General features: G+C 41.6%; 3 protein-coding genes across 18 annotated transcripts in view; 2 read left to right on the top strand and 1 right to left on the bottom strand.

The window, feature by feature from the left end:
- Positions 1–12,298, top strand: part of ADGRF1 (adhesion G protein-coupled receptor F1) — a 47,076-nt gene extending 34,778 nt beyond the window's left edge. For 3 of the 4 annotated variants that reach the window (XM_016185896.2, XM_060188726.1, XM_060188728.1), the window contains 5 exons: positions 1,142–1,330; positions 3,544–4,917; positions 7,075–7,116; positions 7,988–8,047; positions 11,746–12,298. In XM_016185896.2, coding sequence (XP_016041382.1) covers positions 1,142–1,330; positions 3,544–4,917; positions 7,075–7,116; positions 7,988–8,047; positions 11,746–11,760 — 1,680 coding nt within the window. In that variant the 3' untranslated portion in view covers positions 11,761–12,298. The remainder of the gene's footprint in view (positions 1–1,141; positions 1,331–3,543; positions 4,918–7,074; positions 7,117–7,987; positions 8,048–11,745) is intronic. The other variant, XM_016185897.2, reaches the window with a different exon arrangement.
- Positions 12,299–55,171: 42,873 nt separating this feature from the next.
- On the top strand, positions 55,172–192,368 carry ADGRF5 (adhesion G protein-coupled receptor F5). Of its 8 annotated transcripts, none has more exons than XM_060188717.1 (25): positions 55,172–55,190; positions 55,297–55,489; positions 56,636–56,725; positions 115,877–116,002; positions 122,429–122,483; positions 140,862–141,032; positions 145,005–145,178; positions 145,311–145,417; positions 147,702–147,760; positions 149,199–149,341; positions 153,972–154,193; positions 154,923–155,126; positions 162,282–162,452; positions 165,346–165,465; positions 165,617–165,829; positions 166,608–166,820; positions 167,467–167,622; positions 171,772–171,980; positions 175,732–175,911; positions 179,917–181,308; positions 182,536–182,577; positions 184,191–184,250; positions 185,542–185,626; positions 186,790–186,856; positions 187,579–192,368. In XM_060188717.1, exons 4-24 carry the CDS (start codon positions 115,901–115,903, stop codon positions 186,852–186,854), a joined length of 4,143 nt encoding a protein of 1,380 aa, XP_060044700.1. In that variant the 5' UTR covers positions 55,172–55,190; positions 55,297–55,489; positions 56,636–56,725; positions 115,877–115,900; the 3' UTR covers positions 186,855–186,856; positions 187,579–192,368. The 8 variants fall into 8 exon arrangements, with proteins under 8 accessions (XP_060044700.1, XP_060044699.1, XP_060044696.1 ...); XM_060188716.1 differs by lacking the exon at positions 186,790–186,856 and adding an exon at positions 59,469–59,678; XM_060188713.1 differs by lacking the exon at positions 186,790–186,856.
- A 4,486-nt stretch (positions 192,369–196,854) lies between these two features.
- The window catches only part of ADGB (androglobin), a 152,147-nt gene continuing 60,643 nt past the window's right edge, over positions 196,855–288,358 (bottom strand). For 3 of the 6 annotated variants that reach the window (XM_060188709.1, XM_060188706.1, XM_060188710.1), the window contains 26 exons: positions 287,355–287,529; positions 284,466–284,556; positions 281,429–281,558; positions 275,781–275,814; positions 274,558–274,750; positions 272,113–272,176; positions 270,336–270,438; positions 266,705–266,846; positions 264,270–264,402; positions 261,477–261,644; positions 259,065–259,200; positions 257,433–257,570; positions 254,839–254,932; positions 249,318–249,452; positions 247,248–247,401; positions 241,024–241,211; positions 238,425–238,609; positions 235,907–236,106; positions 234,702–234,813; positions 222,566–222,735; positions 216,881–217,057; positions 215,859–215,952; positions 213,258–213,455; positions 208,263–208,353; positions 206,492–206,675; positions 196,855–197,476 (listed from right to left, as the gene is read on the bottom strand). In XM_060188709.1, the coding sequence (XP_060044692.1) occupies positions 197,291–197,476; positions 206,492–206,675; positions 208,263–208,353; positions 213,258–213,455; positions 215,859–215,952; positions 216,881–217,057; positions 222,566–222,735; positions 234,702–234,813; positions 235,907–236,106; positions 238,425–238,609; positions 241,024–241,211; positions 247,248–247,401; positions 249,318–249,452; positions 254,839–254,932; positions 257,433–257,570; positions 259,065–259,200; positions 261,477–261,644; positions 264,270–264,402; positions 266,705–266,846; positions 270,336–270,438; positions 272,113–272,176; positions 274,558–274,750; positions 275,781–275,814; positions 281,429–281,558; positions 284,466–284,556; positions 287,355–287,529 (3,675 nt within the window). In that variant the 3' untranslated portion in view covers positions 196,855–197,290. Of the gene's footprint in view, positions 197,477–206,491; positions 206,676–208,262; positions 208,354–213,257; positions 213,456–215,858; positions 215,953–216,880; positions 217,058–222,565; positions 222,736–234,701; positions 234,814–235,906; positions 236,107–238,424; positions 238,610–241,023; positions 241,212–247,247; positions 247,402–249,317; positions 249,453–254,838; positions 254,933–257,432; positions 257,571–259,064; positions 259,201–261,476; positions 261,645–264,269; positions 264,403–266,704; positions 266,847–270,335; positions 270,439–272,112; positions 272,177–274,557; positions 274,751–275,780; positions 275,815–281,428; positions 281,559–284,465; positions 284,557–287,354; positions 287,530–288,358 lie in introns of those variants that run through there. The other 3 variants (XM_060188707.1, XM_060188708.1, XM_060188711.1) reach the window with 3 other exon arrangements.

Here is a 288,358-nt window from a genome sequence, read left to right as displayed (position 1 = left end):
ACCAACCTCCTTTGTTTAAGAGCAGGAAATGAAATGCTGAGGGTCCCTCTGGAAGCAGTGGTTGAACTAGAAACAGAATCATTTCCAGTTCAGTGACGTGACATCCACACAATGGTCTCTTAGGGAGTTTCAACGCTCAGGACAAAGTAGATACGAACACAGAAGAAAAAGCAAGCTGAACTCATCAAGTCATAGGACAGAGGGACTCTAAGACCAGTTCATAGACACTGTTTATGAAAACCTCTCGAATTTGAATAGAACTTCTGTCTTCAATGGAAAATCTATTACAGTGGAAAAACCCCAGGATGGTATCTATTAAGGGACTATGCAATACTTACTTCTAAATTTCTGAACCTCACTTTGCTCATCTGTAAATTGGGAACAGGTAGTGTTCCAGATGGTCTCTGAGGCTTTTCCTTGATGTTACTTTCTTTGCTTCAGTTCTGGACATGGACCACAGCTGGGCTAGTTTACCCCACAATGTGATCAGAACATAATGCCAACATATAGTCAGACTCCACACATGTTCTTCTGTATTCTTATCCTTTCATTTATTTGTCAACATAATGAGTAGAAATAGGATTTAGTGCTAATAGGATCTACACTTCCTAGGTGGGTGTGATTTGAAAAATCACTGGACAGCAGGTCAGACAGCTTATGTGGGAGGGCACCTTCTTCGCCATTAGTGTGATCTGGTTTTGAGTCCATAACACACAGTAAGGAAGCTTTGGGACTGTGGTGGCTCTCCTATCTCTCTGCCTCTCTATTTCTCCCTGAAAATGTTGACACAGAGCAGTGAAGCCTGGTATGCTCCCCAATAAAACAAAATTAAAAAGTCACTGGTTATCCTTTTAATGAATCTCTTCAAATTTCGGCTTCCTTAATTATAAATAGAAGTAACCATGACATCTCTCTCAGAGTGTCACAGAAGGATTAACTCGATCAATCATTAGGAAACCATTTTAGCATAGTGTCTGAAAAATAGAAAGGATTAAATAATAGCCACAGTTATTTCTATTATGTTACACTAATCTTTCATTATAACAAATGATGCTAATACCAATGGTCATAATCCCATTTTTAGTTTCATGTAAGAGAAGTATTCTGTTCTTTCCTAGAAAATGATTCATTTCATTTCTAGAGTTTCAGTGTAATTGCAAGCAATGTTACCGAGACAGCCATGTCGTCTTTGGTGAGAAATCTTTCAACCATCATTAAGCAAAACCCATCAACCACAGCTGGGAATCTGGCTTCTGTGGTGTCTATTCTGAGCAATGTTTCAGCCCTGTCTCTGGCAAGTCTTTTGAGGGTGTCCAACTCAACAATGGAGGTATGTTCTTTCAGTTCTTAGAGACTCAGTTGAAACACACTCTCTCAAAAGAGGAATTAACAAAAGCCCATTTTTTTTAAAAAGCCCATTTTCTAAGAAATACTATGTATCAGTTTGTGTGAGCTTTCGTGGTGTCTCTGCAGTGTTCAAAAAACTCATGGAGGGGACGGGTGGTGGCGCACCTGGTTGAGCACACTATTACAATGAGCAAGGACCTGGGTTCGAGCACTGGTCCCCACCTGCAAGGGGAAAGTTTTGCAAGTGGTGAAGTAGTCCTGCAGGTGTCTCTCTGTTTCTTTCCCTCTCTATCACCCCCTTCCCTCTTGATTTCTGGCTGTCTCTATCCAATAAATATAATACAAAAATTTAAGAAACTCATGGAATCAACTATGTGAGTTCAAAGTAAGAGGGAACTGAATCACACCTTTCTTAGAGGAAGTCTTAGAGCTTTTGTACATAAGTTTCAATTATTTAATGTTTCTTGGCAGCCTATAATTGTTATTTTTTGTAGCCAAATGTTTTTAAATTATTAGTAAATATTTCAAGAGCTGCCTTTCTTCATGCCATGACTTCATGATTTAAACTGAATAGTCAAAAAAATAGAATTTAGAAGTGCACAAATAAGAACCCATTCCTATAAGAGTAGCAGATGAACAAAAAGGAAAATAAAGGACCTACAGTTTAGCCACCCTAGCCAGCTTATATTGCAGGTAAATATATAGTTTCTTCTATGAAAATCATATTTACATACAATTTGAAGTATCCATGACATGAATTTTGATTTTTAAACCCTATATATTATTTATTACTTATTGACTAGAGACAGAGAGAAACCTAAAAGGAAAGAGGGAGATAGGGAGAGACACCTGCACTCCTGGAGAAGAGGGAGATAGGGAGAGACACCTGCACTCCTACTGTAGGTGAAGACCAGAACCACAGGCCGTTGTGCATTGCAACATGAGTGCTCAACCAAGATGCAACATGTGTGCTCAACCAAGATTCAACATGAGTGCTCAACCAAGATGCAACATGAGTGCTCAACCAAGATTCAACATGAGTGCTCAACCAAGATGCAACATGAGTGCTCAACCAAGATGCAGCATGTGTGCTCAACCAAGATTCAACATGAATGCTCAACCAAGATGCAACATGAGTGCTCAACCAAGATGCAGCATGTGTGCTCAACCAAGATGCAGCATGTGTGCTCAACCAAGATTCAACATGAATGCTCAACCAAGATGCAACATGAGTGCTCAACCAAGATGCAACATGAGTGCTCAACCAAGATGCAACATGTGTGCTCAACCAAGATGCAGCATGAGTGCTCAACCAAGATGCAACATGTGTGCTCAACCAAGACCACTACCACCTGGGACCTGAATTTTGAACTTCAGATGTTAGCCAAACAAGAATAACATGGAAAGCAGTTCAGTGTAATGTCTGCCTCCTCAAGTCTCAGCCTGAGCAGTCATCATGTTTACCATCTCAGAAGGAAAATATATTGATGCAATCCAAAGAGTAGGGTCTTTTCTTCTCGGTGCTAAAACCATGTTGTGTATATCTGGGCACTGGGGTGATCACCTGGGAACTTGCATGGTTCTACTGGCCCAAGTTCCTTCCCTTCCTTCCTTCCTTCCTTCCTTCCTTCCTTCCTTCCTTCCTCCCTTCCTTCCTTCCTTCCTCCCTTCTTCCATCCCTTTCTTTCTTTCTTTCTTTCTTTCTTTCTTTCTTTCTTTCTTTCTTTCTTTCTTTCTTGCCTCCAGGGTTATTGGTAAGGCTCAATGCTCACATTAAAAATCCACTGTTTCTGGAGCCCATTTTATCCATTAAAAAATAATAAGACAGAGAGAAATTGATAGCAGAGGATCAGAAGATAGAAAGGAGGAGAGAAAGATAGACACCTGCAGACCTGATAGACATCACTTGTGAGGCGGCCTCCCTGTAAGTGGGGACCAGGGGCTTGAACCCATGTACCCAGGTCCTTGCACACTGTAGAGTGTGAGCTTAACCAGGTGTGCCACCACCTGGTCCTCCTGGCCCAAGTTTCTTAAATCAAAGCATCAGCGGTGTGGAATAACTGACTTGAGCTTTATTGATAAGTTTTCCATAGTACACATTCAAGCCAATTCTCATGTAGTTAATTTGAATAACTACTGTTGGTTCTCACACTTGTTTACTGAAAATAAAAATCAACTTTCATCTGTATTTTTCAGGACATAATTAACATAGCTGACCATATCCTTAATGCAGCATCAGTAACCAATTGGACAGTATTACTAAAGGAAGAAAAACATGCCAGCTCGCAGTTACTAGAGACTTTGGAAAACATCAGCACTCTGGTACATCCAGCAGCTCTGCCATTGAATTTTTCTCGAGAATTTATTAACTGGAAAGGGATTCCAGTCTCTGAAAGCCAATTTAAGAAGGGATATAGTTACCAGACTGAACTGTTACCCAAAAATACCTCCACTCCCATCAGAGGGCGTGTGTTAATTGCATCAGATCAATTCCAAACGTCCCTTCCAAAAACTATTGTCAGCATGGCATCATTGACACTTGGAAATATTCTTCCTATCACTAAAAATGGAAATACTCACATCAATGGACCTGTGATATCAACAGTCATTCAAAACTACTCCATCAATGAGATTTTCCTGAGTTTTTCCAAGATGGAGTCCAATCTGAACCAACCCCGTTGTGTGTTCTGGGATTTTAGCCACTTGCAGTGGAACGATGAAGGTTGTCACCTGGTGAACGAAACTCAAGATGCCGTGACATGCCGATGTACTCACCTGACTTCCTTTTCTATATTGATGTCGCCCTCTGTCCCTCCTGCCATCATTCCTGTTGTAACATGGATCACGCTTGTGGGACTGGGCATCTCCATCACAAGTCTTGTCTTATGCTTAGTTATTGAGGCTCTCTTCTGGAAGCATGTCAGGAGTAATCAAACATCTTATACACGCCATGTTTGCATGGTGAACATAGCCTTGTGCCTTCTGATTGCTGACATCTGGTTTATTGTGGCTGCGACTGTGGACACCACTGTAAGCCCTGCTAGTGTCTGCATCGCTGCAGTCTTCTTTACACACTTTTTCTATCTCTCTTTGTTCTTTTGGATGCTCACCCTTGGCTTCCTTCTGTCTTATCGGATTGTTCTTGTGTTTCATCGTGTGACCACTTCCTTGATGATGGCCGTGGGGTTCTGCTTGGGATATGGGTGCCCTCTTATCATATGTGTTGTCACAATTGCAGTTACACAACCTACCAATGGCTACAAGAGAACAGATGTGTGTTGGCTTAACTGGTCAGAAGAAAGCAAACCTCTTCTAGCCTTCTCTGTTCCTGCACTCACTATTGTGGCGGTGAATTTAACTGTGATTCTACTAGTTCTCATGAAGCTCTGGAGGCCTGCTATTGGAGAAAGACTCGCCAAAGATGACAGGGTCACTGTCACTCGAATGGGCAAGAGCCTCCTCATTCTCACCCCTCTGCTGGGACTCACTTGGGGCTTTGGCATAGGAACAATGGTGGACAGCCAGAATCAGGCTTGGCATATTATTTTTGCATTTCTCAATGCATTCCAGGTGAGAACAATAAGTAGAGACTGGAAGACTATGGCCAACATTGTCATTATAAATAGTTATTTTTCTTAGAGAGAGAGTGACAAGGGCCAGATGGTACCATACCTGGTTGAGCGCACATGTTACAATGCACCATGGACCTGGTTTCGAGCTCCAGGTCCTCACCTCCGGGGGGAAAGCTTTGCTAGTGGTGAAGCAGGGTTGCAGGTATCTCTGTCTCTTTCCTTCACTATCACCCCCTTCCTTCTTGATTTCTGACTGTTCATACCCAACAAAGATAATTTAAAAATAAATAAATAGGTCAATGTTTCCTTTTTATAAATAAATAAATAAAAGAAGGAAAATAAATAAATAAATAGGACAGACAGTGAGGCAGAGACTGTAAAAGAGACCACAGCATGAAAATTTCCTTCAGTGTGGTGGGAACTGGGCTTGAATCTAGATCTCACACATGGTAAAACAGTAACACTATCCAAGTGAGTTATTTTGCTAGCCCTGTAAATACAGATAAAGCTATTGGAACACAAAGACACTTATTCATTTATATATACATGGTCCAGGACTGCTTTTGCTACCATGTCAGAATTAACTAGTTGAAACAGAGTCTGCATGACCTGAAAGGCCTAAAGTGTATACTATATGGTTCATTACAGACGAAGGCTGCTATCTCTTGCAGGAAGGGTTTGACATGCCCCCCGTCAAGACTGTTGAGAGAACAAAGGAACAAAGTAATCCTTAGTTCTTTGATACATTTTGAGGAGAGCCTTCAAGTGCTGGCTCAGTGCTGGAACACCTGCATAATGACCCCAAGAAGTGATGTTTAATATTGGAGCTTTGGAGTTAATATGTTCAAGATCAAATATGTGGATTCATCTTTTGTGTAACTTTTTAACAAATTACTTCCTTTTTTCTTTCAAGTTCTTCTTCTTCTCCTCCTCCTACTCCTTTTAAAATCTCTTAGGCAGGGAGAATGGTATTTATATCATAGTGTACACACGAGAAATAAATGAGATTATTTGGTGTTGATCGTGGTGCCTGGCACAAAAATAGATGCTGAAGAGATATCTCCTAAGGGTAGATGATTCTTCACATGCTTCAGCAAACCAGTGAATGTGTGGGTCTAGACGGTTATGATGGTGAGTACCTGGTGGTAGACAGGTTCAGGGGACTTCTGCTGAAGAATAGAGAGGCTGCTCTACGTGTACCTGCTGTATGCATGAGCAACAAGTAGGATGAGGATTTCAAGACCCATGAAGGCCTGTGTCCAGGGTTTTCCAAGGGCTGAACCTGATGAAAAGAAGACTGAAAAGGTCTTCTCCTGAGCGTTGAGGTTCCACCTGTGTGCATGATGTTCTGTAGCTGGTCACTAGGAGAGAGTCACTGCCTAGTTTGAAGGCATGCTAAGATACAGAACCAAATGGAAGTTACTCGTTCTAGGCTCAAGATGACACAAAAGCGGAAATAAACTCTGCGTTCATGTAAAACTTTCTCCATTCAGTACTTGACACATTGAACAAAATTTTTATTATTATTTTTTTATTTAAGAAAGGAAACATTAACAAAACCGTACGATAAAAGGGGTACAACTCCACACAATTCCCACCACCCAATCTCCATATCCCATCCCCTCCCCTGACAGCTTTCCTATTCTTTATCCCTCTGGGAGTATGGACCCAGGGTCCTTGTGGGATGCAGAAGGTGGAAGGTCTGGCTTCTGTAATTGCTTCCCTGCTGAACATGGGCATTGACAGGTGGATCCATACTCCCAGACTGTCTCTCTGTCCCTAGTGGGGTGGGGCTCTGGGGAAGTGGGGCTCCAGGACACATTGGTGGGGTCATCTGTCCAGGGAAGTCTGGTTGGCATCATGCTAGCATCTGGAACCTGGTAACTGAAAAGAGCCAAACAAATTGTTGACCAATCATGGACCTAAAGGCTGGAATCGTGCAGATGAAGAGTTGGGAACAAAAATTTTGAGTGTGTGGTAGCAGAAGTTGTGAAGGTCGCACAGCTTCCTTCCCTTCAAGCCAACCATGGCCTAGTAGAGGCACAGCTAAGAACGCAACTTCAATGCTGGACAGTAGAATAGAATAGAAATGCATAGAGATGCTTTATTTTCTGGAAAAAGAGAAGGTAATGCATGTGATCTGTTCCTTTTTAAGGGGCTTTTCATCTTGTGTTTTGGAATGCTCATGGATAGTAAGGTATGCATACTATTTTCTCCTTCACTCCTAACTCAGGCATCGAAGCTGTTGGGTGTCACAATGCTAAGGCCCTTATCTGTATAAGCAACAGTTAGATTACAGCTACTTTTGGAAAACAATCCTACAGTTTTAAAAAAGGAAGACTCACAGGACAAAACATAAGAGCGAAAGGAGACTTTCTCACTTAATTTTTTTTTTACCTTCAATTGTGGTTTCATAATAATTCAAAAGCAAATATGTATTCTTTAGAGGTTAAATTCTCCTTTGTTTTTTCTCTATTTTCTTATGCTGAAAGATATATGCACTTGTATATATTTAGGTTTTTAATAATAAACGTTGAATTGATTCCAACAATACATAAAACAAGGAGTATCCAGTAAAAACATAAGAGAACAGAAAAAAACAAACTATTATTTTTCCTAAACGTTAAATAACTGTTAGGAGCACAGACAATATGACACTCCGTGCAGTTTTGCTTTTAAAGAATATCATGGAGAGTTTATAATTAACAGAATCATTGCACATGCACAAAGCATTAACTGACAAAGAAACAATCTGTTGTTTGTGATTGAATTAAATCAGTCACAGTCTACGTGATGAGAAAAAAAATCTCTGCTTCAAAGATAAATCTCAATTTAACAATTACTGTCAATTACTAATGTCTAGCATCTGAGTTATTATGGCCATTGGTATTGCTGTTCTTTGTTTAATTCTAGGTACATAGGCTAAAAAAAACAAATTCTATCAAACACCACATTTACAGTCTAATAAATGCCTCTTGGAAACACCGTTGTTAACAATTTGAACCTGCAGTGTGGGTTTGTCTGTAATGATTGTATATACGCATCTCTCTCTCTCCCTCTTCTTATAGATGCGACAATTGCTACTTCACAGATTGTCTCCTTTAAGCTCTCTGAAGCAACTATCAAAGGTAATTACCTTTCACTAAGGGCCTGGTGTCTAGAGTTCTAGTCTTGCATTTCTTTTTTTTAAATTATTTTATTTAATTTATTTATTCCCTTTTGTTGCCCTTGTTGTTTTATTGTTGTAGTTATTATTGTTGTTGTCGTTGTTGGATAGGACAGAGAGAAATGGAGAGAGGAGGGGAAGACAGAGAGGAGGAGAGAAAGCTAGACACCTGCAGACCTGCTTCACCGCTTGTGAAGCGACGCCCCTGCAGGTGGGGAGCCGGGGTTCGAACCGGGATCCTTATGCCGGTCCTTGTGCTTTGCACCACCTGTGCTTAACCTGCTGCGCTACAGCCCGACTCCCTAGTCTTGCATTTCTATCCTTAACAAATTTCACAGAGGGGGCCAGGTTGTGGTGTATTCAGTGAAGTGCTCATAGTATGAAGCACAAGGACCCATCGAGGAACCTGATTCTAGCCTCCAGGTCCCTTCTTCACAAGCAGTGATGCAGGTCTTTTTTTTTTTTTTTTTCTCTCTCTCTCTCTCTCTCTCCCTGTCTCCCCCTCCCCTCAATTCCTCTCTCTTATCCAATAAAATGGAAAAAACTAACTTCCAGGAGCAGTGAATTCTAGCGAAAGACACCAAACCGAACCTAGCGATAACCCTGGAAGTGGGAAAAAAAAAAAGAAATTTTACAGAAAATCCACTTTTGCTTAAAACCCTTAAGTTTCTGTCACCTCTATATCCTCTACGTTGCTGGTATCTGACATATTGTACACAACTGATATGTATCAAAATTGTAGAGTGAGTAGAGAAGTCTGGTTGTAAGCTTCACAGAAAAGGAGGGTTGGGGTTCTTGTTAAACTGACGCAGTTATTTATATACACTTAGTTTTCCAGGGAAAATCATACTTGTTTTTAAAGGGGAAGGACAGACATGTGTATTTAAGGATCACACAACAGTCATACATTGCATATAAAAAAACGGTAGAGCAGGAACTGGGTGGTGGCACACCTGTTTGAGCACACACGTTACAGTGTGCAAGGACCCAGGTTCAAACCCCCAGTCCCCACCTGCAAGGGGAAGCTTCATGAGTGGTAAAACAGAGCTGCAGGTCTCTCTCTCTCTCTCTCTCTCTCTCTCTCTCTCTCTCTCCTCTATCTCTGCCTTTCCTCTCAACCTCTGGCTGTCTCTAGCCAATAAATAAAGATAATTTAAAAAGTTAAAAAAATGGTAGAGCAAATTTCATTGGGGTATGATTTTTACTATGGTAAGGAGAAAGAAAGTAGTCAAAGGCTGGGAGTGGACTCTGCTTCACAAACTCCACTGCCCAGTCCTGCCTCACCAGGGATCTGGGGGTTCTCCCAGTATAAGTGATATTTGTATCTTCCTGTCTTGGTCCAATCAAAGCCAAAAAGAATGTAGCTGGGATTCACCAGGAACTATCACAGTCTCAGGACAGTTTGATTCTATTTTTCCGAGGCCCAGAGTTCACCTTAGTTTTATTGGAGAAAAGGGATCCAAAATCATTAAAAATTTTTTATTATTTTACTATGACAGAATTTTATTTTAAAAGATTTACTTATTTATTTAGTTAGTTACATAGGAGACAGAGAACCAGAACACAATTCTGGCACATTTGATGCCAGAGATTGAATTCAGTACTTCATCCCTGCAAGTTCAGTGGTCTCCTGTTTCTGCCATGTCCTGAGCCAATAGCACATACCCTAATTTTTTTTTGTTTTTTACTTGTTCTAGTCTGACTTGCCTGCCAATGTCTAGAATCACAGGGCACTCTTTCTGTTTGGCTTCCCTCAGCTCCTGTGAAGCATTTTTCCTTTTCCACAAAAGTAGAAAAGAAATCCCCTTAGTTTTTAATAGATAAATTGCTCTCTCTGAGTCTTCTCCCTTAAGTGAGTAGAGTGACACTGTGTTATTTTTTACATTTTTTTTGCTTGGAAATTGGCAAACTGAGAAGTTTGTGTGTGAACAGGATTCTTGTTCTGTTCTTTGCCACCTAAATGACATTCACATTCATGCAAGGGGAACCTTAGTGATAAATGTACTTGTGAGTGACTGTTGTACTGTTATGCTAATTGGACGTTTGTCTTTTCAGCAGGACTCCAGGGCCTTTTAGAAAATGTCCCCATAACAGAGATTGGGTAAAATAAAAAAAAAAAAACTTTTCAGCAATGGAGATTTTTACAGGGGCAGTATAACCTTTAATAGTAATGATGATGAAGGAAAAACAGTGAGGAAAGTATCTACTGACATTAAAACAATTTTTGTAGCAGAAGGCACAGCTCTGAATTAGTGGGCAGTGGCCAGTGCACCTTAGATCTGCCTTGGAGTTCTAACTCAGTGACTAATAAGCTGTGTGGGGTACAGGGAAGTCACTTAGGACCCTTTAGTTTTAATTTTCTCTCAGAGCAGAAGGTTTTGCAGTTTGCAATTCTTTTTAATATAGTATCGGGACTTCATATATGTGCAATACTTCTAGCAGTTACTTCAGGTCCAATTGAAAATAAGAAATATTTTAAAAAATATTAAAAAATGAGAGAGAGAGAGAGAGAGAGAAAGAGAGAGAGAGAGAATAAACAGAGGAGAAATATCAACACTAATCCATGATGTGCCCATGTAGTGCTGGGGTTCAATTTTATAATCTCACCCATGGTAAGGTACATACTCTACTGAGTGGACTATCTTCCAGTCTACTAACTTTTTGTGATTCTGATTTTATATCTTGAAGAGCCAAATATCTCTTGAACAAAAATATTTGAATCAGGAGCTAGGTAGTGGCACACCTGGTTAAGTGCACGCACTACAGTGCCCAAGGATCCTAATTCAAGTCCCTGTTCCCCACCTGCAGGGGGAAAGCTTCCAGAGTGGTGAAGCAGGGCTGCAGGTGTCTCTCTGTCTCTCTCCTTCTCTACCTTTCTCATCCTCTAGATTCTGGTTGTCTATATCCAATAAATAAATAAAGATAAAAAGAATATTTGGATCTAATAAATAATTCTCTATTATTAAGCAGGAATTACAGTAGAAGTTATTACATTAAAAAATAAAGAAAAAAAAAGCTTTTTTTTTTTTTTTGACAATGCAGTTAGAGTCCCCATTATTGAAAGCAGGAAATCAGAATTCTTTTCACAGGAAAGCCAAAGAGAGAAAACTCAAAGATAAAGTAAAGTGAAAACAGAAACTTGATTCCTGGCTGTGTTTTTGCTCCTTGTTGCTAATGTCAAGGGGGCAGGGCTGGGATCCTTCCACTTCTGTGCCACTTCTGTTGTCTCCATTTTCATTTTCATAGCTAATGATCGAAGTGAGATGTTATTTTTCTGGGTAGAGGGCTCACTTACTTGTAAATAAAAATGCTGTTGAGAGAAGAAAAATGAGTATTTGAAAATTTCTGAAGGGATGAAAGAGCAAGAATCTAGATGACAGAGGCTGAGGAATGATAACATGACGAAGTAGGAAGGATAGATAACACCAGTCATGGGGCTCTTGTCAAGATACTTGAATGGGGAGATAGCACATTGCAGTGACTGGGTTGACCCATCACTAGGAAGCGAGAGACACTCTGGGTAGGGAAGGATGAGCTGCGAAGAGAATGTCTGAAAACAGATGTGAGAGGAGTGATAACAGATGGCAGAGGAGTTCCAGGAAAACAGATTGAGTGGCTGAACTGAAAGTGGAGAGCTCATCTCTTTTCTCAAAAAAACAGGAAGGATCGCAATGATGCACAAAGAGCAATGGACCAGATAAAGGCTCGTCAGAATGCTGGAGAACCCAGACCGGGATAGATACATAGATGTATCTCCTGCCATGTAGGAGACACAGCCATCCACTGAAAGACAAGAAGAAAGGTGTTGACACAAACAGCTTGAAATGAACAATGAAAATTGAAAAGTTGCCTGACGGGGATGGAAGAAGTCTATGATATTTTCTCCAAAGACCGTACTTCAAGTCCTCATAATACTGTGATGTGATCTTTCAAAATCCTCATAATACTGTGATGTGATCTTTCAAAATGTTTTTCCTGCTGAGAGCTTGGTGGCTTCTTGGTTCTCCCTTTGTCCCCAACCACAGTCTCTGTCACTCTTAACCAAGAAACCAACTCTGATGCCCACTACAGACTCTCCCTTCAGAGAGAAAGGATTTAGTTTTAGTTTTTGTGACTTAAGTCCTGTTATTTGACCAACAACTTAAACCAATATAACTTTACATATGTGAAGAAGCTACCTTTGAAATAAATGTACATTTGAGATCAGACCATATACCATGTAGAGTTTCAGAGTGTGCTGCTATTTAATACTTTTTTTTTTTTTTGCCTCCAGGCTTATTGCTGGGGCTCGGTGCCTGCACTACAAATCCACAGTTACCGGAGGCTATTTCCCCTCTTTTGTTGCCCTTGTTTTATTGTTGTGGGTATTATTATGGTCATTAATGTCATTGTTGTTGGATAGGACAGAGAGAGGAGGGGAAACAGAGAGGGGGAGAGAGAGAAAGACACCTGCAGACCTGCTTCACCGCTTGTGAGGTGACCCCTCAGCAGGTGGGGAGCTTGGGGCTCCAACCGGGATCCTTAACGCTGGTCCTTGTGCTTTGCACCATGTGCGCTTAACCTGCTGCACTAACACCCGACCCCTGCTATTTAATATTCTCCTCTCCAAAAGGAAATAGATTCAGTTTTAAAGTAATGGTCATGACCATAATAATTTTCTTTAGAGTTATATATGTTTACTTACATAGAACTCCTGGAAAATCATTTATTTTGCTTTGAAACTTTCACATTTTTTTAAAATTCCTGTCTCTGTGTTACTCCCCTGCACACCATCGTACACACACACACACACACACACTCCAAAGCTCATTGTGTCATAGCCGCTTAAAAACTTAGTGAAAGCTGAGAAGCTCTCTGACATATCTATTGTAAGTATAAAGAACATGTCTCTCTTATCATGAGTTAGAAACAATCATGACATGAACTGTAGTGGGAAATTGAGCTTTTTTTTTTCCCTTCTTCAGTATCCTGGTGTCTAAACAGTGCTCATATTACAGCATAAACATCCAAACACTAGGGATGTTTAATTAATGAATAAATCAATGAATGAGAAATAATACAAGATATCTTAGTACTTTATATTTTACAACAAGTGTATGCTCCTTATTTGAATTTTTATTTCATTTTGATAATTCAGGTGCATTGTTTATTTATTTACTTTTACCAGAGCTCTGCTTAACTCTGGTTTGTGGTGGTGTGAGGGCCTGAACCTGGAACTTTGGAGCCTCAGGCGTGAGAGTCTCTTTGCATAGCCATCGTGTTTTCTCCCCAGCCCAAATACTTTCATTTTTAAAATGTATGAATTCTGTTTAGTTTCTGAATCATTGGCCAAAGACTTATACACAAAGAGATCTGCATACTAAATAAACAAAGGTAAAGCTACTTTATTGGAAAGCAGTTTTTCACAGGAAGAATTATTTGTCCTTTTATGGGTTCATTTCTTAGTAACAAATATATAATCCAGAGAACGTAAGTATGAACATGAAAAAGGATATCTAATCTAGAAATGTTTTCTGATTGGTTGTTGGAAGTTCTAAGAATGTTCAGGAATACAAGAATTCCTTAGACATAACTGCTAAGCAATGCAACCAGTACCACCCTGACCTGTTTCTCTTCAAATTGTGTCCCATGATGTCAGATGTGGAATGTCAACCCTCCAGCTTCATTACTCTGGTGAGACCTTTCCTGGCTCATAGGACGCTTTAGTTCCATTTTGGGTAGTGCACTTTGTAACAAAGCCTCAGAACCCACATATAGACCAGGCGCATGAGAGAGGACAGATGTGCACACGTCCCCACAAGGTGGGGGTAAATATATACCTTAAAGCGATAGGGCACAATAGTTTGCAGTGAGTCAGTAACTGTAGCAAGTAGAAAGATCTAAGAAAATATACCATAAAGTACCTAATCAAATAGTTTCTACTTAGAATGAGACACCTTCCTCACCTACTTCCTATTTTCACTTTCCTCAATCAAGCTAACCTTGTCAGACAAAGTAAGGATTACACAAGCTGAAAAAGGGAAAGAGACTGGCATACTTTAATGATGACTCTTTAGTCATGACCAGGCTACCCCATCACCTGGGGCCCTAGTCACGTTGTCCTGGAATTCCCACATAGACGTGAGGGACCTAGACATCTAATAGATCCCTCTTTCCACTGTCTCTGGTCATCTCCATCAGGAACAGTATAATGGACCTCTTTGTGGGCCCCTACAGAAGCTTGCCCTCACTATGGATCAACAAGAGTAAGGAATATTCCATTCTCTGAAGCGAGGGTGGGCAACATACTCTATCACTCCAAGAAGGTGGGTCTTGAAATTAGTGCAGCCTGGAATGTTCCTAGCCATGACCACAGAATGTGAGCTCAGACCTATAGGGATGCAGAGGTCACACAGGTTCCTGTGCTGAATATGGGCCCCAGATCAAATCTGTGGGGTTTGCAGTTAACAGTATTTATATACTTTTCTCATACTTGAGAGCTACTCTCTCCCATGATCCAGATTTTCAGTCCTTTTTTCCAACTATGACACCATCTCCCCAGATAATAACTTGGGTCCACCTGCCTATTAGATTTTAGGCTTAGGAAAAACAAATAGTAAAGTTATGGGCCCTTTGGAATATACCTAAAATAGACCTACTTACTTTTTCCAAAATGGAGACCCCAAATCTTCATCTGCAATATACTTGCCTTGAGGTTCAGGATTAGTCAACAATTTCTTCTGCTTTATATCTTAACTCTTTTTCAGCCACCAGGTTCCAGATGCTGTCATGATACCAATGTGTCCTGAAACCCCATTTCCCCAGAGCCCTGTCTCACTAGGGAAAGAGAAAGACAGGCTGGGAGTATGGATCGACCTTTCAATGCCCATGTTCAGCGGGGAAGCAATTACAGAAGCCAGACTTTCCACCTTCTGCATCCTATAATGACCTTGGGTCCATGCTCCCAGAGAGACAGAGAATAGGGAAGCCATCAAGGGAAGGGATGGGATATAGAGTTGTGGTGGTGGGAACTGTACCCCTCTTATCCTATGGTCTTGTCAATATTTGCATTTTATAAATAAATAAATAAAAATGTTAATAAATAAATAAGTGCTTAGTCATTTTAAATCAGAAGAAATATTAAGAAAGAATCATGGAAGAGAGTAACTCCCAAATGTGAAAAAAGTACGTAAATAGCATCAACTGAAAACCCCATTGATCTGATCAGGGCCCATATTCAGCAGAGAAGCCTGTGTAACCTTGCATCCCTGTAGGTCTGAGCTCGCATCCCATGGTCACAGCTAGGAACATTCTAGGTTGCACTTATTTCAGGACTAGTCCTTCTTTGAGTGGCAGAGTACGTTGGCCTCCTTCGAAGAGTGGGGCATTCCCCAACCGTTGTTCCATATTGAGGTGAAGGTCCTGTAGAGGCCCACAGGAGGGTCCACAATGCTGTTGCTGACGGAGATGACCAGCAATGGTGGAGAGAGGGACCTGTCAGAGGTCTAGGCCCATCATGTCTATGTGAGAATCCTAGGATTCCCTTTCTAGGGCCCTGATAGTAACCAAAAGAGCCATGATTAAAGTATGCCTGTCTCTTGCCCTTATCCAGCTTTTGTAGACCTTAGGTTATCTGACAAGGTCCTATTTCCAATGTTGAGACCATGTCAGCAGACAACACCTTTAGCCCACCTGAATATTAGCTGTCAGGCTCAGGTAAAAATCAATAAAGTCATGGGCCCCTTGGAATATACCTGAAATAGACTTCCTGGCTTTTTCTAAAATGGAGACCCTGAACGTCATCTGCAATATTCTCACCTTTAGGTTCATGATCAGCCAACAATTTTTGCTGCTTTATAGCTTAATGCTTTTCAGCCATCAATTTGTAGATGTTACTATGACACCAATCTGACTTCCCTGGGCACAGGACCTTACCAATGTGTCCTGGAACCCTACCTCCCCAGAGCCCTGACCTACTAGGCAAAGATAGAAACAGACTGGGAGTATGAATCACCTGCCAATGCTTAAGTCCAGCAGGGAATCAATTACAGAAGTCAGACTTTCCACTTTCTGCACCCCATAATGATCCTGGGTCCATATTTCCAGAGAGACAAAGAATAGGAAAGCTTCCAATGGAAGGGATGGGATAGGGAACTCTGATGGTAGGAATTGTGTGGAATTCTACTACTCTTATTCTATAGTCTTGTTGATCATTATTAAATCAATTAAAGGAATAGGGAGAAAGAGAAAAAAGAAAAAAGAAAAAAAAAGAACCATGCACTACAAAATCAGAGTAAAGTTTATTGAAAATACTAAGAAGTCAGAAGATGCAGACTATCACTAAAAGAGAAATATTAATGTCAAGATAGACTCTCATAGAAAGAGTAATATTAATGTCAAGATGACTTGGTTTTCTTTCTGTCCAGCAAAATTCATCAGATTTGCCTGCCAAACCCAATGTCACAAAACTTTTCAACACAATGCACAAATGTGCTTATATACCACAAAGGTGAGTTGCAAGTGTAAGTTACAGAGAGGTGAGGTATAAAAAGCCAAGTTATAAAAGATAGTGAGTATGAATACTACAGAGATCCATATGCAAAAAAAAATCACTGGTAACTTTTGAAAACTATATTCAAAAAGTATGAGAGCTTTGCTCATGCAGTTTTGTAACACGTGCATTCAACTGCAGTCTCGCTTACAGAGCTCTGGCAGGTAGCCAGGTCTGACAGAGGATGGCTGGGATTTGATGTTCTGGGAGACCAGTGAGTACTTCTTTTAGTAGTATCTGAAATTATTGCCATTTCCTCAGTGGCCTTGAGGCTTTTGGGTGAAAGAGAAATAGTAGACTCACACCAACTCTATCCCTATTGAATGGTCTTGTTAGTTGCTGGGTTGTGCCATATTCTTAAGGATGGGATCCTGCTGAGAACCTGCTACATGGTTCTATGTTATTCTTAGAGTCTCCCTGTAAGTTACCGTGAAAGTCAATAATGAGGGACTATTGGAATGATAATAATTAAACATCTCAAATATTCTCTGTATGTCTGGTGGAAAGCATGGGGCTTGGGGGCCGGGTGGTGGCGCACCTGGTTGAGCACACATTTTACAGTGCCAGGGACCTGGGTTCAAGCCCCTAGTCCCCACATGCAGGGAGAAAGCTTCAAGAGTGGTGAAGCAGGGCTGCAGGTGTCTCTCTGTGTCTCTCCCTATCTATCTCCCCCTTCTCAATTTCTGGCTGCCTCTATCAAATAAATAAAGAGAAGAAAAAAGAGAATGAATAATAATAATAATAATAAAAGCATGGACCTTGAAAAGATACAGCCTTATAAGCTAAGCTGGAACCAAACTTAAGTGCCAAGTCCTATTCCTTGTAAAATCAAAGTCATATTCTTACTAATGAAGGGAAATAAAAAGCTTATTTTAGATAGATACACACATTACTTAAATTCCATATCAAGTGCAGTGTCTGAACTTCAAAAGGTATTTCCTTCCCAAATCATCCACCCAAAACTTTCGATCTTATTCTCATTACAACCACCAACTGGACTTTTTTTCTTTCTTTCTTTCTTTTTTTTTTTTAATTTTTTTTTATTTTCCCTTTTTGTTGCCCTTGTTGTTGTAGCTATTATTGCTGTTATTGGATAGGGCAGAGAGAAATGGAGAGAGGAGGGGAAGACAGAGAAGGGGAGAGAAAGACAGACACCTGCAGACCTGCTTCATTGCCTGTGAATAGACTCTCCTGCAGGTGGGGAGCTGGGGGCTCCAACGGGATCCTTACAGGGGTCCATTAACACTGTGCCACATGCACTTAACCCCCGCTGTGCTACCACTTGACTCCCTGGATTTATTTTCTTTTAAATAAATCTAGTTACCATCACCACCACCATCCCCCCTTTTTTCTTTACATTTTTGTTCCTTATCAGTAAAATGAAAAAAATAAAATTATGATAGCACTCATAAAATTATGATAGCACCTCTCAGTAGTAACATTTTGTGATCACAAACATATTTAATCTCCTGTCACAGAAAATCTGAGTTATATAGGATTTCTGTCCTCAAAGGAGAAATGCCTGACAGAGGCAAACTTCCGTGATATCAATGAGATGTTGTATGTCTCTGTCAGCTGCACTCTACACCTTATCCAATCTTGTAAAGGCTTAAGTAAGCACGGGTATGGGGTATGTGTATTTATGTTGATTTCCTGCTAGATTCTAACTTGCTAATTAACAATTCTCCCCTTTCTTTCCCTCCTTAGCTACTTAGGCACTTAAATACCTTCCCATATTGGAGATTCTTCAGACAACATCATGCTGAGTCTTTTTTTTTTTTTTTTTTAAGCAACTGAATAAGCCCAAGAACCATAAAATTAAGGGAAATTCTTCTGGAACAATTTGATATTTAGAACTAAATGTCAGGAAAGAAATTGTGCTCAGTAGTTGATGGGCTTTTCTGATTTGGGAGGCTGGGAATAAAATACAGAGCCTTTAGTGGCTTCATCACTGTCCTCTTTATATTTAATTAAGTGGAAAAAAATTATTTTCATGTGGGTGTGAGTCAAAAAAACTACCCCATAAATGTAGACAAGTAGATTTCATGGACTATAAGGCTTCTTATTCATGCCTCTTACAAACTAGGATGTGGCATTTCATAAAATAAGTTTAGTCATGTGGCAGTTCCAATCATCCAAACTGGAGGAATTCACTGTAGATAAATCGCCAGACCATGCTCAATTTCTTATCAAACAGTCATTCATGCACACTTCCTCATAAAAAGATGCTTCCTCCCCAATTTTTCCAGATGGATTTTGTTTGTTTTTATTCTTAGATTCAGCCACCTAACATTGAAAGTTAATCAGATAGACAATGGAAAATGAAAACTTATTATTATTATTTAAAAAAAAAAAAAACAGAGCACTGCTCAGCTCTGGCTTATGGTAGTGCAGGGGATTGAACCTGGGACCTGGGAGCCTCAGGTATGAGAGTCTGTTTCCATAACTAAAATACTATCTCCCTTGACCCTAAAATGAAAACTTTAATTTCAGATAGTTTTGACAAAATTATCTGTATAATAGTGTGAAATTATAAATAATGCAGTAATGCTCAGTTTACCAGTCACTTTATTTATTTCTAAAATATTTTAATTTGTTTGAGGTCAGATAAGAGGTTTATTATTCCTAGAATTTCCTCTACTGTAAGAGGCAAATTAAAAAGAATCTGACTTAAGGGAGTTATTTTAAAATGCCTTAATTTTCTTTCATAATAAACTGTGGTTGTTTTAGAAAGTTATTTACAAGCTTGGTCAGTGTCCGGTTTGTGTGAGACCTATGGCATCTGGAAAACAGATGCTATGGGAAGTGGTATTTCCATCTTCCATCTTCCTATCACCCTTAGTTCACCTGAGTTTCAGCTCTGAAGGTAGAAGAACCAAGTCTCTGTGAATGTGCCCTCCCATCCAGTCTGCTGGAGAGTCACAATAGTAGTTTTAAAAGCAAGTGCTAGGGAGTTGGGCGGCGGTAGTGCAGTGGATTAAGTGCAGGTGGCAGGTGGCTCAAAGCTGAAGGACCTGCGGAAGGATCCCGGTTCGAGCCCCCCGGAGTCGCTTCACAAGCGGTGAAGCAGGTCTGCAGGTGTCTATCTTTCTCTCTCCCTTTCTGTCTGTCTTCCCCTCCTCGCCCCATTTCTCTCTGCCCTATCCGTCCAACAACGACGACATCAGCAACAACAGTAACTACAACAACAATAAAAAACAACAAAGGCAACACAAGGGAAAATAAATAAATAAATATAAAAAAACAAGTGCTGATTATGTGCCATGAAAATTGTGGTGATGACTGTGATGGTAAGAAGTCCAAGAATAGTAAGCAACACTTAGGGAATTCTCATTATGTGTGGAGCTCTATTCTAACCTGGTAATATGTATTACTAACTCACGTAATATTCAAACTGAGTTCTCGGTGTCACATTTACAGCTACAAAAATTAAGGTTCAAAGAAATCGAATGATGGCTCCCAAGTGGTGGCACTCCCGGTTAAGCACTCAGAGTACTAAGCACAAGGGCCACACAAAGACGAGGGTTCCAGCCCCAGACCCCCACCTGCAGCAGGGTCGGTCATGTGAACAAATTAGGCCTCCAGGTGAATCTTTCTCCCTCTCTCTCTCTGCCACCCCTCTCAATTTCTCTCTGTCCTACCCAATAAAATGGAAAAAGTGGCTGCCGGGAGCAGTGGATTTGTAGTGCAGGCACCCAGCCCTAGTGATAACCCTGGAGGCAGTAAATAGAAATAAGTAAATAGATGAATAAACTGACTAATATAGCAGGGATTCATAGATGACAAATAGCCACGCCAACAGCAGTTACGTATGTTAACTTATATCAGCCAAAATAGAAACAGATGTCTTTGTTTATTGTTATCTATTTATTTATTTTTATTATTTATTCCCTTTTGTTGCCCTTTTTTTATTGTTGTAGTTATGACTGATGGCGTTGTTGTTGGATAGTATAGAGAGAAATGGAGAAAGGAGGAGAAGACAGAGAGGGGGAGAGAAAGAGAGACACCTGCAGACCTGCTTCACCCGGGACTCTCCTGCAGGTGGGGAGCCAGGGGCTCGAACCAGGATCCATAGGCCGGTCCTTGCACTGTGTGCCACCTGCGCTTAACCCACTGTGCTACCGCCCAAGCCAGACTACTGTTTATTTCTTACCAGAGCACTGCTCAACTTTGGTTTATGGTGTTGCAGGGGATTGAACCTGGGACTTTGGAGCCTCAGGCATGAATGTCTCTTTGCATAACAACTGTGCTATCAACCCCTGCCAGTCATTGTTTATTTAAATGTATTCAAAATCGAAACTCATTAATCTTCAAAGAATTTCTTACAGGTTAGGCCTTTGGAACCTTGGGCATGGAAACCTTCTGGCATAACCAGTTTGCTATCCTCCCCTACTCCTCAGGTTACTCCTTTACACTCCTCTTTAAACAATCCTCTTCCTTTTTCTGCTTCTTAACCTTGTGCCCTGAGGGTCTGTGACTCAATCTCCTTACTTTTCTTTTTGAATCTGAGAGAAGATCTCATCTGATCGATTTGTTGTTTGAAAGAGAAAGACCAGAGCACCACTGCCGTTTTATGTGTTGCCAGGGCTTGAACCCATGGCCTCACAAATACAAGGAATGTGTTCTAGCACTGAGCCAGCTGTCAAGAATTCCTTTTTGTATTTCTGTGATCTCATATTTCACAATAACATCTTAATCCATTTCAAGCATTTTAAGGATAGCAGCTGAGTTAGCTATTGCTGAGAATCAAGCCTCTCCCAGGTTAAAAAGTGAAGACCACGGATATCTAAAATAACTTTGTTACTAAATCTTACATTATACTTTTATTTTATTTATTTTATTTTATTTTATTTTATTTTATTTTTTGCCTCTAGCATTATCACTGGGGTGAATCCACTGCTCCTAAGGGCCCCTTTTCAATTTTTTGGATAGGACAGAGAGAAACTGAGATGGGAGGGGAAGAGAGGGAGAGAGAGAGAGAGAGGAAGGGAGAAAGAGAGAAAGAGAGAGAGAAAGATAAACAGCTGCAGACCTGCTTCATCACTTGTGAACAGACCAACCTGTTGGTGGGGAGCCAGGGGCTCAAACCATGGGATTTTCAAAGTAAATCGAATGATTCTTAGATTGAAAGACCATCTGTCATCAGTGCTAGGCTGCACTTACTTCCATCAAACTCTAGGGGGAAGACTCTGACCGAAAATTAAACCCTGGACGAGTGTTTTGGGACCTAAATATACTCTGGAGCTTGGAAGTGTGAGAGACATTTTAACAACTACTCGAAGGAAGAAAAAATTACAGTGTTGCTGCTGCGACTTGTAAGTAAAAGCAATCAGTGAGCTAAGAATAGACTAACCAGATCTTGGATTCCATGTTTCAAGCACAAGGGAGCTGGGGAGTAATAAGGACTGCTAAGTAAAGACACCTTGGCTTCGTGATTATCACCTCTTAGAAAACCAGTGTTGTATTTACTTCTGGCCAGTATCAATAGGTTGTGTCTTGGGCAAATAAAGTTTTTATACAAATATGTAGAAAATATGCAAAATAGATTGGGAATATCTCTGTTTTTCCCTCCTTCCCTCTATCATAAAAAGGGAAAAGCCCTGGGAAAGGCAGTGTCATGTAGTTGAGAAACCCCACTGAAGTCCCAGAGTGCCACACACCCTGCAAAGTATAAAGTGATAAGAAAGATAAAGAAAGCAAGAAAGGAAGGAAGGAAGGGAGAAAGAAAGGAAGGAAGGAAGGAAGGAAGGAAAGAAGGAAGAGAGGAAGGAAGGAAGCAAACAAACAAGGAAGGAAGGAAGGAAGGAAATAAGGGAGGGGGAAGAAAGAAGGAAGAAAGAGGAAGAAAGAAAGAGAGAGAGAGGGAAGGAAAAGAAGAGAGAGAGGAAAAAAGAAAGAGCGAGAGAGGGAAGGAGAAAAGAAAAGGAAATGAGAGAGAGCATATATATGCCCATAGTCTTCCACTCTGCTCACTTCCTTTGCTCAAAGGCCTCCTCACCCCACTTTATTTCCTGAAAGCAGCTCTTCGCATTACACGGGTCAAGACTGAACCCACTGAGATAAAGATCGGATCCCGAGCCTGTCTTTGACAGAATGGTGTTCATACAATCACATTCAGATACGGATGTCTTTTGTTGTACTATCTTCACTTGTCAGGCTTCCCAGCAGACATTACACTGCTCTTTCTGGAGATGATGGTCTCACATGCGCATTATTTCACTGCTTTGTGATGATTTCCTCATTCATTCAGCCCATCAGTCATGCAGAGAGGCCACTGTCCGAGAGCTTCTGGTGACATGTGCTTTGTCTCATGCCTAAGCTGCAGACATGATGAGACACACACCTTGCCCAGCGAACCTTTTATTCAGTTCCACATCCGGAACTTTTTATGAACTGAGGGTTCGCATCAGCCTTCTCATCGACAGGTCCATCTGTTTCATTTTTTCCACGAGTCTGTCTCCTTTTCTTTTCTTTCTTTTTTTTTTAAGCTATAAAATATCATAAAAGAAGGTGAGCACAGTATTTCTTATATGTAATCCAATCACATACATTAGACTACAGGAGACTCTGAGCATGGCTGTTTATATGTACTAGGAAAGCAGAACAAAATTACGTGACGCTCTTTATTTAGCAAAACTCCTCTAGTTGTGCTCATTTGGAATTGAGCCAATATCTTCCTTGTAAGCCTGTACTTTAGACTCCCCTAGCAATCCTGGTTAGGTGTTGTTGTTGGTAAGGGCAAGAATTAGAGAAAAATACTAAAATAATTAGTGATGGGGGAAGAGTTTCATAGTTAAATGCTTAGCACAAATTTTCCCAGAATGCTCTACATTTTACCCTACTTAAGCCTACCTACACGGGTCCATCTAGACTTTCTTTTCTTTTCTTTTTAATATTTATTTATTTATTCCTTTTTTGTTGTTTTTATTGTTTTATTGTTGTAGTTGTTATTGATGTCATTGTTGTTGGATAGGACAGAGAGAAATGGAGAGAGGAGGGGAAGACAGAGAGGGGGGAGAGAAAGACAGGACACCTGCAGCCCTGTGTCACCCCCTGCAGGTGGGGAGCTGGGTGCTCTAACTGGGATCCTTCTGATGGTCCTTGTGTGCTTAATCCACTGCATTACTGCCCAACTCCCATCACCTAGATTTTCTTAAAGGACACTTTTGGGTCTAATTTGGAGGGTTCTGTCTGGGACAGGTTCCTTAGAAGAAGTGGGTTTTATCTTCTTTCTCAGTATTTTCTTTGTTTAAATTTTCCACATGTGTAAAAACTACAGATTATCTAGTATTCATTAGGGAAGCTCAAAGATGCAGCACTGAATTTCCCTGACACTGTGTCTTTTTCACACATAACACCCTAGGAGAATAATTTATCATGAAAAAGTACCAGCCCTGGTAACTTCAACAAGACCTTATCCCTTTGGATAGAAACCACTGATGAAACATTGCCAACAGCAACATGAATGCCAAGCAGATGGGAAACAACACCCTTTAGGTTTTTGCCCTGATGCCTGAAACCAGAGCAATGGAACAGCCCAGTGTGATGTATTGCCAAGAGATAATTGCTTGTGTGGATAACGTTTCCTGGTTCTTAGATCTCGGCTCTGTCCCCCAACAGGGAACAGTCAAGGCAGCTGTGAATTCCATGACAACATGCAGCTGGGCACTGCTGCCAAGGACAATTCTTTGTGGCATGAAAGCTCTGTCCGGCATTGATGCTAATGCCATTTTATTTTCCTGAAGAAAGTTGGGTGGGGAAGCTCATCTCTCTTGTCCTCTATTTCGCCTGGTTGTGGGAAATATATAATTTATCTCTACCATCTTTAAAAGGCATAAAGAATCTGCAGTCATAGAATAACTCCCTAAATGTATGTTGACAATTGCTTATATATTAAAATCTGTCTCAATGTGAATGCATTTCTTTTTTTATATATATTTATTTATTTCCTTTTGTTGCCCTTGTTTTTTTTTTTTTTTAATATTTAATTTATTTATTCCCTTTTGTTGCCCTTGTTGTTTTATTGTTGTAGTTATTATTGTTGTTGTCGTTGTTGGATAGGACAGAGAGAAATGGAGAGAGGAGGGGAAGACAGAAAGGAGGAGAGAAAGATAGACACCTGCAGACCTGCTTCACCGCCTGGGAAGCGACTCCCCTGCAGGTGGGGAGCCGGGGTTCGAACCGGGATCCTATGCCGGTCCTTGTGATTTGCGCCACCTGCGCTTAACCCGCTGTGCTACAGCCCGACTCCCGTTGTTTTTTTTTTTTTTTTTTTAAATATTTTATTTTATTTATTTATTCCCTTTTGTTGCCCTTGTTGTTTTATTGTTGTAGTTATTATTGTTGTTGTCGTCGTTGTTGGATAGGACAGAGAGAAATGGAGAGAGGAGGGGAAGACAGAGAGGGGGAGAGAAAGATAGACACCTGCAGACCTGCTTCACCGCCTGTGAAGCGACTCCCCTGCAGGTGGGGAACCGGGGTTCAAACCGGGATCCTTATGCCGGTCCTTGTGCTTTGCGCCACCTGCGCTTAACCCGCTGCGCTACAGCCCGACTCCCAGCCCTTGTTTTATTGTTCTTGTTATTATTGATGTCATTGTTGTTGGACAGGACAGAGAGAAATGGAGAAAGGAGGGCTAGACAGAGAGGGGGAGAGAAAGACAGACACCTGCAGACCTGCTTCACCCCCTGTGAAGTGACTCCCCTGCAGGTGGGGAGAGGGGGAGGGGCTCCGACTGGGTTTTTTACACTGGTCCTTGTGCTTTGTGCCATCTGCACTTAACCCGCTGCGTTGCCGCTCGACTCTCAAATGTCTTTCTTTTAAAGAATTAATTTATTATTGGAAAGAGACAGAGAGAAATTGAGAAGGGAGGGGGAGATAGGAAGAGAGATAGACGCTACTTGTGAAGCTTTTCTCCTACAGATGGAGACCAGGGGCTTGAGCCTGTGTCCTTGGGCACTGTAATGTGGGCACTTAACCAAGTGTGCTACCACCTGGCTCCTCCATGTGAATTTCTCATGACCTGCTTTCTCTTAGACCAGAGCAAGTAATTATCAAAATACATATTGTATAACCTGCAACATGACTACGGCCAGAAGCTTCTTAGAAATGTCCAGACAACCCTACCAATGTGTCCTGGAGCTCCACTTCCCCAGAGCCCCACCCCACTAGGGAAAGAGAGAGGCAGGCTGGGAGTATGGATCCACCTATCAACGCCCATGTTCAGTGGAGAAGCAATTACAGAAGCCAGACCTTCCACCTTCTGCATCCCACAATGACCCTGGGTCCATACTCCCAGAGGGATAAAGAACCTGAAAGCTATCAGGGGAGGAGATGGGATCCGGAGTTCTGGTGGTGGTAATTGTGTGGAGTTGTACCCCTCTTATCCTATGGTTTTGCTAATCTCTCCTTTTTAAAATAAATTAAAAAACATTTTAAAAAAAGAAAGTCCATTTGTGGACCTTACCCTCAATCTTCTAAATTAGAAAACTCTAGTGCACATTCAAATTTGAGAAGTACTCACAGAACCCAGATGGGAAATGTCTGAGGCTTGGAGCTGGAGATCAGAATCAGTAGGTACTGAGAGCTCCCTTTACATAGAAGAGTAGGAGATGGGAGAGAGGACATTTGTTCCATTCCATTTTCTATTACTGACACTTCCAGAAAGTTGAGGAATCAAGAAAATCATAATAATGGTGTGAGCAGAGATTTGTTTGAAGATTAATGTTTAACAGTCTTGGCAAGTGGAAAGAAATAATATCTTAGAAAGGTTTGTTTGTTTGCTCGTTTTATTAACACCAGTCTTACAGCTGGAACTTAATATCTACACAATGAATCCACTTCTCCTGACAGCCATGTTCTCTATTTATTTATTCAAAATATATTCTTTATTTATTTTGAATCGAGACAGAGAAATTAAGAGAGGAGAGGAGATAGAAATGGAGAGGAGAGACACTGTAGACCTGCTTCAGCACCTGTGAAGCTTTCCCAATGCAGGTGGGGACTGAGAGCTTGAACCTGGGTCCATGTGCACTGTCCTGCAGGAGCTCAACCAGGTGTGTTACCACCTGGTCCCTTTGTCATTTGTTACTTCATAGAAAAGAGAGAAATTGAGAGGGGAGGAAGAGAGGCACCTGCAGAACGACTTCACTGCGTGTTCCACATCCCCTTTGCAGGGATCAAGCCCAGGCCCTTGTATGTGGCAATGTGTGTACTCAATTGAGTGTACCTCTGGCCTGCCCTCAGAAGAATGTTTTTCTGAGGGAGAAAACAGAAGAGTTGTCAACCAAAGGATCTAACTTTTTTCTTTGTTGTTATGGTAAAGTGTACCTTAAAATAATATTTTAAAAAAATCATTGTTATCATTTCCATGTAGGACATTTCTAAATAAAAAGTACTCACAGGTTCCTAGATTATGCACTCTTGTCTTTTGATTTACATGTTTTTTTTAAAAAATGTATTTATTTATTCCCTTTTGTTGTGCCTATTGTTTTTTTTATTGTTGTGGTTATTGATGTCGTCATTGTTGGATAGGACAGAGGGAAATGGAGAGAGGAGGGGAAGACAGAGACGGGGAGAGAAAGACAGACACCTGCAGACCTGCTTCACCGTCTGCGAAGCGACTCCCCTGCAGATGGGGAGCTGGGGGCTCAAACCAGGATCCTTACGCTGGTCCTTGTGCTTTATGCCATGTGCACTTAACCCGCCGGCGACCGCTCAACTCCTGCTGATTTCCACTTTTTAAATATAAGTTAGCATTCATCTCTTCTCTTTTTCACATCTCTCTTTCTCTCCCCCTCGCTCAATCCCTTGTGTGTACATTTTTTTTTTTCATCCTGTTATTGTGGTTGCTGGGAGGGGGTATGCATCACAGGAATATACATCAGATTGAGTGCCTGCAAGAGCCTAGATTCGCATTCCAAGTATAAGCTGTAAGCCAAAGCCCTTTATGAGCTGTGACTATGAGATACTGAGATTGATTTATTGTTTTCCTGACTGGATTGTTATTTTCATTTATTTATTCCTTTAGGGTGTCATAGAACTATGGTGATGAATGTAAGGTAGAAATAAACTCTTATAATCTTGTCATTTTTAAAATCATTATTAAAACACTAATGGAAGGAGGTAAAAATTAAAATGGAGATATCTTATGGCCCTACCAAAAAATATGAAAACAAAATACTTACTGGGGAGAATTTCTTTAATTTTTTTAATAGATGAAAATGGAGGAGATAGAAAGCAACAGAGGAAAATGAACATTTTAGAAAGAAAATAAATGAAGAAATTTCATAGCTAACCCTAGTTATAGAAAAAAATTCAAGTATGGTCTCCCTCTTATATTTATTTATTTATCTTTAAATATTTTTATTAGGGGATTAATGTTTTATAGTCAATAGTAAGTACAATAGTCTGTACATGCATAACACTTCCCAGTTTTCCACATAACAATACAACCCCCACTAGGTCCTCTGCCATCCTGTTCATGGACCTCAATCATCCCCCTGCAATCACCCCAGAGTCTTACTTTGGTGCAATCCACCAATTTCATTCCAAGTTCTGCTTAGTGTTTTCTCGTCTGACCCTGTTTTCCAACTTCTGCCTTAGAGTGAGATCATCCCATATTCATCCTTCTGTTTCTGACTTATTTCACTTAACATGATTTCTTCAAGCCCCATCCAAGATGGGCTGGAAATGGTGAAATCACCATTTTTAATAGCTGAGTAGTATTTCATTGTGTCTATATGCCACAGCTTTCTCAGCCACTCATCTGCTGTTGGACACCTGGGTTGCTTCCAGGTTTTGGCTATTACAAAGTGTACTGCTACGAACATGAGTGTATACAAATCCTTTTGGATAGGTGTGTTGGTTTCCTTAGGATACATCCCCAGGAGAGGAGTTGCAGGGTCATAGGGTAGGTCCATTTCTGTGTAAGTACTGCACACTAATGGATTTTGCCACTAGAGCTCCATGGGTAGGTCCATTTCTAGCTTTCTGAGAGTTCTCAGGACTGCTCTACACAGGGGTTGGACCAAATTTCATTCCCACCAGCAGTGCAGGAGGGTTCCTTTGTCTCCACAACCTCTCCAGCATTTGTTGCTACTGTTTACTCTGATGTATGACATTCACACAGTGCCGGGATAGCCTGGGGGTGCTTCTTCCCGAGCAAGTGCTCTCTGGGTTGGAAAGAACTCAACTGGAGCCAACCTAGGCTGCTGTGTGGGAGAGGGATCAGGAACTAGTACTGGGCTAGTGTAGCAGGAGAGAGACTCTGGGACTCTCAGAGCCAGAAGGCAATCCCAAGTGTGTTCAAAGAGAAGAACAGCTGTATACATACTCGCCAAGTAGGGAGGAAACAGGATGTGACAGAGAGGGTGGAGTGAAAAGAGAGTGGTGGAAATCAGGGTGTGTCTAGGAGAGGGGGTGGAGCAAAAAGAGAGTATAAACCAGTGGGTATTAAACCAATGCCCTGCAGGCAGGGTGGTTCTAGTGGTTATGTAAATAGACTGCAGAGTTAAGCAGGGGGAAGCTGGCTTACTGCCCAACAGCACAGGAGTGAAATGGTATTTCATTGTTATCTTTATTTGTATTTCTCTGACAATTAGTGACCTGAAACATTTTTTCATATATTTATTGACCTTTCAGATCTCTTCTGTGGTGAATATTCTGTCCATGCCCACTCCCCATTTTTGGTTGGGGTCATTTGTTTCTTGTTGTTAAGTCTGACAAAGTGTTTATATATTTGTTTATATATTTTGGTTATTAGCTTCTTGTCTGATGTATGACATGTAAAGGTCTCCCATTCTGTGAGGGGTTTCTTTGTTTGAGTATTGGTTTCTTTTGCTGTGCAGAAACTTTTTAATTTGATGTAGTCCCATAGATTTATACATGCCTTAGTCTTCTTTGTAATTGGATACGTTTCATTGAAGATGTCTTTAAAATTTACGTGGAAAAGAGTTCTGCCAATATTTTCCTCTAAGTACCTGATAGTTTCTGGTCTAACATCCAAGTCCTTGATTCACTTGGAATTTACTTTTGTATCTGGTGAAATATAGTGGTTCAGTTTCATTCTTCTGCAGTTGTTTTAATGTTATCTCAATCCCTTAGATGAAGCACAGTGGCTGTCAAAGCCTCTTATTCTTTGTTTTCCCTGTAGGCTATGGGAGCCTGAGGGCTTTTTAACTATTAGCAGGCTTTTTAGCTTAATCACTAACTCTTGACCAATAGATAAATCAGGGTTGGGGAGAGATAGCATAGTAGTTATTCAAAGAGACTCTCACGCCCCAAGGATTGAAAGCCCCCAAATCAGTTCAGCCAGAACCAAGATGGCAACACCACTTGGCCCTGTGAGTTTCCAAACAAATTTCATTTATACTCTGTGTGTTCTGCAGCAGTTATTCACCATGTCTCTCAATTCATCAGAACAACAATGTAGACAGCTTCTCACTATACAACCCCACCTCTAGTCTACTGGGGTGTAGATCTGAGTTTCCTGGCCAGTTTTCTGTACCCCGATGTCAGCACAGAGCCTCCCGGCTGCTGTTCCAGCCTCCGAGGGGCAGTAGCAGTGGAGACTCACAGTTGCATTTGGTGAATCTTAGGGGAGTCCTCTCCTCCTCTGAGCAGTCCTTTTGTTGGTAAAACAGACTGGAGGTGTTGCCTCAACTGGGAAACTGTTACCAGCCACTTGGGAGTGGATATGGGCTTTAGCCCCAGGAATCTCTCCTTAGGCTCCTCTCTGTCCATGAGTCACACATTTTTGCATTTACCAGTGATTTGTTGGATTTCCAAAGCAGTTCTTGTCCTGTCTTGTTGTAGTCCCAGGTGATGTCCTTTGATAGTCATAGCTGACCAGGGAGAGGAGTGGAGAGAAATGCCACAGCTGCTACCCTGTATCCCCGCCTCCCCCCTCTTATTTTTATCTTATGAAAGAAATAACCTGTAAACTCACTCTATGATTTCTTAATTACAGCATTTTCTCTTCCTAGAAATATTCCTCAAATCTTGAGACTTATTCTGTTTTTTTTTTAAATTTTTATTTATAAAAAGGTAACACTGACAAGAACCACAGTACAAGAAAGGTACAACTCCACACAATTCCCACGACCAGAGTTCCATAGCCCATCCCCTCCCCTGACAGATTTCCTATTCTTTATCCCTCTGAAAGTAGACTTATTCTTATATTGCATGTAGTTGGGATTAAATTAGGGCATTCAGTGAGGCTTTGCTGAGGGGGAAAGAGGCCATGGTGTCAGGTTTACTATACTATATCTGACAAAGAGTTGAGAAGAAAAAAAAAAACAAACATGATTTTTCAGCATTTTAAAACTTTTCTTCAGGAAAGAATCAAAGCACTCACACAGAGAAAGACATGTAGGACAGTGAAGCTGGTCTATTTTATGCACTTCCAAGGCCCCACCTTCATTTCCTTTCTAAGCTACTCTTCTTTTTTTATTAGTGATTTTATAATGATCAACCAGATTGTGGGATAAGAGGGGTACAATTCCACACATTTCTCACTACCAGAGTTCCATACCCCATCCCCTCTATTGGAAGCTTCCCTATTCTTTATCCTTCTGGGAGTATGGACCAAAGATCTTTATGGGGTGCAGAAGGTGGAAGGTCTGGCTTCTGTAATTGCTTCTCCACTGGACATGGGCATTGGCAGGTGGATCCATACTCCCAGCCTGTTTCTGTCTTTCCCTAGTGGGGCAGGGCTCTGGGGAGGTGGGGTTTCAGGACACACTGGTGGGTTGTCTGCCTATGGAAGTCAAGTCGGTGACATGGTAGCATCTACAACTTGGTGGCTGAAAAGCAATAAGACAAAGTAGTACAAATTGTTTAATAATCAGTAATCTAAAGGTAAGGATGTAGCAGATGAGGTTGGGGTCTTCAAGTTGGAAGAAGCTAGGAAGTGTATTTTAGGTCTATTCCAAGGAGGCCATGACTTTCCTGATTTTTGCTGGAGCCAGATAGCTTACAGGTTGGGTAAGCCACACTTCTACCTATTACAGGTTTTAGGTGTTCTTCCTCCTCCCTTGTTTCCTCCAGGTAATATAATCAGGACCTGATTTCCTTAGGTGTTCTACAGATTCTCCCTCTTCTCAGTGATGAGGACAAAGACAACATTTCCTGGTCACATGTTGTGAGTTTCATTGGAAGCGGAGTCCAGAGCCCTGTGGGCATCTCCTCCTAGCAGTTTGATGCAACTATACAGAACAAACTACCATAGCACTCAGTTCTGAGTGTGTAGAGGAGACAGACAAAAAAAAAAAAAAAAAGCAAAAACAAACAAGCTTGTTTATTTGTAAAGGATTACACATGTTCATACTTTTATTAACTTGCTAGTTAGGCAAAATCTGGAGTGAACAAGCAAACCTCATGTTTTTGTTCTTGTTGTTATTTTGTTTGTTTTATTTTGCCTCCAAGGTTGTTGCTGGGGCTTGATGCCTGCACTACAAATCCACTGCTGCTGGAGGCCATTTTTTGTTTCTCTTTTATATTGGATATGACAGAGAGAAGTTGAGAGAGGAGGGGAAGACTGAGAGGGGGAGAGAAAGGTAGACACCCGCTTCACTACTTGTGAAGTGTTCCCCCCTGCGGGTGACGAGCCAGGGACTTGAACCGAGATCCTCATGTCTGTCCTTGGACTTAATACTATGTGCACTTAACTCGGTGAATTATCACCTGGCCCCCCCAAGCCCCATGCTCCCCAAAACCTATGCCGGTTGACATTTACTCTCATGCAGAGAAGAAATGGAAGAGCACATTTCTGGGCTTCTTTTGCCTTTATTCTGACAGGGGAAATGGGCTTGTGTTTTTAGCAAAGACCTCTGGAAACCAACTCATTTAAAGTAACAAAACATAGTGGCTGTCCTGAAGAGGTGATGAAGGAAGTCAAGTCTGTTCATCCAGTAAGACTGGATATTCCTTTCAGCATCCCACAACTCCTATCTTTCTCTTTAATCCACACATGGCCATTTCAAGTAGCTTTTTCGGGTACTTTCTGTTTCAGTCGTCTCTGTTGTTTGTCAAGCCTTCCTGGACAAGCTAAAATGAAACTTATTTCCCCTGGGCAATCCATTCTGTGGCCCTGTAAGTGTGTGCGTGTTTAGGGGCACTTCCTGGAGTGGAGGTAGATGGATTTCCTCCATACCCCTGGGCTTCGAGTGCAGCAGAAAAAGCTGAAGCTTACTTTTTAAAATTGTCATAACAAGCTGACTTACGGAATGCTTGAGAAAACACCTAACGTTGCATCCCAAACAGCTGACTTCATTGTTGTACACTGCAGCTGTGCCTGTCATTAGAAATGAAGACAAAGGTAATTTTTATGGATGGGCCTTGGACCAATTGTCAGTGGAGGGCAAAGACATCCTGGGTATGAGAGGAAGGAATATGATGCCATTTCATTTTCTTAAGCACGATGACCATATGTATGCGTCGGGACTCTAAAGAATGGGGTTTGGACAAGCTCCTTGGAGTAGAGGGGATGGCCAAACCTTTATCAGTTAAGATGACAAGAACAGTTCTGAAACAGGAGGCCATCCTCACCCTCTGCGCCTTGTCCTTATCCTTTTGTCCAGGTCAAGAGTAGTTGAAGCCCATTGTCTGGGATCCTGATCTTAGAGGTGGGATAATTTTAGTGCTTTTGATTTCTTCCTGATGTCTATAGATCTTCCTGTGCCCCACCTCCACCTATAGGAAAGGCTTATTTTCCTTGGGGTGGGGGGTGATCTTAGTTAATAGACACCAGCCTGGGGTCGGGCAGTAGTACAGCGGGCTATGCACACATGGCAAGCACAAGGACCGGTGTAAGGATCCAGGTTGAGCACCGCCCCCATCGGCTCCCCACCTGCAGAGGAGTCTCTTCACAGGTGGTGAAGCAGGTCTTCAGGTGTCTGTCTTCCTCTCCCTCTCTCTGTCTTCCCCTCCTCTCTCCATTTATTTCTCTCTGTCCTATCCAACAACGACAACACCAATAACGACACCAATAACAATAACCACAATAATAATAAACTAGGGCAACAAAAGGGGGGAGTAGCCTCCAGGAGCAGTGGATTCATGGTGCAGGCACTGAGCCCCAGCAATAACCCTGGAGGCAAAAACAACAACAACAATAACAAAAACACCAACCTTAGATTGTGCAATAGAAGGAATTCCTTTCATGCATGAACTGGCTTTGCAAAATCTGATTTTCTGCAGTACCAAGCAAGGGACCCTTTCACTTAGTTTTATTCTCAGAGAATATTTTACTTAAGTGTGCATTTTTGCATATGTTAATAAACATCCATAACTTTTTCCCATTCCAACCATTCTTTCTTTTGATGGACACCTAACAAAATAAACTGTTTTCCTGTGTTTATTTTGTTTCACAACAAATAGCACAGCCAGATATAGTGCTAAGTAAATTACTGGGAAATCACTAATGATTCAGTCAGGAAGCTTTGAAATCACTGGAGACATCTCTTTTACATGATTTTTTTTTTTGGTCATTCTAATATCTTAAATAAGCCATGAAGTGTGTCCTTTGAGTCTGAAGGTTGAAAGAGGGAATGAGTGGTCAAACTTCAAAATAGCTAAAAGAAAAATATCTGGAATTCTGGGTCTAAAGGAGGCAGCTCCCAATAGTTTTACCGCATTGTGGAAAATAAAATCTATGGAGTAAGGAGAGATCTTCTGTGAACTATCTGCCCTCTATGACTTCAGCTAGATTAACCTGTGGAAATTTCTTTACATTTCTGAACTGAAATATTCCTGAGCGCTTTGGGTTTTCACAGGCTAAGACTAAGACTGTTGTCCTAAGGGAAAGATAGCTTATCCATTCTGTGCATAGCTCACTAGATTCTGAGTCTTTGGGTCATGAAACCATATAACTCATTCCATTTTATTTTATTATCATTTATTTATTTTATTTGCCTCCAGGGTTATCACTGGGGCTCAGTGGCCATCTTTTATTTGTTATTGTTGCTGCTGCTGCTGCTGTTGGACAGGACAGAGAGAAACGGAGAGAGGAGGGAAGGACAGCCAGGGAGAGAGAAAGATAGACACCTACAGATCTGCTTCACAGCCTTTGAAGCGACCCCCTTGCAGGTGGGGAATCAGGGCTGGAACCGTGATCCTTGAGCCAGTCCTTGTGCTTCTCTCCATGTTCTCTTAACCAGTGTGCTACCGCCTGGCCCCATAACTCATTCATTTTTATAACACCAGCTCTAACAACATGCTTTTTAACCTTTGTTCAGAGAACATAGAGAATCAATCAATATGAATAAAAGAGAGGGATCTTTGCTAAAAAGATCTTTTCTTTACAACTGAATTTCCATGGAGAATTTCCCAAGAACTTCTGTGCTTTGACTTCATTGTTTCTTTGCTTATTTATTCTGTGGGGTTGGGGAGGTAGGGATGGATTCCTGCCTGATCTTACTGCTCCTGTGTTATGTTTTCCTTTAGACCATGAGACAAAGAATAAAAGAAAGAGAGGGGGAGACAATACAGTGCCAGAGCTTTCTGTAGTGCTGCTCTATTGGGCTGAACTCAAGCCTGGCTTACTTACTGGATATAGCAATGTACAGGCCCTACACAGTAAGTTAGCTTTCTGGTTCCTTGAAAAAAAAATTTTTTTTTTTTAATTAGTAGCTCTAGACCTGGACTACCTAGCTTTACTGGCACATTCTTTTTATTCTATTGTCAATGATTTTTAAATCAAACTTAGGCTTAAAGTACAGTCTTGTAGAAAACAAGGACAATTTTTATTAAGTGTATAATCTTTGTAATATGTAAAAATTATCAAAATATAACTCTTATAATTAAGTGGATGAAATAGATTCTTTAAGGTTTTTCATGATGAATATAACACAACACACACACACATATGTATAGGTATATATTGTCTCCTTATATGTATATGATCATTTCTTTTTGTTGCATTCATAAAAGTAGGTTAAGTATTTTACAAGATATGACAATCAAGCTAGAAAGATGTGAAATTTTTGGAGGAATAGCATGAGAGGAGAATTGAGAAGAAGTACTTCCGAGTGAATCAAGGAAGAAAACCTAATGCACAGAAGTATAAGAATTATAAGATTTTTGAAGGTGAGTCAGAGAATAATCTGGGTTGAACTAAAGGAGCTTGGATAGATGAATAGTTGAGGTCTGAGAATTAGGAAGGTAAGTTTGACTATATTAAGTAAATCATCCTAAATATTTAGAAGACTGCAAAGCAGGAGGGAGTGAGATTCTCAAAAAAAAAAAAAAAAGGTTCAAAAAAAGTTAGCTTCCATTAAACCCCGATGTAGAAAGGATTTGAGAGCTCAGAAACTCCTTCATATAAAAGAACTTAGTTTCAGGCTGGGAGTATGGATTGTCCTGCCAATGACCATGTCCAGTGGGGAAGCAATTACAGAAGCCAGACCTTCCACCTTCTGCATCCCATAATGACTGGGGTCCATACTCCCAGAGGGATAAAGAATAGGAAAGCCTCCAACGGAGGGGATAGGATATGGAACACTGGCTGTGGGGAATGTGTGGAGTTGTACCCCTCTTATCCTATGCACTTGTCAATCATAATTAAATCAATTTAAAAAAGAGCTCAGCTTTGTTTTACTTCATTATTTATTTACTCACTTACATATTTATTTTTATTCCCACAAAGGATATTGCTGGGGCTCTGTGCCTGCACGAGGAATTTGCTACTCCTGGCAGCCATTTTTTATTAGAACAGAGAGAAATTGTGTATGTGTTGCAGGAGTGGTCAGAAAGGCATACAGAGAAGCACCTGTAGATCTGATTCACCACTTGTACAGCTTCCCCTCTTGCAGAAAGCAGAAACCCCCAAGGAGCAAGGGTTTGAACGCTGGTTTTTTTGCATAATAAAGTGTGTGCTCAACTGGGTGCACCAATCTCTGACCCCCCAAAAAACTAAATCTTAAAAGTGGATAGTTTCACAGTCCATATAAAATGTCAATAGTTGCGCAAACTGATGTGTTATACAGGCCATTCTGAGACTCACTAAGGTGTCTTCGTGAGTCCTTTGGAACTCTTCAAATCATTGCCTATAATTTGCCTTCTGAAAACAAAACAGTAAAGAAATGGTTCTAAAAGCTGGCCATGAAAGTGTATGAACCCTTCTATGTGCTGGTTCACTCTGGGTCCGCCCATCTTCCAGGCCATTGGGAGACAGAGGTCAAAAGTGACCCCTGAGGGTCCTGGGGTAGCTCAGTGTGTGGAGGGCAAAGTGCACAGAGACAAGCCATCAGCCCTGGGAAAATCTCAGTGGGACAATTCATTTATTGAAAGAAAAAGCAAGCAGATATAGGCCATAACTTGGGGGAAGGTTTGGGGTATCCATTAACCCAAACACAGAGCAAGACAATACATAGTTACATTTTTACCGACAGACTGTCTGATCATTAGCTTTACAATGTATAATTTTACAGAGGTAAATTGCAGGCACTTTAGAGCAGTAAGAGAGAGGGGAAAAGCTGAGCAATGGAGTTTTAAAGCAAAGACAGTAATCCATGGCTTTTAATTAAAGAAGTAAAGGAGGGGTGGCATGTGTAGAAAGGTGCCCATGCCTGAGGGTCCAGCTGTCATAAATTCCGGAGACCAGGGGAACCTGCCCTTGTCTCAACCTGAAGGGAGAGGTGGGAATCAACCCACTGGGATCTCATGAAAACTATGGCCTGGACTTTTCAGGACAGTGTGCCTATTCTACAACATCTATGTGTGAGCTTGTATGTGTGAATCTGTATAAACAGATTCCAGGATAAACTCTTGTACATTATAGTTTATACTTGATGAGTATTATACCTACTAATAGCTAGCTGCATGGACAGACGGATGGGGATTATTATCCCAACTGTAGACCTAGTAATGAGGAAGGAAGGAAGGAAATAGGCTCTTGCTAACAGTATAGTGTTCAAACACTCCACATTTCCAAAGGCTTCACTCGATAACTTGGAAACATTGATGTTAATCACTGTGTTTTGAGACAAACCTGCTCAGCTGGCATGCAAAGGAATGAGAAGTTGATGTGAAACTTGCGAACAATTTGGCCTTTCCCTGAGGAAAGTACAGCCCCAACCACTGCTAGCATAACTCTGGAAGCAGTCTCCTCTCAGAGTGTTACTATACAATCAGCTTTACGTGTCTGTGATCTGTAAATGGCACAGACTCCAACACACGGAAGGGCCCATGCTTGGCTTAACGCTTTGCTATTACTGCCCTGTAGCTCTTAATAAGATTTTAACAGAAATCTACATTCTTTTTTTGGTAATTTATTTATAAAATGGTAACACTGACAAGACCATAGAATAAGAGGGGTACAATTCCCACCACCAGAACTCCGTATCCCACCCCCTCCCCTGATAGCTTTCCTATTCTTTATCCCTCTGGGAGTATGGACCCAGAGTCATTATGGGTGCAGAAGGTGGAAGGTCTGGCTTCTGTAATTGCTTCCCTGCTGAACATGGGTGTTGGCAGGTCAATTCATACTCCCAGCCTGACTCTCTCTTTCCCTAGGAGCAGGGCTCTGAAAAAGCTACATTCTTATTTGGTAATGGGTTCTGTAGACTGTGTATAGGATCCGAATAATATTCCAAAGGTTTACTGATAAACTGAAGAGCTGTCAATGGAGATGACATTACCAGTATGCATTTCAAAACTGTTAAAACTATATGAAGAAATAAATAGACTCCAACCCTAGTAACTCTCTGCCTAATACTTTAAAACCTACCAAATTGAGTGGTGTTGTTTTCTGAGGGCTATGTTGTTTTCTCCGGGCTGGCTTCACGGGCAGGTAACAAATGACAAGGGACTCATGGTTGAGCTGTAGGCAGTATCTCTTTATTCATGCAGGACGCAGCACAATCTAAGACGAGCTAAGCTAAACTCAAGGTACAGTAAAACTCACAATGCTGTCTTTATATATACTTGCCAAGTAGGGTGGAAACAGGATGTGACATAGAGAGGGTGGAGAGAAAAGTGACTGGTGAAAATCAGAGTGTGACAAGGAGGGGATCAGGGTGTGACAAAGAGGGGGCAGAGCAGGCGAGAATCCTATCACTGAACCACAAATGCCCTGGAGGGAGGGTGGAACTTGTTAACAGTGGTTATGTAAATAGAATGAAGTGGTTATGTAAATAGAATAGTGTTAAGCAGGGGGGATTTAAACCAAATGAAACAGAAGGGGTCTCATGCATACCAACAGAGTGGATGTGTTTTTTCTGTCCTGTCTTATCTTTTTTTAAAATTATTTTTATCTAATAAGCCTTTCTTGTTATTGATGTCATTGTTGTTAGATAGGACACAGAGAAATGGAGAGAGGAGAGGAAGACAGAGAGGAGGAGAGCAAGATAGACACCTGAAGACCTGCTTCACTGTCTGTGAAGTGACTCCCCTGCATGCGGGGAGCCGGGGGCTCGAACTGGGATCTTTATGCCAGTCCTTGTGCTATGTGTGCTTAACCCACTGTGCTACTGCCTGACTCCCTTGTCCTGTCTTGTCTTTTTTTTTTAAATTCTTTATTGGGGAATTAATGTTTTACATTCGAGAGTAAATACAATAGTTTGTACATGCATAACATTTATCAGTTTCCACATAACAATACAACCCCCACTAGGTCCTCTAAAAGACCTGTATTCCCCCCACCCCCCAGAGTCTTTTACTTTGGTGCAATATGCCAATTCCAGTTCAGGTTCTACTTGTGTTTGCTCTTCTCATCTTGTTTTTTAGCTTCTGCCTGAGAGTGAGATCATCCCATATTCATCCTTCTGTTTCTGACTTATTTCACTTCACATGAATTTTTCAAGGTCCATCCAAGATCGGCTGAAAACAGTGAAGTCACCATTTTGTATAGCTGAGTAGTATTCCATTGTGTATATATACCACAACTTGCTCAGCCACTCATCTGTTGTTGGACACCTGGATTGCTCCCAGGTTTGGGCTATTACAAATTATGCTGCTAAGAACATATGTGTACACAGATCTTTTTGGATGGGTGTATTGGGTTCCTTAGGATATATCCCCAGGAGAAGAATTGCAGGATCATAGGGTAGGTCCATTTCTAGCCTTCTGAGAATTCTCCAGACTGTTCTCCACAGAGGTTGGACGAATTGACATTCCCACCAGCAGTGCAGGAGGGTTCCTTTGACCCCACAACCTCTCCAGCATTTGCTGCTGTTACCTTTTCTGATGTATGACATTTTCACAGGAGTGAAGTGGTATCTCATTGTTGTCTTGATTTGCATTTCTCTGACAATCAGAGACGTGGAGCATTTTTTCATGTGTTTCTCGGCCTTTTGGATCTCTTCTGTGGTGAATATTCTGTCCATGTCCTCCCCCCATTTTTGGATGGAGTTATTTGTTTTCTTGTTGTTGAGTTTGGCAACATTATATATATTCATTATATATATTCAACATTATATATATTCTTTATATATTCTGGTTATTAGCCTCTTGTCTGATGTATGGCATGTAAAGATCTTCTCCCATTCTGTGAGGGGTCTCCTGGTTTGGGTAGCAGTTTCTTCGGCTGTGCAGAAGCTTTTTAACCCCATAGGTGTATGCTTGCCTTAGTCTTCTTTGTAATTGGGTTTCATTGAAGATGTCTTTAAAATGTATGCAGAAAAGAGTTCTGCCAGTATTTTCCTCTAAGTATCTGATAGTTTGTGGTCTAACATTCAAGTCCTTGATCCACTTGGAATTTACTTTTTGTATTTGGTGAAATATAGTGGTTCAGTTTCTTCTGCATGTTTCAACCCATTTTTTTCCAACACCATTTGTTGAAGAGACTCTTTCCCCATTTAAACTTCTGGGCACCTTTGTCAAAGGTTAGACGTCCATAGGTGTGGGGGACTGTCTTGTCTTAATAGCTGGATGATTTTCGGTCTGAGCATATTCAGATCTGTATTTTTCTTTCCTCCTTCTCACATCTTTTAGTTTTTTTTTCTTCTTTTTCCCCCCTCTGTATTATTATTATTATTTGTGGTGCCAAGGCCTGGTGTATGCTATATCCCAACTCCCAAATTGACTTTTTTCATTCTTTTAGGAAGCTTCCTCAGGGCATTGTGCTTCTGTTTGGTGTTTGGGGCTTGACCCTCATCATGAGAAAGTTACTCTACTGGTTGAGCTTCCTCCTGTCCTCTTGCTCTTAGGATTCATGGTTGCCTTTACTAGAAGGAAGAAAACAACATTTAAAACTAATTTTGCATCTATTAAAAGGAAGTACCTTGCCTTTCGTTTCTGTTTGTAAATGAGATGCGGTGATACTGCGTACTTTCATCTTTCCATAAAGCTTCAACTTCAAGGACAGCTTTCATCAGAGGATACTCACCTATCATTCTTGCTCTTTAAACTTGAAATTTCCATGAAAATAAAACAAAACCACAGTTTCATAAAGACCAAAAGAATGTTTCTCCCTACATATTTACAAATATTTTAACATAATTTATATATTAAATGTAAGTATACAGATATTTATGTGTGGTTGCTAATAAAGTTTTCTTCATATACATGTCTATGCACACAGACAAATATATATTATCTTTACTATTTCTAATACATGCAGCCAAAAGAAAGATAATCATCTTTTATATCAGTTTTCTAGTGTTCCACTGGTACCATATATTTAGAAGTTTAAATCAACATCTACTTCTCAGCTCACAGTTCTTTTGGTGAGAAGTCTGACTTGGCATGAATGGTTCTCTCCTTATGATGAAATCTGATGTTAGCAAGCATCATTACACACTGATCAGTGAATCTTCTTCCAGGAAAAGCCTGCATTTTTCACTGGACGTTGATCACAGAGTGCTCTCAGTAACTAGTGGCTGTGTTAAAGACCTTGCTCCATGTCTCATTCCACCTCACACTTATGATCTCTTATTTCCCAACCGAAGAAAATGTCCTGCTTCTATGGGACTTGTAGGTTAGGTTAGGTATTTCCAAAGTCTTCCTCTCTAGAGTGAAGTGACTGGTGTCCACAGAAACAGATCCAGAATTCCTTGTTCTTTCTTTTATTTTTTGAATTTTTAAAATTATCTTTATGTATTTATTGGATAAAGACAACCAGAAATTGAAAGGGAAGGGGTGATAAAGAGGCAGAAACAGGAACCAGGTGATGGTGCACCTGGTTCTTCTTCTTCTAGCGTTTGCCCTTCTTCCGTAGCCAGTCAACAGCATCAGGTGGAGCCTGATGTCAAGTTTCGAGACCTCCTTTGAATCTGGAGAGGTGGCAGTCGTTGACTATGTGGGTCATAGTCTGTCTGGAGCTGCAGGGGCAGTTCGAGTCGTCTCTGGCTCCCCAGCGATGGAACATAGTGGCACACCGGCCATGGCCTGTTCGATAGCGATTGAGGAGGGCCCAATCATAACGTGCTAGGTCAAAGCTGGGTTGATGCTTGCAGGGGTCTGTGATGAGCTGTTTGTTCTTTACCCGTGCACCTGGTTGAGAACACATGTTACAATGCACAAGGACCTGGGTTCGAACCCCAAACCCCAACCTGCAGGGGAAAGCTTTGAGAGTGGTGAAACAATGCTGTAGGTACCTCTCTGTCTCTCTCTCTCTCTCTCTATCACCCACTTCCCACTTGATTTCTGGCTGTCTCTATCCAATAAAGAAAATAAAGATAATTTTTTAAAAAGAGAGACAGAGAGACACCTGCTGCCTGATGTACCATTTGTGAAGCTTTCCCCCTGCTGGTGGGGACTGGGGGCTCAAATCCAGGTCCCTGTGCCCTGTAGTGTTTACACTTAAGCAGTTGCGTTACCACCTGGCCCCAGAATTCCTTTCTCCATGAAAAAACAACAACAACAAAAAAAAACCTCTAATGACAGGAGTAATATCAGAGAGTAGAGGTCACAGTGACATGAGGGAACTATGCAATGCTTATCTCCATTTTTATACAAGGAGAAACAGAGGCCTGAAGTCACTGAGAAATTTGCCAATGTCACATGTGCCGTAAGGGGCAGAGACTGGACTCACACAATAAACAACGTTCTTCACATCTGTGGTCTTGGTTTTATATTATTTCCAGGTGAGAAAAACTCAACTGAAATCAGAACCTGTAATATGCACATCTCTTTATGTTTTAACAAAATTAGGAATGCAGTAGGTAATATTTGTGTTTGGATGATTTACTTTATCTTGATGTCATATTCTTATTTTACTTTTGGAGAATGATTCAGTTTTCAAAAGACCAAATATAGTAGATACATACAATAATGATTCCCTTTCAAAAGCTATAACCTACCCCTCCCATACTTCTTCTGTGTATTTCCCAGAATCTCGCTGTATAAGAAGTTTAGTTTATTTTACTCCTGAAAGTTGTTTTACCATTATGACATATGCTCCTCTTTTCAAATGATTTGTTTTCATGGTCTCATGTCCTACCAACATTGACTACTCTACATCTATTGAGCCAGATAATAAATATCTCCTGAAGAATAAATGACATGTTATCTAAAATAAAAGCATCTTAGCCTTCAAACAGAAAAGACACTTCTGTTTTCAACCACATCTGGCTAGTTCTTCTAAAAAGAAGACCTAGTTCTCTTTGAGTATTCCCTACCCTAGCTTTTCAAACCTCCCTTAGAAGAACTTAATTTTTTTGTGGCCCCATCCTTTTTAAAGCAGTGTTGCTTTTGCTAGTTCTTGAAAATTGCTTCTGTGGATTCAGTAACACTGTCTTTCTAACAGCTTGTTCCCAGGAGACTTGCTTCAAATGAGCCAGCTTCATCACAGTGTCATGACCTTCCACTGATGCCTTCAGTTCATGGTATGTAGGCTGCTTTGTCATTCACAGTCATCATTAAGCTGATGGTGAAGTTTCTCTTCTGACTTTTTATCCAGAAACAGAGGATTCAATCCTTATAAGAGAATTTTTGAACTTGATCTTTTACTGTATTTTCTCTTCCATCTTATACAAATATAATTATTCATTCTACCATCAAAGGACTTGTTTGCCTGTTCTAACAAATCCATTTTGAAATAGGTTAATGAGAAGGTTGACCTTTATAATTCTCAAGAATGGACTATCATTTCATTGTCTTTGACCTGGCAAAAGAACAAAATGGCTAAACATCCTCTTAAAGTTTATTTTTCTCCCAGGTGAAACCATACCCAAGTCATTTCACTTATTATTTTTTTTTCTTACTATCCAGTGTAAGGACTAGTAGTCATTTTGAACAGCACATACACATGGGTAGAGAAAAAAAATTAAACTAACCATAAATAAATCCTCTCACAAGACATAGATAACTAGGGAAGCATTTATATTGACAGACCAGGCAGAAGACAGGCAGAACTCTACTCTGTAACTCAGAAAGTCTCACATGACCAGTGAGTTTGCCAAGAGAGAAAAGATGGCTGAGAAAATGTGGAAACCCAAGGACAGATGAAAGAATGAACAGGGAATAGAATCTATACTCAGTGGAATATCACTGCAAACAAAGAAGATGAGATTGTATTTTTGGAACAAAGGAGATGGTACCCATGGTGGTGATGGTGCTAAGTGAGACAAGAGGTGAAAGACCACTCCCAGATGACTTCACTTGAATACGGAATATAGATAACTAAAGCAAAGTCACTGGAAATATGTGTGTGTTTAACTGGGCATGCCACCACCTGGCACCTGCCCTACTAGGTATCATATAAATATTTGAGTTAACTTGCAGTTAGGGGCACAATTCCATACAGTTTCCACCACCGGAGTTCTGTGTCCCGTCCCCTCCATTGGAAACATCCCTATTCTTTAACTCTCTGGGAGTATGAACCACAGATCTTTATGGGGTGCAGAAGGTGGAAGGCCTGGCTTCTGTAATTGATTCTGCATTGTACATGGATGTTGGCCAGGTCGTGTAGCTAACCTTTTATGACCGACCTTTTAGAGACTGGTATATACAAGAAGAAAAAATCCAATTTTGTGTTTGTCTTGGTTGTATTTTCTCATGAATTGAGTCTTACTGTTTCAGAGACATAGAAGACATGAAAAAATATATCATTTGCCTTCAGTGTGTGTGAATTGCCCTAGTAAATTTCAAAATGTTTGTTTTATAGAGTCAGAGATTTCTCAGTTCAACCAGGTCATCCACGTCTTATCAGACCATACCTCCATGCCTCTACTTTGAAAGAAAACAAGAACATTGGATATGAGGAAATGCAAATGAAACTTACGAGGAATGGATTAATAATCTTCTATTAACAAACTGTCATATTTATTACTTATCCAGAGATTAGCTTTAGGGAAAGAGATAACTTCCTCTTTTCCCAGGCTCAAGCTTTGTCCTTTTCTTTATCTTTCCAAAGGGCAGAGTACCCCTCAGGAGAAAAGCTAGCAAGCCACGTAGCCAAAGTACCTTACAAAATTCATTTAAACAAGCTGGAATGACCATGTTTAGGGAATGTCTCCTTTTTGACCTTGTGATTCTGGTTGAGATATTTCCAGCAAAAATTTTGAAAACAAATGTATCAGGCAATCACCCACTCCTGGAACAGGAACCATATATTATTATATCATATCATATATCATATATCATATCATTTTACTTTTTGCCTCCAGCATTATAACTGGGGCTTGATGCTTGCACCACAAATCCACTGCCCTTGGAAGCCAGTTTTTCCATTTTTCTTCTTTGTTTTTTTTACATATTTATTTATTCCCTTTTGTTGCCCTTGTTGATTTTTTTTATTGCTGTTGTTATTATTGTTGTCATCATTGTTGGATATTACAGAAATAAATGGAGAGAGGAGGGGAAGACAGAGAGGGGGAGAGAAGGATAGACACCTGCAGACCTACTTCACTGCCTGTGAAGCCACCCCCCTGCAGGTGGGGAGCCGGGGGCTCGAACAGGGATCCTTACTCTGATTCTTGAGTTTCGTGCCACCTACGCTTAACCCGCTGTGCTACCGCCAGACTCCCCCATTTTTTTCCATTTTATTGGCTAGAACAGAGAGGAATTGAGAGGGAGTGGGGAGATAAGAGAGGGAGAGAGAAAGAGAGACTCCTGCAGACCTGCTTCACCACTGATGAAGTTGTGAAATGCCCCCAAGCAGCTGAGGAGAGAGGAACTCTACCTGGATTCTTGAGTGGGTCCTGTGTGCGCTTAGCCAGGTGTCCAATCATTTATCTCCCAGTAGCCGTTTATTTTTCTACAAATATTTTCCCATGAAAACACAGGTGGTTTTTTTTCGGATTCAGTAATCAGTCTGTAACTCTTGGATGCATTCTCTATGAGTCAATGTCTCTCAAAACAAAAGGTTTTAATGGTCAGAGATATTCTGTGCATAAGTGTGAAGTCCATGATGGAATGTCTCTAGAGTAAAAAATTGTAGATTCTAGTCTGTCTGTCCAAAAAGAACAATGTATCTTAAAACTATCCATGCCAATTATTATTTTTTTGAAGTCTACTCTCCTTATCTATAACTTTGGCGGAAAAATGTAATTCATCACTAATGTCTTTCCCATTTATTCTTTTTTTTAAGACTTTATTTTATTTACTATTGGATAGAGATGGAGATAAATTTAGGGGAGAGGGGGAGATAAAAAGGGAGAGGGGCAGAGAGACACCTGCAACCCTGCTTCACCACTCATGAAGCTTTCCCCCTGCAGGTGGGGATCTGGGGCTTGAGCCTGGGTCCTGGTGCACTGTGATGTGCGCTTAGCCAGGTGCACCATTCCCTGGCCCCTTTTCCATTTATCTGTTTCTCATTTGACTTGGAATTAGTCTTTCTCAAATGTAGTGAATATGTGTTACCAATTGATTCAGTCAGTAGATTTGGTATGCATTACCTTAAGATAAAATATTATCTAAAACTTTCCAGCTCAGAATGTGTGTGTATATGAGACAGAGAGAGAGAGAGAGAGAGAGAGAGAGAGAGAGAGAGAGAGGGGAAGGAGGAGGAAAGGGAGAGGGAAAGGGAGGGGAGGGGAGGGGGAGTGGGTGGGGGAGGGGTGGGGGTACAGTAAAGTTGAGGATAACACCAAGTGTTTTCTGTCATTTATTTTTCTAATTCAGGACAGCAGGATAGTTTACCTGGGTAGTGTGTTTGTACTGTAGTTGGAAACAACTCAGGCTCTCAACCAAGTCCCCACTGTGCTGAGAGGAGTTTCAGTTCTGTGTTGTCTTTCACTCTGCTTCTTTCTCCGTGTCTAGAAAAAAAAGTCAATCCAAGGAACATATGCATGACATTTTGCTCTCCCATTTATTAATCTATTTTGTCCTTTGAAAATAAGCTTGACAGTATATCACTTGATTCACTCACAGGCACCCTGAGAACCATCTGTGTGTGAGAAGCTGTGAGGAGCTGTCCAGTTAAAATAATTAGAAGATATTTTTATTATCTTGCTATTGACTTGAGACGTATAACACTGATATTGCTTTAGTTTCTTTTCTTTTTATGTAATAATGAGGGAAATACAACCCCCAGTCATTTTTCTGCTATATGCCAATCTCTTAACATTTGAAAATACTGTCAACCATAAGGGTGTAAGGGGTTTGTCCACAAATCTGGAATTTTTGTCATTAGTCATTGAGTGGAGGATAGTAAAGAAAGGTTGCCTTTGCTTATTCAGTTGTATCGGATCAATATATTTCTGGTTATTTCAGGCAATGACAAAGTGTTAGTGAAAATTTGATCTGAATACATAATAAAATGGGCTCATTTAGGAGTCTTACATAAGTCCGTGTTTAATTCAGCAACTTTCTAGGAATAATGTCTGTGAAAGTGTTATGTTAAGAGTACAGTCAAGAAAAAAAATGGAGAGACTAAAGCTTTACCTAAAAGGAACTCACAGTCTATTATGTGAATTGAGATAAATTATCAGACAGGAAAAAAAAAAAAAGGAATGATCTGGGGTCAGGTACTGGTGCACTCGGTTGAGCACACATGTTACAATGCACAAGGACTGGGTCCCCGGACTCCATCAGCAGGGGGAAAGCTTTGTAAGTGGTGAAGCAAGGCCGCAGGTGTCTCTCCTCCCTCTGTGTCCCCCATCCCTCCAGCTTTCTTACTGTCTCTATCCAATGAATAAATATATAATAGTTTTTAAAATGGAAAAAAAGTGCTTTGCAGAGGAAACAAAGAATTAAAAATGGGTGTGGTTTTCTGTAGTTAGAATCATCAGAAAAACTTCATGAGGAGGAAGCAACTAAACTTGATATTGGAATATACCTAGATGAAATCTAGAGGGAGCGCTGATGTGCCAGTAGGCTGCTTGTGTACAGCAGGGGAGAGCCTGGGAGAAGACATCCAAAAGTACTAAAAATCTAGTTCTTGGTCTTTTCTTCTTGACCTTGTGTAAAGTAAAGAAAGAAACAGTGGCCACTTTGACAAGCTGAAAGCAGACTCTAGGAATGTCACCAACAACATGGCCTTCGCAACTTAATCCAGCAGTCAGAACTTTAACATTTTCCTCAATAAAATCCAAAGAAGGAGGAGGAGGAGAAGGAGGAGGAGGAGGAGGAGGAGGAGGAGAGGAAAGAAGGAGGAGGAGGAGAAACAGAAGAAGGAGAAGAGAAGTGGAGAAGGAGAAGAAGGAGGAGGGGGAGGAGCAGAAGAAGTAGGAGAAGGAAGAGGATAAGGAGAAGAAGAAAGAGGAGGAGGAGATGAAGAAGGAAAAGAAGGAGGAGGATAAGGAGAAGAAGAAGGAGAAAAAGGAGGAAGAGGAGGAGAAGAAGAAGGAAAATAAGGAGAAGGAGGAGAAGGAGAATGAAAAGAAGGAGGAGAAGGAGAAAAAGAAGGTAAAGAAGAAGGAGGAGGAGAAGAAGAAGAAAAAAAAATAAGGAGAAGGGGAGTCCTGTGGTAGCACAGTAGTTTAAGCGCATGTGGCGCAAAGCTCAAGGAGTGGCATAAGGATCCCGGTTGAAGCCCCCGGCTCCCCACCTGCAGGGGAGTCGCTTCCCAGGCGGTGAAGCAGGTCTGCAGGTGTCTGTCTTTCTCTCCCCCTCTTTGTCTTCCCCTCCTCTCTCCATTTCTCTCTGGCCTATCCAACAACGACAACATCAATAACAACAAGTATAATAACTACAACAACAATCAAAAAGGGCAACAAAAAAGAAAGGACAAATAAGGAGAATAAGAAAGAGGAGGAGAGAAGAAGGAGAAAAAGAGAAGGAGGAGGAGGAGAAGGAGAAGAGGAGGAGGGAGTAGGAGGAGGATGAAGAATGGCCCAAACTGGGGATATCAAAAGCAGAGTTCAGATAAGAAAAATATTGCTCAGGATGTCAGGACACTGGGAAACTCTCATCTATCATGAAATGAAGGAGAAGCAACTAAATCCTGTTCTAAATGTTGATCCAACACAAGGGACTAGGTAAATGACTGTGTCATTAGCGTGAAGGTTAAAACCAGAGAAGGACATTTCTTAATGTAGCTGGAAAAAGCCAAAGTTTCAACATCACCGGCGACGCAATTTTAGAGAACATTTGATTTAAGCAAATAAATAGAGCCGTCACTGAAAAAATAGCTTCTCATGTTTGCTTAGTCGTTCTTAAAAATCTGAATGGTAGGAAAAAGTAGCGTTTGTTTTCCAAAGACTTTTACACGGACACAAAAATATTTTACTGCTTCCTACTGCATCCAGTTAGAGACGGTTCTCAAAATTTTTATTTATAGTCACCTCTACATAAAGGTCTCAGGATATTTGACAAAACAAACCGCCTGCCTTCTGATGAATCAGCTTTTAGAGTCTAAGTTTAAGATAGAGTATTTTGATACTAGTAATGCAATTTTGCAAGTCATTTGTAAGATGAACTTTGGTAAATGAATGTATTTGTGACAACTAGCACAGAGGTTCTTCATATAAAGAACCTAAAGGATATTCGGCAAAAAAAGTAGAAAACTGTAAAACTGTAGCAGATTGCAAAAATGGAAAATAATTGGCAGAATTTAACACGGAAATAGATTGCTGCTATGTGTTGCATGTCATTATTAAAAGAATACTATTGTGCTCAATATTTATCCAGGCACAATGATGTTTTTATGATAATAATGCGACAATATTTACAGAAAATAATGGAAAAAATTCTAAGTTAAGTATAAATTATTTTGAAATTCGATGTGAAATGACTACAGATAAAAAAATATATAAATAGTTAAGTGACCACTTTATAGAACAGAAAGTTTTAGGAGAAATTGTTAATTATGAGCAATGAAAGAAGAATATTTAGTACATATAATTTTTAAGTAGACACATCAAAGTTCATCTAGGCTGTATTAGTGATAAAATTTCCAATTACTCCTATATCTAACATAAAAATATTTTTAAACGGGAATAACTACATAAAATTTGCAAGCATCTTCTTTTACCATCATGTGCAAAAAAAGAGTTTTGGGGAGTCAGGTGGCAGCACAGCGAGTTAAGCGCATGTGGCACAAAGTACAATGACCTGCAGAAGGACCCAAGTTCGAGCCCCGGACTCCCCACCTGCAGGGGAGTCACTTCACAGGCAGTGAAGCAGGTCTGCAGGTGTCTCTCTTTCTCTCCCCCTCTCTGTCTTCCCCTACTCTCTCCATTTCTCTGTGCCCTATCCAACAACTATGACATCAATAGCAACAACAATAATAACTACAACAATAAAACAACAAGGGCAACAAGAGGGAATAAACAAATACATAGAAAAAAAAAGTTTTGGCTTTTCAACTGGGAGGTGTACACTGGTTGTACAAAAAACTTTCCAAAATGGGGCCCTGCAGGTCCCAAGCGCCAGATCCCAGTTTCTGTCCCCAGCATCACTGCAAGTCAGAGCTGAGAAATGTTCCAGTCTCTTTTCCTCTGCTTTTCCCTGTCTCTCATATTAGTAAAATATTTTTAAAAATTGATCTGAGTTTTCAGAAGAGATGAAAAAAATCCAATTTTACTAACTGATCCAAAAGTTTAAGTATTGTGCTTATCTCCTAACAGTAAAGTAAAAGAAAATTAAAACTTGTATGTCAGTTGGCTTAACATAATTTGAATTTGTCACCAGTATACTCACTAACAACTTGTGAATAATAGTGATGTTCTATGCAACAGTCAAAAAACTGGGAGTATGGATTGACCTGCCAATGCCCATGTTCTTTGGGGAAGCAATTACAGAAGCCAGACCTTCCACCTTCTGCACCCCACAATGACCCTGGGTCCATACTCCCAGAGGGATCGAGAATAGGAAAGCTATTAGGGGAGGGGATGGGATACGGGGATCTGGTGGTGGGGATTGTGTGGAATTGTGCCCCTCTTATCCTATGGTCTTGTCAGTGTTTCCATTTTATAAATAATAATAAAAAAAACTAGGACAAAATGGGTGGAACTAGAGGTGATTATGCTTAGTGAAATAAATAGAGATGAAAGACAACTACCAGATGGTTTCATTCATATGTGGAATATAGAGAATTGATACACCTGAACTTTCCAAACAAACAAACAAACAAAACTGAAGCAAGAAAACTGTAAGACTTGTAAGAGCTCTGGTGGTAGGTGTGGTGTGGAACTATACATTGTAATCTTATAATCTTGTAACAAACTATCAATAACAACATTTTAAATAGATAATGATCACACATACCACTGTTTGTATCTGATGAAAAATGGGAAGTTGAAGAAGCTAATGTCAGACTTGACCAGGTATCTTTAGATGTGTACAAATCACAAACACCCTTTAAATGTGCCATGGTAAGGCTGACTGAATTCTATTAAAGTAAAAAAATAATAATAATAATTTAGACAAGTTATCAGATTTATAGGAGAGTTAAAAGAAACAAGAACACCTTTAAATGAACAGAAAATAGTGGTCTTAACCAGAGAATTAATTTTTAACATGAGATATCTCATTTTGTTATTTAGAGTAAACTTAATTTTGTTCAAACTAGTATGTAAAATCTTATGAAAAAGAAAAGATTAAGGAGAGTGGTGATGGTTCCGAGGAATCTGAACCCACCTCCTTCCATGGTTGCAACAAGTAAACAATTGCACTGTAATGATTATCTAGGAAGGAGACCTGTTATCTGAACAAGTAAAAAAAAAAATCCCAGAAAAATGGCCTTATGACCCTACAATTCCTCTCCTGGGATATATCCTTAGGAACCGAACACACCCATTCAAAAAGATCTGTGTACACCTATGTTCAGAGAAGCCCAATTTGTAATAGCCAAAACCTGGAAGCAACCCAGGTGTCCAACAACAGATGAGTGGCTGAGCAAGTTGTGGTCTATATATATACAATGGAATACTACTCAGCTACTAAAAATGGTGAATCCACTTTCTTCACCTTATCTTGTATGGGACTTGAAGGAATCATGTGACGTGAGATCAGCCAGAAAGAGAAGTATGAATATGGGATGATCTCACTCACAGACAGAAGTTGAGAAGTTGAGAAATAAGAGGAGGGAGAGATCTGTGGATTACCAATGGGTTTTTAAAATAAGTTTGGATGCATAGGATAAGGAGAACATAGGCAAACTGATGAAAAGTAGGAGGTTAGATCATGTTGATGTGTTTGGGGGAGGGGACTATAAAGATTAAGGAGGAAATAGAGAGATGAACTATATCAGAAAATGATAGTTACAGAAGAGAGGTGAGGCCCCCAGCTTCCACCTCAGCGACAGAAATTTCATGAGCAGTGGAGAGGTCTGCAGGTCTCTCTTCTCTCTCTCTTTCTCACTCTCTCTCTCTTTCTTCCTCTCAGTCAAAGAAATAAGAAAAAAAAAAGCCATTGGGAATGGATGATTCATTGTAGATACTGAACCCCTGAAATAACCCTGATGGAAAAGACATACATGCATACATACATACATACATGCATACATACATGCATGCATACATACAGTTGCTGTTTGTTTAATCACTTCTCCATTTGAAATGTTTAATGGTAAAACTGCGAATGAATCTCAGGCATGAACCTTTTCTTCCATAATATAAAAGCCAGAGGTTTGAGAACTTGAGGATTTCTCATAATTCCAACCATGCATTCCTATACTAAGAACAAAAGAGAAATGAAAAGACAGTTGTGAAGTCTTTTTATTTTTTCTTTTCTTTTAATACACTCTCCATTCCCACTGGTTTGTTACTGCAAATTCACAAACCATACTAACCAAAATCAATATAGTTTCTGCTCTAATGCTGAATAACCATGTTTGATCTGTGAAGATAAGTCACTCTTTATGATATGAAAGTAAAATACTTTCATTTTTGAACTTACACCTTTTTTTTCCCCTTATAATCTCTGGTGCTTCATTACTGCACATAAACCTTTTTCAAATAGCAAATGAGACAGAGACACAGAGAGAAAGAGGGACAGAGAACACAGCACAGAAACTCCTTTAAGTGCAGTAGGGGCTCAAACATACACATTTTACTGTTTATTTATTTATTTACATTATTATCAATATTATTATTTTAATCAAAGCACTGTTCAGTGCTGGCTTCTGATGGTATTGAAAGATTGAACTTGGAACCTCTGGTATGTCAGGCAGGAGAGTCTCTTTGTTTAAACATTATGTCTAAGCATCCATTTTAAAAGCAAGTTGTCTTTGGGAGATTTTAGGGACACTAATTGAGGCTTGGCATATTCTCTTATGAACTATATCAAACAGTGTCTGACATGAAGAGTGCTGAGCTGTTGGCAAACATACAGCTCATCATGGAAGATGCCTGAACAGTCTCTGACATTCATGGTGCTATTTCATGCAGAGGAAGAAAGCGATTCTGAGCTCGAATCAAGGGCAGCATTTCCACTTTTTTTTTTTTTAAAGATTTAATGTCTTTGTTATTATTATTATTGTTACTGATGTTATTGCTGTTGGATAGGACAGAGAGAAATGGAGAGAGGAGGGAAAGACAGAGAGGGGGAGAGAAAGACAGACACCTGCAGACCTGCTTCACTGCCTGTGAAGCCACTCCCCTGCAGGTGGGAAGCCGGGGGCTCAAACCAGGATCCTTACAGTGGTTCTTATGCTTCCTTCATTGGAGAAGGGCCTGGGCTGGAAACTGAGTCATGCATAGGACAGAACATCACTATCTATACACATATAAGTACATACATATGCATATATGCAAAGTTGCAAGTTCAAGCCCCTGGTCCCCACCTACAGGGGGAAAAGCTTCACAAGCAGTGGAGCAGGGCTGCAGGTGTCTCTCTGTCTCTCTCTGTCTGTCTTCCCTACCTTCTCAATTCCTTCTGTCTCTATCCAATAATAAACAAATAAGAACAAACACAAAGAAGGTATAATAAACTTGACCTTCACAATGAAGTGACTGAATGTAACGTGTGTCCTCTGTCAGGTGAGCTAGCTTCTGTCTGCCTGGACTATTTTTAGCAAGTGATTCATGTCACAAAGATTATGTCTGAGAGGCACTGAACTGACTGTAAGCAGGACAAAGAACTGTTGGTGAACCAAAGACCAACAAGGTATCATTGTGTGTGTGTGTGTGTGTGTGTGTGTGTGTGTGTGTGAGTGATTTTATGTCAGTGCTAAGTGTGTTGTCTGTGACAGTGCGTGACCAAATCCAACTCCCCCTCAATTCCCACTGGTACATTTTCTGTAGGGTGCAGCTACCCTAGGCCACTGCCATTTGAAGGCTCACTATTTGACTATAACCTCATGAAGCAAAGAACAAAGTAGGATAATGACAGTTCAGGTATCTTGATATTTCAGTTGGGAAAAGCAATCCACTCATATCCATACTTCTTTTTTTTTTTTTTTAATTTTTTATTTAAGAAAGGATTAGTGAACAAAAGCATAAGGTAGGAGGGGTACAACTTCTAACTTCCTTCCTATATGACCAGGACTGGCTTTCAGAAATAGTCTAAATTTGCACAGAAACCACTCTGATACGCTTCTCCCCCCAAAATGTGGCTTTTCTGTTTGTTAAGAATGATTTATTTTCAGGAGACCAGAGCCCCACTTGACTGTGACATAGGCTGGCGCTGGGGATTAGACTTGAGGCCTTTGACACCTCAGCCATGCTAGGCTTGCTCTAACCTTGAGCTAATTGCTGTTACCAACATGAAATCCTTACTTTTTGAAAGGTGTGGCCTTATGTTTTCCTTATTCCTCCAGCCTTTCAAATTGTATGGAGATGGAGTTGAGGGGGTGGGGAGAGGGTGGAAGGTCTGCTTTCAGCCTTCTTTGAAGGACTATCTACTGATAATTTTTTTAAAGCCTCGGGCAAAACAGTGTCAGAGATCTAGAAGTTGCTTTAAAGTTACAAATAGATTTTCATCAACATTTCCAAAGACAGAGTAGCTGGAGAGGGTCTTTCTACTTCCCTAGGTGATAAACAGACCCTTCTCGGGCCTGATATGCACAGCTGCTTTTTGCACAGTCTGAACTGTGGCCAGAATAAGCTTCAGTGGAAGAGGATGAGGGCATCCTTGACTTTAGCAGAGTTAAACACTTGGCTCTGGTGAAACTTCCGGAAGCAGGCTCTTACTGAAAGGTAAAGCCGCCTGGCCCATCAGCCCGCCACTGCCCTGCTACTTCTCATTTTCATGGTTCTTAGTGTGTTTATTCTTTCCTTTCCATCCAGTGACTAAAGGACAAGTTTAATTTCTTATTTCCTCTAGGGAGACTGGGAAAAGGCAACAGGCCCCCAGTACAGGAAATCATGTGGTGAGGATCTCTAATTTATTACTGTTCCCATATCACTTCCCTCCCACCCAACCCCCCCAACTCCGCCCCCACCTCCAGCCACTCTGCTTTTTGCTTCTTCCTGCAGCCAAGGACAGAAAGCTGTTCACCTCTGCTCCCCAGGGTCCACAGCCTGTCTGAGTCCTGAGGATCTGAACTCTGGTCCTGTGAAACTCTACCTTCCTGCACTCCTGTGAGGTCCACCTCAACAGAGCAGCTCTTGAGAAGATCTCCAGCACATGCTCAAGTTTCAGAAGCCTGAAAAAGCCCAGAAGAGAAAGGTAGGTCCCTGTATGATTTTCTTTTTGTTTCCTTAACTAGAGAATCAAGGTGGTCTTGCTCTGAATCATGTACGTGTCCACCATGTCTTCCCTAGTGGGCTGTGTGATTTCAACGTGTGTACCCTGTTGAGGTTTATTGGTTTGTAGGATTAGGGGAAAAGTCATGGGAGGGTGAGGATATTTGAGTTTTTGCATTTGACAATTGAACTCTTTTTTTTTTTTTTTGAGTTTTGGATCAAGAATTCTAACCGTACATTGAACGTGATTATTATTTTCTCCAGAGAATAAATCTTATTAGAGGTAATGTTTTGACTTTGGCTATAAGGAAAAAGCTTACTACCAGACTTTTAAAACAATTTAGATCCCTAATGTGATTATTTTGGGGCAGGAGTTTTCTTTTTCAGTTAAAGGTATGCTAGGGTTGACAGAGGATTTTTTTTATCAGAAAAACAAATAAGCTTTTCTAGTTGAGGGTTCTTATGAGCTCTAAGTAAATCAATTTATTCAGGCTATGGTGAGTGTTCATGTTATTTTCTCTATAACAATCTGAAATGATTTCTTTTCCTGAAGTCTCCTGATATTAGGTATCAAGTGAGTGGTGGCTGAGAAACTTGTTTTATTTAGTCTGTTGTGATAATCGTCGAAGACCTGGTAGTTCTTTCTTAATCTCTCTTTTTTTAAAAAGAAACTTAAATTCTAAGATTATCTTCTGCACTTTCTCTTAAATATTTATTTATTTATTTACTTTGAATAGAGACAGAGAGAAATTAAGAGGAGGGGAGAGATGCATAAAGTATGAGAGAGAGAGAGAGAGACACTTACTGCTTCACCTTAGCCAACTAATTTGACCAAGAGTCATCAAAGTGTATTCAAATACATATTTCTTTGGACTTTTTTTCTCCCTGAACTTGTCATTGTTTACTTTTTGTCTCTGTAATCAATCTTTCCTCTGAAAGAAATATTTTATAGCTACAGCATAGAATACCAGCATATATATACACAGATATATATGTATATATATACATATATATATATGTTTATTGAACAGACTCGTTTTCCTTGACTTTCTCAATTTAGAAGCTAAATATTTCTTTCCATTTATTCATTTTACTTCAGCACAATATTCCTCTATTTCTTCTCCCATAGTGTTCTTGAGAAAATACAGTTCCGGTTATGTCACCTTTTTCATGGACTCTTCTATTGCACCTAATGCTTATATAGCCTTGCTACTTGAAGGTAAGGGACCAACTTCCCTCATCACCTTGCTTGAGATGCAGATTCATTACAAGGCTCCTGGGTAATTCAGACACATGTCAAAATGTGATAAATCTTAACAAGACTAGGCAAGACCTTCTAAGTCTGCTCCCTTTCTCTTCCCTTTCTTTTATTTGATAGGACAGAGAGAAATTGAGACAGGAGGGATAGATATAGACAGAGAGATATCTGAAGCACAGTTTCATGTAACCTGAAGTTTACCTGTAGGTGGGGACAGGGTGGTTGAACACAGTAACCTGTGCTCAACTGGGTCCTCCACTATCCCATATTCAAGCCCCGAAGCCTGATCGTTGTCATCTTATCACCTCAACTCTCCCTACTAGACTTTGCAGCTGTATGACACACACCTTCCAGATCTCCAGAATGCAGGATCACTGATGTTCAGTGGCATCAAAGTGTGTCTTTCTCACTTTCAAGGATCCCTCTTTCCTCTTGCGAGTACCAAGTACTCGCCTGTCTGAGATGGTATGGCACGTAGTGAAATGCTTCTGCTGTAGCCTTTACACACTCAGCTGTGGGTCTGTGCATGTTTTCATTCGCAAGTGGTTATTGGATTTTGATTTCTGAATCCACAATACTTGAAACAAAATCTTAGACCCAACTGACTGTAAATAAAATTCATGAGTAAATGAATGGAAATGTTGCAGGATAACCCAACCACCAGTTTATGGCCAACACATTACAGGTTTTTTTTTTGTTGTTGTTGTTGTTTTTTAAGAGGAAATTGCTGAACCCTAAAAAAAATAAATAAGTTTTTTCTGTACTGTTTGTTTTTGAACTTTTGCTGGATTCATCTTTCTACCAATAATTTTTGCAGGCTTACTATGTGTCATATGGCATACAATCTATCGACAGCGAAGTCTCTGTTGTTAAGTCCTTCCTATCAATGTCATTTGCCACTATCACCTGAAGTCAGAACCTCTTTATATTCAGCAAATGATAGAACATCTTCCATGTAGCAGACCCTGAACAGCACGCCAGAAATATGATGTAAGGCTTAGCTCTTAGCAGCTTCGATCTTGCACTTTCTTCTGTTTCTCTCTAGAAAGCAGGGGTGGAAAGCTCAGAGATGTCTGACCTCTAATGAGAGCTGATAAACCAGACCTGAATTCAGGCACAGGCGGGCGGGCATGCAAGCAGTATGGTGTTAGTGGGAAGCAAGCTTGGTCATGTTTGAAGCTCTCATTTAGTTTTTAAAATTATTATTATTTTTATTGTTGTGCTTTCCTTATGATCAGAACTTCCCTGAGAATGTATGTCTGTACAATTCCACAGATGCCCACAAATATTTTAAATAAAAAAAAATTGTTCAAACCCCTAGCTCCCCACCTGCAGGGGAGTCGCTTCACAGGCAGTGAAGCAGGTCTGCAGGTGTCTGTCTTTCTCTCCTCTTCTCTGTCTTCCCCTCCTCTCTCCATTTCTTTCTGTCCTATCAAACAATGATGACATCAATAACTACAACAATAAAACAACAAGTGCAACAAAAGGGAATAAATAAATAGAAGGTATAATTTTTAAAAAATTTAAAAATTAAGGTAGAAGGTAAGAGATGGGGAAGTGGGGAGAGAAAGAGAGAATAGAAGCACTTCACAGAGGCTGGACAGTAGCGTAGTGGGTTAAGCACACGTGGTACAAGGGCTGGTTTAGGCTTAAGGATCCCGGTTCGAGCCCCCAGCTCCCCACCTGAAAGGGAGTCGCTTTGCAAGCAGTGAAGCAAGTCTGCAGGTGTCTGTCTTTATCTCCTCCTCTCTGTCTTCCCCTCCTCTCTTGATTTCTCTCTGCCATATCTAACAACAACAACAGCTAAAACAGCAATAACAACTACAACAAGCACAACAACAAAGGCAACAAAATGGGAAAAGTGGCCTCCAGGAACAGTGGATTCATAGTGCAGGCACGAAGCCCCAGTGATAATGCTGGAGACAAAAAAAAGGAGGAAGAAGAGGAGGAGGAGAAGAAGGGGGAGAAGGGGAAGAAGAGGAAGAGGAAGAGGAAGAAGAGAAAGAAGAAGGAGGAGGAGAAAAAGAAGGAGGAGGAGGAGGAGAAGGAGGAGTAGGAGTAGGAGGAGAAGGAGAAGCAGCCACAGAAGAAGAAGAAAAAGAAGGAGAAGGAGAAGAAGGAGGAGGAGGAGGTGAAGGAGGAGGAGGAGGTGAAGGAGGAGGAGGAGGAGGAGAAGCACTAGCAGTAGCACACCTGTACAGCTCGGAACAAACCAGGTCTTCACACAGTAAAGTGTGTGCTCCTCTGGGGAGACATCTCGCAGCCTCCTACATCTATCACCAGACACTGGGGTGATTCTACTGGCTTTCGGTGAACCTTGATTCTCCCTTATGGTGAAGAAGGTACTCTCTTGCCTCCTGAGAACTCGGAACCTACTCTGTCTAGGCTTATCTTTCAGTCTCAGCTTCTCATTCTATATGATTATTTGAAAGCCGTGTTCTGTAGTTCTCTGGGTCAAACTGACAAAGAAAATGTCTCAAGGGTGTCCTTTCATTGTTGTGTCCACATGCTCAGGTCTATGACGGTGGGCTAATAGCTTTTAAGAAATAGGGAGATGGAGAAGGAGAGGGAAAGACAGACAACTAGAGCTCTGCTTTACTGCTCATGAAGCTTCCTCTCCTGCAAGTGGGGAGTAGGGGCTCGAACCAGGGTCCTTGTGCATGATGATATGTGTGTTTGACTGACCAGGCGCTCCTTCTCCCAGCCCCTTTATGTCTCTATTAGTGACAACAACTTGTAGCAACAGAGATGATGTTAACCTGCAGGAGAAGTTTCTAATGATCAGCCACAGACTACGGAATGTTCTGTAGATGAAGTCTGGCTATACCTGGTCAGTGTAGTCTGAGCCAACTTCTACTGAATTGGGTCAAGCTAGCCAGATCTTCTTTAGAACCTTCATCCACTATTTCCTTGAGTAAGTAACAGTGTCTTGTCTGGTCTCTTTTGATCTTGAAAATGCAGATAATAATGAGTACACACAGATGCAGAGAGGATTAATTAGGTAGGTGCTGCTAATATTAGCTGCTGCTTGTCTCAGGAAACACATTAGATTAAAGAGAAGCCTGGGGAAATGGGAGAAAACTGATTTTCAGAATAGTTGGCGGAACTAGGGGACATTTTTGAAATAAGAAGTTGGTTTTGCAGCTCGTGAAGGCTGCAAACTCCCAATACTTGGAGATTTTTCTCGGTGGGACCAGAGGTCATCATAGTGTGTGGGAACTATAGCGTAGCAGGTTGTAGCTCAATGTGTGGAAGGACTTAGGTACCATACGAATTGTTTTAAAAGTGGGTGAACTGCCCTGTGGTGGTGGTGAACGCCCTGTCCCAGGCAGTGTTCCAGCACCCTGGAAGACTGTGGTCTCTGTGTTCCTCCCAAAGGGATATCAGACTGGGTGGAGCCTGGGTGATGACTTCAGGGTCCTTCCAGCTCATAGCTCCCAAGAGTGATGTCAGGCCCCAATCCAAGCCACCAAATGAAGGTCTGCAAAAAAAAAAAAAAAAAAAAAAAAAAAAAAAATTGCCAGCCTGGAGGGTGACTGTAGTTGCATTTTTGCTAGTTAGACCTCCCTATCTGTTTTGATCATTTTAAAATACTTTCATGCAACAGACAATAGTTAGGTTGCACTTCCAGGAAAAAAAAGCAAAAGAGAAGTAAGAACAATGAGGTGGGAAAAGTTCATTTCTAAACCACTTCTCTTGTGTTACTCTTTAACCAGTTTGTGAGCAACTTCTTTTGCTGCAAACACATTGCTGATTAATGAAAAACTGCCAAGATTTGGTGCATTTTCAGTGTAACTAAAGTCAGACAGGTAATGGGAAAATTGCCCCCAATTTCTGTTCTATCTAAAAAATGGAGCCCTAGCTATATAACCTGTCTTCTTATCCATTCAGAAATATAGTTGTCATAAGTAAAAATGAAATGACTCTTCTTAGCCTCTGAATTTGCAAAATGAGGGGTGGAATCTTTGATTTCAGGAAACTGTAGCGAGCTGCTCTCTCTGACTTTAGTGAATTGGCTCCACACCTGTTTTCCTCACACCTTTGCTTGTCCACTAGACAAGCCATGTTAATAAGAATTGGCTCATTGCATGCTGAGAGCCGGGAGACTTAGAGAAGGGGGGATTTATTCTAGGCGAGTTCTGCTGATGCTATTTACTGCTCCAGACTGTTATCAGGGTGCTTTGTTTTTGATCATGGAATCAGAGGATCTAAGTGGTTTTGAGGTTTGGAAGCCTCACATCTTTCTGTAGCTGTCTGAGAAATATCTCGGCACGTCTTTGCTTTCTTCAATTTTGTTTTGGCATTTTCCTGGGCAGAGAAAGCTGCAGAACTTTCCAGAGAGAGGGGTAGCAGCAAATACGACCCTTTATCAAATCAACGCAAAACCACTGGATATTTTTTTACCTTGGTTTGACTAAACTTGTTTCTTAAAAACACAGATCCATATGATTAAAAAAAACAGCCACTTGAAATACAAGCAACCACGCAGAGTAAAATCGCAGAAACTCAAGCTGACCGGTATGTTTATTTTTAGATGCACATTAGCCTGTCCAACAGAGCAAAGCAACTGTCTAATGTCCAAACTATGGCTCTGGGAATTTCCTCTAACAAGCCCATGTTTCCGTGCATTGTTACAGTACAAAGGACAGAAAGGCCTGGGTGGAAGGCTCAGGGTAACCCCACCTAGGGTAAAATCTGGAACCTGTCATTCCCCCAATCCACATGGGCCTGACTGCTGGGGTCAGGATGAGGGTCACCAGCACTGAGCAGATGCAAATGAGTGGACATGTATGGTCATTTATTCTAAAAATACCGCAGAGATCAGGCTCAGCTTTCTGTTTGTAGTTAGGGAGCTATACTTCCTGAGAACTATGAGGAAGGTTTTCATCTAGCCTAGAGGCAGCTATGTCTTTCAACAGCCCTGGGCTAGAACACAACTAAAAAAGAGATTGTTAAGCTTATTACAGTAAAAATGTATAAATGTCCCAACTCCCATCTGCAGGGGGGTGGCTTACAGATCTGTAGGTGTCTTTCTTTCTCTTCCCTGTCTTCCCCTACTCTCTCAATTTCTCTCTTTCCTACCCAACAACAACAACAACAATAACAGTGGCAACAAAAATGGAAAATATGGCTTGCAGGAACAGTGTAGCCATAATGCAAGCACTGAGCCCCAGTGATAACCCTGGAGGCAAAAAATAAACAATGTATAAATGCATCAACACAGCCCTAATACACACACACACACACACACACACACACACACATACACACACAGACACAGACACATAGACACACAGACACACACACACACAGACACACACAGATGTAGACACACACACACACACACAGACACAGAAATACACACAGACACAGACACACATACATAGACACACACACACACACACACACACACACACACACACACACGTACGCGCACACACCCATCATCTGAATCTTGAACCATCCTGATCTTTTCTGTGACTCTAGGCCAGTTTCTGATTCCTGATTTACTCAGCTACAGAGTGAATGCAATTACCTTGTATCCTTCCAGTTTGAGGACAGATAAAGCACATGACAAAGTGACCCTCACTGCCATTGACTTAGGATTTTATACTTGAACTCCTTACATGAAACCACCATAATAATATTGACCTCCAAGTCTCCAGGGGTTTTTTTTCTGTGTTTGGGAAATTTGCTGCCTTTGTGTTTTTCTCTTTCTTTCTTTCTTTCTTTCTTTCTTTCTTTCTTTCTTTCTTCCTTCCTTCTTCTTTCCTTCCTTCCTTCCTTTCTCCTTCTTCTCCCTCTTTTTTTTTTTTTTTTGCTAATGTAGAGGAAGAAACCTTTTTTGTTTTGTTTTGTTTTACATAATTGGCACACTTTACATGCAAAGTTCTTCATGTCTTTGTTAAGCTCTCCCTATTCCTGGAGAAGGTCAATGCATTGTTGCTCAAGCTTGCAATCTTCAGGGTTGTGTCTGATGCCACAGCAGTGAATGACTAGCTGGGTCTTGGTTCTGCACGTGACAGTCTGTAAGCACCCTGTGTGGGGTCTGTGATCTGCATTCCAGCAGTCCCATTTGGAGATTGGACTCTCCTGCTCAGACTGTGCACAGATGTCAGCCCTGAGCTGAGGCAGGGGCATTGGGCTCTGCTGGCAGGTGGCTGGCCAGGGGCCCTCTGGCCCCACAGATGCAGGAAAAGGTGTTTCAGTCCTATGGTGAAGATGCAAGAATGTTAGTGAAAATGCCTTTAAGGATTGTTTTGTTTGTGCCTGTTTATTATCAGACACTCCTCAGGGGTTCACAGGGCAGGTTGTGAATGTCCGAATGGGGCCTGGGAATTTCCTTCCACAAAGGTTGTGCTTCCTCTCTTTGTTACTGCTCAGAGAACAAGTGGAAGCATTACTAGAGATCCTTACTTAACCCTTTCTTCTGTCCACCACTCCTGTGTCCCCACAGGCAGAAAATCCAGGTTTCTAAACTGAGATATGAAAAATAATGCTGGAATTGTGTTGTGTGTGTATAGCGGCAGGCTTGTTTTATCTGTGCATACCTGTGTGTTCATTCAGGTGTGTATGTGTGTGTGTGTGTTTGCAGAGGAAAATACACAAGAAAATAGAAATGTTTTATTTATTTAGGATAAATACAGAGAAATATTGAGAGGGAAGGAGAGAGAGAAAAAAAGAGAGATCTGCAACATGGCTTCACTACTTATGAAGCCTCCTTCCTGCAGTTGAGAACTGGAGGCTTGAACCCTGGTCCTTACACACTGTAATGTGTAGTGTCTGCACTTAACCAGGCATGTGATCCCCTATCCCCTGGTTTTTAGAATTTTTTATTAGTGAATTAATATGGATTTACAAAATTATAAGATAACAAATGCATAATTCCACACCTTTCCACTGGAGTTCTGTGCCCCCATTCCCTCCACTGGAAATTGTAGTCGTTTTCCCAAGATCACAGATGTGACATAACAGTTCTTTCTATAATTATCTATCTATATTCCCCCACTTTTTTTATCCTCTTCTCTCTCTGAGTCCTGATGGAATTGGGATTCAGAGTTCTCTGGTCATCTTCCCCTAGTATTTATCCCTCTGGCAGTATGAACTAAAATCCTTTATGGGCTGCAGAAGGTGGGAGGTCTGACTTCTGTAATTGCTTCTCTGCTGGACATGGGTGTTGGCAAGTGGATCCACACCCCCAGCCTGTTTCTATCTTTCCCTAGTGGGGCAGGGCTCTGGGGAGGGGAGGTTCCAGGACACACTGGTGAGGTCCTCTGCCCAGGGAATTCAGGAGGAATTGATGATAGCATCTGTAACTTGGTGGCTAAAAAAGAGGTAAAATATAAAACAGGACAAAATTTTTAACAAAAGGGAACCAAAAAGTAGGAGTAGAGCAGATGGGAATAGGGATTTTAGGCTGCAAAGAAGCTGGGAAGTTTATTTTAAGTATGTTCATAGAGAAATTTTATAGTATGTTCATGACTTTGGGGTTTTATTTATTTATTTTCTTTTGCTGGAGCTTAATAGCTAACATAGAGGTGGACAAAAATATTGTCTGGGAAGATGGTTTCAGAGCTGCGAATAGGACTAGAAAGCCAGAGCAGGGCAGAGAGTAGCTCCAAAACTTGAAGAAAATCTGTAAATGCAATGAACTCTGTACCCCATCAATTTGACGGGCCCATATAAATCCGTAGTTAGCACAGCAGCCTGTATAACCTCTGTATAAACTTGTCAGTCTGTGTTTGCCATCCAGGATCACCTCTGGAAACATTCTAGGTGCACTCATTTCAGGACTTCCAGTGGCAGAGTAGGCTGACCTGGCCTCCCTTTAGAGAGGGGGGCAGTCCTTACCATTGCTAGTTCATAGTGAGGGTGTGGTCCTGAAGAGGCCCACAAGAGGGCTTATAATGACATTCCTGGTGGTGGAAGTGATTGGTGATGATGGAGAGAGGGAGGGATCTATTAGAGGTCTAGGCCTGTTGAGTCTATGGAGGAATCCCAGGATTCCCTCATCAGGGCCCTAGGTCATGGCAGTGACCCAGAAGGCCATCATTAAGTGTTCCAGTCTCTTGTCCTTTTCCAGTTTTTGTAGTCCCTTCTTTAGCTGACAAGTTTGGGCTTTCTCCCAGTTGTTAAAGCTTTGAGTGTCGATTGTTGTATCCAGACAAATGTTACGTTTATGGGGCCTGTTCTCAAGTTAGGGAGGAAATACACCTAGGATATTAGTGGAGTCTAAGTTAGCCTTGAGTTTTACTGCATTTACTTGTTTGGTAAAGTTTGTCACAGAGAGATCGATTGTTCTCTAGTTGATAAATATTTTTTTGCCAGTATATTTCTTGGCCAACTGTATATATGTTTCTTCTCAAGATTATCAAGGGACGATTTCTTAGTTTCTTCTGACAACATTGGCCTCTTTTTTTTTTTAACTTTAAAACCTTTCATCAATATCATAAGATGCACGATACTATTATTCACACCAGGTAAAATTTTATTTTCTTTAACAAAGTTTTTTTTCCTACTAAAAATACTGGCTCCATTTAAATTCTCTGTGCCCAGGGCAGGTAGGGTTCATCCCTTACTATGTATTCTTTGTGTTCAAGAACTCTTTTTTCCATTGTTTATAGTTATCAAATGACCTGCGATTCTCTGAAAAACAGCTATTGGTGGTTTCACTCATGTGTATAATATAGAAAATATTGAAACACATGAGCTCGTAATAAGACTGTAGCCAAGTTGTCAATTAGACTTTCTGAAAACTGTGTTAGCCATCCTAGGATGAGAGTAGTGGGAGGGGCGTGAATTGGGGATAGAGCTGCACTGGTGGTTGTGAGTAAGAAATTCACCCCTGTGATCTTGTGAGTTTGCCAATCCTTAGTAACACATGAATTAAACATAAACTAATAGCTGAGTTACTATTGTGTATATATACCAGCAGAGGAGCAGTTACAAAGTCAGACCTCCCATATTCTGCACCCCATAGAAATCTTTGGTCCTGGGAGTCTGGAGGTAGTGCAGCGGACTAGCATAAGGATCCCAGTTCGAGTCCTCAGCTCCCCACCTGCAGGGGAGTTGCTTCACAGGCGGTGAAGCAGGTCTGCAGGTGTCTGTCTTTCTCTCCCCCTCTCTGTCTTCCCCTCCTCTCTCCATTTCTCTCTATCCTATCCAACAACGACAATATCAATAGCAATAACAACAACAACAACAATAAAAACAACAAGGGCAACAAAAAGGAAATAAATAAATAATTTTTTTAAATCTTAAAAAAAAAGAAAAGAAATCTTTGGTTCTGTGGTCTGGGAGGTGGTACAGTGGATAAAGCATTGGACTCTCAAACATGAGGTCCTGAGTTCAGTCCCTGGCAGCACATGTACCAGAGTGATGTCTGACTCTTTCTCTCTCCTCCTATGTTTCTCATTAATAAATAACTAAAATCTAAAAAGAAATTATTAAAAAAAAATAAATCTTTGCTCCTTACTCCCAGATAAAGAATAAGGAAGCTTCCAATGGAGGAATTGTAATATGAAATTCTGATGGTGGGAATTGTATGAATTGTATCCCTCTTATCCCACAATCTTGTGGATAATTACTAAATCAGTAATAATAATAATAATAACAAAATAAGTTTAGAAATAGGAAAACATACAGCAGAGCTTGGACTGGAGTTGGTGTATTACACCAAACTAAAAGACTCTGGGGTGGGAGGGGGTGGTCAGGTTCTGGAACATGATGGCAGAGGAGGACCTAGTGGGGGTTGAATTGTTATGTGGAAAACTGAGAAATGTTACACATGTAGAAACTATTGTATTTTGCTGTTGACTGTAAACCATCAATCCCCCAATAAAGAAAAAATAAAAGAAAATAAATAGCCCTAGGATTTTAGTGAGGTCTAAGTGAATGTAAAGTTTGTCTGTGTTTATTTGCTTGATGATTCTAATAAAGGTTGTGAGAGGAACATGAACTGTCCTTTACTTGATTACAAACAGAAATCTAGACCTTTGCAGTAAACAATGACATAAAAGATGCGTAGAAATTGTTCTCCAGGGAGCCGGGCAGTAGCCCAGCAGGTTAAGTGCACGTGGCATGAAAGGCAGGGACATGCATAAGGATCCCAGTTCGAGCACCCCTCCTCCCCCCGCTCCCCACCTGCGGGGGAGTCGCTTCACAGGTGGTGAAGCAGGTCTGCAGGTGTCTGTCTTTCTCTCTCCTTTCTGTCTTCCCCTCCTCTCTCCATTTCTCATTGTCCTATCTAACAACGACTGCAATAATAACTACAACAACAATAAGGGCAACAAAAGGGAAAATAAATATAAAAAAATTAAAAAAAAATTTTCTCCAAAGTTAATCAATTAATTAAATTAATGTGATGTGTGAAGCTCAGGTTCTAGTACTGACACGCCATAGAAGGTGTTATATAGTATTGGGTCCACGTTCTGGCACTATGTTGTCTGTCAGTCAGACTGTCAGTCTGTCTACCTGGCCCCTAGCTATCTATCACCTGTGTTTATCTGAAAGAAAAAAATGGCTCAGAGAGGTGAACGTGTACACAGGGCCAGGCTTTGGAAAAAGAAAACCATTTTCTTAAATTCATACTTGACTCTTCAATCCCTGTTCAAAAGCCAGGATAAATTACAACTTGGACTTCATCTTGGACTCCCGTTTCTATTCGGAAAGGACATCTGAACGTATCCCGCATGACTGTAGTTTCATGCCCTCGGAGTGAGATGCCATGGTGGTGCTCAACTAATATTTTTTCAGTGTCACCACTTCACCTTGCTGTCTTTGTACCAGCTGCTCCAGGCTGCACCTGCAAGCTTTTTCACAGCAAATAATTTGCTCAGTTGTTTGAAGGACAACTGTTGGGGAACCAGAGGAGCCTCAACACTGAATCACCAACTGAACCCCACTCCCGTTGTTCTGCCTGGGGAAGTGTTTATGGCAGGACCGGTCTCAGGAGAGAACAGAGGCTCACCCAGTCTGGGTGCTGCTATGAGGAGAACACAAGTGCAAAGTGATTTCTTTTCGAAACCATCATTCGGAAAGACTTCCTTGTGATGATTTATTTTCCATATTTAGATTGGGGTCAGGCTGTAGTGCAGTGGGTTAAGCACATGTGGCTATAAACTCAAGGACCGGTGTAATTATCCCGGTTTGAGCCCCTGGCTCCCCACCTGGGGGGGGGTTGCTTCACAAGCGGTGAAGCAGGTCTGCAGGTGAATTTATCTTTCTCTCCCCTTCTCTGTCTTCCCCTCCTCTCTCCATTTCTCTCTGTCCTATCAGGCAACAACAACATCAATAAAAACAATAATAATAACCACAACAGTGATAAAAAACAAGGGCAACACACAAAAGGAAAATGAATTTAAAAAAATGATTGTAACTGACATATAAAACATCACTTAGAGAAAGCATGGTTTGGGAGGGGGGCAGTGGTGCACAGGGTTAAGTTCCCATAGTCCTAAGCACAAGGATTCCAGTTTGAGCCCCTGGCTCTCCAACTGCAGGGGAGTTCACTTTACAAGCAGTGAAGTGGGTCTGCAGGTGTTTCTTACTCTTCCTCTTTACCTTCCTCTCCTATCAATTTTTCTTTGGCCTATAAAAAAAATGGCCACAGGAGCAGTGGATTCCTAGTGTAGGCACCAAGGCCCAGCAATAATCCTGGAAAGAAAAAGAGAGAGGGAGAGAGGGAGAGGGAGAGGGAGAGGGAGAGGGAGAGGGAGAGGGAGAGGGAGAACATGAATTGGGATTGGGTGGTTGTATAGCCTGTTGAGCCTCACATATCTGCACATTACCACTTACAGGGAACCGGGTTCAAGCCACCAGTCTCCATCTGCAGGAAGAAGCTTCAGCAGTGGAGCAATGCTATGGGTCTCTCTCTCTCTCTCTCTCTCTCTCTCTCTCTCTCTTTCTCTTGCTTTCTCTCCTTTCAATTACTTTCTTTCCTATCAAATAAAAATATTTTAAAAGATTAATTGAAAAGAAAGTGTGGTTTGTCTAAGTGTGACCTAGAGATGACCAGTAGACAAAATGACTGAAACTCTGGACACAGTGCCAACTGCCAAGCTCACGGGCGCCTCTGGACTCAGCGAGCATAATGCACTTGGAGAGAGAGACCAAGGGAGGGAAGCCGTGCTGCACCAGTCCACACCATCCACGGCAGTGCTTCCAAAGTCGGAAGCACATTTCACTGTGCGTGAATAGCAATATTTAGCAAGCGTCTGCCAACTTGTGTTCAGAACAGTGTTTACACTGGTGTCTTAAGGGACCCCTTCCTGCATTCCTCTGGGAAGGTCAATGATTTTTTGCCATCTGGCTTCACGTGGGTAGGAATGTTCTTCCAGCCATATGTGTAACCATTCTCTGGGCCACCGATTTGTAGGAGAATCCTACACTGCTTGGGGCTGTCCTTCTCACTGCCAGATGCGAAAGTTTAGCTAATGTCTCACAAGCATCTCTTAGAACACAACATAACACAGAGGCAGGAACTGGACTTGGAAGTCAGATTCTGTTTCAAATGCTTGTTTGGCCTTCAGTCAATGTAGTATTTAAACAAGTCTTTGCAGGCTGGTTAACCAGCCTAAGCATTCCTTTCTAAATTAAAAATAACTAGTTAGTTCCTGGCTTATTATTAAAATGAAATAACATTGTACATAAATGACTATTTAAAAAAAAAACCCACCCATCATAGGTCCTGTGACACAGCTTTTTTTTTCTTGCTAAGAAATAGCAGTTAATTATAATAATAGTGATATATCATCAGTACCCATACCAAGTGACAATAAAATGTGAGTTTGGAAAAATAAACCTGTGGATGATTTATCTTTTTACAGCAAGCAGAACTCAAACACATTGTTTGGTGAATATATATTCTGTGCTTTATTAGTGAGGAGGATAGGGATTTAAGTGATGGGATAACAGTACCCTGTTAGGTGATACATGTTGCCATGTGAAAGCGCCAAGTTTCAGGACCCCAGAGCCCACCTACAGCAGGTGAGGGAGAGCTTCGAGCGTGATAGAGCAAAACTGCTGATGTTTCTCTTTCTCTCTCCTTCTCTCCTTCACCTCCTCATAATTTCTCTCTGTCTCTATCAAAGAAAGAAAGAATAAAGATGAGAGCAGTGGATACATAGTTCAGGCAGTGAGCCTAGAGATAATCCTGGTAGCCAAAAAAAATCTTTAAGGTGTAAAGATATAATCAAACTTGGCAAAATAACTCATTTGGAGAGGATGCCGCCTTGTCATATATGCAACCCAGTCTCCAGCCTGCCCTTCTGTGCTTTGGAGCAAGTCACAGTGTTATGATTCCTATGCTGATATAGTAATGTCATCACTATCTGAAAAAAGTTGCCATCAAATACTTATTCTAAAGATGCAAATAGGCAGGAGAGAGGCGGGGGGGGGGAGAGAGAGAGAGAGAGAACAGCATCAAAGATTTCTTCAATGTGGTGAGGTCCAAGCTTGAACTTGAGTCATAGACATTGCAAAGCAACACACTCCCCAAGTAAGCTCTTTCACCTGCATTAAAATCAGACTTTTTTTTCAGATTTGTTTATTTATTGATTTAATAATGATCCGTAAGACTGTAGAATAAGACTGATGCAGTTCCCATCACCAGATTTCTACATCCCATCCCCTCCATTGGAAGGTTCCTTATTTTTGTCCCTCTGGGAGTACAGACCCAGGACCATTATGAGGTGCAGAAGGTGGGAGGTCTGGCTTCTGTAATTGCTTCTCTGCTGGACATGGGTGTTGGCAGGCAGTTTCACACTCCCAGCCTGTTTCTATCTTTCTCTAGTGGGACAGGACTCTGGGGAGGTGGGCTTCCAGGATATGCTGGTGAGGTCATCTGCCTGGGGAAGTCTGTTTGGTGCCATGGTAGCATCTGCAATTTGGTGACTGAAAAGCATTACGATGTAAAGCAGGAAAAACTGTTTAATAATTGAGAACCTGAAGGCAAGAATATAGAAGATGAGATTCTGGATCTCTATTTTGGAAAAAGCTAGGATATAATCAGACTCTTTTTAAAAAAATATTAATTTATTTACTCCTTTTTGTTGCCCTAATTGTTTTTATCAGTGAAACAGGTCTGCAGGTGTTTATCTTTCTCTCCCCCTCTCTGTCTTCCCCTCCTCTCTCCATTTCTCTCTGTCCTATCCAACAACAGCAACATCAATAACAATAATAACTACAGCAATAATAAGACTCTTGGTGTAACATGTGAATATAGAGCCAATCTGACTACTTTTGATTAAGCCTATTTTTTATAAATTCTTACTAAAGCAGAGAATGTGCCCATGGCTTCTATGTGTACATCTCACACAGAAATGGCTAAACCCAAGGTCTCCCATGTTTTCTTTTTACTTGAAATCTGCAATTGCAAATTATATCTTTTAAGGATGCAAGATATTTATATATCCTTCAGATATGACACATCTAAAGAATTACTGTAGTTCTGTTGTTAATATTAAAAACTAACCAATGGAGGGGGCAGATAGCATAATGGTTCTGCAGAGAGACTCATGCCTGAGGTGCCAAAGCCCCAGGTTCAATCCCCACCCACCCCCACATACATACTACTATAAAGCAAGAGCAGAGGAGTTCTCTGATTAAAAAAAAAAAACAAATAAGCCAATGAACTGCAACACATCCCTTCCAAGAATTATAAATGTAGGATTTTAATAGTAGACTTCACTGTGTATTGTATCAAAGAAAGAGAAGGAGGAAGGTATATTAACAGTCCAGATAAAAAAATTAAATGAATTTAGGGAGGAAGAGAGAGAATAAAAGTACCCTCTGTGGAGGCATTTAATTGTACAATTATCTTAAAATATCTTGATATTGCAGACTACGTGTGGATGCCTGAACACACAGTAACCTCCATTGTAAGTATGGCCTATGAGGCCCTTATCTAACGTGCTCAGTAACTCTACTAAAAAGGCGTACAACTTTCTTCACCATGTATATGTGAAAAGTGAGAACTAGAGTCTCAGTAACTCAACTAAACTTGCATAGCTGCTAAATGGCAGAACTAGGACTTGAACCCAAGAGTCTGGTGGTATGATTAGTGCTCTTAACTCCTGAAGAGACTCTGCTAATATGCCATCTTGAAGATTCACTAATAGCAAACTTTGAGCACCTGTCAGCTCTGTGCCTGGTGCTGTTCTAGGTGGTCTGTAGTCACAGGAGACAGACAAGGCTTCACCCTAAGAATGACAGTGGGGACTAGAAATGGTCATCAGACAGCAGAAGAACCCATACAGTTGATGTGAGTGCTTTAGGAAGAGGAGTGGGCTGGCTGGTTAAGCGCTCACATTAGAGTGCACAGGACCCAGAATCAAGCCACCTGTAAGGAGATAGCTTCACAAATGGTGAAGCAGGGCTGCAGGTGTGGCTCTCCCTCTCTATCTCCCCCCATCCCTCTTGATTTCTGGCCGTCTCTATACAATAAATAAAGATAATATTAAAAAATAATAAAATAAAGAGAGGTGAGCAACTGAGGTTTGCACATAGCCAGAGTGAAAGGCCACTTCTTAAAGGGGCTCTCGCTGTCTTTTAAAACATCACCTTGGCTTTTAAAGGACGATGGGAGTTAAGTAAAGATGGACAAAAAAGGTAGTTTCGAGGTTCTGGTGCACAGTGCATGCAGGGTATTCAGAGGAGTAATAGAAGGGAGAGTCAGATGAGAAGACAGTGGTGGGGCCACCATGGTGATTAAAGGTTTTAGTGGAAGCTACTTGTATATATATTATCTTGTGTGAGAAAGAAAAAGGTACTCCAGGAACTTAGCGAGCAACTCACCTGTCAGCATTTTTCTCAATGTGCACAGAATTTCTGATCCAGTAGACTCAGATCTAGGATGAGCATGGATATTTTCTCAAAATGAGACTGACTATGGGAAATAATCATTATTGTAAAATGATGCTGTAACTTAGCCATCACTAAACTTGTGTGTGTCAGACTCACCCCGGAAATACATATTTCAATAACTAATCCTCATACCCAACTTTTTAGATTCTGGATGGACTCAAGAATTTGTATTTTTCTTTTAGTTACCAGAGCACTGCTCAGCTCTGGCTTATAGTGGTGTAGGGAATTGAACCTGGGACCTCAGAGCCTCAGGTATGAGAGTATCTTTGTGTAACTGTTATGCTGTCTATCAGCACACACATTTACATGTCTAGCAAGTTCCTTAGTGAAGCTAATGCTGGTGGACTGGGAGCCAGCTACACTGCAAATGCTTTGAGTGTGAAATTAGTGACCGGAATCATTTTGATGTTTCTTAGGCTGACTAAAATTTGAGAATTCCTAGGAGAATTTACTGGTTAAATCTCTTGTTTTTTTATGTTTTATTTTCCTATTAGTGATTTAACAGTGATTTATAAGATTGTAAGGGGTATACTTGTAATAGGCATGTGACTCCATACAGTTCCCACCACCAGAGTTCCATGTCCCATCCCTTTCACTGGAAACTTCCTATTCTTTTTTCCTCTGGGAGTATGGACCAAAAAATAGGGGCAGGGGGGGGGGATGATGCAGAAGGTGGGAGTTCTGACTTCTGTAATTGCTTCCCCCTTGGACCTGGGCATTGTCAGGTCAATTTATTTCCCCATACTGTTTCTCATTCCCTTCTTCTTCTAGCGTTTGCCCTTCTTCCATAGCCAGTCAACAGCGTCAGGTTGAGCCTGATGTCTGCTTGTTGCTGGCTTTGAAAGTGACTGGGATCCATGTGGATTCAGTCGGCTAAGAAGGATCGTCAGTTTCCCCAATAAATGGGTACTCACGGGATGCACCACGAGAAGGTCAATCCAATGCATCTCATTCCCTAGTGAGGCAGGGCTCTGGAGAGGTAAGGTTCCTGGAAGGACTGGTGAGGTCCAGAGCCCCAGGGAAGTCAGGATGGAATCATGATGGCGTCTGCAACTTGGCGGCTGACAAAATGTAGTAAAATGGACAGCAGGACAAAATGTTTAGTGAACTGGAACCATAAAGCAGGAGTGGAGCAGATGAATGTGGGGGCATTAGGGTACACGGAGGCTAGGAAGACTATGTAGCAATGTTCCTAGGAGCCTATGTCTTAATACTCTTTGCTTGAGCTTGATACTAACATGAGGGGTGGACCAGAAATACTGTCTGGGAAGCTGGTGTCAGAGTTGAGAGTAGAACTAGGAAGCAGGATTAGGGCAGAGAGTAGCTTACAAACTTGAAGATACAGAAATGCAGTTAAATGTTTACTACAATGATCTAGCTGGGGCCCATTCATATCCATTCATTTTTAGCACCGGAGTCTATACAACCTTCGAGTTCCTATCAGCCAGCTCACAGTTCACAGTCACAGCTGGTAACATTCTAGCCGGTGCTCACTTCAGAGCTAGTCTTCCAAGAGCAACAGCTGCAGACTGAATGACTCACCTTCCCTTCAGAGAGTGGGGCAGTTCTTGTTTTGCTTATTTATTTATTTATTACTATAATGCCCCTTTAATCTTTGTGTGTACGTGTGTGTGTATGTGAGTGTGTGTGTGTGTGTGTGTGTGTGTGTGTGTATGTGTGTTGTTTAAGAAAATATAGCCCCACTATTCTGGTTTATTTTGATCTGCAAGCCGTAAAAATATAGTGACATGCAGGGCTTTTTGGAATTTAAAAACTCAATCCACTGAAACTCTTGTTTGCAAAGCAGGAAGTCACCTATTGCTCAGAGCAAATACTTGAGTCTAGGGTTTGCCCCTTTGGAGGGCTTTAGAGATGCAGCTTTTAAGCACGTTTCTCTACATTTTAAAATAGTTTACGTTTTTGGTTTTATGAAATGGGCCGTGAACGTGAAAGTATGAGATCAGGGCCTTTCATTCTGATCTACTGGATAAGGCCAAAATATGTTCTGAGGGATGTTATTTCCTACTAGATAGATAAGACAGGAAGAGACTGAATGTGCAAAGTCACCTCAAAAGTCTGAGGACTGAAAACATGGATGAAGAAAGGAACCTTTTTACTTCTTACCTACACACAACTACCATTTTAGCATCGTAGTGAAAAGCTATGTCTTCACATCAAAGATGTTGAACAGATACGCCAAGTAGCCAGTCAACACAAGTGAGTGCCTTTCAAAGCGAGGTTCTCAAGAGCTGAAAGAATTCAAAAGTATTTTCAAAAAATATCAGATTTCTCTGAGGATTTTGCTATCAGCACGGTAACTTGGACTTCTCTATATCATCCCAGTGCAAATTGGCATTCTGCAGTCAAATGCTCTACCACTGAGCTATACCCCCGCAAATTGGCATTCTGAATAGCTGGAAACCACTGGAGATTTTCACCTGTCTAGTAGCCTACACTCCATTAACTGTTTCAGATAGAAGAAATTGGCTAAATATGTGCTTGACTATTTTTGACATATATATTATTTCCCTCACTACAAAATTTTGCCTTCACTGAAAGTTACTTTTGAGTTTCACAACAAAGAGCTCGAAGGGAAATTACTATTAATAATAGGAATTCACTGTGATTGTAGAAAAGGAAATAAGCAAAAAACAACTTTCATCGAGCTCAAGAAACAATGCACTTCTACGAACTTGCTCTTTCACCTCATTTGCTTCACGTTCACGTAGCAGCACTTCCTCACGTCCACAGACTGTGCTAGGCGCCATGTACATGTCATGGGTTATAGGTCACACAAGACTTGGGAGACTGGGAAGTGGACACTCCCCTGTACCCACCTCACTGGGATCTTCTGGTCCAAGAGTCATCTGAACTCCTAAATATTTAGTCACATAATGAGAAGACCAGGTGATCTCAGGTATCATCAAAACTTTTATTTATTTTTTTTATTGAACCCTCCACGAAATACAAAAACTAGATTGACAGAGAAAGGTAAAAGGAGAAAACCACACATATGTGTTTAATAGTTGGACTTGACACAAGAGCCTTTATTCATAATGAAATGAAATCCTCAAGAAACGGTTTAACCCGGGAGTCAGGCGGTAGCGCAGTGGGTTAAGCACAGGTGGCGCAAAGCGCAAGGACTGACATGTAAGGATCCCGGTTTAAGCCCCCGGTTCCCCACCTGCAGGGGAGTCGCTTCACAGGTGGTGAAGCAGGTCTGCAGGTGTCTGTCTTTCTCTTCCCCTCCCTGTCTTCCTCTCCTCTCTCCATTTCTCTCTGTCCTATCCAACAATGACTAAAACAAACAAACAAAAAAGCAACAAAAAGGAATAAGTAAATAAATTAAATAAATAAATGGTTTAACATGAGTATTTCTACTCTGGGTTCAAGAGAGAGAGAGATAGCTCAAAGAGTGTGTGACTTCAGTATGGTGAACAGAGGGGGTTTAGAAAGACCTGTCACTTCAGATTTTTCCCAGGACCTTTCTATCTTGGCTACAGGGAAGTTACCACTCAGGGGTCACGTCTGGGAAGCTGGGGAAGGGGACACTGGAGAGATAGTCCCAATTTTGCCATTTTTCTCTAACTCCTCCCATTAAGGTACCATATTTGGAGATTGTGTGTGTGTCCTGAACTCTGGCAGAAAACAGCTCACTTCCAGTGGCTTTAACCACCAGATCTCTATCTTCTCTCTGAAAGTACTCACAGAATGTGCTACTGAATTTTTAAATACTTAGGAGATACAAAAATGCAGACAAACACAAGTTGTACTTGGCAGTCAACTGGAGTTACCAAGAGTTTGAGGAACATGGATGGGAAGGCATACTGTTCTATGTTCTAATTCTTTGCCCATGAGATGATAGGTTTTGATTTTAACATCAGCAGAAAGGTAAGAAAAGAACATAAATGTTTGGAAAGCACCTGGGACATTGTGTTTCTTCCAGAATTAGAAGCAAACAAACAACAATTATTTGGATTTGATCTCAGACATAATTATTCTTCCAACCATATTGATCCGTGAATTGCATGTAATAAGAAACATCTGGCTATTGTTTACTGATGGTATCACTTCAGAACTGGGTTGGTTACTAACACAGGGGAGAACTAAGATACACTTTCAAGGTAGGAATTTCTTTTTTAAAATATTTATTCTATTTATTCCCTTTGTTGCCCTTGTTGTTTTATTGTTGTAGTTACTATTGTTGTTGTTGTTGTTGGATAGGACAGAAAGAAATGGAGAGAGGAGGGGAAGACAGAGAGGGGGGAGAGAAAGACAGACACCTGCAGACCCGCTTCACCGCTTGTGAAGTGACTCCCCTGCAAGTGGGGATCTGGGGGCTTGAACCGGCATCCTTAAGCCGGTCCTTGCTCTTTGCGCCACCTGCGCTTAACCCGCTGCACTACTGCCTGACTCCCAAAAGGTAGGAATTTCAGTTGGCCTTAGTTTCTCTGTTTAACTTAGATAACAAAAATCAAGGACCCCAAAGGAAGCCCCAAAACATGAGACATGAACAAATGAGGCCGAGCAAGGGTGCATACAAGCTAGGAAAGGGATTTTCAGTAATGTGAAAGGAAGGGACATGGAGCCCCTGCCAGCACACTCAGGCATGCACACAAACACACACACACACACACACACACACACACACACACACACACACACACCTCAGTGACATAGTTCTGCTTTATACTTCTTTTTTTAAAAATATTTATTTATTTTCTCTTTTGTTGCCCTTGTTGTTTGTTTTTATTGTTGTAGTTATTATTGGTGTTGTTGTCATTGTTGAATAAGACAGAGAGAAATGGAGAGAGGAGGGGAAGATAGAGAGCGGGAGAGAAAGACAGACACCTGCAGACCTGCTTCACCGCCTGTGAAGCGACTCCCCTGCAGGTGGGGAGCTGGGGGCTCGAACTGGGATCCTTACGCTGGCCCCTGCGCTTTGCACCTTGTGCGTTTAACCCTCTGTGCTAGCGCCCGACTCCCTGCTTTATACTTCTATGCTAAATTTTGGCTGATCTGATATGTAGCTTACAGTTTGCTTATTTTCTGCATTAATGCTTAAGTTAAGGCTCTGGCAAAAAAGAAATGAAATTCTCAGGGTTAGCTGAAAAGGTGTGTGGAGTTAAGTCAATAAGAAACTGGCTATGCCAGGAAGTCTTTGATCTCTCCTTTAGGGCAGAAAGGGGCAAGAAAGTTGGTTGCAGGGTGTATTGGAGCGACCTAGCAGGATCGGTGTATGCTGGAAGGGGTTTCCAGAGATATGTGGGTATGTGACAGGGGCTCCCTCAAGATCTCTGGGTAAGAGAAAGGGAAGTCTCCAGGATGGGTAAAGCAGAGCTCCCTAAGAACTTGTGAGCACGGGAGGGGAGAATTCCCCGAGATTGGTGGTTGAGGGGGGAAATACCTCTACGGTCCAGACTACAAGCAGGTTAGAGAGGTAGGTGTCACTAACTGATCCCCTCTTTCCTCCTGTAACTTTCTTTCACTGTGTCTTCCTCCTCTCCTCTCCTCTCCTCTCCTCTCCTCTCCTCTCCTCTCCTCTCCTCTCCTCTCCTCTCCTCTCCTCTCCTCTCCTCTCCTCTCCTCTCCTCTCCTCTCCTTTCCTTTCCTTTCCTTTCCTTTCCTTTCCTTTCCTTTCCTTTCCCTCCTCCAAGGCTGCAGGCTGTAGGACTGGCCTTTAAAGACATGGAGCAAAACAGAAAAAAAAATTAAAAAGAAAAAAAAAAAAGAGCCCTGCCCAGCTAGGGAAAGATAGAAACTGGCTGGGGGTATGGATCCACTTGTCAACACCCATGTCTAGCTGAGAAGCAATTACAGAAGCCAGACCTTCCACCTTCTGCATCCCATAAAGATCTTTAGTCCATGCTTCCAGAGGGATAAAGAATAAGGAAGGTCCCAATGGAGGGGATGGGATACAGAACTCTGGTGGTAGGAACTGTATGGAATTGTATCCCTCTTATCCCACAGTTTTGTCAATCATTATTAAATCACTGGAAAAAAAAAGTCAGAGATGTACATAGAAACTAGTCAGCACTCTTTCTCAGTTCGAACACAAACCAGGGGAATGGTAGTTTTAATTACTATTTCTCTCCAAGGCCAGTATTAATGCCTGCTGTATATAATCTCAATAAATATCTAGAGAAGGAATGAATATCGTATGACTTGGAAGGAGAGACATATCAAGAGGGGATTTAAGCAGCTTTGTAGAACCTGTAATGCAAGCCTGCTCCTAGGCCCTATTAGAATATGGAGCTAAATTCGTTCTTGTTCCTAATGCTTTCACACTACAGAATCTTCAGGGTAGACAAGTATGGCAGGAAGACCAGCTGAAAAGAATGGGAAGACACATTGTTATTATTACTACTATTATTATTACATTTTTATTTTTATTTGTTTTTAATTTTTCATTATCTTTATTTATTGGATAAAGATAGCTAGAAATCGAGAGGGTAAGGGGTGATAGGGAGAGAGACAGAGAGACACCTGCAGCCCTGCTTCACCACTCCTAAAGCTTTCCCCTGCAGGTGTGGACCAGAGGCTCAAACCTGGGTCTTTGCACATTGCGGCATGTGAGTTCAACCAGGTGCACCACCACCCGGCCCCTAATTTTTATTTATTTTATCTCATTGACTTTTTTTTTTTTGATCCAGGATTATCGATTATCACGGTGGTTTGGTGGGGCTACATGTGACTTTCCCCCTTTTTCCTTTTATTTTTTTTTTCCTAAAAGAGACAGAGAAAAATTAAGGAGAGTGAGAGAGAGAGAGAGAGAGGAGGAGGAGGAGAAGAAGAAGTAGGAGGAGGAGGGAAGAAGAGAGAGAAGAAGAAGATAAGGAGAGATAGAAGGAAGGAGGGAGGGAAAGAGAGAGAAGGAGGGAGGGAGAGAGAAAGAGAGAGAGAGGAGGGAGAGAGAGAAAGAGAGAGAGGAGGGAGAGAGAGAGAGATGGAGAGAGAAGGAGGGAGGGAGAGAGAGAAAGAGAGAGAGAAGGGAAGGAGAGAGAGGAGGGAGGAAGGGAGAGAGAGAGAGAGAGAGAGGGAGAGAGAAGGAGGGAGGGAGAGAGAAGGAGGGAGGGAGGGCAAGAGAGAGAAAAAGAGGGAGGGAGAGAGAGAAAGAGAGAAGAGAGAGGGAAGGAGAGAGATGGAGAGAGAGAGAGAGAGCTAGCTAAGGTTGTGTGTCACCTGTGAAATGTCCCCCCTGTAGGTGGGGATGGGGCCTTGGTTCCTCATGCAGGGCGATGTCTGTGCTCCTGAGTGTGCTCTGCTGGTTCCCCTGTCCCCTGTCCAGCACATCCTCACAGACAATGGTTCTACTCTCACAGGCCATGAGTCTCAGTCAAGACTGGTTTCCTAGGTGCCAGGGTGTCAGAGCTTGACAAAGATGGCTCCTTGTGTAAGATGAGCTCTCTGATTTTGAGAGAGGTCTGGCAGCTGTTGCAGAGACCCTGATTTCTGCGCTGGAGCCATTTTCTAACATTCTGGATGAGAGAGGTCAAGAGGTAATAGGGAAGTCCACCCCTAGGATGGCTTCACCCCTGTCCTGGAGCAGGGCTTCCTGCTTCCTTCCTTCAGGATTATGGAGCCAAAGCCGGCTTCCCTTCAACACCCAGTCAGCACCAAAACACCAGGCATTTTATTTAGGCGGCTGGCTGCTTTAGAACTCCACTGAGAACATAGCGGCGGCTCTTCCTTCCTCTAGGTCAGGGATATGTGTGCAGGTGGAGATGATATGGAAAGCATATGGGGAACTGAGAGAAGGGCAAAGGCAAGCTTAGCTTCCTTTGGAGAAGATGGGACATGACTTGGTAGGTCATGACATTCACATGGACTCATTCTCTCTTTCTTTTTTTCTTTCTTTCTTTCTTTCTTTCCTTCCTTCTTCTTTCTTTCTTTCTTTCTTTCTCTCCATTTCTTTCTTTCTTTCTTTCTTTCTCTCCCTTTCTTTCTTTCTTTCTTTCTTTCTTTCTTTCTTTCTTTCTTTCTTTCTTTCTTTCTTTTTGTTGTCTCCAGGGTTATCTCTGGGGCTCAGTGCCTGCAGTATGAATCCACAGCTCCTGGAAGCTGTTTTTCTCATTTTGTTTCCCTTGTTGTTGTTGTTATTATTGTTGTTATTGCTATTGTTGGTCTTGCATAGGACAGAAAGAAATGGAGAGAGGAGGGGAAGACAGAGAGAGGGAGAGAAAGACAGACACCTGCAGACCTGCTTCACCGTCTGTGAAGTGATGCCCACCACCACTCCACCCTCTGCAGGTCCTTGAGGTGTTGGTGGTCCTTGCACTTTGTGCCATGTGCGCTTCACCCGCTGTGCTACCGCCTACCCCTGTGGCCTTTCTTTTTTAAGGGCTATCCTCCACGTTTATTTACTAGCAGTAAGTCTTTCCTCTTCCTTCTTTGGCCTGAATCTGTGACAAGGCTTCTTTAATTTAAAATGGGAGATGGTATATAAGTAGGTGTGGGTGGCTTCTGTTGGGGATGTCTGTGGCTCATGCCAAGCCTCAGGGGAGTCAGTGGCACTGAGAGTAGAGTGCTGGGAGGTGGTCTCATAGGTGCAGATAAAGCAGCAGGCTTTTGTTAGAGAATTTAAAAATCGGAAATAAAGTCAACTAAAACTCTTGCTTTTCAAATTTATTTTTGCTCCTTGCTTGCCTGGCATGTCTATCATAACCAGTAGCCATTTTTATTTCTGCTTTAGAAAAAGGGGGTGGGGTAGAGGAGGGCAGATACCTGCAGCCCTGTTCCACTGCTAGTAAAAGTTTCTCCCCTGGGGTGGGGCAGAGAGCATAGTAGTTATGCAAAGATGCAATCATGCCTGAGGCTCCAACATCCCAGGTTCATTCCCCTCCCACCCCACCCCCTCTAAAAGCCAGAGCTGAGCAGTGCCTTGGTAAAAATTTTAAAATAAAATAAATAAAATGTCTCCCCTGCAGGTGGAAGCCAGGACTTGAAACAGGGCCCTCACACATGGCAACATCAACCTGCCACTGCTCAGCCCCCTAAAAGTTTCCCCCCTCTCTCTCTCTCTCTCTCTTTTTCTTCCTTTCCTCTCTCCTTCCCTCCCTTCCTTCTTTCTTTCCTCCTCCTCCACCTCCTCTTCTTTGTTAAAGAGAATTACCTCCACTTTGTGGTCATAAATTCAAATGAGCTCATTAGTGAAATATTTTCACTAAAAATCTTTTATTGGTCTAACTACTTCAAAGTTACTGCCATGACCAGTGTGTTTTAAGCAATATAAATTAATTGCCAGGCTTGTATTACTTCATTGAATAAATATGGTACTGTGAGGACCTGGCAGTGACACACCAGACAAGCACACATACTAAGCACACATAGTACTAAATTCAAAGACACACACAAGGATCTGGGTTCAAGTTCCTTTCTCCCCACATGCAGGGGGGGGGCACTTAACAAGCAGGTCTGCAGGTGTCTATCTTTCTCCCTCTTTATCTCCTCTTCTTCTCTCAATTTCTCTCTGTACTATCAAGTAAAAAGAAAAAAAGAAAAAGGCCACCAGGAGCAGTGAATTCATAATGCTGGCACTGAAGCTTGGCAATAACCCTGAAGGCAAAAATAAATAGACAAACATGTATATGTAGATTATATTATATTATATTGTAATAATTATATTTTATACAGATGTTAGTTCAAAAATTCTCAGTGGCTCTTGACACACAGAAAGTTATCTATGTGTGCTATTTCAAGAAAAATTCCTAAGTACTAGGAGCTGTTTAAGCTTGCTTGAAATGTCTCTAGCCCCTGGGGTATGTTCCTGAATTTGGAAAGTAGATTAAAAAAATAAACAATGTTAACATGGAGGTTATAGTGACAGTGATGCTGAATGAAAGCTTTATTTTTTAATTTTAAATGATCTTTTACTTATTGGATAGAGACAGCTAGAAATTGAGAGGAAGGAGGAGATAGAGAGGGAGACAGACAGAGAGACACCTGCAGACCTGCTTCCGCACTTGTGAAGTCTCCCCCCTGCAGGTGGGGACCAGGAGGTTGAACCCTGGTCCTTGTGCTTTGTAATATAAGCCCTCAACCACCACCTGGCTCCCTGAAACTTTCTTTAATTGTGCCCTTCTGTGGGAGCACATCGAGACTTCATTTTATTTAGCATTTGTAACAGTGGAAGACTATGCAACTTGCTAGATGAACTCTTCATCTCTGGCAAATACAGATACTAGTTCATACTTACAAGTCTTACTGGATTTTATTATATATTTATAGTCTTAGTGAGAGAGATCTCAAGTTGCAAAAACAAGTACTTTGCCTGTTGACTCACTTGCCGGGTCATGAATTCTGATAATTCATTTCAAGTGCAATATTTCAATTTGTTTTTAAGTCTGATGAGTAATCAAGAAAATAAGAATTATTAGCAAAAATGAGTATTCTCATACAAAAGAAACTGGAGTAAATAAAAGATGTGGGTCAGGCATCACATATGCTAGCCCTTACTTGATCCAGAATGATCTGTGCTGACAGCTGCCTCATTCACACCAATTCTATACTATGGAGAAGAATGAGTCTGTGTGCACTCTATAAGTGTATATGTGGGTGTGTCAGTGCATTTTCTCTCTTTCGTTCATTATATTCTCACTAGAAAGCTCTATGGTCTTAAGCATGTTGGTGTACTTAACTATTGCTTCTGTTAATACACATAACACATTGCTGAAAAGATGTCTGTTGTATGCGATTTTCAGATTTAAGAAGGGACGATATGGTTGCATTTCTAATTTAGGCTATTAAGTGGTCCAACAGACAAAGGTCATCTACAAGTATCCCCACAGTCAGCAAGGACTTACTTAGCTGTTCAACAAAACCACAAGAAGCATATTGTAAATGTGTATATGCCCTTCTGTGCAAAGCATCAAAGTCAGACGTTAATGATCACAACTTCAATGGAAAATAGAACACCATTTAAGGAACTCAAGAAAAGACTGAAAAATACACCAACGTCTCATTCTCTTCATGTGATCCTGTGATTATTGATCCACAGAGATGTTTTATGTACTGATTTGTAAGGAAACCCTGAGAAGAGTTTTGTGATCCTGAGAGGCAGGTCTTTTCTGTAGAGGACAATGCTGTTGTATGGGGTCTTGAACTTGCGAAATTTCAACCCTTCACAGTCCAAGGGCAGGTCTTTAGAGTTATGGAGGCCAAGGCAAAGTGGACCTGCTTGAAGCAAATGGATGAGATTCCATACTGAAGACTTTTCTTTTAGCTTCTACTCCATCTAGTCCTGAAAAACAAAGCAAAGCAAACAAACAAAAAAGTTCAGGAGATAAGCCTTTAGGTTTACCAAGTCAAACACCAGACTGACTAGATGTGTCAGATTCTTAAGAGTTTCCAGTAATGGTATGTAAAGGAATGACCAGCAACTAAAAAGAGGGCCAACTAATAACATGTCCATCCTTACACATTTGAAGATGTGGAACAAGCATGTGAAACAAAAGATTAACACTGTTTCCTAATAGCTACACAAGCAAGTTGTTTCAAAAGGAGTTAGTTCTAGAAATTATCTGCCCTTACTTTTTTTTTTTCATCCAGGGTTATCACTGGGGCTCAGTGCCTGCTCCCCAAATCCAGTGCTCTTGGTATCTATTTTTCAATTTTATTGGATAGGACAGAGAAAAATTGAGAGGGGAGGGGGAGATAGAGTGGGAGAGAGAGAGAGTTAGGTGGTAGGGCACCTGGTTGAGCGTACATGTTACAATGTGCAAGCATCTGGGTTTGAGCCCCCAGTCCCCACCTGCAGGGGTAAAGCTTTGCAAGTGGTGAAGCAGGGCTGCAGAGGTTTCTCTGTTCCTCTCCTCTCTATCTCCCCCCTTCCTCTCAATTTCTGGCTGTCTCTATCCAATAAGTAGATAAAGATAATACTTTTTTTATAAAAAAAAAAAAAGAAAAGAAAAAAGAAAGGGAGAGAGACAGAGAAAAACATCTACAGATCTTTTTCACTGCTTGTGAAGCGACTCCCCTGCAGGTGGTATTCTTGGTCTAACAAAATCTTGCTAACTGTGTAACATTTTGTTCCCCCCACTCTATAGTTTTGAAAACTCCAAGGAGTTGGGTCTCATAGATTTTAATTTTTGTGCTTACTTTTATTTAATTTTTTCATTATCTTTATGTATTTATTGGATAGAGACATTCAGAAATAGAAAGGGCAGGGGTGGATAGAGAGGAGGAGAGACAGAGAGACACCTGCAGCACCGCTTCACCATTTGCAAAGCTTCCCCTATGGGGGAGGGGAGCTGGGGAATCTAACCAGGGTGCTTTGCTTGAGCATTGTTACCTGTGGACTCAACCAGGTGCACCACCACCCAGCCCCTTTATTATTTTTTTTATTGATGTTGTAGTTATTATTGTTGTTGAACAGAAAAGAGAGAAATGGAGAGAGGAGGTGAAGACAGAGAGGGGGAGAGAAAGACAGACACCTGCAGACCTGCTTCACCACCTGTGAGGCAACTCCCTTGCAGGTAGGGAGCCTGAGGCTCGAACCGGGATCCTTAAACCAGTCCTTGTGCTTTGCGCCACGTGTGCTTAACTTGCTGCGCTACCGGCCAACTCCCCCCTTTAATTTTCCATTCTTACCACTACTGTCACCAACTTTTTGCTTCTCCTCAGTGAGCTTAGCTTAGGCTCCTCTTCGGCCTGAATTTCAGAGTTATTGTTTGTTTGTTTTTCCTCAGAGACACAGCGTCAATTTTCTTTGGTTTCTTTCTCGAGCAGACATTGTTATTGTGACTCATGATACGATTTTCTGAAAGGGCCTTGTAGAAAGAATACATCATTCTTCTGAAGAACTGAGAGAAGTTTTAGCATAGGGATGTAATGACTAGACATCAAGAAGGAACCAGAGCTCCAGTGGTGCAATCGGTTAGTGCGCGGTACTTATACATCAAGAAGGAGCCAAAGACATTCCTTGAAGGGACATGGAATACCTGGCAGTGTTTACCTCAGGGATGGATGGTTTTCTTTGGTTGACCAGAATGAAATACCACTTGTTTCCTCATGGAAATTTTATTGAGAATCTGTTATGTGAATTGGAATTCTAACTAAATCACATTCAGTCTTTGGCAGAGATGGTCAAGTCTTTCCTTGAACATGTGAAGACGCAGAGAGGACTGTGCACAGAGTACTCAGGCACTTTGTGCACTAGCTGTTGAACTCTGATAGTGCTCACACAAGTGCTGAAATCCTCTGACGGTGTATGTCCTAGCTGACTGAAAAAACAACTCAAGTAAAATAGCCCACTGATTTATTTGTCCATTAAAAATTACTAATGGGAGGAGGGCTGGGTGGTAGTGTATCAAGTTAGTGCACATGGCAGGAAGCACAAGGCCATCATAAGGATCCCAGGTCAAGTCCCCGGCTCCTTCAAGAGCAGTGAAACCCTTCTTCAGGTATCTGTCTTTCTCTTTCCCTCTCTTTATTCACCTCCCCTCTCAATTTCTCTCTGTCCTATCCATCACCAACAACAGCAATGGCAACAATTGCAACAAAGGCATTAAAATGGGAAAAATGACCTCCAGGAGCAATGGACTTATAGTGCAGGCACTGAGCCCCAGGGATAATCTTGGAGGCAATATATATATATATATATATATATATATATATATATATTATATATATATACATACTAATTTAACGTTTATTCTGATACTTCTCACAGGTACCTGTTATTTTGGGTTTCTGTTTGTTTTGTTTTTTACAATCCAACCTCTAGATAAATCATTTTAAAATAAATGGCCAATAGTAGTATAAAATACTTCTAAAATGTCCAGTACCCTTTTTTCCCCTTATATTCTTTAGAGTAGATTCTTGGATGTCACCTGAATGAAGTTCATGATGTCCATGAACTTGAGTGGGGAAACCAAAACACCTTTGTTTTTGTTGATCTCCAACTGAAATTTAGAATTTCCTCTAATTAGAAATACAGATGACAAACTAAAGTAGTATTATTAGTACCAGGAATTTTTCACCAAATGCAAAGAAATCATAGATATGTTCAAAGCACATAGTCTGTGGCATATCCTCAAACTATCAATAGTTTATTCTCAGCATCACTTAAAAACTTGTTAGTTGGGGCTGGGTGGTAGCACAGCGGTTTATGTGCACATGGAGCAAAGTACAAGGGCCAGCATAAGGATACTGGTTCAAGTCCCCGGTGAACACAAGTGGTGAAGCAGATCTGTAGGTGTCTATCTTTTTCTCCCCCTCTCTGTCTTTCCCTCCTCTCTCCATTTCTCTCTCTCTGTCCTATCCAACAACAATGCCAGCAATAACAATTATAACAATATGACAATAATAACAGCAACAAGGGCAACAAATATGGGAGGAGCTGGCCTCCAGGAGCAGAGGATTCATGGCACCGAGCCCCAGTGATAACCCTGGAGGCAGACACACACACACACACACACACACACACACACACACACACACACACACACACACACACTTCACAGTTTTCTCCTCACAGTGAAATGATTTGTAAATACAAGCAAACCTTCTATATGTATTAAACCTATTTACTAAATCATCTGATGTTTTTAGTATTTCGATAAAATGCTTTTCCCGTGTAATCCTACAAATTTCGTAAACATATACAAGAGTTATTTTGAGGAGTATATAGACTTCACCAGTTAGATCATTAACTTTTACTTCAAGTTCCTTCCCATCAGCCCTTGCAAACCCTTTCAGTTTTTATATGTCTAAACATACTCACAAGATTGTTTTTCCCCCACCAGGATTATTGCTAGGATTCAGTGCCTGCACAGTGACTCCAGAGCTCCTTGTGCCACCCCCCCCCCCTTCTATTTTTCTGATGAAGATTGAAAGAAATAGATAGAGGAAGATGGACACCTGGAGTAGTGCCTTGCTGCTCAGGAAACATCTCCTCTGAGGCTTGCACTATGGCCCTTGAACACGGTAACCTGTGTGCTCTGCCAGATGCTCCATCAGCTGACAGTTAAACAGGTTTTTGCTTTGATCTCATCTATAACTTTTCTTTCAAGCCTGGTGTCACGTGAGGTCACTCTGGAAGAAAGTGCAGGTAGCCAAGAAGTGGAGACGCAGGAGACAGAAGGGGGCAGGGTATGACAGACTTGGTGCCAGAGTCTCACGGTTCAGTCTCTCCTGTTGAATCTGACAGAGGGGTAGCCTATCTTCTTTCACGTTCAATGTCATAAAATTCTATACATAGGTAACATTTGAACTGGAGTTGGTGTATTGCACCAAAGTAAATGACTCTGGTGTGTGTGGGGGTGGGGAGAATACAGGTCCAGAAAGGATGACAGAAGACCTAGTAGGGGTTGTATTGTTATATGGAAAACTGGGAAATGGTATGCATGTACAAACTATTGTATTTACTGTCTAATGTAAAAAACATTAATCCCCCAATAAATAAATTTTAAAAACAAGTATTAAATAACTACCACTGGAACCCTGATTGAAGCCTGTGACACTCCAGCTTTCAGAGGCTAGGCAAAAATAAATAAACAAATAAATAAATGTCACTAAAGAGATTGGGGAGATTCTTGTCAAGTAGCAGAAACATCAAAAGGGTTGGTGCCACCGAAGTGAAGAGAATATAGGTCTCACCAAGGAGACTGATCCTGTCAAGTGAGAATCCCAGATGAAAGTATAGATGATTGTCAATAGAAGCACTAACTGTGAGAATATGTGAGCCGTGGCAGCCCCCAAGAGACCCTCTACATGCAGTAGCAGGAAAGGGAGATTTCCCTGAGTGGCTTCAGGACCAAAGAAGTGTGAGGAAGTGGAGGCAAAAGTCTATGTGTTTGACAGTTTGGTCAAGGACTGCTATCAGGGGGAGGAGAAAAATATATCTGTAAGTGGCTAAAAGAGTCAAATGTCAAAGGAAGACTTTTGAAGAGAGGTTCTAGAGCTTTCTCTATGGTGAAAGGACTCATCTAATGCTGATGAAGTTGGAGCAAACAATAGTGAAAACCATTTTTACTTGATTTTAATTAGAGAGTGATACAGAAAGACACAGAAAGAAAGACCAGAGAACTATTCAGCTTCTGGGCATTAAACCTGGGACCTCAGAGCCTCAGGAATAAAAGTCTTTTGCATAAAAAATATGCTTTGAAGTGCAGATGTCTCAAAGGATCCTGGTTCGAGCCCCCGGCTCCCCACCTGCAGGGGAGTTACTTCACAGGCGGTGAAGCAGGTCTGCAGGTGTCTGTCTTTCTCTCCCTCTCCCTGTCTTCCCCTCCTCTCTCTTTCTCTCTGTCCTATCCAACAATGACAACATCAATAACAACAACAATAACTACAACAATATAAAAACAATGGCAACAAAAGGAAATAAGTAAATAAATATTTTTTTAAAAATCATTAAAAATATGCTGTGTACCAGCCCCTAGGCAATAATTCGTAAGTCATGTGCATGATGATGCAATGTGTAGATCACCTACAGAGGACACCTGTGGGTATCAGTTAGCGTACCCTGATACTTGGATGACAAGTCACCTCTAAGTGCTGAAAGTGGAAACATTTTTAAAAATTTTTATTATTTATTTAATATTACGAGATAACAGGGGTATAACTCCACACCGTTCCCACGACCAGAGTTCTATATTCCTATTCCCTCCATTGGAAGTTACAGTAGTTCTCCTAAGGTTGCAGATAGGGGGTAACTCTTATTTCTACAACTCTCTGTTATAGTTGTAGACATTTGCCCGTTGTTTGCCATGGTCCCATCTTATCTTCCTTTTCAAGTCACACGTACACCTACCACTGCTTCCAAATGCCCCTCCCTTTATCTCTTTTCTCTTTGGGTCTTGATGGAGTTGGAATTCAGAGTCCACTGGTCATCTTCCATTATCATTTCTCCTGTGGGAGTATGGACCAGAATTCTGTATGGGCTGCCGATGGTGGGAGTTCTGGCTTCTGTAATTGCTTCTCTGCTGGATGTGGGTATTGACAGGTGGATCCACACCCCAAGACTGTTTTTGTCTTTCTCTAGTGGTGTAGGGCTCTGGGGACGTGAAACTTGGGGACACATTGCTTAGGTTGTCTGTCCAGAGAGGGTAGGATGGAGTCATAGTAGAGTCTATAGTTGGATGGCTGAAAGGTGGCAAGATATATAGCAAGACAGATTGTTTAATAAACAGGTAGGAATAGAGCAGATGAAATTAGGGATATCTGAGTGGAAAGACGCTAGGAAATCTGTTTTGCTGATGTTCCAAGTGGTCTTTCACTATTGTAGCTACTGCTTGAGTTTGATAACTAACATGAAGTTGGACAAAAAATATTGTCTGAAAAGATGGTGTCAGAGCTGAGAACAGGACCAGAACGTTGGATAAGGGTAGGCAGAGAGCAGCTCCCAATCTTGAAGAAAATCTATGAATTTATATATTTATGTTTAGCACAGAAGCCTGTGTGATCTCTGTGTCCCTCTCAGTCTGTGTTTGCAGTCCATGGTCACGGCTAGAAACAATCGAGGCTAAACTCATTTCAGAGCCAGCGTTCCTGGCGAGGTGGTGCAGGCTGACCCAGCCTCCCTTCAGAGAGCAGGGCGGTCCCTACCATTGCTGCTCTATCGTGAGGAAAAGGTCCTTTATAGTGAGGGCAAGGTCCTGTATAGTGAGGGCAAGGTCCTGGAGAGGCCCACAAGAGGCCTTGTAATGATGTTCCTGATGGCAGTGACCAGTTCTTCTTCTTCTTCTAGCGTTTGCCCTTCTTCCGTAGCCAGTCAACAGCATCAGGTTGAGCCTGATGTCAAGTTTTGAGACCTCCTTTGAATCTGGAGAGGTGGCAGTCGTTGACTATGTGGGTCATAGTCTGTCTGTAACCGCAGGGGCAGTTCGGGTCGTCTCTGGCTCCCCAGTGATGGAACATAGCGGCGCACCGGCCATGGCCTGTTCGCTAGCGATTGAAGAGGGCCCAATCATAACGTGCTAGGTCAAAGCCGGGTTGACGCTTGCAGGGGTCTGTGATGAGGTGTTTGTTCTTTACCTCAGCTGACTGCCAGCTCTGATTCCAAGAGTCTGGAACAGAGAAGTTCAGTGTAGGCGTAGGGGACCAGATTGGGTGACGAGACGTCAAGCGTTGGACAGGGTGGGCGAAGATATCCGCGTATATTGGCAGGTCCGGTCGAGTGTAGACATGGGAAATGAACTTAGATGATGCTGCATCCCGATGAATATCTGGCGGGGCGATGTTGCTAAGAACTGGCAGCTATGGAACCGGGGTGGAACGGATGGTTCCAGAAATGATCCTCATGGAGGAATATAATTTGGAATCGACCAAGTGGACATGGGGGCTACGGAACCATCCTGGGGCACAGTATTCTGCAGTGGAATAGCATAATGCCAGAGATGATGATCGTAGTGTGGAAGCGCTCGCACCCCATGAGGAGCTGGCCAGTCTTGCAATGATGTGATTCCTCGCGCCCACCTTTGCTGCAGTTTTTATGAGATGTTCGTGGAATGACAGGGTGCGATCGAGAGTAACGCCAAGATAGACTGGCTGGGCTTCATGCCGGATTCTCGTATCGTCAAGCTGCACATTAAGCTCACGCGAGGCCGAGGCATGGTGTAGATGGAAAACAGATGACACCGTTTTTGCATTGATGCTAGAGAGAAGGATCTGTTAGAGGTCTAGGCTCATTATATTTGTGGGGGTATCCAAGGATCTCCTAACTGGGGCCTCAGGGGATGGGGGGGGGGGTCTGGTATTAACCAAAAAGGCCATTATCTGGCTCTTATAGTCTTTTTTTTTTATCTGATGAGCTTAGACTCCAAGTGGAATCTTAATGTGAGGTCGTCAATCCACCCCTTCCCAATGTCAGTAAACACTGAAGGAGAACCTTTGATGATACCTCTATGGACATATGCCCTAAACCTGCCTCCACTACCCTCAGGGGTCATTATTTACACTCTCTTCAAAGACAAGGCGGGGTAGGGAGTACTGGGAATAGAGGCCAAAACAGGAGGGTACTTGGAATTTGTGACAGAGAATGGAATTATCACTGGAAGCATAAGAAATCAGGAATAATAGGGTTGTCAACTGTGTTACACTGATATAAAAGGCAGAAGTTTGAGAATATTTTACATCCAAATTACACACACACACACACGCACACACACGCACACACACAAACACCAAGAATGTACATAAAAACGGTGTAATATTCTTATCTACTGGTAGAATGCCTGCAGTAGCGGCAAGTGCAAATAAATCCTGAAAGGCCACAGCTGAGTACAGATATGACCGACTCCAATGAACAGAGACTCTGCCAAGATATACACACAGAAGATAAGAATGAGAACATGTGTATACTATAAAACTGCCCGATTATTTATTGGTTCCTTCCTTACATAATGGTAGGTTCATGCCAGAGGAAAAGTTTACTAGCCTTGTGATAGAAATATCAAAAAAGAGTTGACCGTTGATCACATGAGGTCAAAAGGTTTACTAGCTTCTGGCTGTGAATAAAAAAACTAAACAAGACATGTTCTGCCAAGGCATGGCTCTAAGTGTGCTGTGCAAGTTTAACAATTATATACTTGTGAACGTATTCCCACTGTGTGAATACAAGAGCTCTGGCTTTCATAACAGTGACTGTGTGTCATACTTCCAAATATTCTTCTCTAAGAAGCAGATAGGTAAGCAGTATACCCTCAGGGCTGCTTATCTTCTAGTGGAGACAACAAAGAGAATAAACCAGTTATAGTGTGTTCAAGTGATGTGGTGATATAGAAAAAAGTTAAACAGGGACGGGAGATTAGGAGGACTGAGATGTGAAATCAGGCACTCACCAAAGGTCTTCTAAGAGGATTCTGTTTCAGCAAAGATGAGCATGACCTGGAGGGAGTCAAACTCAAAGGGATCTGGATGGGGATTCTTCCAAGTAGAGAGAAAAATCAACGGCAATACTCTTAGGCAGAATGGTGCTTGGTACATGGAAAGCCAGCATAAAAGATAGAAGTTTGAGAGGAATAACAGGGATGAAAGCATGGAAGATGAAGGGGCGTAGGTGATATAGTTTTGAAACATCAAATGAAAGAATTTCTAAGTAGACTGTGTGGAATGGGGGCACTGTGAGCTGAGTTTAGGCAGATCTTGTGTGAGCTGTGTTTTACGTTTTTTTTTTTTTATTAAACTTTTCTTTCTTCTAATATTTTATTTATTTATTTATCCCCTTTTGTTGCCTTTGTTGTTTTATTGATGTCGTCATTGTTGGATAGGACAGAGAGAAATGGAAGAGAGGAGGGGAAGACAGAGAGGGGGAGAGAAGGACACCTACAGACCTGCTTCACCGCCTGTGAAGCGACTCCCTTACAGGTGGGGAGCCTGGGCTCGAACCGGGATCCTTATGCCAGTCCATTAACGCTTTGCACCATGTGCGCTTAACCCGCTGCGCTACCGCCCGACTCCTATGTTTTCTGTTTTCTGTGGGTCATGCTGACTAACACAGACAGCAACTAGATGCTGATGATAATCTATTCAAGAGGTAGCTATGGCTTGCATGACAGTGGCAGGGGTAGGACATTCTTGATAATATATATTGTCATTGCAAATTATATACTGGTTACAGATTAAATATAAAGCATGTGAATGAGGACTCTAGGGCTCTCTCATGTTCTGGTCTGGGTAACCTGGAGAGAGGGCTATGCATCTTGTTGAGAGGGGACAGACTTGTGAAATAGTTGTCTGGGAGGGAAGATCTGGAGTTCAGGTTTTGTGTTCAGTTTGAGATCCTAAAGAGTGACTACGTGGAAATATGATCTAGGTAGTTACATATATGAGTCAGATGAGAAATCCACACTAGAGATAAGTGCTTGGAAGTCATCATCATTCTAACCATTGGAAACATGAAACTTTTGAAGAGGATGTTGGAAGCCTCAACAAACAACTCCATGTCACCAACAGAGCCCTGGGCAACTACAATGTTAAAAGCAATGTTCTGCATGCCATAACCATCTTGGGCCCATTCTCCCAGAGGCACAAAGAATAGGGAAGCTTCCAATGGAGGGGATGGGATACGGAACTCTGGTGGTGGGAATTGTACTCCTCTTACCCCACAGTTCTGTCAATCTTTATTAAGTCACTAATACAAAATAATTATAAAAAAGCAATGTTTGAAGAAGAAGAATTTTAACTTCATTTACTTTGACTGATTTTCTGCTGCTATCTGCCAGCACTGCTCTAAGGTCTGGGTATATCATAAAGAGGACTAGTCCCAGGGTTGGGGAAACAGCATAGTGGTTATACAAAAGGCATTTATGCCCCAAGGCTCTGAGATCCCAGACTCAATCCTCAGTACCACCATAAACCAGAGCTGAGCATTGCTCTGGTCTTTATCTTTCTCTCTGCATCTCTCTCATTCAAAAGTAAATAAATATAACATTTAAAAAAGAAAAAGAAGAGGCGAGGCTTTCCCGTAACAGCATAATGAGAACACTTCGAATCAGCTTTAATTGAAAGAGAAGACTAGTCTCTACATTTAAGATAAATTCAGTGCTTTAAAATAATCATTTGGGCCAGTACATAGTTCAGCTGGCACATGTCTTGTTATTTACAAGGACTTAACGTCTACCCCCAGCACTACATAGAAACACTATGAGTGGCACTAAGGGGACCTCCATGGGTGATGGAGTGCTTCTGTGGTGTCTTTCCTTTGTCTCCTTTTCTCTGTCTGAAATTATAAAAAAAATGAAAGAAAATCGCAATGTGGGAGCAACAGATTTTCACATCCAAATGGGCCTGCACTGCAAAAAGGTATCATTTGAACGCAACGTTTATAAAAGAGAAACACACTTGGTAGTATAGGGCCAAGAAGTAAGTACACTTATCCCCTGACTGTTTAGCCTAGGAGATATTTCTGGGAGAAATAACCCCTTTAACTTTAAGGAGCACTAAACACCAGATGAAAAAGGGACAGGGGAAAGGAGTGAAGTAGAAAATACACATTATTTGGTATTGACAATTTTGCCAGAGAAAATACCTTTGGTTTTAAAGTGATTACCTTCAAATCCTTAGAGACACCTGTTAACACAAACGTAGACAGACATTGATGACTCTGCCTGTACCCCTTGCAGTCTGATTAAAGAGATGCAACTTGAACTTGATACCAATCCCAGCATCTTCATTTTAGGAGACGTCAGTAGCAGCTATAAGTTAAGATGAGGCAGATTTTCCCCGCTAGCTGTCAATTCTGGCTTGCACCTCAGGCCATATGGTGGTTCTCTCTCTCTTTTTTTTTTATCTCTTGTTTTCACTGCAAAGTCAGTAAAACAAGCAGAGTGTTCCTAGCAACAGGACTGTGGGTGAGAGAGGAATTGCTCCTCAGGGAAGCCAAAGGACGGTCACCTTGACAACACCCCAGTCATGTATCAAAGCCAAATGGGCCTGGCAACACAGCATCAACAGGAAAAAAGGTATTTCCCCAGAAGCTCCTGACAGCAAATTGCTTTTTATATAGAGACAGAGACAAAGAATCCACAGGTCGAGCTTCCTCAAGTTTAATGGGGTTCAGGCTTGAATTGGGGTCATCATATGATATAGCAGATGCACTACACAGGTGAGCTATTTTGCTAGTCTATCAGTAAATCATTTCTTACAACAGCGGCAGTATAGATTCAGCTACAGTTCCCCTACTATGATTTTTTTTTTTTACCTCCAGGGTTATCTCTGGGTTTCAGTGCTGGCTCTAGCATCCAGAGCTCCCAGAGGCCAGACATTCTTTTTATTTTCCACTGTATTCTAAAGGACAGAGAGAAATTAAGAGGGGGGTGAAGGAAATACAGAGAACAGAAGGGAGAAAGATAGATACCTGCAGCCCTGCTTCACCATTTGTGAAGTGTCCCTGCTGCAGGTGGGGAGGGGGGAGGGGAGGCTCGAAGCCAGGTTCCTGTGCTTAGCACTATGTGCACTTAGCCAGCTGTGCCACCACCGAGCCCCCACTATAATCTTCCGGAAGTATCTAGGTTGCCAGACTTTCCTTTCGCTGGAGTAAGCTAACAACCTCTGATCATTTAGTTTGCCCTTGCTACTACCTTCCAAATCTATCCTATCAGCCTGCAAATCTCTTTTTGTATCCTCTCTAATCCACTAGTGCCCAGATTCCTTCTAGCTCTCTTCATATCTCTCCATCACAGATAACATCCTTTCTCTGACACCGATAACCACCCCTCAGATCACTCCTACGAATCTGAATCTTGTGAGAAAGACAGACTATATTGCAGAGGCATCTTGCTGCACTCTGTGCTAACCCGGATGTAAAAGCAGCAGAGAGCAAGAGGAAAGACAATACCCAGTGCACCCAACTGTCCTTACAATGCATGTCGCTGCTCCCAATGCAACACTGGCCAACCCATGCACCTCCTCCACTGCCTCGGGCCCTGCTGTCTGCATCTTTCTTAGATGTATTTAGTTTAATCCGATCTATCTGTTTAGCAGAGGAAAAACTAAACCTAGGAAAGCATTTAGCATCCGAAAGTATATTTCTATATTTAGCAGAGGAAATTAACTTGAACTGTTTAAGGATCCAATTTAGCTACCTGGTGCAGTACAGATGTCTCAAAGCCCCTATATTTTATATCCAAGAGTAGAAGTTGACGTAGAATCAAAAGATTTATTTTCCCTAATGCATCACCACTTTACTTATTAGTAAAGTAGCTTTTAGCTACTAATAAGAAAATCCAACTAGAATTAAATAAAAAGACTCTTCACAGCATTGCTATTAGTAAATCTAGAGATATTATACATCTAAAGTTGGCCAGCTGTCCAGGCTTACCTAACACTCAGTAAGGAGCATCAAACAGTGGTGCTTTAGAGCAATCAGAGTGGACCCATCGCAACCCTAGGAAATACCCTGCCCATTGGTTTGGTGACTTCCCTGCCAGAGTTGGGCAGTGAGGAAGAAAAAGAGGGTCGTTTAAAAAGTGTTTTATTTTATTCTATTTATTTTATCTCCTCCAGGGCTTTCACTGGGGCTTGGTGCTTGCACTACAAATCCACTGCTCCTGGTGGCATTTTTTTTTTTCCTCCAGGATTATTGCTGGGCTCGGTGCCTGCACCATGAATCCACTGCTCCTGGAGGCCATTTTTCCCCCTTTTTTGTTTCCCTTGTTGTTGTAGCCTCGTTGTGGTTATTATTGCATTGTTGATGTTGTTCATTGTTGAATAGGACAGAGAAAAATGGAGAGAGGAGGGGAAGACAGAGAGGGAGAGAGAAAGATAGACAGATAGACACCTGCAGACCTGCTTCACCGCCTGTGAAGCAACTCCTCTGCATGTGGGGAGCCGGGGGCTCGAACCAGGATCCTTACGCCAGTTCCTGCGCTTTGCACCACATGCGCTTAACCCACTGCGCCACCGCCCAACCCTGGCCATTTTTTCCCCCATTTTATTGGATAGGACAGAGAGAAATCAAGAGAGGAGCTTGAGGGGGGCAGGCTGTAGTGCACGGGGTTAAGTGCACATAGTACGAAGTACAAGGACCTGCACAAAATTCCTGGCTCCAGCCCCCAGCTCCCCATGTGCAGGGGGGTCTGGAGCCTGGGTCCGTCCAGTGGTAACAAGTAAGCTTAACCAGGTGCACCACCACCTGGCCCCAGAGGGTCATGTTTGCGTGGGCAGTTTACAGTGGCTCCCAATGACAATGTGGCATGGTCTGTAGACTATAATAGAGAACCAGCACCGAGAAGCAGAAGGATAATGTGATGATTCTTTCTCTTTTTACCAAAATACCCATTTTTAACATCTCCAGTCTGAGTACTGCGGCTGGGTGGTGATTCCATAGAATGACAACCTTGACCTTGGTGCACTTGGAGAGATGGAGATGAGAGGATGGGACAGAAACAAGTATTCTGGAGTATTCCACTGCTGCTAGAGATAAGGAACTCATCGCTCATTTGAGTTTATCTTCCTCTGTGAAATCACAACCTAACTTATGGATCATTTTTTTGAAGGTTTAGTCAACCTCAAGCTCAGGTATTCATATAGTAACAAATGATTTGCACACAGCCCCTTACCCCTTTTGTCTTCTTCTTTTTAAAAGCTATTTTCTATTATCTTTATTTATTTGGATAGAGCCAGCCAGAAAGTGAGAGGAAGGGAGAGACAGAAAGAGAGAGAGAGAGAGAGAGATTGACCCCTGCATCTTCACTCTTTCTCCTTGTAGCGGTAACTGAGGGCTGGAACCCAGGTCCTTGAACTCTGTAACGTGTGTGCTTAGCCAGGTGTGCCACTACCTGGCTCCCACTCTGCCCATCACCCACCCCACCCATTTTAAAAGAATCATAGAGAGGCAGAAGAATAGAGGCAGAAAGAGTGAAAGAGACCACAGTAACAAAGTCTTCGTCCGTGCAGTGGGGCCCAGGCTTAAACCCGGGCCCTGTGCCTGGCAGAACTCCCTACCCGAGTGAGCTCTTAGATCAACCCATCGCAATGTTTCTCAGTAGGTATTCATGGAACCCCCAAAGCTTAGCTGTATTGTTATCTACTTTCACACATAGTAAGGTGAATAGGGTCAGATAGACAAAAATGGGTGGAACTAAAGTTTAAATTCCTGCAATCCATGCCATGAGAATTTTTGTCTTGTATCAGACTTACCTGGAACATTTCTACTGCAGGCTTTCCCCTCAGGTCTGATTCATTATACATTTTGTGGTCAGGGGTCCAGGGTAAGAAACTGAACAGCAAGTGGTAGAGCACCTGTTTGAGCATATGTGACAATGCTCAAGGACCCAGGTTCAAGCCCCCAACCCTCACCTGTAGGGCAAAAGCTTCACAAGCAGTGAAGCAGGGCTGCAAGTGTCTGTCTCTCTCCTCCTTGATCTCTTCCCCATCCCTCCTGATTTCTCTCTGTCTCTATCCAATAAACAAGTTCCTATTTCCAATAGGCTTCAGTTTTCTCACTTGTAAAATTAAAGTGGATAGGTGATTTCTAGCTCAGAATCTCTGAGTATACTTCATCTTTAAACATAACAACTTCACTCACAGTCTTATATGTTTATATAAAGATCTTTGAGTATTGGTGTTGTGGAGGTATTACTTTAAAGATCACATAACGTGTTGTTCAGTGCACACGTGTTCATCCCTATCCCATGAGGAAATGAGAGAACTAGATATTTTAAAGTGTAATTATCCATAAAGCCCAGGTTGGGACTGAATAACTTTTCAGACTCTGGGTTTTTGTTTATATTCTCTGACAAGGAACGTATCACTTCAGTTTTTCTTCCTCTGTGAAGTCCCAGTCTAACTTACTGGTCATCAAGCATCCTGCACTAGTTACTAGTTCTAAACCACTTTTTATTAGCCATGGTTTTATTTTTCTGACACCCTCCTCCCCCCCCCCCCCCCGCCCCAGAGAGAGGAAAGCAAGTCTGAGGGGGCATTGCCAAACAAGTCCGGCCACTCAGTGGACAGGTTTCCAGATAAGAAGGACTGAAGGACTTCCCATGGGCGTGAGGGAAATAGTACACGCCATCTGGGAAGCACCAGGAAATCACTTGTTTTTTAAACAACAGTGAGGTCCTGGGGCTGACTCTGTGAGGCTCAGAGGCCCACCCACAGCTGTGGAGACATTGATAAAGGGTGAGGGTAGAGTTCATGAGGAATTGCTGGTCCTACCTGAGTCTTCATAATGAGTTGTGTTTAGCTTTCTCTTCACGGGGCATGAAGTCTTTCAAGAGGCTGCTGGATCAATGGCTTCATAGTGGAAATCTAGGAGCTCCTTGGAGTGTAATCAGAGCAGACGGCAGCCTGGGAACAACATTGCTGGACAGGTAACAGGCGGGTTCCCTGTACTGGTGTATGTGTCTATGTTGGCAGCACAATTTTGGGCCACTTAAGTTACTCTGACCTTCCTTTTTAAGGCATCTTCTAGTCATGAGTCAATTTGCATGACTTTTTTTCTCTTTTCCTTCCTTCCTTCCATCTTAATCCTCCTCCTCCTTTTCCTCCTGCTTCTCCTCCTCCTCCTCCTCCTCCTTCTTTTGTCATAACTGAGAATTCATGTCTTGGGTTAACTTTTCCAGACAGAAACAAAACCAGGGAGAAACATCACAGAATTGAAGCTTCCTCTAGCACATAGCAGTCCCAAGTGGTGTGTGTGTGTGTGTGTGTGTGTGTGTGTGTGTGTAAGGGGAAGGGGATTTGAACTTGGGTTGCTAGCATAGCAATGCAGGAATCCTGCCAGGTGAGTTATTCTGTGTGACTTCCTTTTTTATTTGCTTTACTTAAAAAAAAATGCCACCAGGGTTATTGTTGGGGCTCAGTGCAGACTGCATCTGTATAATTCTTCAACAAGCAGGCACTGAACCCCAACAATAACCCTGGTGGCAATTTTTTTATTTGATAGGACAAAGAAAAATTGAGAGAGGAGACGACGATAGGGAGAGAGAGAGAGAGAGAAAAAGACACCTACAGTCCTGCTTCATCGCTGGTGAACCTCCCCCCCCCACTTAGGTTACAACTGGGAATTTGAACCCAGATCCTTGAGCATGGTCACATGTGCTCAACTGGTTAGTGATGTAGTATGCTCAGCCACTACATCACTCCCTGCCACCCCCTGAGCACTCGCGTGTAGCTGTGACCTGTAGGAAGAGAAATCATGTACCATCAAAGGGCACGGCATAGACATTGGGCCAGAGTGAAGAGTGTGTTCAAGCAGAGTGAACAGCAGTCAACTCCGTGAGACTCTTTTAGGATATTCGCCTTAAGAAGTAGCTTTTTCTTCCCTCCCTGCCCCGCCCTCCTTCCATCTCGCAAATGCATCCTCTTACCTATGAGTCAGAGAAGGATAGAAAGAACAGAACATTCAGTAATTGCACACTGTGCATTTTCACCTCTTGACGGCCATGTTGTGTTTATGTCAGAGCAGGGCCGGCTGTGCCATGTATGGCAAGAGAGGAACTAGCTATTGTCTCAACTCCCGGAAAGACCTCTGGGGTTATTTCCAAACAGTAGAATTCAAGCAACTACCTCCTACTCATGAATGAGAGGATAAGGGTTGGGAAGGAAACCAGGAGACATGCTAGAGATTAAGGTCTTGAGCATTCTGCAGAGGAGAAGTTTCATGATGTGTGGTTAGATGGGTCTCTGATTTGCTCTATTCTGTTCTATGTTGAAACACTATTTGGGGGGCTGGTGGTGGCGCACCTGGTTGAGCACAGGTTACAATGTGCAGGGACCCGGGTTTGAGTCCCCAGTTCCCACCTGCGGGGGGGGGGGGGAGCTCTGTGAGTGGGAAAGCAGTGCTACAGTTCTCTCTCTCTCTCCCTCCCTTTCTGTCATTCTCTTCCCTCTTGATTTTCGGCTGTCTCTATTCAATAAATGAAGAAAGATAATAAAAAAGAGAAACTATTTACTATTTTTTTTCTCTCTCTCTTTTTTTTTTTTTTATCAGAGCACAGCTCATCTCTGGGTCATGGTGGAGCCTCAGGCATGAGAGTCTCTTTTCATAACTATTATGCTATCTACTCCCGCCCCTATTTTGTTAGTTTTATAGAAAGACCACACCACTTCATAGCAGCTCTGTTTTTCCTAACACAAAAGTCTGGCATTTCTCATCTTTCATTTTTGAATCATACATGTAATCTACCCATAGCATATGAGACTACATCTACCCATTTTTAAGCCCCCACAATCCATTCCTCCCCCCACTCCCTCTTCTGGATTATCTCACAGAGGTGTACAGTAAATTCTTGGTCAAAAGTATGTACTGATTCTTGATAGCACCTTTCACCTGAGTACATACAGATAAGAAGAAATCCAGATTCTGACTCCCCATCTTATTCTTTGTCAGTAACATGAGAGTGGAAGCCATGTGACACAAAAGATTAAGGTGACTGGCTGGGTTCCACTGACTTTGCAGTTACTTGGCAGATATTTTCCTCGGAATCTATACAAGAGCAGAGCAATTATTTGGTATAGTTTTTTTTTTTTCTTCAGTATATCGTAAATGCCTGGAATTCACTAGTTTTAACCCTGAGTCAATCAAAAGATGAAAATGTCCAGAAACTTTCTTGGAACAGTTAGAATCTTTTGGAAAGGGCCTTGCTGTTGCTGCTAGAGTATTTAATTATTCGGCTCAGGTGAAGAATCACTGAAACACACAGTGGAAGAAAGCACCTCGATTCAGCAGCAGGAGAGAGACACTGGGGTTAGCAGTGCTTGCAGCTGCAAACGGCATACATTGGGATCGGGGCAGCTGCTGCTGATAAGAGGAACATCCCCATTCACATCTGTCTGTGGGAATTAAGATGGCAGCCGGCAATGGTACAGGTGTTGGGATTAAAATCAGAACAGCTCCACGGACTTCACTGCAGTATGTTGACTGCCTGCTGCAGATTTCTCAGTCATATGCAGGGTTCTAGGTGACAGGATTTGCTCTTCTACTGTCAAATATTTACAGGGTCACTTTAGCATTTTATGTAGAACCCCCAATAAAAAGGGGAGACAGTGAAGAGGAATTGTTCTTTGCCTGTGCGACTATTTTTTTTTTTCTGGATTGATCCAAATATGAATGGACATTCAGCCGGGGCTCTTTTCCTTTTTTTTTTTTTTTGGTGGGGGAGGGGCTCTTTTTCTACCACACGTTGTGTGCTGAGCACCATTGCTGAACCCCACCAGAGACGACCCGAACTGCCCCTGCGGCTCCAGACAGACTATGACCCACACAGTCAACGACTGCCACCTCTCCAGATTCAAAGGAGGTCTCGAAACTTGACATCAGGCTCAACCTGACGCTGTTGACTGGCTACGGAAGAAGGGCAAACGCTAGAAGAAGAAGCTGAACCCCAGTGTTCTTTGATGAGTTCAAGTGTTTTTTTCTTTTAATTTTTTAATCTTTATTTATTAATAGAGACAGCCAGAAATGGAAAGGGAAGGAGATGGAGATGACAGAGAGGGGGAGAGAGAGAGAGAGACCTGCAGCCCTACTTCACCATTCATGAAGCTTTCCCCCTGCAGGTGGGGAGCAGGGACTCTAACCTGGGTCCTTGTATACTGTAACTTGTGCACTCAACCAGGTACGCCACCACCCGGCCCCTGAGGAGTTCAAGTTTTTACCACTTGTGGTGTGGTGTGTGTCTCCATTACAGTGTACACTGCCTGTGCCAAAGGCAAATCTTCTCAGTTTGTCTCAATTTCCTGAGTATCTGCACATCTCAACGCCAGTGTGGAGGCTGCAATAAGGCTCCCTGAGTGAAGTGTGTCTTTGTGTGTGTGTGTCTCTGTGTGTGTGTGTGTCTAGACTCCCAATTCACAAGTGATTCATCTGCCCAGCATTTTAACTCACGTTATATGGTTCTAGACATGGTGACTAAAAATAATAGTAATAATAATAATAAGCCCTGAAATTTCAGTTGTTTTCCAAAATATTATCACATAAAAGCTAAACTTAGGGAGTCGGGCTGTAGTGCAGCGGGCTAAGCTCAGGTGGCGCAAAGCACAAAGACTGGCATAAGGCTCCCGGTTCGAACCCAGCTCCCCACCTGCAGGGGAGTCGCTTCACAGGCGGTGAAGCAGGTCTGCAGGTGTATATCTTTCTCTCCTCCTCTCTGTCTTCCCCTCCTCTCTCCATTTCTCTCTGTCCTATCCAACAATGACAACAACAATAATAACTACAACAATAAAACAACAAGGGCAACAAAAGGGATAAAATAAATAAATAAATAAAAAGCTAAACTTAAAATCTCAGGTTTCTAGAGATACCTGCATTGAAGACATTTGCTAAATGCTATGGGATTATGAAGGCTCAAGTACCTTTCTTTTAATTAGGTTTATTCTCTTTATTTTGAGGTTAATACTAGCCATTTTAATTAAAAAATCACTAGGGGGAGGCATCATTAATAAAGCCAATGTTCTGTAAAATATTTTGACAGGGTATCAAATTCAGAATTACAAGTGTGGAAGAAACTTAAGAGTCACATAAATGGGGCTGATTTCAGGGCGTTTCTAGTACAGAACTTCCACAGTCTCCAAGAGGCAATGTGTACTGATTGGGCAGAAGAAATAATAAAAGCAGGTGCGGAGCCAGGGGCTCAAACCGGGATCCTTATGCCAGCCCTTGCACTTTGTGCCACATGTGCTTAACCCACTGCGCTACCGCCCGACTCCTCATAAACCAATTTTTAATGGGACTCATGGCACAGGTCCCAAGCATTTGATAATATGTCAGTGTCCATTGAATGCTTAAATATGCGTCAATGCTTTGCAGTGCCCATTGGCTTGTCACGTATTCCACGAATCCTACACCCCTGGAACCATTACAGTCCTTACGTTGTGGATGATGGTTCACACAATTGTTACATGTATGTCTCAGACACACAAAGCCACCCAGCATGCGGTGGCATGATGGAGTTGGGGTTCCATCTCAGTCAATGTGATTTATGGATCCGTCAGCCTAATTACTCTGCTTCCTGGAAGCCAATAAAAGCACCACATGACTATGTGGCAGCTCGTAAGTAGTTTAGCCTGTTCTGTATCCAGATGTAGTAAAGCAGAAAAATGTGCTAGAGCTGGCTTTACACAAGCATGTGGCCATCATCTTTGCCAGGTGCATTATCCCAAGTATCCTGCAGGCATTTGAGAAGGTTTAAAGTATTTGAATGTGCCTTGCCAGACATCCATGGAGAATAGTGTCCTAGGCAAACCAATCAGCTGACAGCATTCTGAATTATTAGGCAGGGAGGGAAAGAGAGAGAGGCAGCCCATTTGGGTAAAAGCAACCGTTGATGTGTCAATAATAATTGCCAAGCTAGTGTGGAGTCAAAGTACTGAATTCTTTGCTGTGGAGTCCTTAACAGGCCTGAGTGGTATTTTGAATTGGTGTTCCCGCTCCTGTCCTGCATGTCTGTGTCCACTCCTCTCTGTGATGATGTGCTTCTGAGACACTGGAGAATGAAGCCTGTTAATAGGTGACAAGCCACTGGAGATAAGGCTTAGGGGATTACAGTGGGGAAGAAGAGGAAGACTGATTCATTTGTGTCCAGGTAGAAATGTTCTAGTTGGAAAGAGTCTCAATTTCAGCAAAGCTAATTATTAAAATACTGGAACAATTGATTCAGAGTGGAAATATAGTTTGGGGAATTCTAATAGAAATTCATAACTAAGACTGCAGAGCTTCATGCTCCTTAAAAGAAGAAGTGGATAGGGAGGGTATCTTGCCAAGAACCAAAGAGAAGTTTTGGCAGGGGCCACAGCTAAGTGACAAGAGAATGAGGATGAATTCATAAGGCCCTGACCAGGGACCAGGGACGAGAGATTCAGGAGGAAGAAGGGGGAGAACAGGGTGGAGGAGGGATCAAATGGCATCAAAAAGCTATTACAAACCAGGAAGGAAATGTATAGGGTATTATAAGTCAATAAATTTTTCATTAAAAAAGAAACCAGGGAGAATATCTCTAGAGAAGAATGTCACTGACTTTGCCTTTAGGAAATACTTTTCAGGCTGGCAGGCAGCATAATGGTTCTGCAAAAATATTTTCATGCCTGAGGCCCCAAGATCCCAGATTCAGTCCCCAGCATCTTATGTAAGCCATAGCTGAGCAGTGCTCTATTTTTTCTTCTTCTCTGCATTTCTCTCTGTATCTCTTTCAGTAAAATAAAATAAACCAAATGTTCAAAAAGAAACCCACTTTTCATAAAAGAATTGAGGTTTAACTACAAATTGTCTAAGGAATTCTAGAATAGCAGTCAACTTTTAGGTCACCATTTTGAGAGTAAAAAAAATTAATTTTCTTCACATTGAGCAGTATACACCTGTTGTTTTAAAATCTACCCTAGAGTCACTAGAGAATGACTAAAAATGAATATTGAAGTATAACTTAAATATTGGGCAAAAACAGCAGTGCTTGATCCCAAGAGAATAGAGTAAGTTAGGGCTACAAAAAGGAGAAGCAGATGGTTAGAATTGCCATACTAATTCTTAAAATACTGGAACAATTGATTCACTATGGTAAACAAATGCTCATAGTGCTCCTCAGAGGTCCATGGCTCACGCACCTAGTTATTATCCTGAGCCCACCCCACAGACATCCTCACAGTCTGGAGATGATTATCCCCAAGTCTCTGTTCCATCAGTGACCAGAGGATGTACTGGTTGGTCCATTATTGTTATTATTAACTACTTGTCATACTTAACTGTTATATTATTAATATTAATGACATGTCATCACTTAGAAGATAGCTCATTCTGATTTTATGTTTTAATTTTTTATTATCTTTACTTATTTATTTGATAGAGATACCTGAAAAGCTTTCCCTCGGCAGCTGGGGACATGTTTTTTCAACCAGGTGCACCACCACTTGGCCCCCGTCACATCTTAATTTTTCTAAACAATTTGCATTTATTTGTTTATTTATCTTTGGATATATAGAGCCTGAGAGAAGTTGAGAATCAAGGGAGAGATATAGAGAGAATGAGACACCTGTAGCACCATGACGCTTCCCCCCTGTGGGCCAGGGCCAGGAATTTGAACCAGGTTGTTGCTCAACTAATGTGCACGCATCCCTGTGTATCACCACCCAGCTGCCTCAGTATTATTTTAAATGCCCTCTAATAAAGGACAGAACTCCAGAACTCTGAGGCTTGGACCCAAGAGTGTGAGCTTCTCCATAGCCACCACAGGACTATCCTCTGTGGCAGCTGGAATACACCCCAGCATTGTTTTGCCAGGGCTGAGGGAAATCCTTCCACATGGTAAATGAAAGTAGCAAGATAGTCCAGATAAGAGCACAGTTAGGAACTGAATGTTTTCACAAAGATGGAAATCTCCTGCTTAAAGGTTAAACTTCTCCAGTGATTTACAGCAAGGGAAAAGATAAAAGATTATCAAGGCTGCACATATGTGCATTGTGTTTTGGAAAATTGGCTCCATTGTGTACAAACAAATGTTCTTATGTAATCTGATGGTACCAGACACAATGCTGCTGCAGGACCTTGTTTCAAGGCAAAGGAACATTAAACAGAAAAAAAAGAAATCCAGGCAGTTCTGTAATTGGTATTGTGTTTCATGTTTCTGTTAAATAAATATTTAGCTTCTGCTTCTGCATGTGCAAGGAACAAATCATCCGATAAAATAAGGTCGGTAAAGATAAGTCTTATCACCTCCAATGTTAAAGATACAGACTTACGAAGACAGACTCTTAATTTTATTCTTGAGAATTTAAAATCTATACTTCTACAATTTTGGAAGACACATTTTGATGCCATGCCCCATGGCCATAAATAAAAAGTAACAATCACAAAAAAAAAAACCTGCTTTGAAAGTTCCAAAATTCTGATGTTTCCATCCATCATCTGTCATCAAGAAGACTGTTTACAATTCTATTCTAGGGCGGAGGAGACAAGATAATGGTTGTGCAAAGGTGTTCACGCCTGAGGCTCTGAGGTCCCAGATTTAATCTTCAACAACACTTTATTGTTTTTATTTTTATTGATTTAATAATGATCAACAAGACCATAAGATAAGAGGAGTACAATTCCCACCACTAGAGTTCTGTATCCCATCCCCTCTCCTGACAGCTTTCCTGTTCTTTATCCCTCTGGAAGGGTCATTATGGGATGCAGAAGGTGGAAGGTCTGGCTTCTGTAGTTGCTTCTCTGCTGGACATGGGCATTGGCAGGTGGATCCACACCCCCAGCCTGTCTCTTTCTTTCCCTAGTGTGGCAGGGCTCTAGGGAGGTGGGGTTCCAGGACACATTGATGAGGTCATCTGCCCAGTGAAATCAGGTTGGCGTCATGGTAGCATCTGCAAATTGGTGACTGAAAGAGCATTAAGATATAAAGCAGAAAAAATTGTTGAATAATCAGGAACCTAAAGGTAAGACTATAGCAGATAAGATTTGGGGGTCTCCAATTTAGAAAAAGCTAGTAGGTCTACTTTAGGTCTATTCCAAGGAGCCCATGACTTTACTAAGTTTCCCCGGAGCCCGACAGCTGGCATGCAGGTGGGCCAAAGGCACTGTTTGGGTAGATGATGTCAGAGTTGGAAATAGGACTAGAAATCTGTGTCAGGGAAAAGAGCAGCTCCCAATTATGAGAAAACTATACAAATACTGTTAACCCATCTATTTGATCTGGGGCCCATATTTGGCACAGGAGCCTGTGTAACCTCTGCATCCCTGTAGGTCTGAGGTCACATTCCATGGTCATCCCAACAACACTTTAAATTAGAATCAAGCATTGCTCTGGTCTGTCGTTTTTCTTCCTTCCTTTCTTTTACTTTTTCTTTCTTTCTTCCTCTTTTGTAATGAATATAGTATATTATACCAGTAGAAATGCTTGCACATGTTTGTGTTTCTATTTTTAGTCTTACACCTAGTCCCCACTTTGGGAAAAAAGTAAATGTTTAAAAATACCTTCTTGAGTGCGTAGCATGTACTCCAAAACCTGGAAGCCAGAGAATAGAGTGATATCTGCTGTATGAGTGACTCAACATAGTTTACCAGGCTGACTGTTTAAAATATTGCTTTCCCAGAATCCTTAGGGTAATGTGTCACCCATCTCTGCTGTAGTTCACAAACTTCTTTTTTAATTTTTTTTATCATTTATTTTCCCTTTTTGTTGTCCTTGTTTTATTGTTGTTGTAGTTATTGTTGTTGTTGATGTATTTGTTGGATAGGACAGAGAGAAATGGAGAGAAGAGGGGAAGGCATAGAGGGGGAGAGAAAAAGAGACACCTGCAGACCTGTTTCACCACCTGTGAAGCGACTCCCCTGCAGGTGGGGAGCCGGACCTGAACCGGGATCCTTATGACTGGTCCTTGCTCTTCGCGCCATGTGCACTTAACCCACTGCGCAACTCCCCGACCCCCTAAGCTCACAAACTTCTTAACTAGATCATCTTCCTTAGCTGGACCTTTGATTAGAATTTTGTGGACTTTGGTCTTAAACTTTTCCTGCTCTGTCTACTGTCTTGTTGATCAAATTTACTTACTCGGTGACTGGCAGAGCAAATCCTGCTGGCCCTACCTTCTTCCTAACTCATCAGTTCCTATGCTTCCTTTTGAAGTTCTCTCCACTCTAGTGTTGGTCTGCTTCTAAATTCTGCTTCTAAGACCCCTTCTGTTTCATTGGTTTAATCCCCCCTGCTTTACACTGTGTTCTATTTACATAACCACTGTGAACTAAGCACCGCCCTGCCTCCAGGGCATTGGTTTAATCCTCACTGTTTTGCACGCTTTGTCCTTCTCCCCACCCCCTATCCTATGTACATCCTCTTCGGACCTGACACTTCCACCTCAGGAGATATAAGGACAGGATTGTGATTAGAGATAGCTTAGATTGCTAGATTGCACTGCGTTCCACATGAATAAAGACTGAACTACGTACCACTCAGCCATGAGTCCCTGGTCGTCTCTCTCTCCCACCTGCTAAGCTAGCCCGGCACTCTAGTCTCTTGGAAGCTCCTTAAAAATGTTTTCCTACTTTAGGTCATTGCAGATGATCTTTTTGTCTGGAACCTTCTTCCTCCTGCCCCTCCAGCCTCCCCTCTTGTTTCTGACTAACTCCAACTCATACTTCCTAACTTCAGCTCTAAAACAGGTTTAGTAAATTCCCAAGACTAAGCCACGCCCCTCTGTAGACATTCACAGACACTTCAGCACATGGTTAAAAGAATGAGGTCTGGTGTTGGACTTCTAGATTAAACTTCTCTCCCTGCAATTGTTATCTTGGAGCTAATTACTTATCCATGTGTGATGTTAGTTAATTTTATATCTGATTGATCATTAGATGTTGTCTGAATGTCATTTTGTAGAAATTGTGAGGACTAATGCATTCAAAAATCATACACAGGTTGAATTTTGGCACAGTGTAAATGCTCAACAAATATTAGCCCAAATGATACAGTTGTCTCTGGGACTTCACTGCTCTAAGCCAGCTATCTTATATAAAAGAAACAGAGACAGAGAAGCAGAGGAAGAGGAAAATACACCACAGTAACATGTGTGTAGTATGTATGGGATATATAACACAGTTGCAATTAACAGCTATGGTTATTGAGTTGCACTCAAAACTGTTAGGTAGATCATCTCTGAACCTGTACTCCCGTATTATATTCATTCATCTGTTGCTATTGATTCACTCCTACATGTATATCCTGAACAGTCTGTTTCTACAGTTTCTCTGGTGAAACTATATATAGTTGGTGGTGGAAAGCACTAAGAGTATTTGGGGCAGTATGAAAAGAACAATGGTGCACTGAAAATTTCTGTCTGAAAAAAATCTCGTCTCCTCATACATCAAAAAAAAAAAAAAAAACCCAGACTCTCAGCAAGAAATTCTCAGAAATTGCAATTTGGTTAGTCTGAGAACTTAGTTAATAAACAGCAAACAATGAAAGAAAGAAAGAGAGAAAAGACAGCCTCACTCTAGGTAACTGCTTGGGATAAGAATGAATCAAATAATTAACCCACAAATGTCTAAGGGACAGGGGCTGTCAGCCAGGGTGGCGGTACCAAGGCACTGTGATGAAGGACTACAGCAGAGACAGAGGCACCTGGAGAAAGACTAACCAGGTGGAGGTCCCTTCCACTTCTTGCCTTCTTAGTACCCAGGGGGATCCCAGGAAAATACCAAGGCATCTATTTGCTGAGCCACCGTCCCACCTAGCTTATTGCACTTAAGGTCAGTGTGATGATGGCTCTAGGTCATCAGACTTTACAGATATAACCATGTTGTGAGCATATGTTTACTTTTCAGAGCATACAGTTGTTTTTTTTTTTCAACTTTTCATCCTTTCAGGCCAAGGCTTATGAAGGGTTTCCAGAGTTACGGTTGGCCTTGAGCACTAGTTGTTTCTATGACTTCGTAGAAGGTTCCTTGATATGTTTCAAGTCAGCTACACAAGGACATTTCCGGAACTATGGCCATTCTACAAAAGAGTGTCTGGACACAGAGCTTCCTTCCCTATCACAGAGCTGCTAAGAAGCCCAGTGATCTATTTATGGTATATGATGTCAGGGCCCTTGACTTCTCTCCTCCTCATTTCTAGTTTTAGAGATAGGAAAATAGACTCAGAGTACAGAGGAAGTCCCTCATTACCAGAGGATTAGTACTGAGCATAACTTCTCATTTTTTCAGCTATTTCTTTTTTTTTTTTTAAATCTATTTATTTTAAAAAGGAGACATTAACAAAACCATAGGATAAGAGGGGTACAACTCGTACAGTTCCCACCACCAGATCTCCATATTCCCTCCCCTCCCCTGATTTCAGCTATTTCTTTCTTTTTTAATTTTTTACTTATAAAAAGGAAACATTGACAAAACCATAGGCTAAGAGGGGTACAACCTCGCACAATTCCCACCACCAGAACTCTGTATCCCACCCCCTCCCCTGATAGCTTTCCTATCCTTTATCCCTCTGGGAGTATGGACCCAAGGTCATTGCGAGGTGCAAAAGGTGGAAGGTCTGGCTGACTTCAGCTATTTCTAAGGTACACAGAGAGCTTATTGGTTAAGCATTGAGGAATTTCTTTTTATAGATTTTATGTATTGATTGATGGGAGAGAAAGGAGAGAGGGAGAAGCAGAGCATCACTCTGGCGTATGTGGTGCTGGATATTAAACTGAGCTGCTAATTGGCTGAGTTGTAGTAGTACGTTCAGAATTTATCATTCAAGAAAGAAAGAAGCCAGGAATAGCACTACCAAATTTTATTTTTGTGTCTGTTTCTGTGTCTCTTAGTTTTTGACTACCTATTATGCCAAGAATTTAGAATAAATCTAAACTTTATTTTAGGGAATTAACTATGTACTAGGGAAATTATAATTAAGAAATTTTTTCTTTATAACTATCTTTATTTATTTGGTGGAGACAGCCATAAATGGAGAGGGAAAGAGGAGGCAGAGATGGAGAGAGACAGAGAGACACCTGCAGCCCTGCTTCACCACTCGTGAAACTTTCCTCCTGCAGGTGGGAACCAGAGGCTTGAACCTGGGTCTTTTGCACACTGTGACATGTGGGCTCAACCGTGTGTGCCCTCACCGGGTCCCCTATAATTAGGAGATCTTCTGAACAACACACTGGCTTTAATGTGAGATGTTGTCTCACGATTATTTAAAAGATTAACTTATCTATTCATGAAAGAGAGAGAAAGAGAGAGAATTAGACCATCACTGACATAGTCAATACTGCAGATCAAACTCAGGACCTTACTTTTGCAAACCCTACTGCTGCTGTGTCGGCCGGAGGCCACACAGGTCTGTGGTTTTAGCTGCATGCACTAGGGCTTTTCACCTGCCAACCAAAATAGAATCGTTGCCACTTGTTTCTCCTCAGGTTAGAACAGGTGTGAAGAAGTGGGAAGCAAGGAAAATATCTCCACCAGGAGCAGTGGATTTTTAATGTTGGTACCAAGCCCCAGTGACAACCCTGGTGGCAATTATAAATAAATAATTATTGATGTAGGTACAAATATTTGTCTTTAGATCTGTCCCCAAATGTAATCGTGACCCTAAACGCTGAACTCTCCTTTGGTCTCCTGTTGCCCTGACTGATCTGAGGCTTGCCCCTCTGGTTCCCAATTGCTTTGAAGACAGCATCTTCCTCAAACTACCAGAGTTCTGCTTTCACAAGTTACCCTTGCTGTGTCACTGGTAAATGCACATAAGCTTATCACTCTTCTGTATCTAGAGGATATCCACCCCTCCAGAGTGGGGACCCACGGGATAGCTCTATTCCTATTGTGATTTTTTGCCACCAAATAGAAGATTGAAAGAGGAAAAAAATATGTTGACTTAATGAAGAACTGTCTATGGGAGGACTTAGGAGAAACGGAAACAGTGAAAAGTATTGACATTGTGCAGTGAATTGCACAAAGGGATTGGGCACAGTCAGTCAGGGATATTAAGAGTCTTGCCAACTCTGATAAGAATGCCACCATTGGGAGTCTGGCAGTAGCACAACGGGTTAAGCGTACGTGACCCCCCACCTACAGGGGAGTCGCTTCACAGGCGGTGAAGCAAGTCTGTAGGTGTCTATCTTTCTCTCCCCCTCTCTGTCTTTCCCTCCTCTCTCATTTCTCTCTGTCCTATCTAACAATGTTGACATCAATAATAACAACAATAATAACTACAACAACAATGAAAAACAACAAGGGCAACAAAAGGGAAAAATAAAATAAAAGAAAAGAAAAAGAATGCCACCCCTGGAAAATGATGGAAGGATAAAGAAGCAGCTATAGTTTCTCCATGACTGCCACAAACTCAGGTAGCCTCACTCACTCACTCACTCACTCACTCACTCAGTCTCATCCCTTTGATCACCTGCCTTGGAATGGGACCAGCTCTTACAGTCCACTGAGCTGGAGCCAAAAACACTGAGTTCCTCCAAAATACTTGATTTAACCTAGTAAATAGTTGCTCTTAGCAGGATAAGTCAGTCTGATCAATCCTCTCACTCTTTCAAATGAGAACGAAGTAGAGAATTAAGCAGTAAGTTACTATGACTTTCCCATAGCGGACATCTCTGACCTTCAGTACTCATTCATGTCAACTAAGTTGCAAAGCATGTTTTGAAAGTTACTGAGTTGCGGAATTCAAAAAATGTGTTCGGTTGCCAAATCTGCAAACTGGGTCAGTTTTCCAGGGCCTTGTGCTCCCCTCTTTTACATTCCGGAAGAGAAAGAGGAGGCAGCCAGTGGCTGGTGATGGATAGACAGTTTTCCCCTGGCATGTTAAGTTTTGGCTGTCTTCTGTGGTTATCCTGGCCATGGTCCCCTGCCACTCCCTGCAATGCCTGGAAAGTTTGATAGGATTAGATGAGCTATAATTGTCTATGTTTCATGGGACTCAAAGAAGATAAATAATTTACTCAAGGATGTTCAGTTGGTCTACATCATTTCTATACCCTAACCTATTGCTTTTGCTTTGTAGTCCAGTGCTTTGCTTTTGTTTTTTTTTTTCCCCTCCCAGAGCTGGGCCTCATATATGCACAGTTTGACCACTTCTGGGATGGCTTGTCAATGTAGTGAGAGATAAACAGATGGAGAGACACCTCACCACCTCCCATGTTGTGTCATGGCTCAAATCTGGGCGATATGCATGGCAAACCATTTCCCTAGCCACTGACCTACCTCACTGGCCCTAGTCTAGTTTTTTTTTTTCCTCCTCAAAACATTTGGACATAGAAAAGTCAGTAGGGAATGAAGTCTAAACAGAGGAGTTTGCTCTTGTCTTGTGGTCCTTGATTGTTTATTTCATTCCATCAGATACTCTACATTTACAATGCCATAATGAGTCATCTGGTTCCTGAAAAACTTTATTTTCATCATCATCTTTATAAAGAGATAGCTATCACCCCCTTCTCTCTCAATTTCCCTCTGTCCTATCCAATAAAATGGAAAACATGGCCACCAGGTGCAGTGGATTCGTAGTGCAGGCACCAAGGCCCAGCGATACAGTGATAATCGATAACCCCAGAACAGAGAAAGAGAGAGAGAGAGAGAGAGCTATCAAAAATCAGCAAATAAGATGGTATACAGTATTGAAATAGTCTATAATACTTACTTCAAGAGACCAAAATACAATTCACATTTTTATGACTGGGTTCAATATTTGCATTTTTTTCAATTTAAAAAACTATTCTTTATTGGATAGAGACAGAGAGAAATTGAGAGGAAAGGGGGAGACAGAGAAGGAGAGAGACTCCTGCAGCACTATTTCATAGCTCATAAAGCTTTCCCCCTACAGATGGAGACCTGGGTCTTGAACCTGAATCTTGAAACATTGTATAACATGTGTGCACAACCAGGTACACCACTTCCTAGTCCCAGGATTTTCATACTAGTGGGTCATTGAATACTGGTCACGAAGACAATTTGCTTGTTACCAAAGTTAAAAAGAAAAATAAATTGAACAGGATAGACTAAGCATAGAAAATATCAAAGTGTATTGCTGATAACAAAGACAGTATTGTTCTGATTTTTGTTATTTAAATGTTGTATGCACTGGATCACAATATTAAAAAAAAAACATTTCTCCCCAAGTAGACATTCTCTTTTTCTTGCTTTCCCCCTGCTTTCTCCCTCTCCCCTCCCTCTCCCTCTCCCTCTCCCCCTCTCCCTCCCCCTCCCTCTCCCTCTCCCTCTCCCCCTCTCCCTCCCCCACCCCTCCCCTCCCCTCCCCCTCCTTTTCCCTCTCCCTTTCTCCCTCCCCCTCTTTCTCCCTCTCCCTTTCTCCCTCCCCCTCTTTCTCCCTCTCCCTCTCCCCCTCCCCCTCCCTGTCCCCTCTCTCTCCCTCTCCCTCTCTCTCTCCCTCTCCCTCTCTCTCTCCCTCTCCCTCTCTCTCCTCCCCTGCCTCTGTCTCTCCTTCTCCATACATACCAATTACTTTTATTTTTTATCATGTTTTACCTTTATGTATTTAATTCACTAGGACAGAGAGAAATTTAAAGGGAAGGGAAGTAGAAAGGGAGAGTGAGACAGAGACACCTGCAGCCCTGCTTCACCACTTGTGAAGCAGGTGAGGACTAGGGACTTGAACTTGTGTCCTTGCACACTGTAATATGTGTTCTTAACCAGATGTGCCTCCGGCCCCCATATCAATTATTTTTATACTTTTTACAGGTACTAAGCAAAATCCTCCTCTCTCTAATCTTTTCTGACATTATTATTTCCTCACTCAAAGATCTGGTTCAGAGTCCAAACCTTGATGCTCTCCCTTCTGTCCCTATATTAAAAGAATCCATGATGGGAGTCGGGCAGGAGCGCAGGACGTGGCACAAAGCTCAAGGACCTGCGCAAGGATCCCGGTTCAAGCCCCTGGCTCCCCACCTGCAGGGGAGTCGCTTCACAGGTGGTGAAACAGGTCTGCAGGTGTCTGTCTTTCTCTCCCGCCTCTGTCTTCCCCACCTCTCTCCATTTCTCTCTGTCCTATCCAACAACAATGACATCCATAACGACAACAATAACTACAACAACAATAAAAAGGGCAACCAAAGGGAAAATAAACAAAAATAATTATTTTTTTTAAAAAATCCATGTTTACTGTGACCTTCATGATAGAATTTGCTAGTTTTTTTTTTTTTTCTGTTGAATTAAAAACAAATGAACTGGGCATGATGTCTTTCATTAAAGCAAGGGATTCTGGGGGATGGTGGAGGAGAGAGGGGTGGGAGAGAAGCTTGGGCGCTGAGTGCATAATGAAATTACATCATGTTACAGTGACTACACTGTCAAGCATTAACCCCTCGATAAAATAAAAGGAAAAAAAACTGTCAAAAAAAAGGGGGAAATCACTCTATCTCTAAACCGTCATCTTTCCATTTCAGGCAAAGTAACTCAGACTTGAAGAAATGAAATCCCCAAGGGAAAACGCATTATGCCTTATGCTTGCTCTGATTTCCTCTTCCCAAGTGACACTGAATTTGAATTTAGAGCCTATTGTTCATCCCTTGGTGAGTAAATCCATGTCTGCTATATTTTTCCATATCACATTTTTCTAATTTCCTGGGAATGTCACAGATTGAAAATGCTTTAAACTCTTTAGTACCTCTGGAGAAATGTTTTGGATCAGGGGCCTGGTGGTGAAGATAAGGATATTAGAGTGCATTTACTGGACTACAGCACGTCACATTCTGAAACCAGTGGTGTCAGTGTGTGCATCACAATTGAAAACAACAGGGGTCGGGTGGTGGTGCACTGGCTTGAGTGCTCATAGGACACCAAAGCACATCAGCTAACTGCTCAAGGATGCCCATTGGAGACCACGGCTCCCCACCTGCAGGGGTGGCTTCACAGGAGGTGAAGCAGGTCTGCAGGTGTCTATCTTTCTCCCTCCCTCTCTGTCTTCCCCTCTTCCTTCTGTTTCTCTCTGTTATATCCAATAAAATGGGGAAATTGGTCACCAGGAGCAGTGGATTTGTAGTGTAGGCACCGAGCCCCAGAAATAACCGTGGAAGCAAAATAAAATAAAATAACAAAAGTTATCATGCGAGTCATGAATGCCATCTAAGCCTTTTGTTGACAAATTATTCAGGTCACTTAGTCTTGGGGATGTTAGTGAGAGTTCAACCTAACTAAGGGAATCACAACTATTTTCTGTCCTTATAGGAAGTGCTGACTTATTTATTCCTTTGGCTAGTTTATGCACCGTGGCATATTATGGTTACGAGATCTTGGGAGGCTAATAAAATTCTTTCTGAGTCTCATTTCTATAAGAACTAAATTAGTTAATTTAGGGGACTGGATGGTGGAGTACCTGGTTAAGCACGGATAGTACTATGTGCAAGGACAAGGGTTTGAGCCCCCTACTCCCCGCCTGCAGCAAGAATGCTTCACAAGCAGTGAGGGAGGTCTTTCGGTGTCTCTCTCTCCCTCTTTGACTTTGCCTCCCACTTCAATTTCTCTCTGTCCTACCCAATAAAATGAAAATAAATAATAAATAAATAAATGGGAAAATGGCCACCCAGAGCAGTGGATTCTTACTGCTGGCACCAAGCACCAGCAGTAACCCTGGATACAAAATAAATAAAGAAATTAATTAACTTATAACAGGTGTTAGAATAGTGTCTGGAGTCTGAACTAATAAATACATTATCAATGTTTACTACAATTACTATTTCTCCTCCAGTAATAATATATTTCTACTAGTGAAGAAAAGTTTTTAAGTATCACTTTCTGGTGGGGTTTTTGTTGTTGTTGTTGTTGTTGTCAATTTTTAAGTGACAGATATCAGAATGACTTACACTATAATGAGATTGCAAGGGTATAGTTCCATACCACATTCATCAAACCTGCTATTTTTGTTGAAGCTTTACTGGTTGATAATAACATTATAAAATGTCCCCTTTCCCCCCTGCTTGAAGCTATCTAATTTTAGTGTTCTGCATTTCATTCCAGTTCTTAATGATTTTTGAAATATGTGCTTGCTTTTCACTCTTTATATTTCGGTTAGCCTTTAATGCATGTCATTGTCTTAAAGTTTCTATTTTAAACATCACTTCTTTGAAGTTTTCATTTTACTTTTAAATCAAATCTAAGTAAATCTGATTTGACTAAGGGAGTGTAGTTTATGGCATTTAATGTAAGACTGAAAATGCTTGATTTGGGCCAAAAAAGTGGCTTAGAACATATGCAAGCCTGGCATGCAAGTCCCTAAGTTCAATGCCTGCCACTATAAGAAAGATGCCAAGACAGAACAAAGCACAATTCTGAATTCTGGAGGGGCGATTTGCTCTATTATTTTTTTATTTTTTAACTATCATTTTAATTTTTTTAACTTTATTGTATTTGATAGACCAGAGGGAAATTGAGAGGGAACAGGAGATAGAGAAGGGGGAGAGACAGAGAGACACCTGTAGCCCTGCTTCACTGCTTGTTAAGCCTCCCCCTTGCTGGTGGGGACCAGGGGCTTGGACTCAGGTCCTTCTGCATCACAATTGTGCCCTTAACCATGTGTGCCACACCAGGCCCGGTTTCTTTCTTTTAAAAAAAAAAATTAAAAAAAAATATATAAAATGGAAGCACTGACAAGACCATAGGATAAGAGGGGTACAATTCCACACAATTCCCACCGCCCAATCTCCATTATCCCACCCCCTCCCCTGATAGCTTTCCCATTCTCTATCCCTCTGGGAGCATGGACCCAGGGTCGTTGTGGGTTGCAGAAGGTGGAAGGTCTGGCTTCTGTCATTGCTTCCCCGCTGAACATGGGCGTTGACTGGTCGGTCCATACTCCCAGTCTGCCTCTCTCTTTCCCTAGTAGGGTGTGTCTCTGGGGAAGCTGAGCTCCAGGACACATTGGTGGGGTCTTCAGTCCAGGGAAGCCTGGCCGGCATCCTGATGGCATCTGGAACCTGGTGATTGAAAAGAGAGTTAACATACGAAGCCAAACAAATTGTTGAGTAATCATGGACCCAAAGCTTGGAATAGTGGAGAGGAAGTGTTAGGGGGGTACTCACTGCAAACTCTAGTGTACTTCTGCTTTCAGGTATATATTTTGCAGTAGTTTATGGGTACATGTGAGCATATGCTCTCTCTCACAGAAACTGGTGTATATCTAGGTTTTGGGACTTTGTTAGAAAGTGAACCACCTGAGATGGAATTAGAGTATACTATGAAAGGAAAGGTCTCACCCTAGTAATGAAGCTGAAGGGTTGTCATTCCACACGTGAAGTCTCTGGACACAGTCTAATTGAAGCATGTTGAGGTGGCAATCGTTGTGTTGGTTAGGTTGTGATCTTTCGCTATTTTAAGAAACATAGTCAAATTCTTTATATCCATAAACATGTTCCATCTACAGATATGAGCATGAATAGCACCTCTTTCACTGGTTTGTAAAGCTAGAGTGTTTTCAACATGTAAGCCTTAGCACAGTGACTAGCAGAGTGAAAATACTTACACTTTGGAATTTTTTGTTAGTGATTTAATGATAAGTAACAAGATTGTGGGATAAGGAGTATAATTCCATACAATTCCCACCACCAGAGTCGATATCCCATCCCCTCCACTGAAAGCTTCCCTATTCTTTATCTTTCTTAGAGAATGGACCAAGGGTCTTTTTTGGGGTGCAGAAGGTAGAAGGTTTGGTTTCTATAATTGCTTCTCCACTGCACATGGGCATTGACAGGTCAATCCACAACCTCCAACCTGTTTCTCCCTTTCCCTAGTGGGGCAGGGCTCTGGAGAGGTGAGGTTCCAGGACATATTGGTGAGGTCATCTGCCCAGGGAAGTCAGACTGGAGTCATGGTAGCATCTGGAACACGGTAGCTGAAAAAGAGTTAAGATATACAGCAGAACAAATTGTTTAATAATCAGGAACCTAAAGGTAGAGGCATAGCAGATGAAATATGGGTCTTCATGCTGGGAGGAGCTAGGAGGTCTATTCTAGGCCCGTGACTTTACTAATTTTTGACTGAGCCCAACAGCTGATGTGCAGATGGGTTAGGAGTATTGTTGGAGAAGATGGTGTCCAAGTTGAGGATTGAAGTGCACTGATTATTGTTGAAGTACAAATAAACCACTGTTATTGTTACTTTAAGAGAAGATATTCCAACAAGAAGCTTGATTAGACAGTTACCCAACATGTAGACCAACACTTGTAGATATGCAAGGTTTGAAAAAAACAAGGAAAGAAGGAGTGAGTTGAGGGGCCTTAGTGAGTAGGGGTAAGACTTAATAATAGATAGAACTTCTAGGGATCAGCATTAGTTTCTTCTTTTCTTATTTGTGTGTTTCTTTTCTCTTGTCTTTTCTCTTTCTTCCTTCCTATCCTTCATTATCGCTTGGAGTTTATCACTCTGAAATAACATTTTCAGAGAGAGATGGAGGCAAAGAGGGAGACTGGGAAAGAGAGACAGAGAGTCAGAGACAGAGAGAGATAGAGGTAGAAGGGGATAAATAGATAGCTAGAGAGAGAGAGAGAGACTATACCACCAAAACTCCCTTCAGTAGTGGGAGCCGGGCTCCAACCAGAAATGTGCACTAGACAAAGCAATGCACTATTCAACTTAACTATCTTGCTGGATGGCCTTCATATATATATATATTTATTTATTTATTTTTTCCTGTGTGTGAAATGCCACCTCTTCTTCCGGACAGATTGTCTGTGCTTATTTTAGACTCCTCCCCTGCCCCACCCTCTCTGAGTATTTGTGAAGTCCTCATGTCCAACAGGTGGGGCATTTCCTGGAATCGGTGACCTTGTGCATTTCAGCTGAAGCTTGGTCATCAGGAAATCCCATATGGATGGAGCTGCCTTTGTTGTTCAGACACTTGTCTGGGTAGTTATATAGAGAGAAGCAGGAGGAGGCCCAATTCAAGGCTGCTTTCTTGTCTGAAGTAAATCCTGGCTGAGCATAGACCTATACTCCTCTCTGTGTGCTCCTCTGGACCCAAAGTTGAAGAGCAAAGAAACATGCTGGTATTTCATGATTCTCACCACTGGGATGGCATGGGGACTCAGAAGGGCAAGATTGGTTCCCCAGTGAGTTCCAGGCCAGCTGGACACACAGCTATACATTACTACCAATGACGGCAGCTGCATTTAAAGAGAGTTGATGCAGGGGGTGGGTGGTGGCACACCTAGTTAAGCTCACATAGTACTAAACATTAGGATCTGGTTTGAGCCTCCTACAGGGAGGACACTTCATAAGCATCTAAGCAGGTTTGCAGGTGCCTATCTCTCTCTCTCCTTCTCTATCTCCCCTTCCCCTCTCAATTTCTCTCCGTCCTACCCAATGAAAAAAAAAAATGTCCACCAGGAGCAATAGATTCATAGTGTAGGCTCTGAGCCCCAGTGATAACCCTGGTGGCAAAATGAATAAATAAATAAATAAGGCTTGGTGCATTGCTTTTTCATAGTGTTAAACATTGAGGCTTTACCTTTCTTGATGTTGTTATTATTGACTGGGACAGAGAGAAATTGAGAGAGGAGGGAGAGATAGAGGAGAGAGAAAGACACCTGTCATAGAAGTCTTTTTTTTTTATTTAATTTATTTATTCCCTTTTGTTGCCCTTGTTGTTTTATTGTTGTTGTCGTTGTTGGATAGGACAGAGAGAAATGGAGAAAGGGAGGGGAAGACAGAGAGGAGAAGAGAAAGATAGACACCTGCAGACCTGCTTCACTGCCTGTGAAGCGACTCCCCTGCAGGTGGGGAGCCGGGGTTCGAACTGGGATCCTTATGCTGGTCCTTGTGCTTTGCACCACCTGCGCTTAACCCGCTGCGCTACAGCCCGACTCCCCATAGAAGTCTTATATGGTCAGGACAAAGCAGTATTCTGTCTGGGTAAATGAAAACTGAGACTCAGAGAGCATAAGCAGCTTCCCCAGGGTCATGTAGACAGTGGTTCTGGAGCTGGCTTTAGAGCCTCTGTGAGTGAGAGCTGCAAGTCAAAGAGCCAGAGAAGGGAACAATAATCTTTAAACATGCATAATCTAAATAGTCTAATTCTGCAGATGAAGTGTGACGGTGACAAGCTGAGTACAGAGAAGAGGTCATGAGAATTGTCTAAAAGGTGAAGGGCGTGAATCTCAGAGAGCAAAAGACTAAAACAGCAAACATTATGGACAGAACTCAAATCGCAGGAACTCTGAGACACTCAGGATTATTTCTTTTGTTCCTTGGTCTATAAAAAAAAAATGAATTCCCAGTGAACACTAGAACAGCAGGCCCTGTTTCATTTTCCTGACTACCCAATTAGTCCTTATTCATTGGCCACTGGACACAAAGGTGTAAAAGCCAAAACCTGAATCCTGACTCTGAGCTTTTTGCTGGGCATTAAGCCAGCCCTCCTGCCCCATCATGCATTGCACTATGGCCAATGTACATAATCATTGTTTTGCCTGATCTACTTTCTACCTCAAGACCCATCCTACCTGCAGGGTAACATTAATTCCACCAGCTAAAACCATCACAACAGTTGCTAAGGAAGCTTCCATCTTCCCAGCATGCCTTTTTCCTTTCTCTTCCCCCTTTCCTAGCCATGTCTGTTTCCGACTTGTCACTTCCGGTTTTATCTTACAAAGCCACTTCTGTTTCTGGTTTCTCTTCTCTTCCTCTTTCCATGTCCCAGCCTAGAGAAGGGCAGGCATACAGGGGGAGGCGGACGCCGGCCATTGTGGTTTTTGGCTCCACGTGACCTAACCCTCTGCACTCATGCCTGATTCTGGAGCTCCCACATGAATAAAGATTTGTATTGCTACTGCCACAAGCTTTGTTCCTAGATCCTCTCTCTCTCCCACCCGCGACGCTAGCCCAGAAGCTTTTAACAGACAGTAGTCACTGTGGTCAGTACGCACCATGGGGCATAGAAACAGAAAGTTGTAAAATATAAATCTCCACCCAACACGAAATAATACTTTTCTAAAATATTCTTTCAGATCCTTCATGAGCATGAACTAGCAGGGGAGCAGTCACTGAGGCCAAAACGAGAGGGTATGTAAACTCTGCTTGACACTCTTTCCAAATAAGTCTGATCAGATGACATTTGCTGGGACTTTTTAAAATTTTCAACAATTGCATTAGTAATTTTTATGAGTGATTTAATAATGATTTACAAGATTCTAAGATAACAGGGATATAATTCCAGGCAGTTCCCACTGCCAGAGTTCCATGTTCTACCCCCTCCATTGGAAGCTTCCCTATTCTTTATCCCTCTAGGAGTATGGTCCAGAATTCTTTATGGGGTGCAGAAGGTGGGAGGTCTGGCTTCTGTAATTGCTTCTCCACTGGACATGGGCATTGGCAGGTGGATCCACACTCCCAGCCTGTTTCTGTCTTTCCCTAGTGGGGCAGGGCTCTGGGGAGGTGGGGTTCCAGGACACACTGATGAGTCTTGTGCCCAGGGAAGTCAGGATGGCATCATAGGAACATCTGCAACTTGGTGGCTGAAAGGCAGTAATTATTAGTGATTTTATACTGCTTCACAGGATTTTTAAATTAAACATGTATAGCTCCACAGTGTGCTCACCAGGTGTCCTGCTTCTCCCCTGCATCCAACAATGGCTACAGTTCTCACAAAGTCTTAGAGGAAGTTTGCAGTTTGACTCTTTTTTTCTTTTTTAAAAAAAATTTTAAATTTATTTTTTTAAAAAGGGGACATTAACAAAACCATAGGATAAGAGGGGTACAACTCCACACAGTTCCCACCACCAGAACTCTATATCCCATCCCCTTCCCCTGATAGCTTTCCTATTCTTTATCCCTCTGGAAGTGTGGACCCAGGGTCATTGTGGGATGCAGAAGGTGGAAGGTCTGGCTTCTGTAATTGCTTCCCACTGAATATGGGCATTGACTGGTTGATCTATACTCCTACCCTGTCTCTCTCTTTCCCTAGTAAAGTGAGTGTCTGGGGAAGCAAAGCTCCAGGACACACTGGTGGGTTCATCTGTCCAGGGAAATCTGGTCGGCATCCTGCTAGCATCTGGAACCTGGTGGTTGAAAAGAGAGTTAACATTCAAAGCCAAACAAATTGTTGACCAAGCATGGACTTAAAGGCTGGAATAGTGCAGATGAAGAGTTGGGGGTGGGTACTCACTGCAGACTATTGTGTACTTCTGCTTTCAGGTCTATATTTTGCCCTAGTTTGTGGATACGTGTGAACATATGCTCTATCTCATGGGACCTAGTCTATATCTAGGTTTTGGGACTTTGTTAGGAACTGAACCACCTGGAATGGAATTATAAAATACTATGAAAGGACTCTTTTTTTGTTTTTAAGTTTATTTTTCAATTCTGTATATTCCACATATGAGCAAAACCATCTGGTAGTTATCTTTTACCTTCTTACTTCACTAAGCATAATCACCTCAAATTCCATCCATTTTAAATCAAGGCACATACTACCATCATTTTTACTCCCCAAGGATAATGGAAACACTTTAAGTCCTATAACATTTTTAAGTGCTGAGGTTATCATCAGCCTCTAAATACATCAGAATTCCATTTCAGGAACCAGCTATAAAGGAACTTCAGTCTCTACAGAAACATTGAGTGAATCTTGGCACTATTTTACAGCCTACCCCCCCCCCAACACACACACCTTTCCTCACCTCAAGCTCTTGATAACAGTATAAAGATTACTCAGTGTATATATCCTCCACCTCCCATAACTACCAGAAAAAACACACGCCCCCCCCCCCTTTTTTGTCTCTAGGGTTATCCTGCGGTTCAATGTCTGTACTACATATCCACAGCTCCTGGAGGCCTTTTTTTTTTTTTTTAGGTTTTGTCTTTTTTTTTTGGATAGGATAGAGTAGAGAAATGGAGAGAGGAAGGAGACTGATAAGGAGAAAGAAAGATAGACACCTGCAGACCTTGTGAAGCAACTCCCCTGCAGGTGGGGAGCCAGGGATTCGAACCGGGATCCTTGAGCAGCTCCTTGCGCCTCATACTATGTGTGCTTAGCTTGGTGTGCCACTGCCTGGCACACCAAGCTTTCAGCACAGCAGCTTCCCTGTTTATTTGGTGGTTCAACTTAACCACTGCACTGACATTTGTCTTCTTTGATTTTCCCATTAAATTCTAAGTAAGTGGTCTGAAAAAGACAGGACTTAAGTCTTTTTGAGTGTTGGGGCAGTTGGGAGTTGTCACTACATACCTGACCACTAGGCCTCAGTGTTCCTTCCCATGAGTGGCCCCCTGGGTGGCGGGATGCCTTCAGGCTATGTCCCAGGGCTGAGTGCTACTACTTCCATCAAAGCAACACTTCAAACATATCAGATAATCATCCAAGGCTCCTTCTCTTGGAGGTGAGATTCAGTGGTCTGCTTGATCCTCTGAGAAGCTCTGTTTCTTACACATTTCTCCATTTGCTTCTTTTCATGTGTCTGAGGGGTCAGACTCCCATCAATCTGCCCCAACAGAGAGAAGCTATTTTTCCTGCATTCCCTTTGCCTTTGATACTTTCCCAGAGCTCAGTATTTGTCTCCATGTGTTGTGAGTTTTTTGTTTCCTGTTTGCCAGCCTAGCCGATATGACCTCCCTTGAACCTTCTTTACCTCCGACACCTGGGTGCTGTCTAGCTCACAACTGACGAATGATCGAGTGAATGAGCGGGCTTGTAACTCCGTCACGATTGCTGCTTCCTGAGTTCAAAGGATATAGCCATTACCAGCAGCCTGCTGGCCTAGTGACAGTCCAGTCCAGAAGGAGATTATTTATTTTTTTTGCATATACAGTGTGATTCTATTACATGGAAATATGTGTAAATGTTAAAATTTACTAGAAAACAATTCTGGGGAAAAAAACTGTTTACCTCTGAGTGGGCCCAGTGGAATTTTAAAATGTATTTTGTTCTAAAGACAACACATTATATAATCCAAATATATGTGTGTGTGTGTGTGTGTGTGTGTGTGTGTGTGTGTGTGTGTGTGTGTGTGTTGTATTTCTGGAGCCTCACTGAAGCAGGATTTCACTACTCCTGACTGACTTTTTCATTCAGTGAGCTCAAGTGAGTAAGACAGGTCGGGCCAGGCTGTGGCACAGCAAGTACTAAGAGCACATTGTACTAAGTGCTGGGATGGATCCTGGTTCTGGCTCCCCACCCGCAGGGGAGTTGCTTCACAAGTGGTGAGGTAGGTCTGCAGGTGTCTCTCTCTCTCTCTCTCTCTCTCCCTTCCTCTATCTACCCCCCCCCCATTTCTCTTTGTCCTATCCAATAAAGTAGAAAAAATGGCCTGCCAGGACCAGTGCATTAGTAGTGCCAGCATGGAGTTCCAGTGATAACTCTGGAGACAAAAAAAAAAAAAAGTAAGACAGCCAGAGGGGGGAGAGAGAGAGAGAGAGAGAGAGAGAGAACCAGGGTTTGTTCCAGTGCTGCTGTAGCATTTCCCAAGGCTTGAACCCAGGCAATGAACATGGAAAGAGGTATGCCCTACACCCTACGTGGAAATCTATTTCTCTGACCCCACATATCTTTTTGAAACTGAGAAATTTGTAGAACTTTTTAATTGATAGTATCATATTTTGGGCATTTGTTGTGTTCTTTCTCTTTTTGAATTTTTTTTTTCCCGTAGGATGAGGTCTTCACTGGAGCTTCACTGCTCCAAGATGCTTTTTTTTTTTTTTTTCAGATATAGAGGAGACAGAGAGACAGAGAGAAAGGCACCATATTTCTTCCGTGTGGGGGCAGCAGAGCAGCTCAAACCTGGGTTGTGCCATCGGCAAAGCAAATGGGGGCTGTCTTGCTGGCCTGTGACTTGTTCTCCTCGAACTTTATTTATTCATCAATTTTTATTAACTTCAGTATCACCTGATGAATGAAGTCCATTGTAACTGTCAGTAGGGTTCAGTTTCCACATTTCCCCAAGACTAGTACACATCGCCCTTCACAAAACCAGCATTCTGCTTCACCACATGGTCTAATACCCTGAGCCTCCCCTACTGCTGGTCAGCAGATGACCTCTTTCAGAGATGTGGACTAAGAACAATGCCAGTGAAACCTGAGTGGATCCTCAGAACTGAAGAGGGAGGAGTTATAGGGAGATTGCTCTAAAGAGAGCAGTCAAGGGGCCAGGCAGGAGCACACCGGGTTAAACTCACATAGTACTAAGCACAAGAACCCAGCAAGAATCCAGATTCGAGCCCCCGGCTCCCTACCTGCAGGGGGGGACGCTTCACAAGCTGTGAAGCAAATCTGCAGTTGTCTATCTTCCTTTCCTCCTCTCTCAGTTTCTCTCTGCCCTAGCCAATAAAATGGGGAAAAATGGTTGCCACCAGCAGTGGAATTTATAGTGCTGGCACCAAGCCCAGGATAACCCTGGAGAGAGGGAGGGAGGGAAGGAGAGAGAGAGAGAGAGAGAGAGAGAGAGAGAGAGAGAAGCCTTGCCATGAGGTAAAGTAAGGATTTCAGTTAGAGCCCCACCTGCAGTGCACTAAACAAACCCACCTATTGCTCAGTGCTTATAAGGAAAATCTGACAATTTATTAAATTCTCAAAATATTCATAAACTGCAACACTGGCGCTAGTTTCTCTTTTCTTCCCTTCCGTTGTCACTTCAGTCTTTTGTCCTATCCTAGTGGGAACCTCAGTCTTTCTTCTTTCTCTCCCTGAAGTGCCCCCTCTCTAGACCACTGTGTCTGCTGTGCATTGTATGTAGCACAGCCTGCCTCCACTCGCCTGAGCACTCCTTCAGGCCTCCTGCACTCTGTCAGCAAGAGGATCAGATATCTCTCTGCTTGGTATTTCGAAAGACTTTTTAAAAATATTTATTTTCCCTTTTGTTGCCCTTGTTGTTTTTTTATTGTTGTGGTTGTTACTTTAGTTGTCGTTGTTGGATAGGACAGAGAGAAATGGAGAGAGGAGGGGAAGACAGAGAGGGGGAGAGAAAAACAGACACCTGCAGACCTGCTTCACCGCCTGTGAAGCGACTCCCCTGCAGGTGGGGAGCCGGGGACTCGAACCGGGATCCTTACACTGGTCCTTGCACTTCGCGTGGTTAACCCACTGAGCTACTGCCCCACTCCCTCAAAAGACTTCGTTAAAAGTGGAATCCTGTGCGAATGAGTGTTAGCTCGAGGGTTGCCAAGTTCTTCCAGGGCTCAGGTTACCAACTTCCTCAGGGACATTCTGTGACCATGCAGTTGTTGAAGGACTGCCCTCCTGAACTGAGCAGCATGTTATGAGCCAGGGTGACAGCATGAGATGTTAGTCCTTAGGGAGGAGACACCTTCTTCTACACTAAGGTTTTGAAATTCCAAAATTTTTCCAGATATGCTCTCATTAAAAACAATTACATGTGATGCATCATGATAAAACACGTTTTGCATTTATTATATATTGCCTTCTGTGCTCTTGGGGCTCTAAAGTCACTTTGAGAGTGTTAGTGAGAGGCCAGGCGGTGGCACACCTGTCTGATTGCTCACAAGACATTGTGGCAGGACCCAGGTTCAAGCTCCTGGTCCCCACCTGCAGGGGGAAGCTTTATGAGTGGTGAAGCAGGGCTGCAGGTGTCTCTGTGTCTCCCCTTCCCCTTTCAATTTCTCTTTGTCTCTGTCCAAAATAAGTAAGTAAAACTATTAGGGAAAAAGTGTTAATGACTCAACTAATCATCTGTGAAAGATGGGTTGACCTTAGTACATTCACAAAATCGCTGAGGCAAAAAGTGATCATGCAAAGACTGACTCAGAGGGAGGCGGGAGGCAGCACAGCAGGTTAAGCACAGGTGGCGCCAAGTGCAAGGACCAGCATAAGGATCCCCGTTCGAGCCCCCGGCTCCCCACCTGCAGGGGGGTCGCTTCATAGGCGGTGAAGCAGGTCTGCAGGTGTCTTTCTCTCCCTCCTATGTCTTCCCCTCCTCTCTCCATTTCTCTCTGTCCTATCTAACAATGATGCCATCATCATCAACAACAATAACTACAACAACAAGGGCAACAAAAGGGAATAAATTTTTAAAAAACAAGAAAGACTGACTCAGACATCACTAGATCACTGTTACCTGGATGGTGAAGTGTGTGTGTGTAGATGTTTATATAAATATTTATGAGGTAGTGCTATATCAGGTTGTTAAGCAAATTAAAAAGTATTATATACAATTTACTTTTTACTTTTTATTATTTAATTTAATTTATTTATTATTGGATAGAGTGAGAGAAATTGAGGGGGGAGATAGAGAGGGAAAGAGACAGAGAGAGACCTACAGCCCTGCTTCACCACTCGTGAAACCTTCCTCCTGCAGGTGGGGAGCAGGGGCTTGAACCTGGGTCCTTTGTGCAGTGTAATGCATACGCTTAGCCAGGTGTGCCACCGTCTGAACCCCTACAGGTTACTCTTTCGGTGATAATAAGGTTATCCGTTGGGTTCTTTGTTTCGATCTTCAATATTTTTAAAATTAAAAACAAGTCCATTGATTTTATTTAGAAAAATGATTGCACTTGAGAAAGCTTGATGTGTCTCTGATGATGGGAGGTAAATACCATAATGCAGGCGTCGGCACATCATGAAAACAGCTTAAGAACTTTATTAAAAAAAAAAGAGAAGCCTGCACAGAAATTCAGAGGTGACCGTCAAGATTAGGACCTGCCTGCTGGGATAAGACTAGAGGGAAATATGAATAAAAAATTAAATGAGTCCAGGGTCTAGAATTCTATCTTGATTATACCAGGAAGCTGAGTTTAGACCAGCTGAGGACTGGCACAGAAACGTGGCTGGTGATGGCTAGCAGATATCTTGTAGTGGAGATTACCCAGATGGTGATGGCTGAATGAATCTGATGAAAGTGGTTCCCAGGAGACCTCCAAGAGGCTCAGCAGTGTAGAGCATGAGCCCCGATCCCAGGAGTGAAGTGGGAAGGAGTGAACTTGACATGATAAGCAGTGACTCAAATGGACTTGGAGACAGATTTGGGAGGGGAGGAGGGTAGCAGAGAGAAAAGTGCAAAAATCCAGTGCCTTTGGGACATGGAAGTCACACAGAGAAGGCAGACCTGGAATGAAACTTATGGGAATTTTCCGGTTCACTTGAAATTTCTTCTTTTATAAAGGGCATGTGCATAGAAGACCGTGGTAGGGAATTTCTGGGTAGTTACAAATAGGCAAGTATATTTCTGTGTGCCAAGTTGAGTTTGGAAATGTGTCTTAAGAACTGAACCGAAGAACCTCTGTTGTTTCTTTGGCTTCAGACGGGATGGCGTTTGCAGGGAGAGGAAATATTGATAAAGGTGTTCCAAGATGTCCAAACCTAGTGATGGCTGTGCTTACATTTTCACACTGTTTCAGGAGGGCTAGGTTTCTACCAGGTCAGGTTGTGATGGCTGGTAAAACAATTCTGGGTGGGCAGGGGATGGTAGATAGCATAAAGGCTATGCAAAGGGACTCTCATGCTTGAGGCTCTGAAGTCCCAGGTTCAATCCCTTGTACCACCGTAAGCCAGAGCTGAGCAGTGCCTCTGGGAAAACAGAAATCCTGACTTTCCTAGGGTTCTGGTCCTTTTACATATGGTGCCAGAAAATACTCTGCATTCTCTAGGCTGAGGTGAAGATTTGAGTTTTTTAATAATTTTTAAAAGTATTTATTTATTTCCTTTTTATTGCCCTTGTTTTAATTGTTGTTACTATCATTGTATTATTTCTTTTTTAAAAATTTTATTTCTATTTATTTATTTTCCCTTTTGTTGCCCTTGTTGGTTATCGTTGTTGTTATTGATGTCATCATTGTTGTTAGATAGGACAGAGAGAAAACGAGAGAGGAGGAGAAGACAGAGAGGGGGAGAGAAAGACAGACACCTGCAGACCTGCTTCACCGCCTGTAAAGCGACTCCCCTGCAGGTGGGGAGTGGGCGGGGGGGGGGGTCCTCTAACCGGGATCCTTGTGCTTCACACCATGTGCGCTTAACCCGCTGCACTACCACCCAACCCCCCAAATAATTTTTATCTTTTTGGTGGTAACATGTGGTACTTAGTGTTCTAAGCAGAAGTTAGTGGTGGTGTCAGAATGCCATGAAAACACGAGAGTATTTTTGACGAGCTGCTCAGTATTGATTTGAAGACTGATTTTCGATGTTTTCAGTTCTTTTTTCTTTGAATTTGTAATTAGTGTTTTCATTTGTTTGCTTGCTTTGTTGTCTCAAAATTACTCTGATTAGAACAGTGTTACCTTTTCTTGACCTTCCAGGAGACTCTGCCTTAAGCATAACATTTATTGTAATCTGCGTCATTATTTCAACTGCTGCTTCAAAATGACTATTTTAAGGGGAAATAACTCAAATAATCAAAATGGAAGTTCCTGCGACTTTAGTGAGTTTCAGTAGATAAATATTGTACAATTACTAACTTAAATACTAGCGCCCACACCCAAGGCCCCAAACTGAAGGAAGCTTTCACGTTGTGGTTTCTTTCCCTCTCTGAAAAACTCAGTCTGGAGTGGTGAATCCCTGGAGATGACCAAGAAATCAACCAACATAGCAATAAACAAACATCCTCTCAAACCAAAACCAAAACAGAAAACAGCAGCTTTTGAGTGCGTCTCTCTCTCACCCACCTTTCTTTCTCTCTCTCTTTCGTCTTTTCTTTCTTTCTTTCTTCCTTCCTTCCTTCCTTCCTTCCTTCCTTCCTTCCTTCCTTCCTTTCTACTTTAATTTTATTATCTTATTTATTGGACAGAGACAGACAGAAGTCTAGAGGGAATGGGATGATAAAGAGGGAGAGGGAGGGAGGAAGGGAGAGAGAGAGAGAGAGTGAGAGAGAAAGAGAGACTTTCAGTCTTGCTTCAGCACTTGCAAAGCTTTCCCTCTGCAGTTGAGGACCAGGGACTTGAACCCATGTCCTTGCGCATTGTGACATGTGCGCTCCATCAGGCACGCTACTACCTGGGCCTCCTTACCCACTTTTCATGTTTGTTTTTTTTTTAACAAATTCTAAAGGATCTTCAGAGTTCCCCTTGAGCTGAGCAATGTTTCTCTCCATCCCTGCTAAGAATGAGCAACCACAGAGAGGCTAGAGAAACAGCTTGAAAAGAAAGAATTTGCAGAGACTCTGGCGGTAGAGCAGCGGGTTAAGTGCACGTGACGCAAAGCACAAGGACCAGCATAAGGATCCGGGTTCGAGCCCCTGGCTCCACACCTGCAGGGCTGTTGCTTCACAGCAGTGAAGCAGGTCTGCAGGTGTCTATATTTCTCTCCTCCTCTCTGCCTTCCCCTCCTCTCTCTATTTCTCTCTGTCCTATCCAACAATGACGACAGCAATAACAACAACAATAATAAAAAAAAAAACAAGGGCAACAACAGGGAAAATAAATAAATATAAAACAACAATAAAAAACTTTAAAAAAAAAGAAAGAAAGAATTTGCAGACACCAGAGCTCACTTTTCAATCTCTGGCACCTCATATGACAGAGCTGAGCAGTGCTCCCATACCCTTCTCCCCGATAAGAACAAAAAAGTAAGTCAGGGACTTAGGCCATTATCAGCAGTAAAGTGCCGGCCTGACACGTGCAAGATTATGAACTCAATGTCTGGTACCACATCACACAGCAAGAAGAGCTTTGGTCTCTCTCTTTGCCTCACTTTCTGTCTCTTTCATTCTAAAAGACCAGGGGAAAAGTAAGGTAAGGGCAGTGAGCATATATGAAACCTTAGCACCTCTCTCCAGCCTTGCATTAAGAGGAGTGGGGCTGTTGGCTGAAGCAGTTATTCTCTGATTCCTAAGCAACTTTAGTGCTGCTGGAGAGCACTTCTCAGACTCTGGGCTAGGCGCCAAGGACACAGAAGGATAAGAGGCCAAGACTCAACACTTATAGGTCTTCCAGCCTCGAGCAGGAGGGGAGAGTTGGTGCTTCAGAGCATTGCAGTTGTATTTCTTTTATAAATTTTATGTATTTATCTTTGTTACCAGAGTTAGAGCCAGGGCTCCACACCTCAAAAAAATACACCTTTCCTGCACTTATCCCCTGCTGGGCTAGTTTTGCAGACGGGAGACAGAGACGACCAGGGACCCGTGGCTGAGTGGTATGTAGTCCAGTCTTTATTCATGTGGAATGCAGCGCAATCTAAGCTCTCTCTAATCATGGTCTTGTCCTTATATATCCTGGGGCTGCCAGTGCAGATCAGCTTATAGGCTCTCTCCAGAGCCTATGAGAGACGGATGTCCTGGTGAAGTGCTTCTGATGATTCTGGTGACAAAGCAGCTGTATATATACTCGCCAAGCAGGGTGGAAACATGATGTGACGTAGAGAGGGTGGAGCAAAAAGAGATTGGTGGAAATGAGGGTGTGACAAGGAGAGGGGGCGAAGCAAAAAGAGAGTCTGAACCAGAGGGGATTAAACCAATGCCCTGGAGGCAGGGCGGTGCTTAGTTCACAGTGGTTTATGCAAATAGAATACAGTGTTAAGCAGGGGGGATTAAACCAATGAAACAGAAGGGGTCTTAGAAGCAGAATCTAGAAGCAGACCAACAATCCCCTCCCCCTTTCTTTCTTTCTTTTTTTTTCCCCTCTTTTTGATGGAAGCAAAAGGCAGAGAGAGAGAGATCACTGTTATACCCCTTGTGAAACTTCTTTCATCTCTGTGGATGAATACCTGGGATTTGAACTCCAAGTCCTCTGGTGTGGCAATATGTACACTCCTCTGGGTGAGCCACCACTTGGATGGGTGTATAGGAAAATAAAGTTGTGCCTGGGGTTGGTAGACCCGGTTCAGCACACATATTACCATGCACAAGGACCCAAGTTCAAGCTCCCCGGGTCTCCACCTCCAGGGGGCACACTTCCTGAGTGGCGACACTGGTCTGCAAGTGTCTATCTCTTTCCCTATCTCCCTCTCTTTTCTCAGTTTATTTTTGTCCTAATTAAATTAAAAGATAGATAGAGAGAGAGAGAGAGAGAGAGGGAGAGGATGTCTCCCAGGAGCAGTGGATTCCTAGTGTCGGCACCAAGCCTCAGCGATCATCCTGATGGCAATAAATAAACAGATAAAAGAAAGAATACAAAGTAGCAGGTAAGGTGGGGATAAAACAAGATTTTACACAATGGGAGAAGATATATATATGATTTTTAATTTATTATTGGATAGAGACAGAGAAATTGAGCAGGGAGGGGGAGATAGCGAGGGAAAGAGACAGAGAGACACCTGCAGACCTGCCTCACCACTTGTGAAGCTTTCCCCTTATAGGTGGGGACCAGAAGCTCGGAACCCCCGAGCCCTTGTGCACTGTCCTGTGTGCACGTAGCAGGGTGTGCCACCACCTGGCCCCAGGAGTTTTATTTTTACAGAAGGACTAGTAAAGACTTTTTTTTTTGCCTCCAGGGTTATTGTTGGGGCTTGGTGCCTGCCCTACTGAATCCAGTGTTTCTGGAGGCCATTATCCCCATGTTGTTGCCCTTGTTGTTATTACTGTTGTCAACCAAAGTTGAGCATGAAATGAAGGCGGAAACAGGGCCGTTTTCCTGGGAATGTCACTCCAGACAGAGGAAATAAGCAGGGCAGTCCTTGAGACCGCAGCTCCCAAGGCTTGTTGTAGGAAGAGCAGGAAGATACTCCCTCCTGACCTGTGTCATCGCTTCCTGTCTTGTTCCTGCACAAGGTCGGGTTCCTGTGGCTGAGCTGATCACAGAGCTATTGCAGGGGCTCTGGGGGAAGCAAGCAGCTGGGTTTCAAGGAGGTATCTGGATAGGTGTGAGCAGAACACGGGAGGGAGATGGAGGCACACTGCACTCTGTCCTCAGACGAGCTTTTTCCCTTTAGCAGAGAAATGCCAAACACTGGTCATCTCTTACATCCTGAATCTGAGGGTTTCAGACCTGGGCAAAGTGACAGGATGGTGTTGCTTCTGGCTACAAGGGCTCAACCAGGGAACAGAGGACAGTCCCTGCCTCCTCGGTGTGAGTGTGTATTGCAGAGACATTTCCCCTACAGTCTCTTGACTATCTGATAATTTCTTTTTCTTGAGCTAGTTTGCCTGGGTGTTATCTGGCTTTCTTTTTTTCTTTCTTTCTTTCTTTTTTTTTTTCTTCTTCTGATTCACAAGGCCCAGACTGAAAGGTGTCAACTTCCAGGTGTTCTCTGTGTCACAAATGGAAGCCTATCAGTAGGCCCAGAAGGCACAAACCAACCTGGATTTCCCCTCTACCCCATAAATCACTTCCCTGCTACAGAGCACTTATCTTGAAGAGGCTTTTCTGGAAAGTTGGCCTCAAACTGTGACAAGGCTTCTAGGCCTTAATCATAGCTATTTGAGTAAACAATACCTTTTTTTTTTTTAAGGTTTTGACTGGCAACTCTAATGGGAATTATGGCTTCTCAGAAGTCAGAATCTGACTAGAACCATAAATCAACTCCCTGTGAAAGAATGAAGCTTGCTGACTTCACCCAAGAGACAAGAGTTTGGGCATATTGTCCAATGAGGGCAATATTTCTTTCTCCCAGAAAATTTAATCATTTTTTCCCTCACCCTTTGTTTAAGAGCAGATAAATATTAGAGGGTAAACTTTTTTTTTCCTACTTCTTTCTTGCCATATTCTAGTAGATGACATTTTACACCATGCTCTGTAGTCTACTACCCATTGCTCAGATAATAGGCTTCTATTTTCCCATTCTTTATTTTTTTTCTCCTCTTCCTCCTCCTCCTCCTCCTCCTCCTCTTCCTCCTCTTCCTCCTCCTCCTCCTCCTCCTCCTTCTCCTCCTTCTTCTTCTCCTTCTCTGTCTCCATCTCCGTCTCCTTCTCCTCCTTCTCCTTCTCCTCCTTCTCCTCCTCCTCCTCCTCCTCCTCCTTCTCCTCCTTCTTAATATTATTATTACCTATAGAGCTATTGCTAGGGCTTGGTGCCTGCACTATGAATCCACTGCTCCTGTGGCCATTTTTTTTTTTTTGATAGGACAAAGAGAAATTGAGAGGGGAGGGGAAAGGGGGAGGTAAAGGGGAGAGAGAAAGATAGACACCCTGCAGACCTGCTGCACTGCTTGTGAAGCAACCCCCCTGCAGGTGGGGTGCCAGGGGGTTCAAACTGGGGTCCTTGCATGGTTCCCATTATTTCTTAGAAAGACTTTGTTCACTCAGGGAAATTAGCCAGAACTCTGACTTAAGAGTGGGTGGGATGAGGCTAGGTGGTAGCATACCATTGAGCACAGGTTCCAATGAGCGAGGACCCGGGTTTAAGCCCCCTGTCTCCACCTGCAGGGAGGAAGCTTCACAAATATTGAAGCAATGCTGCAGGTATCTCTCTTTCTCTTTCTTTCTCTATCTTCTTTTCTCTGTTTCCTTAAATTTTTTTCTGTCTTATCAAATAAATAAATATTTTTAAAAATTGGGTGGGGGTGGCAGTGCAGTGGGATAAGGGCACATGGCACAAAGTGCAAGGACCGGTGTATGCATCCCAGTTCGAGCCCCCGGCTCCCCACCTGCAGGGAGAGGTCGCCTCACAAGTGGTGAAACAGATCTACAGATTTCTGTCTTTCTCTCCCCCCTCTGTCTTCCCCTCCTTTCTTGATTTCTCTCTGTTATATCCAATAACAATGACAGTAATAACAACAACAACACTAATAAACAACAAGGGCAACAAAAGGGAAAAAAACGGCCTCTAGGAAGATTGGATTCATAGTGCAGGCACTGAACCCCAGCAATAACCCTGGAGGTAAAGAAAAAAAATTAAAGAGTGGGTATTAGGACAGAGAGTTGGGGGGGGTGGGTAGACAGTATGTCATGAAATTCTGGGCTGTGAAGTCTGGGAGAAATCATCAATTCTAGTAGCTTCTCAGCTACCCAAATTATCAGATACAGCAGCATAGGAAATTTCTGCCCTCCTATAAGAAATACAAAGTCGCCACTTTCCTCACATTGCAGAGTTGATCCGGGAGTCATGGAATGGACTCTCCAAGGCAAGAGCCAGAAACACATATTGAAACTGAAAATTCTTGACAGTAAGCATGCATTTTAGAGTCTGAGAGAACTTGGGGGGTACACCTTACCTGGGCATGCCTTGCCACCCATGTGAGTCACACTCTATCATCAGTAAATTAGGGTGACATCTCATCTGCATAACTGAGGCTAAGGATTTAATGGTGTGTCATAACCCTGGGAAACTGCCGGGTCCATGGCAAATGTGTGACGTTCTTCCTTATAAAATCCTGGAGTAAGAACCACTTTGATTTTTTTTTAAAGTGCAGCTTTTTAAAAATATTTATTTATTCCCTTTTGTTGCCCTTGTTGTTTCTTTTTATTGTTGTTGTTATTGATGTCATTGTTATTGGATAGGACAGAGAGAAATGGAGAGAGGAGGGGAAGACAGAGAAGGGGGCAGAAAGACAGACACCTGCAGACCTGCTTCACCACCTGTGAAGCGACTCCCCAGCAGGTGGGGAGCCAGGGGCTCGAACCAGGGTCCTTAACGCCGGTCCTTGTGCTTTGCGCCATATGCGCTTAACCAGACTCCCCACTTTGATTTTAATGGGGATAATAACCTCTATGAATCACCATGTCCTGTCTACCACAGATGCAGGGTAGACAGTAGATAGGCTCCTTAAGAATGCACTGCGTGATGCCTTGAGGAGGCTCTGGGATACTGCGGTGTTGTATTACTTTTCAGGAAAATTTTTTTTTCTTCTAAGGCAAACCTATAAATATTTTGAATTCTTTATCTTTGCAAATATTCCCAGTGGGCAAAATACCGTGTGTGTAGAGTTAGGATCATGCCAATGAAGTTTAGCAGTTCTTTCAGGAAACTTGGTTTCATAACTAGAGAACTATTTAAGAAGCAAAAAGGAAAACAGGAAATTTCAGGCATGTCACAGTATCATAACAGATTGAAATTCCAAAGTCAATTTTGAAAATCATGTTAAACATGTAATTGCATTTCTATAAGCTGTCTTAAAATTCACTCTCAATTTAAGGAAGATCAGCACAAACATTTTTTTATAGTATGAGTTCGCCACAAGTTGAATGATGTCAAAAAATGAGATCATTTTCTTTTTTTCTTTTTTCTTTTTTCGCCTCCATGGTTATCACTGGGGCTCGGTGCCTGCACTATGAATCCACTGCTCCTAGAGGCTATTTTTTTCCCCTTTTGTTGCCCTTCTTGTTGCCCTTGTTGTGGTTGTTATTGCTGTTATAGCTTTTTTGTTGCTGGATAGGACAGAGAGAAATGGAGAGAGGAGGAGAAGACAGAGAGGGGGAGAGAAAGATAGACACCTGCAGACCTGCTGCACCTCTTGAGAAGTGACCCCCCTACAGGTGGGGGAACCGGGGGCTGGAAGAGGGATACTTTCGCCAGTCCTTGCACTTTGTGCCATGTGAGTTTAATCCACTGCACTACTTACTGTCCAGCCCCGAGATCATTTTTCAACAAGGTTGATGAATACAGCCAACATCCTAGGAAAAGTATAGTTTTCTTCTCTAAGCAAGCAGATATGACAACTTTGAAATAGCGTGAAATAGTTGGGGTTTTCCACAGTTAGCAATGCTTATTCAATTTTAATTTTATATGTCAGTAGTCATCAGAATATGTGGAACAAATCTTGCAATATTTTGGGAGAAATAATTTGCTTTTATAGAAAATGAAGACAGAATTTTAATTTATTGGGTTAAGCCCATGTGGGGCAAAATGCAAGGACCAGCGTAAGGATCCCGGTTCGAGGCCCCGGCTTCCCACCTACAGGGGTGTCGCTTCACAGGTGGTGAAGCAGGTCTGCAGGTGTCTTTCTCTCCCCCTCTCCGTCTTCCCCTCCTCTCTCCATTTCTCTCTGTCCTATCCAACATCACCGACATCAATAATAACTACAACAATAAAACAAAAGGGAATAAATAAATAAATAAAAATATTAAAAGTTATAAAAAAAGAATTTTGATTTATTGGTGTAGTACTTTTAGACTCAACTGACTTAATTTTTAAGTGATCGCTAATCTTTTCCTCATTTACCTGACAAGATAATATAAGTACCACACATCTCAATACATCTGTGTAAAGAATTCTCCTAATTTTCGAAGTTCTTCAATAGGTCCTAAGGACATGGTTTTTGCCTAGTTACATATTTTAATCAAGAGTGAGTCACATATTCAGGTAGTGCAAAGAGTTGAATATATTACTCATTCAGAGAGTCACAGGTTTAAAAGAATTGGCTGGGCACGTAACTTCTCTGTAGTAAGCTTCATGCCAGAAGGAGTTACTAAGACCATGGGAAGTGAAATAAATAGTTTCTACCCTTGAGACACTTTCAACTAGAAGGTAATTCAACCATGAGGTAATTCAGGAAATGACAAAAGAACATTTCAGTACGTTATTTTGCCTTCTCTGCCTGCAGTGGGTGTGCACAGGCATCTAGAATGCCAGCTGGTCAAACATCCTGGTGGCAATTGTGGAAGCACAGCAGAGAGCTGGAGGTCTTGTATTTTATTTGCCAACTTGTTTATGTTTCTTTTATTGACTATCTGTCTTAGTCTGGACACTAGAGATGTTTAGTAAGAACAAAGAGCTCACATTGTACATATGAATCAAGAGCAAAGGAAATTGGCTGATGGCTTTTCCCAGCAATCTTCAACTCAAACATGTTCAAGTCTCAAAATACAAACATGTCAGTTGAATCATTCTGGAAAGGCATCAGATCATTCCTGTGCATCAAGACAATTATTTAACAAATATATGACTAGACATTTTTCAAAACCTCCCTACTAGAATCATGTTGGATGTGTAACTGAATTAAAAAAATTTTTTTTCTTTTCTAAAAAAATATCTTTATTTATTGGATAGAGACAGCTAGAAATCAAGAGGGTGATAGAGAGAAGGGGGGGAGGAGGGAGAGGGAAGGAGAAAGAGGGAGAGAGGGAGGGAGAGGGAGAGGGAGGGAGAAAGAGGGAGAGGGAGAGGGAGGGAGAAAGAGGGAGAGGGAGAGGGAGGGAGAAAGAGGGAGAGGGAGAGGGAGGGAGAGGGAGAGAGAGGGAGGGAGAGGCAGAGAGAGGGAGGGAGAGGGAGGGAGAGGGAGGGAGAGGAAGAGGGAGAGGCAGAGAGAGGGAGGGAGAGGGAGGGAGAGGGAGAGAGAGGAAGAGGGAGAGGGAAGGGAGAGGGAAGGGGAGAGGGAGAGGGAGAGGGAGAGGGAGAGGGAGAGGGAGAGGGAGAGGGAGAGGGAGAGGGAGAGAGAGAGGCCTGCAGCACTGCTTCACCACTAGCAAAGCTTTCCCCCTGCAGCTGGGGATCCATTGGGGGCTCAATCACGGGTCCTTGCATTGTAAAGTGTGCTCAATCAAGTGTGCCACGGCTCTGCCCCTATAATTGCATTTCTATAAGCTGCCTTTAAATTCACTCTTGATTTAAAGAAAATCAGCACAGAGGCAGGGTGGTGACACAACTGTTTAAGCATCCATGTTATAATGCGTAAGGACCTGGGTTTGAGCCCCAGGTCCCCATCTGCAGGGAGAAAGCTTTGAGAGTGGTGAAGCAGGGCTGCAGGTGTCTCTCTGTCTCTCTCCCTCTCTATCACACCATTCCCTCTCAATTCCTGGCTGTCTCTATCCAATAAATAAAGATAATAACAAATATAAAAAATACAGAAAATCAGCACAGACTTTTTTTTATACTTTGAGTTAATCACAACACATTGAATGATGATCATATTCAAAATGTGATCATATTCAACAAGGTTGAGGAGTAAAAACAACTTCCTAGGTAACGTATACTTTTCTTCTTTAAGTTCTTCTTCTTCTAGTGTTTGCCCTTCTTCTTTAAGTAAGAACATATGACAGGTATCAAACCTGGTAGGTTTCTCTGCTTCTGTTCTTTCCCCATTGTAGTTCATTCATGCTTCACATGGTAGTTTCTTTGGTCTTGGGCAACAAGAGGGATGCAGGAGAAGAGATAGAGGTCAGTCAAGCCCTGAGCCTTCCAAAGGATTAGAGACCACCACACTTAAACCAGATATACCAGCTGCCTTTTCCCTTTAAATTACAAAATAGCAGAGAGGAAGAATCATGTACATGGAGTTTGCAAGTGGAGAGGATATACGATCTCTTTTTCTCTGAAATGGTTCACTGGGAAATGCTCCCTCCCCCATTTTATTGGAGTATTAGAGGTTTACAATACAGTTGTTGAGAGGTGAATATCATTCCTCATCTACCCATAATAAGTGTCATCAGAACATGATCACCCCCAACTTTCCTACCATCTTGCATCAGGACTGCAAGGTCACATCACATCCACTCATCCCCTACTCTCTTTTCCCAGAGTTCTTTGCTTTGGTGCAACACACCAAACCCAGACCGAAGTTTCTGAGTCCTTCTTTCCCAAGTTCTTCATATGAGTGAGACCTTCTGGTATTCAACCCATCTAAACATGATCAAAAGTCAAAGTGTCCATCAAGTTCTCTCTCTTCTTATATGTTCTCTGTGCCTTCATTGCAGTTGCTATGGGCAGTCCTGTAGCTACATACTACACTGTTGATGTTGAGATAACATTTGAAAATGCTTCCTTCCTGGATCCTGCCAAAGCTTACCTGAACACCCTCGGATTTCCAATTCAAGGCAATGACACAGACCCAGTTTCTGACATTTTGAGCCTAGAGGTTACAACCGGTGAGTCCACAACTCATTGCTTTATGATAGAGGGTTGGGCACATTAGGAGAAAAGTTGTCTGAGTTTTTTACTACTGGAAAAAATATATTTGTAAGCATGTAAAGTGATTCAGTAGACTTTCTGTTTGAATTTATGATTTCATAGTTCTCCAGAATCCTGCTAGTAAACTCTTTACCCAGAATTTTTCCTTTTTCTTTGCCGTCAGGGTTTTACTATTATTTGTCAACTTTTTCACATAGATAGAGACGGAGGGAAAGATATCACAGCATTGGAGCTTTCTCTAGTGAGATAGGGTTCAGGCTGGACACGGGTATCATAAAGTAGGCACATTACTGAAGTGAGCTATCTTGTTGCCCCCATTTCCTTTATTTTAAATGGAAAACAAATATTTGATTAGTGATTTGAATACTGGTTATAAAAAAAATGTTTCCAGGTTTTTTCTATACCCTTTTAGACAGATTACTGGCTCCTCTTTCCCTGGGCAATCAGGTACAGCAAGGACTTGTTCATAATACCAATAAGGAGCTAGTTCCATTCTTTTTTGACTTCATAAAACTAGACATCAGAACCAGGAGAGCATGTATGAATCAAAAGCAGGAATGAAAACAGAAGTCCCAGGTGAAGGGACTGGACTTCCTGGTCTCTCTGGTTACTAATTCCTTTTTAAAGCCAGGTTAGTTTGTTGTCTTGTTGGCCATCATCTGGTACTGAGACAGAAGCTGTGAGGTTGGGATGGTTCTTGTCCTATAAAAAGGTTACTGCCTTGGAAATTGGGAAACCAACAGATGTTTACATGTATTACTCCAAAATGGAGGTAAGAAAAGAATGCTTGTACTTCAATCTTTTTTTTTTTTAGTTCTCTATTTCAAGTAGAACCTCACAATGTCTGTCTATAGTTCTTAATATTTAGTTCTTAGTATATTCTACTTGAGCTTGAGATAACTGCCTTGGGGTTTCCTTTGGATATTATTTCCCACTAAGTTCTGCAGTAGGCATCAGTTTCTTGGAATGAGTATTTTTCTCAGCAGACGCCAATATCCAGGTGGATCCCATAGGAGCAGAAATTTGTTCCCTGTTCCTCAAAAGGCACGTGAGCACAGACGGCTGTGCACAGAGTGTCTCACAGAACTGATGTATGTTAGTGCAGCATAGGAATAATAATACCCTTATATGTGCCCACTCTGTAAAAAGCTTCCATTTCTAAAGTGTTTCTCTCTAACTATGAAAGAACATAAATGAATTGACATATTTTTCATCAATTTTATTTTGTGTGTCACAAGGTTTTTAATGAAAATGTTTGGTTACCCAAAAGCAAATATATTGCTAGTGAGTACCAAGTATCAAATAAAGAAGTAATTTGTTTCAATTTATGGACACTTGATTTTCAGTTGTGACTTTTTACTATGTGCACTCAGTCTGGGCATAGTAGCAAACTTTTCCTGACATCTTTTGTCCTAGTGAGGTTGAAGGATTCTAAGGAACTTCACTATTTATGCCGTTTTAGAAACTTTTTTTTTTTTTTGCCTCCAGGGTTATGGCTGGAGTTCAATGCCTGCACTACAAATCCACTGCCATTTTTTCCTTTTTTGTTGCCCTTGTTGTTATTATTATTGTTGTTGTTGTTGGATAAGACAGAAAGAAATGGAGAGAGAAGGGCAAGACAGAGAGGGGGAGAGAAAGACACCTGCAGACCTGCTTCACTGCTAGTGAAGCAACCCCCCTGTAGGTGGGGAACTGGGGGCTCAAACTGGATCCTTGAGCTGGTCCTTGCACTTAGTGTCATGTGTGCTTAACCCACTGTGCTACCACCCAGCCCCCATTTTAGAAACTTGTTAATCCAAGTTTGCAAGTTAACAAGTTTCTCTTTTACAGTGAAAAATATCCTTTAAAAAATTGAGTTCAGTCCATGTCCAGTGGAGAAGAGATTACAGAAGCCAGGCCTCCCACCTTCTGTACCCCATAATGATCCTGAGTCCATACTCCCAGAGGCATAAAGAATAGGGAGGCTTTCAAGGGAGGGGATGGGATATGGAGTTTTGATGGTGGTAACTGTGTGAAATTGTACCCCTCTTAGCCTCTTAGTCTTGTCAATATTTCCACTTTATAAATCGAAGAAACAGTTTAGTGCATCCTGCTAGTAAGGCTGATCATTTGCATATTACATGCATGAATATTCATTCAATATTTGCCTATTAAGGGCACATCCTTTTTGATAGTTAAGGAAGAGTACCTGAGGCTTAGACACCTCGGACCCTGTAAGAGGGACATGACTTAAGAGAGGAAGTGGATGAGGTGGGAGTATAAACATATCACGTTTTCTATAGTAGCATGAGCTATCTGATGTCTTTCCTTTGGATAGTCAGCTCATGGGGGTTTGTCGAGGTGACTGTCTATGTGCAAAACAGTCCCCAGTGATGATGACTTGGTGTTGTTTCAGAAATAAATTCCAATCACTTTGTTTTCAGAGCATTTTCAGTGTCCTCAGTGGTATCAGGATCTATTTGGGTTGTTAACATTTGAGTTGAAAGACATGACCTGCTTTCTGGATTTGTTATCTATCGCTACATAACTAATGGCAATGGAATTTGACACTTCCAAACAGCAAACACATTTCACCTCTTTTTCTGAAGATGGTACTATCTAGCAAGAACTTAGCTGAGTTAAAGTTCATGGGCTTTAACCAATCTTCCATCAAGTGATGCAGTCATCTGAAGGCTCAGATAGGGCTGGAAAAATGCATGTGATTGTTTACACAACTTGGTTCCTCTCTAACTCTTAGTTGGAGACCTCATTTTCTCATCATGTGGAACTCCCTGTGACATGTTCTTAAGTCGTAGTTGCTTATTTCATCCAAGAGGGAGAGATAGTACAACCAAGAGAGAATTAAAGGCCTTTTGTTTTAATATGGTTTTATTTTATTTCATTTTATTTTATTTGCTTCCGAGGTTATTGCTGGGGCTTAGTGCCTGCACCACAAATCCCCTGCTTCTGGAGGCCATTCTTTTTCCCCTTTGTTGCCCTTGTTGTTGTAGCCTTGTTGTAGTTATTATTGTTATTGTTGATGTCGTTTTGTTGGATAGGACAGAGAGAAATGGAGAGAGGAAGGGAAGACAGAGAGGGGGAGAGAAAGACAGACACCTGAAAACCTGCTTCACTGCCTGTGAAGTGACTCCCCTGCAGGTGGAGAGCCGGAGGCTGGAACCGGGATCCTTCCGCTGGTCCTTGCGCTTTGTGCCACATGCGCTTAACCCGCTGCGCTACTGCCTGACCCCGCAAAGGCCTTATGTAACCTAGCCTCAGAATTTATATACCATCGTTTCTTTTTTTTTTTTTTTTGCGTTTCTACTTCTTTTTTTTTTTACATGCATAACATTCCCCAGATTCCCATTTACCAATACAACCCCCACTATTTCATTCATCATTTCATACCATCATTTCTACTATATTGTACTATATACCAGCCTGAGTGCAGTTTTATTAGAGGAAACTGTCAACAGGAGTTTGTAGACTCAGACAAGAACTGGAAAGTCTTAGAGAGGGAGTGACATACACTGTGTGTTCAGGAATGCGTTTATAATTCGATCAGCGTGGGTGTCCCATGGAGTGTCACAGTAATACTCTTAGAATGCTATGCCTAGGAGTATAAGGACTCATACAAGAATTGCGTTAGTCTCATGGGACACTATTGAACTCCCCAGAAGGAGATCTTGTGTTTCCTGAGAATCCACTGCGCCTAAAAGCCATTTTCTTTCCATTCTGTTGCCCTTGTTGTTATTGCTGTTGTTGGGTAGGACATAGAGAAATGGAGAGAGGAGGGAGAAACAGAGAGGAGGGAGAGAAAGACAGACACCTCTGGGTCTGCTTCATAGCTTGTGAAGCGACCCCCCCTGCAGATGGGGAGCCATGACAGGTGTTTGTAGTGTACATGTGGCCACTGTCTCCTGTCTTCTCACTCACCTGTTTGATCACAGTTTGCCAACCTGCTGGAAGTGAGCTCTGGTGTTCCTGTGAAACAGGCTACTGGTGGCCTCAGGCAAGTTGCCTTCACAGTCTCACTTGTCGCGAGAATGATGGCAGCCCTGCACGGAATCATTGCACTTGTCTAAAAGAACCTCCAAAGGGACATTTTTGCCAACTCCAAGGAAGTAAGTAATTTTTCCTAAAACTTTTTTTTTTTTTTTTTTTAGTGGTGTAACTTCAAGAAAATGTGTCTCTGTCCTGTGTCTTTTCAAAAACTACGATGAAGTTTTGAAAGGCTGCCCTGTGTTTTTCAACAGATGTTACCCTAAAGATGTCAGTCAGACTCAATGTGGGCTTTCAAGAAGACCTCAACAATGCTTCATCTGCCCTGTACATGTCCTACAAGAACGACTTGGAAGCAGCAGTAGGTTTTGACCCCCAAAGCCTCTTAACCAACAGACTTTTAGGGAATGAGATGCATCTGTTGTGCTGAGATCCGTCACAATTCCAAATGGGGATGTAAAACCTATTGCTACACATCTGGGGTGGTAAATGAGGAATCAAGGGGCCGGATAGTGGCACATCTGGTTGAGCGCACGTGCTACATTGCACGAGGGCCCGGGTTCAAGCCCTGGTCCCCATCTGCAAGGGAAAGGCTTCACAAGTGGTGAAGCAGGGCTGCAGGTGTCTCTCTCCTTCTCTCCCTATTTACCTTCTCATCCCCTCTCCATTTCTGACTGACTCTAGCCAATAAATAAAGATAGTTTTTTTATTTAAAATGAATTAAGAGTTGATCATATCAAACAGATTTAAGTGGAAGCTTTGATACCGTATCAGTCTGCAGACAGACTATTTTAACAGGGTAGAAAAGATTTGGTGACAATAGTTCACTGAATTCTATTCAGAGACCAAAGAGCTTGATGTAAAAGAAACAGATGACCCATTTCTAGTCATCATTAAAAAAAAATTATGTTTATTTATTCCCTTTTTGTTGCCCTTGTTTTATTATTGCAGTTACTATTATTGTTGTTATTGATGTCATTGTCATTGGATAGGACAGAGAGAAATAGAGGGAGGAGGGGAAGACAGAGAGGGGGAGAGAAAGATAGGGACACCTGCAGACCTGCTTCATCACCTGTAAAATGACTCCCTTGCAGGTGGGGAGCTGGGGGCTCGAACCAGGATCCTTGAGCCGGTCCTTGCGCTTTGTGCCAACTGCACTTAACCCACTGCTCTACACCCCGACTCCCACCATGAGAGTTTTAAACACACACACACACACACACACACACACACACACACACCATACTAAATTATATATTTCTGATAAAGGAAAGAATAACCTTCACCTTTGGATCCCATTCATTAAGATGGAGTCCGTCCTGTTAATATGACTTGAATTAAATTCTATATCCTTTAGGATTGATATTCAGAGAAACAGTGTAGAGTGTAATGATCATCAGAAAAGAGGCCAGGTGGTGGCGCACCTGGTTGAGCACACATGTTATAATGCACAAGGTCCCAGGTTCAAGCCCCCAGTCCCAAACTGCAGGGGGAAAGCTTTTTGAGTGGTGAAGTAATGTTGCAGGTGTCTGTTCATCAACCCTTTCCCTCAATTTCTGACTGTCTCTATCCAAAAATTAAATAAAGATAATAAAAAAAATTTAAAAAAGATAATCAGAAATACATTTGGGGCCAGGCAGTAGAGCAATGGCTAGGCACACACATTACAGTGCACAAGGACCCAGGTTCAAGCCCCTGGTCCCCACTTGCAGGGGGAATGCTTCATGAGTGGTGAAGCAGGGCTGCAGATCTCTCTGTCACCTCTCTGCTTTTCCCTCTCTATCTCCCCTCCACTCTCAGTTTCTTTCTCTCTGTATCCAATAATAAGTCAATTAAAAAAAAGAAAGAAATTACATTGGCTCAACAAATGCTGCAGTATGCTAAGTGAAGATTGAGCAAATGTAGTGGACATCTCCGATCACAGAAAATCCCATTGCCTAGTGTCAGAGTTTTCCTGCTGCCGCTGAAAACTCTGACACTTACAGACTTTTCTGTTCCCTGATAGTGAATTAACAGGTCAATTATATGTCTGTTTGACATGGAATAACCTTGATGGCCTAGCTGAACCATGCTGGGCTCAGTTTGGGATGATTTTCCTCTAAGAAAAGAAAAAAAAAAGACTATTGATTTTAGTCTATTTTAGTGTATGTGTGTGTGTGTGTGTGTGTGTGTGTGTGAGAGAGAGAGAGAGAGAGAGAGAGAGAGAGAGACAGCCAGAGCACTGTTTAATTCTGACATAAAGTGGTACAAAGGAATGAAACTGTGGCTTGTGGCGGTCCTCCAGGCACTTAAATTGGCCTCTGGTAGCCCACACTATCTCTGTGCCCCCTTCAACCTTGCTCCCCTTTGTTCTTTCACTTTGGGCTTGATGTGTCTTCCTCCCTTTACCATCCCCTACCCACCTTGTCTTCAAAACATCCCCATGCATATTTCCTCCTTCCATCTAAACCCAAACTGGCCTAGGTAGATGAGAATTGCTTCTTACAAAAGCTGCTGATGCCGCTCAAGGCAGTGTGCAGAACGCTTCAGGCAGGGCGGCACGGAAGGCATGTGCACCTTCTGTTCTGTTTCAGATCTCTTGACGTCTCTCTCCCGGGGGACTGTGATACATGACTCTTGCTTCACCTTTTTTTTTTTTTTTTCAGTTCTGGAAAGGTTACCGGATTTTACCAGGCTTCACATTCGTGACTGTGACAGGATTCAGGTGAGATCATAACTGGGTCAGTTTCTATAAGTTGACAACAAACAGCAGATCAGTGATGGATATACCAAACCTGTTGAGGGTGGGGGCAGGCATCAAGCATCTGGGATGCACTGCAGACGCACTTGTGTACAAGGTGAAGATAATACCAGGTGGCTAGAACTTAGGAGGGGGAGTAAGTCCAGATGACAGCAAGCCCCTCCTTACAGATATTCTTATTTGGAAGGAAGTGAGGCCAAGATTTGCTTTATTCTATGCATTCATTCCAGAATTTTGCAGACAGATGTGTGGGGTAAGCTTGAAACCTAAGAAGTTCCGGAATCTTGAAGTAAAAGCATGTCACCAAATAATGCATTATAAAAAAAGAAATATAGGGAATCAGAAGGTAGCGCAGCGGGTTAAGCGCATGTGGCGCAAAGCGCAAGGACCGGCGTAAGGATCCTGGTTCGAGCCCCCGGCTCCCCACCTGCAGGGGAGTCGCTTCACAGGCGGTGAAGCAGGTCTGCAGGTGTCTGTCTTTCTCTCCCTCTCTCTGTCTTCCCCTCCTCTCTCCATTTCTCTCTGTCCTATCCAACAACGATGACCGCAATAACAACAACAATAATAACTACTACAACAATGAAAAAGAACAAGGGCAACAAAAGGGAAGATAAATAAATATTAAAAAAATTAAAAAAAAAATATCACCAAGGCAGTTAGGACCAGAGTTGCATTCTGCTGTCTGGTCAATGGTTCCTGTTAGAGCTGGGCATTGTGGCAGTTCTGAGCAGATCTGCAGTGTTTCCAGAAGCTAGCTTCCCATTAAAAAAAAATACCAGGAGTGTGTATAGAAGTATCCCCGATTTTTGACTACCAAGAATTTGCTTGGTAGTCAGCAGCATTATTTGGCAACTCTGGCTAGCATGCCTTTAGAACAAGTCTTTTTACAAAAATATTTGTATTTATTTATTATTGGATATGGACATAGAGAAGCTGAGAGGATGAGAGGAAGATAGAGAGGGAGAGAGACAGAGAGACACCTGCAGCCTTGCTTCACCACTTCTAAAGCTTTCCCCCTGCAGGTGGGGACCAGGGGCTGGAACCTGGGTCCTTGTGCACTGTAATGTGTGCATGTAACCAGGTATGCCACCATCTGGCCCCTGAAGTCTTTATGCATTTTGGCTGGCCCCCTTGCCCTGACCAGCCGATGAGTTTCAGTTCTCTCACTTCCAATGAGCTCGTTCGTTTGTGCTACGGGTCACATCTGAATGTATCTTAGGCCTTTGCTTGGAAGCAGGTGTAGTTCACTGAAACCCAGACCTTTACCATGCCCAGGTCATCCCTGTCCTTGCGTCATCTGTTGTTTCTTTTCCTGTCATTTCTCATGATTCAAATGAAACTGTGAGAATTTAGACTCCCCCAGGTCAATTACTCCTGAACTGAAATGATGATCTCTGTCCAGTCCCGGAAGTGTGAAGGTGTCCTATGAAGTTACCACGACAATGCCGTCATCCCGGCTCATGCAGAAAGCAAACGAGCAAGTCACACAGAGCCTCAATCAGACCTATAGAATCGACGACACTTCCTTTCAAGCTATCAATAGCAGTAAGTGGAACGGAGCTGCATTTGCCTTAGAGACTTTATGTAGAGATGACAGTGGTGTTTACCAGGGGGTTTAAGCCTCTCTGGCTCCTGGTTTAGAGGTCGATGTTCCATCTCCTTGCTTCTCATCCAGCGCACAGCCTTGTAGTCTGGGTGATGTCACTGCAGATGGAGGAGGGTTGTGAACAAAAATCTCCTGAACAGGCCACAGAGACGTCTGATTTCATAGATTTGTTTTTTAATAAAACATGCCTAAACCATCCTAAAAGATACAAGGAACTTTGGGATGGGGTTGAGTTATTCATAAAATACACTCACTAAACAGGCCATCACGCCCCCCCACCCCCCGGTGGTGGCCCACCGGGTTAAGCGCACATAGTGTAAAGAGTAAGGACCGGCTCAAGAATCCCAGTTCGAACCCTTGTTCCCCACCTGCATGGGGGATGCTTCGCAAGGCGTGAAGCAGAGCTACAGGTGTCTATATGTCTCTCTGTCTCCTCCCACCCTCTCAATTTCTCTCTGTCCTATCCAACAAAAAGGCCTCCAGGCGCAGTAGATGTGTAGTGCCAGCCCCACTGATAACCCTGGAGGCAAAACAAAACAACAACAACAACAAAGCATAGGCCATCACTGTTTTGAACAAAGTATGGTCCCAATCCCAGTAATATCAGCATCACCTGAGAACGTACCTGCAACAGACCCTTTCGGGGTTAATCTATTTCAACAGCAGCTCTGGATGTTTGAGGACTGAGATTTTGTATGTAGATGTAATTGTGGTAAGAACCCTGTGTTTTTAGGTGTTCTTCCACCATCCGTCCATCCATCCATGCATCCATCCATCCATCCATCCATCCATCGATCCATCCATCCATCCATCTATCCATCTATCTATCTATCTATCTATCTATCTATCTATCTATCTATCTACCTATCTCTATTTTATTGCCACAAGGGTTATTGCTAGGTTTTGGTACCTGAATAATGTGCCCACTACTTCTGGTAGCTGTTTCTTTTGTCTCTTTTTCTTTTGGTTTTGAATAGAAACAGAAAAATTGAGAGGACAAGGGGAGGTAGAAAAGGACAAAGACATCTGAATCACTGCTTCACCCCTTGTAAAGTTTTTCCACCAAGTGGAGACAGCAGGCGGGAACTAGGGTCCTTGCAGATGGTAGTGGGTTCACTCTAGTGGGTGGACAGCCACCTCCTCCCCACAGGAGTATAGAGCTGAGCTTTGCTGAGCCAGGAGGCGGTAGATCACTACTTAGGGAGGAACATATGTGCCTGCAGGGCAGAGATTTGATCGGCACTGGCCAGATGACGTTCTGGGGAGCTCAAATCCAGGTTTCTAGGGCGAAGGCACAGTGTCTTTTGGCTATGAGGTTTCAATGAAAAGATAGTCATAGGCAGAACTGGAGAGAGGGGGTGTTCCCTCAGAGAACCAAGAATGTCTTCTTTCATCTGTGTGCGCTTTCTCTGGCTTTTCTCTCTGCTGGTGTTTCCTACACATCTAGCCAGTGTTACAGGAAAGTACTGCAAGTGTCACAGAGTTGCACATGGGTGAGACTACAGCACACACAAGCTAAAACAGCAAAGCAGAAATGTCTCGTAAGTAAGGCAGCAGCAACATTAGTTAAGATCAGAAAGTTAAGCAGAGGGACTAATTGGGCCAAATCTAAAGATTTACACAGAGCCATACAACACACCCCTGGCTTCTCCTGATACCTAACGTCCTCCCATCCACTGAAAGGGCGGAGGACAGCGGAGAATGGCTGCGTGGGTCTGTGTGGTCAGTCTTACTGATGGTAACTAACCACCAGACCAGAAACACTCACTACTGACGATGCAGTTCTCTAAAGCATTCTAGTGTCTCTGACTCCCTTCCAAGAGCAGTGAAGTCACCGTGAATGGCACTTGGCACCCTCTCTGCCAAGGATCTGTTTTTTTTTTTTCTTTTTCCCCAACAAATCAGAATTATAACTCGGTGGGAATTGTAGCCTTAGACCAATCGGCATCAACATGTACTGTCTGCAGTTCATCAATCATCTTGTTTCCCATGTTACCGGCAATGTTTACCCAGAATAAAGATACTTCAAAAAGTTCAGTAACTGGGTTTTTTTTTTTTAATTTTGATTGAATTTGGAGGACATAGGAAGGAACCAGTAAAAGAATGCAGAGTGAATGAATTGTTATTGGGAAGATATTTTTAAATCCATTTCTATGAAACACAGAGTCACTATTAATTCAGTCTGCTATGAGGCCTCTCTTGATGTTTGACCAGTCAGGAGGGCTCTTGAAATACAAGTCTCTCCCCTTTCATCAGCCCCAGTACGTTTGGGATCGATTCCATATACCAGCCTACACTTACAAGGGAAGTTTTACTAATAGACAAGGGGACACTGATAACATGATTTATATACTTAGAAAGTTATATCTATATATTTTAGGAGCCAGGCAGTTGCACACCTGGATAAGCACACACATTACAGGGCATAATGACCCATGTTGAAGCCCCTGGTTCCCACCTGCAGGGGGAAAGTTTCACAATTGGTGAAGCAGGGCTGCAGGTGTCTCTCTGTCTCTTTCCCTCTCTATCTTCCCTCTTCTCTCAGATTCTGTCTCTATGCAATAATGAATAAATAAAAATATTTTTTAAAGAAAGTTATATACTTTGCATAGAGCTTGTGAAGTAGATATTATTATTTCCATTTAACAGTTAAGGAAGTAGATACTTAGACAGGTTAAATAGTTTGTCCAGGGGACACATAGTAAATAACATTAAGTTTGTGTGACTTCAGAGCAAGTTCACTCCATTGAATATAAAAAAATGGATTCTAATAATAAAGTGATATATATTTTGAAAAACCCTTATTTTAGGGATTAAGGTGGCACTCCTGGTTAAGTGCTCACATTACAGTGCACAAGGACCCAGGCTCAAGCCCCTGGCCCCCACCTGCAGGGAGAACTCGTCACGAGTGGTGAAGCAGGTCTGCAGGCGTATGTCTTCCTCCCTTTCTACATCGCCTCACCTCTCATTTTCTCTCTGTCCTACCACGAATAATAGAAACCAACAAACAAAAAAGGAGTGATCCAGGAGGTGGCACAAGTTTAGAGCACTGAACTCTCAAGCATGAGGTTCTGAGTTCAACTGAGGACCTGAGGTCCTGAATTCGGCAGCACATGTACCGGTGTGATGTCCTAACCCTAACCCTAACCCTAACCCTTTCCTCTCTCTCTCTCTCTCTCTCTCTCTCTCTCTCTCTCTTCCTCTCTCTCCTCTTATCATTCTCATTAATAAATAAAGTATTTAAAAAAAAACAGGAGTGGGTAATGGCTACTGGGAGTAAGGAATTCATAGTGATAGCACTGAGCCCCAGCAATAACCCTGGTGACAAAACGAAACAACATTTTCCAATTTACAGAATTTACAGTTCTGATTCATCAAAGACACAGAACAGAGCTTTCAGGAGGAGACAGCATTATCTTTAAGAAGCAAGGATTTAGGGAGTCAGGCTATAGCGCAGCAGGTTAAGTGCAGGTGGCACAAAGCACAAGGACTGGCATAAGGATCCCGGTTCAAGCCCCTGGCTCCCCAACTGCAGGGGAGTCGCTTCACAGGCGGTGTCTATCTTTCTTTCCCCCTCTCTGTATTCCCCTCCTCTCTCCATTTCTCTCTGTCCTATCCAACAACGACAACAACAAAAATAGCTACAACAATAAAACAACAAGGGCAACAAAGGGAATAAATAAATAAAATAAATATTTTAAAAAATTATAAAAATAAAATTAAATAAATAAAAAGAAGCAACGATTTTAAACAGTAGCAAAGAAACATTTTTTTTTTGTGGAAGTTTACTAGCTTAAGAATTAAAAGAATTATTCTAAAGAATATCATAGGCCACCTATGTTTATAAAGATACATCTAAAAATAAGTTGCTAAGATCAACTCACTCATCCTGTATTCTTTTATCTTCTCCCTTCTACCTTTGAAACCCATCATCAATGAAAAAAAAAAAACACTCTGTGGGATTTTTGGATTTCTGTATTCTGGATAAACTTAACCAAGGGTATGGTGAATGGGGTGAGTGGTGGAGCTGTGATTGTTACTAGTTCGTATTTACTCATCCAATATGATGACTATCGCAGAGTCATAGTCTGATCTTTGAAGAGGACCAGAGAGAGAGCAGATGACTGGTGTGGAGCCAGGTGTATACTTTGCTTCTTTCTAAGCTGCAGCATGGGTGTTAGGGAGGTGCCATGAGAACCTTTGCGGGGTGGTGTTTGCTGAGTGCCATCAAAGACGTTTATTTTATTATTTTTAAAAATTTATTTTCCCTTTTGTTGCCCTTGTTGTTGCAGTTATTGTAATTGACGTTGTCGTTGTTAGATAGGACAGAGAGAAATGGAGAGAAGAGGGGAAGACAGAGGAGAAGAGAAAGACAGACACCTGCAGATCTGCTTCACCACTTGTGAAGCAACTCCCCTGCAGGTGGGGAGCCGGGGGCTCGAACTGGGATCCTTACTCCAGTCCTCGAGTTTCCACGTCATGTGTGCTTAACCCTCTGTGCTACTGCCTGACTCCCCAAAGACTTTTACTTGCTTTGAGATCCTGACTCATTTTGCTTCCGGTTTACAGATGAAACGAAGTTCACCGTCACACCTGAAATCATCTTTGAGGGGGATACAGTAACGCTCCTGTGTGAAAACGAAGTTTACTCTTCTAATGTGTCCTGGTACCATGATCAGGAGAACCTGGAGATCAAGAATAGCAGCAGATTTTTTATTTCCACTTCTTTGCACAACAACATTACCTCGGAGTCTCGGCTCACTATTTACAACATCACTGAGAGTGATGCAGGTCAGTTCACACGCAGTAATCGGTTGGAGGGATGAAATAGAACTCCTAGGGAAGGCGCCACCGAACATGTCAGCACATGAAGACACGCTAGGACATGCATGCATATGGTGTTTTTGGCTTCCAAAATAACTGAATAGGTTCAAAGTTTCTTTTTTAAAAATTAACATTTGTTTATTTATGAATGGATAGAGACAGAGAAATTGAGAGGGGGAGGGGAGATAGATAGAGGGAAAGAGACAGAGAGACACCTGCAGCTCTGCTTCACCACTTGTGAAGTGTTCCCCCCTACAGGTGGGGGCCAGGGACTTGAACCTGGATCCTTCTGTACTGTAATGTGTGCATTTAACCAAGTGTGCTACCGTATGGCCCTTGGGGTTCAACTTTTCAAAGTGATATGTGTAAAAAGCAAATTTAGCTTTAGAGAAAAATAAACATGATCATTTCTAGTATTTAAAAAAAGGCTTATCAGTTGGAACCCAAGACAATTTGTAGACATTTAACAACAACAACAAAAAAATTATAAATAGCTTTGTTCCTGCAGATATGACATATAGATCTCTGACTATAGATTGCTGAAATCTTAACATATTGAAAAGCAATACGAAATCAATTAAAGCCTTGACAGTGGAGCCATGTTTCATGAAAGATTGTTATATGAAATGAGACCTCCATTCCTCTAGGGAAACACACAGCCACGGCAGTGACGAACGCTTCTTGTACCCTATGCAGGAGACTACCTTTGTAAGCTATCAATGGATATTTTTGAATACACATCCAGAAGAAAAATAGACGTCTTACCTATCCGCATTCTGGCAAAAGAAGAAGTGAGGGTGATGTGTGACAACATTCCTACGTCTCTAAACTGCTGCAGTGAAATCAATACTAATTGGAGTAAAATAGAATGGCATCAGGAAGGGGTAGTCAGTATCCCAGGTAAGACTACTGGATGACATTTTGTCTCTCAGCCAAGTTCATGGAAGATACTTCTGGTGAAAGATGAAATACCAGGGCTTGAAAAAAAAATACTTGGTTTGTTGCTAACTCTGGTGCATTTGTCCTAAAGCAAAATTCCAGAGTCATATGCATAGAAAGTTGTAGACAAGATCCTGACAGAGAACCAAGAAGGAACCATCATATCCATGGCATCTCTTCTCTATAGAATAAATATTTTTCTTGCATTCCTTTCCTTTCCATCTTCAGCGAAGATCCAAGCATCCAAGCATGAGCTCCTTGGCTTCACTTTGGAAGCTCTCATTTCTCTGTCTCCTGTCTTGCTGTCTGTCCTGACCTGCCTGTCCATGTATCCTTGATGTTTTCTATGTTACTTATGCCTCTGGTCTTATAGCTCTTAGTGTAGACTCATTTTCATGCCTGTTTGATTTCATTTTAGATATACAGTCTCCAAGTTCTCCACCTTAGAGAGTTTATACTGAATACTAATAATAGTAACTGCAACACTGTTTTGCATAATAGTTTATAGTTAACTGGTTAAAATCTGTTATCACTTTTTATCACATTTAAGCTTGACCGCAATTTGGAGTCATTTTGATTTCCAGTTGCAAATAGGGGAAATCAAAGTTCATTAAATGGCTTATTCAAGGTTGCCACAACAGAGAAAGGAAAAGAAAATACTGGGACAACCCAGGGCCAGGTGGTGGTTCAACTGCGTGAGCACACATGTTACAGCATGCAAGGACCTGGGCTGGAGCCACCAGCCCCCATCTGCAGGGGGAAGATTTTGTGACTGGTGAAGCAGTGTTACAGCTCCATCTCTCTCTCTCTCTCTTTCTCTCTCTCTCTTTCTCTTTTTTTTTCTTTCCTCTAGCACTCTCTTCTCTCTAGATTTCTGGCTGTCTCTACCCAATAAATACATAAAGTTAATTAAAAAATAGATTAAAGAATTGGGAAACAGCACAGGTCTTGTTTGATAAGACTTGTGTTTACCGTGGCCGAATTAGGTAAGCTGATAGTAAAGAGAGCTGATATGCTAGAAAACGTGACTAATAGGGAAAGTTGAATACAGAGTGCCTGGAATTGCTGTGTTGTTTTTTTTTTTTTCAACTGAAAGTGAACATTTTAATTTTTAAGTAGAACACTGCTCAGTTCTGACTTACAGTGGTTCCGGGGATTGGACTTGGGACCTCAAAGACACAGGCATAAAAATCTTTTTGCATAAACATTATACTATCTCTTCCATAATATATACTTTAAACTTAAAATAAAAGTTTAATTCATAAAATGTAAGAAAAAAAGCATAGTATTATGTGCACTTTTTGTTTTTTTGCTTCCAGGGTTATTTCTGGGGCTGTGTGCCTGCACTACGAATCCACTGCTCCTGGAGGCTATTTTTTCCCATTTTGTTGCTCTTGTTGTTTTCATTATTATTGTTGCCATTGATGTTGTCATTGTTGGATAGGACAGAGAGAAATGGAGAGAGGAGGGGAAGACAGAGAGGGGGTAAGAAAGACAGACCTGCAGACCTGCTTCACTGCCTGTGAAATGACTCCCCTGCAAGTGGGGAGCTGGGGGCTCGAACTGGGATCCTTTTGCCGGTCCTTGTGCTTTGCACCATGTGTGCTTAACCTGCTGTGCTACTACCCAACCTCCTTATGTGCACATTTTTAAAGTAAAAAAGAAAGTCATTAAAATGAGTTTTTACCCATGAAATACAATGCAGTAAACTTTTCCCCCCACCTTTGCAATTGACTTACATAAAATTAATTTGTAAAGGTCGTTGTTCATGCATGACTTTTCCTGAGCACTTGCATTTTGCAAAACACATCACCGCCACCGTGTTGTGTTTGTGTTTAACTTGCAAGTGTGGAGACGGAAGGGCAAGGCCTCTGGCGGTGGCTGAAAATGTTGACACCTGGTATAGTTAGTCACTTCCCTGCCAGCAAAGGATGAGGAGGTGTGGGCATCCTGAAGCAACTGTCTGATAGAAGAATGACCTTGCAGAGTTCCTAGGATGCTGAATTACAAGCTTTGAACTCTGAGGAGTGAAGAATGGTAACAGCACCAGGAAGTGTGTGGTGCAGATGCACAGGGACCTCTCTGTGGAAAACGTTTCTCCAGACGTTGGTCGTGGATGGACACTGCTGGCTTCACAGACTGAGGAACAATGGACTTCCTGTCAAGGGCGGGTGGCCTGGGGACCAACAAAGCTAGTTCTCTGACAAACTCTGCTTCGTCCTTAGGCACCCGCCCTTCTTCCTCATCCCCTGAGTGACCCCTACCTATGACTGCCTTCCATTTTCTAAGTTCCAGACATTGTTTAAAATACTCATTTTTCAAAATCGATGGGAAGCAGCCTCACTGAAGAACTTACCCTACAGCACTTAGCACGCTATGCATTACTTCTCAGAACATCTGCATTTTTAAAAATTTTTTTCCTTTTGTTGCTCTTGTTTTATCATTGTTGTGGCTATTATTATTGCTATTGATGTCATTGTTGTTGGATAGGACAGAGAGAAATGGAGAGAGGAGGGGAAGACAGAGAGGGGAGAGAAAGACAGACACCTGCAGACCTGCTTCACTGCCTGTGAAGCGACGCCCCTGCAGGTGGGGAGCCGGGGGCTCGAACTGGGATCCTTATGCCGGTCCTTGTGCTTTGCGCCACCTGCGCTTAACCCGCTGCGCTACTACATTTTGTTTTTTATCTTTATTATTTATTTTTCTTTTTTAGCTAATGTATACTGAACAAAACTTTATTTTAGAGGTTCAAATCTATACTCCTCAAGATACAAGTTACCAACACATCTGGCAAGAGAAAGACAGGAAGCTATCAGGAATGAAACAATTTCTAATTTTAAGAAGGCAGTCTTTTGGGGGACTTGGGAGGGTTTTAAAATATGTGGACATCAAATAATTATCATGATGGGAGAAGTAGTAGTATTAATACAACCTCATAGGACAAAGGAGATTCTTATAGTCAATATTGACAGTACAGAGTCTAGTCTGTCCACAACTGGTACTAGCCTGGCCTCTAAAGAAATGATGCTTTACCAGTTAGGGCCCTGGGAGAGCTGAGTGCCATCAGGAACCAGAGTCTATCTCAGGGACCAAGTAAAAAAAAAAAAGGAAATATATAAAAAATAACATTCCTATCATAACTCTCCCAGTGCGAGGGCCACCCAGCTTTAATTTTTTTTTTCTCACTACTGTGACTTCGCCACTTCAAGCAAACCTTTTTTAGACAGAGAGATAGAGAGAGAGAGAAGGCACCCATCCAATTTTTTCCACTGTGTTGAGGGCCAGACTCCATGCTGGGTTATGCACATGACAAAGCTGGTATGTGTCTAAATGACTTTCTTCTTTTTTTTTTAATTTTTTTAATTAATTTTATTTTTGAGAGAGATAGAGATAGATAGAGAGAGAGAAACACCAGAGCACTGCTTAGCTCAGGCTTATGGTGCTGCAGGGGACTGAACCTGGGACTTAGGAGCCTCAGGCATGAGAGTCTGTTTGCATAACCATTATGCTGTCTCCCCCGCCCTCTTTTTTTTTAAATTCTTCCTTTTATTTAAGATAAAATGTTGGGCAGAGCTCAAGAAGCAAGGATAGAATGTGAGACGTAATGTAACATTTTCAACTAGTTTTTGGTACCGCACCAAAGCAAAGGGATCTGGGGGGGCCCTGACGGGGTGGGTGAGAGTGTTTCATAGACACGTATCTTGGTGAGATGAGAAATCGTACCAGTGTGTCAACAACTACGTGCTCTAAACTGTTAACCTCTTCATAAAACAAAAATAAAGTAAAAGAGCAGATGTGCAAGCTTCACACTTGAATTAACGAAAAATAAAAAAACAATGCTGGGTTAATACTACAAACAGTGACACATTTTCTTAAATTTCACAAGAGATTTTATCAGGCAGAAAGAAGTGAAAACCACAGATTTAATTTCATCTCTCTTTTACATTAGAAGTTGATCCTGTGGGGAAACAGGCGGTAGCACAGTGGGTTAAGCGCACGTGGCGCTAAGCACAAGGACCCGGCGTAAGGATCCCGGTTCGAGCCCCCAGCTCCCCACCTGCAGGGGAGTCGCTTCACAGGCGGTGAAGCAGGGCTGCAGGTGTCTGTCTTTCTCTTCCCGTCTCTGTCTTCTTCTTTCTCGATTTCTTTCTGTCCTATCCAACAGCAGTGACAGCAACAACAACAATAATGATGATGACAACGATGATGATAAACAAGGGCAACATAGGGGTAAAAAAGGCCTCAGGGAGCAGTGGATTCATGGTGCAGGCACCAAGCCCCAGCAATAACCTTGGAGGCAAAAAAAAAAAAAAAAAGAGAAATTAATCCTATGAAGTTCAGAATTTTCTGATTGTGATAAAGGACCCTCTTTTTGTTTCTCTTTCTTTCATTTCTCCATATGTATCTTTCAAAAATTATGGACAAGTCTGCTTTCAAGTATCAATTTCTCTATTTGTGGAAATGTACAATAATTATTTTTAAAAGGAAAATTGAGCAAGACGAGGAGGAAGGGGAACAATATGAGTAAGAGAAGGATGAAGGGGAAAAAGAAAAGAAATGAAAAAACAAATGACAAAGTGACTCCCCTGCAGGTGGGGAGCAGGGGCTTGAACTGAGATCCTTGCACCGGTCCCTGCGCCTTGCGCCATGTGCGCTTAACCCGCTGTGCTACCACTGGACTCCCGAGTTTTTTTTTTTTTTTTTTTAATTGGGAAAATATTATTTTAGCTAGAAAAAAAATTTAAAGTTTCTTAGGTTGTGGACACCATAGAATGCAAGAGTAGAGAAAAGGAACAAAGAAGAGGGAAGATAAAGAGAGACATAGATCCTGAAAGAACTGGGACTTTAGAAATTAGTCAAAGTGTGAGGGACACTTCTGAGGATGAGCCTATTAGGAGATGACGTAATAAAAGGAGTGGAGGAGGCAGAAATCAGAAATGTGTTCCAAGGAGCAACTTTGGACAGGAAACACTAATTACATAAAAATTACAGCGTTTCCAATATCCATGGACCATTCAAGACGGAAGGAGGTTCATTGATGTTTGGAGTCATCAGAAGATGTATTCTTTTTCTTTAGTTTTTGGAAGACTAACAGTGTTTGAGGAACACTTTAAAATATGTGGTTATAGTACTGGAGAAGCGAAGGGATTCGACTGGGAGAAGTTCTTCAGTTGTTATCTTGGTAATTGTTAGGAAGATATAAGTAGAAATTACTGATAACCTGGAAAAGTTTGAAGATGAAGTTTCTAATATATTATGAAATGTTTCTTAAGTAAGATGAATATCACATCTCCCAACCTCCTTTCTTGTGCCTTTGGATAATAACAAAAGTTTTAAATGATTTGATGTTTTTTTTTTTTCTCTTCCGGTTGGAGTCATATCAACAACACCAAGCTTTTCATTTTGATTTTCACACCCCACCCATGAATACTAACCATCTCTGTTAGGGGCAGACACTGTTCTAAGCTTTTACTGACATTAACTCATTTTATGTGACTACTGTCCTTAACCAAAAAACCCTGAAAGACAGAACCCTTTAGTGTCTTCTTTAACAATACTCTGTTATTTTTTTTAAATCTTTTTTTTTTTTATTTAAGAAAGGATTAATTAACAAAACCATAGGGTAGGAGGGGTACAACTCCACACAATTCCCACCACCCAATCTCCATATCCCACCCCCTCCCCCGATAGCTTTCCCATTCTCTATCCCTCTGGGAGTATGGACCCAGGGTCATTGTGGGTTGCAGAAGGTAGAAGGTCTGGCTTCTGTAATTGCTTCCCCGCTGAACATGGGCGTTGACTGGTCGGTCCATACTCCCAGTCTGCCTCTCTCTTTCCCTAGTAGGGTGGGTCTCTGGGGAAGCTGAGCTCCAGGACATATTGGTGGGGTCTTCAATCCAGGGAAGTCTGGCCGGCATCCTGATGACACCTGGAACCTGGTGACTGAAAAGAGAGTTAACATACAAAGCCAAACAAATTGTTGAGCAATCATGGACCCAAAGCTTGGAAAAGTGGAGAGGAAGTATTAGGGAGGTACTCACTGCAAACTCTAGTGTACTTCTGCTTTCTTACTTTGGTGCCATACTCCAAACTCAGTCAATTTCTGCTTTGCGTTTCTACTTCTTTTTTTTTTTTTTAACATGCATAACATTCCCCAGATTCCCATTTAACAATACAACCCCCACTATTTCATTCATCATTTTTCATGGACCTGTATTCTCCCCACCCACCCACTCACCCACCCCAGAGTCTTTTACTTTGGTGTCAATACTCTGTTATTAAGTGGTAGCCAGGAACTTGTTTCTTAAGTCTTAATTTTTGGTTGTTTTTTTTTTCTTCTTTTTTCATTTATATTTCTTTTATAGGAACAGAGAAAGCAGAGAGACAGAGAGGCAGAGAGAGTGAAAGAGACCACTGTAACAAAGCTTCTTTTAATATGGTGTGGGCTGGGTTCAAAACCTGGGTCAGACACATGACAAAGCAGTCTATGATCCTAGTGAGTTATTTCTCCAGCCTTTTTCTGCCTTAAGACAGAGAAGACAGACACCCAGAGAGTTTTTTTCCCCTCTTTATTTTACTTCTGATTCTTAAATTCTTTTCTTTTTCTTTTCTTAAAAATTTTATTTATTTCATTATGGGGTGCAGAAAGTGGGAGGTCTGGCTTCCCCACTGAACATGGGCATTGGCAGGTCGATCCATACTCCCAGTCTGTCTCTCTCTGTTTCCTCCATATCAGATGTCAGGCTCAAGGAAAAAAAGAAAATAAAAAAAATAGTATAGCCACAGGCCCTTTGGAATATAACTAAAATAGGACTACTAACTATCTACAAAATGGAGATCCCCCAACTTTTCATCTGAACTATTCCAGCCTTAAGGTTCATGATTAGTCAACAATTTGTTTGGCTCTCTTGTTAATGTCAATATGTTAACTCTTTTTTTCAGCCACCAGGATCCAGATGATAACATGATGCCAACCAGACTTCTTCCCTGATTCTGAAGTTCTAACCACTATACAATTCACTTTCTCCATACAAACAGAAGATTGTATTCAAGTGATCACCCTACTAGAGTCTGAAACTGTGACAGCAAGATAACCCTTCATTCCTGTCCTTGCAGGAGTCACTGAAATGGACCCAGAGTCTAACTGCAGCAGATACATCCTCAGAGCAGATGGAACTCAGTGTCCAAATGGGTCATCTGAGATAAGTGTTACTTACACGTGTGAATTCATCAGCACCTACGGAGCTAGAGGCAGTAAGAACATACAAGTGACATTTACATCTGTAGGTAAGGAGTCTTCTGAGAATTCTTAACCTTGCACCTCAAACCAAAGATTGTCCATCATCCGAGATTATCTCTGAATAATAAAACAGGAGCTTTCCTAGTTAGCGGGGGAGTGATGGGAATATGTCCTTCACAGTGAGACTGAGTACTGAGACTGAGACTGAGTACTTCCTTCTCAGCTATTTAAATGTGGGTAAACATTTTTAAAATCAGGATAATGAAGCAGGTCTGCTGGCGTCTATCTTTCTCTCCCCACTCTCTATGTCTCCCCCTCCTCTCTCCATTTCTCTCTGTCCTATCCAATGATGACGACATCAATAACAACAGCAAAAATAACTACAACAATGATAAGAAAAGGGCAACAAAAGGGAAAATTTTTTTTTCAAAAAAAAGTATTTTTATCTCTTTATGATTAGATAGAGACAGAGAGAAAATGAGAGTGGGAGGAGAGGGAGACAAGGAGACCCCTGCAGCCCTGCTTCACAACTCGTGAAGCTTTCCCCCTTCAGCTGGGGAGCAGGGCCTTGAACCTGGGTTCTTGCACACTGTAATGTGAGTGCTTAATCAGGTACGACACCATCTGGCCCCCCCATCTCCAGTCTTTGGATCCTGATGGCTAAATCACTCCTGGCCACTCCTCACCTCCTGCCCTCCCTATCTCACTCATTCTAGAAAGAATACTGCAGAAACCTTAATATTTTGTGATTATTATACAGTTATAGCACATGGCTTTAACCTTCCAACTACTTTAACTTAGACTTTTTAACAAATATCATTTCTCATCATCATCTCTTAAAGCATTATAATTTTATCCTTATCTGCCAAAGAGCTTACAAAATGAACCATTTCAGTAAGTCATGAGAATCACCCCTTATTCAAGAACTGATATGCGTAATACTCATTACTCTCGTTGACATTTCCTTTTTATTTTATTATTCTACTTTTATTTATTTATTAATGGATTGAGAGAGGAGTGGGAGATGGGGAGGGAAAGCTAGAGAGACACCTGCATCCCTGCTTCTCCACTTGTGAAGCCTTCCCCCTGCAGGTGGGTACCAGGGCCTTAAATCTGAGTCCTTCTGTGCTGTACTGTTTGTACTTAACCAGGTGCAGCACCTCCTGGCCCCCTTAAAATATTTTTTTTGAATTTTTATTTCACGTCTACTTTTTAAAAAAATTTTATTTATTTATTCCCTTTTGTTGCCTTTGTTGTTTTATTGTTGTAGTTATTGTTGTTGTCGTTGTTGGATAGGACAGAGAGAAATGGAGAGAGGAGGGGAAGACAGAGAGGAGGAGAGAAAGACTGACACCTGCAGACCTGCTTCACCGCCTGTGAAGCGACTCCCCTGCAGGTGGGGAGCCGGGGTTCGAACCGGGATCCTTATGCCGGTCCTTGTGCTTTGCGCCATGTGCGCTTAACCTGCTGCGCTACAGCCCGACTCCCCACGTTGTCTACTTTTAAGACAGTATTTTTTTTTTACAACTAGCAAGATTAGTTTGTGTGTGTTTTTTTTTTTAATATATTATTGCTATAGAAATTTGGTCTCCTGAGCCAATTCGAAATTTTCTGTAGTGAGAGCAGCTATTTGGCTCACATTTTAATTCAAGTTTGTTTAATAGATGGGCTGTTGACTCTACCGGGAGTATTTTCAAGAATTTGTGGAATGCCATGGATCTGTGGTTTGTAACTCAATCGAGAGTCAAGAGAATCAGATTTATAGTTTTGAAGTGTTTCCATTTCTACTCTCAGTGATCTTAGCAATTCAGCATAAGATCACTAATAATGCTAGACACATTATTTCAAACTGAAGGGATTTGGGGACTTGGGGCCTGGATCTAAGTATTTTTAAGTCCCTAAACCCTAGTGGGGGCTATAGAGAGCCTTAATTTCTTTTATTAAAATTACTGACAAACTTGGAAAACCAGGCTACTGTCGACTCATGATATTTTTCACTTAGAGAAGCTGATGTTTAAAAATGACTTTTAAAAAATATCAACAGTGTAGAAGACATACTCAAAGAAGAATGGAAAGATAAAGCCAGGTGCAAAAAAAAATATCATGAAATAGTTATATAAGCTTTTGTATCCATAAAGCTCTTGTAAACATTTTCAATAGACAATTCATTAAAGACCTATGAAACAGGAGTAATAATATAGAGAATTTTTCAACTAAAGGGGTCATATATCCCAGTCTGCCCATGACATTCAGGTACAATTATCTGAGCAATAGGAAACATGATCCCTTCTAGATAAATGCAGTCCCAGACATCACTTTTGTCTCTAGTAAGCCTGGACTTCCTACCAAAGGAAGTGTTAAGTATTTTGGTAGCAAGACATAGAATAGTCCACAACATTTTAAAAATATTTATTTATTTCCTTTTGTTGATCTTGTTGTTTTATTGTTGTAGTTATTATTGTTGTTGTTTTTGATGCTATCATTGTTGGATAGGACATAGAGAAACGGAGAGAGGAGGGGAAGACAGAGAGGGGGAGAGAAAGATAGACACCTGCAGACGTGCTTCACCGCCTGTGGAGTGGCTCCCCTGAAGGTGGGGAGCTGGAGGCTCTCATTGGGATCCTTAGGCTGGTCCTTAAACTTCACGCCACATACGCTTAACCCGCTGTGCTACCGCCCGACTCCCCAGTCCACAACTTTTGAGGATATCACAATGAAGAGGAGATCTAGAAAGAGAGAAACTGAAACACAATGTGGTATTTTTAAAAAAATCTATTTATTTATTTATTTTTAAAAAGATATTTTAAAAGAGTACAGTTTTTCTTTTTACAGGCTCCAAACTATTTAATCTCCCTTGAGGTGTTGTGGAAAAGGTTGGAGGGAACTTTGGGTTAAGTCAGCATCCCTAAGTTTACAACCTTTCACCCTGCTGACCATCAGGAGATAATTCCAGCCACAAAGCTGAAGTGGACGAGGTCCTCAGTCACGGGACGGAAGTGAGTTCAGTACAGACCACCACCTGGAACAGCCTAGAAACCAGTAAAGCCCAGGAGCAGCAAGGTACCAATCCCACACTGACCTAGTAAAGCCAGGACGGACCATGTTTTCTATCTCTGTCTGAAATTGAACTTGTGTCTACGTGTCACCAGAAAGACTAAACATTGTGCTTGTTGTTGGTTTTCTTTTGTCTGTTTTCTTTGCATTCTTTCAGCCAACCTAACAATAACCACGGACCCAATTTCTGTTTCTGAGGGACAAACTTTTTCTATAAAGTGCATCAGTGATATGAGTGTCTTTAATGAGGTGTACTGGAACACTTCTTCAGGAATCAAAATATACGAGAGGTTTTATACCACAAGGAAGGATCCTGGTGGTGGAGGAGAGTCAGTACTGACTGTCAACACCGCAACCCGAGAGTGGAATGGTGAGTGGAGGCCATGTGCCCTACCTACTCTGTATCCACTTGCTAAATCCAACGGGAAACAGTACGGGAAACAGTTCTCTCATGAAGTTTAACCCAAGTACTCTGCACCGTTCGCTCTGCCTCACCAAGCACAGGGTTTAGAAGCTGCTCTGAATGTAACCTTTTTATTATTATTATTATTTTTCTCTAAAAAAATAACACCAATCTGCCCCTTAACACCAGACTATTCTGTGTATGAGCCCTATGTAGCTAACCTAACTTTCAGGTTAACTGGTCACATTCTGCTAGTAACTCACAGTCTTCCCTCCCTTAAGCCTGTTTATAATTTTTGGTAGCTGTCATGATGTGCAGGGAAAGAGAACACAAACATCACATATTTCTTACCATGCTCCACCTAGCAGACTGTTCTTTGCAAGGAATCCCCTTCCCAGTATACACAAACATTTTCATTGACTCCCTGGGTTGATGAGAAGTCTTTTAATGTAGATATTGGGAACCCGCTTTGATTCTACAGTTTCATTTTATTTGAAAGTAAGTAGATATTTAGATATCTAAATATTAGATATTTATTGTTTATTGGCTTCTTCTTCAAGAGAACTTAGGGGTTTCATAGAGTATTTTCTCCTTCAGTATCCAGAGACATGCAGTATGCTCTTGCCCGAGCTAAGTAGAGAAAACCAAACTTCTCTGTAATTTTCAAATAACCCCCTCCCCCCTTTTTTTTTTATTTTTGAAGTGATCATTTCCTGCCGTCTTGTTTTTGTTTCCTTCCACTCAGGCACCTATCACTGCATATTCCGATACTCTGATTCATACAGTATTGGGACCAGAGAAGTGATCATTCATCCGCTGCCTCTGGAGTCCAACATCATGGTTGACCCTCTGGAAGCGACAGTGTTGTGCACAGGCTCCCATCTCTTGAAATGCTGTGTAGGAGAGGATGAAAACTACAAAGTTGCTTTCCAAATAGATTCTTTGTACTTCCCTGCTGGTAAGATGCCCCTTACGCTTACGGAATTATCAAGGTGTATCCTTTTATCTGTGTGGAATTTTAGAACTTACTCTTAAAAAAATAGGATTCAAGAAATATCCATGTTGCATCCCGGAGGGCAAGTATAACAGAGCAGAATCCCAGAAGCCTTACCATCTCCTATTTTCTAATGTGAACGGTGGGTTTGGAGCCAAATATTGAATCTGTAAAGATGACGTCCGTTCTTTTCAATAGGAGAGGAGGAACATGGTATTAAGGTAGCTTCATGTAGTTTTCTGTTCTTCCGTAACCTAGACTAGATATTCTGACAGTCTTTCCCTTCAGGCTGTAAATCCCCTCTCAGTATTAAAAAAAAAAAAAAAAGTACCACAACAGTTCCTTGAAACACACATTGACTACGTAAGAGACAGAAGTAACCAAGGGTCAGAAACACACAGGAAGAGGAAGAGAGCACTAAAAAGTGAAATGATGAAATTTACTGGGGGAATTTGCCACAGTGAGAAGACCAGACTATGGAATAGGAAGTGAGTCCTTGCCTTTCAAGTCTTTTCGAGCTTTGAAACCTTCTGGTTATGCTCTTTAGATTGTCACAGCCTGTGCTTTGGATAATCACACTATGATTTTGTTCTCTCGGATTCTATCTTAGAAAAAAAAGTCGATGGGAAGCAAGTATGCTACAGTCACCATTTCATGGCGAGCCTCATTTCCCGGTGCCCAAAAGATGTTGATGCATTTTGCCACTTTACTAATGCTGCAAATGATTCAGTCCGGGGCCCTTTGATGAAGCTTAACCTTGTTCCTGGTAAGAACATTTCAAATTATGTCATGAACAGAGTTCATCCAATTTTTTTGCTCTCTTATTCATCCAACAAATTCATATCGAGCAACTTCATAGATGAGCCTGGGGCTAAACATGGGGTACTGGACCTGAACTAAGTTGTATTTCCTGACCTCTGACCTAGGGGAAAGACAGAAACATCTTTTGATGGAAACTGTAATCATATAGAGTCTACGAAGTGTTAAACTAGAGATAACATGGGTGGCCAGAAGAGGCTGCTTGAACTCTGCTGGTGCAGATAGCAGAAAGTGAAACTGAAGCATTGCAGATGAATTCCTACTGCAGTCAAGTCTAACATTTCAACTACAGATAAGAGTAGACGGTAACTGGTGAGGATGAAGTTTCAGAAAAAGAAAATACAACTCCAAGTGTTGTTTTCTTAAGACAGGGTGATGTGAAGGTTGTGATCCAGGGGCCAGGTTGTGGTGCACCTGGTTTGAGTGTGTATATTACTGTGTGCAAGGATCCAGGTTCAAGCCCCTGGTCCCCACCTGTAGGGGGCAAGCTTCACTAGAGGTGAGACAGTGTTGCAGGTGTCTCCTCCTCTCTCAATTTATCTCTGTCCATCAAACTTAAAAAGGGAAAAATGGACACTAGAGCATGGGAGTCATTGTGTGGCCCGTGATAAACCTAATGGGAGAAAAAAAAAAAAGGAACAGAAAGAGAGGAAGAAAGAAAGACAGATAGACAGACAGAAAGAAAGAGAGAAGGAAGAAAGAAAAGAATATAAAGGGGGAAAAAAAGAAATGGAACAGGTGGTGGCACAGACAGTTAAGGGCACATAGTACTATGTGCAAGGGTGCAGGTTCAAGTCCCCACTCCCCACTTGCAGCAGGACACAGGTCTTCAGCTGTCTATTTTCCCTCTCCCTTTGTATCTACCTTCTCCTCTCTCAATTTCTCTCTGTCTTATCAAATTACATAGGAAAAAAAGGCAAAAATTGACTGCTGAGAATGGTGAATTAATCTAAAAACAGCATTTGTCTTTTCGTTCCTTTGTTATCATGCACACAGAATATTTTCTTTTTTATTAGCTTTAGTTATTTACTGGACAGAGACAGCCAGAAATTGAGAGGAAGGAGGAGACAGAGAGGGAGAGAAACGAAGAGACACCCTCAGCACTGTTTCACTATTTGTGAAACTTTCCCCCTGGAAGGGGGTCAGGGGTGGGGGGTTTCAAACCCTGGGTCTTGGCACACTGTAGCATGTGTGCTCAACCGGGTGTGCCTCCCCCTCAGCCCTGGTGTGACTGTCACAGTTTGAAGTTATTTCTGTAATTGCCTGGGATGAAGCAGTCCCTTCACTAGTAACAAAGGGTAAGTGGTTCATGATCACACTGTGGACTTCTGCCACGAGCAACTCTCTTCCCAGGATCTCTTTCTCAGTAAGATAACACCTAAAGGGAGCCAGGCAGTAGTGCAGCGGGTTAAGTGCACATGGCACAAAGCGCAGGGACCGGCATAAGGATCCTGGTTTGAGCCCCCAGGTCCCCACCTGCAGTAGGTCGCTTCACAGGCGGTGAAGCAGGTCTGCAGGTGTCTATTTTTCTCTCCTCCTCTCTGTCTTCCCCTCTTCTCTCTATTTCTCTCTGTCCTATCCAACAACAACAATAGCTATGACAAAAATAACAACTACAACAAGCACAACAACAAGGGCAACAAAATGGGAAAAATGGCCTCCAGGAGCAGTGGATTCATAGCGTAGGCACCGAGCCCCAGAAATAACCCTGGAGGCAATAAATAAATAAATAAATAGATAGATAGATAGATAGATAGATAGATAGATAGATAGGTAACATTTAAAATAGCAAGGATTCATGGTTCTATCACCTAAACAACTAGAGTGTACAGAATGCTTGTTGTCTTCTTTTGCCTTTTGGTATGTGAACCCTACACAGGAAGTCAGCTAGCACCCTCTGTCCTCAGACTCACTGTCATCTCACTTTACCAATCACATCTTCTCCAGAATTACTCAGGCCACCTCTTTGTCAAGCTCATCTTAGCTCAGGCATAAACACGGTTTTTACTCATGTTCTTCTCTTTGTGTTTCCCTGTCTTTTTTTTTCAAAAGAACAGCACATACCTATTTTTAAAATTTTGTACTGCAAGAGAGTGAACTCTCAAAGCTAAATGTAACAGTTGGAGTGGCAGGCATCTGTGAGAATCAGTGTCCTCAGAAGTAGAGGATAATGGGATAAATGCCATCATCCCATTGAAGTCTGGCCCTAAGAAGAAATAAGGATTTTTTAAAAAGAGAACCATTGGGTCCTGGTTGAGCACATATGTTGCAATGTGCAAGGACCCGGGTTCGAGCTCCCAGTCCCCACCTGCAGGGGGGCAGCTTTGTGAGTGGTGAAGCAGGGCTACAGGAGTCTCTCTGTCTCTCTTCCTATCTCAATCCCTTCCCTCTCAATTTCTGTCTCTATCCAATAAATAAATAAAGATAATAAAAGGTTAAAAAGAATAACGGAGGGAGTCGGGCAGTTGCACAACAGGTTAAGCACACGTGGTGCAAAGCACAAGGACCGGCATAAAGACCCTGGTTGGAGCCCCCGGCTCCCCACCTGCAGGGAAGTCACTTCACAAGCGGTGAAGCAGGTCTGCAGGTGTCTATCTTTCTTTCTTCCTCTCTGTCTTCCCCTCCTCTCACCATTTCTCTCTGTCCTATCCAACAATGACAACAATAATAACTACAACAATAATACAGCAAGGGCAGCAAAAGGGAATAAATAAGTAAATAAATATTTAAAAAAAAGAAAGGAAAACCATTGACGGAAATATTGTGTAGTACCTATACACAATATTACAAAATGCTTCTAAATATTGTGTAGTATATTCAAGCCACAAATGCTTCGATTCTTTAGTTATGATAATATATAATAATAATAATAATAATATCTTTGGATGGATTTATTATGGGTCAGTCTGGACTACAAGCTAGAAACACTAGTCTGAAGGATGAAAATCCTTAAAGACTGAGGCCCACTGAGAGATTCTGGCTGACTTGGACTGGAATGAGCCCAGAGGTAGGAAATTCCACTGTGGAGATTTTCTCCTTGGTGATTTTAATATGCCAGAGATTAGAATCCCCGGATTCAGGCATTGTGCCCTTTGGACTCTTATTAATCTAATGGCCTTTTAGCTTGAGTACACATTAAACTGTAATTATTTTCCATGGCTTAGATTGTACAGGCAGCAGTAAGATGATTCTTGAGGGGTGACAAGTAGGAAAGAGTCCTAAATAAATTCAGCCAGAATACGTAAATGTGGATGAATGTCCCCTTTGTGTGAAAATCAGGGAGGGATTTTGAAAAAAAAAAAAATCAGGGCAAAAGACAATAAATTGGTTAACTTTGAGAGTGGAGAGAAAAGGAGCCAGACGATTACACATCTGGTAAAAGGCAAAAGATTTATACTATATGAAGAGAAGTCAGAGTGGCACATCTGGTAAAGAACATACATTAATTGGGGCCAGGGCAGTAGTGCAGTGGGTTAAGCGCACGTGGCACAAAGTGCAAGGACCAGCATCAGGATCCCGGTTCGAGACCCCGGCTCCCCACCTGCAGGGGAGTCGCTTCACAGGCGGTGAAGCAGTTCCACAGGTGTCTAACTTTCTCTCCCCCTCTCTGTCTTCCTCTTCTCTCTCTATTTCTCTCTGTCTTATCCAACAATGACATCAGTAACAACAACAACAACAATAATGACAACAACAGTGATAAACAACAAGGGCAACAAAAGGGAAAAAATGGCCTCCAGGAGCAGTGGATTCATAGTGTAGGCACAGAGCCCCAGCAACAACCCTGGAGGCAAAAACAAAACAAAACACACATTACAGTGCACAAGGAGGCAGGTTCAAGCCCCTGGTCTCCACTTACAAGGGAAAAATCTTCATGAATGGTGAAGCAAGGCTGTGGGTGACTCTCTGTCTCTCTTCCTCTCTGTCTCCCCCTCCCCTCATATTCTCTCCATCTCTATTAATTAAAAATAAAACAAGATAAAGTGAAGAGAAATATGAATTCAAATATCAACACTTGACCTAGGTCCACTGCCATTTTCTCTTTTTTTCCCACTTTCTCTTTTCAATTGTCCCTTTCACCTCCATGTTTCTAATGCAGGCAAGAACATCACATGCCAAGACCCCTTACTCGGTGTGGGGGAGCCAGACAAAGTCATCAAGAAACTGTGTCAGTTCTCGAAATTTCCTGAAGCTCCTGAAGATGCTGTAGGTGGAATCAAGACTTACAAATGTGTAGGATCCCAGTGGAAGATGACAAAGAACAACTGCATCTTGGCCCCCATAAATAATCTACTCCGACAGGCCAAGGTGATCTTTTGACTCTTATTCTGAGCTCTCAATGGGAGATCTATTTGGTTCTTGATCTTCGTCAGCACTTGGAAAATGGGCCTTAAGCTGCTTTTTTTGTTGCTCTCAAAACTGCTTTTACTGGTTTACTTCTTTTTTCTATGAGTGACTTAATAACGATTGGCAAGATCATGGTGTAAGAGGGGCACAATTCCATACAGTTCCCACCACCAGAGTTTTGTGTTCTATTCCCTTCACGGGAAGTTTCCCTACTCTTTTTTTTTTTTTAATCTTTATTTATCTGATAGAGACAGCCAGAAACTGAGAGGAAGTGGGGGAGAGAAGAGAGGAGACAGAGAGACACCTGCAGCCCTGCTTCACCATTTGTGGAGCTTTCCCCCTGCAGGTGGGGACTGGGGGGCTCAAGATCCTGGCTGCTTGCACATTGTAACATGTGCTCAACCAGGCACACCACCACCAGGCCCCACGTTTCCCTACTCTTTATCCCTCTGGGAGCATGGACCAAAGATCTTTGTGGGGTGCAAAAGGTGGGAGGTCTGGTTTCTGTAATTGCTTCTCTGCTGGATATGGGCATTGGCAGATGGATCCACACCCCCAGCCTGTTCCTGTCTTTCCCTAGTGAGGTGGGAGGTGAGGTCATCTGCTCAGGGAAGTGAGGTTGGCATCATGGTAGTAGTATCTGCAATTTGGTGGCTGAAAAGTATTGATATATAAAGCAGAACAAATTATTTAATAATCAGGAACTTAAAGGTAAGAATATAGCAGATGAAATTTGGGGGCTTCATTTTGGAAGAAGCTAGTATGTTTATTTTAGGTATAGTCAAAGGGGCTCTTCACTTTACTAATTTTTGCCTGAGCATGATAGCTAACATGCAGATGGGCTGGAAGTATGTTGTCTGGGAAAATGGTGTCAGAGTTGAAAATAAGACCAGAAAGCTGAATCAGGGTAGAGAGTAGCTCCCACATATGAGAAAAGCATAAAAGAACTTTTTTATAAAAATACCGTACCCCACCTCCCCAGAGCTCTAAGTTTTGGTTTTTTTTAACCTATGTCTCATCATCTTATTTTCATTACCTCCAAAGTGAAGGTGGTAGTTTATCCTCTTTGAATTACTTTCCTCTGAATGATTTTGATATTTAAAAAAAACAGCTCTAGTCTTTTCATAGAAAAGAGAAATATAGGGAGTTGGGCAGTAGCACAACTAGTTAAATGTAGGTGGCGCAAAGTGCAAGGGCCGGCATAAGGATCCCGGTTCGAGCCCCCGGCTCCCCACCTGCAGGGGAGTTGCTTCACAGGCGGTGAAGCAGGTGCAGGTGTCTATCTTTCTCCCTCTCTGTCTCCCCCTCCTCACTCCATTTCTCTCTGTCCTATCCAACAACAATAACATCAATAAGAACAACAATAGTAACTATAACAATAAAAATGGGCAAAAAGGGAATAAATAAATAAACAAGAAATATATATAAATACAAGGCTTATAAGTGCAAAAAGCAGTTAGGATTTCTACCTTTCTAGGTCTGTCACTTCCTCAGTTCTTAGAGGTAACCTATAATTCTGAAATTTGCACTAACCTTCCTCTCTTATCAAGAAAAAAGATTGCTGATATGTGTTGGGGACATAATGCTCTTTTCACCAAAATAAATAAATATCACCTTACATTTAATTTATTAAAAACACAAGACATCTAAGGTTTTACAAGCTATTATACATTAATACTTATGAGACAGGGAAGATTATGACTTGTGGTGACATGTTCAGACAACCATTCCCAACTCTTCTCACAGCTGAAAGAAATCTTGTTTGAAAAGGGTGATGCCTGTTTTGTTTATCTAATTATTTTCTGTCTCTTTTCTTATCTACACCAAATTGATGAAAAGACAGGCTCCATGGTGGGTATCATTAGAGATGCTGAGAGAGAGGACAAAGCAGAACTTGCTTATAATTGAAATAGCATGCACATGATTTTTAGTTAGCACAACCAAGACATTCTACTTAAATATCTTAGAATTTGAATTAGGTCAAGATAGGTGAAGCATCAGTAATAAAAAAAACAAAATATCCTGAGAGAGATGTAAAAATGTAGTTTGGACTCAGCATTAGGCCCTGTTCCATAACTAGATACCTAGCTACCTTTAATTTATTTTTTTAATTTATTTTTTATTTAAGAAAGGATAAATTAACAAAACCATAGGATAGGAGGGGTACAGCTCCACGCAATTCCCACCACCCAATCTCCATATCCCATCCCCTCCCCTGATAGCTTTCCTATTCTCTATCCCTCTGGGAGCATGGACCCAGGGTCTTTGTGGATTGCAGAAGGTGGAAGGTCTGGCTTCTGTAATTGCTTCCCCGCTACCTTTAATTTATATGTGATCTTGGGGACTGGACTGAATGCCTCATCTATTGTTTGACTTCACAGTTGAGTCTCTGAAAGTCAACTTTTTTTTTCTTTTATACATGGGGGCAGGGATGGGAGAGAGAGAGAGAGAGGGAGAGGGAGAGGGAGAGGGAGAGGAAGAGAGAGAAATTGGAAAAACTCACCAAAACACTGTCCTACCATCTATGAAGTTGCCTTTGTCACTCCCATGTCATGCTAGGGACTGTACCCAGAATCTTATGCATTATAAGGCAGGCAACTTATCCTTTGAACCACCTCCCACTTCTGCTAGGTTCATTTTCAATAGAAAAGGGACCTGTTGGGGAGTCAGGCGGTAGCACAGCGGGTTAAGTGCACCTGGCACAAAGTACAAGAACCGGTGTAAGAATCCCGGTTCGAGCCCCACCCCCACCCCCGGCTCCCCACCTGCAGGGGAGTCGCTTCACGGGTGGTGAAGTAGGTCTGCAGGTGGTAAAGTAGGTCTGCAGGTGTCTCTCTTTCTCTCCTCCTCTCTGTCTTCCCCTCCTCTTTCCATTTCTCTCTGTCCTATCCAACAACAATGACATCAATAATAACTACAACAATAAAAACAACAAGGACAGCAAAAGGGAATAAATAAAAAAATTAATATAAAAAAGAAAAGGGACCTGTTAACTTATTTTATTGTTGGCTTTGCTTATTTCAACATGAATGTTTTGAATATTTACTACATATCCACATTTTATGACATATTCTGTGATGCTGAGAAAATGAAGTCAGAAAATATAAAGAAATATATGATCCCTATTAAAAACCAGGTGATATTGCTAGAGATATTAAGAATGTAAAATACATTAAAGAAAACAACTGCATTCCCAGGGAAAATGTTTCCTTCTTGAGCACTTATCAAAGGATTCTATAATTATAAATAAAGTACCCATGGACTTTGTCATTCAAACCAGGCTACTTTGTAAGAAGGTAGCAGTACTGATAGTTATACTGAGAATGAACTTATAAACAGTAAATGTCCAAAGAAAGTGGGATGATTGTTCACTCTAGTAATCAGCAGAACAAGTAGTAAGAAACAGCTGAGTGGCAGACTATAAGATGCTTGCTTACAGGCCATGCAAGTGACGACTTAACTCAACTGTATTTGAATTTTCTGGAAAGTCATCTCAGCTGGATGTCAGTCGGATTGATTTGGTCTACTGCCCCCCCCCCCTTATGTATAAGGTCTCAGTCAATTCTTAAGAAGACACACAGTGTATGAGTACATCCTGTTATGGAATGAATTTATGGGAATGGGGAAAAAGAAACCTGATAAATTTCATCCTAAATCAGTTAATGTTGATGAATGTGTTGATTGCATATCTGTGCTGGCTTTTCTGATCTAGGCTTTGGTCAAGAGCCCCTCCCAGGATGAAAAGCTACCTACATACCTACAGGAACTGTCAGTCAACACAGGCAAGGTGGCACATGAAGTTAGCTCATCTCCTGGAAGTCTGAGAGCTATTGTTAACATCCTTGATTTGCTCTCAACAGTTCCAACTCAAATAAGCTCTGAAACCATGGAGGTGAGTGTGCTTAAGTCTTATATAGAAGTTTTGTGGGAGTCAGGCGGTAGCGCAGCGGGTTAAGCGCAGGTGGTGCAAAGCTCACAGACCGGTGTGAGGATCCTGGTTCGAGTCCCCGGCTCCCCACCTGAAGGGGAGTCGCTTCACAGGCAGTGAAGCAGGTCTGCAGGTGTCTGTCTTTCTCTCCCCCCTCTGTCTTCCCCTCCTCTCTCCATTTCTCTCTGTCCTATCCAACAACAACATCAACAACAATAACAATAATAACTACAACAACAAAACAAGGGCAATAAAAGGTGAATAAATAAATAAATAAATATTTTTTAAAAAGAGAGAGAAGTTTTGTATTTCACCTTTTCAACCCTCAAGACTGTGTTCAAGAAACCTAACACCCCTGGTGGGGGGGGGTCGGGCTATAGCACAGTGGGTTAAGTGCACATGGCGTGAAACCCAAGGACTGGAGTAAGGATCCTAGTTTGAGCCCTCGGCTCCCCACCCACTGGGGGGTCGCTTCACAATTGGTGAAGCAGGTCTGCAGGTGTCTGTCTTTCTCTCCGCATCTCTGTCTTCCCCTCCTTTCTCTATTTCTCTCTGTCCTACCTGGCAGCAATAACATCAATAACAATGATAATAATAATAACCATAACAAAGATAAAAACAAGGGCAACAAAGAAGGAAAAGAAAGAAAGAAAGAAAGAAAGAAAGGAAGGAAGGAAGGAAGGAAGGAAAAAGAAAGGAAGGAAGGAAAGAAACCTAACAGCCCTGCCAAAGAAAGAAATATAACCCTTCCCACTGCAGTCTTTGTTTTTTTCCAGAGCAGCACATTGGATGTTAGAATCACAGTCTGTTCTGCCAACTTTTGGGATGGCAGACGATGTTCCCAATTACTGGTGTTTCTAAATTTTCTAGTAATTATTTGGTGGGAACACCTTAAAACTTAACCGAATTTACTCATAAGATTTAAGGGAATCTGTTATCTCTGCTTTTATTCTTCATGAACATAGAACAAATTCTCATCTGCTTTCTAGGACAACTAGAAATGAAAGGCTTGAGACTGTGTATAAAGTAGGATTCTCAATGACCTAGAATTAAACATGAGCTTTGAAGTGACCATGGTTCTGTGAGGGAGGAGAATTCAGTCTTAAGATTTTTGTGGCCAGGCTGTTGTACACCCTGTTGAGTGTCAGGGACATGGGTTCAAGACCCAAGCCCCTACCTATGTTGAGTGTCTATGTTACAATAGTCAGGGATATGGGTTCAAGACCCAAGCCCCTACCTAGAGGGGAAAGATTCCTGAGTGGTACAGCAGTACTACAGGCATCTAGCTTTTTCCTTCTCTGTATTCCCATTCTCTCTTGACTTCTGTCTTTATCCAACAAACAAATAAATTATTTTATAAAGGCAGTTAAAAGAATAATTCAGATAAAGACTTTTCTTTTTTATTGGGGGGATTAATGGATTACAACAGACAGTCAATACATGTGTAAATACATATTGGTACATGTGTAAAATTTATCAGTTTTCTAATAACATTCTAACCCCCACCTAAGGCTTCCTCTGCCGTCATGTTCCAGGACCTGAACCCTCCCTCTCCCCGAACCCCCAGTCCTTAATTTGGTGCAGTACACATTAGTCCAGCTCAAATTTTGCTTTTTTTTTTTTCCTTTTGTTCTGTCCATGAGTGAGATCATCGTATATTCATCCTTCTCTTGCTGGATGATCTCATTTCACATGATTCCTTTAAGCTCCATCCAAGAAGAGGAATTCACCATTTTTAATTTAATTTTTTATTTATAATTTTTTTAAAAATAGCTGAGTAGTATTCCATTGTGTATGTATGCCACAGCTTATTCAGACACTCATCAGATAAAGAAATTTTATGAATGAAAGGGATACAACAGAAATAAAAGCAAGGTTAAATAAATACAGTGATGAGACATCCAAGATCAACAAGACTTAGGAGTTATTGTAATTATCAATTAAAAATAACAGACAAGGAGTAGTGAGCCCACAACTTGGGAGCAGAAGCTTGGGAGAAATTTAGCCATCAGAAACCATAGTCTTGGAAAGGCATTGGCAGTGATATGTCGAGTAAAGTAAACGTGTGTGTGTGTGTGTGTGTGTGTGTGTGTGTGTGTGTGTGTGTGTGTGTGTGTGTGTGTATATGTGTGTGTGTGTGTATGTGTGTGTATGGGAAAGAAATGAGGTTAGTGGTTAGTAGGAAAAGTATATTTTAAAGTTCTTTCGCCTTATAACCTGCCATATCTTGCCAAAGTTTCTTATTGCCCATGCCCACCCAGAAGCAGCTGGAAAGCAGCTTGGTATCACAAATCCAAAAATATAAGTTTGCTAGGACTACTATAGCCATTTGTTAATTTTTTTTTTTTATAAAATGGAAACACTGACAAGACCATAGGATAAGAGGGCTACAACTCCACACAATTCCCACCACGAGAACCCCATTCCCATCCTGACAGCTTTCCTATTCTTTGTCTCTCTGGGAGCATGGACCCAGGGTCATTATGGGGAGCAGAAGGTGGAAGGTCTGGCTTCTGTAATTGCTTCCCTGCTGAACACCATTGGCAGGTCAATCCATACTCCCAGCCTGTCTCTGTCTTTCCCTAGTGGAGCAGGGGTCTGGGGAGTTGAGGTTCTAGGACATATTGGTGGGGTCATCTGCCCAGGGAAGTCAAGTTGGCATCATAGTAGCATCTGGAACCTGATGGCTGATAAAGAGTTAAGATATAATGCAGAGAACATTGTTGACTAATCATGAACCTAAAGGCTGGAATATTGCAGATGATGTTTTGGCAGGAAGTCTTAAGTCATGGTGTCTGTAGGAGCTGCTTTTTTCTAAAGGGTTTCAAGAAGAGTCACTTTCTCCAGTTTCTACTGGTTTCAGACATTCTTTGTCTTTTATTTTGGCTGCACTGGTTCATTCTCATCTCCATTTATCTCCTCAGTTTATCTTTACTTATCCGGTATCCTGCTTCTCATGAAGATGCTAGTCATTGAGTTTAGAGCCCATTGATCTAAGCCAGCATGGTTGCCTCTCAAAATCTTGCACTTAATTATGTTTGGAGATACCCTTTATCCAGATAAGGTATCATTCTTAGGACTTTGGTAACAGTCATTTGGAGAGTCACCATTGAATAAATGTCAGTTCTGATTGTCCCAGAAGCCATCATAACAAGGCAAAGCAGGGCAGAGAATTATCCTGGGAACAGAAGTAAATAAAAAGTGACAAAGTCGGGAGCCGGGTGGTGGCGCAGTGGGTTAAGCACACGTGGCACAAAGTGCAATGACCACCATAAGGATCCCGGTTTGAGCCCTCGGCTCCCCACCTGCAGGGGAGTCACTTCACAAGCGGTGAAGCAGGTCTACAGGTGTCCGTCTTTCTCACCCCCTCTCTGTCTTCCCCTCCTCTCTCCATTTCTCTCTGTCCTATCCAACAACAATGACATGAATAGCCACAACAAACAATAAGGGCAACAAAAGGGAAAATAAATAAATTTAAAAAAATTAAAAAACAAAAACAAAACAAAGTCTACATCTATGGAAAAGAGGTCAAATTCTTTATAAAAAATAAGAATGTTAAGTCTTAAACCGCTGCTCACTGGATGCTCAGTATTTCAGTGGGACTTTTGAAACTATTTCCCTTCTGCTGGTAGTATAGAACCCAGCAAAATGCATTCACAGACCGGAGAGCTACAATGAAACAAAATGATCACTCAAGATCTCTGGCATCCTGCTGAATTGGCCTTAGTGAGAGCTGAGAGGCTAGTTCTCACAGTCACCACTGCTCGGTGATTAATGATGTCTTGGTCTTTGGAATTAGTCTTCTACCCACTTCCTGTCACGAGAAGGCAGGACAAAGTTCCCCCCTCCAATACCCAATGATACCTCATTTTTCATGCACCCACTCAGCCAGTTTCTAGGATTTTTTTTTTCTTTCTTGTATGATTGAAAACATTTGATTGATCTGACGCCCTGCCATGTGAATTACAGAACATTCTCTCTACGGTTGACATCATCCTTGGAAAGCCCGTTTTAAGTTCCTGGAAGCAGCTGCAACAGCAACAGGCCAATCAGAGCTCACAGTTACTGGATGCAGTGGAGAGATTTTCCCGAGTCTTACAGTCAGAAGGCGGCACCGCTCTGTTCTTCTCTAGAACTAACGTGCAGATGAGGAGCATTGTAGTAAAATCTGGCCCCAGGCCCTACAAAGAGAGATTCATTTTCTCAGACTCTGACCTCTGGGGCAATGTGGCCATTGATGAATATCAACTGGAAAGCCTGCAGCCAAATACATCCATTGTCACTCTGGCTTTCCCAAATCTCAAAACCATCCTTGCCCAGGACATTCAGACAGAAAATTTTGTGAACAGTTTAGTGATGACCACCACCGTCAGTCACAATCTAGTCAAGCCATTCCAGATCTCAATGACTTTTCAGAACAACATCCCTCCCGGTGGGGTGCCGGTGTGTGTCTTCTGGAACTTTCACCTTGCCAACCACACAGGAGGGTGGGACCAAAGTGGCTGTTACGTGAAAGAATTCAGTGACGAGAGCGTCTCCTGCAGCTGTGACCATCTGACATCATTCTCCATCCTCATGTCTCCTGACTCTCCAGACCCTGACTCCCTCCTGAAAATACTACTGGACATCATTTCCTACATTGGGCTGTGTTTCTCTGTCTTGAGCTTAGCAGCCTGCCTGGTCGTGGAAGGTATGGTATGGAAATCAGTGACCAAGAATCGAACTTCCTACATGCGTCACATCTGTATCGTAAATATCGCCGCCTCCCTCCTGGTGGCCGACATCTGGTTCATTGTGGCGGCCGCTATCCACGACCATCACTTCCCACTTAACCAGACGGCTTGCGTGGCTGCCACCTTCTTCATCCACTTCTTCTACCTCAGCGTCTTTTTCTGGATGCTGACGCTGGGCCTCATGCTTTTTTACCGCCTGGTTTTCATCCTGCATGACACCAGCAAGTCCAGTCAGAAGGTGATTGCGTTCTCTCTGGGCTACGGCTGCCCCCTCGTGATCTCCAGCATCACGGTGGGTGCCACACAGCCCCAGGAAGTCTACACGAGAAAGAACGCCTGTTGGCTCAACTGGGAGGACACCAAGGCACTGCTGGCCTTTGTGATCCCAGCCCTGATCATTGTGGTGGTGAATGTGACCATCACAGTTGTGGTCATCACTAAGATCCTGAGACCGTCCATTGGAGATAAGCCCAGCAAGCAGGAGAAAAGCAGCCTTTTTCAGATCAGCAAGAGTATCGGTGTCCTCACACCCCTCCTGGGACTCACATGGGGTTTTGGTCTCGCCACCGTGTTCCAGGGAAGCAATGCCGTGTTCCATATTGTATTTACCCTCCTGAATGCTTTCCAGGTGAGTTCTGTAGTGTGGAGTTTCTCAGGAAGTACCTATGATGATGGATTAACTTAATGATAGAAACACAAACAGGAGTAGGAATGGGAAGGGATTTAATCAGGGGGATATCTTAGCCCTAAAAGTGGCAATTACAAGAACTCGGTGACAGAGGAAGGGCATATTCCTTTGCTGCCATGGAACCTCTCGTTGCTATCACCTGCAGTGAGTTTAGTCATCTCTGTGACTCTTTGAAATGTCCTGATAAGCCAAGTTGGAGGAAAGTACCTCCCCTACATTGGATTTTGCTGTTTTTCAACATTATGTGGATACAGTATATTATGCTTGAAATGAAAATACCAATATTAAACCGACGATAATCATCAAGCGGTTACTTTCCACAAGCATCTGATGCTCTCTGCCTCAGTGAGTGCCTGGGTAGCCTCAGCTCCAACCATCCCAGGGCCTTAAAGGGGCTTGACACAGAAAAGGTGTTTTGCCACATTATTGTGAAAGAAATGGATACTGTTTGAATGAATGTTCCTTTAAGGTAAATATGTATCCCATTTTATCAAAATGTGAATTTTTTTTTTTTTTTTGAGAGAGAGAGAGAGGGAACACCAGAGCATCATTCATTCTGGATGTGTGTTGTGGGGGTGAAACTAGTGATCTCATACATTTCTTCCCAGCACTCTTTTCACTGAATCACAGGCAGCTAATATAAGTCAAAGCTTTAGAAGCAGTCTAGCAGAGGTACAGACAAAAGGTCTTTGAAGCAAAAGAGAGTGTTTAATTCTGACTCACCCATGAGGAGACAGAGATTGAGAAGGAGAAATGGAGACGCTACCCCCTGGATGTTCATGCCTTAGACCACGCAAGTTCTGATTTCTTCTACTGAGTTCGTACCTCCCAACTATAAGACTCATGTTTAATGCTTTGTGGAATATGCCTGGACTGATCATTCTATCCCATGTCCTCACATGTGAGGCTAAATATAAATATAAATATAAATATAAATAATACCATAAACAGCAGGCATGCCTGTTCACAATTGCGGATGGGGGAAATAAGTAAATAGACCTTTATACCATGTGGTGTGGGTGGATGGCTATTCTTTTTAATGTGCCCTGTTGACCCCATCCCATCAACACACACCTGGAAGGAAGTACTATAAGTTCAATGCCAATTTGACCCTGTTCTGCTTTAACTGGAGGCTTGAAGTGAACATCTTCCCTCTGCTTCTCTCAGGGCTTGTTCATTTTGCTGTTTGGATGTCTCTGGGATCAGAAGGTAAGGACAATGACGCTTCCTTGTTTTCGTGGGTGTGGGTGTTGAGGGTTTGAAGTATGTTTGTTGACACATGGGTACAATTTCTTTTCTTTGTTTGTTTGTTTCTTTAACTTTTTATTGTCTTTATTTATTGTACAGAGATAGGCAGAAATTGAGAGGGAAGGCAAAGATAGAGACAGAGATAGATAGATAGATAGATAGATAGATAGATAGATAGATAGATAGATAGATAGATAGATAGATAATGAGACTTGCAGCTCTGCTTCACTGCTCCCTAAGCGATCCCCCTGCAGCTGAGGACCAAGGGCTAAAACCTGGGTCCTTGTGCCTTGTAACAAGTGCGCTCAGCCAGGTGCGCCACCACCTGGCCCTGGTGGGTACGACTTTTCATCTCCCTGTTATAGGCACTTAAAGGCATTCTCACCTCCAGCTTAGGTCATTTCCACCCGCCTGCACCAGCATCCTAAGGCCCTGTCCGGCCCTCTCCAGCCCTCTCCCGCCCCGCCCCTCGATCCCCAGAGTCCTTGGTTATGGGGGGAGGGGATGCACCACACTCCAGTCTTCTTCACGTTTTCCAGTGATATTCGCATGCTCCTAGGCAAATCCGAAACACATGTGGCATGTTGGACTTAAACAGCCCCTTTAATTCTTTTTTAAAAAATTATTTATTTATTCTCTCTTTTGCCCTTGTTGTTCTGTTGTTGTGATTATTATTGTCATTGTTGTTGGATAGGCCAGAGAGAAATGGAGAGAGGAGGGGAAGACAGAGAGGGGGAGAGAAAGACAGACACCTGCAGACCTGCTTCACCGCCTGTGAAGCGACTCCCCTGCAGTTGGGGAGCCGGGGACTCGAACCGGATTCTTACCGCTGGTCCTTGCGTTTTGCGCCACGTGCGTTTAACCCGCTGCGCTACCGCCGACTCCCCAGCCCCTTTAATTCTACAATGTTTCAATTGTTTCAATAAGTTTTTCTTTTTTTTTTTCCTCTACATATTTCACAGTTCAGATCATGTTTTACTCTGTTCTTGACTTACCATTTGAATGCATGGGACTAGAAAAATCTTTCAAATTAATGTTAGACACATTGCATTGTTTCATTGGACCAAATAATTCATCCTGTAGGGATCAAAATCTTCATTAAACCTCCCTAATGTATTTCCAACTTTCTAAATTGAAGAAACAGTGGTTTATAACATTATATAGGTCTCGGATTCACAGTGCCGTGATCGATAGAAGTGCATGACACATTATGACATCATGTTGCCATCCATGACCCTGTATTTAGTTCCCTTTAACTAGAACTAGAACTTCATGGGCCGGAAGGTGGCATGGTGGGTTAAGCACACATAGTAAGAAGTGCAAGAACCCACACAAGGAACTCGGTTTGAGCCCCTGGCTCCCTTCCTGCACGGGGGTCTCATCAGGTCTGGAGGTGTCTATATTTGTCTCCCCCTCTCTGTCTTCCCATCCTCTCTCTATTTTTATCTTATCCAATTAAAAAAAATGAAAAAATAGACCCAGGAGCAGTGGATTCAAAGTCGCAGGCACTGACTCCCAACGATAACCCTGAAGGCAAATAGATAAATAAATAGGAAATCATTTAAATGTTGCAGGTTCACGAAGCTTTGCTGAATAAATTTTCACGGTCAAGGTGGTCCTCACAGCACTCAAAGGTAAGTCTGACTTTGTAGAAATATATATATATATTTAATTTTTTACTTATAAAAAGGAAACACTGATAAAAACCATAGGATAAGAGGAGTACAAGGCTACAAAATTCCCACCACCAGAACTCCGTATCCCATCCCCTCCCCTGATAGCTTTCCTATTCTTTATCCCTCTGGGAGTATGGACTCAGGGTCATTATGGGATGCAGAAGGTGGAAGGTCTGGCTTCTGTAATTGCTTCCCCACTGAACATAGGCTTTGGCAGGTGGACCCATACTCCCAGTCTGCCTCTCTGTTTCCCTAGTGGGGCAGGAAAAATATTGATGAGACCGTCCCTCCTTGACTACCTGCAGCATAAATCAGTGCTTTTGCTTTGTTCCCCCCTACCTATTAAACTCAGCTGTGAAGTTCTCACTAAGACACTGCGCCCACAGTGTCTTAACTAAACAGGGCTTCCGACAGTCCAGGGAATGTCAGCTTGAAGCGGCAATGAAAGGCTGATGCTCATCAATCGTCTCACGGGAGAAAATCCAAGACAAGAGAGGGTACAAGTGGAGGAACAGTGATGCCTAGAATTTTCTGTGATTCATTTTGCAAAGTGTTTCTCCCAAACAAATTTAACAATTTGCATACGTCACAAGATCTAGAACCCTTTCAAACAGTACAGCACACATTTGAAGTGTATCTTTTATCTTTATATTTATTTATTTACTTTTTTGTTTATTTATTTTTGCGCGTGGGAAAGTATAGTTTATTATTCTGTATGGAAAGTCCCAGTTCTTGTAAACACTGTGGGATTTAGCTAGCAGCTTTTTGTTCTTTATTGGGGGATTAATGGTTTACAGTCAACAGTAAAATACACTATTTTGTACATGTGTAGCAACACTGATAGTCTGTGTCAAGGTGACTCCTTGTGCAAATCAAGCCTTAAGGAAACAGGATGGGAGAGAATTGGGGGGGGAGGGCGGGGGCAGGCAGTGGACACTAGAGGTCAGCAAACATTTTCTCAGAATGCAAAACAGGAACTTGGGACTACCATACTTATTTCTTAATATTTATTTATTCCTTTTTCTTGCCCTTGTTGTTTTACTGTTGTAGTCATTATTGTTGTTGATGATGTCATTGTTTTTGGATAGGACAGAGAGAAATGGAGAGAGGAGGGGAAGACAGAGAGGAGGAGAGAAAGATAGACACCTGCAGACCTGCTTCACTGCCTGTGAAGCGACTCCCCTGCAGGTGGTGAGCTGGGAGGACTGCCATACTTATTACTAATGGTGTTTTCCTCTCTCTCTTCTAGTCAACATCCCTAGGCTCATCTGCACCTGTATTTTCTATGAGTTCCCCAATATCAAGAAGATTTAACAATTTGTTTGGTAAAACAGGTACGTGGCAACCTCTAGATGCTTCCTTTGACTGGCTGGTCAAATTTTCCCTGAAGGGGAATCTCCCACCTCATATTATTTTGTTGCAATGACCTCCCTGGAGACAGGAATTAAATGTAGGACCTCACTTGTTACGTTCCAAAATACCTCCAATGGACAGGTAATCATCATTGAGGTGTTCATGTTTTTTATTTGTATTGCTGTTCCCAGATCACTGCTCAACTCTGGCTATAGTACTGGACATCAAATCTGGGACCTAGCACCTCAGACATGAAAGTTATATGCAGAACTATTATGTTCTCTTGCCTTTCTCTAATGAAAATTAGAAAGAGTGAGATCGGAGAATCTAGATAAGCCTTTGGAGAACTGTCTGTTAAAATTGAATCAACCGTAAATGGTTGACCTTGTCAAATATGAAGTTCCTTCCTATTCATTTTAAATAGGAATAACTAGGTCTTGTCTCTGGGTTGTGTTACAGTAAATCTATTTAGAAGCTGCTACAATAAGATACATGGTGGGCTTCTTTCTCTTTTATACTTTATTCATCTCCCTCTTGAAATGTGTTTATTTTACACATTGACATTTGTCATCAGATTGTGCATACATTTATGAGGGACTACCCAAGTTAGCCTTTCAACTAGAAGCCTCAGTCCTTACCTTATAAATGAGTGAATAATATTAATGACTTTGGGCAGTGGGTCCCTAGTTCTCTAGTAAATTGAAAGCTCTGTATTTTGTCACCATCCCCTTCAGAAAGATAGATGCCAGGAGCCCTTCCAGCCTCTTGAAATCAAGAAAATTTCATAAGTTAAGAGTCTAGAATTATATCAACATACCAGACCAAGAGGTTCAGAAAAGGATGTTCGCTTTTGATTTTGAAACTTACTCATTAGCTCTACTAGGCAATAATTATTCCACCTTCAGGGCTTGCCCGACAAGTGGTATTGGTCCCTCTTTTCCCTTTGTATTAAGGTACAAACACTGCAGTGAGTCAGTGGAATAACAGTAATAATACTGGGTTCATGTTGCTCAATCAGAGGAAATCGGAGTTGGGGTTCTGTTTTGGGAAGGACCAGGATCTAAGCCTACTGGTCGTCAGTGTAACAGCTCACTAGTTATTTGGAGGTGTCCATAACTACTGTAATTTTGGTTTATGTTATCAGCTGCCCCAAAGGGCCCCCCAGGCAAAGATGGCAACCCTGTTAGCAGTGACAGTTCATCAATCTGATGGTAGGGTGGCCACTGCATCCCTTCCCCTGGCCAGCACATAGGCCTCACTCCCCTTCTGGCCTCACTCCCCTTCTGGCCTCACTCCCCTTCTGGCCTCACTCCCCTTGTGCTCAGTTCCCACTTCCTTCCTGCTGACACAAGGTCTCCTGAGGCTGCTTCAGCTGCCTGCCCTGCCACATTTACACTTGGCATTTTTGTTGGCATCCTCCAACTTGACTTCAGCTTCTTTTCTGGTCCTGCCTTCTTTTTCTCCTGTCAGTTTTTCCTTTTCTTTCCTTCCTCCCATTCCCAAGCACCACCCCCCTTATCCTTTCCCACCCCACCCCATCTCCAACAAATCCCAGGCTCAAGTGCTTCCAAAATCACTCCAGTGGAGGGGGAGGGGAAGGAGGAGGGGGAGAATCCCTCATGCTTATGTCACCAGGCCCATGCATGTGTCGGCATGTGATCAGGTTGAGAACTTTGTGTTCTTGGTAGAAATTTGGCTGCTGGGATGGTGTGAAATAGCTAGTGCTTTTTGGCTGCCATGCATGTTTGAGAAGAGAAGGCGGTCAGTTCGCTGGCACTTGGGTCTTAGTAGGAGGGCATGAGTTTGTGGACAGGCACGCGGCCAACCTTAGCTGGTTCTTGGTCTGTAGCCTCCCCCCCTTCTAGACCGTCAGAGCAAGTTCATGCCCCACTAATCATGATGTCTTCAGCTAAGCTGCTGTTCTATTTTTTAGGAACCTACAATGTTTCCACACCAGAAATAACCAGCTCATCCCTGGAGAACACGTCCAGTGCTTATTCATTGCTCAAATAAGAACAGGAACCTTCAACCCATCACCTTCTGGGAACACTGGGCATGCTCTGAAAAAAAAAAAAAAAGAGAGAGAGAGAGATCCTTTCAAAGCTATGGGTAAAATGTATTCTCAGCAGGCTTCTGAGAGCAGATGCTGAAAAGACTCTTTGGTTTTTACTTTTATGGAAGAAGATTTCTTTTGTAAAGATAGACAAAAGTAGCTGATCTTTGCATCCCCAACCTTACCCCTGTATAACACAAGATGTGTACAGTATTTAAGTGACGTTCATGTCCCCTAAGGCCTAACTTTTTTTGTCTATATTGTAAAATAGATCTCAAACATATATTCACTTTCCACGCGTTGGGCTCAAAAATAACCTGTGATTGAAAAAATAATCAAAAGGAAAAGGTTAGTATTGAGAAAATACCTGAGTGAATTCTAGAAAGGAAAAAAAGAAGGAAGAGAAGGAGGACAGAAACAAAGAAGGCTACAAGAATAAAAGTAACATTTAGAATATTTCAACGTTAATGATTTAATATAATCACTCAGACACTTTCATGTTGAAAATCATAAAAACACTCAAATTTGAAAATGATCCACAGGGAATGTTTGACATCTTCCTAGAACTTTCCTGGTCAAGAGAGAGAAGAAATTGCTGTGGAAAAACCTACAGAGGAATTGCAGTGATCATGATGCTTTCAAGTGGCTAATATTTACCAGAAAATGCAAAGAAGGAAATATAATCTTCCTGATACAATTTGCGCACACACACACACACACACACACACACACACACACACACACACACACACACACACCAGATATCTGACTAAGTGATGGAGTGCCTGCTTCATATGTGTGAGGTCTCACGTGTGCACACACACACAGGCACATACAAAGCCTGTGTATAACTTCATACGTTAAGATTTGAAAAAAAAAGATTTGAGCTAAGTGGAGGGAGGGAGCATGCAGCAGGAGTATGATAACCTTCCTTATCAGATGCAACTGCATTGCAGTAGGATTTATCAGAAAAGCTATTTACTTTGGATGGTTCCACATCTTTAAAGCATAGATATATTCACACCCCTTAATTGCCAAATTTGATACACTGCACTGAAAAATAGAACCTCCCAGCCAGGGATTATACACTATACTTAACAGCTTTACCCAGGTACTTCTCTGCATTAGAGTTTAATGGCCTTGTAATCTTATATTATCATTGTTACTGTTGTTGCTGTTGATTTGTTTAGAACTCTGTAAATATTAGTTCTTTCAGGCCTCAAGTTCTGGGATCAATATACATTAAGAGTTTTGGATGGTCCAGTTGTGTCATTTGAAATACTTGGAATTCTTCTAGAAAGCAGTTTTATAGATGTCCAATCTCTACTTCTAGTGACATTTTACTTTGATGAGGAGATGGTGAAGGATTTGATTGTTGGCGAAATGTGTGCCTCTGTGTGTGTGTGTGTGTGTGTGTTTCATAAAATACAAGTATTTATTCATTTCATCAATATTAAGTTAATCATGTGCTGTAGCAAAAGCAACTGTACACTTCAAATCAAAGTTTGGGTCCAAGGAGGCGATGAGGCAGAACAACAAAGTAGGACCCCCCCTCAGGAAACATGACCTCCATGGTCTTAATAAGAACTGAAAGTCTGAAGATGAGTGTAGGGACACAGAAAGACAGACCAAATGGGCAAAGGGTCAGCAGGCTTTTGTCTACAGATATTTGGAAGAATTTTCTCTCAGTATTTTGACTCTTCCAAAACTCTTGTTTTTCCTGTAATTCTAAATTCAACTTGGGCTTCTCTTTTCTTCATGGAGAGAGGGGAGGTAAGACAGAAGTCCGACAAATGTTTAAAGTAAATAAGCTCTCCTGCTGCAGATTCATAAATTCTGGAGCTGTCTACTCCCATGTTGGCTTGCAAATCATCGTAGCATCACCCTGACTAGGCAGTTTGTTATTGGAAGTCCCTAGAGGAAATGATTTCTGAACTGTAAAGTTCTTGAGGATGATGTACTTCAGGGAGACCTGAGCAGTAAGAAGACAAACACAGAGATGAGACTGGAGGATTTTCTGAATGAATGGAGAGTAGTGGGAGCCTGGTGAGGTTAGAAATCCAGAATGGGGGGGGGAGGTAGTGGCACCCTGGATCAAGCACACACAGTACGGAGCACAAGGACCAGCACAAAGATCCCAGCTCAAGCCGCTGGCCCCCCACCTGTGTGTGTGTGGGGGGGGGTTGCTTTGCAAGTGGTAAATCAGATCTTCAGGTGTTTCTCTCCCTCTTTATTTCTCCCACCTATCTCATTTTTTCTCTGTCCTATCCAGCAACAACAACAGCAACAGCAACAACAGCAGCAATGAGAAAAAGATGTCCACCATGAGCAGTTGATTAGTAGTGCAGGCACCGGAAGTCGGGCAATAGTGCAGCGGGTTAAGCGCAGGTGGCGCAAAGCACAAGGACCGGCATAAGGATCCCGGTTCGAACCCCGGCTCCCCACCTGCAGGGGAGTTGCTTCACAGGCGGTGAAGCAGGTCTGCAGGTGTCTGTCTTTCTCTCCCCCTCTCTGTCTTCCCCTCCTCTCTCCATTTCTCTCTGTCTTATGCAACAATGACAACATCAATAATAACTACAACAATAAAACAACAGAGGCAACAAAAGGGAATAAATAAATAAAATAAATATTTAAAAAAAAAAAGAAAAAAAAGTAGTGCAGGCACCAAGCCCCAGAGATAACCCTGAAGGACAAAAGAAAAAAATGAAATCCAAGAATGACTTTGAATGACTGGATTTTTGGAATTAAACCCAGGAGAGTTGTGGAAGCATTACAGGGCAATATTAGTGTAAACTTCCTACCAGGATCAGCCAAGGAAAGGAGTGCACTCTAGAGGTGGTTCTTAGGTGCTAAAACACAAAGGGTCAAGAAACACTGATACTCCGCCTATTTCCATTGGTAGAATCCATCAGGTGTCACCATGCTTGCCTTCTCCAGAAAACCTTGTTACTTCAGAAACTTGAGTGGAGTTACACAGGATTTATATCAGCCCTACTGAGATTGATGCCCAATGTCCTGGCACACACACACACACACACACACACACACACACACACACACACACACACTATGCATGTGTGTGTTTATATGTATACCATTTAAGTGGTAACCTTGAATCCAAATTCAGGGAAAGCTATGCAAATACACACACACACACACACACACACATGCACACACACACATGTTGGAAAATTGTGCAGATTCGGTCACATCCACCATGTTGTTCCCTCAGGATATTGTCAATTTCCGCGGGAGTTGAAACTTTATTCCCAGAGTGCCGTTTCCTAGACAATCCCATCCCGACTTGCCACTTCCAGAATTTCTCCCATAAAAGCCCTTCTGCTTCCACCCCTCCCCCTCTTTATGCCTTTTCACCTCTGTGACCGGACACAGAGAAGGGTTGCTGCGCATAGCAGGAGGCAGCCATTTTGCTAGCTCCACGTGGCCCTAACCGCTGCGCTCTCACCCAACTCTGAGGTGCCCCCGTGAATAAAGATTTGTGTTCCCCCTCTGCTCTGATCTCTTCTTTCTCCCCCACAGCGCAGCCCAACACACACACATTAGAAAAGGATTTTTTCTGTCCAACTGCAAGATAGTTCAGCCTTTGCTCATTGCCAAAAATACAACAAAATAAGAAATAGACTTCAAATTGTCTATGAGAGAAATTCATGAAATGATATGCATACAGGGGTTATGGTGACCTTAACATTTACCAGTTTTCAATCTGCACTGATTACAAAGTTATTGGAAGCAGATTTGCAAAGGGAGAAATAAGAGGAGAAAGGATGAACATTAGCTCTGTATGTTGGTACAAGTGTGATAGTCGTCACGTGTACAGTGTCTAATACTACTGGTTCTGTGTCTCTGTGAGTAACAGCTCACTCCATGGACCAAAATTTTTTTCTATAGAGGACCATCAGTTAAATCATTTTATTACAGAGGGGTCTGAGTTACTACTTCACAGTTTACAAGGATGGGATATTCATAAATGAGCAATTAATATAAACTGCTGAGATAGTCTACAATGTTGTGAGTGATGTCTCTATTATGCCTTTTTGGTTTATAATGAAAAAGAGACATACAAAGGTGAATGGAGGTTACCAGGATGTAAGTAGATTAAGCCAGAAATTCAGAAAGAGTGTGGGAAGTTGTTACTTCTTGTGGTTTCTGTAAAGCACCTCAGAGAGAGTTGTATTAGAACACTTTGAAATGTATGCTGAGTAGAACTATAGAAGGTTGGGCAGAGTAGGGATTATGCTGAGGTGAACAGAGTAGAAAGTCACAGAAATTTGAGAAAAGTAACTAAGTCATAGCAAATAGTGTGGTCACAGAATTGCCATGTTGGTGGAATCGTTGGATGTGTGTGTGTGTGTGTGTGTATGTGTGTGTGTGTGTGTGTGTGTGTGTGTGTTGAGGTCAAGTGGAGTCTTCTTCAGGGACTCAACAGAAGTCGAATCCCCTGAAGATGCAGAAAATACAACTTTCTTAATGCATTTTTAAGAAGTCAGTGAAAATACTGTCTCATCATTTCAAAGTTGTTAGTTTTGATATTAGGTGCTACCGTTTTCTAAAATGATAACTTGGGATTTTAAGTCATGTCTTCATAGTGTGACAGCATGTAACTATTTCCTTCCTGTGCTTATTACAATAAAATATCTCATGAAATCTCATGAAGCTTTCCTTTTTGAATTAAGACAATGTTGGTTTACAACACTGTGTGACTGTAGAATTACACCTTTTCAATTCTTAATTATTTTTCCCTAGTACACGATTACAAGCTGTCATACCAAGTCTACTGATAAAAGTTTAAATAAACCTTTGTCACCACCACATCAAACCCATGACCAATTCCTCCCTCCCCTAGCCCCTTCCACTTTGGTAACCACCCTAGCATCATCCGAATCTAAAGTCTGTTTTTTGGTTGTTTTACTTTGTTTTTGTTATCTTTCATATGTGGCTGAAATTACAAGGTATTTAATCTTTCTCCTTCTCACTTGTCTGCTTAGTATAAACCCCTCCCTTTTTCTCCTAAATTGTTGCAAATAGTAATATTATCTCTGTGATTTAAGTATTTAAACTTACATTTATGTACCTTTCATTCTAAGTAAGTATGGAATGCAGCCAAGACAGAGGATTGGTGACTCTAGGACTGTTTTGCCTAGGGTGGGACCAGAGGGGCAGTGTGGGAAGGGAAAGCATCAGCTTTTCCCAACTCCACACTTTGTTCAAGAGTTTCCAGTCTGAAGCTATTAAAAAGTACTATAGAGTCTTGGTGATTTTCATAGTGAACAGAAAATAGCTATAAAGACTGTTGTATAGGGGGCTTTCCAATTTGACAGCACATTCAGCACACTAGAGACACCTAAAATGGATTAACACAAAAGAGAGGGAAAGAGAGAGAGAGAACCAAATTATGACTTTGACATTTGTGATGCCAAGGATTGAAGTCTTGTCCACTGTTGAATTTTGTCAAATAGCCAAATATCCCAGATCAGGTCCCTCCTGGAATCTTCAGCTTCTCCCAGGCATAACTACTGGTCTGAAGAAGTGTGACGGCACCCTTCCAGGCCTTTTAGGGGTCCAATGGTGAAAGAAGTTTGGGTCAGAAGATAGTAGAGGGGGTCGGGTGATAGTGCAGCGGGTTAAGTGAACATGGTGCGAAGCGCAAGGACCAGCATAAGAATCCCAGTTTGAGCGGTGAAGCAGGTCTGCAGGTGCCTTTCTTTCTCTCCCCCTCTATGTCTTCCCCTCCTCTCTCAATATTTCTGTGTCTTATCTAATAACAATTACAGCAATAACAACAATAATAATAACAACAATGATAAACAACAAGTACAACAAAAGGGGGAAAATGGCCTCCAGGAGCAGTAAATTCATGATGCAGGCGCAGATCCCCAGTGATAACCCTGGAGGCAAAAAAAAAAAAAAAAAAAAACCCAATACAGCAAGAAGAAGGAGGAGAAGGAGGAGGAAGAGGAGAAGGAGGAGGAGAAGGAGGAGGAGGAGAAGGAGGAGGAGGAGAAGGAGGAGGAGGAGAAGGAGGAGGAGGAGAAGGAGAAGGAGGAGGAGGAGGAGGAGGAGGAGGAGGAGGTAAAACTCCCACTGAAGCAAGTTTGCAGTGTACAGATCCTCTTATGAACAGATTGTTACCAAGAAAGAAAAGTGTACCTTCCATCTCTGCACATCACCATGCCTTATTCCATTCTGATTTAAGGGGAGTGTTTCTAGATTATCTGGGTTCTGTAGTGTGAGGCAGAATGTGTATATGTGGGGATGGAGTCAATTCTACATGGCTCTACTGGGTTTTGACAACTTTGAAACCACTCCCCAGAACTTTATTAACGTTAATTTAATTATTTTGAAAGAGAGAGAGAACCTACATTTCCTTTGATGTGTTAGAAACATCATGATACTTTTTCTTATATGCCAAAATGTGTTATGACTTTTTTTTGTTGACATCCCAATAGAATACTTCCATGCCTGAGATTTCAAAGTCCCAAGTTCCATCCCAGGCACCCACTAAAGTCAGAGATGAGCAGTGCCCTGGCAAAAATAATGTGGTGGGGCCCAAAATAGAATCTGGATCATGTACAATCATGTACATGGAAAAGCAGCAAGGCTTTCAAAGAAAGCTTACTTCCCCAGCTCTGTTGCAGACTTTTAAGACTTGATGGTCCTTCTCTAGATCATCCATCAGCCATGAAGAAGCAGTTCTCAGAACTCTTCAATCCCAATAGTATATTGGCCATACCAGAGACACTCTAGAAAAAAATAATTATTTTATCCAGAGCACTGCTCACCTCTGGTTATTGGTGGTGTAGAGATTGATCCTGGAATCTTAGAGCCTCCTGCATGGCCATTTCTATCTCTCTCTCTCTCTTTTTTTTTTTTATAACCGTTGTGCTATCTCCATAATTTTCTGGATAAAAGATACCTTATTTTATTATTTTTAATCACTGTTGACTGACAAGACTTTCGTCACTCATGAAGCAGATGGGGAGCAGGGGCACAAACTTGGGTCCTTGCTGGTGGTAAATTGTGCACCCTATGACTTCTTTATCATCTCCAGGGTTATCACTGGGGCTTGGTGTCAGCGGCATTATGGATCCACTGCTGCTGGTGGCCATTTTTTTCCATTTTATTTGACAGGACAGAGATACATTGAGAGGGAGAGGGGAGATAGATTAGATAGATGGATAGATAGATAGATAGATAGATAGATAGATAGATAGAGAGGGAAAGATAAACATCTGAAAACCTGCTTCACCACTTGTGAAGCTTCCCCCTGCAGGTGGGGATACAGGGACTCAAACCAGATCCTTGCACAGGTCCTTGTGCTTAGTACTATGTTCATCTAACCGAGTATGCCAGTACCTGGCTCCCTTTCACTCTATGAATTTTTAAATAGAAGAATGCAAACACCGGTTAACCTCCAGGAATATCTACCTTCAAACTATATCCCTTTAGTTATATTCAGAAAGTGTAATGGAAAGAAGAAACAGACTTAAATAAAGAAATATGGAGATCAAATGAACAGAGATGTCTTCCATAAGACAAAATTAGACCTCACTAGCTATCATCCTCAATATTTGTTTGCTTCATAATGTCAAGTTTAAGGGATGTCACATTTTCTATGAACCACTCATGGATGTTTATTCTTGGCCTACCTTTTCTGAGTCACCTACCAGGGAAAATCTCACAGTATTGTATAATTTCTCAACAGAAACTCAGAAGACTAGAAAGGACCATGAGGATATGTTCAGAATTTTGAACATAACATACTTCCCTCTATTCAAGAATGCTTTCTCATGCTATTGGTAGTTTATCAATTAGGGTTGAAAGAGTAATGAAGAGCTTCTATAGACAAGCAACAGCTAAAGGAGTCCATTACTTCTAAACCAGTAGATACTAAAGGACCTTATATAATGTGAAAATATAGAATGACCTCATCCATCAAAATAAACAACCAAAGCAAGGAATACAAGCATATTCCAGTAAAGACAAACCTATGTATGCAGACTACAGAACTGAATTAACCAAAGAGTACTATGGGCTGTTGGAAAGAAGGAGGTGGTCCAGTGGAATCTGGTGGAAACATATTGCTTCTTTAGTGTCACTGGTGTCCTAACACATTGTGGAGAGATGAGAAATTGTACTTCTAAAACACTTATAGTCTTGGAAACCAAAGTTACTTAAAAAGCAAATAAAAGCTATTAAAATTATGGGAGGGAGATATCTGGGCGATGACACACACAGGTGAGTGCAGAGGTCACAACAATGCACAGGGACTCCAGTTCAAACCCCGGCTCCCCACCTGCAGGGGGTAGCTTCATATGCAGTGAAGCAGGTCTTCAGGTGTCTATCTTTCTCTCTCCCTCTCTCTTTCCCTCCCCTCTCAATTTGACTTATCAGGAAAAGGATACTTAAAAATAGATACACTCACCTTTTGTTTATTATACTAGTATTCACAAAAGTCAAGTTATAGCAATAATTTAAGTGCCTATAGATATATTAATGGATGAAGATTATTTGGTACATGTACACAGTAGAATATATTCAGTGTTTCTAAAAAAGACAGTATTTTGTAATTTGTAATAGTATGAATGGAACTTGAGGGTGTTGTGATAAGTGAAATGGACAAAGAAAGGGAAATATTTTATTTGTATGTGGAATATAAGAAAAGCAAGGAAACAAAGCAAAAGAAGACATCAACTACAATATAGTAGTAAGAGCACTTGTGGAGAGGAATGGAGAGAACTTGGACTGAATTTGGTGTATTCTACCAAAGTAAAGGACTCAGAGGAGGGGGCATGTAAATCAGCTTAACTATAGGTTGAAGAATGAAAAATAGTAATGAAGTGGTACATACATACTTTCAGTTACAATGCTACACAGCTCGAGACTCGATAATATAAACCTATTACAGCAATTAAAAAATCAACAGCTAATTTCATGTACCTTTTTATAGTCTCTATTTCATTGATTTATGTTATTATCAGTCTTTTCTAGGTCTGTTAACTTTGAATGCCTTCATGCATCTCACATGGTAAGCTATCTCTTCTCTGACACCCCCAAATCATTCCCATGTAAAGAGGGAGGTTTATAGAGGTTGCATCTTAAAAAAGAACAAACCAACAACAACAATAGCCTCAAGTGTGAAGTACAGCTTCCATTTTAATGTCTAAAGTCAGTGACAAAAGTTTCTCGAGAAGTAGCTACTTTTCTCATAGTTGATCTTTTCAAAGACAGTTCAGCTAATTACATATGTATAGTCTTGGTTTTGTTTTAGTACTAACTAAAAAGAAGCAATTTAACAGGAGAAACATATATTGCATCCTGAACATTGTAAAGCAATTTTATTTAAACTAAAAAAAAAAAAAAAAGAAACATCTGATCTCTAATAACTCCAAATAGAAGTTTTCTGACCAAAATGAGCCCATCAACATTATGATGCATAAAGAATTTCTGTGCTAGCGACACTTCCGGTTTTCAGTGGATGTGATACCATACACACAGGAAAGTCATTGATGATTCAAAACGGAATAAGGAATATGTTCTCTTTAGAAGGAGACTGGTATAGAGTATCTGCGGGTTACTTCTTCTTGCCTTTCTTCTTCTTCTGTGTGTCAGGAGCCGAGGACTTCTTTTCCATTTCTGTCAAGGCGGCTGCTTCCTCTGCAGCCAGAGCCTCCAACCTCAGGCGCTCAGCTTCTAGCAGCCTGTTCCTGTACTCTTCTCGGATAGCATAGATGTTGTGTCGGGCTTCATCTAAAGAGTCCTAGTTCAAAACAGAACCCCAAGGAAATAAAAATCAGTTGATGAAAATGTTGTCATCTTAGAAAAGAAAAAAATGTGATCCTTTGCTCTTTTCCTTATCTCAACAGATTCTTAAGGAGAAATTGTTGAAGAAGGTGAAAAATAGCTTATGGTTTCATGTGTGGATTAAGATATAAAGCAAAAGAGCAACAAGACACATGGCACTTTCATGAAAGGTTAAATAAGATCATAAGGAATAGAAAGATGATGAATGAAATTGGGAGGGATGTGCAGGGGAGTGAGTACCCAGTCACTATATATGCATGCACCCAGGTTCAAGCCCTTGGTCTCTGCCTGCAAGGAGTAAACTTCATGAGTGATGGAACAGTGTTGTGGCTGTCTCTCTTTCATTTACTCTCTCTCTCTCTCTTTTCTCTCTCTCTCTCTTATTTATCTTTTTCTCTATCAGAAAGGGGAAAAAAAAATCACCAGGAGAAGTGATGTCATTGTGATGCAGACTCCAAGCTCTAGCTATTACCTATTACCTGGAAAAGGAAGGGTGGGGAGAAGGTAGCAAAGTAGGAAGGTAGAAAGGGAGGAAGGGAGGGAGAAAGAAGGAAAAAAAGAAGAGAGGATGATTAAAGAAAAAATAAAAGTAAAAAAAAGTACAGCTTTTAGCAAAGCAACTGTTTATATTGTGAGTTCAATACAATCTAAAACATATGTGCAGCCCAGCAAATCTCAATAAGTGTGTTTGGAGAAATACATGTTCCAGTGCCTGTTCTAGCCTTGACAAAATATAGCCAAGTTACTCCCAAAAAACTGTCAGATCACATCACCTATTCCATCAGTTATCTTTCTTATTGTCAGAGTTTGGCCTTAATTCTTATCACTCTAAAAATCAAAGCAAGACAAAGATGCTAGTTGTCTCTATGTAAGTTAATTCCAATTCATTTCTTGGTCTCATTCTTACTCCTCTTAAACTAACTCACTTAATTTATCTCTGTGCATAGCATATCCACTCATTTTGTTTCTTCTGCCTCACTTCTTGCTCTATGTTAGTAGTCTTCGCTATATTCTCTCTTTCTTTTTATTGGATAGAGACAGAGAAAAATTAACAAGGGAGGGGGAAGATAGAGAGGGAGAGAGACCAAGAGACACCTGCAGCCCTACTTGACCACTCGTGAAGCTTGAAGCTTGCCCCCTGCAGGTGGGGACCAGGGGCTTTTGATGTGAGCACTAAACCAGGTGACTCAGTACCTGCACCCTATTCTCTTTCACTCTTTATGTAGAAGTGGCTACGTGTCAGATGTTAGGCCTTTTCCCACCTAACCCTATGGCTATACAACCCACTGATGGAATCCATAATCTTTAAATTTCCAGTTCATGTTGTTCTCTCAAATTCCAGGAGAACATATCCAACACCAATTCAACATCTCCACATTATTGTACAATAGATACATTAAAAATGTTCCAAAATTGTTTGAAGATGAAATCCTGCCCTTTCCTAAATATAAATTTTGATGGCAATTGAACCAACTCTTTGATTAGACAAGCAACAAGAGTATTTCCCGATTCATCTTTTTCTTATAATATAGTAATAAGTCACCACCAAGTTCTCTGAATCTCCTTTCCATATCTGTACAGCATCCAAATTCACCAACAACCTGGTGTCAATCACCACTATCCCTCATACACTCAATGCAATGACATCACACACTTCTTAACAGTGGGTGTACATTCTGAGACATTGCTATAGTAGAACATTTTGACATAGTATGAATGCAACACTAGCAGAAGATCTCATATGCTTTGGTGTCAGAATGAACAACATAAGATTGATACAAGCGCAAGGGCAAATCATGCTATTGACAATGAAGTAAACACAAGATACATGAGATTATTACTGCACTAAGACATTCTGTTATAACAGGCATGCCTACAAAGCTCGTAGTTTACACAGAGTTGGGGAGTTTGTTGCATGTGGGGTCCATCCTTAGCCAAAACATTGTGAAGTACCCTATGACTCTAGCCTACTAACAAATCTTTTTTTTTAATTTAAGAAAGGATTAATTAACAAAACCATAGGGTAGGAGGGGTACAACTCCACACAATTCCCACCACCCAATCTCCATATCCCACACTAACAAATCTATGTTCATACACGGCCCCTCTGTATTTGTTCTTTGCATCTTTGAATAGATCCCTAGGAAAAGATTTGCCTGATCATATAGTAGGTCCATTTCGTAGATATATTTTGAGACAGCTCCTGTTGGTCTGCTTCTAAATTCTGCTTCTAAGACCCCTTCTGTAGCATTGCTTGCTGCTGTGGTCTATTTACATAATCATTGTTTTGTTCACACTGGTTTAATCCCCACTGGTCCATGTGCTTTTTCTTTCTCCCCAACCTCTATCCTATGTACATCCTCACCTATCCTGACACTTCCACCTCAGGAGATACATAGGACAAGATTGTGATTAGAGATAGCTAGCTTGCACTGCATCCCGGCATCTGGCACCTGAACAGGGACCGGCATATGGTGTACCAACATAGGGCATGAACCTCAGCTCCATACACAAGAAGCAGACCAACATTTCCCCCTTTCTTTTTAACTAAGGATGCCAGTATAGCCTGAGGGTGCTTCTTCCCGAGCAAGTGCTCTCTGGGTTGGAGAGAATTTGACAGGAGCCAACCTAGGCTGCTGCTTGGGAGAGGGATCAGGAACTCTTGCTGGGCTAGTGTTGCAGGAGAGAGACTCTGGGACTCTCAGAGCCAGAAGGCAATTTCAAGCTGGGCTGGCTTTGTGGGAGGGAAAGAGACGACCAGGGACTCATGGCTGAGCTGGAATGCAGTTCGATCTTTATTGACGAGCGGGGATGCAGTTCAAGCTAGTTACCTCTAATAACAATCTTGCCCTATATATCTCCTGAGGTGGAAGTGTCAGGTCAGAAGAGGATGTACATAGGATAGGGGGTGGGGAGAAGGAAAAAGCGCACGAACCAGTTAAACCAGTGCGGGCAAAACAATGATTATGTAAATAGACCACAGAGGCAAGCAATGCAACAGAAGGGTCTTAGAAGCAGAATTTAGAAGCAGACCAGCAAGCTCCAATCTGTTGCCCACAAATATTGGACCAATTTATATTGCCAGCAGCAATGTCAAAGAATCCCATTCTTTCTACGTCCTTGGCAACATGTTTTGTCATTGTCTTGATAATAAGTCTAGATAATAATAAACCACTGAGCACTTCTTCATATGCCTGTTGGCCATCTTAATGTCTTCTTTGGTGAAAATTTATGGTGAGTTCTTTCTTCCATTCTTAAATAGAGTTACTTATTTTTATTGTTTTTGTTGGGTTTTGTGAGTACTTTATCTCTTTTGGTTATTATTCCTTTCCCTGATGTATGGCATATGGATACCTTCACTCATTCTGTAGAGTTTCTTTCTTTTTTTTTAATAATTTTTTAAAATATTGATTTCCTTTATTGTTGCCCTTGTTGTTGTTTCTATTGTTGTAATTATTATTGTTGTTGTCATTGTTGGATAGGACAGAGATAAATGGAGAGAGGAGGGGAAGAGAGAGAGGGGGAGAGAAAGACAGACACCTGCAGACCTGCTTCACCGCCTGTGAAGCGACTCCTCTGCAGGTGGGGAGCCGGGGCTCAAACCAGGATCCTTATGCCGGTCCTTATGCTTTGCGCCATTTGCATTTAACCTGCTGCGCTACTGCCCGACTCTTTCTGTTTTAATAATGCCTATTTTTGCTGTGCAGTAGATTTTCAGTTTGACATAATCCTATCAGTTTTATTTTGCTTTTATTTAGATACAGACTGCTGCTACTCAGCTCTCAGAACATGTTTCTATAGCAGACATCATATACTGTCCTGCCAATGTTTTCTCATATGTATTTTATTATTTCCAGGCTAAGATCTAAGTCTTGATCATTTTGAGTTGACTTCTCTGTATAGCTACATGTGGTGGTCCTGTCTCATTCTTCTGCATGGAACAACCTACTTTTCCCAACACCATTTATTGAAAAAAAAAAGTCCCTTTCTCCATTTATTGAAAAAAAAGTCCCTTTCTCCATTATTTATTGTTATGGGCCTTTTTACCATAGACTAGTATGTGTGAGAGATTATCTGTGGACTCTCAGTTCTATTCCATTGGGATGAAGGACTGTTTTTGTTTCAGTATCACATGGTTTTGAAGACTTTCATTGCAGTCAATCTAAGGAATGTCTATGTGAAATTCTTTACCCAGATGGTTATTTCACATTGAACTTCCACCAAGTCCATAGTCTGGAAAGGATTCTTAGATCACAGAACTTTGTTTCATAAATGGATGAGTGAATCAATAACTGCAAATGTAAAGTTATATAGATTGAGCTCATCATGTATAAAAGAAGTCTCATATTCAACTATTACATGAAAGGAGGGCATCAGGATTGCTGGTAATGTTTTCTGTATATAACAAGTAAGAAAATGTGTGTGAACATGAAATAGGGGAAAGTGATTAATTTGAATAACTTTGATGTTAGGTCCTATTTGTGAAGTGTACCATAAAGATAAAACCCTACTTTTAATGGTAACAACAAATTTCTTATTGTTGCTTCTTTTCTTAGGAAGTATACCAATTTTCAAGGTATTATTGACATGTGCTAAGTTTTGCATTAAAATGCTAAGGTGACACATTCCTTCCTCCCTCCCTTTCTTTCTCTTTTTTTCTCTCTCTTTCCCTCACTCTCCCTCCCTTCCCCACTCTTTCCCTTCTTCTCTCCCTTCCTCCGTGTATGTCTCTGTGTGTGTGCGTGTGTGTGTGTGTTACTGCTGTCATCCTATACTAAAGTAGCTGGTTTAGTGAATAGATAATGTACCTGGTTTTTTTTTATTATTATTTTTTCACTTAAAGCTTTGGGAAATTTGAGTCTAACATCCAGTTGTTCTCAACCAAAGGAATCCAGGTGGCAAAACTAGAATAGGAAAGCAACCAGGGGAGGGGATGGGATATGGAGATCGGGTGGTGGGAATTGTGTGGAGTTGTAGCCCTCCTAGCCTACGGTTTTGTTAATGTCTCCTTTCTTAAATAAATAAATAAAATAATAATAATTCAGGTACGAAAAAATTAATTTCTAAACACTTCTTTCTAAGTTCGGGTCAGCTCATTAAACCTTGCTTTTTTTATGGAGTCAAACATATTTTGAAATGAATAACATATCTGACTTATGTTTTGAAATGGACCTATTATATGATCAGGAAAATCTTTTCCTAGGGATCTATTCAAAGATCACAAATGATACATATTCAAAGAGACCTGTGTACACTTACATTACTTGGAGGATAGTCAAATTTTAGAACAGTCAAAATTTGATAAACAATTTTGATAAACAATTTTGATAAACGATTTTGATAATTTTTGATAAACAATTTTGATAGTCAAAATTTTAATAATTTTAACTAATTTTAACACTTTAACTAATTTTAAACAATTTAACTAATTTTAACAATTTTAATAATTTTAAAATTTAACTAATTTTAACAATTTTAATAATTTTTGATAAACAATTTTGATAGTCAAAATTTGGAAACAACCCACGTGTCCAACAACGGATGAGTGGAGAAGGAAACTGGTATACATACCCATTGGAATACAGCACAAGTGTAAGAAATAATGAAGCCATGCCAGTGAAGAAAAGTAGCTCACTTAGAAAGTGTACTGCTGGGAGTCAGGCGGTAGTGTCGCAAGTTACGTGCACGTGGCACAAAGCGCAAGGACCCACTCAAGGATCCCAGTTCAAGCACCCAGCTCTTCACCTGCTGGGGAGTCGCTTCACAGGCAGTGAAGCAGGTCTGCAGGTGTCTATCTTTCTCTCCCCTTCTCTCTCCATTTTTCTCTGTCCTATCCAACAACTTCTTAAAAAAATTCATGTTAAGTGAAATAAGTCAGAAACGGAAGGATGAATATGGGATGATCTCACTCTCAGGCAGACATTGAGAAACAAGATCAAAAGAGAAAACACAAGTAGAACCTCAACTGGAGTTGGTGTATTGCACCAAAGTAAAAGACTCTGGGGTGGGCGGTGGTGGGGGAGAATACAGGTCCAAGAAGGATTCAGAGGACCTAGTGGGGGTTGTATTGTTATGTGGAAAACTGGGAAATGTTATGCATGTACAAACTATTGTATTTACTGTCGCATGTAAACCACTAATTCCTCAATAAAGGAATCAAAAATAAAATAAAATAAAATAAAAAGGTAAAAATGATTAAATATCTTTTGCTAGAAAAATGAATGAAGTTGAAGGAAATTATGTTGAACAAAATGAGCCCTAAGGAGAAGGACTGGTGAATATCAAATGGTCTTATAGATGAATCTAAGAAAACACAGCAAGTGATAAGAAAGGGTGTGATCCCAAGTGACTGTGGTCTATGAAAGTTTACCAAGGGACAGAGGGCAGTGAAGAGTAATGGTTTGGGATACAAGGCAAGCAAATGGTGAAACAAGGTGATGCTTTGGTGAAAGACGAGATGGCCTGACCACCTCCCTTGGGGGAATATGAAAATGTACTCTCAAGTCTACAAAAGTTTTATACATTAACATTCCTTCAACATAGTGTTAACCGAAATTAAAAAAAAAAAAAAAATCCCTAGGTAAGAGCAGTAGATATAGTGAAAGCATTTGACAAGATTGAACAGCCACTAATGATAAAACCCTCATCAAAATCAGGATGGAAGAAACATTTATGAAAATCATAAAGGAGATATGAAAACGCCTACAGTTAAGGGAGCTAGGTGCCTGGGTGGCACACCAGGTTAAGCCCACATAGTACCAAGCACAAGGACTCACACAAGGACCCTGGTTTGACCCATCTCCTCACCTGCATGGAGGGGTTTGCTTCATGAGGGATGAAGCAGGTCTGCTGGTGTCTGTCTCGCTCCTTCTCTATCCCTCCCTCCCCTCTCAATTTCTCTCTCTGTCCTGTCCAATAAAATAAAAAAAAAAAAAAAAGAGAAAAAGAAAAATAAGAAAAATGGCCACCAAGAGCAGTGGATTCATAGTGCTGGCACCAAGCCCCAGCGATAAACTTGGAGGCAAAAAAAAAAAGGAAGAAAGAAAGAAAGGAATGAAAGGAAGAACAAAAGAAAGGAAGAAAGAAGGAAAGAAAGGAAAGAAAGAGAAAAAAAAAAAGAAAACCTACAGTTAACATCATACTCAATGATGAAATATTAAAAACTGAAAACTTTTCCACTAAGACTGAGAACAAGGCCAGGGTATTCACTCTCACCATTACTAATGAGTAGTAGGGTAGCAATGAGATAAGACAGTGAAATAATGAAATCAAAATAGGAATTTAACTAACACTTCCATTAAAACAGTTAAATATAGAAACGACTGAAATGCCCAGGGAGAAATCAGTGGTTAATGAAGCCTTGGTGTAAATGCAAAAGGAAACATTACTCAGCTGAAAGAAATGATGCCTCTTTCTCTTATGCTGCAACTTGGATGGAATTTGAAGGAAACATTAAATTAAATAAGCCAGAAGGAAAAATCCAAATGCTTGATGATCTCGTTGAGAGATCGGGATTGAGAAACAAAAAGAGACGGGGGTGAAGCTAGAATTAGCCATGTTCTATTGCAGCTGGTCCAAGGGCTTTTTAAAAATGGAACCAAGAGACGAGGGTTAAAGTGTAGAATCCAGTGTGAGATAGTAAAGGGAGATGGGTGGTTATAAGTGGTGGTGGGAGGGTGTGTGCTATGTTAACACCTACCAACGAGAAACATGAAACGCCACATGTCTGACAACAGTCATGGAAAGCGACATTCCTTCAATGTGGTGAATAATAAAAAAAAAAGATTTCTCCTGGCAGTGTGGAATGTTGGCTCCCTCAATTCTGTCAATATTAGTCTCCAGCTACTTTTCAGTGTCTCATATATTTTGTTGTCTTCTCTCTCACATTCTTCCCATAGTTGTAGATGGATGGATTCCCAATGCTGTGTTCGAAAGAGTGAAATTTTAAGCCAGTTTAATTAGATGTTTGTAAGCAGCTTGCCTTGCTTTTTTTCTTTCCCTGAGAAAATGTGCCCTACATGCTCTTAAGAATTCTTTATTCTTGTATGTTACAATTCTGTGATTTCCTTTTAATGTTACAAAATATTTTGTCAGTTACAATCATCTGTGCTTTTTGATTTAGTGTTATCATCTTAGTTTTATTGCCACCAGCGCTATTGCCGGAGTTTGGTGCTGGCTCTATGAATCTACCAATCTCATTGGCCATTCCCCCCCTTTTTTTCTCCTTTCTATTTTATTTGACATGACAAGGGGCAGGATAGAGAGGGAGAGAGAGAGAGAGAGAGAGAGGTGGAGAGAGAGATTCTCACAGACCTGCTTCACTACTCATGAAGCGGCCCCCATGAAGGTGGGGAGCGGGGACCTCAAACCCATGCTTAGCCAGGTGCCCTATTGCCCAGCCCCTCATTTTTATCTTTAACTGTTATTATTATTATTATTTATATTTATTTTTCCTTTTGTTGCCCTTGTTTTTCATTGTTGTAGTAGTTATTACTATTGTTGTAGTAATTGTTGTTGTTATTGATGTTGTCATTGTTAGGACAGAGAGAAATGGAGAGAGGAGGGGAAGACAGAGAGGGGGAGAGAAAGACAGACAACCTGCAAACCTGCTTCACCACCTGTAAGGCGACTCCCCTGCAGGTGGGGAGCCAGGGGCTCGAACCCAGATCCTTATGCCACTCCTTGAGCTAGTCTGCTGCGCTACCGCCAGACTCCCTTATTATTTATTATTATTTTGCCACCAGGGCTATTGCCGGGTCTCAGCGCCTGCATGATAAATTTTCTGCCTCCTAGTGGTCATTTCTCTTCTCCCTTTCTTTCATTGGCTAGGAAAAAGAGAAAATTAGGAAGCTAGCCTTATGTCATCACTCATGAAGCTTCCTCACTGCAGGTGGGGAGGGAGGTGCTGAACCTGGGTCCTAGTAAACTCAGTCCCCCAGGCATATATATATATGCATTTTGTCAAGCTCACCCGCATTTCTGCATATGTCTCCAGGACTTCATCCTTTAACCTACACCTTTCTTCTTGCTCCACGTCTCGAATACTAAGAACTCTGTTCCTGTACTGTCGGAACTGATGAATCTCCTCTGACTTCTGCATTGCCTGCTGCTGGTTAAATTCCTCTGTGACCAGGATAGGATCGGCGGTTGTTTTCCTTGACATAAGAACACCAAGAGAGATGCCTAAGTCATTTCACAACCTAGGAATGGATTTCACTTTAAGAGAGAATCTTAAAATCACATTCATGCTACACGGGTCTGAATCAAATAAAATTCCATTGTTAGTTCCTGAGATCGATTCATTTCAAAATGTATTTGAAATTATAAATATCCTTGAATATTTATGCGATTCCTATTGTCTAATTCTTAAGAAAACTGAGTCTTGGCAGAGGAACTGTCTCAATATTAGAACACAGCACTACATGCCTGAGACTCCGGGGACCTCAGACTTTGTGCTCAGCGATGTCATAGGACAGAGGTGGATGATTTTCTGGTCACTGTTTCTCTCTAAACTCTCATTCTCTGTTTCTTAATAGATAAATATATTACTTAAAATATGGAAATTAAATATAATTTTCTAAAGTTCAGATCCCCTTAATCAGCTTACTTTTCAAAAGCAGTCAAATGTTCTTATGATTGACAGAATCTTTTTGCTAAATCTGACACAGAAAAAAAATCATAAACTTCTAAAACTTTAGACACATTGAAAATAAAGTAGTTCGCTTTAATTTTTTTTTCAACCCTCTTCTTCTTCTTGTCTTTCTCCCCCTCCTCTCCCACTCCTCCTCTTTTTTGATAAAGACAGGGAAGGAAGAGAGGGGGAGAGAGGGGGAGAGGGGGAGGGGAGGGGAGGGGAAAGAGGAGGGGGAGAGGGGGAGGGGGAGAGAGAGGGAGAGGGAGAAGGATAGAGGGAGAGGGGGAGAGGGAGAGGGAGAGAGGGGGAGGGAGAGAGGGAGAGAGGGAGAGGGGGAGAGGGAGAGAGGGAGAGGGAGAGGGAGAAGGAGAGAGGGAGAGGGAGAGGGGGAGGGAGAGAGGGAGAGGGAGAGAGGGAGAGGGAGAGGGGGAGAGGGAGAGAGGGGAAGGGGGAGAAGGAGAGAGAGAGGGAAAGAGGGAGAGGGGGAGAGGGAGAGGGAGAGAGGGAGAGGGAGAGTGAGAAGGAGAGAGGGAGAGGGGGAGAGGGAGAGGGAGAGAGGGAGAGAGGGAGAGGGAGAGGGAGAAGAAGAGAGGGAGAGGGGGAGGGAGAGAGGGAGAGGGAGAGAGGGAGAGGGAGAGAGAGAGAGGGAGAGGGGGAGGGAGAGAGGGAGAGGGGGAGGGAGAGAGGGAGAGGGAGAGAGGGAGAGGGAGAGAGAGAGAGGGAGAGGGGGAGGGAGAGAGGGAGAGGGAGAGAGGGAGAGGGAGAGGGAGAGAGGGAGAGGGAGAGGGGGAGAGGGAGAGGGAGAGGGAGAAGGAGAGAGGGAGAGGGGGAGGGAGAGAGGGAGAGGGAGAGAGGGAGAGGGGGAGGGGGAGAGGGAGAGGGGGAGGGGGAGGGGAGGGGACAGGGAGAGGGAGAATGAAGACACCACCACACCAAAGCTTTCTCCAGTGCAGTGGGAATTGGGATGAACCTGAATTCTTCACATGGCAAAGTAGCACATTACCCAAGAGAGCTGTTTCATCGCCCTTCACTTCGCTTTTCAGTGGTCCAGCAAGCCCAGATTATGTGGGCGCAGCTGTGGGTGTTCATCGCGTTTGCTGTGACTCACCGTACATACTGGTCTATGTCTACTACTTTTAGCTTCTTTCGAATAAGCCGTGGAGATATCTCTAGAATGGCGGGGGATCGTGAATGAGACACTGTGAGATAAACAGAAAAGAGTTTTAGGCTTTCAAAGAGAACCAACAAAGACCAAATTACATTATATGCCATTACAGTTGAAAATAACACTTTCTGTTACAAACACTGAATGGACCTGTCTTATTTAATATGGCTTTAATCTTTTTATTGGAGTGGAATATAAAATTTTTTGAGACACAGTATCCTAACTTCAAGAAACTTTTAGTTCAGTTAAAAGCAAAGAATATGGGAGTCGGGCTGTAGCGCAGAGGGTTAAGCGCAGGTGGCGCAAAGCACAAGGACCGGCATAAGGATCCCGGTTCGAACCCCGGCTCCCCACCTGCAGGGGAGTCGCTTCACAGGCGGTGAAGCAGGTCTGCAGGTGTCTGTCTTTCTCTCCCCCTCTCTGTCTTCCCCTCCTCTCTCCATTTCTCTCTGTTCTATCCAACAACAACGACAACAATTAATAACTACAACAATAAAACAAGGGCAACAAAAGGGAATAAATAAATAAAATAAATATTAAAAAAAAAGCAAAGAATATATAACAAGATGCATGCGTATATAACAAGATGTATGTATATATAACAAAATAAGTGTATATATAATCACTAAGATCAAATTACCAGGAGCTTTTTATATTTTTATTATTTTTTAATATTTATTTTATTTTGAAAACATTAATAGAGCAACAGAAGGAAAAATGACCCCCAAAACCACCAAAATTGAGAATAAAAGAAGTGCTATATTCACTGATCCAAAAGAAATAAAAAGATACATATTTTTTTTTATTGTTCCAAAGATTGGATATCTTACGTGTTGGCTAATTCTTTCTTCTGTTAATTCAACTGTCATGTTGAGTCCCTCTAGCAGATTTTTTTTCATTTCAGTTGTTACAGTCAACCCCAGATTTTTTGTAATCAAATAAAGAGTCGACATTCATATAAATTTCTTCTCTGTGTTTTTGGTGAGCTTTACTGAACTCTTGAAGCAAAGAGTCTATAACAACATTGTTACTGAGCGTTTTAAACACGTGCATTTAACCTGGCTCCCCTGAGACCACTTCAGCTCAGTGTCTGTGTAACCATCCGGTCAGCTGTTCTCCCTCAGACCAGGTTTTTATTGACTGCTTGTTTTTCCCTGTATATTACTGAGTTGCCCAATTTATGAGCACAACCCACACACTTATATTAAAAAGTACACATTCCTACATTTTTGGAATTCAATTCTGATTTCCTAGAAGGCAAGTAATTATTGCTCTTGTTTGTTTAGTAATTTTTCTGAATAATCTCTTCCGCTAGTATTTAACTAATGAATTTTCCATTGGCTTTTCTTTCATTTTTTAAAATTTTTAATTTTTTAAAAAATATTTATTTATTCTCTTTTGTTGTCCTTGCTGTTTTATTGTTGTAGTTATTATTGATGTCGTCATTGTTGGATAGGACAGAGAGAAATGGAGAGACGAGGGAAGACAGAGAGGGGGAGAGAAAGATAGACACCTGCAGACCTGCTTCACTGCTTGTGAAGCGACTCCCCTGCAGGTGGGGAGCCGGGGGCTCGAACTGGGATCACTATGCCGGTCCTTGTGCTTTACGCCATGTACGCTTAACCCGCTGTGCTACCACCCGACTCCCCATCATTTATTTTTTTATCCCTATTTTAAGGTGACTTCCTCAGAAGCATACTACGGCAGCATACGAATGATCACTAATATTCTGTTAAAGTTTTCCCTTAAACACCATTTCCCCCAGATCATTTTATGGGGGAAGTAATTGTCTACAGGACAGTTGTTCACATATGGATAAAATTTATTTCTTCCGATGTACGTGTCTGTATTCCACTCCACTAACAACCTGAGTCATTCTCCACCACTGTGTAGTGAGTGGGTTGCTGAAATTCCCTTCCCATGAACTTCTAGTCCAGACTATAAAATTTGTTTTCCCCAAGGACATCTGTGTTATAGTTAGACAGATTCAAAGCTCTGGTGGTATATAAAATTGTCTCTCTTTTCTCTGATTTTTGAACATTTGATTTAGCCAGATAGGTTAGGTCCTCTGTGATCTTTCCTTTGTTCACACAGGATAGCAAAGAATCTGTGGAATTTAACCAAACTCACTAGGACTCAGAGCTTTCTCTTCAATTTTAGGCAGGGCTGTTGATTGCCTTGATGAGTGTCACAGTCTCTGCATGCTATAATCTTATCAATTACATTTTCTTTTTGCCATAAAGTTTACTGTTATTTGCAATAATTGCCATGGGAAAGCACTGGATTTTTTTTTTTTCTAAGGAGTCTCAACATCATAAATCTCTTCTGGCGTGGACAGTGAGATAGGCTTCTTATAGGTACCAAGCCACAAGCCTCTGTGTTTTCTTTTGTTGATGACAGCACCACTCTTTCATGCACCACACATCCCTGCTGTTTGGGAAATTGTGCTAGTCAGCCACAAACGGACCTCCAAAAAATGTCTATGTCCTAAATTACTATGTTGGCTTAAAAATTCTATAGATATTATTAAGGAAAGTATTTTTCATGGAAAGATAGTCTTAGGTAAACAGGTATGCTCAAGCTAGTCTCAAGAACTTTTGTTTGGCAAAACAGGGAGGCAAAAAGAAGAACCCAAAAGAGAGATAAAGCAGTGGACACAGAAAAGAGAGGGAGGGAGGACTAATAGGTAAGGGGGGGAGGGAGGGAGAGAGAGAGAGAGAGGGAGAGAGAGAGAGACCAAGACACATTTGAAGATGCAATGCTCTTGGTCTTAAGTGTGAGAAAAGGAGTCATAAGACCCTAAGGGGTCACCACACCCTAAAATCTGAAAACAGAAGCATTCTGGCCCAAGACCTCCATGAGGAATTAATCCCTGCCAATATCTTACTTCCATAATCCCTGCCCTCAAGAAGTGTAAAGAATTCATTCACTTGTGGTAAGTCACCAAGTGTGTGGTTCTTCACTAGAGCAGAAGTAGGAAACAGCGTTGACTTCAGTTGCTGCTGCAATTGATCTGAATCAGTAGTTTTCATCTAGTTCTGTGCCTTCAGCTCATCTGCTAAACTTTGAAATTAGCCTAACATTTGTTTTCCAGTTCAGCACTGATTTTATGGAGATAATATACCAGCTTCTCTCTCATTCAAAAGGTCTTACCTCTTTCCCACCCACCATAACTTTGAAATATTATCCTATTTTAAAAAAATATTAGTGATTTAATATTGATTGTCTTAACATGTGATTATAGTATTTTCCAACAGTACTATCATATGTTTAATTTACAGCTTGCTCAAGATGATAACTTCCCTCTCTGTCTTGATAAAAGAGAGAACAAAAAAAAAAAGTATGGGCTAGGTGACAGTGTCCTTGGTTGACCACCCATGTTACCAAGCATGAGGACCTAGGTTCAAGCCCCTGGTCCCCACGTACAGGGGGAGGGGGAAGCCTCACAAGCAAGAAAGCTGTGCTACCTTTGTCTCTCTCCTTCCCTTGCTACTCCCCTTTCTCACTCAATATCTGTCTTTACCCAAATAAATAAATAAATAAATAAGTAAATAAGAGGCATACAAATATTTATTGAAAAAATAACATGACGGTTTGTACAAGTTGTAAACAGTAGCGAGAGAGTGAGGAAGCACATGGGAATAGTGTCTCGCAGTCACCACTGTTAAGGGAGCAGATCCGCCATAAACAATAGGGATGCTGCAGGCTCTACAGTGTTGGCCTTGGGAAACGTCCACTGGAATGTACAGTTACAAAGTTCTGAACTGCCAGATATAAGTCACCCTTGGACCAGAAAAGAAAGATCAGTGAAAATAGAGCCACTCTGGCTAAACATCGCCCTCTCGCAACCTCAACAGAGAGCTGCTTGGGAATAAGAGAATGGAGTCAGTCAGAATGGAGATTTCACAGGTGTGGGTGAGGCAGTCGAGACTCAGTCCTGCTCATCCCAGGGCTGCACTGATGGCCTGGGGGAGCTGGAGAAGCAGAGACTCAACATTGGGTCATCCCACGAGTTCTGGCGCCTCCCTTTTCTCCTTTGGAAATGCCAAGAGTCGCCATGACTTTCTGAGGCTCTAAGGTGTCCTCCTCCTTGCTGCCACCCTTATAAACTAAGGAGAAGCTCAGTCCTATGGTCACAGCTCTAACTGCTGGCAGAGGACAGCTATCAGCCTCAACCTGGCAAACAGGAATGAAATAAACAGGGGACCTGAGTAAAAGTCAGATGGTATCTCTTCAAGGAAATGAGTCCCTAGCAGACATTTATGAAGACAGAGCATTACAGAATTTATCGGAGAAAGAAGTTCTTTAAAATAATGCTTAATGGGAGTTGGGCGGTAGCACAGCAGGTTAAGCGCACATGGCACATGGTGCGAAACTCAAGGACCGGCATAAGGATCCCAGTTTGAGCCCCTGGCTCTCCACCTGCAGGGGAGTCGCTTCACAGGCGGTGAAGCAGGAGTCTGTCTTTCTTTCCCCCCTCTGTCTTCCCCATCCTCTCTCCATTTTTCTCTGTCCTATCTAACAACAACAACATCAATAACAACAACAATAATAACTACAACAACAATAAAAAGGGCAACAAAAGGGAAAATAAATAAATAAATAAAATTTTTAAAAATAAAAAAAAATGCTTAACAGGTATTATAGAATCTCAGAACACAGAAAAGGAGATTTAAGTACCAAACTAATCATCATAATGATGATGGTAGTAATAATAATAACAACCTAAAGGAATTCAATGATGATTTCTTCACCAAAGAGGGAGAAGGTGGTTCAGTAAGTCTGAATAAAAAAATAAAAAAAAAAGTCCCTGTACTTAATTTTTATATGTGGCCACTCTAATTTCATTTTCAGTATACGTATACACAGATCAACCACCTTCTCCAAATTGTTTACCTCAAAATGGACATTTATCTTGCCAGTGGCAGCGAGACTTACAGTGCTTTTCCTTATGCAGACCCTGTTCTCTTTCTTCCTTCCCTCCTTCGCCGCCTGTTATTTTCGCCAGGTCCTTAAAGCCCTTGGCTGCTTGCCACTTCCTCCAGAGTGAGCTGCCCAGTGATGAGTAGTCTCTGCCATCTACAGTCAGGGAATTCTTCTTGTCTGTGTCTTTCATGCCACTCGCAGATGCTTCTACTGGAAGATAACAAGCACACTTCTGAGAAAAACTTGCCTTTGAGATGACACCACGTACAAAAGAAATAATGTTTAAGGAAGCACAGATGTGGAGCAGGTGGCATGAAAAGCCTGCAACCCTGAACCAGAACATTAGCAAAGGCAAATGTACTGTTATTGCAGAAGGTCACGTGAATGAGCTAGGCAGCCAGTATGTCTGAAAGCTGAGTCACGATATGAGAATAGTGTTGTTGTTGTTTTTTTAATTATCTTTATTTATTTATTGGATTGAGACAGCCGGAAACCGAGAGGGAAAGGGAAAGGAGTGAGAGAGTGGGAGAGAGACAGAGAGACAGCTGCAGCGCTGTTTCACCACTCGTGAAACTGTCCCCCTGCAGGTAGGGACTGGGGGCTCAAACCTGGGTCTTTGTGCATTGTAACATGTGCATTCAACCAGGTGCATTGCCGCCCATTCCCAATAGTGGTTGTATAAAACAACTTTTAACTGTTTTACTTGATAGAACAAAGAAGCATTGAGAGGAGAGGGGAGAAGAAAGACAGAGAGACAGAGAGACACCTGCAGTACTGCTTCACTGCTTGTGAAGCTTCCTCCCTGCATATGGGGACCAGGGGTTTGAATCAGGGTCCTTGTTCATGGTGGGACATGCACTTAACTCAGTGCATCACCACCTAACCTCCACCTTCTGCATCCCACAATGACCCTGGGTCCAGACTCCCAGCGGGATAAAGAATAGGAAAGCTATCAGGGGAGGGGATGAGATATGGAATCTGGTGGTGGGAACTGTGTGGAGTTGTACCCCTCTTATCCTATGATTTTGTTAATGTCTCCTTCTTTTAAATAAAATAAAAAATTTTATAATAAAATTTTTGGAGGTGAGATAGTACACATGGCCATGGCATTAATAGACCACTGAAGCTGCTGATAAATTTGCTCCTAGAGAAAGTCCTGTCTCCATGTGAGAACTATGCTCTGGTGGGGCTTTCCGTGTGGGATGCAATTTTGTGGGTAGGCACATATTTAAAATTACCTTAGAATAGAGCTGAATAGGGCTCTTATAAAGTGGCTTGGCTGGAAGAAATGTTTATCAGTAAAGATTTAGTTTGCTGGGGAGCCAGGCGGTAATGCAGTGGGTTAAGCGCAGGTGGCACAAAGCGCAAGGACCGGCGGTAAGGACCCCGGTTCGAGCCCCTGGTTCTCCACCTGCAGGAGAGTCGCTTCACAGGTGGTGAAGCAGGTCTGCAGGTGTCCGTCTTTCTCTCCCTCTCTCTGTCTTCCCCTCCTCTCTCCATTTCTCTCTGTCCTATCCAACAACAACGACAGCCATAACAACAACAATAATAACTACAACAATAAAAATAAGAGCAACAAAAGGGAAAATAAATAAATGAATATCTAATTAAATAAATTTAAAAAATTAGTTTTCTAGAGGGTCCAGCTGTGGTGCACTTGATTAAGCGCACATAGTACAAAGCACGAGGACCTGAGCAAGGATCCAGGTTAAAGACCCTGGTTCCCCACCTGCAGAGGAGCAAGTCTGCAGCTGTCTCTCTTTCTCTCCCCTTCTCTATCTGTCCTTCTCTCTCGATTTTTCTTTGTCTTATCCAATAAAATGGAAAAAATAGCCACAAGGAGCATGGGATTTGTAATGCCAGCACCTAGCCCCAGTGACAACCCTGGAGGTAAAAAAATAAATGAGCAAATAAATGTTAAAAAATTGAAGTATCTGCTTTTTCTAGTCCTTTCTCCAAGTATGACACCATTTCCCTGGACAATAACCTGGGTCCACCTGCATATCAGCTGTCAGGCTCCAGCAAAAACTAGTAAAGTCATGGGCCCCTTGGAATATACCAAAAACAGATCTACAAGCTTTTTCCAAAACGGAGACCCCAAATCTTCATCTGCAATATTCTTGCCTCTAGGTCCATGAATAGTCAACAATTTATCCTGCATTTTATCTTAACTCTGTTTCTGCCACAGGGTTCTGGATGCTACCATGATGCCAACCTGACCCTCTTATCCTGTAGTCTTGTCAGTATTTCCATTTTATAAATAAAAGAAAGTATCTAGTCTTACCATTATGATTCTTGTTATTATTTATCGTTACTGCCCTTAGAACGCGCAAATTTCCAAATTTGTATTCTGCTATCTTCTAACTGAGATTCACTCTTATTTCTGAAATAAAATATTTCTCAAATGGGAAAAGGATGTCTACTTGAGGAAACACTAAACATCTCTTTGGCAAAAATAAAACAACTCAGGATATTTCTCCCATGTTTTTTACAGCCGCTTAACTAAGTGGATTCTGACACAGCTCTTGTCTGCCAAGCAGGACTTGCTCACTGCCATCTGAGCGGTGCAGGGACTGGATCCTTAGGAAGGTGGGGTGGAGTGGGGCTACTGACCTTCATGCACATGAGGTTTGCTCTCAGGTGCGAGAGCCTCAAGTTCGGATTTCTTGATGTACTGGTGGAGGTAACGCAGACGAGCCTGAGCTGCCTACAGAACAGGTATTACCAACAGTTTACAGACTTCACAGGGCGAAAAGAAAACAGGATAAATACATAAGGCTGCGAGAACCAGGCCAGCCCTTTCAAATGATGAAATAAACTAAGTCTCTGACCCAGCCATAATTTTACCAGGTATTCTGTTTAGAACTAATGAAGAAGCGATCCTGAAAGGAGTGTGTTTGTGCTAGGCATGCTGTCTTGCAGCTTTTGTCATCTGCCTTAAAAACTCTGTGTCAGCACAGGAGATACATGTTAATAAAAGTGTTACAACAAGATATGGGGAATATGAGATAAGCGTAGCCTCAAGAATCAACATCTGTTTTTATCTACCTAACAAAAGTACATATCAAGCATTTTCTTAAAAAAATATATTTCTTTACATATTCCCTTTTGTTGCTCTTGTTGTTGTCATTAGATAGGACAGAGAGAAATGGAGAGAGGAGGGGAAGACAGAGAGGGGGAGAGACAGACAGACATCTGCAGACCTGCTTCACTGCCTGTGAAGCGACTCCCCTGCAGGTGGGGAGCCGGAGGCTCGAACCAGGATCCTTACGCTGGTCCTTGTGCTTGGTACCATATACGCTTAATCTCTGCGCTACCACCTGACTCCCAAGCATTTTTTTTTTTTAGCGTTCTTACTAGGGGATGTAAAAATAGAGATAGACATATTCAAAGTTCTGAGGAGGTATGAGATAAACTGACAGTCAGTAGTATCAGTATATGCCCTACATTTCCAAGTCATCTTTCCCCATGTCCAAATGTGAACTTGACATTTAACTCGGAAAGGTCTGACAGAGTTCCAATTCCATCCCTGTAGCAATGGCTATGTACTTTTACCACACACCTGTTCTTTCAGAACACACCTGGGAATGAAAAGAGGAAAAAAACAAAACAAAACCCTCTGAGACAGCATTAACCTTGATTGATCTTCCTGGCTCAGCCGTTTCCCAGGCCTGCTTCAATGCACGGATCTCATCTGCTCGCTCCGTGTCTTTTCTCACTTCGAAAAAGTCGCTGTCACTGTGTTCCGTGACCAGCCTCAGAACCCAGTAGGGCTTATTGGGGTCTTCTTGTTGAGAGTGAGTGGTGAACATCTGATGAAACAAGATGAAAACCTTTATTCTCTTTCCTCCTTTCAGAAGGGTCTAACACTTTGTATTATGAGCCGTGACTTCACTGTTAAGTATTTTCCCCAGTGAAATAAACTCCTATATTTACAAAAACAAATAATGTGATTTATTCTCACAGGTAGCCAGTAAGCTGAGTTCAAGGAGTTAAACTCAAAGAAATACACCTTGTCTGATTCACTGGTATGAAATTCCAGAAGAGGTGACTTGTTCACTGAAAAGAGTTTATGGAAATAGCCCAGCGTGTTTGATAGAGATATGAGTCGCATGGTAAATTCACTTGTCAAAACTCACTAAACAGCATATTTTGGATTGTTACATTTCACTATGTGCAAACTTCGTCTCAACATGCAAACAGAGAAACCATTATGCCACCTACCCCGCCTAAGCTTTTATTTATTTATTTATTTATTTTTTGCCTCCAGAGTTATTGCTGGAGCTCAATGCCTGTATTAGGAATCCACTGCTCCTGGAGGCCATTTTTTCCCCTTTTGTTGCCCTTGTTGTTAATCATTGTTGTTGTTGCTATTATTGTCGTTGGATAGGACAGAGAGAAATGGAGAGAGGAGGAGAAGACAGAGAGGGGGAGAGAAAGACAGACACCTGCAGACCTGCTTCACCGTCTGTGAAGCGACTCCCTTGTAGGTGGGGAGCCGGGGGCTAAAACCGGGATCCTTACACTGGTTCTTGTGCTTTGCACCACATGCGCATAACCCACTGTGCTACTGCCTGGCCCCAGTTTTATTTTCAAGTATACATTCATTCATCAAAATTCTTTCTTTATTTTTTACTTCCTTTCCTCCTTTCTCTCTCTCTCTCTCTCTCTCTCTCCCTCCCATCTCTTTTTTGTTCCCACCAGGCTGGTCTCACTGAGGCTCAGTGCTCAGTGGCTACAGAGTGAATTTGCAGCTTCCTGTACCCATTTATTTTCCTTTTAAAAAATCATTCTTTTATTTGATAGGACAGAAAGAAAATAAGAGAGGTGGAGAGATAGAAAAAGAAGAGAACAAGAGACACCTGCAACACTGTTTCACCACTAGTGAAGCTGCCCCTTGCAGGTGGGGGTCAGGGGTGGGCTTGAACCCAGGTCTTTGCAAATAGTGATATCTGCCTCAACTGTGTGTGTCACTGCCGGAACCCTCAGCACAATTTTTAGAAGCACAGAATATCATCCCACGTCAGCTCTCAGTCTTAAACAATCGTAATTAGAAATATTCTTCATTATCTTTGTTTATTTACTGGATAGAGACAGCCAGAAATCGAAAAGGGAAGGGAGACAGAAAGATATCTGCAACACTGCCTCACCACTCGCAAAGCCCCTCCAGGGGCTTGAACCCAGGTCCTTGTGCATTGCAACATGTGCATTCAACCAGGTGCACCACCACCTGGCCCCAACAATCGTACATTTTCTACAAAATTATTTCTTCTCAATTATACAACGCAAGTCTTTCCCACCCCTTCGTTCATCTCTATTTGAGCCCACTCTTCAGACTGCATCTGACTCGGTTTCCATTTTGACTCTCAGCTAGAGCAGGTTTCTCTCACACTAAGTGAAAAACACTCAGGACCTGAAGTGTTACCTGGACTTCTGTCTCTGCAGCACTGCACCGGCCACAACATTAGAGTCTGGTTTCAAAACGTGTTTATGTCAGTGTTTCTAATGTCACTCGAGTCCCTTTCCTGGGGTTGCTGTGCCCTCTAATGGACATATGGTGAAAGACACCTTTAGAATCACTGTGAAGGATGGATTATTAGGAAACAGAACTAACATTTTCGTGAAGATTATCTCCAAAAAAAAAAAAAAAAAAAAACTCACAAAGAGCAGCAAAGTTCTAATGGTCTATCACATTTAATACCAGTGGTCCCGAGCCGTGAGTGTTGACTCTAAGACTGTAATGATAGCTTTAGAACACATAGGTCCTCTGGATTATTTCCATTGTTAGCGTGTATCCTATTTTATCCTTGAGAACTGTTCTAAATATTTGAATGTCAAAGAATAGACATTCTTCGACTAATTTTTACCAACTATGACACTTTGGTAAAATGTAGAGGACCCTGACTCTTGATAAACCCCCTCTCACTCACCTACGGGTAATGAAATCCCTAAAATGAACATTATCAGGGCATCTATCCACACAGCAGGAATGTTACCCAAAAGTGGATGAAGTGTCTTCTGAGAGAGTGAGACTAACTCCACCCCATGTAGGATATTTTTTTCCCTATAGCTACAGCCCTTTCTCATTCCATCATCAAATACATATGTCTGAAATCTTCCTTTCACCAAATTCATGTAGCCAATAAAGTACCAAAGGTTTCTAACTGCGACTTGGAGAGTGCCTTCTTTAATGTTCTTTAGTTCTATAAAAGATAAAAGTAAGGACCGGCGTAAGGATCCCGGTTGGAGCCCCCGGCTCCCCACCTCCAGGGGTGTCGCTTCCCAGGCGGTGAAGCAGGTCTGCAGGTGTCTATCTTTCTCTCCTCCTCTCTGTCTTCCCCTCCTCTCTCCATTTCTCTCTGTCCTATCCAACAACATCAATAACAACAACAAAAATAACTACAACAATAAAACAAGGGCAACAAAAAGGGAATAAATATTAAAAAATTTAAAATCGTAAAAAAAATTCAGAAGCGCTCTGTTAAAGTGAATCTGGAAGTACTTCAGTTTTCCCAGTGTGATTTCCCACAGTATTTCAAAGAAATTCTAAGCCCAAATTTTTCCTTTTTTTTTTTTTTTTTTAATCAGTAAGGACACTGGCATCTAGAGCATTTAACCATCTTCAACTGTTTTTATCTTCAATTTGTTGTTTGTCTTGGGCATGTCTCTTTTCTTCTTTTTTTGAGGTATTTGCCTCTTCATATTTGAAGAATGATGTTAATTAAGTGTGATAAGCCCCCCAAAAGGGAGTGAGGGATAACTATGGGCTGATCCTCGCTCAAGCACAGAAGTTGAGAAGTAAGAACAGAAGGGGAAACAAAGTACAACCTGGACTGGGTTTGGTGTTTTGCCCCAAAGTTAAAGAATTTGGGAGTCAGAGGGACGGTTTTCGGGTCCTGGTGATGAGAGAGTTTTGAGAGTGTTTTGCAGAAAACTTAGAAATGTTATGCATGTATCAAAAAACTGTATTTAACTATAAATCCAGACTACCACTCTGGTACATGTGGCACCAGAAGTCAGACTGAAAGCCTTAGTCATGCAAGGCCTGTACTCTACCAGTTGAGCTATTTTTCCATGTCATCCTTAACCCTTCAGTATCATACAGGGGGAGGTCGCAGTTCTAAGGATGGTAACTCTCCAACTTTTAGTGTGCACTAAAATCACCTTAAGGACTTATTGACTCACAGATTTCTGGGGCTGACTAAGAGTCTCTTTCTTTCCCTTTCTTTTTTTTTTTTTCCTTCCTTCCTTCCTTCCTTCCTTCCTTCCTTCCTTCCTTTCTTTCTTTCGATCTGGCATGGCACCTGACAATTCTCACTCCAAGATGATACAAATGTTCCTTATCCAGAAACAGCAGTTCAGAGCTGCTGACATAAGGGGAGGTACCAGCCTTGACCTATATGGCAGTGCCAGTGCAGGTTCCCGGGCAGTATAATACCGGCTGATAATTAAGCAAGGACACCATGAGGCAGAGGTGGCTCTTCATGCCATGCTGACTTGACCAGCTGAGCCAAAGTCAAGTGTCACTAAGGAGCTAAGTATGTTTGAAGCTACCGTGAATTAAACAGTTGCTTTGCCTAACTTCTGCACCTTCTCTGTCTGCCTTTCTTCTGGTTCTAGTCTTAACAACCAGTTGGTGCCACCCAGCTCATTTAGATAGAGTTCTGCTAAAATAAACTCCCCATGAAGACAATGAAGACCCGGGGTTGAAACAGGTCTTTGGCACTGCGATTGTCCACTCTACTGAGTGAGCTGCCGGCCTCCCCCTGTGGTGCTTTTTCTTACTGAAGCTGTTGAATAAAGGCAGGTGCAAGATCAGAGTGGTGAACTGCTGGGTAGAGTTCAGGGCTTGCAATGGTGAGATACTGGGTTTGAGCCCCAGCATTCACAAGTGATAGAGCAGTGCTACAGGTGTCTCCTCTCTCTCTCTCTCTCTCTCCTCTCTCTCTCTCTCCCTCCCCCCCCTCTCTCTCTCCCTCTCTCTCTAACTCTCTCTCCTCTCTCTCACTCTCCTCTCTCTGTCTCCCTCTCTCTCTAACTCTCTCTCCTCTCTCACTCTCTCTCCTCTCTCTCTCTCCCTCTCTCCCTCTCTCTCCCTCTCTCCTCTCTCTCTAACTCTCCCTCTCTCTAACTCTCTCTCCTCTCTCTCACTCTCTCCCTCTCTCTAACTCTCTCTCCTCTCTCTCACTCTCTCTCTCACTCTCTCCTCTCTCCCTCTCTCTCTCCCTCTCTCTCACACTCTCTCCTCTCTCTCACACTCTCTCCTCTCTCTCTCTCTCTCTCTTGCTCTCTCCTCTCTCACTCTCCTCTCTCTCACACTCTCTCCTCTCTCCCTTTCCCCCTCTCTCTCTCACACTCTCTCCTCTCTCTCTCTCTCCCTCTCTCTCTCTCCTTTCTCTCTCTCACTCTCTCTCCTCTCTCTCGCTCTCTCTCCTCTCCCTCTCTCTCTTTCTCTCTCGCTCTTACTGTCTCTTGCTCTCTCCCCATTCCTCTGAATTTCTCACAGTAATAATCCTTAGTGATGGAAACAAAGAAAGAAAGAAAGAAAGGAAAGGAAGCGGAGGTGGGGGGAAGGAAGGAAGGCACATAAAATAAAGGGAGGGAGGGAGGGAGGGAACCATATCCAGCAGCTGGAGAAATGGCTGCAGTGGTGGAATACAGGTGGGTGTATCTTGCAGAGGACACACCCTGTCTGTATGCTGGAACACCTGCCATTTTTTTTTTGTTCTGGTGTATTAGAAATAGGTACATGGTTATATTTCACAGGCCTTGGGAGAGGGACTGGCAGACCTTTCCCAAGGCCAACAAGATCAGTGTGTCCCTCCTGAATGAGGCCACTCTGCGGTTCAGACTGGCTGCAGAGCTGCACAGACAAGGGGGCGAGATAAGTAACTCAGAGGTCCTAGAAAACAAAGAAGATCCTTCTAGGAAAAGGACTATACCAGAAGTAGCAACCCAAACTGCTATCGTTTGTTTATGGCTATGAACTGACTCCACTTGGGCTGGGAGGCTTGTAGTAACGCAAGATCTGTAGAGAGTGACTCTGCCCAGAACTTTTAACTGGGACTCCATCAAGCTTCTTTGAAATGGAGACTTCCAGCCAAGAAATACATGCTGTGTGCTCTGAGTAATCTCACTTCATCTTTGACTGCTGCATGTGGCTAGCCTGTATCATTTCCACAGAACGTGCATGAAGGAAGCTCCCGCTTCTGTCTTCAGCAGCACAGGTACTGGAGAAGAACCTGGCTGCTTTTTCTCCCACATGGAAGCAACCCAAAGGAAACACCGTCAGCCTTTGCAAGAACAAGGACCTCACTCACCTGGGGTTCAGATCGAGGTGCCTGCTTCTCTTTCCCTGTCTTTTCTTTCTCAGGCTTCTCTTTGCCTTTCCTTGTTGTTTTGGAAGTTGCTGAGGATTTCTGCCCCTCACTGGTAATATGGGAGTCAGTGCCTCCCATGGTAACTAGCTCCTCGTGTTTCTCCCCATGACCTAGAGAGATGAAAAATGAAACTACTGAGCTGTGATGTAACAAGAAAATTCAAGTCATATGGCAACAAGGAAAGCAATCTCAAGAGAATTGAGCAGCCTGAAACATTTTGTTTTTTTCCCCCCTTTATTTAACTATACAAGCAAACAAAGAGACATTTTGAAAGCCTGTGTGATTTTTATGTAAGATAGATACAATTCTGTGCCAAATCTTACTGTTGAAATCCATCAAGCAGTAGGTTTGTGTGTGTACATAAGACTGTGGAACCACACCACCATGCCCATTCACTTCAAATCTGGAGGTTTTAGGTTTATTTCTGGCTTTATAAACTCAAATAGGATTGTAAATATAATGGCCAATGACTATTTCTAACATTAATGTGCCTTTTGCTTGTTTTGTGCTCATTTTATTCTTCCTTTGCTTTTCACTTGTCTGTACCTCAATCCTTTTAAGCATTTAGTTATTATGAATGACAGAATGAGAGAGAATGGAGACACCGCTCAGATCTGCATATGGTGGGGCTGGGGTTTGAATCTGCTGCTTGTTTGGTCTTAGGCATGTAAGTTGGTGCCCTAAAACACTGAGATATCTACCAAACCTGGATTGATTTTTTTTTGATCCATTGGTTGAATGTATTATTAAGTTTTCACATATTTGCCACTTTTCCAAATTTGTTATTAATTTCCTCTTCCTTTCACTGTCATTAGAGCAACACACACACACACACACACACACACACACACACACACACAGACTTTTCTTCTTGAATTTCATGCCTATGCAATCTTACCATTTCCAAAAACATTTTTTTCTCCATTTAAATCATAAATACAAATAGGAAAAGGAAAAAGCAGGGAGAGGAGACGAGATATTACAACACCACTCATGGAGTTGGCCCTTGTGTGTGGTGCTCTGGATGAGATGTCCAGAGTCTTGCGACCAGGTTTCTGTACATGGAAAATATTCCCTCTCCCAGTCTAAAATCAGTGATACTCCTCTGTGCAAACATCAAACCAGAAGAAGAAGAAGAAACACAAAAATGAATTCTGTTGGTAGGCTTCTAATTCTGCTTCTAAAAACCCCTTCTGTTTCATTTGGTTTAATCCCCCCTGCTTAACACTGTGTTCTATTTACATAACTAAGCACCAGCATGCCTGCAAGGCATTGGTTTAATCCCCACTAGTTCATGATGTTTTTTTGCCCTGCCCCCTCTTGTAGTACACCCTGATTTGCACCAGTCACTTTTTGCTCCACCCTCTCTGAGTAACATCCTGTTTCTGCCCTACTTGGAGAGTATATATAGGATTGTGTTTTTAGTTTAGTTAGTTTTTAGTTTAGTTTAGCTTATCTTGGCTTAGATTGCACTGTGTTTTGCATGAATAAAGAGATACTGCGTACAGCTCAGCCAGGAGTCCCTGGTCATTTGTCTCCCATCAGTGAAACTCAGCCCGATATAATGGCGCCTGAACAGGGACTGGCACCGACATGGGACCTAACCCGCCCATCCTCCAGATAAGTAAACTTGGCTACCCATCTGCCATGGGTTGTCTTTCTAGTTATGAAGAGGTTTGCCAAAGCCTCTACTGTTTCATCATGAGACAGTTTCTCTGTCTCTGGAACATTTTGCTCTGGGTCACACTTCGGTTCCCTGACCAGGAACTTTGGTTTCTTATGGCCATGATCGTAGAGCTTGGAAGATGCACTAAGATTTCTCCTTGGACTTTCTGGATTCCTTCTCCCATGTTTCCCGAGGAGAAGGACTACATTTTGCTCCAGGCCACAATTTGGTCATAGAGCTTGGGATATGCACGGATATTTCCCCTGGGACTTTCTGGATTTCTTCTCACATGTTTCCCCACTGAGAAGGACTACTCTAGTTTAAGGAGCATTCTCGAGTACCCTGGCAGTCCCCAAGAATGGAGACACATGGTTAGTTCTACTCTCCTGATTGGATTCTTTCTTCGATGGGAAGACACTTTTAAAAATAGGTGCCTGAAGCAATCCAGCAGGAACAGTCAGAAGCACCCTAAATGGAATTTTGTGGAGCTTTTTGAACTAGAACACCCTCCAGGGACTCATGATGCTATATGGTGAGATCTGGATAATCTGGTTCAAGTTGCATTTCGTAAGAGAATGATTTGAATGACTAAATTTTTGTTTGACATTGACTTAAAAAAAATGCTGGACACAGCCATGATTTCTAGAGACATCCAGAAACAATCCAAAAATTTGTTTTTCCCTCCTTTGATTACTTTTTTTATGTCTTGGCACATTTAATCCTGAAACATTTAATCCTGAAAACGGTATGAGTTATGGGCGGGGCAGACAGTGCAATGATTATGTTAATGATTCTCATGCCTGAGGCTTCTAACCGTGGTTCTTCTGTTTACCTTTCCACATTTTATTGAGTTTAAACTGTTTAAACAGCCTTAAAATCATACTAGAAAGGACTTCCAATTATAATGGAGTTATCAATTATAGTAAACTTTTAATCTGCTACAAGTTTTGTTTGACAAGTAAGTGAATTTCAGCTGTCAATTCTTCACATGAAAAAGCATCTACTCAAATGGAATTCCTGGAAATCCATTTGGACCCCTGTTCTCTGACATCGCCCACAAGATGGAATGACTACAACACACCCCTGGAAACCAATGATGTGACCTGGCACGACCTGAAGAAATAGATTCACAGACTACAAAGCTTACTCTCTACAGAAAAGCAGAATTCTGGTGGCCGACATTCCCCATGGAGACAGACGTGCAGCGTTTCATCCCCTGGCATTTCTTCTGTGGTCATCTGCTTTCAACTGACACGTCCGTCGGACTTACTGGTACACCTCTTGGACACTTTACACAACTTTACAGCAGTTTCCCTTTACGCTGCTGGGTTTCTCAAAGACTGACTGTAGCCAGCTGCCTTGGGACTTTATAGGCCATGTCCCCTTGCCTGCAGGCTCTGCCCCAAATACAGAACCCCCCCTCCTTACTAGGCCATGCCCACAGAGGCAGGAAATGCCCTTTGAGGCAGGAGATACCCACAGAGGCATGAAGCGCCCCCAGAGGTAATTGATGCCCCCAGAGGCAAGAAATGCCCTTTCACCTGCTAGGCCTTTCCCTTTGAGGTAGGAAACGTTCCCCTTGGCATCATACTGGTTCATGCTGCTCTCCTATTTTGTCCCTCCATGTCGTATGCCAGTTCTTTTGAAAACACCTGTATGATACAGGTTTCTGTTCACCCCACACTCCTGATACTATGGCCATTACTTAAAAAGAAATGGGGAATTGTTGGTATGATTCTAATTCTGCTCCTAAAAACCCCTTCTGTTTCAAGCTCAGCCCGACAAATTCCATTCACCATAGCAGCAAAAACATACCTAACAAAAGAAGTGAAAGACCTTTATATATAAAAACTATGAGATACTTCTCAAGGAAAGAGAAAAGGATACAAAGAAATGGAAAGACATCCTATGTTCATGGATTGGAAAAACAACACTGTCAAAATGACTATTCTACCCAGAACCATATATAGACTATTTATTCATTTGTTTGTTTGCTTTTAATGACAGAGAGATACAGAGAGAAAGATAAACACAGAGTGCTACCAGAGCACTGCTAAGTTCTGGTTTATGGAGGTACTGGAGATTGAACCTAGGAATTTGGAACCTCAGGCATGAAAGTCTTTTGCATAACCATTATGCTGTCTTTTTCAGCCCAAGCCAATACAGATTTAATGGAATTCCTATCAAGTTCCCAACAGATTTTCTACAAGAGAGCAGAACAAAAGATGCAAAAATTTACCTGAAGACAGAACATATACAGGAGAGTCAAAGCAATCCTAAGGGCAAAGCGGAAGAATGAAGGCATGATTCTTCTTAACCTCAAAGCATAGTACAGAGCCACTCAAGTCAAAATAGCTTGGTACAGGGACAAAAAGTAGGCGCCTAGACCAGCAGAATAGCACTGAGTGCCCAGAAATCAGCTCCACACCTACAGACAAATAATTTTGACAAAGGAGCTCAATGTAGCAAATGGAAAAAGGAGAACCTATTCAACATAGTGTTTGGAGATTGGGGTTGAAGCATGCAGAAGAATGAAACTGGACCACTGCTGGTGCTCACATGTAGTGGCTCCAAACAGGGGGGTAAACCTCCAACCCTCCCTCACCAGCTCTAGTGGCTGTGTGAAATAGAAAGAGGCATCGGGAGATATTCTGGTATGAACATCCATTTATTTGGAGATGGGTACAGGATTTATACTGGCCTAAACAAAGAACATTTTTCACATATGTCAGAAATTACAGGTTTCTTAAAGGTCAGCTTGTACCCATGGTAGGGGGTTGGTATGGCAAGAATTGATAAGATACATAAAGGTCAAGACAATTAGTTTCCATGTTGCAGACGAGTTAATTATCCAAAGGTATTTGAGAAAAGAATAGGGGTTAAACCAGTAAGGTGAGGTAGAGAAGGAGAAAAACAAGGCTTGATGTAAATCACAGATATCAAAGGGTACAAGGAAATAGAATATGGGGTCTCACTGCCAGGGTGTATGATAGAGTGTGTTCTCCTATATGATCAAATGGTGAAGTTATAGTGAATGTGTGAACTTTGAATGAACTTTGAAGCAAGAAGGCACTTAGTCTGCTTGCAAGAGAATGAACTAAGTATGAGAGGCAGTGGGCATTCTGTGAGCTTGAGAGACTAACAAGGAGAAACTGAGTCTGGGAGAATTTTCCTCTTGGCTCATCTCTATAAGGAGAGAGGCTAACAAGTGGGGTGTCTTACGAGACCTCTATCCAAGGATGGGAGAGCTCCCCTAAGCTCTACCAAGCTTTCACATAGTCCCACAGACCACAAAGTTTTCATCAGACAAAAGCTAACTCCAAATGGAGAAAGATTTGATAGTTAGGCTAGAAACCACCAAATACTTGGAGAAAAGCATAGGAAGAACTCTCTACTATTTGCAACAGCTTGGTGCCACTGCTCCAGGCTGCAATTTTTTTTTTTCATTTTATTGGATAGGACAGAGAGAAATTGAGATGGGAGGGGAAGATAGAGAGGGAGAGGGAAAGAAAGAGAGACAACTGCAGATCTGCTTCGCCACTTGTGAAGTGTCCCCTCCTGCAGGTGGGGAGAAGGGTGCTTAAATCCAGATCTTTGCACAGATCCTTGCACTTAATACTATGTGTGCTTAACCAGGTGTGCCGTGGCATGGCCCCTTGTGTGTTAAATTTGTAAGATGCTATTTAATGAATTTATTTCCAGCAGTTTTTTTGAGAGTTATGTAGGTATATTTTCATGTCATCAGCAAATAGTGATAGTTTGACTTCTTCCTGCAACATATATAACACTCCCAGTGCTTTCTTGTATGATTGCAGTGGTGAGGACCTCAAGGACTTGTTGAATAATACTGGTGATAGCAGGTATCTCTGCTTAGCTCCTGATATTTTGGTAAAGGCTGAAAGCTTTCAAATAATGTTGACTGTGAGTTTGTCATAATGCCTTTTCTTATGTTGAGGAATTGTCCTTCCATTATCATTTCTGAAGGCTCCTTGTCATAAATAGATGTTGGATATGGTCAAATGCCTTTCTGACATCAGTTAATATGACCATATGATTTTTGTCTTTCTTTCTGTTGATATGATGAATCACACTGACTGGTGAATGTTCAATCATCTGCTTCCCAGGGATGAATCTCACTAGAACTTGGAGAACGATTTTCTTGATATGTTGCTAGATTCAACTGGCTAAGTATCATTAATAAATTACCAGCATTATACTGATAATCCTATAGCTTATAATAAAATTATTTTCTTGTTATTTAATAGAGTGTAAAGCATGGTGATCTGTTCTTCCTGAATAGATCACACTGAAGAATGCTTTGACGCCGTGATCTTTGTTGTCCTCTTTGTGGCTCCCTGCCTCAGTCTCTACAATTTTTATAGTTACTTAAAATTTCTGATTTTACCCAGTGTAATTATGAATCCATAGTTGCTGATCATCACTAGATTTGCTTTCCTCTGTAAAACTTGAAAATGTCTCTACCTTGGGATGTGTTTACATATGTGAATAGAAACCTGTACATATAATGAGTCTGCATGTGTCAATGTATACATGCATAATAGGTCTATGAGTCTGCAAGATGTGAGAACAGAGATCCTACTAATTAAAACATTATGAAAGGTACAACCCCACACAGTAGTTTTGATTAGTTAGAAGAGCTCAGAAGAAACATTCATTTCAAAAAGCGTTTGCTGGAATGAATGAAAATAGCCATGCAAAGAGGGAAGAAGTGCTCATGGATCATCTAATGTGTGACTTGGAAAGACTGAGCATCATGCTTTCAGATTTTCTTGTCTGTCATGTTATACAGAGCAAGAATACAGTAGGCAGAAATGTTGGGAAATTGTGCAGATGTGGTTGAACTTGGCAGGTCCCACAAATCACCCTATTACCATGCTAATATTATTATCTATATACCAATCTTCTGCTTTGTCTTACATATGACTAAAGGTCTCCTTCCTAAAGTCCCCACAGGATATTTGCTAATTCCCACCAACTAAATCCCTGGCAACAGTTGCTAGGGAAGCCCCTACCATTTCCAGCCCCTCCCACTTATGGTATTATAAAAGCCACTTCCGTTTCTGGTTTCTCTCTCTTCCACATCCCTTCCTAGAGGAGGTGAGGCATGCAGACCGGGAGGCAGAAGCTGGCCATTGTGGTTTTGGGCTCCACATGGATTAACCCGCTACACTCATGCCCAACTGATTCTTGGGCACCCACATGAATAAAGATTTGTATTGCTACCGCCACGAGCTTGGTTCCTGGATCATCTCTCCTGCCCGGCACAGAAATATTGAACAGACAGTAAAATTTCTTAAGAACTACAAAGTGTAAAATTTCAATACAGTGTCAGAGGATGTAACCAAGGCCATCCTGGTACACAGTGCCATAGAACTATCACCCAATGCCAATTTTATTATATTTCTGAGAGAGAGAGAGACAGAGACAGAGAGAAGAGATGTCAAAGTACTGCACTAGTATTCATGCACTTCCCTTGGTGATGTGAATGGTGATCCCATGGGGTAGCAGTGGTCATACCCTGGGTCAGATGCATGGTAAGACATGCACTTTATTTAGTTATCTATTTATTTATTTTGTAAGTCAGTAATGTTTTACCCAGAAATTCACAGTGAAAAATCATACTTTCATTTCCTCCTTAATATTTGGAAACATACATCACATATGCCATAATAATTTTCAACTCCAGGACATTTCATTTGAGTCTACACTAAAAATGTACAAGTATAAATCCCACATTTACTTTGTGAAAAGCCTAATAGTTCAAATGATCATCTGTGGCACAGTTGGGGGGGCCATGTGTAATAATGGACAGACTCTGCTCCATCCTAAGACATGAACTTTACAAACTGACCCATCTCTCAGGTCCCTGAAACTGTCTTTTATGATTACAATTCAATTTTCAGACTCAAATATCCAGGGATTAAAGCTTGACTACCATCTAAAGATTAACATGACTTGTGAACTAGCATGATTGTCTGGGACAAAGTATACACACAAAAACCAAATATAATCATTCTTAGTAAATATAAACTGAATGATTTATTAGAGTGAGAGAGCGTTTTGTCCTATCATTAATGAATATATGTTATCTCTAATAATGTCTGTCTCTTCAAAGATCTGCAATTGTATACACCACACATGAACTGTGTCCAGATAAACAAAACAAGAGTAAACTTCAGGAACTAGTGTGATAACTTTTCTAAGGAAATTGATTTAGGGTTTGATACCATACACTTTTGAAGACTATAAAGCTTGTTTTTGGAAAGAGATTACCAATTTAAAGATATAGGTCAAAACATAAAAAGTGCCACCACTAATTCCATGTGAAGGCAGGTAATATTCCTCAGTGCTACTTGCTTGAAAGCCTCCACTTTCTAGTTCCCTAAATGAAAGATAGTTATTTCAATGTAATTGTCACTAAAAATTAGGTATTAAAGTATACTAAAGGGGGAATGGGTGGTGGTGCACATGTTGCAATGCACAAGGACCATGGTTCAAGCCCCCAGTCCCCACTTGCAGAGGGGAAAGCTTTGTGAGTGATGAAGCAGTGCTGCAGGCGTCTCTCTTCCTCTCTACCCCTCCTTCCTCAATTTCTGGCTGCCTCTATCCAATAAATAAATAAAGGTAATTTTTGAAAATTAAAAAGTATATGAAAGCTTACACCACTGCTTTATGTTGACAGAAATAAAGCTGAAGCTAGATGGAATTATGTTAAGGGAGCTAAGTCAGAAAGACAAAGACAAGTATGAGATGATCCCACTCATAAACAGAAGTTGAGAAAGAACAGAAAGGGAAACTTAAAACAGGGTTTGACTGAGTTTGGAGTAGGGCACCTGTTGGTCTGCTTCTAATTCTGCTTCTAAGACCGCTTCTGTTGCATTGCTTACTGCGGTCTATTTACATAAGCATTGCTTTACCTGAGACCCGCCCTGCCTACAGGGCATTGGTTTAATCTCCACTGGTTAGATGTAAGCTTGATACACGTGCATTTTCCTTCTCCCCACCCCCTATCCTACGTATTTCCTCTTCTGATCTGACACTTTCACCTCAGGCGATATAAAGGACAGGATTTTCTAATGAAGAGAGATTAGATAGATTGCACTATATCCCCGCTCATCAATAAAGACTGAACTACGTTCCCAGCTCAGCCATGAGTCCCTGGTTGTCTGTCTCCTGCCCTCTAAGCTACCCCTGCATTTAGCACCCGAACAGGAACCGGCAGGCACCAAAGTAAAAATCTCTGGGTGATGGGTGTGGGTATATGTTCAGCTTCACTGGGGTATGGGGGGGGAAGATGGGACATAGTCTTTTGGTGGTGGGAATGGTGTTTATGTACATACACTTCTATTAACTCGTAGTCACATAAATCACTATTTAATTAATATGAGAGGGGAAAAATTGATTGAATGTCTCAAACTTTTTAATCCACAGACCATAGGCTGTGTCTTTGAAATGTTGACTCTCTTAAAAGCTTAGACCAGGGAGAACAGAAGCAACCAGTGGCATTATTCTATGAGACACAGCTATATATAAATAATGTCAAAGAACATAAATTATGGTGATGTTGTGTATAATACAGCAAATCTTAACAAAGGGATTTTCAAAGTTAACCCAATTGCCAAATCATCTGATTGCAGCAATAACTATTTAACTATATATTGCCTTCTTAAACCCTAAGACAGCAGGAACTTCCCACTTCCTCTGTAGAGCCTATATTTCCCCAAGTCCTGGAACCTCTAGGGTGGGGCTCACTTTCCTACATGCTTCTCTCAATTCATATCAAATGATATTGCATCTCCTGATCTCAACCTAACCAATGCAACGAGTACCACCTTAGCATGCTTCACTTCAGACTGTGTCCAGAGACGTCAAGCATGGAATGTTAACCCTTCACTCTCATTAATCAGGTGAGGTCTTTCCTTTCATAGGAGTCTCTAATTCCATTTCAGGTGGTTCACTTCCTAACAAAGTCCCAAAACCTAGATATAGACCAGGTCCCATGAGATAGAGCATATATTCACATGATCCATAAATTAGGGCAAAATCTATACCTGAAAGCAAAAGTGCACAATGGTCTGCAGAGAGTCAGTATATGCAGCAAGTAAAAATACCTAAAAAAACACCATCAAGTTCCTAATGAAGTAGTGTCTACTTAAGACTTAGATACCCTCCTCACCTACTTCCTATTACACTTCCCTCACTCACTCCAAAGCTAACCTTATCAAAGCAAGGACTGCAAAAGTTGAATAAAGGCAAGAGACTGGCATACTTTAATGATGACTCTTTAATCACTATCAGGCCACCCCATCAGCTGGGGCCCTAGTTGGGGAGTCTTGAGATTTCCAGATAGACATGACAGGCCTAGACCTCAAATAGATCCCTGTCTCCATTGTTACTGGTCATCTCTATCAGGAACAACACAATAGACCCCTTTGTGGGCCTCCATAGGACCTTGCCCTCAACAAGGATCAACAATGGTAGAGAATGTTCCATCCTCCAACGGGAGGCTGGACAACATAATCTATGTTCCACCTGAGGAAGATGTGACCCAAAATTGGGGCAGCTTGGAACATGCCTACTCATGACCACAGAATGTGAGCTCAGATCTATAGGGATCCAGAGGTCACAAAGGCTCCTAAGCTGAAAACAGGCCCCAGATCACATCAAATTGATAGGGTTTACAGTCAACAATAGCTATATATCTTTCCCATATTTTTTAGCTACTCTTTTCCCTGATCCAGCTTTCTGGCCCTTTTTCCTGCCATGACATCATCTCCCCAGACTTGGGTCCACCTGCATATCAGATGTCAGGCTCAGGAAAAAAAAACAAAAAAAAAAAAACCCCAAAAAACTATATATAGTCACAGGCTCTTTGGAATACAACTAAAATAGGCCTACAGGCTATCTACAAAACGGAGACCCCCCCCAACTCTTCATATAAACTTTTCCAATCTTTAGGTTCATTATAAATCAACATTTTGTTTGGTTCTATATGTTAACTCTTTTTTTCAGTTACCAGGTTCCAGATGCTAACATGATGCCAAACAGACTTCCCTGGACAGACAACCCCACCAATGTGTCCTGGAGCTCTGCTTCCCCAGAGACCTGCCCCACTATGGAAAGAGAGAGACAGGCTGGGACTATGGATCAACATGCCAACACCCATGTGCAGCGGGGAAGCAGTTACAGAAGCCAGACCTTCCACCTTGATATTAAGTAAAATTTAAAACAATAGTAACTTAGATTTTTCAAATATCTATCATACCTCTAAAAGTAAAATGTGGAGTTTATGTAAGTGATAGATTAAAGTTGACATGTTTTATTTTACACAAGTTAGTTTATTGATATCCATTTCAGTGAGAATCAGAATGGTGCTATCTCACATGCAAAAATAGATTAATTTTGATAAAGACAATAATTATTTTAAATAGAAGTGTCTTCTAGCTCATTTTAAATACAGTCCCATTATTAATTTCTTGGTTGCTTGTCATCAAAGTGTAATTTAGTTAAGAAAAAAAAAAGAAGTTCGTGGCACACCTGGTTGAGTGCACATGTTACAGTGCACAAGGACCCAGGTTCGAGCCCCTAGTCCCCACATACAGGTGGAAAGCTTAGCAAGTGATGAAGCAGGGCTGCAGTTGTCTGTCTCTTTCCCTTTATATCACTCCCTTCCCTCTTGATTTCTAGCTGTCTATATCCAATAAATAAATAAAGATAATAAAAAATTGAAAGGTTAAAAAAAAATCACCAGAATCAGTGGAGTTATACAGTCACTGAGCCCTACTCATAACCCTGGTGTCAAAGTTAATTTTCTGCATCTTTGATTAGGTAATCTAGTTTAAGATGTTCAAATAACATAAGTCAAAACATTTATCTTCCAGATTCAGTTGTTATATTCATAATTTGATGAAGATCTCTAGCTAGAGGACACTTGACATGCCTCTTTGTTTCTTTCTAAAGCATGAAACCTTCATTTCCCACTTAGAAATATTGAAAGTGATTTCTATTTTCATGAAAAGCCCTCAAATCATCTTTTGCAAAATGAATCTGGTTCTGAAGACATTTTCAGAATTTATCTTCAGGGTTCTACTTTCTCAGTTAATTTGAACACATGTAATTTTATTACTACAATTTTTCCAGCGTATTTCTGATAAGACCATCAAGTAATTTGTATTAAGTGGACTTAGTATATTTAAGCTACTCATAAGGAATCATTTACTTTGGTTCCTTTAAACCAAGCCAAAATGTTATAGACATAGAATCTTTTAACATTACATGAAATGCCACACGATATATAATGCAAATTACAAGGAATAGTGCTTCATAAACCTCATGAACATGCTATTATTTACATAAAATAAATTTCAAATGATATTTAACATGATATACCTTTGCTATCATTTTTCTCTAAGTCTTTCAAAGCTTGAACAAATGCCAGTTGACTTTCGGTGAGAGGCCAACTATCAAACAACACCATACACTGTATAATGTACTTGTAAACCTGTGAAATGAAATACAGTGTATAAGCACCAACAGTCAGGATAAAGACAGCATGCATATAAAACACTCACATCCTTTTCTAATAAAACAAGCATAAATAAATACTTCCAGATAGGTCCCCCCCAATTTTTTTTTTGATAACACAATCTAGAAAAGTTCATTGCAGCCTGGGAGGTGACATACCCAGTTAGGGCACATACTACCATGCAGAAGGACCTGGGTTTGAGCATTTGTTCCCCACCTGCAGGGAGGAAGCTTCACTGATGGTGAAGCAGGTCTGCAGGTGTTTATTTTTCTCTCTCTCTCTTTCTCTCCCCTTCCCTCTCAATTTCTCTCTGTCCTGTCAAATTAAATAGAAAGATGGGAAAATGGGCCACCAGGACCAGCTGGCTTCATAGTGCAGGATCTAGCCCCAGCGATATTGATCTTTTTTTTTTTGCCTCCAGGGTTATGGCTGGGGCTTGAACCGGGATCCTTCCGCAAGTCCTTCCATTGTGCTATGGCCTGGCCCCAAAAAGTTTATCTTAATATTCCCATCAACACCTGTCATTATGCATTCTAGTATATATAATTTTAATATTAAGATTAGTAAATGTAATTAACTTTTATGTGTGTGACTCATTGGTTTTGCAGTCACTAATCTTTTAAAGAGAACTGGAAATCTAGGATTTTTTTTTTCTGGTTTGAGAACACCCTTTGCCTTGAAATTCTGTTAAACTTATTCCATAAAACCAGCTAGCTGGCCTTTTTCTCCGTCTCCTTCTCCTTCTTCTTCTTATCTTTATTTATTGAATAGAAACAGCCAGCAATTGAGAGGGAAAAGGGGAGATAGAGATAGAGAAAAAGAGAGATACTTGTAGCCCTGTTTCACCACTTGCAAAGCTTTCCCCTTAAAGGTGGGGACTGGGGGATCGAACCCGGATCCTTGCTCTTTTTAACATGTGCACTCAACCAGGTATGCCATCACCCAGCCCCTCCTTTGCCTTTGTGAAAGGAAAGGCATTCCAGTTTTACTATTGCCATTATTGGCATTTTCTGTCCTAGTCAAGAATTTAGGTTCTGCTCAGCTCAGTAGTTGTGAGGGGACTGGCTACCTGCTGTGGTGTGCTAGTATTCTCCTCTACAGTGGGTACTGCGACCGGCTCCTCGTCCATGATAGGCAGGCCGGTATCCATGGCAGCGCTTCCAGGTCGACTCTTAAATGACTTCTGAGATCCGGTAGTAGATTTCTTCTTAATAAACAGCTCTTGTTCTTTCTTGGGTAAAATATGAGTTGTAAGAAATTGCTTGCTAGCTGAAAAGAAGAAGGGCCAAGTTTAAGATAAAATCTGTGAAGTGCATTACGTATTACTTGTGTTACTTGGTTATATCCTTTTACAAAGTTCTGAAAGGGAGGAGTCAATACATTTTGTTATAGTGAGCTATAATAAAAATATATGACTTGCTTCTTAAAAAATTCTGGTCTGTCGGAGTCGGGCGGTAGTGCAGCGGGTTAAGCACAGGTAGCGGGGCTCTCAATTTCTCTGTATCTAGGGGGAAAAGTGTGTGTGTGTGTGTGTGTGTGTGTGTGTGTGTAAAGATAACCAAGCTGTTTAGCTGAGTGTAAGAACCGTGGTAGTTATCATGGTGTGGTGTCCATCATGTTGTTGGAGGATATGGTAACTGACATGACTTTTTATGGTTGTAAAATTATACTCCTGAAATAATAATTTTGTAAAAACACTGTTGAATCACCAATAAAATTCACTTAATGGAATCCTTTGCAGAGATGCGTGCAGACATATTTGAAATTCTAGAACTTGATTTTAAATAAAAACATATGTGATAGACTAGAGGTGATTTTTGAAAAATAACCATGGAAATTCTGAAAAAGGTAATTAAAATAGAAAAGATTTCCCATGCTCATGGATCGGAAGAATTAATATCATCAAAATAAATATTCTCCCCAGAGCCATATATAAATTCAATGTGACATACATCAAAGTACCACCAGGTTTCTTTAAGAGAATAGAACAAAAATTACTATCATTTATCTGGAACCAGAAAACACCTAGAATTGTCAAAACAATACTGAGGAAAAGAAACATAAATGGAGGCATCACATTCCCAGATCTCAAATCGTATTATAAGGTCATCATCATCATCAAAACAGCCTGGTAATGGAACAAAATAGGCACATAGACCAGTGGAACAGAACTGAAAGCCCAGAACTAAACCCCCACACCTATGGACATCTAATTTTTAAAAATTTATTTATTTATTTATTTATTTCCTTTTGTTGCCCTTGTTGCTTTATTATTGTAATTATTATTATTGTCTGTCTTCGTTGGTTGTTGGATAGGACAGAGAGAAGGGAAAGAGAGAGAGGAGGAGAGAAAGACAGACACCTGCAGACCTGCTTCACCGCCTGTGAAACGACTCCCCTGCAGGTGGGGGAGCCGGGGGCTCGAACCAGGATCCTTAACGCCGGTCCTAGCACTTTGTGCCATGTGTGCTTAACCCGCTGGACTACCACCCGAATCCCACATGTAATTTTTGATAAAGGGACCCAAAGTATTAAATGGAAGAAGGAGGCTCTCTTCAATAAATGTTGCTGGGAAAACTGGGTTGAAACAAGCAGAAGAATGAAACTGAACCACTTTATCTTACCTGAAAAAAAAAAAAAAAAGTCAGTTCCAAATGGATCAAGAACCTGGATGTTAGACCAGAAACTATCAAATACTTAGAGGAAAACTTTGGTGGAACACTTTCCCACCTAAACTTCAATGGCATGTTTGGTTATACAAATCCAATTGCAAGGCAGACTAAAACAAAACCAAAACAAATTGACAAGCTTCTGCACAAAAGAAACCACCAACCAAAGAGACCCCTCACAGAAAGGGAGAAAGATCTTCACATACCATACAACAGACAAGAGACCAATAACCACACTATGTGAAGATTTAGCAACAAAAAAAGAAAATGACCCCATCCAAAAATGGGCAGAAGATATGAACAGACTATTCACTACAGAAGAGATCCTAAAGGCTAATAAACACATGAAAAAATAGTTCCAGATTTTCAGAGAAATGCAAATAAAGACAACATTGAGACACCAAGTCACCTCTGTTAGAATGGCAATAAGGTTCTTTACCTCTGAGGTTCTACCACTTTGGGGGAATGTTTACAAAAATATATAGTGAGATAGAGACAGGGAGAGAAACAACAGATAGAGAGAGAGAGCCACACACTTGTCCTGGGTGGTGTTTCCATGTGGCACTGAGTAGCTCGCCCAAGGGACATGTGGTCTCTACCAAATGAACTATCATCTGACCCCATCTATTCTAATAATAAACTGGACATAAAACAGTTCAAAACAGTAGAGATGCTATGTCATTAAGACAACTAAACTCGTTAACTGACTTTTAAAAAAAGGCTTTAAAGTGTAATTCTAACCAATATGATGATTTTCAGAGTCTAGAGGTAACAAAATACACACAAATGCAATCAGTTTGGGGCAAGTATTTAGCTGTCATATCTAGCTGTACACAATTGCTTCCTCTTCTATTGCAAATAATTTCTAAAAGGATAAGCATGAACCCAAATGACCAGTACAGAGAAAGTCACACTTACACTGAGAACTCAGATTTTTTTCATTTCCCAAGAAATTAAATGCTGGAATAATAGCCTGGCCTTTCCCAGTAGTGCTCACAATGGCCTCTTCATTCTCTAGGATCTGCAGCTTGATGAAGACATCCGGTTTGCAGGTGCGGACATGTATCGTAACCGGATGTGGTAATGCAACTTTAACTGAATACCTATGTAGGGAAAGAATGCAACTTACATACAAATATACTGGTCTTCTGTGAGTTCGAGGAAGGAAACTATGATTTTTTTTTATTTAAGAAAGGAGACATTAACAAAACCATAGAATAAGAGGGGTACAATTCCGCACAATTCCCATAACCCGATTTTGGTTTTTTTTATGATATGCTCCCTTAGCCAACTTTCAGGCTGCTTGACTTGAACATGTCAAGATGCCTGTGGACTGTCAAACAACTTGAAGGGAGTGAACCCAGTGCTTCTTTAGACCTAGGATCCATTCAACACTAGGTCTGAAACGCTCATATTACATACTCCAAGCAGGTGGTGCAGGGACAGAATTCTGAACTTCCAAACTTGTCATTTGCCACAGCAATAAAAACTCTTGTTCTCTCGTTGTTTCTCTTGTGAAACAAATAAAATGAATCTTCAAAAAAATATTTTCCAAGGCTGGAGAGACTATTTAGCCTACTGGAGCACAGGATTCTTTTTTTAAAAAAAATTATTAAATGAGAGAGATAAAAAGAAAAAGGTAGCTAAGATGATAAAGAGATATAGACAGACAGACACACACACACACACACACACACACACACACACACACACAGCAGAGCACCACTCAGGTCTGGCTTATGGTGGTGCTGGAGATTGAACCTGGAACCTCGGAGCTATAAAGGTCTTTTGCATAACCATCACGATGCTTCTCCAGGCCCAGAACACAGGATTTATCTTCTTGAATTCCCAAAGACAGCAGGTTTAATACTCAGCACTGCCCAGGCTGAACCTTGCTCTGGTCTCTCCTCTCTCCTCTGCTATTTTCTCAAACCTCTTTCTCCCTCCTCTCTCATTCTTTTTCTCTCATCATTAAAAGGATGTCAAAAGTATTTTCCAAAATAAACTATTCACTTCTTCATGATGCATATTTGCTCACAGTAGGGGCATTTCCAGTGACCTTCATTTTTCTGGCAAATCTGACATTGCACAGGGATGTACACATTTTCAGATCATATTTTAGAAAACAGATTATGCTAATCATGTGAACACAGTTGTTGACAACAAACAGAAAGTCGCTATCAAACAGAAACAAACATCAAAATTTAAGGAATGCTTTCTTTTGCCTGCAGTAGTGACTTTAGTTTGAATGAAATGAAGGTCATAAACTCTCCTAGAATAAACTGTATCTCTGATCCCGAAACTATAGTGCCAATATAATTAATAAAGCTCAATGTTAATAGTTGACTATTTAATAATCTATATACTAATACAGCTCTTGAGACTTTGACCTAATGAAGAAAGCACATAGTGGGAAAATACATTTGCAAATCTGTTAGCAGTAATATAAAACCACCTAAATTCAGGACTGGGCAGTGGTGCACCGGGTTAAGGGCACATAGTGCAAAGAGCAAAGACCCATGAAAGAATGAGGTTCCAGCACCCGCAGCCCACCGGCAGAGGGGTCACTTTATATGCGGTGAAGCAGGTCTGCAGGTATCTCTAGTCCTCTCTATCTCCCTTCCTCTCTCAATTTCTCTCTGTCCTATCCACTTAAAAAAATGGAAAAAATAGTCACCAGAAGCAGTGATATATAATCCTAAAGGTGAAAGAGAGAGAGAGAGAAACAGCAACAACAACAAAACCCCACTCAAATTACAGAAAAGGTTTTCTCTCTGTAAGTATAAATGTTAAGGACTCAACATTTTATAAACACAAGATAGGATCACTATATGGTACCAACCTTAAACTTTATAAAAAACATTCCAAAGTACATTTTTTTTCACTATTATGCAATTCTAGAAACAAAATCAATACTGTAGCTAAATCTTAAATTTCTGCTAAGTAGTTGTTTCTTTTTTATTGGGGAATGGATTAATGGTTTACAGTCAATAGAGTTGTTGGTTCATGTGTTAAATTTCTCAATTTTCTGCAAAACACTCTCGCCCCCAGCCCAGCCTAGGTCCTTCTCAGCCATCCTGTGTCAGAACCTGAAAGCAAACTCCCACCACCTCCCGCCCCTGAGTCCTTTACTTTGGTGCAGTGCACCAAACCCAGTCCAAGTTCTGCTTTGTGTTTCTCTTTCTGTTCTTATTTCTCAACTTCTGTCCATGAGTGAAGATCACCCCATATTCATCCTGATAAGCACACAGCTCTAAGTTGCTTCCAAAAGAATACAGAAATTTAAATTCAGAATTGACTTTGGACCTTAAGGAAGCATTTCTTGTTTTTTAAGATATGAGTGAAGAAAATGATGATATCCAAGAATTATTTCCAAATTACTATTTGGGATTTATTATACGAATTGCTTAGCATTTAAAAGTAGATGTTGCACATTACATTTTAAATGAAACATTTATAACATAGTTCATTGTTTAAAAAAAAAAGGAATGCATTTCTCCTTCTGTTGTATACTTGCCTGAATAAAATTTTCTTGTCGTTGGGAATGTAGTAATCTCTTATTTCCTTTATGGTAAAAATATTGCAGGGAAAGTCTCGCGAGAGACATGGGAGTGGAGTGTAAGGGCCAATAAGACGAAGTTTCCACCGCGAGGAGGCCACGTAATTGTCCCCAGTAAAGGCTTCAGCCACAAGCGTGTACCCTTTCTAGAGGAGAGAAGAATTGCTGCAGCTTAAATGACTAGTTCTTCAAATGCACAATGTTCACAGGCGTGAAGCAGGTCTGCAGGTGTCTTTCTCTCCCCCTCTCTGTCTTCCCCTCCTCTCTCCATTTCTCTCTGTCCTATCCAACAATGACGACATCAATAACAACAATAATAACTATAACAATAATAAAATAACAAGGGTAATAAAAGGGAAATAAATAAATATAAAAAAGAAAATACTATCTAATATGTGTTCAGAGAAAATGAATTAAGCTAATATTTTAGGTTATGTGTTTTCTCGGCTATACGGTAAATAGCTTAACTGTGGTAAATAGTGAGTTTCCTTTGAATGTTCCTAAGGCAAAATTCGTACCATTGCATTGTTCTAGAGAAGTGCAACAGCTTTCTAGCGTTCTGTTTCCCCTTCCTGTCTGTTCAGAAGCATCTTTCTGAAACACACAATTAGAAGAATCTACAAAAAGGCTGTTCCTCAACATGACAACTGACAGATTAGTAGCAATGGTTCCATGGAATCTAGATGTGAAGCTGGAAGGTGAGAGGTTTAGAATAAGAGGCAATAAGTTAAATATCCTGGGAAAGTGGTAACATCTGTGTGGGCTATACTGGGGTTCAGCATATTCAGTAATTAATATCTGTAGCTGTCGGGCTCAGGCAAACATCATTAAAGTCATAGGCCCCTTGGAATCTACCTAAAATAGATGTCCTCGCTTCTCCCCACACGGAGGCCCTTAGCTTCATCTTCTCTATTCTTACCTTTAGGTTCCTATCAAACTTTTTGTCCTGCTTTATATCCTACTGCCTCTGAGCTACAAAGATGTAAGTGCTACCTTGACACCAACCAGACTTCCCTGGGCAGACAACCTCACCAGTGTGTCCTGGAACCTCACCTCCCCAGAGCCCTGCCCAATAGGGAAAGATAGAAATAGGCTGGGGGATGTAGATCCACCTGTCAATGCCCATGTCCAATGGAGAAGCAATTATAGAATCCAGACCTTACAGCTTCTGCACCAAAGTAACAAGTTTTGGCCTATACTCCTGGAGGGATAAAGAATAGGGAAGCTTCCAATGGAGGGAATGGGATACAGAACCCTGCTGGAGGGAATTGTTTGGAGTTGTACCCCTCTTATTCTATAATCTTGTTAATCATTATGAAATGACTAATAAAATTTATAAAGCACATGATTTATTGCCTATGACATTCAAAATAATACCGAGTTTATAATTTCAGGTGGCACGCAACAGTGTATCTTGATGTAAGTTGTTTTGCATTCAGCAGTGTAGGCATCCTCTTTGCTTCCTGAATATCCCAGCTGGAAGCACCCATGAGCGACTGGACAGGGCCAGTTTATGGATAAGTTCCTTTTCTGTCTCATTGGCGAGCCACTGCTGACAGAGAAGCACATTGTACCTTTGGGAACTTCCCTGGTGGTGGACCTTCAGTGTCTGTGGTCTCTAACCACTCTCAACAGTGTCTGCTCTACAAATGGCAATAATTCTCTTGATCTGATTCATCGTTAACTTTCATGAAGTCAACATCCCTAAAACAAACCACCAATGAGTTAGTGAGCTTTATAATGAAAAGCACACTAGTTTTGGGCTGTGGAAATAGTGGAAACAGAAAAAGACAACCTTCCATGCCTGAGGCTTCGAAGTCCCAAGTTCAATCTCCAGCACCACCATAAGCCAGAGATGATGAGTGTTAATCCCTCCCCTCTATATCTTTCTCTCTCTTTCTCCCTCATTAAAATAAATGAAAGTAAATAAAAAATATATTTTACAAGCACATTAGTTTTACATTCCCTTAAAATATTTAGCTATGAATCCTACAAGAAGTGTAAAAGATCTTTGATGAACAAAAATAAAATGATAAAAACATATTTTACATGCATGGATAGGAAGATAAAGTTTTGTCAAGATGTCAGTTTTTTTCAAATTTACCTAGGTCAATTTTTGTAGCTATTGATAAGTGAATTCAAAATCTTCTATTAAGGAAGTTCAGGTAACTGTGTACCCAGTTAAGTACATATGTCACCATGCTCAAGGGTTCTAACTCCTGCTCCCCACCTACAGGGAAAGGAACACTTCACAAGTGATGAAGCAGGTCTGCAAGTGTCTCTCTTTTTCCTGCTGTATCTCCCCCTCCCTTCTCAACTTCTCTCTGTCCTACTCAAAAAAAAAAAAAAAAAAAGGAAAAGAATGGACACTGGGATCCGTGGATGTGTAATGCCAGCATCAAGCCCCAGTGATAACCCTGATGGCAATAACAAATGAAAAAATAAATAAAGAGAGGGGTAGGGTTGGGCAACAGCACACCAGATTAAACACACATAGTGCGAAGCACAAGGACCCAAGGACCGGCATAAGGATCCTAGTTCGAGCCCCAGGCTTCCCACCTGCAGGGGAGTCACTTCAAAAGCAGTGAAGCAGGTCTGCAGGTGTCTGTCTTTCTCTCCCCCTCTCTGTCTTCCCCTCCTCTCTCCATTTCTCTCTGTCCTATCCAAAAACAATGACAGCAATAATAACAAAAGCAACAATAACAACAGCAACAGAAAAAAAATAAAAGATAAAGTTTATATTAAGTAAGTAAAAAATAAAAAATAATGCAATATTGAAATATAATATTTTGAAGCAGGTCTGCAGTTCTCTCTATATCTACCCATCATTCATCTATCTATCTATTTACCTATCTATCATCTCCCCTTTATCTATCTATCAATCTATTTACCTACCTATCATCTCCCCTTCCTCTTGATTTCTGGCTGTCTCTATCCAATATATAAAGATAATTTAAAAAACAATTAAAATAATAATCTTTTTAAATATTCAAGAACAAATAAACACTCAGTGAGAAACAGAAATAACAAGCTGGTCTGGTGTATGAACAGAAGTCAAGGAGTTTTTTGTTTTCATTTGAAGGAGCTTTGTGATTTTAATAGTGAAGACTTCTAGTGTTCACATTTTGTCTTTCTCTTTCTTTCTTTCTTTCTTTCTTTCTTTCTTTCTTCCTTTCTTTCCTGTTGTTTTCGACGGTTTATGTTGTTTTTGCCGGGATGGCTTCACGGGTGGGTAACAGAAAACCAGGGACTCATGGTTGAGCTGTAGGCAGTATCTCTTTATTCATGCAGGACGCAGCACAATCTAAGACGAGCTAAGCTTAACTCAAGTACTCTAAAACTCACAATGCTGTCTTTATATATACTTGCCAAGTAGGGTGGAAACAGGATGTGACATAGAGAGGGTGGAGAGAAAAGTGACTGGTGAAAATCAGAGTGTGACAAGGAGAGGATCAGGGCATGACAAGGAGAGGGGGTGGAGCAAAAACATATCATGAAACAGTGGGGATTGAACCAATGCCCTGGAGGGAGGTGCTTGTTAAGAGTGGTTATGTAAATAGAATAGGGTTAAGCAGGGGGGATTTAAACCAAATGAAACAGAAGGGGTCTCATGCATACCAATAATTCCCCCTTTCTTTTTAACTAATGGCCATTGTGGGGTGAACAGAAACGTATATCGTACAGGCGTTTTCAAAAGAACTGGCATAAGACATGGAAAACAAAATAGGCGAGCAGCAATAACCAGTGTGATGCCAAGGGGAACATTTCTTGCCTCAAAGGGCAAGGCCTAGCAGGCAAAAAGGCATTTCTTGCCTCTGGGAACGCTTCATACCTCTGGGGGCATCTCTTGCCTCAAAGGAAGTTTCCTGCCTCTGTGGGCATCTCTTGCCTCTTGGGGCGCTTCATGCCTCTGTGGGCATAACCTAATAAGGAGGGGGAGTTTTCTGCCTCTGGGGAAGAGCCTGCAGGCGAGGGAACATGGTCTATAAAGTCTCAAAGCAATTGGCTGAAGTTAGTCTTTGAGAAACACAGCAGCGTGTACCAGTAAGTCCGATGGAGGTGTCAGTCCAAAGTAGCTAACCACAGAAGAAAATGCCAGAGGATGAAACGCTGCACGTCTGTCTCGATGGGGAATGTCGACCACCAGAATTCTGCTTTTCTGTAGAGAGTGATCTTTGGAGTCTGTGAATCTGTTTCTTCAGGTCGTGCCAGGTCTCATCATTGGTTTCCGGGGATGTGTTGTAGTCATTCCATCTTGTGGGCGATGTCAGAGAACAGGGTCCAAATGGATTTCCAGGAATTCCATTAGAGTAGATGCTTTTTCATGTGAAGACTTTGACAGCTGAAATTCACTTACTTGTCAAACAAAACTTGTAGCAGATTAGAAGTTTACTATAATTGATAACTCCATTATAATTGGAAGTCCTTTTTAGTATGATTTTTAAGGTTGTTTAAACAGTTTAAACTCAATAAAATGTGGAAAGGTAAACATAAGAACCAAGGTTAGAAGCCTCAGGCATGAGAATAATTAACATAATCATTGCACTATCTGCCCCACCCATAACTCATACAGTTTTCTGGATTAAACGTTTCAGATTCATGTCAAGACGTAAAAGAGAAATCAAAGGAGGGAAAAAACAATTTTTTGGATTGTTTCTGGATGTCTCTAGAAATCATGGCTGCGTCCAGCATTTTTTTTTAAGTCAATGTCAAACAAAAATTCAGTCATTCAAATCATTCTCTTATGAATGATTGAACTTGAACCAGATTATCAAGATCTCACCATGTAGGATCAAGAGTCCCCAGAGGGCGTCCTAGTCCAAAAAGCTCCTCGAAATTCCATTTAGGGTGCTTCTGACTGTTCCTGCTGGATTGCTTCAGGCACCCATTTTTAAAAGCGTCTTCCCATCGAAGAAAGAATCCAATCAGGAGAGTAGAACTATCCACATGTCTCCATACTTGGGAACTGCCAGGGTACTCGAGAATGTTCTTCAAATTAGAGTAGTCCTTCTCCATGGGAAACATGCGAGAAGAAGTCCAGAAAGTCCCAGTGGAAATCCCCATGCATGTCCCAAGGTCTACGATCATGGTCATAAAGAACCAAATTGTGGCCTGGAGCAAAATGTAGTCCTTTTCCTCAGGAAACATGGGAGAGGGAATCCAGAAAGTCCAAGGAGAAATCTCTGTGCATCTCCCAAGCTCTATGATCCCAGTCATAAGAAACCAAAGTTCCCGGTCAGGGAACCGAAGTGTGGCCCAGAGCAAAATGTTCCAGAGACAGAGAAACTGTCTCATGATGAAATAGTAGAGGCTTTGGCAAACCTCTTCGTAAGCAGAAGAGAAGACCATAGTGCATAGGTAGGCAAAGTCTTCACTTATGTGGGAGTTGCGCAGGTCCGGCCCCACGCTGTAGCGCCATATGTTGTTTTTGACGGTTTATGTTGTTTTTGCCGGGATGGCTTCACGGGTGGGTAACAGAAAACCAGGGACTCATGGTTGAGCTGTAGGCAGTATCTCTTTATTCATGCAGGACACAGCACAATCTAAGATGAGCTAAGCTAAACTCAGTACTCTAAAACTCACAATGCTGTCTTTATATGTACTTGCCAAGTAGGGTGGAAACAGGATGTGACATAGAGAGGGTGGAGAGAAAAGTGACTGGTGAAAATCAGAGTGTGACAAGGAGAGGATCAGGGCATGACAAGGAGAGGGGGTGGAGCAAAAACATATCATGAAACAGTGGGGATTGAACCAATGCCCTGGAGGGAGGTGCTTGTTAACAGTGGTTATGTAAATAAATAGTGTTAAGCAGGGGGGATTTAAACCAAATGAAACAGAAGGGGTCTCATGCATACCAACACTTTCCTTCTTTCACATCAGAGCACAGCTCAGCTCTAGCTTCTGGTGGTGTGGGGCACTGAACCTGGGACATTGGAGCCTCAGTGTCTCTTTGTATAACCCTTATACTATCTACCCCCGCCCTTGTCCTGCTTTCTTAGGGCAGAAGGAAAAAGATACAGGAGAGGTAAGTGATCATTAAACACATACTACTACCAACTAATGGGACTTCCATAAGGAGACCCCATACCTGTAGACTATCATGCTTTGTCCTGTAACCACTCTATGGTTCCAGCTTTTAATTGGAAATGTTATCATATGGGGGGAATGAACTTTACACCCACCTTATTCTTGGTGTAAACATAAGGCACCACTTTTTGGAACACCTTTGGCACCTGTTCCATTGTGTCATTATTAACGACGTGAAGTATACAGACTGGAAGTGTAGTGTATACTTTGGGAAGTAACATCATATCTTGAGGAACCAAAAATGTTTCTCTGTAATTATAAAAAAACATGAATTTTTCCCTTGACATGAATCCCAAAGAAAGTTTTAGATGACATTTAGATGAGGCTAAGAAAGAAAGAAATACTACTACTACTACTACTAATAATAATAATAATGAAGTTTCAAACGAGAACAAGATACATATACTGCATTTTCTTAAAACTACGATGATGGCCAAGATGTGTGAAGGGGTAAGAGCACTGGAGTTGCTGGTGTGAGACACCCCAAGACAAGCCCAAGTCCCCTGTATGCCAGAATGATGCTCTGGCATCATCATTTCAATTGTGAAATATATCCCTAAGAAATTAATTAAAATACTCCCTCCCCAGACCACATCAAATTGATGGGTTTACAGTCAACAATATTTATACCCCCTTTCCCATATTAGGGAGCTACTTTCTTCCCTGATCCAGCTTTCTGGTCCTTTTCCCAGACATGACATCATCTCCCCAGACAATAACTTGGACCCACCATCATATCAGATTTCAGGCTCAGAGGCAAAAAGAAAAAGGAAGAAAAAAACAAAAAACTAGTATAGCCACAGGCCCTTTTGGAATTTAACTAAAATATGCCTACTATCTAGCTACAAAATGGAGGACCCCCCCAACTCTTCATCTGCACTATTCCATCCCTTAGGTCCATGATTGTTCAACAGTTTATTTGGCTTTATATGTTAACTCTCTTGTCAACCACCAAGTTCCATGATGCCAACCAGACTTCCCTGGACAGACGACCCCACCAATGTGTCCTGGAGCTCCACTTCCCCAGAACCCTGCCCCACTAGGGAAAGAGAGAGACAGGCTGGGAGTATAGATCAACCAGTCAATGTCCATGTTCAGCGGGGAAGCAATGACAGAAACCAGACCTTCCACCTTCTGCATCCCACAATGACCCTGGGTCTATACTCCCAGAGGGATAAAGAATAGGAAAGCTGTCAGGGGAGGGGATGGGATATGGAGTTCTGGTGGTGGGAATTGTGTGGAGTTGTAACCCTCTTATCCTATAGTTTTGTCAGTGTTTCCTTTTTATAAATAAAATTTTTTTTTAAATTTCTAATATACTCTCATTATGTAAATGCCAACCTTTTAGAATATTTGATTTTATAAGTAATTTGTGCCTTAATATAACACTGATTATTAAATCATTTCTTTCTCTGTTGAAGGGAAGTCAATTACCATATTTATTAGACTGTGCTAATAATAATAATAATAATAATAATGTTTGTAATTAAACTATTTTTATTGCCACCAGAGTTATCATAGGGGCTCAGTGCCTGCACAATGAAACAATCTCTCTGCCCTCCCCTTTTGACAGAATCATAGAGAAGTGGAGAGGGAAGAAGGAGGATGAGGAGAGACCTGGGGAGTATTGAGGGGGAGAGACAGGAGAGGTGTGGGCTTGATATCAGATTCTTATGCATGGTAATGAGTGTGTTTCATGAGGTGAGCCACGGCCAGACTCCAAGGTCATTAACCTCTTATTCTACACTGTTATTTAAAGAAATGTGTGTAAACCTTTCTTTAATTTTTAAAAAAATATCTGTTTATTTATTGGATAGAGACAGCCATAAATTCAGAGGGAAGGGGATGGTAGAAAGAGAGAGAGAGACAGAGAGAGACCTGCTTCACCAGTTGAAAAACTCTATCCCCTCCTCCAGGTGGGGATTGGGGACTCGAACTTGTGTCCTTGTGCATTGTAACATGTGTTCAACTAGGTGCATCACCACCTGCCCCTGTGAAATTTTCCCTATCATTTCATTTATGCATAGCTAATTCGGAAGAAGCTTTAAGTTATGAAAGCAACCTAAAAGTTCACACATCTACTATTCTAGTAAATAAAAGTCTGTAACTACAAATGAACATGTCATTTAGTGGTGATGTTGTCTCTCAGTATATGGTCGCCTCACCTGAATACTATGAACCAGCTATTGGGGGGCTGATCTGCGTAGGTCACGTTATAGTCAGCAAAAGCAATTTTCGTTTCTTCATCTTGATAGCATGGGTAAGACTCCATAGACTTGCACTTGCTTTTGAACATCAATCTAGAAACAGAAACAGAATTTCAGTACCAACAGGAACAGAAGCTTTAACAATTATATTTAAAAGCCAAAGTACGCTGAAAACAAGTATCACACACACACACACACACACACACACACACACACACACACACAATAGCAGTCTAAGATTAGCTAGATTGAGTCCTTCATCAAAAGTAAGCAGTAGGGCTTATGTCATATGACACCAAAACTTAGTCCAGGTCAACTTTAAGAAGTGTTTCTCCAAGGTGCTCAAAATTAATTTGAACTCTTTAATCAAGGGAGAGGAAACCTATTTTGTGATCAGAGGAGTAGCTTATTTTTATAGATGTGAAGTCAGAGTCGAAGTTTAAGATAGAAGATGGGTAAGAAAACCCGAAGAGGTCACTTCCATCAGGAACATCATCATAAGCCCTCTTATAGGCCTCTCCAGGATCTGGCCCTCACAGTAAAGCAGCCATGGTGGGGTCTGCCCCACTCTCCAAAGGAAGGCTGGGTCAGCCTGCTCTGCCATTTGAGAAAGACGGGTCCTGACATGAGCGCAGCCTAGAATGTTCCAGCTGTGACCACGGACCGAGAGCTCAGACTGACAGGGATTTGGAGGTTACACAATCCTGTGCTAAATATGAATAGACATGGGCCCTGGGTCAGATCGACGGAGTAAACAGTTAATGGTATTTATATTTTGTCCTCATGTTTGGGAGCTACTCTCTGCCCTAATCCAGCTTTCCAGCCCAATTCTCAACTCTGACACCATCTTCCCAGACAATATTTTTAGTTTACTTACATGTTAGCTATCAGGCTCAGGCAAAATTACTGAAGTCAGGGAACCTAGAAACATACCTAAAATAGACTGCCTAGATTCTCCCCCCACACACCCTTAATTCTCCCCCCCCCCACCACACTTAATTTCATCTGCCCTATTCCTACTTATGGGCTCCTTTTTATTAAACAATTTGTCCTGCTTTATATCTGACTGCCTTTCAGCCACCAAACTGCAGATGCTACCATGATGCCAACCTGACTTCCCTGGCCAGATGACCTTTCCAATGTGTCCTGGAGCCCCACCTCCCCAGAGCCCTGAACCACTAGGGAAATGTTGGTATGTTTCTAATTCTACTTCTAAAAACCTTTTCTGTTTCATTTGGTTTGAATCCCCCCTGCTTAACACTGCATTCTATTTACATAACCACTGTATTCTATTTACATAACCACTGCATGGCATTGGTTTAATCCCCACTGGTTCATGATATCTTTTTGCTCTGCCCCCTCTCCTTGTCATACCCTGATTTTCACCAGTCACTTTTCTCTCCACCCTCTCTGTGTCGCATCCTGTTCCAACCCTACTGGGCTAGTATATTTATAAGGACAAGATTGTTTGTAGTTTTTAGTTTTAGCTTAGCTTGGTATAGATTGTGCTGCGTCCTGCATGAATAAAGAGATACTGCGTACAACCCAGCCATGAGTCCCTGGTCGTCTGTTACCCGCCCGTGAAGCCAGCCCAGCTAAAACAACAGGGAAAGACAGAAACAAGCTGGGGGTATGGATCCACCCACCAACGACCATGTCCAGCAGAGAAGCAATTACAGAAGCTAGACCTCCTACCTTTTGCACCCCATAAAAACTGTGGTCCATACTCCTAGAGGCATAAAGAATAGGGAAGCTTCCAATAGAGGGGATGGGTTACCGAACTCTGGCGGTGGGAACTGTGTGGAATTCTACCTCTGTTACCTTACAATCTTGTTAGCCATTATTAAATCACTAATAACAATTTAAAATATAAGAAAACCAGAAACAGTCTATCAATAAAAATAAAAACAGGTGAGAGTCACCAAAGACCAAAGATTGGGTGTTGACCTAGAGCATCTAAGGAAGCTTACATGAGGGAAAAGATTTTTTATAAGGATTAAAAAATTACAAAGGTTCTGAACAAGGGGTAGTGCTAGAGATTTTCTTCTAAGTTATTTCTAGTCCACGAGGAGTGTGCATGCACCAATTAAAAGAATATGAGCTGGGGGCCAGGTGATAGCACACCGAGTGAAGCTCACATTGTACAAAGCGCAGGAACACACACAAGGATCCTTGTTCGAGCCCCGGCTCCCCAGCAGCAGGGGGGTTGCTTCACAGGTGGTGAAGCAGGTCTGCAGGTGTCTATCTTTCTCTCTCCTTCTCTGTCTTCCCCTCCTCTCTCCATTTCTCTCTGTTCTGTCCAACAATAACAAAATGGAAAAAAATGGCCACCAGGAGCATTGGATTGGTAATGCAGGCACTGAGCCCCAGCAATAACCCTGAGGAAAAAAAAAAAGGGATGGGAGCTAAAGTTTCTTCATTTGTCCCTGGAAGATTATGACATGTGCTAGCACTTGGTGGAATGATGTGAGGTGTCTTCTCAGTATTTCCTCTCCCAGCTGGGTCTGGCCTCAGTGGAAACAGAAGTTTAAGTTCTGCCACGCACACACTTTCTCAGGTTTCAGCAGCGCTGACTATAAAACTATTTCCGGGAGTCAGGCAGTAGTGCGGTGGGTTAAGCGCACATGGTGCTAAGTGTAAGGGCCCGGCTTAAGGATCCCGGTTTGAGCCCCCAGCTTCCCACCTGTAGGAGAGTCACTTCACAAGCGGTGAAGAAGTCTGCAGGTGTCTATCTTTCTCTCCCCCTCTCCTCTTTCTTTCCCCCTCCTCTCTCCATGTCTTTCTGTCCTATCCAACAACAACGACGACATCAACAACAACAATAAAACAACAAGGGCAACAAAAGGGAATAAATATTTTTAAAAAATATTCCCAATTCACGATCTAGACAGAAGCAGAGTAGTCGCTGACTTGCACGTGTGTAGTTGAAGCAACCCCTTGGAGACTTGGAGGATAAAATATACATGTTCTATTTTGTTGTTGATCTTTGATGGTGAGAGGAGACTGATCATTTTACAGGAGGGGAGGTGTACAGTTTTACAAAATGTCACAGAAGGTAAATACTAACTATAAGGTCTACTTTGCCTTGTGTAGTCCTGATTTATGCTCAGCTTCCTGGCATAGTTATTGACCATGCTCCGTTTTTTTTTCCTATGCAAGTGTTACAATTCAGATGATAGTATACCTCATCTCTATAGCTAGAAATAACTAATGTGGTCATCTGTTAATCACTTAGAACGTTACCACCAAGGAATTGTGGGCTGGCCTAAGCTAAATGTGGGTGCTGGTTATATGAACACAAGAACTAAAGAGATGACATAGTGAACTGACAGATTGTATTCAAAGTTACCATCACTTTAGGACAAGGTCAGAAGTCTGTCCTATCCAACAACAGCAACAGCAGCAACAGCAGCAACAATAACAGCAACAACAACAATGGGAAAATGATGGCCGCCAGAAGCAGTAAATTCGTAGAGCAGGTACTGAGTGAGCCCCAGCTATAACCGTGGGAGAAAAAAAAAAGGCTTTCCAGGGTGTCGGCCTTCCAGTTACACAGTCTACCCTTTTCCACATGTCTTAGGAAATTCTAGTAAGTATAGGGCAATTAAAATACTTAGGTTCCAAGTGGAATACTTTAAATGACCCAGAAAAAATATCCTTGGCAGACTGATTAGTTTAGTTTTAAGACTGCATCCTAGGACAAATGAAAAATAACAGTGGTAAACTGAACCTTACCCAAAGTTAACCAGCTGAGAATTGAAGCCAAGCACACAATTCCCCATGTATTTGGTAATAATAATACTTATAATAACTAATTATCTGCAGTAGCTCAGATAATTAGAATCTTACCATTCTGCTAAGTACTTTCACTTGTATCCCAATTTATTCTTTGAGCTCTATAAAGGTATAGTGCTATGAGGTAGGTGTTATTATCTTATATATTACAGATGAAAATCATTAATTTTTATATTACGGAGTAAACATTTTACCTGTGAAGCCAGAGAGTCTAGGTATGTCCCTAGGAACTCATAAGTTTAGTAATGTCTGCTTGAGCTTGATAGCAAAGATGAAGGTCAACTAAAAATACTGTCTAGGAAGATAGTGTCAGCATTGAGAATAGGGCTAGGGAGCTGGATTAGCCACATAATAACTCGCAAACTTGAAGAAAAATACATAAATGTAGCTGACTATTGATTCCCATGATCTGAGCAGGGCTCATTACTAGTCCTACTTAGCACAGAAGTGTGTGTAACTTGCAGGCCCCTGTCAGTCTGAGCTCACAGTTCATGTTCACAGCTAGGAACCTTCTAAGCTGCACTCATCTCAGGACCCGTCTTCCTTGAATGACAGAGCAAGATGACCCGCTTCCCTTTGCACATCAACTCTACAGTGAGGGCAACTTCCTGGGCAGGCCCATAAACTGGCTTATGACCAGTAATGGTGGAGAGAGGGACATATTAGAGGTCAAGGCCCATCATATCTTTGTGAGAATCCCAAAATTTTCCTGACTAGGGCCCCAGATGATGGGGTGGCCTGATAGTGACCAAAAGGGTCATCATTAAAGTGAGCCAGTCTCTTGCCACCAAATTACACATTCTACTATGATTCCATTCTGAACTCCCTGGGCAGAAGACCTCACCACACTGTCTTGGGCCCTCACCTCTTCAGAGCACTACCCCACTAGGGAAAGATAGAAACAGTCTGAAATGTTCATTTGCATAATCTCCATCTGGCTGTGGTTTGGTAGTATACACTTTTAGTTTACTAACTTTCATTTTTCTGAAAATTTTCCATAGCTGATAACTTTAGAAAAAAATTTTTAAGGAATGGTGAAAATTGCAATCTTTTGATCCTTCTAAGTCAAGTTCACAGTAGAGATTGTTTATTTAATTTAAATCAAATATATTCATAACCTTACTTAGTAAGCATGGATAGATTAGTATAGATACGTCTCAACTAGAGAAGAAATTTGTAAATTCCAAAATTATAACAAGTGTTTGATTTCATAAATATTTTATGTTTCTTAGACAGACTTAACAACAGTATCTAAATACAGATAGTTTTCAGATTATCATGAGTCCTATATAGGGTTTGCTAATGGAGTAAAGTTTTTCCTAAGTGTCAATCTGCTTCTGATTGTCCTCATTGTTTCAGTGTTTTCTTATACTTCTTTTAACCATGACTTTAATTGTTTACCAAAGTTCCATGTCATAATAGGTTCTAAATTCTAAAATATGGTTTCCTGAAGCCACACAGCTTCAAAAAAATTTTTTTTGAAGTCTCTCACTTAGAATTTTAGAAAAGTGCAATTAAGAAGAGCAAATTGTAGCAAGCATCATAAAAACATTGAGATAAAATAGTGTGGAAATACAGTAGAAAAAAATGTTCTGCTTCCAGCAACAGATTCTAGGAATCCTGAAAATATCTCACCAGCAGCGTGAAGAAAGCCAAAGGACTCGGATAAGAATGAATGCTTTACCTTAAGAGAGAAACTGCGTACTGTTCCAGATTCTGTTCCAATACAGTCCAAATTTTTTGAAGAGTATCTGCAACAGTGGCATTTTCTTTTGTATCTAGAGTTAACAATACACAATATAAGAAGTTCTGGAAAAAAATCACCTTGTTTAAGGTGCCCCTTTTGCATAAGATAAATTTGAAACTCATAAGAAGGTAGCATACATTCTCCTTCTACAGTACAATTATGTACACAGTATGAAGCAGTGAAACGGAGCTCTGCTTACCCCCTCATATTTAGCTTAAATTTTATAAAATGTTCTTTGATCCAGTGAAAAGTACTGTCTATCCAGAAACCTTTTATCACAACACCAATACCATATGAAGACTCTTGGTAGTGCAATGGGTTAAGTGCAGGTGGCGACAAGCACAAGGATAGGCGTAAGGAGCCAGGTTCCAGCCCGTGGCTCCCCACCTGCAGGGGAGTCACTTCACAGGTGGTGAAGCAGGTCTTCAGGTGTCTATCTTTCTCTCCCCCTCTCTATCTTCCCCTCCTCTCTCCATTTCTCTCTGTCCTACCCAACAACGATGACATCAACAATAATAATAATAACCACAACAAGGCTACAACAACAAGGGCAACAAAAGGGGGAAAAAATGGCCTCCATGGGCAGTGGATTCATGGTACAGGCACCAAGCCCCAGCAATAACCCTGGAGGCAAAAAAAAAGAACATCTACTAGGATCTCACGAGAGTTCAAGGTAAAGAGTAATAATCCATAAGTGGCACAAGGGACAATGACTTGCCAGGAATATAAATTTGTATTAAATACTCTGAATGTCAGAGTCTGACATTTCTAGTTAGATTATCTTAAATTCTTTGTAGTACTTAATAGTATCTGAACTTAATCTCTCTCTGTATATATTCTGTCATATGCTGTCTACTATTAAAGCACAAGGTTCATCATAGCAGAAAATGTGTGAGTCTTACTGACTGTTACAAGGTCATAATCTATATTATGATTATAATCATAATTTTGTGTACAGTTCTGTGTACACAAAATATTTTATTAATATGATTTATATGAAATAAATCAAATGCCATTAAGACATTATTAAAGTAGATAATTTCTGTCTCTTAAAGGCAAAATAATTGTGTGACTATTTTACAACATATATAAGCAATGCAAAATATTGTCATATTTTCAGTTTGATGAATTTTATATTTCCTAGTGAAAATAAATTTTAAAAATCCACAACACCAAAAACTGCACAAAACTAGTACAGTTTGCTTGTTTGTTTCCATAGTTTTTAATTTTTGGGCTAACTAAATGATGTTCTTTTTTTATATATATATAATTTCTTCATTGGGAAATTAATGTTTTACATTCAACAGTAAATACAATAGTTTGTACATGCATAACATTTCCCAGTTCTCCTAAAAGGATGTTCTTGTGTTTCAAACAGATATCGTTTCACATCCAATTGTTTCAACATGTTCAGAGAATTTTATTGTACGTGAGGCTTTTCCTTTAAAAATGCATGCATAGGGGAGTCAGGCTGTAGCGCAGCGGGTTAAGCACAGGTGGCGCAAAGCACAAGGACCGGCATAAGGATCCCAGTTCGAGCCCCGGCTCCCCACCTGCAGGGGAGTCGCTTCACAGGCGGTGAAGCAGTTCTGCAGGTGTCTGTCTTTCTCTCCTCCTCTCTGTCTTCCCCTCCTCTCTCCATTTCTCTCTGTCCTATCCAACAACGACAACAACAATAACTACAACAATATAACAACAAGGGCAACAAAAGGGAATAAATAAATAAAATAAATATTTAAAAAAATTTTTTAAAAAATGCATGCATAGGATTTTTTTTTTTTTTTTTTTTTTTTTGCCTCCAGGGTTATTGTTAGGGCTTGGTGCCTGCACTACAAATCCGCTGCTCCTGGAGGCCATTTTTCCCCATTTTGTTACTCTTGTTGTCGTTATTGTTGCCATTGATGTTGTTGGATTGGACAGAGAGAAATGGAGAGAGGAGGGGAAGACAGAGAGGGGGAGAGAAAGACAGACACCTGCAGACCTGCTTCATTGCTTGTGAAGCAACTAGGATCCTCACGCTGGTCTTTGAGCTTTGCGTCACGTACGCTTAACCCGCTGTGCTACCGCCTGATTCCCCCATGGGATCTTTCTCATCCATTAAGTCTTTTTTTTTTTAAATTGATCTGTCTGAAAATGAAAAACATCTGTAGCTGAGCTGAAGCTGCAAGACACTGGAGATGAACAGAAGAAGATACCAGCTCCCTGTTTTTCAAGCATTCACAACAAACTGGGAAAATTCAGCTGGTCATTTCTTTTCTGTCTTTTTGTTTTTCAGAAACTATTTGTTGTGTGCCTACTTTATGCCAGGCAGTCTGCTCAGTCCTGGGTGGAAATAAGTAAGTGAGGTCTCAAAGGGTTTAACTATATATAAAGTTAAGAGAGGCTTTTCAGAGAGGCTCTAAAGTTTTACTTTATATACTCTAATTTTCTAAGCAAGAATCAGTAAGAGCCAACATCATTTTCACACACACACACACACACACACACACACACACACACACACACACACACACACAAATTAAAAAGTGTACCTGGCGTTCTGGCTTTCATAAGTAGCCGAATGTACGTCCCTCTCCACATGGCCTGAATTTTCGTTGCTGCTGCTATTTCTTCAGGAGAATACTCTTTGTCATTTGTTGTCAGACAATATTTAATGTCTACCCACTCCGCTGGAAAGAAAAAAGACAATTTGGTATGAAACATGCAACTCTTTTTCCACTTTTCCATCTCCAGTACCACAATGGCAGATCTGTCATTTTATTTTATTTATTTTATTTATTTATTTATTTATTTATTTTTGGCTTCCAGTCTTATCACTGGGGCTCGGTGCCTACACTACAAATCCAATGCTCCTGGAGGCCATTTTTCCCTTTTTGTTGCCCTTGTTGCTGTCGTTAATATTATTGCTGTCATTGCTGTTGTTGTTAGATAGGACAGGGAGAAATCAAGAGAGGAGGGGAAGACAGAGAAGAGGAGATAAAGACCCCCGCAGACCTGCTTCACCACTTGTAAAGCGACCCCCCCTGCAGGTGGGGAACCTGGGGCTCAAACCAGGAACCTTATGCTGGTGCTTGCGCTTCATGCCATGTGCGCCTAACCCACTGCGCCACTGCCTGATTTCTCATTTAACACTGTTCTTTGAAGAGGGTTTCTTTTGGTTTTTATTTGTTTTGATGTTTTTTGCCTCCAAAGTTATCACTGGGGCTCCGTGCAGATACTACAAACCCACGACTCCTGGCAGCCATTGTTTTCCAATTTGATTGCACAGGACAGAGAGAAATTAAGAAAAGAGGGGAGATAGAGAGGAAGAGAGAAAGAGAGACACGAGCAGACTTGCTTCACCGCCTCTAAAGCACCCCCTGCGGGTCCTGTGTCTAGTACTTACTAGGTGTGCTTACAAGTGTGCGCCCCCACTGGCACCATAGTTCGTTTTTAAAGTAAATATACTTAAGAAAGGAAACATGCAAAATATTGATATCTTAGTGAACTATGATCAATTCCTTTGTAAAATTAACAAGAAGACCCCCCTAAAATGGAAAAAAAATGGTGAAAATTACAGGAATAGAGTCCAGGAAGCGCACAACAGAGCTAGCAGAATCAGAGGATCTTCAGAAAAGTCCTTAAATGTGATTTTTACATTTTTTCTAAGTTCAGGTACAAGGGAAAGAAAATTTGTCAGGTCCAAATTCTCCCTTGGGGGAATGTAAGGATAGGGGGACCTTTCTGTTTCCAAGAGCCTAGCTTCAGTTCTACAGTTCTTCAGTTCAGTGTTTGTACAGGCCTGCTCTCACTGCTACACACAGACTCTGAGGTTATTTTTCTCTAAGTATTTCTCTTAAAGAAATATCTAAAATTGGGGGGTCAGATAGTGGCACATAGTACTAAACTCAAGGACCGACGCAAGGATCCAGGTTCGAGCCCCCGGCTCCCCACCTGCATCAGGGACGCTAAACATGCTGTGAGGCAGGTCTGCAGATGTCTCTCTCCCTCTCTGTCTTCCCTTCCTTCATTTCTCCCTATCTCCCCTCCCCTCACCTCCTTTCTCAACTTCTCTCTGTCCTATCCAATTAAAAAATGGCTGCCAGGAGCAGTGGATTTGTAGTGCAGGTACTGTGCCCTAGCAATCACCCTGGAGGCAACAAAGAAATAAAATTAATCAATACCTAAAGAAACATCTTCCAGGTTGTTGTCTAGTATATCCACGTCTAAAACCATAGCACGAAATGCAAACTTGAAATTTTGAGCTGGCTTTGTTAGTTGGGCTTTTTTCATTAATCTCCATAAAGAAATGTGGAAAACCTGAAATGCACGAAATATGTTAGTATTGAATATATTTTCAAACCAGGAAGATGCCATTAGCTTTTCAGATAGGCTCTAAAGTTTTATTTTAGATACCTTAAAAAAAGAAAAAGACATTCATGCACCAGGCTTTGAGGTCACAGGTTCCCTGGAACCACAATAAGCCAGAGATGAGTCATGTTATGGTCAAAATAAAATAATTGGGGGCCAGGTGGTGGGGCACCTAATTAAACACACACATTACAGTGAACAAAGAGCCTGGTTCAAGCCCCACGTCCCCACCTCCAGAGGGGAAGCCTCACAGTGTTGAAGCAGATCTACAGGTATCTTTCTCTCTCTCTCCCTTTCCATCCTCTGTCCCTTCTCAGCTTCTCTCTACCTAATAAATATAAGTAAATACATATTTTTAAAACTTAATTAAAAGGCATAACCACACATAAATCTACGTATGGATGTTCCAACCATTCTCTCTATAACAGTCAAAACTTGGAAGTAAGAAAGATGACATAAAGTAGATAAACATGTAAATAAATAGTAGTTGATCTAGACAATGTACTCTTAGAGAAATTAACTTACTGAAAGTGTAGAAATTAACCACCATGAAAAAGCACAGAGCACTGAAGATATACTCCTATAGGAGTGTATAGGAGATAATGGATGTGTGTGTGGTTTCATATAATATATGATTTTTTATGTGTCCAAGTCTATACAAAGCACATCATGAATGACACCTAGAAACTTTGGTGGTGAATAAGGAGTGGAACTACATCTTGGCAATCTTAGAATCTTGTAAATCATCATTAAGTCACAAGTAACTCTTTTTTACTGTGAGGTTAATGGTTTACAGTAGCGTTCTTAGGAGTGGGTACAATTTCTCATCTCATCAAGGTAGATGTCTGCAAAGTACTCTCACCCCTAACTCTGGTTCATTCTCATGTACCAGGACCTGAAAACCCCTCCTTTCACCACCGCTCTCGACCTGCCCACCTTCCCCAGAGTCCTTCGCTTTGGTAAAATATACCAAATGAATTCAAGTTTTAGCGTAAGTTTATCTTTCTGCTGTTACTTCTTAAGTTCTGCTCATGAGTGACGTCATTCCGTATTTATCCCTCTCTCTCTCTGGATTATTTCACTTATCACTTAACATGCTTCCTTCAAGCTCCATTTAAGATGAGGTGAAGGTGATTTCATTATTCTTAGTAGCTGAGTAGTATTCTATTGTGTAGATAGACCACAATTTTCTCAGCCACTCATCTGTTGTTGAACACCTAGGTTGCTTGCAGGCTTTGGCTATTAAAAATTGTGCTGCTATGAACACAGGTGTACATAGATCATTTTGGATGGGGGAGTTTGGTTCCTTAGGATCTATCCCCAGGAGAGGAATTGCAGGGTTCATAGGGCAGGTCCACTTCTAGCCTTCTGAGCTAGAATCCACACGGGGAGTGGACCAATTGGCATTTCCACCAGTAGTATAAAAGGGTTCCTTCACTTCCTACTACCCCATCACAACCTTTCCAACAAATAATTTTTTAAGAGTATCTCCAAATATAAGTTATGTGCTCTGGGCTGCAGTGAAGTGTCACTTGTAGTTAACACACACAAAAGAGATGTGACTGGTATCTAGAAAGTGTCTGTCACCCCACGTAGCTTTACACTCAACATGGGTCAGCTCACAACAAAACTTACCTGGTACCAGTCGACAAGTTTCTAGGTTGAATAATGCACATCTCTGTGAAACTGTTTTGCCTCACTTTCAGGTCTATTTCATCAAACTCTCAGCAATTCTGTAAAGCCAAAAGACCACTCAGCCTCACAGAGAGGCACAGGTCAGAACCACACAGAGAATAATGCCACAAAGGGAATCTTAAGAGCAGAGACAGTACTGGTGATTAAGTGTTACAAAGTCAGGTGGAGGATAGATAGCATAATGGGTATGCAAGCAAACTCTCCTGCCTGAGGCTCCAGTGTCCCAGGTTCAAGTCCCTGCACCACCATAAGCCAGTGCTCAGCAGGGTTACAACATCCCTCCACTAGTGGGGACCCTTTTAGGACACCCCTCCCTACACAGTTTGCTAGGTCTTCCTGTGTGAGGATGCCTTGATAGCTCACAGCAGTAACTGTCACGCTCCCATAAATGTTTTCTCCTTCACGTGTCACTCCTTGCACCGCTTCATTTACTTTCTTTCTCAAGTCACTTCCCAAATAAACTGTCTCCACAAACAGCCATGTTCTCAGGCTCTAATTTTAGGTGTCACGTACACCCTGACCACGCTTACCCGGAAGTGCTGGGCCGTCAGTTCTTTGTCTTTGAGGTTTACAGGGTAGTGGACTTTCTTTAAGTATTTCAGAGCAGCAGACAGCTTATTTTTATCTCTGAAGTTAGAGATGACCTTTCCAACAGCCTTCAAAATCGCTAAAGCCTGTTCTGTAAACCTGTAGCTCTCCTACGAAGATAAAGCACAGCACCCAGACACGCCATCTTTCACTTTAGTGCCATTAAGTTTGCAGACTTACATTCAGCTTCTGCCATGTGGCTGATCTGACAGTTACATGGAAGAGACACCATGGCAGGTGGTAGTGCAGCGGGTTAAGCGCACATGGCACAAAGCACAAGGACCGGCATAAGGATTCCGGTTCGAGCCCCGGGCTCCCCACCTGCAGGGGAGTCGCTTCACAAGCAGTGAAGCAGGTCTGCAGGTGTCTGTCATTCTCTCCCCCTCTCTGTCTTTCCTTCCTCTCTTGATTTCTCCCTGTCCTATCCAACAACAATGGCAACAATAACAGCAATAACCACAACAATAATAATAACAATGATAAACAACAAGGGCAGCAAAAGGGAAAAAAACGGACTCCAGGAGCAGTGGATTTGTAGTGCAGGCACCGAGCCCCAGTGATAACCCTGGAGGCAAAAAAATAATAATAATAAATAGAAAAACAAATAAAAAAATTAAAAGAAAAAAAAAAGACACCATCAAGGCATGATCACAGAGGCAGAAAGCAAGGACCATGAGCCCTACTACCCCTGCTATTGTGGGAGCACAAAGGGAGAGAGCCCACCTTAGTCTGGGCCAGGTCACGGAAATTTCTCTACAGTATTAATATCCATACTTAATTTGGAAGCATATCTAGGAATTTATATTTCACAGCATAAATGGGCTGTGGAAACACAGTCAAGAAATTGATCTTGGGGCCATGCAGTGATGCATCTGTTTAATTTCACACCTAACAATGTACAAGGACCTGGGTTCAAGGCCTTGGTCCCCACCTGCAGGAGGAAAGCTTCATGAGTAGTGAAGCAGGGCTGCAGGTCTCTCTTTCTCTCTCTCTCTCTCTTTTCATCCCCCTCTTAATTTATCTCTGTCTCTTTCCAATAATAAGTAAAGAAAGACTTAAAAATTAAAAAAGAAAAATAAATTGACCTTGAACACGTAAGATTTTACCCTGGCCAAAAAAAGTTTTCTGGGTGATTAAGTGCATCATATCTAACTAAAATAAAGCAGCATGCTAGCTGTAGAGGCATTGTGAAGAAGAGATCAAATGAATTATGCATTTGAAAGACCTTATGCAGTCTTGGCCCCCAAATGCATATGGCCTGTTATGTAGAGATTAGAACTTCTCCAGCACATCTGAAATTGAGGGAGAGGGGTCAGGACGTAGTTCAGCCAGTAGAGGGCGCATTTTACCAGTTGTGAGGACGAGGGTGTGGGCCAGGCTACACCTCGCAAAGCCAAAGGGGAAGCTTCCTGAGCGGTGGGGCCCGGCTATGACATCTTGCCTCTTCCCTCCCTCTCCTTCTCCCTCATCTTCTAACTTGGGGCAGAGGATAAACCAAGGCAGATCTTCAGGGGAGATAACTGATATCATATAACTCATATTTTCTTTTAGACTCTATCAGAACAGAGGAACAAGAGAAAATAAGAAACCAAGAGAAAGAAGAGGTAATTAAGAAGAAATGATAGACTTTTAAAAAAGTTATTTACTTATTGTGGTCTGGGAGGTGGCATCGTGTATAAAGCATTGGCCTCTCAAGTGTGAGGTCCCAACTTCAAACCTCAGCAGTTGTGAACCAGAGTGATGTCTGGTTCTTTCTCTCTCTCCTATGAATAAATTGAATAAATCTTTAAAAACACGTATTAATTATTAAAAAGAGACAGAGAGAAATTGAGAGGAGGAAGGGAAATAGAGAGGAACAGAGAAAGACACCTGCAGCCCCGCTTCACTGCTTATTCTTTTTTTAAAAAAAATATTTATTTCCTTTTTGTTGCCCTTGTTGCTTTCATTGGTGTAGCTTTTGTTGTCCATGTCGTCCTTGTCCTTGTTGGATAGGACAGAGAGAAAGGAGGGGAAGGAGAGAAGAGGGGAAGACAGAGAGGGGGAGAGAAAGACAGACACCTGCAGACCTGCTTCACCGCCTGGGAAGCGACTCCCCTGCAGGTGGGGAGCCAGGGGCTCGAACTGGGATCCTTATGCTGGTCCTTGCGCTTTGTGCCACCTGCGCTTAACCCGCTGCGTTGCCCCCGACTCCCCACTGCTTATTCTTATAAAGCTTCCCCCCCCCAGCAGGTGGGCACCAGAGGCTTGAACCTGGGTCCTTGCACACTGCAATGTGTGCGCCCAACCAGGTGTGCCACCGCCCGCCCCCTTCAGACGTTTCCACGTATCTTCTCCTCTCTGAGCCACGGACTCCAAAGTCCTTAGGAATAAAGGGCAAAATAAGCATTTACCAAAACTTAAAACTGTCTAACAATAAGACTTGTTATTTATACTCTCCAAACGAGCCAATATTACTGTGGGTCTGCTTCAACATGTCAACACATGGGAAGAGGTATTGAACAGAATCAAAGGCAATTCTTTCAGAAGAAAGAAAAAATAGATTAAAATCACTTCCCTGCTCCCCCCACCACCCCCCACCACGTTCAGACTATTGTATATGCTGGATTTATTTAGAAACTTCCGGCAGAATCACAGTTAAGAATGTTCAGGGTGAAACAGATGATAACTTGAACAACGGAAACATAGATAATAGAGTGGAAATTCATCAACGAGGGGGCCGGGGGCGGGGGACTCACAGCTGCTGCGATATTTACCGGCTCAAAATTGGGCAGTACGACGTCTTCATCGCCAATGACGAATGTCACCATGCTGCAGATGTGTATGGAGTGGCCGACCGCTGCGTAGGCGCTGAAGAGCAGCATGTGTCGCCTAGAGCAAAGACAGTGTCTGAGGCGCCAACATGCCCCGTCTGCGGCCCTTGCCTCTGAGTTTTTTGTTTTTTCTTTTAATGATGCTTTGTGCTCACAGCCAAATGTAAATAAATAAGTAAGAGTTGTTTCTTTTTTCTTTTTCTTTTGGACATACAAGGGATGAAGGCCTTTAAATTTTCACTTGGCGACGACTCTCAGAAGGACGGCATCCATGTTTCACCACACATGTTGGACACGACTAGTCACGTTTAAATGACAGACGTGCTTCTGTGGGAGTCACCTCACAAACAGTGCACTCACCCAGTGTCTGGCTGCCCAACAAGTCAATGATTCCTGTTGGTAGGAGCCTTTGTAGAGTTCAAAGTAATGCGTTTATACTTTCATTGAAAGAATGAAGACTTGACCTGCTCCCTTAGTTGATAAGCATCGCCATGTGCAAAACAAGCGTGTTCATAGATGGAGCGATTGGATGGGGAAACATGGATAACAGAAGAGTTTTCGTTGTGTGTTTTATTAGCTATTTATTTATTGGAAGGAGACAAAAAGAAATCAAGAGGGAAATAGAGAGGGAGAGAGAAAAATACCTGCAGCCCTGCTTTTCCCTGTTAATGTAATTTCCCCCTGCAGATGGGGACCGGGGGCTTGAACCCAGGCCATTATGCACTGTAACATGTGTGCTTAAGCAGATGTGCCAGCAACCAGTCCCACAAGATTCTTTGTTAACTCCCTGTCTTTCATTGTGTCAAAGGACAAACACTCAGTCCGAGTAATGGTTTTGAGGAGCGCTTTTACAAGCGTAAGGTTTTTAGGGGAAATAGGAGAAATTGTAAAATGTTTTATTTTCTAAGGGTCCAGAGACTGATTCACCTGGTAGAGCACACATATCACACACACTATGTACAAAGACCTGGGTTCAAGTCCCCGGCCACCACAGAGGTGAACCTGAAGGGGGAAGCTTCATGAGTGGTAGAGCAGTGCTATGGTGTCTCGTCTCTCTCTCTCTCTCTCTCTCTCTCTGTCTGTCTTTAACTATGTATTTAAAAGGAGAAAAAAGGTAAAAGAAACAAAACAACAGAAGCAATGAAGTCATGTAGACAAGGAACCCCAACAATAATCCTGATGGCAAAAGAAAAAGTATAAAAATAAACAAAGTATGTTACTTCAAAATATGTATATATATATATATATATATATATATATATTACAGTTTGATAGAGACAGAAAGAAATCAAGAAGGGAGGGGGCATAAGAAAGGAGAGGAAAGAGAGGGAGAGGGAGAGGGAGAGGGAGAGGGAGAGGGAGAGGGAGAGGGAGAGGGAGAGGGAGAGAAGCTTCTCCGTCTGCAGGTCAGGACTACGGCCTTCAACTGGGGTCCCTGTACACCATAACATGTGCTTTCAACCAGATGCATCACCACCCAGTCCCAAAATATGTTACTTTTAGACCCACTGAACACTGGCCATACATTATTAAAGTACTTGAATTTTGTGGTTTAGGCTTTGCTTTCTGTACAAGAGCTGTAACTTTTCGCACATCAAATAGAAGTAGCATGACTGCTCTAGGAATCCCAACAAAAACAGTTCCCCTGAAATAATAAAGCAGTGTTCAGAGTTTTATCTCTAAGGAAAAAATTGGTTTTAGATTTTTTTATTGAAATTGTGATATTTCAAACCAATTTTATCTTAATTAAGGTCCAATGAAAACTGATTATAGGTAATACTATAATTTGATAGAAGAGAAATGTGATGTTTCTCAAACTGGTTTTAAGTTCTTGCTAAGAATTGTGACAAACGTTTCAATAAAACAAAGAGGTACTGCTTAGCAATCCATCTTAAGAAATGGTGAACCAAGCAATTTTAAAGCATGTTCTGTCTGTCTAAAGCATCATCAGAAGGGTTTTGTTCACGGAGGTGTAATTCTTAATGACCACGATAGACTTGAACCACAGGGAAATGCTCTATATTCAGTTACAGATCATTTGACTTCTTGTCATCAGTAGTTTGTAAGTTTTTTTTTTTTTAATTCTAAGTGCAAGGGGTCAGACAGTGGTGCAACTGGCTAAGCGCACAATTTACAGAGCACAAGGACATAGGTTCCAAGCCCCTGATCCCCACCTGCGGGGGAAAGCATTGTGAGTGGTGAAGCAGGGCTGCAGGTGTCTCTCTGTCTCTCTCCCTCTCTATTGGCCCTCCTCTCTCAGTTATTCTCTGTCTCTACCCATTAATAAATGAGATAAGAAAAAAATAAGTTATACATGCAAACAAACAAACAACAACAACAAAAACATGAATACTCCATACCCAACAGGTAGGCGGACCATAGCAGCCTTGGTAGCATATGTGTGAATCTTTAAAACCAGATCACGTGGCTTCAGAGATTTCCAAGTAATTGTTTCAGCTGTAAGTAGTCCTGGCTCTATAGGAGGGCTGTCTTTTGTTAAAGCTTTAGGAAAAAATGAAAAAAAAAAAAAATATATATATATTAAAGTTTTGTTGTGAGACTATTAGCTGACCTTTTTGGGTGCTGCTTTTCATCCAGTAGTAATGATAAGCACAGCAATAATGCTCCTAAAATGTAGAAAATTATCCTGGGAAAGTAATTCCTGAATCATACTCAAGTCTTTCTCATTGTCCTGCTTTCTTCCTTATACTCATTTCCCTCTCAAATGAAGAAGTCAGAACTAGAACTTCAGGGTCAAGGAGAACAGGCAGAGATATGTCTCGCCGGTGTATCATCAATTCTGTTACCTGCGGCTGTGATTAGAGAATCCTTCCAAATGCAGTTCTAGAGAACAAAAGGCCACCTTTAGGAAACGGAAGAGATTTTCTTTTCTTTTCTTTTAGATTTTTTAAAAAAATTTTATTTATTTATTTTCCCTTTTGTTGCCCTTGTTGTCTTTTTTTTTTTTTATTGTTGTTGTAGTTATTATTGTTGTTGTTATTGATGTGGTTGTTATTGGATAGGACAGAGAGAAATGGAGAGAGGAGGGGAAGACAGAGAGTGGGAGAGAAAGACAGACACCTGCAGACCTACTTCACCGCCTGTGAAGCGACTCCCCTGCAGGTGGGGAGCCGGGGGCTGGAACCCAGATCCTGAAGCCGGTCCTTGCACTTTGCGCCACCTGCGCTTTAACCCACTGTGCTACCGCCTGACTCCCGGAAGAGATTTTCTTACGGCGATACCACCTAGTCAGAATAACTCACTGTAAAAGGGTTTAACCTCTGGTTACTGGTTTTGACTGTGTGGAGAAGGAGCAGATGAATAGAGATACAAGCTCAGTGTGAGTTTTCCCTTAAACTGACTGGAAGAGGGGCTGCATTGTGGCCCTCCCAGTAAACTACGCAGGGCACCACGTGTGCGCAGACAAGTTCATGAGGTCCCCGGGTCACACCTGCAGGACATCGTAAGGTTCACAAGCAGCAGAGCCGTACTGTGCTTCTCTTACCTTTTTCTTTCTCCCACTCTAGCTCTGTCTCTTGTCCCCTTTCAAAAATTATCAACAGAGGAGACTGATTATTCTTTACCAATAGCAGAACTCAAAATACATTTTACTTTAGCAAACAAACTTAGAATATAAGTCTAATGCATGAATCAACACATCTCTCTGACACAGAATTTACATGCTACAGTGTGACCCAGGAGGTACAGCTTAGGGAGACACGGTCAATTTTTACCACCGAAGCTTGAAACATTTATTTTTTTATTCAAGATTTTTAAAATACTTATTTATTTTCCCTTTTGTTGCCCTTGCAGTTTAACATTGATGTGCTTACTGATGTCCTTGTTGTTGGATAGGACAGAGAGAAATGGAGAGAGGGAGGGGAAGACAGAGAGTCGCCTGTGAAGCGACTCCCTTGCAGGTGGGGAGCCGGGGGCTCGAACCAGGATCCTTACCGGTCCTTGTGCTTTGCGCCACGTGCGCTTAACCCATTGCGCCACCGCCCGACTCCCTGAAACATTTATTAAACAAGCTTTTATTGCCCATTTGTGGACACCCTACGTAATTTAAAGCACTGGATATTTCTTAATAATAGAAAATGATTGTCTCAGCTTACTTCATGATAGCTATGTTGGCCAATACCAGACCGCTTCATCACTCAGGGTCCTTCCTAGTCAGGGCATCCTGGGATTTTCACATAGATGACCAGGGGCCTAGACTTCCAACAGATCCCTCTCTCCACCATTACCGGTCCTGTACATCAGGAACATCATCATATAAACCCTTGTGTGGGCCTCTCCAGGGCCTTGCCCTCAGTGTAGAGCAGCAGGGGTAGGGACTCCCCACTCTCTGAAGGGAGGCTGGTCAGCCTGCTCTGCCCCTCCAGGAAGATGGGTCCTGAAATGAGCGCAGCCTAGGATGGTTCCCAGCTGTGACCATGGACTGAGAGCTCAGACTGACAGGGATTTGGAGGTTACACAGGCTCCTGTGCTAAATGTAAATATGCACGGGCCCCGGGTCAGAAACGTGTGGTAAAGAGTCAACTGTATATTTACATTTTCTTCAAGTTTGGGAGCTACTCTCTGCCCTAATCTCATTTTTAAGTTCTGTTTTCTACTCTGACACCATCTTCTCAGACAATGTTTCTAGTCAAACTCCATGTTGGTTATCAAGCTCAAGCAAAGATCATTAAAGTTCTGGGCACCTAGAAACATTCATGAAATAGACATCCGAGCTTATTTCCACACTAAGGTCCCTATTCTCATTTTCTCTTTGGTTCCTATTCATTAAACATGTTGTTGGATCCTGCGCTAGCGCAGCAGGTTAAGCGCACGTGACACCAAGCGCCAAGGACCAGCCTAAGGATCCCAGTTTGAGTCTCGGCTCCCCGCCTTCAGGAGAATCGTTTCACAGGCCGTGAAGCAGGTCTGCAGGTGTCTGCCATTCTCTCCCCCTCTCTGTCTTCCCCTCCTCTCTCCATTTTTCTCTGTCCTGTCCAACAATGATGACATCAATAACAACAATAACCACAACAATAAAAAAGGGCAACAAAAGGGAATAAATAAATATTTAAAAAAATAACATGTTGTCTATTGTGACTTTCAGTGCTTTTCAGCCAGCAAGTTGTCGATGCTCCTATGGTTCCATCCTGACCTCCTATGACAGATGACCTTAACAACATGTCCTGGAACCTCACCTCTCCAGAGCCCTATCCTACTAGGGAAAAACAGACAAAGGTGGGGTATGGATCAACTGGCCAATGTCCTTGTCTAGCGGAGAAGCAATTACAGAAGCCAGAACTGTACCCCCCAAATAATTTTTTTTTCCTCCAGGGTTATTGCTGGGCTCGGTGCCTGCACCATGAATCCACCACTCCTGGAGGCCATTTTTCCCCCTTTTTGTTGCCCTAGTTGTTGCAGCCTCGTTGTGGTTATTATTGCCATTGTTGAGTTGCTTTGTTGTTGGATAGGACAGAGAGAAATGGAGAGAGGAGGGGAAGACAGAGAGAGGGGGAGAGAAAGATAGACACCTGCAGACCTGCTTCACCGCCTGTGAAGCGACTCCCCTGCAGGTGGGGAGCCGGGGGCTCGAACCAGGATCCTTACGGTCCCTGTGCTTTGCGCCACGTGCACTTAACCCATTGCGCCACCGCCCGACCCCCCCCCCCAAATAATTTTTATCCAAACTCTAAGCTGGGGAAAAATGTAATGAGAAGATGACCAGAGGGCTCTGAACCCCAATTCCACCAGGACATGAGAAATCTTTGTTCCTATATCATCAATGAAAAGGAAGAGAATCTGAGGAATACCAGACAAAGCCAGGCCCTATTCCACTTATCTGAGAGAGAAGAGGGTAAGAAGAGGCCACTCAGAAATGGTAAGAGGTGTAGGTATGACTCCAAACGGGAGTGAAGGCAGAGCTGTAGAGCTGAATAACAATGGACAAAAAAAAAGTGCTTTTTGAGCCTATAGGTTGCTCAGTCTACTACTTACCTCCAGATTCTCCCCAGCGGACCAGTGCCGAGTAGCAGACCAGGAGCTCTATGGGCTTGAGACTGTCCACAAACAGATAGTAGCACACACGTTCATCTGAGAACTGTTAAAAGAAAATCCAACCGACCGCTGCCATTGATGCTAGTTCACTATGTGATGTTTTCCACTTCTAATAGTATACAGTATCAGCAGTGGCTGAAAAAGTGCTGTTCTGTGATAATGTTCTTACTGTGTCCACAGTAACTATGTTTTTTTAAAAAAATTTTTTATATTTATTTATTTATTCCCTTTTGTTGTCCTTGTTGCTTTATTGTTGTAGTTACTGTTGTCGTCGTTGCTGTTATATAGGACAGAGAGAAATGGAGAGAAGAGGGGAAGACGGGCAGGGGAGAGAGAAAGACAGACACCTGCAGACCTGCTTCACCACCTGTGAAGTGACTCCCCTGCAGGTGGGGAGCCAGGGGCTCAAACCGGGATCCTTATGCCGGTCCTTGTGCTTTGCGCCATGTGCGCTTAACCCGCTGTGCTACCACCCGACTCCCCAGAATAACTATCTTATACCGTTCTAATGATATGGAAAAAACTCATAGTGGCTAAATATGGTCAGTCAGTCATGGAGGCTGTGTCTGTAAGCTGGTGCCGTAATAGAGTGGACAGAAAGAAAAGGACTGGGGTGTATCTCAAATAACAGGGAGAGGGAAGACTGTGCCCAGGATGAGACGGTGTTCAGAAAGCTGAGACTCTGAGTAGGGAGGCCACAGTTACCTTGACAGAGAAAGGGCACTCTACTGGAAATATACTATAATAGTTTACAGGCATTTTATTTCAGTTTAGTTTATTTCTCCAGGGTTATTACAGGGGCTCGGTGTTTGCACCAAGAATCCACTGCTCCTGGAGGCTATTTTCCCCTTTTGTTGCCCTTGTTGTTTTATGGTTGCTGTGGTTATTATTATTTCTGTTATTGCTGTCGTTGTTGGATAGGACAGAGAGAAATCGAGAAGAGGAGAGGAAGACAGAGAGGGAAAGAGAAAGACAGACACCTGCAGACTCCTTCACTGCTTGTGAAGCGACCCCCCTGCAGGTGGGGAGCCGGAGTCTCGAACCAGGATCCATGTGTGCTCTTTGTGTCATGTGCGCTTAACCCACTGCACTACAGCCCGGCACCCTACAGATGTTTTATGTATGTGCTGTAAACCTTTTATTCCTTCTTCGCCAACATTTCAGCCACCTACCCCGTGCATCCAGGTCAGTTAGACCGGCTGCTTTGCTACGGAGAAGTATGGAGTACTGAGTCAAGCCTGAACAGCTGTATGCGTGTGGTATCAATTCATCCTGTACGGGAGTTGTTAATGTCCAGAGTTACGAATGAAGAGACTGGGACAAGGCTAGGACAGATAATCTGCTAAAAGTCACAGTTTGTGAAACAGCAAAACTGAATACAGGCCTGTTATTCTCAACTACTTGTGTTAATTGTCTTTCAAACTCCTAGTACGTCAACATGGTTTTTAATAATGGTCTCTGACAGGTGCGTCAAAGGAATTTTCTTGGAATTAGATTTTAAAACTTCCTCTCTTCAGGTGGGAACTGAAGGCTTGAAGAAGGGTCCTTATGCATGGCAGCCTGTGCACGTTACCAAGATTCAAGAATTAATTTTTAAAATATAATCATACATCAAGTTTAGAAGCAGTTGATAAATTTGAAATGTTTTGGTCACATGACTTGATTTAAAAAATTAAGTATAGGAAAGGAGAGAGAAGATACAGTTACATATATTTACCTTAAATTCCGATTTCTGAAAGTTAAGGCAGTAAGAACTTGGCTTGTGGAAAACATATATATACCTGAAAATCATTATTAACAAATTATTATCGTTCTATATAACAGACCAGCACTACATGATAAATTTCTTAGAATACTGTAATTATATGCAAAGCAAGGCTAAGACACATGAAAGATGAAAATTTACAACAACTAAGAGAATAGAAAAGAGGTTACTAAGGGGTGGGGTTTGCTAGAGAGAAATAGAGAAAATGACACAACTTTTGATTACAAGGAATATCTGAAGGGTGACATGGGGAAACATCCAGGGAAGACCATCTGATCATACCAGGTTGGTGCTTACCCCAGGCTTGGATAACCCCACGGCCTAATCACTCTGCACGGTTAACAAAGATCTGTAACTTCTCAAACACGGACAGCTGTCAGCTGCTGCCAAAGCTCAAGGAGCCAAAGTGCCAGGCCTTCCTCTATTCGATTCTTGATGTGAATGGGAGGGTACATGACATGCTAATCGTTGCAGCTCTAAGTCTGTTGAGATTCCATTGGGAGTGCTAGTCAAGAGAGACCTTGAGGGAGTTACGAAGCACAAGGGCCGGCATAAGAATCCCGGTTCGAGCCCCCGGCTCCCCACCTGCAGGGGAGTCACTTCACAGGTGGTGAAGCAGGTCTGCAGGTGTCCCTCTTTCTCTCCCCGTCTCTGTCTTCCTCTCCTCTCTCCATTTCTCTCTGTCCTATCCAGCAACAATGACATCAACAGCAACAATAACTACAACAATAAAAACAAGGGCAACAAAAAGGAATAAGTAAACAAATAAAGCAAATAAATATTAAGAGAGAGAGAGACCTTGAAATAAAAAATACCAGCTGAAAGAGTCTTGAAGGTTTTTCTACAGCCCTTTTGCAAATGTCCCTTCTCCATTTTTGTCTTCCTTGTAATGAACTGTTTTTGGTTTTATTTTGCTGGTATAAGTCACTTTGGGATTCCTTCAGTGTATCTTGTAACTAACTAATAAAAGGCACAGGACCAGTGGTCAGTGCTTCCCTACTTGCAATCCTCCTTTAGGAGGGATGCTTGAGCTGAGCCCCATCAGGCTTCACATCAGTTCTTAGGATAATCATGTGTTGTTCCTGAATCCAAGACTCCCAATGGACTCAACTGACAAGGGAGTTTCAATGTCAAACGTGATGATACCAGTTACAACACTATTTCATGGATATTTTCTGAGAGCAAAAATGTTTTCACACGGACACAAAACTGAGTATCTGGGAGAATGGACAGGTTAACTCAATGCTTTCCTGACACGGCCTTGCACAATGTATAATACAGCAACTAACTCCTCACTATGGCGGCTGTGATTTTTATGTGGCTTTGGAGAATAAATGCAGACATCTCCGGATGAGCAATATCACTGAGACAATCCAAGGGCCCACTTTTTTTTTTTAATTGAGAGAGGAAGAGGGAAAAGGAGACAGAAGAGAGACACATCTCTATGACTCTTCCATTGACAGAGCTCCTTCAGTGTCCTCCCGTAGTCCCAGGTCTTGAACTTAAGGCTTCACTCATAGTAACGACACACTCTACTAGTGAGCTTTCTCCTGACCTCACACACTTTAAATATCTTACAGTTTTATTTCCAACTATACCTCAATAAAAATAAATTTAAAAAAAAACTGAATTCATGGCTGTAATGGGTTAAAACTACTTGATCTCTCTCAGTGAAAAAACTGGCTTCATCTTAAACACATGTTTGAGGAGATGTTGAATCTATCTTGAGATAGGTCTGGTGACTGATACTCTGGGAAGACAATCACTTCACCTGTTTTCCCTCTCTTGACCTCTACTTAGGTACTAAACCAACACTGAAAAAATACTAGCTGGGTTGGGAAGATAGCATAATAGTTATGGCAGACTCTCATGCCTGAGGCTTTGAAGTCCCAAGATCAATCCCTCATAAAACAGAGTTGAGCAAAAAACAAAACAGAGTTGAGCAGTGCTCTAGTAAAAAAAAAAAGAAAAAAAAGGAAAGGGGGGGATTGGGGGTAGGAGGTGGCAGAGTGGTAACACACTGGGCTAAACACATAGTAGGAAGCACAAGGACACACACAGGGATCCTGGTTCAAGCCCCCGGCTCCCCAACTGCAGGGGTGTCACTTCACAGGCAGTGAAGCAGGTCTATAGGCATCTCTCTATCTCTCTCTGTCTCTCTCAGTCTCTCTCTCCCTCTCCATCTCCCCCCTCTTCTCTCAATTTCTCTCTGTCCTATCTAATAAAATGGGAAAAAAATGGCCCAGTGATAACACTTGAGGCCCAGTGATAACACTTGAGACAAAAAAAAAAAAAAGATGAAAATATACTGGCTTAACTCTTACGTGATAGCTAAGCTAAAAGTAATAGTTTATACAACAGCTTTATTGGTACATGGGGAATTTCACTAATACTTACTGAAAACATATACAGAAGTCTTCGAAATCTACCCAGATGTCACTGGGAATACCTGAATTTACTGTTGAGAGTTCTTCCTGTGATTTTTCTTGTGTTGCTGTTGTCAGACTGGTCAAATCTTTTTCTGTGCTAAGTCCTTCTGCTTGATGAACTGGATCATTCAATCCATAATATTCGGTTAGTTCCTCTGTGCCTAGGTGAGACAGATAAAACATGCATAGGCTGTTAGCAATTAACATATAGAAGATTGTTTTTTTTCAACAGAAAGTTGACATTGATTTCTAAGAAAATTTCTGAAACAACTTAATTGCAGTCTTCAGGCTCATGAAAATCCATTCCATGCACATTCTATGTACTCAGGAGAGTATTTTCGTAACTTGTATGTCAAATAGAATATGCAGAAATTTAAAGGCACTGGCTTACTTCTGAGTACACATTAGAGATTGTAAAGTTAGAATAGAAATTTACTTGTTTGTGTACTTTAAATTTGCTGTGCACTGCAGATGTGTAGTTACAGACCTGTTGCTATTAAAAAAAAAAAAAAAGCCCAGGCAAGAGGAGTTAGGAATGTAAGCTATGATTGTAATTAATGAATTTCTATAAGTCACCTAATTGTTTCTCACAGTTGCTGGTCTGAATTTTATTTCTCAAGTAATGCAGTATAATTTGTAATGTTTGCTGGAATCAACATTGCATATGCTCATGTCACAGAACTCTGTTTTTGGATTTGCGATGGTTGTAATGCTTTGATGTCAATGTGCATGTACAGAACACATTAACTTTGTTGATGCATGATCAAATGATCTTTTGTTTTGACTTCAGACTTGAATTTTTAGCAAGTGAGATTATTGGATTCTCTGGCAATGAACATTAGATTCAACATCTTTTGGCCAAAAGACAGAAGAAAGGAATGCTTAAATTTATCAAGAAGCAGAGGCTTCTTTGTACTTTGAAATCTGAAAAAATAAAACTGTCCTGGGGGTCAGGTGGTCACAGAAGTGGCAGAGCACACATTTCTGTATACGAGACTAAATTCAAGCTCCTGGTTCCAACCTGCAGGAGGGTGTCTTCAGGAGTGGTGAAGACCCTCTCTCTAAAACTCCATCTCTATATATCTCTCACCCTCTACAAAAGTGCCCTGCAGGAAAGGTGGAGTTGTAAAGTAATGAAGCCCCAGTAAAAACCCGAGTAGCAAAAAAGCAAGATATGAGCTCTTAATTTACCTCTTCCAAATATAGATTGTGGAACAAAAACACCCTATGAATGAAAAGAGACAATTGAAGAAATTACTTGTGAATTCAATCAATCAGTACAATTATCTAAGGTACCAAAGTTTTTAAAAGAATTAATACAATTTTTGCAACACTGAAAAAAAGTGTTTTGTAACTATCAAAACACAGAGTGTAAAATAACACAGAAGCACTATTTGTACAAACTAGACAGTAATGTCAACTTTTATTTGTATATATGTACATTAACTTGTAAGTATTTATTGATCACAGCAACACATCAACTTAAGACTTTGCCTGCTTTGTAAATCGAAACATAGAATAAGACAAAAATTTTGGCCATTAAAATTCTCACATTTAATGTAAGAAATTGAGGACTTAAATTTTGTGACATCGAAATGCGGTATATGTTAACTTACTCAATAACTGAAACCTACGATGAAAGATAAACTGCTAGCCGGGGATGTGGCTCAGTGGTAGAGTGCAGGACTTGCATGCATGAGAACTTGAGTTTGATTCCTGACACCAGACATCCAGAGTAATGTTCCACTTTTTTTTTTTTTGGTCTCTCTTTCCCTGTATTTCTCTCTCCTTACTAGGTAAATAAATAATAAATTAAAATTACGACACGCCTAAACTAAGTAGGTGTATTATTTGCAAGAGGCCCCTGTCACTAATACACAGTTAGACGTACTGAAATTCAGGATTGGCAGTCTATGCCTAGGACCTGTTAAAACTGGGCTCAAATAATAAAAATGGGTCCATGAAACCTGGGCTGGGGTATGGTGTGTTGTACAGAGTGAAGGACTCTGGAGAAGGAAGGAGGAAGGATGGGACAAAGACATGGTTGGCCTCTGGAGCATGGTACTAGAGATAGACTTAGACTGGGGGAGGGAGTGTCTTACGAACACCTGTCATAGGGAGAGGAGAGGCTGGACCTGTGTGTCAACAGCTATACTATAAGCCAATACCCCCTTTCCCAATAAAGTGAAACAAACAAAAAAAATTAATGCTGAAAAAAATAAAAAAATATATCTGAAAAAATTTTAAAAAAACAAGTAAAAGTAAAAACAGTTTCTCCACATTTTAATAGGGAAATTAAGTTGAGTATGCATGTACGACTCTAGTGTGTCTCAAAACCAATCAACTATGATTAAAAAGAAAGAGCTAAAGTTATACAAATTCATACAGGCTGATGATGGATACCCCCTAGTAATCTGAATGAAGCAGACTGTACATTGAGGGCTGGATGGTGGTGGCCCCATTGAGTGCACACATTGAGGGCTGGATGGTGGTGGCCCCATTGAGTGCACACATTGAGGGCTGGATGGTGGTGGCCCCACTGAGTGCACACATTGAGGGCTGGATGGTGGTGGCCCCATTGAGTGCACACATTGAGGGCTGGATGGTGGTGGCCCCATTGAGTGCACACATTGAGGGCTGGATGGTGGTGGCCCCATTGAGTGCACACATTGAGGGCTAGATGGTGGTGGCCCCACTGAGTGCACAGATTGTCATGCACAGGGAATTGGGTTCAGCACCTCCTCCAGACCTCCCACCTTCATGAAGCTTCATAAGCCATGAAGCAGGTCTGCAGCTGTCTCTTGTTGTTTCCCCTCTTCTTTCAATTTCTATCTGTCCTATCAAATAAAAAAAGAAAGAAAGAAAGAGAAGAAGAAAAGAAAAGAAAGTTTGCCCGATGTGCTGGCATCATCACTAAGCCCCAGCAATAACCCTGGAGGCAATAATATATATACCAAAAAATAAACCAATGCCTTCTCCCCCTTAAAATACATTAAAATAATTTTAAAAAATAGTTTAATAAGTGTTAATGACAAATAATCTCTTTTATTCCTTAGAAACAAATTAGCAAGAATGGAAGAAGGAGAACATAAAATCAGGGTTGATTACAAGGGATGACTGAATGTCTATATAAAGAAAAGACAAATTCAAACTTCTTCTCTTTTGTCCTTTCCTAGAAAGTACTCCAGACGCTCGTTATTGAGAAATCTCGAGTCTGGGTCCACAATTTTAGTGTGAGTAGACTTCTGTACAAAGAGAAAGGGGATTAGTCTAACGAACATCCATGTGTTGGTGCTTGAGATTCCCAGCTCCTCGGGGCTGCTTGACTTTAATCACACTAATGAATGAATCTAAACCAATTTGTATGATCTTGTTTCATCCCAGGAGAGAGATTAAAGACTCTTAACTGGAGAAACTGACCATAGATGTCACAGAAAGGTCTCAGGAGAGCTAATCTCTCTCTCTCTCTTCAATGAATGCTACCCAACACCAAGTATCCAAAACTCAGTGGTGTTTATATGTCGTAAACACATATGAAAAACATATAGCTGGGGAGTCGGGTACTAGTGCAGCGGGTTAAGCACACATGGCACAAAGCACAAAGACCAGTGTAACCATCTGGGTTCTAGCTCCCGGCTCACCACCTGCAGAGGAGTCGCTTCACAGGTGGTGAAGCAGGTCTGCAGGTGTCTGTCTTTCTCTCCCCCTCTCTGTCTTCCCCTCCTCTCTCCATTTCTCTCTGTCCTATCCAACAACGACAACATCAATAACAACAATAACTAAAACAATAAATTAACAAGGGCAACAAAAGGGAAAATAAATAAATATTTTAAAAATTTTTTAAAAAGAAAAATATATAGCTATAGAAGTAGAAAGATAGTTTTATAAAAAAAAAAAAATGTCCCTTAGGGTAGATAGCATAATGGTTATACAAAGAGACTCTCATGCCTGAGGCTCCAAAGTCCCAGATTCAGTCCCCTGCACCACCACCAGAAGTCAGAGCTTTGCAGTAAGAAAAACAAAATGTCACAAAAATAAATATTAAAATATAATAATAAAGTTTTTAAGTTACCAGTATCAGAAAGGGTATGCGTCTATTGAATAAGAAACATAGTATACAAAATATAATCAGGATCAAGAAATCATTTAGAAATTAAAAATAGCAAGCTGCAATAAACTCAGTAGAGGTTGGATTGTAAAGCTGATAGAAAAGTGAATAAAAATTCTAAAAAAAAGAATGGTGACAATGCATGACACTGGATACCCGACAGTGTATTTTTTTAAAAAAACTTATTTATCAATTTATTTATTTGACAGAAACAGAGAAATTAAAACAGAAGGAGAGGTGGTGAGAGAGAGAGAGAAAGAGAGAGAGAGAGAGAGAGAGAGAGAGAGAGACCTGCAGCACTGCTTCACTGTTTGTGTTACCGGCATGTGGGGACCAGGTGCTTGAACCTGAGCCCTTGTGTGTGGTGACTTTCTTCAACCTATTGCACCATCTCCCAGACCCAGCACAATGATTTCTTTGTCATTTACCAAAAGCAGAGAGGGAAAAAAAAAAAAAAGGGAAAATGGGGGACTGGGCTATGGCACACCTGGTTAGGTGCACACAGTACTAAGTGCAAGGACCCCTGCTAGAATCTGGGTTCTTTTAAAAAATTTTTTTAAAACTTTATCTGTAGGATAGAGACAGTCAGAAACTGAGAGGGAGGGGGTGATAGAGAGGGAGAGAGACAGAGAAACACCTGTAGCCCTGCTTCACCACTTGTGAAGCTTTCCCCCTGCAGGTGGGGACAAAGGGCTCGAACCTGGGTCCTTGCACATTGTAACATGTGCACTCAACCAGGTGTGCCACCACCTGGCCCCTAGAATCTGGGTTCTAACCCTCAGCAACCCACCTGAAAGGGGGTCGCTTCCCAAGTGGTGAAGCAGATCTGCAGCTGTCTGTGTTTCTTTCTCCCTCTCTGACTTCCTCCTCTCCTATGTTATTTTCTCTCTATCCTATCCAAAAAAATTAAATAAACAAAAAAAGGGGCCACAGGAGCCGTGGATTCGTAGTGCAGGAACTGCGCTCCAGGGGTAACCCTAGAGGCAGGAGTAATTAATTAATTAAAAAGTGAAAATGGAAAAAGTTGAACTACATTAACATAAAAAGTCTTCACATCAATGCAACCAATGTTATAAGTCAGTGTGACTTTCATAAAAACAGACACAACAGTAGAGTGAAAAACAGAAAAATATCTGCAAATAACAATACAAAAGGTTCACTTCAACTTCTATAAAGAACAATAACAACAGAACTCTAACTAATCTAATTAAAACTGGGAAAAATATTTAAGTACCTACTCATCCATACATATGTACATACATAAATATGACCAACAAACACACAGATTATATCTCTGGGATATATCTCAGTGATATAGCCCTTATAAGTAAGGATGACTACTATTTAAAAAATTAAAATGAGAAATAGTGAATGTTGGTGAGAGTATGGACAAATTGAAACCCTTGTGAACTCTTAGTCTTTGCTTAAAAAAAAATTTTAAATGAATTTACCCTATGACTCAGCAATTCCACATCTGGATGCAGATGCAAAAGAACTGTAAACAGTATCTAAGAGATATTTTCAGGGGCCCAGCAGTGGCACACCTGGCTGACTGCACGTTACAATGCATAAGGGCCTGGGTTCAAGCCCTGCAGGGGGAAAGCTTTGTGAGTGGTGAAGCAGTATTGCATCTCTCTCTCTCTCTCTCCCCTCACTCTCTACCACCCCATTCTCTCTCAATTTCTGGTTGTCTCTATCAAATAAATAAAAAAAGAGAGACTTTACACCAATGTTCATAACAGTATCATTCATCAAGGGCCAGAACAAAACTTGGAACTAAATCTGGCCCTGCACATAAATAGAAACACACTCAAGAACAGACTTAACACCACTGCTTGCAATAAGAAACAAGATGCCACAGATACAACCACTGGAAATGTGAAAAAATTAAAATGTTTATTTATTATCGGGGAGGAGGAAGCTGAGAATAGGAGAAAGAGAGCATGGAAAAAAAAAAAAAAAAAAAGAACAACCAAATACTGTTCCGGTCATTGAACCTCTGACTTCTGGGGTTCAGTCATACAAGTTTACAGGCTGGGCTATCTCCCCAGTCTGTGGGAAAAAAAATAAAAGAAAAATTTAAGGTGGCTAATTATATACTAAATACCTCTGATTACTGAAATGAATAAACTATGATACAGAAAAAGAGAAAGCGTTCATAAGTGATAATAAATGGTAGACGTGTCAGAAAAGTCAACACAGTCCATGTCAATGAAATTGTGCGGCTACGATGCAAAGTTCTATGTAGTTTAGAGGACGTGCATCTTGGAGACAGAGTGAGAAGCATCTGGGATCGCTGTAGAACGTGTTTGGCTCTGAATGGCAGACAAGAAATGCAACCCCCAAAAGACACTGGGCAAGTCGACATATAAGAGGTGAACCTTCCATTTTCTAATCCAGACAATGGTATATAAAAACTCACATTCAGGGAGTCCAGCTGTAGCTCAGCGGGTTCAGCTCAGGTGGCACAAAGCACAAGGACCGGCAGAAGGATCCCAGTTCCAGCCCCCAGCTCCCCACCTGCAGGGGAGTCGCTTCACAGGTGGTGAAGCAGGTCTTCGGGTGTCTGTCTTTCTCTCCCTCTCTGTCTTCCCCTCCTCTCCAGATTTCTATCCGTCCTACTCAACAACAGTGACAGCAATTGCAACAATAACAAGGGCAATAAAGAAGAGGGGGGAAAGAAAAATGTTTTACAATTCAGAATTACATCAGAAGTAACAGTAACAGTTACCTGAGATACAGCTTTTGTCAACTGAACTAGGTCTGACTGGCTGAAGGTCATACTTTCATCAGTTTCAGCAAGTGGGGTTAAGCTGTAGACGGGCGACACTCCTTTCTTGATAAAAGATGGCATGATATGGCTAATGGAGAAATAACAGCTATCATTTGAGTCTTGTCCAAAGTTACTGATAACTGCACTTTGGAAAAAGACACATTGTTGTAGGTGTATGTTATAATGAATCCACATTTGCACACATCAAATGCACTTAAGCATTATATAAGAAATTTGCATATACCTGTGTAAATATGCAAGTTAATTTAAATAGATTTTATATATTACAAAATGATCACAGCAATAAATCCATTTAACACCTATCACTATATATAGTTACAGCATTTTCCTTCTGATGAGAGCTTTCCTAAGGCCCAATCTATTAGCCATTTTCAAATATACATGACGTATTTTTATTTATAAATATCATTTTGTATATTATATCCTCTGGACTTATTTGCAGCTTAATATTCTCTTGGCCCATTTGGTCAACCTTCCAACCCCTATCTGTGCAAAGGACAGTTTGATTTTTCTTTTCAGTTATCATAAAAAAAAGATCACGCAGCATTTATCTTTCTCCATCTCACTGCACTGAACAGTTTCCATGTCAGAAACAGCAAGACATCCTTCTTTTTATGATTTAGTAATACATCATTGTGTGTTCTGTAACTGAACATTTATCAATAATAGGACATATAATAATTTTTATTTTATTGTTCACATCGTTTCAACCATTATTATTTTTGCTTTATATTAAACACGTTGAGTTGTTATCTATAATACTAAAGAAATGTTCTCTATAAATCATTGTTTTTTCACTGTAAACAAATTACAGTATTACTTTTCTAATGAATTCAGGACCCTGGACATGTGTCACACCACCAAATGGGCCTTCCTTACTCCCCCTTTTCTATTCTTTATCTTTAGTGAGAGGGAGAGGAGAGAGAAATAGGAGAAAATAGACACTTGGTATTGGGTTTCAAACCCAAGTTCTCACATAAGGAATGCAAAAATTCTTTAGTCCTCAAGAATAAGAGAGCATGTCTTACTGGGTCAGCTGTTCCGTGACCCCACCTCTGATTATTTTAAAGTTATGCTCATTATCTTTGAATAATGATGATCAAAATGTCAGAATTTGACATTTCGAATTAGCTTAAGGATCAGCACAGTGCATCAATGAAAGAGGGCTGACTCAGATCTAATTATGAGTCTTGAGCACTTAAGTCTTGACTTAAGTCTAAAACTGTAGAAATCATATTGGCTTCTCCAGTATATGGAATTTCCTTCCAAATAAATACTGATATGATTCCAAATTACCAAGACCATAGCTAGAGGCACAATTAAAAGGCTTATAGGCACAATAAAAAGGCATACATTATTGTATACATTTAGAAGGCAACCTTCTGAAACAGAATTTAACTTGGCATATGAAGATGTGTTCATTATTTTCATTTTTACTAATGATTTAACAATGTTTTACGAAATTTTAAGATTTCCATGCAGGTGAAAATTCACCTTAAGCTAAACGTCTCTTGGGTTTACCTGAAGCTACCATAAACATATTTGTGAAAGGCTAACTTGGCTTGTTACTGACAAGACTGACCATGATAGTTGGAATAACAGTCACTTGCCAGGGACTTGCCAGAGAAAGCTTTGTCTTTAAGTTGACCTTAGAGCTTTAAATGTGACAAAGCAGAACTAAACATTCCTTTCATGTGAGACGATATGCCTTTCATATCTTTGCTGTCATTTTGCAAGAGTGGAGAGAATATGCAAATCAATTTCCTATGCATTGAACAGTGAATGGATTAGGCTGGATCCAAGTAAGGACTGAAGTTCTCTAAATCTGGATTCCAGATTTCTTCACCTCTATCCAGCATATTTTTGATCCTGGTGATCTGAACAACACTAATAACTTGAGAGATAGTGGAAAATTATTAGAAATGAAAAAAAAACTAACATTTTAGTGAGTAAAATCATAGAATTATTTGCAAAAAGAAATATGAGCCATTAGTATGCATGTGTTACATTTAGGAAACAGTAGTGGGAGGGACAGACTTGCATGCCTGAGGACCCTAGGACCCAGTTTCAACCCCCAGCACTAACATGTGACAAAGTTATCAGTGTTCTGGATACTCTTTCATGAAAATTGGTGTGTGTGTGTGTGTGTGTGTGTGTGTGTTTTAAGTGAAATCACAAGATCAAGGAAATAATCTTTAGTAGATATCATACAAAGATTTTTTTGATGAGTCACAACATCAGCAGACTTGATTTGACTCACACCAGGTCATCTTTTCAGATAAAGAAACACACACAGGGAGAGAGGGCGGGTGGAATCTCACAACACCAGAGCTGCCCTCAGTGTTATGGTGTTTATTTTCTTTTTCCTTTACTTTAGCATTTACTTTTTCTCCTTTTTTTTTCTTCTTCTTTATTGTGGGGATTGATGGTTTGCAGCCGACAGCAGAATACAGTATGTATGTATATATGTATGTGTATGTATAAAATCCCTCAGTTTTCCACATAACAATCTAATCCCCCACCTAGATCCTCCTCCACCATCAATGTTCCAGGACCTGAACACCCCCCACACACATACACACACACACTCACCCTTTAAAGTCCTTTACTTTGGTGCAAGACACCAACTCCAGTCCAGGTTCTGCTTTGTGTTTTCCCTTCTGTTCATATTTCTCAACTTCTATCCATGAGTGAGGTCATCCCATATCTTTCTCTTTCTGCCTTATCTCACTTAGTGCTGTGGCATTTTTATGAGGTGCTGGAACTTGAATGTGGGTCCCCCTTATAATGAAGCAGACACCCTGGTACTATACCGGATGAGCTAAATTTCTCTGGCCCCATACACATTTTTAATCTTTTTCCTTCAGTTAATGTTTTTCATGATACTCTCTTCTAGAGTCACTTTTCAGCTGTGTGTCCCACAATACACTGTGTTAACAAGACGCATTTGTGGGAAGTAACATTATAAACTTACGTTTCTCTTGGGATTGTAAATGTAGTCATTCGATAATTCAAAAATGGACTTGAAATTTCAAGAAACTGTTCAGGCTTCTTTATTATTATTTCTAAAAAATAAGCAGGCATTATGAACTACTTTTTATGAAAGAAATCCTCTAGGATAGCATGCAGAACTTAGCTTTCAATGAAATAGATTACCACATGTCCAGAAAAATCCACTGGCATTAACTAGGAATATACTGGTATACTTTTATTTATCAACAGAACTTAGTAGAGTGTGCCAATATTAGATTTCAGTAGTCTACTTCACAGAAGATTTCCAGATTTATAATGTAGAAGAATCAGCTGTCAAGAGATAGATCTGCCATTGTCTTAGAGAATAATTATTAGAAGTTTAGCTATTTCAAATAAAATATTTTACTAAAAACATCTGTTTTCTTAGGTAGCCTCTATAATAATGCTAAGGCTCACCCTATTAAGAGGATGCATAAACTAGCACATGGAGGTGGTAGTCAAAAAACAGAAAAGTTATCAAGGGAGAGATCTTGAGTAGAAAAGAAAGCAGAAAGTAAAAAAAAAAAATGATTTGTGGAAGTCCTAAGGAGTCTGAAGCTGATCAGGAAGTTCATTCTCCATGAAGAAAACACACAGCCCATTCACTTTGTGTTTACCAACACAAAAATTAAATGTTAGAAAGGATTATTTTAACAAAAATGCACACACCATGTAAAGGATACTCACTGAGAGGTAAAAAAAAAAAAGGAAAAAAGAAAAAAGAAAAAAAATGAGGTCATAGCAAAGCACGCATGGCTTTCCCCTTACTGTTCTGTGATAATCTCTAAAATAGTCTGTTTCCTTTTCCTGTTAATGTTCACATGAAATATTAAACCTAGTATAAATAAGGTGAGTCTTTAGATGAGACAGCACAACTATGGAATTCCACCAATTTTTAGATGCCTATTTCAGTTTGCAAAAGTTTCCAAATACATCTTTTGATGTATTTGGAAATGAAAGCAAGGGTAGATAAATGGGATGATGAAACTAAAAAAAACTTCTACACATCAAAAGCAAACTACAAAAGAATAACCAGACAGCTCAGTAAATGGAAGATATTTGCATATCACACATCAAACAACTGATAATAGAACATCTGCACAGGAATGGTGCAGGTCCACAAAGGAAGCAAAAAAATAACCCAATAAAAAAGTGAGCCAGAGAACTAAACAGTTTTCTTTTTTTTTTAATGATGAAGTCACCATTATTTTAAATATCTATTTCCTTTTTGTTGCTCTTGTAGTTTTTATTGTTGTTGTAGTTATTGTTGATGTCATCGTTGTTGGATAGGACAGAGAGAAATAAAGAGAGGAGGGGAAGACAGGGAGAGAAAGACAGACACCTGCAGACCTGCTTTACCACCTGTGAGGTGACTCCCCTGCAGGTGGGGAGCCGGGGGCTCGAAACGGGATCCTTATGCAGGTCCTTGCGCTTTGAGCCACATATGCTCCCGACTCCCACTAAACAGTTTTCTAAAGAGATACACATGGCCCTCAGACACATGAGAAAGCTCCATTTACTTAGCATTAGAGACACATAAATTAAAATCACAAAGAAATTACCAAGATAATCAAGAAGGACGGATGAGTGACAGATAGACCTAACCAAAAAAATAGATAGTTTCCTCTTTCTATCTAGACCAGTCACTTCTTTCATCTTTTTTTTTTTTTTCAAAGTTTCTTCCTGGGATCAGACATGTTGTGCTAAGAAGATCTTTGCCACTATCTACGTAGACCCTGACTGCATCAGCAGATAGAAGGCAAATGCAGGGGAACATTGCATGGCTGGGAGTTCTCATTTCTATTTGAAAAGTATGGAGATCATGGATGAAAGAAGCAGAAAGGAACAAGAATGCATGTCCACCTATAAGACCACGGCAACTTGAGGAGTCTGATTTCCACTTGGATCTAACTGACTGGGATGTGGTTCTCTGGTCAACCATAAAAATACTCAGCAACACTTCCTGAGAGCAGGAATCATGGCAGGCACAGAGAGGATTTCCAACCATGGTTCACAGGACCAAGATCCTAAAGCCTATGCATAGCTTGATAGTGAAGCCTTCACTAGACTGGCACTAGGTATGTTAATCTTGGCTTTGTCTTCATGGTTCATTTAGGACCCAGGCCTGTAAACGCATCCCCTGATACTAGAATCCATAAAGCCCAGCATGCATCTGTCAGGAGAATTGTAAACAGTAAGGTATCACCAAAGACAAAGACAGAAAAATGCAACAGCAAGGAAATAGACGTCAAAGACAAATCAAAAAGACTTTTGAACAGAGATAATACAAGCTTTCAGAACTGCATATTTGCAGCATTCCACAGGTATAATCCACAGCACTACAATTTTTCATCATCATGTGTTAAAACCAGCAAGTGCTGAGTCATGAGAGATAGCTCAGTGATAGAGTGCATGCTTTGCACATAGACAAAGCAGCACAGCATAACCAGGAAAGACAAAGAGCATCGTAAATGGTAGAACGGTGCACAGATCAAGGACCCGGGTTCAAGACTCCAGTCCCCACCTGCAGGGTGCTGGGGCGGGGAGGCTTATCAGTGGAGAAGCAGGTCTGCAGGTGTCTTTCTGTCTCTCTTCCTTCCTCTCTCCTGCCCCCCACTTCTTCTCAATTTCTGGCTGTCTCTACCCAATAAATAAATAAAGATACTATTAAACGAAAAAACAAAAAACACATTTGTACATAAGGTAACATTTGAACATAAAAGGAAATGTAGGCATTAGGTATGATGTGTGGGGATGGTTTGTCCTGATAATATATCTTTGATTGTAAGTCAAACAGACACGAACATCCGAACACTACTTAGAAAAGGTTCTGGAACGTCATGAACCATACCTTGAGCTTCATCCGTTATGACAGTTTCCTTTTTTTGGCGAAAGAGTTTCCAGGCAGGCACAGGGGGTGGTTTGGGTGGCATATACAGAGGACAGGACCTCGTTCTGGTCACCAGCACAGGATGGCTATAGGTGTGGCAAAGACCATACTCTCTAAGTTTCTCGGCAGAATTGGTCTAAAGGGTAGAAACCGATCGTGAAAGGATACTTGTAGTCAGTTCATTGCATTTAATATAATGTTTGTTACTATAAAAATGCTGCTCTTGGGTGGAGGATTGATAGCATCATGGTTATGCAAAGAAACCTCTCATGCCTGAGCCTCCAACTCCAAAACCCCAGGATCGGTTCCCGCACCACCATAAGCCAGAGCTGAGCAGTGCTGTGGTTAAAAAAAAAAAAAATCTTGATGCTGCCCTCTCTGTAGAGATATAATTGCAATAAGGAACTATTGCTGCAGTTATTACTTTCTTTCCTCTCTCCCCCCCCCCCAGCTGCTGCTTTCTATTTGCAAAATGTAAAATGAGAATCATTTAGATGGTGGTACCATTTAGATATAAACACTGAAGACTCTATAATACTGCCATAAAGAAAAAAAAAAAGATGATGGGGAGGGGGGTATGCAGTGGTATGTCAGTTGAGCACATTATAAAAAGCAAGGGTCAGGGTTCGAGCTCCCACCTGCAGGTGGAAAGTTTCACAAGTAGTGAAGCAGGGCTGCAGCTCACTCTTTCTCTCTCTGTCTCTCCTTCTCACCCCCTCTTGATTTAACTATCTCCATCCAATAAATAGGTTACAAAAAAAAAAAGATCACATCATTTTGGTTCTAAAATCAATCAAGCCAGGTGAGGGAAACTAGCTTATATGGTTAGTGCACTGCTTTGGCATGGACATGATCCAGGTTCGAGCCTGGCCTCTGTCTCATGGAAGGAAGCTTCCATGCTGTGGTCTCTTTCACCCTTTATCCGCCTGCCTCTCTGTTTGTAAATAAATAAGTAGCATTATAGT

This window comes from Erinaceus europaeus, chromosome 4 (genome assembly GCF_950295315.1).
Source record: "Erinaceus europaeus chromosome 4, mEriEur2.1, whole genome shotgun sequence".
In the NCBI taxonomy this organism is placed as follows: Eukaryota; Metazoa; Chordata; class Mammalia; order Eulipotyphla; family Erinaceidae; genus Erinaceus; species Erinaceus europaeus.
The sequence above is the reverse complement of the archived record's forward strand: the minus strand, read 5'-3'. Positions and strand labels throughout refer to the sequence as shown.

Coding starts and splice junctions, on each gene's coding strand:
- ADGRF5 (XM_060188714.1), top strand. CDS start 115,901: ATGAAATCCCCAAGGGAAAACGCATTATGCCTTATGCTTGCTCTGATT. Junction 141,033..145,004: donor GAGCCTAGAGGTTACAACCG/GTGAGTCCACAA, acceptor GTTTGATCACAG/TTTGCCAACCTGCTGGAAGT. Junction 149,342..153,971: donor CTTTCAAGCTATCAATAGCA/GTAAGTGGAACG, acceptor TCCGGTTTACAG/ATGAAACGAAGTTCACCGTC.